The sequence below is a fragment of the Chiloscyllium plagiosum genome, unplaced genomic scaffold (assembly GCF_037043375.1).
Source record: "Chiloscyllium plagiosum isolate Xiang-an unplaced genomic scaffold, Cpla_swu_hap1 HiC_scaffold_8, whole genome shotgun sequence".
Taxonomy (NCBI): Eukaryota; Metazoa; Chordata; class Chondrichthyes; order Orectolobiformes; family Hemiscylliidae; genus Chiloscyllium; species Chiloscyllium plagiosum.
This window is the reverse complement of record NW_028270146.1, coordinates 103,277,659-103,538,848: the sequence shown is the minus strand read 5'-3', so window position 1 is coordinate 103,538,848 and position 261,190 is coordinate 103,277,659. Positions and strand designations below refer to the sequence as shown.

Here is a 261,190-nt window from a genome sequence, read left to right as displayed (position 1 = left end):
TTATTTTGCTTGTTTTTCTACTGTGACATACCACCTGAAGCTGCCCATCTTTGACAGATCACTTCCTACATTTATGCCCCTCTCTTCTGCAACAGCAGACAGCTTGGGTTGCTCCCATTAGTTGCATTTCATGATGTACCTGTCTTCTCTTTACCCTGTCTTTTATGTCTGACAGGTAACCTTGCAAGTCAGGCTGTCCCGTTCTCATTTATTGGTGTCTCCCTACACCACATTGGCAGCAATTGAAGAAGACAGCTCAAGGCCACTTGTAGGCAATTAGGGAAGGGCAATTCATGCTGGCTTTGTGGAAACATCCATACCCCCATGAATAAATTTGCTCAAAAATCTTTTGGTCCTTAAAGAAATGATCTTTGATAATATTTGTCTTATATAAAAAACAATGTTGGACAATAGTTATGGTTGGAGGTGTATATTGACACTACCCAGTGTGTTTTGATGCCTTAATGTGAATATTTTTGATAGTTACAGAAATGAAGCGAAATAAATGGCACCGTAGTCACCAGTATGGGTGGCATGATCGCCAACGACGACATCATCCAAGGAGATATCGGGGACACGATAGGCACTCATCAAGGGAATGGTAAAACTTTGCTACTTGTTGCTATACGAGGAAGAGCTGGCCTCACGTTCTAACATTGTATTGAGACCTTTGTCTTTGGCTGCTTGAGTAACAGTTATTGTGCTGATGGTGGTCACAACTCCATTCAGTGAGTCATACAGGACAAAAGAGGCCCTTTGGCCCATAAATAGAATGGCTAAAAATAGAATACAGTATTATCTATAGATTAGATTAGATTACAGTGTGGAAACAGGCCCTTCGGCCCAACATGTCCACACCAACCCGCCGAAGCGAAACCCACCCATACCCCTACATTTACCCCTTACCTAACACTACAGGCAATTTAGTGTGGCCAATTCACCTCACCCTGCACATCTTTTTGGATGGTGGGAGGAAACCGGAGCACCCGGAGGAAACCCACGCAGACACGGGGAGAACGTGCAAACTCCACACAGTCAGTCGCCTGAGGCGGGAATTGAACCCGGGTCTCTGGCGCTGTGAGGCAGCAGTGCTAACCACTGTGCCGCCCACAATAGTAGTCTCATTTTCCCATTCTAGCCCCCAACCTTGAATATGATGACCTTTTGAAGTGTTCATCCAAGTACTTTTTAAAGCTTGAGATTTTCTGCCTCAACTTCCCTCCCAGGCAATGCATTCCAGACCCACATCACCGTTCAAGTGAAAAACAATTTTCTTAAATCCTCCTAAACATACTGCCTTCCACTTGACAGTTATGTCCCCTTGGTATTGATTCTTCGACTAAGGGAAGAGCTGCTGTCCATTTCCCTCAATCTTTATTATACCTCTATAAGCACTCCTCTCAACCTTCTCTGCTCTAAAAGAAAACAATATGAGCTTATCCAGCTTCTCTCCTAACTGAAATGTTCTAACTGAAATCTTCGTTACACCTCCTCCAATGCAATCATCTTCATCCTATAATCAGGAGACCAAAACTCAGGTTGTAAGTTTGCTCATTGAGCTGGTAGGTTTGTTTTCAGACATTTCATCACCACACTAGGTAACATCTTCAGCGAGCTCTGATGTTTTGTCTCTTTATGTGAATTGGTCTGTTAAGGTGGGTGATATAATTTCCTTGTCTTTTTCTCAGAGGTCGGTAAAGGGAATCCAGGACGATGTGTTTATTGATGGAGGTCTGGTTTGAATGCCAGGTCTCTAGGAATTCCTGTGCATGTCTTTGTTTAGCCTGTCCTCTGGATATGTTGTCCCAGTCGACGTGGTGTCCTCCTTCACCTATGTGTGAGGATACTAGTGATAGTTGGTCATGTCTTTTGGTGGCTAGTTGGTTCCCGTGTATCCTGGTGGCTAGTTTCCTGCCTGTCTGTCCGATGTAGTGCTGAAAATGTGTTGCTGGAAAAGCGGAGCAGGTCAGGCAGCATCCAAGGAACAGGAGAATCGACGTTTCGGGCATAAGCCTTTCTTCAGGATTCCTGAAGAAGGGCTTATGCCCGAAACGTCGATTCTCCTGTTCCCTGGATGCTGCCTGACCTGCTGTGCTTTTCCAGCAATACATTTTCAGCTCTGATCTCCAGTATCTGCAGTCCTCACTTTCTCCTGTCTGATGTAGTGTTTGTTATAGTCCTTGCAGAGTATTTTTGTACATGACATTCGTTTTGCTGGTTGTCAGTTCAGGATCATTTAGGTTTATCAGTAGTTGTTTCAGTATGTTGGTAGGTTTGTGGGCTACCATGATGCCAAGGGATCCGAATAGTCTGGTCGTCATCTCCGAGATGTCTTTGATATATGGTAGTGTGGCTAGAGTCTTTGTGCATGTTGTGACTTCTTGTTTGGGTTTGTTGTTACTTCTGATTTGGGTTTGTTGTTTAAGAATTGGCAGACTGCTTATTGGGTACCTGTTGTTGTTCTTCTACCATGTGGTAGTCACACTATGGTAGGACAAGCTAAACAAAAATATACACGGCAATTCCTTGAGGCCTAGCATTCAAGCCAGAACTCCATCAATAAACACATCGATTTGGACCCCGTTTACCAACCTACGAGAAAAACAACTGGAAATTATATCACCCACCTTAACAGACCAAGAAACATAAATAGAAAGGGACAAAATGCCAGCATTGGAGGCTCACCGGTGATGTTATCTAGCATGACGATGAAACATCTGGGAATAAATCTACAGGTTCAGTGAGCAAAGTTACAACCTGAACCTCAACCTTAGCTATGAATCTTCTCAAAAATCGCAGAGACCAAAACTACACTCAGTATTCCAACTGTGGCCTAACTAAAGTTCTGTATCTCCTCCCTGCTTGACTCAGCTTTGTTGTGGAGAAATCTGTGTGTTACAGGCAATTACAATGGATTAAGATTCTGTTGTCCATGTCCATTGACTTCCATGGTCTCGTGCTGCTGATGAAGTGTTACGCTTCTTCTCAGGTTTTGTGATTTCATCTGAATGATAAGGCTGTAAGGAAAAGTAGAATTTTTAACTTGTGACTTCAAAGTTTGGATTTTCATGTATAGGGAATCAATTTCGGAGAGAGTAATTCATGACTCGTGTCATACAGTAATGGGTAAACAAGGTTTCTTGCATAAATGTAATTGTTGTTCCTGAAGCTTATTGCAGTGTGTTGAATAGTTTTTTTTGGTCTCTGGGCACTGTTTTGTTGAGGACCTGAGAAGAACTGTCTTGACACAATTCACGCTTGAATTGCTGAATTTTTTTTAACGTGTTCCTTATTTTGTTGGGAGTATCATGACAACTAAAGTGGCGGGGTGGCTCAGTGGTAGCACTACTGCCTCACAGCGCCAGAGACTGCGTTCAGTTCTGCATTGGGTACTGTGTGTGAAGTTTGCACATTCTCCCTGTGTCTGTGTTGGTTTCTCTGGATGCTCTGGTTTCCTCCAGCCGTCCAAAAATGTGTAGGATAGGTGAATTGGCCATGCTAAATTGCCCATAGTGTTCAGGGATGTATAAGTTAGGTGCATTAGTCAGGGGACATGCAGAGTAATAGGGTTGGGGAATGGGTCTGGGTTCATTATTCTTCGGAGGGTCATTGTGGACTTGTTGGGCCAAATGGCCTGTTTCCACACTGTAGGGATTCTATAATAAAGGCGTGTCCCAGATGCCCTATTAACTATCCTATTAACCTGTGCTAGGAGAAAGTGAGGACTGCAGATGCTGGAGATCAGAGCTTAAAAATGTGTTGCTAGAAAAGTGCAGCAGGTCGGGCAGCATCAAAGGAACAGGAGAATCGACGTTTCGGGCATTAGCTGCGCTTTTCCAGCAACACATTTTTAAGCTATAAACCTGTGCTGCCACCTTCAGGGAATTGTAGACAAACATCCCAAAAAGCCTCTGTTCCTCTGAACTTCCTAGTCTCTTGCCATTTTTTGAATACTCCCTGACTTGTTTCCTCTTCCAAAGTGCATCACCTCACATTTATCAGGATTAAATTGCATCTGCTGCTAATCTGACTAATCTGTTTATATCCTACTGTAATCATGAGACCCTTTTGTGGTGCAGCGGTAATGTGCCTACCCCTTAAACGAGTAACCCAGGTTTCAAGTCCTACCTGCTCCAGAGATGTATAATAACACATTTGGGCGGCACGGTGGCACAGTGGTTAGCACTGCTGCCTCACAGCGCCAGAGACCTGGGTTCAATTCCCGACTCAGGCGACTGACTGTGTGGAGTTTGCACATTCTCCCCGTGTCTGCGTGGGTTTCCTCCGGGTGCTCCGGTTTCTTCCCACAGTCCAAAGATGTGCGGGTCAGGTGAATTGGCCATGCTAAATTGCCCGTAGTGTTAGGTTAAAGGGGTAAATGTAGGGGTATGGGTGGGTTGCGCTTCGGCGGGTCGGTGTGGACTTGTTGGGCCGAAGGGCCTGTTTCCACACTGTAAGTAATCTAATCTAATTAACATCTTTGAACAGATTGGTTAGAAAAATATATTAAATAAAAAGTTATCCTCCTGTAACCTAAGACCTTCCTCCTCACTGTCAACCACCCAGCCCAACTTTGTGTCATTTGCAAATTTACTTATCATTCCTGTCACATTCTCATTTACATCATTTATAAATACTACAAATGATCAATGACCTGGCACTGGTCCCTGTGGTATGCCACTGGAGCTGGCCGTCAGTCACACAAACAGCCTTCTACCACCATCCTCTGTCTCTTGTTACTAAGCCAATTTACCGTGGATCCCATGTACTTTCACCTTCTTTATCATTCTCCCATGTGGGGCCATCAGGCCATGCTGAAATCCATACACACTACATCAATTTTCCCACCCTCATCTACACACATGGACACCTCTTTGAAAAATTCCACCAAATTTGTTAGGTATGACCTCCTTCTGACAACCCCTGATCAAAGCTTATCTCACTAAATGGAGTGTACTTTTCTGCTTTATAATTTTCTCCAATAGTTTCTGTATCACTTATGCTAGGGTCTATATTTCTCCGGTCCATCTCTACCACTTTTCTTGTAAACATAATACTTCTCAATGGCCAGAGATGATTTAAAAATTTGGGTCAAAGCCCCTCCAATTTCTCCTCTCATCTCCCATATATTATAGACCAGGCCAGACCTCTCAAGAAAATAGCCCAGACCCTAACTTTGCTAGTTGTTTTAAGCAGGTGTAAAGTAGGTATTCCAGGAGAGATGCAGCTGGTCAAACCACTTAGTTTTAGAACATAGAACAATACAGCACAGAACAGGCCCTTCGGCCCACGATGTTGTGCCGAACATTTGTCCTAGCTTAAGCACCCATCCATGTACCTATCCAATTGCTGTTTAAAGATCACCAAAGATTCTGACTCTACCACTCCCACAGGCAGCGCATTCCATGCCCCCACCACTCTCTGGGTAAAGAACCCACCCCTGACATCTCCCCTATACCTTCCACCCTTCACCTTAAATTTATGTCCCCTTGTAACACTCTGTTGCACCCGGGGAAAAAGTTTCTGACTGTCTACTCTATCTATTCCTCTGATCATCTTATAAACCTCTATCAAGTCACCCCTCATCCTTCGTCGTTCCAACGAGAAAAGGCCTAGCACTCTCAACCTATCCTCGTACGACCTATTCTCCATTCCAGGCAACATCTTGGTAAATCTCCTCTGCACCCTCTCCAAAGCTTCCACATCTTTCCTAAAGTGAGGTGACCAGAACTGCACACAGTACTCCAAATGTGGCCTAACCAAAGTCCTGTACAGTTGCAACATCACTTCACGACTCTTGAATTCAATCCCTCTGCTAATGAACGCTAATACACCATAGGCCTTCTTACAAGGTCTATCCACCTGAGTGGCAACTTTCAAAGATCTATGAACATAGACCCCAAGATCCCTCTGTTCCTCCACCTCACTAAGAACCCTACCGTTAACCCTGTATTCCGCATTCTTATTTGTCTTTCCAAAATGGACAACCTCACACTTGGCAGGGTTGAACTCCATCTGCCACTCCTCAGCCCAGCTCTGCATCATATCTAAGTCTCTTTGCAGCCGACAAGAGCCCTCCTCACTATCCACAACTCCACCAATCTTCGTATCATCTGCAAATTTACTGACCCACCCTTCGACTCCCTCATCCAAGTCATTAATAAAAATTACAAACAGCAGAGGACCCAGAACTGATCCCTGCGGAACTCCACTTGTAACTGGGCTCCAGGCTGAATATTTGCCATCTACCACCACTCTCTGACTTCGACCGGTTAGCCAGTTTTCTATCCAATTGGCCAAATTTCCCTCTATCCCATGCCTCATGACTTTCCGCATAAGCCTACCATGGGGAACCTTATCAAATGCCTTACTAAAATCCATGTATACTACATCCACTGCTCTACCCTCATCCACATGCTTGGTCACCTCCTCAAAGAATTCAATAAGACTTGTAAGGCAAGACCTACCCTTCACAAATCCGTGCTGGCTGTCCCTAATCAAGCAATGTCTTTCCAGATACTCATAAATCCTATCCCTCAGTACCCTTTCCATTACTTTGCCTACCACCGAAGTAAGACTAACTGGCCTGTAATTCCCGGGGTTATCCCTATTCCCTTTTTTGAACAGGGGCACATCATTCGCCACTCTCCAGTCCCCTGGTACCACCCCCGTTGACAGTGAAGACGAAAAGATCATTGCCAACGGTACTGCAATTTCCTCTCTTGCTTCCCACATAATCCTAGGATATATCCTGTCAGGCCCGGGGGACTTGTCTATCCTCGAGTTGTTCAAAATGTCCAACACATATTCCTTCCTAACATGTATCTTCTCTAGCTTACCAGTCTGTTTTAAACAAAACAATTTATTCACAAGATTTCCGAATGAAGCACAAACTAAAGAGAACTAAATATAGAATAACAACCTATCCGAAAACGCAACGAATTATCCCAACTTAATCATGCTGTTCCCAATATTTGCAACAAGGTGTGCCATAAACGCCCCTTGGCACAGAAGGTAAAATCAAACACAGTCTTACAAGAGAGATGTCAGAGGGAGAGTAGGAACAGCCTGGACCTCCTTCTATGATTTCAGCACCTTTTACAACACTACTGTTAAAAACCAAACCAGAGTAAAGCTGAGCTGGGAGATCTGGCCACTCCCCTTTCATTGTACAAGTTTTTTTTTCAAAAACTTGAAAGCCTGTTATCCGTTAGCTATAATCAAACTGGCCCTAAACCCTTCGACTTAAACTTTTTGGAGTCTGTGTCTTTTATAACCTCTCTGAAAAAAATACAAGGGGCATCATAACTTTGTTAAAGCAGCAGTTTCATTACACACAACATCATAGGAAACAATTTATGCAGATAGTCAGACAACAGGGACCCTTTGGTCCAACTCATCCTTGCCAGTCAGATTTTCCAGATTAAACTAGTCCAATTTGCCTGCCTTATAGTTATATTTCTTTCGACCTTTCCTATTGATGAACCTGCCCAAATGTCTTTTAAATGTTGAATTGTACCACCCCTACCATTTTCTCTGGCATTCCAAATATGCACTACCCTCTGTGGGGAAAACGTTGCCCCTCGAGTTTCTTTTAAATCTTTGCTCTCTCATCTTAATCCTATGCCTTCCAGTTTGGACTCTCCTACCTGAGGGAAAAGACCTTTGCTATTCACCTTTTCTGTGCCCCTCATGATTTTATAAACCTCAGTAAGGTCACTCTTCAACCTCCGATGCTCCAGGGGAAAAAAGTCTCAGACTATCCATCCCTTCCTCATAACTCAAACCCTCCAGTCCCAGTAACATCCTTGTAAGGCTTTTCTGCACCCTTTCCAGTTTAATAACATCCTATAGGATGACCAGAACTGCATGCAATACTCCAAAGGTGGCCTCACCAATGTACTGTACTGCTGCAACATGACGTCCCAACTCCTACACTCAATGGTCTGACGAATGACGTGAGGCATGCCAAAAGCCGCCTCCACCATTCTGTCTATCTGTGACACCATTTTCAAGGAGCTATGTACCTGCACCCCTAGGTCTGTCTGCTGAACAACACTCCCAGGGCCCTTCTGTTAACTGTCTAAATTCTGCCCTGGTTTGTCTTAAGTGCAACGTGGTGCATTTTGTTATCTAAATTAAACACCATCTGCCACTCCTCAGCCTATTGGCCCAGCTTATCAAGATCCCATTGTATTTCTTGATAACCACCTCCACTGTCCACTATACCACCAATTTTGGTGTCATCTTCAAATTCGCTAACAATGCCTCTTATATTCTCATTCAAATCATTTATATGAATGACAAACAATAGTGAACCCAGCACTGATCCTTGCAGAGCACCACAAGTCATAGGCCTCCAGTCCAAATAACATCCCTGTACCACCACTCTGTTTCGTACTGTCAAGCAATTCCTTTCTTAAAGGAAAATCAGGTGGGCAAGAAGGGAATTTGAGAAAGCTTTGGCAGATGAAAGGTGACATGGAAGCTAGGAAACTTGGGGTAATTAGAATTACTACAGTGTAATCTTTCTTAAAGGGACAGCATTAGCGATCTACAGTTTACAAGCACCTCACCCATGCCTGTTGATGATACAAATGTCTCTGCTAGCATCCCTGCAATTTATTCCCTAGCTTTCCACAACATCCTGGGATACACTTGATAAAGTCCAGGCGATTTACCCACCTTAATGCATTTTAAGAAATTGAGAACTTCCTCTTCAGTAATGTGGACTCTTTGGTAGACATCACTTTATTAATGTTTGGGGCGGCATGGTGGCTCAGTGGCGAGCACTGTTGCCTCACAGTGCCAGAGACCCGAGTTTGATTCCAGCCTCTGGCGACTGTATGTGTGGATTAGATTTTCTACAGTGTGGAAACAGGTCCTTCGGCCCAACAAGTCCACACTGCCTCTCCAAAGTGTAACCCACCCAAACCCATTCCCCTACCCTATATTTACCACTGACTAATGCACCTAACATTGGGCAATGTAGCATGGCCAATTCACCTGACCTGCACATCTTTGGCTTGTGGGATAAAACCGGAGCACCCGGAGGAAACCCACGCAGACACGGGGAGATAGTGCAAACTCCACACAGACAGGCGGGAATCGAACCCAGGTCCCTGGTGCTGTGAGGCAGCAGTGCGAACCACTGAGCCACCGTGCCCCTGAAACACCGTGGAGTTTGCAAATTCTCCCCGTGTCTGCGTGGGTTTCCCCTGAGTGCTTCGGTTTCCTCCCGCAATGGAGTCACAGGTAGATAGGATAGTGAAGAAGGCGTTTGGGATGCTTTCTTTTATTGGTCAGAGTACAGGAGAGGTCATATTGTGGCTACACAAGACATTGGTTAGGCCACTGTTGGAATATTGCATGCAATTCTGGCCTCCTTCCTATCGGAAAGATGTCATAAAACTTGAAAGGGTTCAGAAAAGTTTTACAAGGATGTTGCCAGGGTTGGAGGATTTGAGCTATAGGGAGAGGCTGAACAGGCTGGGGCTGTTTTCTCTGGAGCGTCGGAGGTTGAGGGGTGAACTTATAGAGGTTTATAAAATCACGAGGGGCATGGATAGATGGGGGAGTCCAGAACTAGAGGGCATAGGTTTAGGGTGAGAGGGGAAAGATATAAAAGGGGCAACATTTTCACGCAGAGGGTGGTATGTGTATGGAATCAGCTGCCAGAGGAAGTGGTGGAGGCTGGTGTAATTGCAACATTTAAAAGGCATTTGGCTGGGTATATGTAGAGGAAGAGTTTGGAGGGATATGGGCTGGGTGCTGGCAGGTGGGACTAGATTGGGTTGGGATATCTGGTTGACATGGACGAGTTGGACCGAAGGGTCTGTTTCCATGCTGTACATCTCTATGACTCTATGTGCAGGTTAGGTGAAATGGCCCTACTAAATTGTCCATAGTGTTCAGGGATATGTAAGTTAGGTGCATTAATGAGGGGTAAATGTACAGTAATGGGAAATGTGTTTGGCTGGGATTCGGAGGGTTGATGTGGACTTGTTGGGCCGAAGGGCCTGTATCCACTGTGGTAGTTCTAACTACCCCAAGTTCCCTAGCTTCCATGTCATCTTCCATCTGCCAAAGCTTTCTCGAATCCCCTTTTGGCCCTATACAAGGTCTATCCTTTTCCTCAGCTATTTTAAAACTAATACAATTATAGTCACTGGTCCCAAAGTGTTCCCCCACTAACACCTCAGTCACTTTCCCTGTCTTATTTCACAAGAGAAGGTAGCATTTTGCTTCTTCTCTAGTCGGCCCATCTGCATATTGATAAAGAAAATGTTTTTATACACACTTAATAGATTGCTCCCATCCAAGCCCCTAACACTATGGCAATCCAGTCTATGTTTGGAAAGTTAAAATCCTCTACTGTGAAAACTCTTTCAGATATCTGAGATATCCCGACATGTTTGCTCCTCAATTTTCCACTGACTATTAGATGAGGTCTATATTGCAACCCCATCAGACTGATTACTCCCTTCTTATTTCTCAGTTCTGCCTATGGCTTCACTTGATAATCCGGCAGGAATATCCTAAGTATTGTGTGATATTTTCCCGAATCAAAAACTCCACTGCCCCTTCTTTCTTGCCTTCCCTTCAATCTTTCCTATAACATTTATACCCTGGAACACTGAGCTGTTAGTCCTGTCTCCCTTGGCCATGTTTCAGTAATAACTATGATACCGCAGTCCCATGTTCCCATCCGTACCCTGAATTAATCTGCCTCACTTCCACTGAAATAAATGCAATTTAATTCCTCAGTCTTGCCTTGTTCTCTGCCTTGCTCTTGACTGCCTTGTCTAATTATCTTGCTCCCTTTAACTTCTGAAGCAACCTCTTTTCTCAGTACTGCTGAGGATTCTGCATCCTGCAGCTTCCACACTGGTTTGAACCCTCCTGAGGAGCTCTGCAAATTTCTCCAACAGGAAATTGGAAGCTGTCTAGTTCATGTGTAACTCATCCCTCTTTTACAGGTCATTTCTGCCCCAGAGGAGATACAGGTACACAATCCTTTATTCGAAATCCTCGGGACCAGCTGGTTTCAGAATTCGGACTTTTTCAGATTTCGGAATAAGTGACAGTTTAACAGTGAAATTTTTGAAAATCTGACGGAACAGCAGAAACATCTGTGAATACTACGGGCCCTGAGACAGCATTGACACCTCCCTGTGCTAGGCCACGTCCCCAGTGTGACATGGGTCAAGTGGAGTTGGGTTAACTACAACCTTGTTAGTGAGGAAAAAACTTCACAAAAACACTTTGGAGCTTTTCGGATTTCGGGATTTTGGATAAAGGATTGTCTACCTGTACCAATATCTAAAACTCTGAATTCTTGCCCCTGTACCAGCTTCTCAACCACTCATTAATCAAGTCCTCTTATTGCTACTCGCAGTAGGACGGGCACTGATTTGTCCACTTCTAACTGCTGAAACCCCCAATACCTGCTCATTTCTTATACTGATCTGCTGTCACAGTTAACCATCTTCTCAAGTTCTGCACTTGCATTCTCCCCAGTACAGACAGATGTAAGTACTCATTTAACACTCTTTCACTATCTTCCGGCTTCGCAAACAGATTGCTTAGTTGATTCCAAATAGTCCCTATTCTTTCCCTGGTTAGCCTCTTTCCTTTGACATAATTATAGAATATTGTGGGATTCTCTTAATCGTATCTGTCAGTGTTTTCCTATCACTCTCCTAATTGATTTCTTTAATTTTGCATCTATTGTGCTCTGTACATTATCCAGTGCCGAATATTCTTAGAAACCCAGGGTTCTCTGGGTTTTGTTGCTCCTACATTTTATCATAAAGGGAGCATGTTGGGCTGTGTCCCCGACTCCCTGTACCTTTTTAAGCACCCTCCGCTGTTCTGCTGTAGATGTATTCTGAAGTAGCTTATCTTAAATCACGTTGTTTTAATCATTTGTGGAATGCAGACATTGCTGGTTGGCCAGCATTTATTACCCGTCCTTAGATGCCCGTGAGAAGGTGGTGATGAGCTTCCTTCTTGAATCGCTGCAGTTACCTGCTGTGTGGTAGTTGACAATGCCATTTAGGCTAGGAATTCCAGGATTTTTGACTCAACGACAGTGAAAGTGTGGCGATATATTTCCAAGTCAGGAATGTCATTGTCTTGAAGGAGTACTTGAAGATGATGTTCCCATGTATCTTCTACCCTTGTCCTTCTAGCTGGGAGTGGTCGTGGGTTTGGAAGGTGCTGTTGGAGGATCTTCAGTGAATTTCTGAGTGCATCTTAGTACACAGTGCTGAAACTGCGTGTCAGTGGTGGAGGGAGAGAATGCTTATGGGTGTGTGCCAATCAAATATGGCTGTTTAATCTTGGATGGTGTCAAGCTTCTTGAGTGATATCGGAGCTGCACTCATCCACTCAAGTGGAGAATATTCCATCACACTCGTGACTTGTGCTTTGTAGATGGTGGACAGGCTTTGGGGAGTCAGAAGATGAGTTACTTGCTGTAGTATTCCTTGTCTCTGACCTGCTCTTTTCACTACTGTGTTTATGTTGTGAATCCAGTTCTGGTCAATGATAACCCCCGGGATGTTGATAGTGGGAAATTCAGTCATGGTAACACTATTGAATGTCAAGGGGCAGTAGTTAGATTGTTTGTTTGTTTGTTTGTTTGTTTCTTATTGGTGATGGTCATAGCCTGGCATTGCTGTGGTGCAAATGTTGCTTACTATTTGTCAGCCCAGGCCTGGATATTGTCCAGATGTTGCATTTGAAGAATGGACTGCTTTAATATCTGAGGAGTCGCGAATGGTGCTTGACATTGTGCAATCATTAGCAAACATTCCCACTTCTAATGTTAAGACGGAAAGAAGGCCATTGAGGAAAAAACATAGAATATTACGGCACAGTTCAGCCCTTTGGCCCTCGATGATGTGCCGATCTGTGAAACCAATCTGATGTTCATCTATCCTACACCATTCCATTATCATCCATATGTTTATCCAATAACCATTTAAATGCTCTTAAAGTTGGTGAGTCTACTATAGTTGCAGGCAGAGTTTTCCACACCCCTTACTCTTCTCTGAGTAAAGAACCTACCTCTGACATCTGTCCTATATCTATTACCGCTCAATTTAAAGCTATGTCTGTCGTGCTAGCCATCTGAGGAAAAAGGCTGTCGCTGTCCAGTCTCTCTAATCTTCTGATCATCTTGTATGTCTCTATAAAGTCAACTCTTAACCTTCTCTCTAACGAAAACAGCCTCAAAGTCTCTCAGCCTTTCCTCATAAGACCTTCCCTCCATACCAGGCAACATTCTGGTAGATCTCCTCTGCATCCTTTCCAATGCTTCCATGTCCTTGCTGTAACGTAGAGACCAGAACTGTATGCAGTACCCCTAAGTGCAGCTGCACCAGAGTTGTACAATGTTGTACAACTCCAACATGACTTCATGGCTTTGAAACTCAATCCACCTACCAATAAAAGCTAACACACTGTACACCTTCTTAACAGCCCTATCAACCTGGGTGGCAACTTTCAGGGATCTATGCACATGGACACCGAGATCTCTCTGCTCATCCACACTGCCAAGAATCTTTGCATTAGCCCAGTACTCTGTATTCCTGTTACTCCTTCCAAAGTGAATCACCTCACACTTTTCCACATTAAACTCCATTTGCCACCCGTCAGCCCATCTCTACAGCTTATCTATGTCCTTTTGTAACCTGCAACATCCTTCAGCACTGTCCACAATTCCACCGACCTTCATGTCATCTGCAAATTTACTAACCCATCCTTCTACGCCTCATCCAGATCATTTATAAAAATGACAAACAGCACTAGTCCCAAAACAGATCCTTGCAGCACTTGAACTCCAGGATGATTTCCCCATCGACCACCACCCTTTCTCTTCTTTGAGCTAGCCAATTTCTGATCCAAACAGCTGAATCAACTTCAATCCCATGACTCCGTATTTTGTGCAATAGACTACCTTGGGGAATCTTATCAAACACTTTTACTGAAATCCATATACAGAGGAACCTTGATTATCCAAAAGACACGGGTGGGGAATATTTTGTTTGGTTAATCGATTCTGGATAACGTAGTTTAGCCAAGCATCGGGACCTTATGATCTTGCCGATAATTTGATATTCGGATAATCAAATGCCAGATAATCTAGGTTCCTCTGTACGCCACATCAACCACTTTAACCTCATCCATCTGTTTGGTCACCTTCTCAAAGAGATCAATAAGGTTTGCGAGGCACAATCTACCCTTCGCAAAACCATGTTGACTATCCCTAATCAACTTATTCCTCTCTACATGATTATAAATCCCAACACTTTACCCACCAGTGAAGTAAGGCTCACTAGTCTATAATTACCACGGTTGTCTCTACTCCCCTTCTTGAACAAGGGGTCATTTGCTATCATCCAGTCTTCTGGCACTACTCCTGTAGACAATGATGACATTAAGATCAAAGCCAAAGTTTGTGCAATTTCCTCTCTGGCTTCCCAGAGAATCCTAGGATGAATTCCATCCGGCCCAGGGGAATTTCCAGAATTGCTAACACCTCCTCATTATAAACCTCAATCTTGTCTAATCTAAAAGCCTGTATCTCAGTATTCTCCTCGACAGCATTGTCTTTTTTCAGTGTGAATACTGATGAAAAGTATTCAGTTAGCGCCTCTCCTATTTCCTCAGACTCCATGCATGACCTCCCACTACTGTACTTGACAGGCCCTAATCTTACTCCAGTCATTGTTTTATTCCTGACATATCTAGAGAAAGCTTTAAGGTTTTCCTTGATCCTACCTGCCAACGACTTCTCATGTCCCCTCCTGGCTCTTCTTAGCTCTCTCTTTAGGTCCTCCCTGGCTAACTTGCAACTCTCAAGTGCCCTAACTGAGCCTTCGTGTCTCATCCTAACATAAGCCTCCTTCTTCCTCTTGACAAAAGATGCAACGTCTTTAGTAAACCATGGTTCCCTTGCTCGACCACTTCACCCTTGCCTGACAGATATATATTTATCAAGGACACGCAGTAGCTGTTCCTTGTACAATCTCCACGTTTTAATTGCAATCTCTTTCCCCATTCTATGCCTAATTGCATCATAGTTGCCTTTCCCCAGCTATAACTCTTGTCTTGCGGTATATACCTCTCCCTTTCCATCACTAAAGTAAACATAACTGAATTCTGGTTGCTATCACCAAAGTGCTCACCTACTTCCAAATCTAACACCTGACCTGGGTCATTATCCAGTACCAAACCCAATGTGGCCTCACCCCTTCTTGGCCTGTCTACATACTGTGTCAGGAAACCCTCCTGCACACATTGGACAAAAACTGACCCATCTAAAGTACTCAAACCACAGTATTTCCAGTCAATATTTGGAAAATTAAAGATCCCCATAACAACTACCCTGTTACTCTCATTCCTATCCAGAATCATCTTTGCTATCCTTTCCTCTACATCTCTGGAACTATTTGGAGTCCTATAGAAAACTCCCAACAGGGTGACTTCTCCTTTCCTGTCTTTAACCTCAGCTCATGCTACCTCAGTAGATGAGTCCTCATCAAACGTCCCTTCTGCCACCGTAATATTGTCTTTGACTAACAATGCCACACCTCCTTCTCTTCTACCACCTTCTCTGTTCTTACTGAAACATCTAAACCCCAGAACCTGCAACAGCTATTTCAGTCCCTTCTCTATCCATGTCTCTGAAATGGCTACAACATCGAAGTCCCAGGTACCAAACCATACTGCAAGTTCAACCACCTTATTCCGATGCACCTGGCATTGAAGTAGACACACTTCAAACCACTGTCCTGTCTGTTGGTACATCCTTGCAACCTTAAAACTTCACCACTCTCAGCTTCCTGAATACTGGAGCTATAGTGAAGGTCCCCCCCCCCATCCCCACCAAGGATATTGGTACCCCACTGGTCTGTAGAGGTCCCCCCTACCCCAGAATGAGCAGGTATCTGAATCCCTCCCTCCTGCACCATCTCTGTAGCCACGTATTCAACTGCTCTTTCTCCTTATTCCTTGCCTCGTTGGCACAGTTAACAAACCACAGAGCTGTTTGTTCTAGCTCTAAGCTTCCACCCTAGCTCCTTGACTTTCTGCCTTACATCCCTATCCCTTTTCCTACCTATGTCGTTGGTGCCCATGGAGACCAAGACTTAGGGCTACTCCTCCTCCCACTTAATGATCCTGAAAACACAATCTGAGACTTCACTGACCATGGCACCTGGGAGTCAACATACCAACCATGAGTCTCTCTCATTCCCACAGAACCTCTTATCTGTCCCCCCCTAACTATAAACTACACAGTGACTATTAATGAAGATGATTGGCCCAACAACACTACCCTGAGGAGCTCCTGCAGAGATGTCTTGGAGCTCAAATGACTGATTTCTAACAAGCATCTCCCTATGTTCCAGGTGTGACTATCGGACAGTTTGCAACACATTAGCACGCATTGATTTGAGTTTTTCTGGGGCTCCTTGCTGCTACACTGTCAAATGCAGCCGTGATGTTAAGGGCTGTCACTCTTATCTCATGTCAGCTCATTTATCCATGTTTGAACCTAGGCTGTAATGAGATCAGAAATTGAGTGGCTCTGGTGAAACCCAAATTGGGCATCAGTGAGCAATCTGCTGAGCATGTGTTGATGATAGAGAGCTGAAAATGTGTTGCTGGAAAAGCGCAGCAGGTCAGGCAGCATCCAAAAAACAGGAGAATCGACGTTTCGGGCATAAGCCCTTCTTCAGGAATGAGGAAAGTGTGTCCAGCAGGTTAAGATAAAAGGTAGGGAGGAGGGACTTGGGGGAGGGGCGTTGGAATTGCGATAGGTGGAGGGAGGTCAAGGTGAGGGTGATAGGCCGGAGTGGGGTGGGGGCAGAGAGGTCAGGAAGAAGATTGCAGGTTAGGAAGGCGGTGCTGAGTTCGAGGGATTTGACTGAGACAAGGTGGGGGGAGGGTCTTTCCAAAAAGACCACTCCCTCCGTGACTCCCTCGTCAGGTCCACACCCCCCACCAACCCAACCTCAACTCCCGACACCTTCCCCTGCAACCGCAAGAAATGCAAAACTTGCGCCCACACCTCCCCCCTTACTTCCCTCCAAGGCCCCAAGGGACACTTCCATATCTGCCACAAATTCACCTGCACCTCCACACACATCATCTATTGCATCCACTGCACCCGATGTGGCCTCCTCTATAATGGGGAGACAGGCCGCCTACTTGCGGAACGTTTCAGAGAACACCTCTGGGACACCCGGACCAACCAACCCAACCACCCCGTAGCCCAACACTTTAACTCCCCTTCCCACTCCACCAAGGACATGCAGGTCCTTGGACTCCTCCATCGCCAGACCATGGCAACATGACGGTTGGAGGAAGAGCGCTTCATCTTCTGCCTGGGAATCCTCCAACCACAAGGGATGAACTCAGATTTCTCCAGTTTCGTCATTTCCCCTCCCCCCACGTTGTCTCAGTCAAATCCCTCGAACTCAGCACCGCTTTCCTCCAGCTCTGATCTCCAGCATCTGCAGTCCTCACTTTCTCCTCCTTGATGATAGAGAGTAGACTGATGGGGCAATAATTAGCTTGGTTGGATTTGTCCTGCTTTTATGTGCAGGACATATCTGGACAATTTTCCACTTTGCCGGATAGATGCCAGTTTTACGACTGTGCTGGAATAGCTTGGTTAGGGGAGCAGCAATTTCTGGAGCACAAGCCTTCAATATTATTGCTGGAATGGTATCAGGGCCTGTAGTCTTTGCAGTATCAATTTCTCAACCATTCCTTGGTACCACATGAGTGAATCGAATTGGCTAAAGCCTGGTACAGGCCATTCTGTTATAAGACAGTTTCTTTAATGTGAATTTGCTATTGGGGGACATTGTTTCTAAAGCACAGACTTTTAAAGCGTGTATTGGTTATCATGTGATTCCATTCTCCCACCCCCTTAACTTTAATGGTGCTGCTACTACACTATTTTCTTATAACACGTGATTGCATGAGGATGGAACTACCGCATTATAACAGAACCGACTGTATCTATAATGCCGTGGACCACCTGAAGGCGGTCAAGATGGATAGTCCGCGTGGCACTTCTGGTTGAAGATTACTGCAAAGCCTTATCTTTTGCAATGATGTGCGTGGCTGTTTCATATTAACGTTGGGGATATTTGAGGAGTCACCTCCTCCAGTGAGTTGTTTAATTGTCCACCACCATTCATGACAGGACTGCAGAGCTTAGATCTCATCTGCTGGTTGTGGGATCGCTTTATCACTTGGCATGTAAGTGGTGCTGTTTGGCAGCTTCACCAGGTTGACACCTCATCTTCAGGTATGCCTGGGAGCTGCTCCATAGGAAACAGAGGGTTGCAGTGGAAAGATGCTTTTTGGAATGGAGCATTATGACGAGTGATGTTGCACTGGGGTCAGTGCTGAGACCTCTGCTGTAAGTGAACTATGTAAATGATTTGGAGAAAAACTAGCTGGTCTAATTTGTAAGTTTGCGGATGATACAAAGATCGGTAGGGTTGCAGATAGTGAGGAAATTTGCCAGAGGGTACAACAGGAAATAGATCAGTTCGAGGCATGGGCAGAAAACTGGCACTTGGAATTTAATTCAGACAAGTGTAAGGTGATCCGTTTTTGGAAGGTCAAGTACAAGTGGGAATTATACAGTGAAAAGAAGAACCCTTAGTATTGATATGCAGGGAGATCTGGGTAAGCAGGGCAACAGAACACTGAAGATGGCCGCGATAAGGTAGTAAAAAAGGCCTCTGACATTGAGTATAAGGTTCGGCAAGTTATGCTGAAGCTTTATAGAACTTTAGTTAGGCCATACTTGTATACAATTCTGGTCACCACACTACCAGAAGGATGTGAATTCTTTGGAGAGGGTACAGAAAAGGTTTACTAGGATGTTGCCTAGTATGGGGGATTGTAACTATGAAGAAAGGTTGTATAGACTGGGTTTGTTTTCACTGGATTGCAGGAAGTTGATGGGCAACCTGATAGAAGTTTATAAGATTTTGAATGGCATAGAGTGGAACGTATGAGGCGTTTTCCCAGGGTGGAGGGGTCAATTACTAGGGGACACAAATTCAAGGTGCAAGGGCGGGACGAAGTTTAAAAGAGATATGCAAGACATTTTTTTCACACAAGGATGGTGAATACCTGGAAAGAGGAGGTGGTGGAAGCAGACACTATAGCAGCATTCAAGTAACACCTGGACAAGTACATGAATAGGAAGGAATAGAGGGATATAGATCATGTAGGCAAGAGTTTTAGTATGGAAGGGCAAAATATGTCAGCATAAGATTGGCAGGCCTAAGGACCTGGTCCTGTGCTGTTTTGTTCCATTCTTCTGTGCCCTCCTGCATTCTCCATTAAACAAGGGTTAATCTACTGGCTTGAAGATAATGGTTGAGTGGGGATATGCTGGGCCATGAGGATGCAGATTGTGCTGGACTACAGTTCTGCTACTGTTGGCCCACAGTGCCTCATGTATGCCCAGTCTTGAGTTGCTAGAGTAGACCTTTCCAAGTCCATGTTTAACCTGAAGCCATGAGACTTCATGGGGTCCAGAATGTATGTTGGAACACTCCTGAGCCAAGTCCCTCCTGACTGTTTACCACTGTGCTACCACCTCTGGGTCTGACCTGCCAGTGGGATAGGACACATCCAAGGATGGTGGTGTCTGGGACATATTCATTCTCACAGAATCATGCCTTTCAGACAATGTCAGGCTATTGCTTGACTAGTCTGTGACACATCTCTCCCAATTTTGACATTAGTAAGGATATCTTTGCAGGACTGTTTCTGTCGTTGTCTTTTCTGATGCCGAGGTCGATGCCAGGTGATCTATCTGGTTTCAGTTCTGTGAGACTTTCTAGCAATTGGTATAACTAGCTTACTAAGCCATCTCAGATGGCAAGTGAAAACCAATCACATTGTTGTGGGTTTGGAGTTATACGTAGACCAGACCAGTTGAGGATGAAGGACATTGCTAGCCTGTGGCACCAGCAGTAATCCTGACAATCGACAATGAATTCATGGTCATCAGTAGATTCTTAATTCCAGGTATTTTTAAAATTGAATTCAAATTCCACCATCTGTCATGGTCCCCAGAGCCTACTAAGGTTATGGATTAATAGTCTGGCAATAATACTACTAGGCCATCACCTCCTTCCTAGATTTGGCCACATCCTGCCTTATTTTAATACGGTCTACCTTAAACCAATCCAAAATCCTCCTCTTGGAGCCCCATTTTTCATTTTTTCCACAGCAAAACTCAAAATGCATTGTGTCATGGAAATGCTGATCCATTGTCACTTTGACCCCCTGTCAGCTTCATTCCCTAAAACTAAGTCCAGCGTTATTCCATCTCTTGAAGAACCATCTGCATGTTGATATAAAATACTGACCTGTGTATTTCCAAGAAATCCACCTCCTCTTGACTCTTCATACAATGATTATTCCAATTTAATATTTGGATAGTTGAATATCCCTAACATATGTGTTCCCCTAGTATAACGCGTGTTTTGTCAAAGCAAATTGACTATAATGTGATTGGCGAATTTGAATGTTGTTTGGATGATGTGAACTTTCTGTTGAACAGATGCAGCAATTTTCTATAGCAGCTTTCTGTAGCGCAAGATTGCAGAGGAATGAACCATCGTGTAATAGCAGAATGCCCTGAACTTATCCTGTTATTGTTTTTACACCCTTCAGTGAATTGTCTTCATATCTGCTCTCAATTTACTTTTTCCCTAGAGATACATATTGAACTCCATTTAAGCTCTTTTTCTCTTGAACAAATGCACCATGACTTCTGCTTCACTAAATGAGTTTAAATTCCTCCCACTAGCAAACCTCCTACAAGGATGTTGGTCCCATTCTAGTTCAGATGCAGACCACCGTGCTTGTAGAGGTCGAACTTTCCCAGAAAAGGTCCCAGTGGTCCAGGAATCTAAAACCCTCCCTCCTGCACCAATTCTTGAATCACGCATTCATCTACTCTATTCTCCTCTTTCTTAGCTTGCTAGCCTGTGGCACCAGCAGTAATCCTGAGATTACACCTTTGAGGTCCTGTTCTTCAGTCTGCTGTCTAGCTTTCTGAACTCTTGTTGCAAGGCCTCATCCCTTGCTTTTCCTGTAATGTTGGTACCAATATATACCACAACTTCTGTCTTCCCAACCTCCGCCTTCAGGATGCCCTGCTCTGTGGAAGAACAGGACAATTAGTCCCAGTTTTGTTTTGCTATAGCCCTCTTTTTTTGTTTCCCCTTCAGTATGTATCCAGCTCTTATTTCAAATGAACCTAGTTCCCCAGCCCATTTAGGTATCGGAATGCACTGTGCAACAGTGCAATGGAGGCAGAGTCAGTTGTGAATATGAAAGGGAATTGGATGATTACCTACAGAGAAAAGAATTCCAGGTTATGGGGAAAAAAAACCGAATGGGTCTGCCTGAGGTACTCTTACAGCCGAACCACACACCATGTTCTTGGATGCTCTACTTCAGTGCTGCTGCCTGAAGTGTATGTTGGGAAAGAACTCTATTTCCTCCTCCTGTTTTTCAGTTGCCCATCAAACTTGAAATGTTGATTTTGAAACATTACCTACTGCTAATAAAAAAGTTTTAGTCATTAATGTGTGGGCGGCATGGTGGCACAGTGGTTAGCACTACTGCCTCACAGCGCCAGAGACCCGGGTTCAATTCCCGCCTCAGGCAACTGACTGTGTGGAGTTTGCACGTTCTCCCCGTGTCTGCGTGGGTTTCCTCCGGGTGCTCCGGTTTCCTCCGACAGTCCAAAGATGTGCAGGTTAGGTGAATTGGCCATGCTAAATTGCCCATAGTGTTAGGTAATAAATGTAGGGGAATGGGTCTGGGTGGGTTGCGGGTCGGTGTGGACTTGTTGGGCCGAAGGGCCTGTTTCCATACTGTAAGTAATCTAATCTAATTAACTTATTTAAAAAAAACTTATAAATGAGGCTCTAAAGTGCCTAAATCCAAGTATCCAAATATTTTTGGATTAGGAAACTTATGATATAGCTATTCTTTAACCTATCAAGTTAGTATTTTCTTGAAGGAAGGCTATTTGTAGAGACTGTTGTCTATTTTCAGTTTAAGCATTTGTTTAATATGTTAATGTAGTTGCAGTTTGCAGATTTTTGAAATAATTCTGTAAAGACATGTCTCTTAATATTTAATTTCCTAAATTTGTTATAATTTGTTTAGGAACCAGAGATCTGATCCTCATGCATCTGTAAGTGGTTTAAGTGAACAGAATAGTTCAGCAACTGAATCAACAAGCAGTGCCTCCGTGTCGACTGATGTGCCAGGTGAGTATTTCCATGTTTGGCAACATTGTGCTTTATTACACTGCAAAAGAAAACAGTATTCAAACTGAGTCCAGATCCGGACCTATATTTGAGATCTTTGTTTCAGTTAGCCATGTCTAGAAAACTCTCACCACACTGACAACTAGCTCTCATTTATACAACTAATTTAAATCCAGTTGACTCTTTATTAATTTATCCATTACCTGTTCTCTCATTCCATTAGGTCTCGGGCATTACTTCAGATCACTTTAGATAATCCTGATTATTAAACATCATTCGTTATATTAAAAGAAAAACACTGTGCCAAGGGTTGTGGGGAAAATCACCAGTCTCGGAGTCAGAATCGGGGTTCAACAACAGAGTTTATTGCACAGGGAAATACCGGAGCTCTGGGGAGAGAGACACCAACAGCACAGTGGTCAGCTGTGAGTCTTCTCTTAACCTGGAGCCCATGTCAAGATACTTTCATACATTTTGTAATATAATAGGTCAGTGAAGAGGTTATTGTCTTTGTAACAGAGTTTGTTTATTGTAAACATTGCAGAATCGTTGATCGTTTCAGTGCAGTCATTCAGTTCCAGCACAGCCCTTGTTAATTTCAGCCTGGTCATTCAGTTTCAGCACAGACATTGTCAATTTCAGTATCTGTGCAGAAGTCCATTACTGTAGAAATGGGTGCTAATTGCTCTTCCTAAGAAAGACGATTACTGCAGTGCTAGCTATTAGCACTTTGTATTGAGTCCATATCAAGCTGTTAGCATTTCTATCAAAGATGTTAGCTGGACCCAGATACTTCGGCAGGCAGTGTACGCGACTCATGTGTATTCTCAGTGGCCATCTTGTGTGTCTGTGTGCCTGGTGTCACTCTACCCTGTGCCATCTCCCACTTCACAAGCGATATAAGATACACATGAGTGAGAAAAAAGAGCTAAAGTACTGAATGTTTAGATAACTGAAAAGGAGTAGCCAGTAATGTGTTCCAGTGTACAACCTGTGAATAATGCCCTTGGCATAGTGATAGAAGGATCTGCTGAAACAGGACATCCATTTTCTGGCCCCATGGGGAAATCTCATTTGCTATGTCTCCTTGATTAACTAAAATTGGAAAGTACTTTGACATAATACACAGGAAGGAGTAAGGGCTAATTTCACAATACTTTGAGAATTGTACCTTGAACAGGACCCTGGCAGTCCACACCCGCGCCTTATACATAAATTGCTTTGTATAATTGCAATATACAGGAAGAGCATTATAAAGAAAAGAATTGTCACTGAACCACTTGGAATAATGTTGGGATAGATGACCTGAAGTCTGGTCAGAGACATTAGGTATCACAGTGTGGAAAGAGGCCCTTCAGCCCATTATGTCAGTGCCAGTCATTAAGCATCTGTCTACACTAATCCCATTCTATGAAGTTTTAAGTGTTCATCTAAAAAGTTCTTTAATATTATGATGGCTCCTGCCTCTACGTCCTTTCAGGCATTGAGTTCCAGATACCATCACCCTCTGGTAAAAGGATTTCTCTTTAAATCCTCTTAAACCTCCTGTCCCTAAGATTAAATCTGTGCCTTATGGTAACTAACCTAAGGGCAAAAATTAATTTCAATCTGACCTATGTACCTCATAATTTTGTACATCTCAAAAAATCTTCTTCACGTGGGCATCGTTGGCTATTATTGTCTGTACCTAGTTGTCCTTGAGAAGGTGTTGGTGAGCTACCTTCTTGAAACGCTGTTGTCCACTTGCTGTAGGTTGACCCACAATGCCGTTAGGGAGGGAATTCCAGAATTATGACCCAGCAACAGTGGAGGAACAGCGATATGTTTCCAAGTTGGGATGATGAGTGACTTGGAGAGGGGAAAGGGGGAACTTTGTAGATGGTGGTTCACGTGACTTATCTCTGCAAGTCTGACGACGTTGTCATTATTAACCCGAGGGCAGGTGAGGTTCACAAATGACTTCACTTTGTGACTTTGCTCCTTTTAACTTTGAATTTACAAGACTGGCATACAGGATTATTGATTTAGCTTGATCATTGCTTCATAGGTTATGGAACATTTCAAATCAGCCTGCATAGAGATCAGTAATGAAACCAATTATTTTTCATTACAAATGACCTCTACCAGGCATTCCTTGCACTTTCAAAACTCCCAAAACAAAACTGGCTCTTGAACTGTCCTTAATGAAATAAGATGTTATGCAGATATTATGACTTCTGTTTTGAGTTTCCATTACCTTTCCACTGTTAATCTCCAAATTAACGTGACTCTAATTATTTAAGTAAATCAAACTGCAAGCTTTCTAGAATTGATTCACTCCCAGAGTTGCTTATTAATTTCTTAACTTGATGCATGCATTTATCTACATTAAACTCTACAACCTAAGAGTTACATTCCAAATACTAACACTTGCTGAAAATATGTTGCTGGAAAAGTGCAGCAGGTCAGGCAGCATCCAAGGAGCAGGAGAATCGACGTTTCGGGCATGAGACCTTCTTCAGGAAAGAAGAAGAAGGGCTCATGCCCGAAACATCGATTCTCCTGCTCCTTGGATGCTGCCTGACCTGCGCTTTTCCAGCAACACTTTTTCAGCTCTGATCTCCAGCATCTGCAGTCCTCACTCACTTTCTCCTAGAAAATACTAACAGTTATATTGTAAAACACATGAACCGCAAACCCTTATATTCAGACCCACTGTCACTCCATAATTGCTGCACTTAGAGCAGAACAAATCAAGCTTGGGATGTTTTCTTATTTATAGAGGACAACTCTTCTCTGGATACAACTGGCTTGAGGAAAGCCTTGGATGGATTCAAGTGAATTGTTGGCATTCTGCTGCTGTGTTGAGGTTTGGCACAGCATTATGTAAAATAATTTCTAATTAACCTGTTCAAATAGTTGGGATTTGATTGTAGACCTTCTGGTCCAGAGGTAGAACTGTACCACAGGAAACACTGGGGTTATTTTATGGAGAGAAATTATCGATAGGTTGTAAATAACTGTGGGGCAAGTTGGTGGTAGGGGAAGAAAACAAATTTGGGATGCTTGTTGAAAGTGTGCATTTACAAATAGGAACCTAATTTACAAAATTTACATCCTCCAGGCACAACCTCTGACTGATATTTGACTGCATGGTGGCTCAGTAGTGAGCACTGCTGCCTCACAGCGCCAGGGACCGGGTTCGATTCCAGCCTCAGGCGACAGTTGTGGAGTTTGCACATTTTCACCATTACTGTGTGGGTTTCCTCCAGGTGCTCCGGTTTCCTCCCACAATCCAAAGATGTGCAGGTTAGGTGAATTGGCCATGCTAAATTGCCCTTAGTGTTCAGGGATGTGTAGGTTAGGTGCATTAGTCAGGTGTAAATGTAGCGTAATAGGTAGGGGAATGGGTCTGGGTGGGTTACTCCTCAGGGGGCCAGTATGGACTTGTTGGCTGAAGGGTGTGTTTCCACACTTTAGGGATTCTATTCTATTCTATTCTGATATTTCATTCCTTTCTTTTGGTTATGCTTTCTAAACTGGCATTCTGAATTGCTGAATAATTTCCAAGATCCAGGTAGTAATGTAATATATTATGCAGTGCATGAATGTATTCTAGAAACTTCCTTACTTTAAATAAAAGTCTTGCATGAGATGGTGCCCTTCACAGCAAAGGATAATTCAAAATAGCTTATAAGCAGTGACACTGTTGTAATATGGGTGACCTAGCATCATGTGCTGGCGTTTAGTTCCACATGTTTGCTAAACGTAGAATGTAGAACAGTACAACACAGTACAGGCGCTTCGGCCTTTGATGTAATGCCAACCTTTTATCCTACTCTAAGATCAGACAGACCTGCATACCCTTCATTGTACAATTTTTCCTGTACCTATCCAAGAGTTGCTTAAATGTCTCTAATGTATCTGACTCTACTGCCACCACTGACGGTGCATTCAACGTAGCCACCACCCTCTGAGTAAAGAACCTACCTCTGACATTGCCTGTAAACCTTCCTCCAATTACCTTAAAACTGTGCCCCCTGACATTTCAGTCAGGGGAAAAAGTCTCTGGCTATCCACTCTATCTATGCCTCTCAATATCTTGTACACCTTTATCAAGTCACCTGTCATTCTTCTTTGCTCCAATGAGAAAAGCCCGAGCTACCTCAACCTTTCTTCATAAGACATGCCCTCCAGTCCAAACAGCTTCCTGGTAAATCGCCTTTGCACCCTCTCTAAAGCTTCCACATCCTTCCTATAATGAGGCGACAAGAACTGAACACCATATTCCAAGTGTGGTCTAACTAGGGCTGTATAGAGCTGCATCATAACATCGTGGCTCTTAAACTCAATCCCTTGCTAATGAAGGCCAACACACCATACAGCTTCTTAACAACCCTATCAACATGGGTGGCAACTTTGAGGGAGCTATGGACATGGATCCCAAAATCCCCCTGTTCCTCCACACTGCCAAGAATCCTGCCTTTATCCCTGCATTCTGCATTCAAATCGATTTTCCAAAGTGAATGACTTCACACTTTTCCAGGTTGAACTCCATCTGCCACTTATCAGCCCAGTTCTGCATCCTGTCAATATGCCATTGCAACCTACAACAGCCCTCCACACTATCCATCACTCCACCAAACTTTGTGTCATCAGCAAACTTACTGAATCACCCTTCCGCTTCCTAGGAACTAGAAGTTGAAGCTAAGCCCATACTTGCAAGCTTCTGTATGTCCACTTTGAGATGTGATTGTGCAATTTCCAATTAGAAACTATTTGTTAAATAATCCAGACTATGCTAAGAGTTCCACAGAAAACTTATTTAAAATCATCAGCTGAGTCCACAGTGACCTTTACATGTTTTAGAATCTACATATATACACACTCAGGAGTCTAGTTAATGTAGGCAAAATTAATTTTGCATACACATTGCACCTTTTTCAAAAAACGGGGACAATGGAAACAGTGAAAACCTGCTGTATCCTGATGGTAACCAATCAAAGTGTACTTGCCTGGTCTGTGAATGAAGGTTAATACTTGTTTTTGCTGTATCTTCATGCCAATGATCTCCCAACAAATCAGTAACTTCTCATGTTATACAGAGTAGTGTCTTTTATTGCAAATCTCTCATATCCCCAGTTCTGATGGGTGCAAGTCAAAAAGCTTCACCTTCTCATCTTGTTTTACCAATTGTAGAATCATACAGTTCAGAAGATGCCCTTCAGCCCATCCAGTCTGAATAGCCAAAAGTACACTACTACTCATGCTTGTCCCACGAGACCTATAGCTTGAATGTTTTGATACTTAATGTGCTCATCCAGGTACTTTTTTTAAGATTGTGAAGTTTCTCTCCTCAACTACCTTCCAGTTGGTGCATTCCAGACCTTATCATCTTCTGGATGAAAACTCTTTTCCTCAATTCCCCACTAAACCTCCTCATATTCACTTGAAAATTATGCCCCCTTGTTATTGATCCTTCGAGTAAGGGGAACAGCTGCTTTCTATTCACTGTCATGTGAAGGTGTTGGTGTTAAACTGGGGTGGACGGGATCAGAAGTCACATGATACCAAACCATAATCCAACAGGTTTATTTGAAATTACAAGCTGCCCCTTTGTCATGTGAAGTGATGCGAAGCACTCAGGCACAGAATTTATAGTCAGGGAGATTAAAAGATCATACAAATGGTGTGAGTGGTGAGTTGACAGGCCAAATAAAAGATCTCTTCAGGTGATGGAGAGTGCCAGATGGTGTAATTAATCAAGAGCTGAATAGTAGATGAAGGGATGACCTATAATCCCACTAATTGAGGCAGAGAGATATTGCAAAAAAAATTAAAATCCTGCTGGTTCTAGAAATGAACCAAATGATTGGAATAACATGATAGGTATAAGAGTCACATGCGAAGGGTTTAACCAAAATAGCAAGTCATCCAAAACTGTACAAACAAATTAAGGTCTAGTTCATAACAAGTTATGAAGGCGATGATGTTAAAACAAAATGGTAAGGAAGATTTTACAGATACAGAACAGTATGGTGGGGGGGTCATATGTAGCACGACAAGAACCAAAGATCACAATTGAGGCCGTCTTCATGGATATGGAACTTGGCTATCAGTTTCTGTTTGGCGATTCCATGTTGTTCCATGTACCTCGAAGGACACCTTGGGGGATGCTTACCTGAAAATCAGAGGCTGAATGACCTTGACCACTGGAGCCTTCCCTGGAGGGAGGGAACAATCCTATCTGGCGATTGTTGTGCGGTGTCGATTCATCTGTTGTCATTATATCTGCATGGTCTTGCCAGTATACTGTGCCTCGCGGCATGCTTGCCTACAGCATGCAAGGTAGACAGCATAGGTCCAGTCACATGAGTATCTGCTGTTTACGTGGTTGACAGTGTCACTTCGTGTTATGGTTGTATTCATGTTGACGATCTGGCATGTCTTACAGAGGTTGCCGTGACAGGGTAGTCTGGTGTTGTGGTCGATGTCCTGAAGGCTGGGTAGTTTGCTGTGAATGATGGTCTGTTTAAGGTAAGAAGTGGAGGTGTAGGGATGACCTTGGCGAGATGCTTGTCTTCGATGACGTGGAAGGCTATAAAGAATATGGCATAGTTTCTCTGCTCCGGGGATGTACTGGATGACGAAGGGCTTGTATCCTGTGTCTGTCTTCTGATGAGGTCGTTGCATTTTCTCACTGTGACATGTTGGAACTGGTGCTTGATGAATTGAGCATTGTGGGCCGTTCTTATGAACTGTCTTTCAGCATGTTTAGGTGTCTGTCACATCCCTCATCATCTGAGCAGATCCTGTGTACAGACCAGGCTTGGGTCCATAGGGGTGGCTTCTTTAATTTTTTAGGGTGGAAGCTAGAGAAATTCAGCATTGTGAGGTTATCTGTGGGCCTGTGGTAGATTCTATCTATCCTGTCCTCCCCCTCAAAACTTGATACCTGTCTGTCACTTTTCCCCCTTCAACTTTCTCTTCTGCAAAGAAAATAACTCAAGCTTATCCAGTCTTTCTTTTTAGCTGAAATGCTGCGTTCCAGCTGTCATCATGGTGAATGTCCTCCAGTACAATCACATCCTTCTGGTATTACGCAGACTAGAACTGTGCACAGTACTCCAACTGTGTTATAACCAAAATCCTATAACATAATCTACCTGCTCGTCTAATCGATTCCCTAACTGATAAATGTAAGCATCTGTACACCTTCTTAACTACTTGTTAACTTGCCCTGCTTTTTTCAGTCATCAGTGAAGAAGCACTCCGAAATCCCTCTTCCTCTGAGCTTCCTAGTTTTATGCCATTCATTGTGTATTCCCTTACCTTGTTCCACCTTCCAAAGCACGTCCCCCATTTATCAGGATTAAATCCCATCTGACCAATCTATCTATTTCCTCCTGTAATCTAACACCACCTTCCTCACACCAGCCTCAGTCTCACAAACAGCCTTCTACCACCAAACTCTGCTTCCTGTAATTAAGCCAATTTTGGATTTAACTTGCTAAGTTACCCTGGATCCCACGAACTTCATTTTCAGTTTCCCATATGGAGATCTTGAGGAAGATTTGGTGAAATCCATATAATCTACCTTAACAGCCCTACCCTCATCTAAACACTTGGTCACCTCCTTGAAACATTCCACCAAGTTCGTTGGGCAGAACCTGCCTCTGACAAAGCCATACTGACTATTCCCGATCAAATCTTTCCCCTCTAAATGGAGGTTAATTTTCTCCTTCACCATTTTAGCCAGCAGTTTACCTACTGCTTCTGATCTCTGATCTATCTGTTCCACCTTTATAAGAAGGGTGGTACAACATTAACTGTCCCTCAGTCCTCTGGCACCTCCCCTGTGACCACAGACAATTTAAAGATTTGGGTCAGAGCCCCAGTTATTTCCTTCCTCGTCTTTCAGCCTGGGATGCAACTCATCTGGACTTGGGGATTTGTCCACTTTTATAAATTTGCCAAAGCCCTTACTATCTTCTCACATCTTGTATCAATCAGCTCAAGAACTTCATGAATTATTTCTTGAATCCTGAACTTTTATCTCCCTTCTTCAAAGTAAAGCTAGATGTGACCTGCTCATTTAACGTTCTACCAACATTCCCCATTTTTACATGCAGATTTTTCTTTGGTCCCTAATAAACCATACTCTTTTCCTGGTTATCTTTCCCTTATTCTTTCCCTTGATATAATTGTACAATGTTTTTGGAGCAATATTTAATTTCTACTTTGCTCTTAACTTTTTTTTTCATACATCAAGTATTTATTCAATCCCATTTGGAAAAAAATGTGACTGAACCTGCATCAATCACTGTATAGAATAGTGAATACAGAGCATTGGAGAAAATTACTGCAGATGCTAGAAACCTAAAATAAAACTAATTGCTGCAGTGTCTATGGAGAAAGAAACAGGTAATGATCCAGACCTGTGACCAGATGAAGCACAGATTAGAAATGACCATGGAGACTAGCAAGAGCACGTGGGGAAAGTCTGTGATAAGTTGGAGGATAAGCAATATCGTGATGCAAAGCTCAAAGGAATGCTAATGTGATAAGGAAAATGGGTCAAAAGGAAATGCAAATGGCAGAATTCTGAATAGCTGCTACATACATTTTTTAATAATGGAAATGAATTAGAACAGAATTTGTTTCCAGCATCCTTCTGACAATACATTCCAGAACACATCAGCTCCACCCCCCTCCCCACCGTCTCCTGGTACTTTTGCCAGTAGTCATAAAGCCTTTGGTTACTGACCCTTTTGTCCTCGAAAACAATTTCTTCTTATTTATTTTATTAAAACCGCTCATGATTTTGGAATCTCCTGTTTTCCTTCTCTGCTTGAATGCAGGAAGAATGTTCCCAATACTGCCATTTTCAGAACCAGGAGTCACTCCAAAGATGATACAGGTTACGCTTTCTCAGACTGAGATGAGAAGCTTCTTCACTCCGACTGAGTGAACCTGAATTGTCTACTACAAAAAGCAGTTGAGGCCAAAGCATTGAATTCATTCAAGAAAGAGTTAGATACAGTTCAAGGGGTATGGAGAGAAAGCAGGAACCAGGTACTGAGTTGGATGATCAGCCATGATCATATTGAAATGGCGAAGCAGGCTCGAAGCCCGCATGACGTGCTTCTGTTCCTATTTTCTATGTTTCTATGAAAAATGTGACAACCACGAGATATTTGGTTAGATGATCAAACCTCTTGGTCAAAGATTTTAAAGATTGTCTAAAAGATAGAAGTGAAATAGAGAGAAGGAGGATTTAATTGGAGAGGGAGTTTCAGAGCTTCAGTCCTTTGTAATTGAAGGAATGACAAGCAATGGTGGAGTGACTAATACCTCAATTTTACAATGAGATGCCAGTGTTGATCTGGGGTAGACAATGTCAGAAGTCACCCGATACCAGGTTATAGTCCAACAGGTTTATTTGAATTCACACGCTTTCGGAGTGCTGCTTCTTCATTAAGTGCAGTGAGGGAAGCACACAGGCACAGAATTTTTATACAAAGAGAATGGTAAGATAATTCCAGGTTGTTCAGTTTGGGCAAGTTTTTTTTTAACCGGTCACACACACAGTGAAGCTGAAAAGCCAGAATGATCAGCTGATCACAGGCTCTAAGCTTCTAAGGCGAGTCATTGAATCCCTACTTTGTGGAAGCAGGCCATTCATCCCATCAAGTTTGCACCAAGTCTCCAAACAGCATCCCATCCAGCCCCTCATCCAACCCTGGATTTCCCATTGCTAATCCACCTAGCTTCCACATCCCTGAACATTATGGGCAATTTAGTATTGCCAGACTGCGAGGAAATCTGAGCATCCGGAGGAAATGCACGCAGACACGGAGAATGTACATACTTCACACAGACAGTGACTTGGAATCACCAAAAAATGACCTCTGCTTCTCCAGGCTTTCTACTTAACCAAACCCCTCACCCTTATTCCATTCGAGTAAATTCACTCTGTCCTGGACAGTCTTCCTAAACTGTAGTGTCCAGAGCTGGATGTGATGTCTAGCCATGAATTTATCAGTGATTCATAACATAACTTAATTTCCTTTTGTACTTTGTGCTTTATTTGCAAAACAGAAGGTCCTTAATCTTTGTAACAGGGTTTGTTAATAGTCTCAATTTTCCATTTCTTCAATGATCCCCTTGAGACCAACAAACTTTCTTTTCAGGGCCTCACCACAGTGGAGATTGGAAATATTAAAAAAGCAGGTTTGTATGTCAAAGTGGAATAGTCCATGCGATTAAGTAATCGGGATTTTACCTTGTTTCTTCCCCCAGAGTTGCCTGGATTTTACTATGATCGCAAAAAGGACAGATACTTTAGGCTGTTACCTGGACACAATAACTGTAACCCTCTTACTTGGGAATCAATTAGGAAAACGGAAATGGAGGAAAAGCGATTGAAGAAGTTGGAAGAGGATGCTAAAGCTAAGGTTGTTAGACCTGTAGTTTTTGTTTTGAAAGAAAAGTTTGTATGAGATCTGTAAAGATGCGATAACATTATCGGATAGAAGGTACTCGAAATCCATGGCTAATTTTAAGCAGGTAGTAAAAGTAAGGGTCAGTGAGTTAAGTTCAGCCTGGGAGAATGGGGACCTGTAGTAGCTCCTAATGGGGACCTGTAGTAGCTGAAAATGGGGTTGTTTGTGATAGCAGTCCATGTGATGATAGCGTCTGTTGTGTGCGGGTTGGGGTAAGGACATGGGGGATGTTGTTCAGGCTGTAAAATAATTGAACTCAATGCTGTGTCCAGAAGGACGCATGGGATCCAAAGTTGAAAATGGGTCTTTTTCTTCCAGTTTGTGCTGAGCTTCACTGGAGCACTGCAGCAAGTTAGAGACAGATGTTGGCCAGGACCAACCAGAAGCTCGGTCATTTTTGCAAACAGAATGTAGGTGTTTCTGTAAAGCCTGCACTTTTTCTCTCCCAGTGTACAGGATACCATATCGTTAGCAATGTATAAAGTAGACTAGATTGAGTGAAGTGCAGGTAAACTGCTTCACCTGGAAGGTGAGGCTGGATAGTGGGGAGGAATGAAATAAATTGGCAGATGTTACACTTCTAAGATTGCATAGGAAGATGCTGTGCAAGTGAGGTTGGTGAAGTTGTGGATAGTGTGGAGGGGTGTTGTAGGTTGCAACAGACATTGACAGGGTGCAGAGTTGGTCTGATAAGTGGCAGATGGAGTTCAACCTGGAAAAATGTGAAGTCATTCATTTTGGAAGGTTGATTTGAATGCTGAATGCAGAATACAGGGTTAAAGTTCCTCCACTCTTCTTGGCAGAGTGGAGGAACAGAGGGATCTAAGGGTCCATGTCCTTAAATTGTTCAAAGTTGCCACCCAGAATGTATATGGTGTGCACGGGGATTGAGTTAAGAATTGTTAGATAATGCTGCAACTTTGTAAAGGAGAAAGTGAGGACTGCAGATGCTGGAGATCAGAGCTGAAAATGTGTTGCTGGAAAAGCACAGCAGGTCAGGCAGCATCCAAGGAACAGGAGAATTGATATTTCGGGCATGAGCCCTTCAGGAATGAGGAAAGTGTGTCCAGTAGGCTAAGATAAAAGGTAGGGAGGAGGGACTTGGAGGAGGGGCGTTGGAAATGCGATAGGTGGAAGGAGGTCAAGGTGAGGGTGATAGGCCAGAGTGGGGGTGGGGGCGGAGAGGTCAGGAAGAAGATTACAGGTTAGGAAGGCGGTGCTGAGTTCGAGGGATTTGACTGAGACAAGGTGAGGGGAGGGGAAATGAGGAAACTGGAGAAATCTGAGTTCATTCCTTGTGGTTGGAGGGGTTCCTAGGCGGAAGATGAGGCGCTCTTCCTACAGCCGTCGTGTTGCTTTGGTCTGGCGATGGAGGAGTCCAAGGACCTGCATGTCCTTGGTGGAGTGGGAGGGGGAGTTGAAGTGTTGAGCCACGGGGTGGTTAGGTTGGTTGGTCCGGGTGTCCCAGAGGTGTTCTCTGAAACGTTCTCTGACAGGCCGCCTACTTGCAAAGAAGGATGAGAGGTAACCTGATAGAGGTGTACAAGATGATGAAACATAGAGTGGATAGCCAGAGACTGGAAATTACTATCACAAGGGGGCATACGTTTACATTGATTGAAGGAAGATTTAGGGGAGATGTCAGAGCTAGGTTCTTTACACAGAGTGATGGGTGGGTGGAATACACTGCCAGCAGTGGTAGTAGAGTCAGATACATTAGGGACATTTCAGTGACTCTTGGATAGGTGTGTAGATGATAGTAAAATGTAGGGTACGCAGAGTAGTTTGATCTTAGAGTAGGATAAATGGTTGGCATAACATTGCGTTCCAAAGGGCCTGTGCTGTGCTGTACTGTTATATGTTCTGTGAGGATGAGAGGGATCCTATCGTTGTGGGAAGGGAGAGAGGGTATGAGGGCCGAAATGCAAGAGATGTCTGTCAACCACAGTAGTGGGGAATCCTTGGTTGAGAAAAAAGGTAGACATTTTGGAGGCCCCTTTGTAGTATCATCAGAACAGGTGAAATGGAGGCGGAGAAAATGGAAGAATGGAATAGTGTCTTTTCAGGAAGCAGGGTGTGAGGATATGGGTCTGGTGGGTTTGTCATGGATATTGGTGGCCAGTCTATCTCTGGAAATGGAAACAGACGTCAAGGAAGAGAAAGGAGGAGGCGGAGATGGACCAGGTGAAGGTGAGCATGGTGTGGAAATTGGAAATGAACTTAGTAGACCTTTCTAATTCTGGAAGAGAGAGGCAGGCAGCATCGATGTTGACATTAGTATTCCAGAAAAAGAGTTGTGGGTGGGGGTTGGAGTAGGACGGGAAGAAGAAATGTTCCACAAAAAGACCAGCATAATAGGGGCCCATGCTGAATGCCACCCCTTTGATCTGAAGAAGGTGGGAGGAGTTAAAGTGGGAGAAGCTGGTTAAAGTGATTATGGGCTCAGCCAGGTGGAGGAAGATGGTGGTTGTGGATGGGGACAGTTCAGGCCATTTTTCCAGAACGAAGCTGAGAGCCCTGAGTTCATCCTGATGGAGCAGGACAACCAGTACCTACAACAAATCCGAAGCCTCCAGCAACAGACCTCCCTCCGGATCCTCCGCTCCACGCTTGCAGCCATGCGCCGCTACCTACATTCCCTGCAACTCGACCTACCCCAGCTCAGTACAACACTCTCACAGACCTGCAAAGGACCTCAACTGTTCTTCATCCACAGAAGGATCCATAAACTAAACAAACAGTTCTTCCTGACCATATCGGAAATCAAAGACAGTAAGTACCAAAAACTTTCATGTACTTACCCCCACACTCTGGGTTCCTCAACTGTTCCAGAATCTTCCATCGGCCTCCGAAATCAGTCTGGCGCCATTACACACGCGGCCGCTACATTGCCCGCGGCAATACCTGCCGCCGCCGCCGACGATGACGTCACCTCCGCCCCCACCGACCTCGCAGCCTCCGCGATCGTCGCCCAAACAACCGCCTCCGCAATCGCCGCCCAGACAACCGCCTCCGCGATCGCCATGAAGACAGTCGCCGGCAGATTCGCGACCTCCGCGGCTATGGGGAATAACTCTGTCTCTGTGGTCGCCGCAGCCACTTCCGCCCCCCAGTGACGTCACTAACCTACATGCCCACAACGCCGCATGTGTCTCCACCCCCACGCCGATCTCCACGCCTAACCCCGCCCCCCCGGCGAGTTCCGTCACCACGCCTAACCCCGCCCCTTCGCCGATCTCCGACTGTATGCCTAACCCCGCCCCCACACCTATTTCCGTCACCACGTCTAACCCCGCCCCTTCGCCTATCGCCATCACCACTCCCAACTCCTCCCCCACGCCGATCCCCGTCCCCGCCCCCAGACCTAACCCCGCCCCCACACCCAGCCCCAGCCCCACACCAGGTCCTAGCTCCCAGCCCTGCCGTGTTTTACTATCCCTCCAGACCTACCCCTCTCTGAGGATGAAAGATCAGTCCTCAGCAGAGGCCTCACCTTCATTCCCCTACGCTCCCAGATTAATGAGTTCAACACGCGGCGTGACATCGAACAATTCTTCCGCCGCCTTCGCCTCCGTGCCTACTTCTTTAACCAAGACTCTCGCCCACACTCTGACGACCCCTTCTCCCGCCTCCAACACACCCCATCCACCTGGACACCCCGTGCTGGCCTCCTACCTGCCCTCGACTTCTTCATAGCCAACTGCCGCCGCGATATTAACCGCCACCTGAACTCCCCCACCCCTCTCACCCACTCCAACCTCTCACCCTCGGAACGCGCAGCCCTCCACTCACTCCGTTGCAACCCCAACCTCACTATCAAACCAGCAGACAAGGGAGGCGCGGTAGTAGTTTGGCGCACCGACCTCTACACCGCTGAGGCCAAACGCCAGCTCGCAGATACCTCCTCCTACTGCCCCCTTGACCATGACCCCACCCCCCACCACCAAACCATCATCTCCCAGACCGTCCATAACCTCATCACCTCGGGGGATCTCCCATCCACCGCCTCCAACCTCATAGTCCCACAACCCCGCACCTCCCGCTTCTACCTCCTGCCCAAAATCCACAAACCTGACTGCCCCGGCCGACCCATTGTCTCCGCCTGCTCCTGCCCCACCGAACTCATCTCGGCATACCTCGACACCGTCCTGTCCCCCTTAGTCCAAGAACTCCCCACCTACGTTGGGGACACCACCCATGCCCTCCACCTGCTCCATGATTTTTGCTTCCCCGGTCCCCAACGCCTTATTTTCACCATGGACATCCAGTCCCTGTACACCTCCATCCCCCATCACGAAGGACTCAAAGCCCTCCACTTCTTTCTTTCCCGCCGTACCCGACCAGTACCCTTCCACTGACACCCTACTTTGACTGACTGAACTGGTCCTCACCCTGAACAACTTCTCATTCCAATCCTCCCACTTCCTCCAAACAAAAGGAGTAGCCATGGGCACCCGCATGGGCCCCAGCTATGCCTGCCTCTTCGTAGGATATGTGGAACAATCCATCTTCTGCAACTACACTGGCCCCACCCCCCATCTTTTCCTCCGCTACATCGATGACTGTATCGGCGCCGCCTCGTGCTCCCACGAGGAGGTTGAACAGTTCATCCACTTCACCAACACCTTCCGCCCCGACCTCAAATTCACCTGGACAGTCTCAGATTCCTCCCTCCCCTTCCTCGACCTTTCTATCTCTATCTCAGGCGACCGAATCAACACGGACATCTACTACAAACCGACCGACTCCCACAGCTACCTGGACTACACCTCCTCCCATCCTGCCCCCTGTAAAAACGCCATCCCATTCTCCCAATTCCTTCGACTCCGCCGCATCTGCTCCCAGGAGGACCAGTTCCAAGAACGCACAACCCAGATGGCCTCCTTCTTCAAGGACCGCAATTTCCCCCCCGACGTGGTCGACGATGCCCTCCACCACATCTCTTCCACTTCCCGCTCCTCCGCCCTTGAGCCCCGCCCCTCCAACCGCCACCAGGACAGAACCCCACTGGTCCTCACCTACCACCCCACCAATCTCCATGTACAGCGCATCATCCGCCGTCATTTCCGCCACCTCCAAACGGACCCCACCACCAAGGATATATTTCCCTCCCCTCCCCTATCAGCATTCCGTAAAGACCACTCCCTCCGTGACTCCCTCGTCAGATCCACACCCCCAACCAACCCAACCTCCACTCCCGGCACCTTCCCCTGCAACCGCAGGAGGTGCAAGACTTGCGCCCACACCTCCCCCCTCACCTCCCTCCAAGGCCCCAAAGGAAACTTCCATATCCGCCACAGATTCACCTGCACCTCCACACACATCATCTATTGCATCCTCTGCACCCGATGTGGCCTCCTCTATATTGGGGAGACAGGCCGGCTACTTGCAGAGCGTTTCAGAGAACACCTCTGGGACACCCGGACCAACCAACCCAACCACCCTGTAGCTCAACATTTCAATTCCCCCTCCCACTCCACCAAGGATATGCAGGTCTTTGGACTTCTCCATCGTCAGACCACAACAAAACGACGGTTGGAGGAAGAACGCCTCATCTTCCGCCTCGGAACCCTCCAACCACAATGGATGAACTCGGATTTCACCAGTTTCCTCAGTTCCCCTCCCCCCACCCTGTCTCAGTCAAATCCATCGAATTCAGCACCGCCTTCCTAACCTGCAATCTTCTTCCCGACCTCTCCGCCCCCACCCCAGTCTGACCTATCACCCTCACCTTGACCTCTTTCCACCTATCACATTTCAGACGCCCCTACCCCAAGTCCCTCCTCCCTACCTTTTATCTTAGCCTGCTGGACAAACTTTCCTCATTCCTGAAGAAGGGCTTATGCCCGAAACGTCGATTCTCCTGTTCCCTGGATGCTGCCTGACCTGCTGCGCTTTTCCAGCAACACATTTCCAGCCCTGATGGAGCATGGCCATGTAAAGGTTTCGCACATGTAAAGGAAACAATGGCCTGCTGTTCAGTGGTGGGGTCATGGTCCAGAAAGTGATGGGAGGAGGCGTCTGAGATTTGGCATTCAGCCTCCTCAATGTTGAAGTCAGTATGCCTTTTTAAAGTATTTTGAAGCCTTTTTTTTAAGGTAGTTAAATGTGAGACACAGGGGGAGAATAAAGAAAGATCAAGCACAAGGTTCCATTGTTGTGAACAAATAACAATAAAGCTTACTGAGCAGCATTACAACAATCTTCAATGCCGTGCAACGTATTTCTAATACCCAGAGTTAACACACAGTTCACATAGGTAACAGATAATGCACTGATCAAAAACTCCGTGGTGCGCATTAAATATTAAATGTGATTAAAGCAGATCCCACTGATTTCTGAGTGACTCCCCAGTGTTAATGATGTGGATCAGCAAATCTCATTAAACTTCACTTTAACTGTTCCAACCTTGAAGCTTCCTTTGACAGCTCTGTCATGGCCAGCTCCTGTTCTGGCCGATCATCCTCCTTTCCTGGATCCATGCAGTAATCATTCATAAGCAAAATTATAGCTCTTCAACATCTAACTTCACTGAGGCAGATCTTCCTCTGAGATTTTCCTGAGCCCCAAACTTAATGTGATTAACTGGTAAGCATTGGAGGCCCCATGGGTATTTTTGTACACAAATGAGAATGCTCACGTGTGGGCTCAGCAAAAGAGGAACCTTGTGTAGGAGCAAAGTACTGCAGATGCTGGAATCTGTACTGAACCTTAGTATGCATGTCCACTGGTCATTTAGATAGATAGAGGTTAGAAGACATATCGAATACTTGCCCTTATTTGCCAAAACATAGAATTTAAGTACAGGGAGGTTATGCTGGAAGTGTATTTAACATTGGTTAGGCCACAGCTCGACTGTTGTGTGTAGTTCTGGAATCCACATTAGAGGAGGGATGTGAAAACACTGGACTGGATGCAGAAGAGATTTACTAGGGTGTTGCCTGGGCTGGAGAGTTTGTTTTGAAGAGAGATTGGATAGACTGGCTATTTTCCTTGGAGCTGAGGAAATTGAGAGGGAGCATGTTTGAGGAGGATTGGTAGGATACATGGGAGGACGTTTCCTCTTGATGGAGGGATCGATGACTGGGTATAGACTTAAGAGGCAGAAGGTTTAGATGTGAGGAAAATCCTTTTTGATGCAGTGGGTGGTGAGAATCTGGAACTCCCCACCTGTAATGGTGGTAGAGACAGTAACTGTCATAACATTCATGTACTTAGATGTGCCCTTGCGATGCCAAGACATACAAGGCTATGGGCGAGGTGCTGGAAAATGAGATTAGAATAGTTAGGTGTCAGTTTTTGACTGGTGCAGATGTGATGGGCTGAATGGCCTTTTTCTGTGCTGTCGATCTCCATGACAAATGGAACTGTATGTTTTATTGCAAAAGGATTGGCGTATGAGTGAAGAAACTTTACATTTCCACGTAAGATCATGATGAGATTGCTTGGAATATACATACAATTTTAGTCTCCTTACCAGAGAAAGTTTATTGTTGTGTGTGAGGGAGTTTAGTGAATGCTTCCTGGGATGTGGGATTGTTTAAGGAGGAGCAATTGAGTATATATTCAGGTCTATATTCTGTGGAGTTTACAAGGATGAGAGCTGATCTCATCAAATCACAAAATATTACCACAGAGTTTTACGGACCTGATTCTGAGAGGATGATTCCCCTCTCTGGAGAGTTTGGAAACTGGATCTTGGTTTCAGAACAAACTGTTGAGCATTTGCGACTGTTATGTGAAAAGTTTCCTTCACACTCAAGCTTGCGAATTTTTCCAATTCTGTATCCTTGAGATGTGTAGATGCTCACCTGCTAAGCATTGTCAGGATAGCCTGGTTGATTTGACACTAAGTGAATGGAGGGATATGGGCAGAGTGCACGCTGAGGTAGCAATCTGCAATGGTCAGTTTGACGAGTGGAGTAACCTCAGGGCCAGATGACTGACTCACTATTCCACTTGTAATTTTGAGTTCAGGTGAGCTTTGTATTCTCCATTAATGGTATCTTCAACTTAGCAAGGCTCAGGAAGGTGCTGCTTTTGAATGAAGCCATGTGTCTTTGATTACCGAATTCCTAATATTTCTCTATTTTGAAAGCAGCTGGTGGTTAGAATGGGTCTGAATCTCACGAGGCTTCTACAGAAAAGACATTATGGATTAATGAAACCAGCATCATGTTTGCGGTAAGTGGATTATATTATTTAAACAATTTACATAGGAACAGCAGTGTTTCATTCAGTCCTTCGAACCTGTTGCACAGCTCAATTAGATCATATATGATGGTCTACCTCAATGCCACTTTCCTATGCAACCTCCTTGTCCTTTTGCTTTTGTTAGTTTTCAGAAATTTATCAATTTTTCTCTCTTCAACCTGCTCAATGATTGAGATTCCATGGCCCTCTGGGCTAAAGTATTCCAAAGATTCGCCACCCTCTGAATGAAGGAATTCCTCCTCACCTCGGTCCTAAATGGCCCCTAATCCTGAGACTATATCCCTGATTTTAGTCAGCTAGCCAGGGAAAACCTTATTCATGTCCATTCTGTAAGAATTTTGCATGTTTGTGAGGTCACCTGTCATTCTACAAGACTCGAAGGAATAAAGGCCTGTTTTTTCCAACTCTCTTCATAAGACAGTCCCTCCTTGCCAGGGACCAAGCTGGTGAACTTCTGTTGCAGTCTCCCCTAAAGATCCTCACCATCATAGATGCCAGTCTTCAGCCAATTAGATTCATTTGTGAATTAAGAAACAAGTAAAGGCCCTGGATGTTAGAAAGGCGACAGCTTTTGACAACAGTCCAGCAATAGTTCTGAAATATGTGCTGCAGAATTTATTGCACCCCTAGCCAAACTGTTCCAGTCTAGCTACAGATCGGCATCGACTTGACAAATGCCTAGGTATGTCCTGTACACACCAAGACAAATCCAACCTGGCCAATTACTGCCATTCAGTTGCCTCCTCAATCTTTTCTAGATTATTGATAAACTGATAAAGGAGCTACTAACAGTGCTACCGAATAGCATTTACTTAGCAATAATCTGCTCAGTGCTGCTCAGTTTGGGCTTTGCCAAGGCTACTCGCCACCTGACCTCATTATGATCTTGGTTCAAATGTGACCAAAAATGCTGAGTTCCCGAACTGGGGTTACTGACTTCACATCAAAACTATATTTGATCAACTATAGCATCAAAGGGCCCTCGCAAAATTGAAGTCAATGGGAATCGGCGGAAAACTCTCTGCTGGTGAAGTCATATCTGGTGCACAGAAAGATGATTGTGATTGTTGAAGGTCAGTCATCTCAACTCTGGATCATCTCTGCTGGAGATCCTACAGATAGTGTCCTAGGCCCAACCATCTTCAGCTGCTTCATCAATGACCTCCCCTCCATCAAAAGGTCAGAACTGGAGATATTCACCAATGATAGCACAACTTGGCTGGTCATACTTAATCCTCTCAAATGCCAGGCCATCTCCAATCAGAGAGAATCTAGCCATCGCCCCTTGACATTCAGTGACATTGCTGAAAATGTGTTGCTGGAAAAGCGCAGCAGGTCAGGCAGCATCCAGGGAACAGGAGAATCGACGTTTCGGGCATAAGCCCTTCTTCATTCCTGAAGAAGGGCTTATGCCCGAAACGTCGATTCTCCTGTTTCCTGGATGCTGCCTGACCTGCTGCGCTTTTCCAGCAACACATTTTCAGCTCTGATCTCCAGCATCTGCAGACCTCACTTTCTCCATTCAGTGACATTGCCATAATTGAATCACCCACTCAACAGAGGAATCAACACCTGAATGTTACCTGAAGTAAAAAACTAAGTTCTAGAGAGATTCAGCAGGTCTGGCAGCATCTGTTGATGGTGAAACAAAGTTAATGCTTGACAACCTCAAATTATCATGAATCCCCTGAATGAAGTAATTGAAAAATGAAACTCCTTTGGTAAGTATATCCTTCCTTTAGATAACAAGACTAAAACTGTACACAATTTACAGATAGGGTATCCCCAAGATTTTCAACGATTGCAGCAAGACACTTTTACTCCGGAACTCAAATCCCCTTTGTGTAATGGCTAGCATATCATTTGTCTGCCTAACTGCTTGTTGAATTTTCTTGCTAACTTTAAGTGATTTCATAAGTCGTGACATCCAGGTCCCATTGAACATCCACATTTCCCAGCCTCTTACCATTGAAAAAAATAATCTGACTTTGTTTTTGTTTGTCCAAAAGCTGTTAACTTGATGGAATATATTGTGAATAAGTATCTGCCACATTCTTGCACATTCGCATAGCTTGTTAAAGACCTCTTGAAGCCTCCTTACACCCTCCTTAGGAATTAGATTTCCACCCAGTTTGGTGTCATCAGCAAATTTGGATATATTACAATTGGTCCTCTCATTGAACTCACTTAGTGAACAATTATAGTCCCGACACTGATGCGGGCGATCTCCCACTAGCAACTTTGCCATCCTGAGAACAATCTGTTAATTCCTATTTTGTATTCTGACTGTTAAACAACTCTCAAATTCCATATGCTCTAATTTTAATTATTGACCTCCTGTTTGGGACCTCATCAAAAGTCTTCTGAAAATCCAAAACATCCCATCCATTGATTCTACTTTATCAATGCTACAAGTAGGATCCACCAATAACACCAGGTCTGCCAAATGTGATTTCACCTACATAAATTGTATTTATAATGGCATAGAAACTAACTGTTCAACACAATAGATCCAGACCAGATCTATACTCCATTCACGATCCCTCTCACCCTTCCTCCTCCATTAGCCTTTCAACTCCTTTCCCTCCCATATGGTTTCCTAGCTGTAAATGTGTGTGTGTGTGTGTGTGAGAGAGATCGCAGAGGTACGGAGGGATCTGCTTATCCTGCTACATAAATCACAAAAGGTTAGTGTGTGAGTACAGAAGTGATTAGAAAAGCAAATGGAATGTTGGTGTTTATTGCCAGAGGAATGGAATAAAAAGTAGGCTATGATTGTACAAATCATTGGTGAGTTCACAGTGAGTCATACAGCACAGAAGCAGACCCTTTGGTCCAACCAGATCAGCACATAAAGCCAAACTCAGCTAGTCCCACCTGCCTGCTCCTGGCCCATATCTCTCCAAACCCTTCCTATTCATGTAGTTATCCAAATGTTTTTTTTAAAAGTTGTGATTGTACCCAAATCCACCACTTCCTCAGGAAGTACATTCCACATCCAAGCCACCTTCTGCGTTTAAAAACTTTGCCCCTCACGTCTTTTAAATCTCTCATTTCACCTTAAAAATGTGCTCCATAGTCTTGAAATCCCTCATTCCAGAGAAAAGACAACTGCCATTAAATCTGTCTATATCCCTCATTATTTTATAAACTTCTATAAGGTTGCCTCTCAACCTCCCATGCTCCAGTGAAGAAATTTCCAGCCTATCCAGCCTTTCTTTATAACTCAAGCCTTCTATACCTGGCAACATCTTGGTAAATCTCTTCTGACCCCTCTCCAGGTTAATACTATCCTTCCTCAAGCTGGGCGACCTGAACTGTACACAGTATTCCAGACGAGGTCTCACCTATGTCGTGTACAAACTCAATATGACTTCCCGAATCCTACATTCAAAAGACTGAGCATTGTTTGGCATGCTTGCCTTCAATGTCTTTTAACCATCCTGTCTATGTGTGACATAAACTTCAAATAAATATGTATCTGAACTCTTAGGTCCCTCTACTCTAAAACACTACCCAAGGCCCTACTATTAATTATATAAACTCCAACCTTGTTTATTGTACCAAAATGCAGTACCTTGCATTTAATCCACATGTAGAGTGCAGTTTGGTCTCCTTATTTAAGAAAGAACACAACTACATTAGAAGCAGTTTAGGGAAGGTTCAGTTGACTGATTCCAGGGTCGAAATGATTAACTGATGTGAAGCCGTCAAACAGATTTGATTTGTATCCATTGGAGTTTGAAAGAATGAGCAATGATCTTACTGAAATATGTAAAATCCTGACAAGGCTTGATAGGGTAAATGTTGAAAGGATGTTTCCCATTGTAAGAGACAGAGAGATTAAAATTAGGGGTCATAGTTCAGAAATAGAGTGTCTCCCATTTACGATTCAGCTGAGGAATGTTCTTTCTCTCTCTGAGGATTATGTCTGTGAAACACTTTACTCCTGAGAGCAGTGGAGGTAGAGTTACTGAATATTAACGTAGAGTTGGACTGAATTTTGATTCACAATGGAGTTAAAGATCAAAGCAGGTATGGACAGTGAGACCACAATCAGATCAACTATGATCTTTTCAAATAGAGACTAGGCTTGAGAGACAGAATGGACTGTATGTCCTAACTCATGTATAAATTTGAATAAATGTGCTTGGTTCTTTGTGCAGTCTCTCAGTTGACCAGAACAATGGGTAAACATATTGATGTTGCTATGAATTGTTTTATTTAATCTTTTGGAGTGTTTGCTCAGGTGATCTCCCTTTCCCAGCCTGATTTCTCACTGTGCTGAGCTTGTTATTGATAAACTATTAGTTTCCTAAGTATTTAGGAGCCCCTGATATTGGTGGGGTGATTTTATTCTGGGTAAGCCAGAAAGGACTTCTGCACTATCAGGTCTCAGGAGTCTTGGAAGGAGTGTGGTGGCTCGTGACTGCACGTGTTTCGCAGCAGTTATCGGTTCAAATACTGCCATTACAGCTTGAAAACCTGAATTCATTTTAAATTTGAGTCATTTTTAAAATTCAAGTCAAAGTGAATTGTTGTAAAACTTCCAGTGGTCCCCTTGACTGGGCTAGCTGTAGTCCCGAACTAACCAGGCTGACACTGCGCAGAATGGGGTCAAGATTGGAGTAGTGCTGGAAAAGCACAGCAAGTCAGGCAGCATCCAAGGAGCAGGAAAATCGACATTTTGAGCAAAAGCCCTTCATCAGGAATGAGGCTGGGAGCCTCGGGGGTGGAGCTCCACTCCCGGAGGCTCCCAGCCTCATTCCTGATGAAGGGGTTTTGCCCGAAACGTCGATTTTCCTGCTCCTCGGATGCCGTCTGACCTGCTGTGCTTTTTCAGCACCACTCTAATTTTGACTCTAATCTCCAGCATCTGCAGTACCCACTTTCGCCTCTTCACAGAATGGAGTGGCCCAGCAAAACATTGTATTTGAGAAGACAGGCAGTATATCACCTTCCTGAAGGATTCTACTATTCTAGTTATCACATACCTATCGAATAAAATTTAGAAACTAAGGAGGCTGAAATTTGAATGAAGGCAAATAGTGCAGCTGTTTTGTGTAGAACAAGGTTTCACAAGTGAAAGTGAGAAGAGTAACTGGTTGATGTGTTTTAATTATTTAGGTCTATTGCTAACTTTGTACAGCTCTCTGCTGTTTTGTGAATAATAAGGTTTTAAAAGTCCATTTAAACAGAGTTACTTGGGCATTATGCCTCATCTTAAACAATTGTCACTAAAGTGATACAGTGCTGACGTGGAATATCTACTTACGTGGAATGAACCTTCCATCATTGATGTTCTGACTGTGGTGTGATGATGCTTAGAATTTAGAATCCCTACAGGTCATTTGGCCCAACAGGTCCATACTGACCCTCTGAAGAGTAACCTACCCAAACCCATTCCCCATCCCTGTTACTCTACATTTACCCCATTGTGTGTGTGTTGCCTGTACTACTGTACCGTCTGGACTGTGTGGCTTATCATCTGTACTACTTCATCGTCTAGTATTTGTGGCTTATTGTCTATTTCACATTACATTCCAGCGGGTGTTTTTGGCTATACTACACCATCCGATGTGTGTGGTTTATAATATCTATACAACTGTACCATTAGTTGTGTGTGAGATGTGAAATGTTTGTACCACTGTACCATTCAGTGTATAATGTCCACTTTGCATTCTAGTGTGTGTGGTGTATTATTGATACCACTTCACATTCCAGTCTGTGTGGCATATTGCCTGTACTACACCATCCAATGTGTGTGTGATGTAAAATACCTGTACCACTGTGCCATCTAGTGTGCTGGAGATGATGTAGGGTCCTGACCCAAAACACCGACTTGCCTGCCCCTCTGATGTTGACTGACCGGCTGTGTTTTTCCAGATGCACATTTTATCGACACCATCCAATGTGTGTTGCATATAATGTCTGTACTACTGCACCATCTGGGTAGTGTGCATTGTGCACAAGCGTTCAAACACACTGTCATTATGGAGCGGCTAAACATGAAAGTGTGGAGATTTAAGTGACATGTTTTAGGAAAGATATATCCATAGGATTAAAATACTATCACTTTCATGTTGGGTTTGACATTTTCAATCATCAATGCTCTGATCTGCTTCATGGGTTTTTAGTCATTGAGTATTAATTGAGTCAAGGTGTACCTGGAAGGCATCAGGTTTGCTGTTTGCCTCATTTCAGCTGCAACCTAAGGTTTGAGTTCCAGTTCTCCTTTCAAACCCTGAGGGTAGAGGGAAGATGAATTTGGCTGTCAATGCTTGATTACTGTCCATGATTTAATGCTGTTGTGTCCTTTGAGAGTATGATTGGATTCTGTTGTCCTTTCTCATTCTCTCTTTCCTTGCCACACTTAGCCAACTGGTCCACGCCCACTAGGGGCAATTTCTTCTGGACTTAATGTCCTTTCTACTTTGAGAGCTGCCACCTTTAAATTCCTCCTATCTGCCTGGTTTTCCTTAAATTTCTTAAGACTTCCTTTTTTCATGTGACTTTGAAGCAATCACGTGTAGTGGTAGTAGGTGCAAAGTGTGTCCCAACCAGATCTTCTGTCTGCACAAGAAAATATCTTATTCCATCTTTAATCAGTTGTACCTTTTCGTTTGTTTTTTGTTTTTTTTTAAAGACTTCCATCTGTGATACTTGGTGATATTTTCTCATAAGTTCCCTTTGTTTTATATCCATTTTCAGTCATCTTCTGCACACACTTTTAACACTTTTTTTCATGGTTCAAGGAAGGCAGTCAAAGGATCCAATGAACAGGAGGAGGCAGTTCACCTCTTGAGCCTGTTCTGTCATTCAGTGTTTTATGGACCAGGCCAGACCCCCTCAAAATATTTTCAGAAGGTAGCCCAGACCCTAACTTTTTCTTACTTTAAATACAGACATGAAGTGAATATTTCAGGTGTGATGCAGCTGCTCAAACCACTCAGCTTTAAGCAAAACAGAATTTGCTTAAACACTACAGTTAAAACACAAACAGAAGAAAACAGAATTTAGAATTCCTTAACTATTAGAAAACCCAAACGACTCTCTTAACTAAGGAGCTGTTCCAGTTCCCATAACATCCTGTAAAGGGTGGCACAGTGGCTAAGGGCAGCTCAGTGGTTAGCACTGCTGCCTCACAGCGGCAGGGACCTGAGCTCAATTCCAGCCTCGTGTGACTGTCTGGAGTTTGCACAGACTCCCCATGTCTGCGTGGGTTTTCTCCAGGTGATCCAGTTTCCTCCCACAATCCAAAGATGTACAGGTTAGGTGAGTTGGCCATGCAAAGTTGCCCAAAGTGTTCAGGGACATGTAGCTTTGGTGCATTAGTCAGGAGTAAATGTAGAATAATAGGGTAGATGAACAAGTCTGGGTGGGTTACTCTTCAGAGGGTCAATATGGACTTGTTGGGCTGAATGACCTGTAGGGATTCTCTCATGATTCAGTGATCCCATAACCACACCCCTTGGCAAAAGGCAAAGTCAGTCAGGTGACTGACTGTGTGGAGTTTGCACGTTCTCCCCGTGTCTGCGTGGGTTTCCTCCGGGTGCTCCGGTTTCCTCCCACAAGTCACAAAGATATGTAAGTCAGGTGAATTGGCCATGCTAAATTGCCCGTAGTGTTAGGTAAGGGGTAAATGTAGGGGTATGGGTGGGTTGCGCTTCAGCGGGTTGGTGTGGACTTGTTGGGCTGAAGGGCCTGTTTCCACACTGTAATGTAATCTAATCTAAATAAAAAACACAGGTTCTTATCGGCAGGAGAGATTTCAGAGGGAGGAGCCAGTCAAGAATCGTTTGCTGAAGCATGGAACCTTTTTTTGCACTGCTTCTGAGCCTGCTACCATCAGCTTCTGACTGCCTGCTGAAACTAAACCAAACTGGGAGGACTGGCCGCTCCCCTGCCATTGTTAAAGTAGACAATTTGGCACCTCTGCCTTCACCTCTCTGGGGAAAAAACAAGGGCAAAATAACGTTTTAAAGTGACAGCATTGTCAGAAGTGCAATCCTCAGTGTTTTGCAAGCTCATTCCATATACTCGCCTCTCTCCCCATTGTTTGATACCTTCGAGCAGTAAGCATTGCCAAACCTGAGCTTTGAAATTAGGACATTTGAGCGCCAGTTGCAGTTCACAGTAGTCATTGACATTCATGAAAATTTCTGAATGTTGAAATAGTTTCAATTTTTTTCTGAGGGTTTGGGTATAACTTTGTAAGACTACGACTCCTGGCCTAGATTCCCCAGCAAATGGAAATAGAGCAGAATGGGCAAAACTATCTTTCTCTTCATATTTTCTGATTGTAATTTAATCTTTACTATTTTTGTGAATTTATACTGTGCTCCAAGCAAGTCCAGTATACCTTTCTGAAGATTTGATATCAGAACTGCTCGGAATTGCCAATGTGGTTTGGCTGAAGCATGGCTTCACTTGTATTCTCACTCTCGTGATTATGCAGGATGGTGTTCCATTCAGCCGTTTTGATCATTTTCCACATTGTGACACTTTAATGATCCATAGGTCCTTCTATGGTGAATCTCCTTCAATCTTCCTTGAGTTCGTACTATTTGAGGTTTGATATGGTCACCATCATTATATATATGCACACAATTATTTCCACCACTCTACATTATTTACAGATTTATTCAAGAACTCAAGGTCAGTGGGATGAGAAAGAATAAATTGGACATTCGGAGTTTGGATTTGTCCATTCAAAGCAATTTCCAAACGCTTTTGGTGAGTATAAGGAATTAAATTATTTTTTTCTTTCCTGGTTTGCAAGTGGTTGACAAAACTTTGATAATGGGAAATGCTTTGATTGGAGTTGACATGATTAAAGGTTGCATGGGCCTTTATCTAACTAATAGGACTGATCAAAAACACAAAGGCTGATCAAAGTGTTTAATACAGGCCTACACTGAGTGGTATGAATAACTTGATGACAATTTGGTAAGAGGAACTTTGAAAGAAGTTGTCTGCCCTGAATTGTGAAAGCCTTCTATTGTGTACCGTACAAGAGACTTCTCTCCAAGATTAGAGATTTTGGTAACAATAGTCATATGTGAAGCATTAAGAACCGACTCGAATTGATGTTGGCAGTTATTTTCTGTTTAATACTTTTTATTAATGACCTAGGTGAAGGGATTCAGAGGATATAAAGAATTGCGAGAGGTCATGGGACTTCAGGTGATGTTCAATTGTTTCAAGTGGATCTTGACATATTGATTGAGCTCATGGCTGACATGATGTTTGTTTGGGGGGTGAGGTGGGATTAATCTTGGGGGGAAGTGGAGTTTTATCGGGGAGGGGAAGAGAATAAGGTGGGGTTAATCTGGGGGCAAGGTGGGGGCTTATCGGGCGGTGGGAATGGGGGTTGGAGGAGGGAAAGGGAGTTAAGCGAGGTTTCTCCAGGGAAGAGGGGAGAATGAGGCATGGTTTATCGGTGGGGGAGTGAGATGGAATTTAGCTTCTCCTAAGTGATCACATGATTTTTTGGGTGGGAGGGGAATCCGTTTTTGATTCATAAAGTATCCCCAGTTGGTTATTATTACTAAATGCAGCAGAGGTCTCTTTCTTTCTGTTGTAACTGTGTCTTCATGACTCCTATCTGTATGTGCAATGAAACTACTTATGACATTTATTTGTGGATTCATTATTGAGTAACACCTAGCTGGATTGTTCTCCTTGGAACTGAGGAGATTGATAGGAGATTTGATAGAAATATTCAGGATTATGACAGATCTAGATAGATCTGTATAAAGATGAGAGGACAGTTTTCAGCTTTAGGGCAAGGGGCAGCACGGTGACTCAGTGGTTAGCACTGCTGCCTCACAGGTTCGATTCTGGCCTCGGGTGACTGTCTGTGTGGAATTTGCACATTCTCCCCATGTCTGCGTGGGTTTCCTCTGGGTGTTCCGATTTCCCCCCCACAATCCAAAGATGTGCAGATTAGGTGAATTGGCCATTATGTTCAGGAATATGTAGGTTAGGTTCCTTTGTCAGGGGTAAAATGTAGAGTAGTAGGGGAATGGGTCTGAGTGAGTTACTGTTTGCAGGGTTGATGTGGACTTGTTGGGCCAAAAGGCCTGTTTCCACACTGTAAGGATTCTGTGAACTGCAATTGGTAGCTGAGACGGTGTCAGCTACATATCCCTTTAGATTAGATTAGATTAGATTACTGACAGTGTGGAAACAGTCCCTTCGGCCCAACAAGTCCGCACCGCCCCGCCGAAGCGCAACCCACCCATACTCCTACATCTACCCCTTACCTAACACTACGGGCAATTTAGCATGGCCAATTCACCTTTGACTGAACCAGGATATTGTGTCCAGTTCCAGTGTCCTCACATTTTCAGAAAGGTGAGGAAAATAACAGAAGAGGTTAACCATGATGGTCCCAGAGTTGATGGATTTTAGATGCAAAGTGTGTTTGGATTGTTCTCTTTGGAACTGAGGGGATTGATAGGAGGTTTGGTAAGAAATATTCAGGATTATGACAAATCTAGATAAAGTAGCAAAAGTCAAACAGTGTCTGTATTAGAGGGCACAGTTTTCAGCTTTAGGGCAAGAGGTGCAAGGGCGTGTGAAACAAGTAGTCATAACCCAGAATACACTGCCCATGAGTGTGGTAGAAACCACAGAAATTGTTAAAAAATCACACAACACCAGCTTATAGTGCAACATGTTTATTTGGAAGCACTAGCTTTCAGAGCGCTGCTCCTTCACCAGGTAGCTGTCACCCATTGACTATAACCTGGTGCTGTGTGATTTTTTTTTAAACTTTGTCCACCCCAGTCCAGTACCAGCTCCTCCACATCGTGACTACCAATTTTTAATTTGGACTGCCATTTACTAACTTGCAAGGCTATGGGAGGTGACCGCCAGGATGGGTGGGAGTTGACATGAATTTGATGGGCTGAATGGCCACCTTATTGAAGTTCTCTGTGGTAGACAACGGGGAATCGGTGGTTGTGGTGTATCTCGATTTCCAGAATGCAGTAGACAAGATGCCACACGAAAGGCTGCTGCATAAGGTAAAAGTGTATGGCGTAATGGCTAATGTTTTAGCATAGAAGGTTGGTTACTGAGCAGGAAGTAAAGAATGGGGTTAAGTGGATGATTTTCTGGTCAGCGATCTGTGGCTAAGGGTGTTCCTCAGGGATCAATGTTGGAACTGCAGTTGTTTACAATTTAAATGGATGATTTAGAGTTGGGGCAAGTGTATTGTCTCAAAGTTCGCAGATGACACTTAGTGACCCACTAAGAGTCCCTTAGTGACTATGGGGCATAACCTCAAAATAAAGGGAAGCAGATTTAGGACTGAGTTCAGGAGGGTTGAGAATCTGTGGGATTCCCTGCCCAGAAAAGCAGTTGAGGCTACTGCATTTAATGTTTTTGAGGCAAAGATTGATTTCTGAACAGTAAAGGAGTTAAGGGATACGATGAGAGGATGGGTAAGTGGAGCTGAGTCCATGAAAAGATCAGCCATGATCTTATTGAATGGCGGAGCAGGCTCAAAGGGCCAGACAGCTTACTCCTGTCCCTATTTCTCATGTTCTTATGTGTGTGTTGTAACTGAAATCTGTGACTCCATGATCACCGACTAAACAATACATATAAATCTTAACAAAACTTGCTTGTAATGTGCCATGTTCAACAGGCAGACACCAACGTGGAGCGGATATTTGCTGCAATAACTGATAAAACTGGCTACAAATATGGAATTTTAAATTTGGATGGACATCGGAAAGAATCGCAACTTATTTCTGTGGATATGTGTGACAAACTCTACTCCACGCATCGTAAGGTTTGTTGCTTTTTTATTAAGGTTAAATGTTTGAGCTCTTGAAATGCAACTTTGTAACTTCAGGCACTTAATTATCAAATGCATAATGTCCTTTTGTCGTCTTTTGCTTTGGATGTAAAAGATAAAGAAAAGGTTTATCCCCCCTTTGATTATTTCACACGTCATCCTGTTCTCTGACCAAGAGCTTGATTAAGTGATTAATTCAGAGAATTGTCATTCCCACCGATGAAGTATGACATAGCCTTTGCTGCTATTTTTCCTCAAAGTCATTTACTTTGTAATGACCATTGATATTACTCGCAGTCTCACCAATTAGTCAAATGTAATTTCACGTTGAATTTACAGCCCAACTTATCTGTGCTGTGTTTAGCTCCCACCCTACTTTCTCCAACTCTGTAAGCATACTCATCCATTCCTTTCTCCCTTACGCACTTAGAAGCTTTTAACAGGAAGCTTAATGTGTTATTTGTTCAAACCCATGGTAGCATCATGGTTCCACACTACTGTCTGGATAAAGAAGTTTCACCTGAATTCCTTGTTGAATTTATTTGCAATTAACTTGTATTTGAGATCCTTATTTTTAAACAATCCTCTGCCTCATTTTCAAAGTGTTTCTCTCACCACAGATGATCAAATTCCCAAAAAAGGGTGACCCATTAGGCCAATAATGACAAGCCAATCATAGAACATAGAAGAATACAGCGCAGTACAGGCCCTTCGGCCCTCGATGTTGCGCCGATCCAAGCCCACCTAACCTACACTAGCCCACTATCCTCCATATGCCTATCCAATGCCCGCTTAAATGCCCATAATGAGGGAGAGTCCACCACTGCTACTGGCAGGGCATTCCATGAACTCACGACTCGCTGAGTAAAGAACCTACCCCTAACATCTGTCCTATACCTACCCCCCCTTAATTTAAAGCTATGCCCCCTTGTAATAGCTGACTCCATACGAGGAAAAAGATTCTCACTGTCGACCTTATCTAAACCCCTAATCATCTTATACACCTCTATCAAGTCACCCCTAAACCTTCTTTTCTCCAATGTAAACTCCAATCAGTTTAACTTCAGAGGGGAATTTCTAGAAACAACCGTTCAGGACAAAATTAAAAGCCACTTAGTGTGGATTTGTGGGCAAATTGTGCTTAACTAACTTGCTGGACTTATTTTTGAAGATTTAATAGAGTTGTTGAGTGTAATATGTTTGCGTAAATTGACTTCCAAAAGACTTAGTACATCACAACAGATTGCATGTAAAGTCTAGCACATGGTATAAAAAGGTTGATGGGAAATTAAACTAGCCATGTGACAGAAAACACACAGCTTGGTTCATGAATGGTTTTCAGACCAGAGAGCGGTTTGTAGTGGAGTTCCTTAGGGCTTGGTAATCAGACCCTGCTCTTTTTTGTAGATTAATGACCAGGTCTTGGTACGCATGGTACAAGTTCAAAAGTTGTCAATGACTTGGAGGCAGTATGAACTGTGGGTAGGATAGTGTAGAATTTTGAAACATCATAGACAATTGATGAAATGGTCAGAGAAATGAAATTTAGTGATGGGACTTGTGAACTGATCAATTTTAGAAGAAAGAATGGGGAGAGACAGTCTGATTCAAAGGAGATGTTTCTAAAAAGAATGCAAGACCAACGAGAGTTTGGGAACAGCTTCATTACTGAAAGTCAGGTTAGGTTGAGAGACTGGTTAATTATGCATGCAGTGTCCTAAGCTTTATGAATTGGGGAACAGAGTATAATAACAAGGAAACTATGTTAACTGTCTAAAACGGTGGTTCAGCAGTAACTGGAGTATTGTGACCATTTTTGGGCATTCCTACTTCTGTACTACTCCCTTCTTGACGAACCGAAGTGATGTTTGTGCTCTGCTCCGTCCTTCTCCCTTTTAATTTCTTATCCATTCTCTCTCCCTGGACTGCAGCTTGGTAGCTGTTGTGCCTTGTACCTTTTCTTGAAGTTTTGAGCTTGGCTTTCTCTTGGCTCTGTTTTGAGTGTTTATCTCTGTTGCGACCATTCTCATTAATGTGAGATTTCAACATCTGAGACAGACATGCAAGTTGTGCTATTAATTTCCGATGCATCAGTAATTGACAGTACAAGCCCTTTCTGTAATAGTGAGGGTCGGTAACTTCATAGTACAAGACTTGAATCTTTAGTATTGTTTTTACTGTCTATACTTAGCATCCATTGTATCTATTTGCTTGAGATTAGGGAAGTGAACTTATATTCATGTACAAATTTCTTAAATTGCCCATGAAAATGTGGACCACCATCTGAGAACACAATGTCCAGAATTCTATGCGTTGAGTAGATTCTCTTGAATGATTCTGTCAGTACTTCTGCTGAGTTGCGTAAACAATTGACTCCAATCCACTTAGAGGCATTATCAATGATAATAATCAAGTTCTTCCATTAAATTCCAATATATCTATTCCCACTCTGATGGTCTTGATGAAAAAGATGAAGGAAATAATGGATTTTTTTTGACTGTTCAAAATTTGAGGAATACTGTTGACAATTATCTCCTGATTGAGAAATACTGGCTACCAGACAGAAACTTGCCCCCTTACGCAACACATTTTAACGTCCAAATGTTCCTGATGAATTTTTTGAATAGTCTGCAGTCAAAGAATTATTGTATCTCTCATTGAAGCAAGTCATCACTGGCAATGAGATGTGTGGTCAAAATACTGACATATAATTGAATTGTTTGTCTCACTTTCTGCTATTCAGATAGTTTTTCTCATTTTGTTAGAGTTTTTTGGGAGGGTTTAAATTAGTTTGGCAGATAAACTGGAGCTGTAGATTACAGGATGGGATAGGTAGTGAACAGGCAGGTACTGCATGCAGAGAGTCTGTGAGGAAGGATGGACATTTGATGGGCAAAGTTGCAGTCAGTGTGATGGGTTGAGGCATGTCTATTTTAACGCAAGTGTCAGGAATAAGGCTGATGAACTTAAGAGCATGAATCATTACTTGGAGCTGCGATAGAACATAGACATTACAGCACAGTATAGGCCCTTCGGCCCTCAATGTTGTGCCGACCTGTGGAACCAATTAGAAGCGCTCTCCATATGCCTATTCAATGATTATTTAAATGCCCTTAAAGTTGGCGAGTCTACTACTGTTCAGGCAATGTGCTCCACGCCACCACTACTCTCGAGTAAAGAAACTACCTCTGACATCTGTCCTATATCTATCACCCCTCAATTTAAGGTTATGTCCCCTCCTGTAAGCCTTCACCATCTGTTTTAAAAAATTCTCAAGGTCAGGTTCGTAGGAGAGTAGTCTGACACAGAACAAACGACCAAGAGGCGAGTCTGCTAGAATATGAACATTTTATTCCCCGCAGCGTCGCCACAACCAGGTCTCATACTTACAACGGGTCTGGCTTATACTCACTCTACATGTTACCGGAACTGGGAGCCGTCAGTTCTCGTAGAGCGGTTGCCAACAACCCACGCTCGGCGGTTAAACGTAACCCCGGAGCAGACTCCCGGGTCTGGCTTATACTCACTCTACATGTTACCGGAACTGGGAGCCGTCAGTTCTCGTAGAGCGGTTGCCAACAACCCACGCTCGGCGGTTAAACGTAACCCCGGAGCAGACTCCCGGGTCTGGCTTATACTCACTCTACATGTTACCGGAACTGGGAGCCGTCAGTTCTCGTAGAGCGGTTGCCAACAACCCACGCTCGGCGGTTAAACGTAACCCCGGAGCAGACTCCCCGAACTGGAGACTTTTCCAGCTGATATACTCTTTTACAAATATAAACATTCATGTGAACAGCAGAGCAAGGCTAAAAAACACATTCCATTCTGGTTACATACAGATAAGAAGATTCACACGGGGAGGTGTGTAATAAGATTCACACGGGACTAAGCAACACCTCCATTCCGGTTAGATTCACACATGTATTGGGACATAATTTTTAACCGTTTCACCACATTCCACTGCTTGGCCCAATACATGTGTTACATTATGATTCACACATGTATTGGGACATAATTTTACACCACATTCCACTGCTTGGCCCAATACATGTGTTACATTATGCTTAATTCAGTTCAATTCGTTTCAGTTAATTTCAGTTCAGTCAATTCAGTGTAGTTCAATTCAGCTCAGTTCAGGTCTGTTCAGTTCAATTCAATTGTGTTCAATTCAGTTCCGTCCATTTCAATTCAATTTAGCTCAGTTCCATTTTGTTCCGTTCAATTTGATTCACTTCAGTTCAATTCAGTTCAGTTCCACTCAGTTCAGTTCAGTTCAATCCCATTCAATTCTGTTAACTCCGCTTCAGCTTTTTGGACATGCCCACATCCTCCGCTGTACCCCAGGCAAGGGGTTCTTCGGCAGGACTGGGATCCTCTCAAGGGTGGACAGCAGCGACCCTGGGGTTCCTCCGGTCGCCCTCCACCATTTCTCAAACAAACTGCCACGTCATGCCACGGTCCAAGCCATCCCGGGACGGTCGGGACCTCCACAGTTTGTTCTTCTGGTTTCTTAGTCTTTTTCCAAAACATTGTTCTGTATCAAAATCTCTCCTCAATTGCGATTGACCCTGCTCGCTGCGCCAAAATGTTTTAAAAAAATTCTCAAGGTCAGGTTCGTAGGAGAGTAGTCTGACACAAAACAAACGACCAAGAGGCGAGTCTGCTAGAATATGAGCATTTTATTCCCCGCAGCGTCGCCACAACCAGGTCTCATACTTACAACGGGTCTGGCTTATACTCACTCTACATGTTACCGGAACTGGGAGCCGTCAGTTCTCGTAGAGCGGTTGCCAACAACCCACGCTCGGCGGTTAAACGTAACCCCGGAGCAGACTCCCCGAACTGGAGACTTTTCCAGCTGATATACTCTTTTACAAATATAAACATTCATGTGAACAGCAGAGCAAGGCTAAAAAACACATTCCATTCTGGTTACATACAGATAAGAAGATTCACACGGGGAGGTGTGTAATAAGATTCACACGGGACTAAGCAACACCTCCATTCCGGTTAGATTCACACATGTATTGGGACATAATTTTTAACCGTTTCACCACATTCCACTGCTTGGCCCAATACATGTGTTACATTATGATTCACACATGTATTGGGACATAATTTTACACCACACCATCCGAGGAAAAAGGCTCTCACTATCCACCCTATCTAACCCTCTGATTATCTTATATTTCTCAATTAAGTCACCTCTTAACCTTTTTCTCTCTCATGAAAACAGCCTCAAGTCCATCAGCCTTTCCTTGTAAGACGTTCCCTCCATATCTAGTAAATCTCCTCTGCACCCTCTCCAAAGCTTCCATATCCTTCCTATAATGCGGTGAGAATACAATACTCAATACTCCAAGTGCAGCCGTACCAGATTTTGTACAGCTTACAGCATGATCTCATGGTTCCAAAACTCAATCCCTCTACCAATAAAAGCTAACACACTGTATGCCACCTTAATAACCCTATCAACCTGGTGGCAGTTTTCAAGGATCTATGTACATGGACACCAAGATCTCTCTGCTCATCTACACTACCATTAGCCCAGTATTCTTTACTCCTGTTACTCCTTCCAAAGTGAATGACCTCACACTTTTCTGCATTATACTCCATTTGCCACCTCTCAGCCCAGCTCTGCAGCTTATCCATGTCTCTCTGTAACCTGAAACATCCTCCGTCACGATCCACAACACTACCAGCCACAGTGTCACCTGCACATTTACTAACCCATCCTTCTATGCCCTCATCCAGGTCATTTATGAAAATGACAAACAGCAGTGAACCCAAAATAAATCCTTGCAGTAATCCACTAGAAACTGAACTCCCAAGATGAATATTTCCCATCAACCAACATCCTCTGTATTCTTTTAGCTAGCCAAGTTCTGATCCAAATCTTTAAATCACCCTCAATCCCATGCCTCCTTATTTTGTGCAATAGCCTACAGTGGGGAACCTTATCAAACACCTTACTGAAATCGATCTACACCACATCAACCACTTTACCCTCATCCACTTATTTGGTAACCTTCTCAAAGAACACAATACCCTTCACAAAACCGTGTTGACTATCCCTAACCAACCTATTCCTCTCTAGATGATTATAAATCCATTCTCTTATAACCCTTTCCAACACTTTACCTACCACCAAAGTAAGACTCACTGGTCTATAATTACCAGGGTTGTCTCTACTCCCCTTCTTGAACAAGGAGACAACGTTTGCTATCCTCCAGTCTTCTGGCACTATTCCTGTAGACAATGATGTCCTAAAGACCAAAGCCAAAGGCCACAATGTTGTGGCCATTACAGAGACTTGGATATCACAGGAGCAGGAACGGTTGTTGGATGTTCCGGGGTTTAGGTGTTTCAAAAGGAATAGGGAGAGGGAAGAGAAGTATTGCTAATCAGGGATCGTATCACACCTGCAGAAAAGGAGGCCATGAAGGAGGATTTGACTAGTGAATCAGAATGGGTGGAAATCAGAAACAAGAAAGAAGCAGCCGCTTTATTGGGAGTTTTCTATTGACCCACCCCTCCCCCAATAGCAACAGAAACACGGAGGAGCAGATTGGGAGGCAGATTTTGGAAAGGTGCAGACGTAATAGGGCTGTTGTTGGTGGTGACTTCAACTTCCCTAATATTGATTGGAACTTCCTCAGTGCAAATAGTTTGGATGGAGCAGACTTTGTTAGATGTGTCCAGGAAGGATTCCTGACTCAAAATGTAGATAGGCTGACTAGAGGTGAGGCTATATTGGATTTGGTGCTTGCCAACAAACCAGGTCAGGTGTCAGATCTCTTGGTCGGAGAGCATTTCGGTGATAGTGATTACAACACCCTGACCTTTACTATAGTCATGGAGAGGGATAGGCGCAGATGATATGGGAAAATGTTTCATTGGGGGAGGGGGAATTACAATGCTATTAGGCTGGAACTGTGGTGCATAAGTTGGGAGCAGATATTCTCAGGGAAATGCATGACAGAAATGTGGAATCAGCAAGGAACACCTCTTCAAATTATGCTTCCCTCTCCTCAATGCTCTGCTTGCTAGTTGGCATGAGCAATGGTTCCCACTCTGCAAAGTAATGTACTGGCTTGGGTTGTTTGCTCTTTCTTATCTAATCCTGTAACAGTTTGACAAGTTGTGAACAACACTTTGGTTTATCAGATAAATGTGTTGTCAGCCTTCACTTCCAAACTTTCAGTTATCCCCTTCATTGTGCATATAATGCGCACTGCTTTCTTACTCATTAGTCTGGAAACATGCTGATTGAGAAAATCTTTCTGTAAATATCTTGGGGATTCTTCCCAATCGTTAACCTTTTACACATTTTCCCCACTGTATCATAGATAATTGCTCCCAATGATCATTGGGACACACTTTTGTGGCAGAAAGCCCTGTTCATTACCTTCAGCAATCCCCTTTCTCTCTCTTTGTACTCTCGAAGACCATTAAGTTCCCTTGATGCTGTTCTGCTATTCAGATGGATTAGTCCTGAACTATTCAACCACCAACCTTCGTTCTGTAACCCTTCATTTTCCAAACAAAAAGTTATCAACGCCAAAGCAAGATATGGCAGGTTTTGAAAATCTGAGATTATAAACAGGAATTAGCTAGAAATACTCCTGATTTATCTAACTCACATTCTATGATTAACCACCCCCCCTTATTGAAAACCGTTTCTCTTTATCTACCCCATCAAATCCTCCAATCATCCTCAATATCCAATCTATCCTCATAATTTAATCTTTTTAGACCTGACATCCAGAATGTGTTGATTCTCTGATCATTCTTGTGGATTTGTGATTTCTGGAGTTTAATAGTGTTCTAGATGGAATTTAACCAGAACTCCCAAAGTTTGTAACAGCACTATGTATTCTAGATGAGGACTAAACTTTTTGATTATTTTGTAGCTCAGAACGTGTAGGCCATTCAGCCCCTTGAATCTACTCTGCTGTTCCAGAATATGGCTGATCATTGACCTTAATGCCATATTCCTGCACAATCCAAATTTCTTGATCAGAGTTAGAATTAGCTTTATTGTCACATGTATTCACATGAGAACAGTGAGAAGTTGACAAGTTGCCAGTTACAGTGCCATTATAAGTACCAAGGTATCTAGGCACAGATTCTTAGGGAGAAAAAGTTAGAAAAACAAAGAAGTTAAATGTCCGGCAATATATCGGAAAAATAGAGGAATAAGAGTTCAGTATAGCAGTCCTTCCAATCTAGACCAAGCTGGGCTTTACCTCGAGGTTGGTAGTCCAGTCCACTCTTGAGTCCATGCTGGTTTTCACTCTTGCCAATGCCACCTCAGGACAGGAGGTCAAAAGGGAAAAAAAGAGATAAAGAAAAGAAACAGACAGAGTAGATGAAATCCAGTTCCTGAGTCCCACTTCACTGCCATCTTGGAGATACATGTCATTAATATTTTGAAATCTATTGATCTCTGTCTTGAACATACTCAGTGACATAACCTCCATATTCCTCTGAGGTAGAGAATTCCAAAGATTCACCACCCTCTGAGTGAAAGAAGTCCTCCTCATAGAGTCCTACAGCAAGGAGACAGGCCCTTTGGCCCAAACTGGTTCATGCTGATCAAAATGTCTGTGCGTTGCTATCCCCATTTTACTGCATTCGGCCCATATCCTTCTAATTCTTTGCTATCCAAATGCCCTTTAAATGTTATTAATGTACCCGCCTCAACAACTTGCGCTGGCAGCTCATTCCATATGTGTACCATCCTCTGTGTAAAAAAAGTTGCCCCTCAGTTTCCCTTTTATTCTTTCCCCTCTAACCTTAAACCCCTCTTGTTCTCGATTCCTTGACCCTAGGAAAAGGTCTCACCTCAGTCTAAAATTGTTTGCCCCTCATTGTGAGACTGTACCCTGGCTCTAGAACATTCCCATTGCCCTTTCTGCATTCATCTGCCATGCCCTTAAGAGTTTTTGTTTTGTGAGATCGCCTCACATTCTTTGAAACTCCAGAGAATACAGACATACATTTTGCAATCTTTCCCACAATCCCAAGAATCTGGTGAATATCCGCTGCATTCTCTTTGTGAGGTTTATCCTTCATTAGACAAGGAGCCAAAACTGCACACAATATACCCAGGTACTGTCTCAACAGTTTTTTTTGTACAAGTGGAGCAAGATTTCTTTGCTCCTATATTCAAATTCTGTTGTGATATACCATTTGCCTTCCAGATTGCTTGCTGAACCTGTATGAAATGTTATCACTGTTTTTAGTGAGTGTTGTAGTTGGTTTGTTGAAATTTTAACGCCTTCTCACCCCCTAGAATAATACTTGGATGGATTGAATGTTTACAGTGGTTAACCTGACATATCCTGCCACTGTTCTCCCGAATTGATTTTTAACTTCCTTCACAATCTCATTGTATTACCCCAGTGCTCTCAGCACTCTTGGTGAAAAGCTTCTCCCCCTCCTTCATTTGGGTCATTGAAAATAAAACATTATTGTCCTACTTAATTTCTGGTAAGTAGAATCTCCTTGATCCCTTACTGGTCTGGTTTATCTCAGCCATGGTCTAAAGCTGTTGGATATCATCTTGCTCGGAGGTCTGCAATTTGTCCCAAACACTTCTGTTGCCATCTCGAATGAAATAAGTAGTTTGATCATTTTGAGTTTGTTAAAGAACAATCATCCATCTCAGCAAATTAAGTTTGTATGGGATTGTTTTATGTTATTGATGATCCCCTGTAGCTGGAGGTGATGCAGTACAACAAAAATGGTGACAAGTGTTGTGATTATTTGATCTCATCTACTCTGATAGTAAATAGTATGTTACACTTTTAATTTGTGTTGTGGAAGGTGTTTTAGTAAAATAATAGACTTTTCTAACTGTTGCTAATTCTTGCTAATTTTGCAGGGGACTGCAGCTTGCTGGGCGTCTCTGAACGGCCGTGATTCTCATGTCTTGTATCCTTGACGATATTTTGGGCTGGTTAATGTCTTCTGATTTAATAACACAATTTACTGATCCGCTCTCCAGCAATGGCCATGAAATTAATCCATCTGCCACCAACAGAGAATGTGTTAACTCCCGCAGTTTTGTGACTGTTGAGTTTGTTTGCCTTGCGAGTCTTCTCACAATATTGTTTCCTTAGTTAGAAACGTTGCACTTTGCTTCAACAAGGAAGTACAATTGTATTTAAAATTACAGAAATGTTTTTAAAGAGTATTTCAGTAGCATTCAAATTATATGTAGCTTCCTTCGCCCACTTACACAACCTGAAAGGAAGGTAAGTGACTGCTCTAAAAACTTGCCTCATGAATAGGCGGAGTGCACACTGAGCAGGAGTGGACACGGGACTGCTGAGTAAGTGAAGTAGCATATTTGGGTGGTTGTGTTACCTTAAACGCTACTTAAGTAGTGTATCCCACCCGTCCTTCACCTCTAACCAAAAAAAAGAGTTCTGTGTGTCGCATTGGTAAGTCTCTTTGGGAATTTAGAATAGGGGGAATGGAGGTTAGGGCAGTTGAATGTTCTTTCTGCAGAATGTGGGAGTTAAAGGTCACCAGTAGTGTCCCTGCTGACTTCATCTGCGGGAAGTACACCCAACCTCAATAACCATGTGAGGGAGCTGGAGCCGATGAACTTCAGATCATTCAGGAGGGGGAGGGGGTTACTGAGAGGAGTTACAGGGAGGTAGTCACTTCAGGTACAAGGAGGCAGATGGGTTAGAGTCGGGGACGGAAAGGGAACCAGCGGATAGTGCAGGGATCCCCTGTGGCAGTTCCCCTCAATAACAATTATACTGTTTTGGATACTGTTGCGGGGGATTGACCTACTAAGGGTAAGCCGTGTGGGGTACAGATCTCTGGCACAGGGTCTGTTCCTGTTGCTCAGAAGGGAAAGAGGAGGAGAGGAGCAGAGCATTAGTGGTTGGGGATTACATAGTTAGGGGGACAGATAGGAGGTTCTGTGGGAACGAGAGAGACTCACGGTTGGTTTGTTGCTTCCCAGGCGTCAGAGTTTATGATTTCTTGGATCGTGTTTTCGGGATCCTTGGGGGGAGGGGTAGCAGCCCCAAATCATGGTGCACATAGGTACCAATGACATAGGTAGGGAGAGAGATGGGGATTTAAGGCAGAAGTTCAGGGGGCTAGGGTGGAAGCTTAGAGTAAAACGAACAGAGTTGTTATCTCTGGATTCTTACCCATATCACGTGCTAGTGAGGTGAGGAATAGGGAGAGAGAGGAGTTGAACATGTGGCTACAGCGATGGTGCAGGAGGGAGGATTTTGGATTTCTGGATAATTGGGGCTCATTCTAGGGTAGGTGGGACCTCTACAAACAGGATGCTCTACACTGGAACCAGAGGGGGTACCAATATCCTGCGGGGGGGGGAGGGAGTGAAATTTGCTAATACTCTTCAGGAGGGTTTCAACTAATTCAGCAGGGGGATGGGAACCTAAATTGCAGTTTCCAGGAGTTTGAGAGTAGTGAGATCAGAAATAAGGTTTCAAGGTAGCAAGAGTGCACCAACAAGCAGGAAGGTGGTTTGAAGTGTGTCTACTTCAATACCAGGAGCATCCGGAATAAGGTGGCTGAACTTGCAGCATGGGTTGGTACCTGGGATTTCGATGTTGTGACCATTTTAGAGACATGAATAAAGCAGGGACATGAATGGTTGCTGCATGGATTTAGATGTTTCCTGTAAGAACAGTTAAGATGGTAAAAGAGGGATGGTGTGGCATTGTCAATCAAGGACAGTAATACGGTTGCAGAAAGGACATTTGAGGACTTGTCTACTGAGGTAGTATGGGCTGAGTTTAGAAACAGGAAAGGAGAGATCACCCTATTGGGAGTTTTCTATCAGCCTCCGAATAGTTCCAAAGAGTAGAGCAAAGCAAAGCAAAGATAATAATGAGGTGTTTAACTTCCCAAATATTGACTGGAAGTACTATAGTTCGAGTATTTTAGATGGGTCAGATTTTGTCCAATATGTGCAGGAGAGTTTTCTGATACAGCATTTAGACAGGCCAACAAGGGGCGAGGCCACGTTGGATTTGGTACTGGGTAATGAACCTGGCCAAGTGTTAGATTTGGAGGTAGGTGAGCACTTTGTTGATAGTGCAATTCCATTATGTTCACTTTACTGATGGAAAGGGAAAGGTATATTCTGCGGGGCAAGAGTTATAACTGGGGAAAAGGCAATTATGATGTGATTGGGCAGGATTTAGAATGAGGAAGGATTGGGCACAATTGAAATGTGGAGCTTATTCAAAGAACAGCTACTGCGTGTCCTTATCAGTACGTACCTGTCAGGCAGGGAGGAAGTGGTCGAACGAGAAGGCCGTGGTTTACTAAAGAAGTTGAATCTCTTGTCAAGAGGAGGAAGAACGCTTATGTTACTATGAGATGTAAAGGCTCAGTTAGAGCACTTGAGAGTTAAAAGTTAGCCAGGAAAGACCTAAAGAGAGAGCTAAGAAGAGCCAGGAGGGGACATGAGAAATCTTTGGCAGGTAGGATCAAGAAAAACCCTAAAGCTTTCTGTAGGTATGGCAGGAATAAAAGAATGACTAGAGTAAGATTAGGGCCAATCACGGATAGTAGTGGGAACTTGTGCGTGGAGTCCGAGGAGATAAGAGAAGCGCCAAATGAATATTTTTCATCAGTATTCACACTGGAAAAAGACAATGTTGTAGAGGAGAATACTAAGATACAGGCTGCTAGACTAGATGGGATTGAAATGCATAAGGAGGAGGTGTTAGCAATTCTGGAAATGTGAAAATAGATAAGCCCCCTCTACCGGATGTGATTTATCCTCTGATTCATTCTCTGGGAAGCCAGGGAGGAGATTGCAGAGCCTTTGATTTTGATCTTTATGTCATCATATCTGACACTATTCATGTAGAAAGACTGGAGGACAGCAAATGTCCCTTGGTTCAAGATGTTTTAGGAATAAAAGAATGACTAGGGTAGGAATAGGTCCAGTCAAGGATAGTAGTGGGAAGTTGCGTGTGGAGGCGGAAGAGATTGGGGAGACACTGAATGAATACTTTTCTTCAGTATTTACTCAGGAACAGGGCATTGTCGTCGATGCGAATACTGAGTCACAAATAAGTAGAATGGATGGCTTTGAGGTATGTAGAGAAGAGGTGTTGGAAATCCTGGAAAAGGTGAAAATAGATAAGTCCCCTGGGCCTGATGGCATTTATCCTAGGATTCTCTGGGAAGCAAGGGAGGAGATTGCAGAGCCATTGGCCTTGATTTTTATGTCCTCTTTGTCTACAGGAGTAGTGCCAGAAGACTGGAGGATAGCAAATGTGGTTCCCTTGTTCAAAAAGGGGAGTAGGGATAACCCTAGTAACTATAGGCCGGTGAGTCTCACTTCTGTTGTGGGCATAGTCTTAGAGAGAATTGTAAGGGATAGGATTTATGCACATCTGGATAGGAATAATGTGATCAAGGATAGTCAGCATGGTTTTGTGAAGGGCAGGTCGTGCCTCACAAACCTTATTGAATTCTTTGAAAAGGTGACGAAGGAGGTTGATGAGGGGAAAGCGGTAGATGTGGTATATATGGATTTTAGTAAGGCGTTTGATAAGGTTCCCCATGGTAGGCTACTGCAGAAAATACGGAGATATGGCATTGAGGGTGAGTTGGAGGTTTGGATTAGGAATTAGCTGGATGGAAGAAGACAGAGGGTAGTAGTTGATGGCAAAGTTTCTTCATGGAGTGCCGTCACTAGCGGTGTTCCGCAAGGATCTGTTTTGGGACCATTGCTGTTTGTCATTTTTATAAATGACCTGGAAGAGGGGTTAGAAGGTTGGGTGAGCAAGTTTGCGGATGATACGAAAGTCGGACGAGTTGTTGACAGTGAGGAAGGATGTGGCAGGTTACAGCAGGATATAGAGAAGCTGCAGAGCTGGGCAGAAAGGTGGCAAATGGAATTCAATGTAGCTAAGTGTGAGGTGATTCACTTTGGGAAGAATAACAAAAAGATGGGGTACTGGGCTAATGGTCGTATACTTGGTAGTGTGGATGAGCAGAGGGATCTTGGTGCCCATGTACACAGATCTCTGAAAGTTGCCACCCAGGTAAATAGTGCGGTGAGGAAGGCATATGGCGTACTGGCTTTTATTGGTAGAGGAATTGAGTTCCGGAGTCCTGAGGTCATGATGCAGTTGTATAAGACTCTGGTGCGGCCGCATCTGGAATATTGTGTGCAGTTTGGTCGCCATACTATAGGAAGGACGTGGAGGCACTGGAACGGGTGCAGAGGAGGTTTACCAGGATGTTGCCTGGTATGGAAGGAAGATCGTATGAGGAAAGACTGAGACACTTGGGGCTGTTTTCATTAGAGAAAAGAAGGTTTAGGGGTGACTTGATTGAGGTGTACAAGATGATTAGGGGGTAGATAGGGTTGACAGTGTGAACCTTTTCCCGCGTATGGAGTCGGGTATTACAAGGGGGCATAGCTTTAAATTAAGGGGGGGTAGATATAGGACTGAAGTTAGGGGTAGGTTCTTCACTCAGCGAGTCGTAAGTTCATGGAATGCCCTGCCAGTAGCAGTGGTGGACTCTCCCTCTTTATGGGCATTTAAGCGGGCATTGGATAGGTATATGGAGGATAGTGGGTTAGTATAGGTTAGGTGGGCTTGGATCGGCGCAACATCGAGGGCCAAAGGGCCTGTACTGCGCTGTATTCTTCTATGTTCTATGTTCTATGTGGAATAGAGACAACCCTGGTAATTATAGACCAGTGAGCCTTACGTCGGTTGTGGGTAAAGTGTTGGAAAAGGTTATAAGAGGATAGGTTTTATAATCATAGAGAAAGAAGTACTTTTAGTAGGGATAGAGTCAACACTGTTTTGTGAAGCATAGGTCATGTGTCACAAACCTTATTAAGTTTTTGAGAAGGTGACCAAACAGGTAGATGGGGGTAAAGTGGTTCATGTGGTGCATATGGATTTCAGTAAGGTGTTTGATAAGGTTCCCCATGGGAGGCTATTGCACAAAATATGGAAGCATGGGATTGAGGGAGAATTTGCTGTATGGATCAGAAATTGGCTAGCTGAAAGAAGACAGAGTGGTGGTTGATGGGAAATATTCATCCCGGAGTTCAGTTCCTAGTGGTGTACTGCAGGGATCTGTTTTGGACCTGGATGAGGGTGTAGAAGGATGGGTTAGTAAATCTGCGGATGACACTAAGGTCAGTGGAGTTGTGGACAGTGCCGAAGGATGTTGCAGGGACATTGATAAGCTGCGGAGTTGGGCTGAGAGGTGGCAAATGGAGTTTAGGTAGATAGATTATATAGATTCCCTACAGTGTGGAAACAAGCCCTTTGGCCCAACAAGTCCACACCAAACTTCCGAAGAGTAACCCACCCAGACCCATTTCCCTCTGACTAAGCACCTGGCACTATGGGCAATTTAGCCTGGCCAATCCACCTGACCTGCACATCTTTGGACTGTAGGAGGAAACCCACGCAGACGCAGGGAGAATGTGCAAACTCCTCTCAGACAGTCATCCCAAGGCTGGAATCGAACCTGGGACTCTGGTGCTTTGAGGCTGCAGTGCTAACCACTAAGCCACTGTGCCGTGCTAATGCGGAAAAGTGAGGTAATTTACATTGGAAGGAGCAACAGCAATAAAGTGTACTGGTCTAATGGTAAGATTCTTGGTGGTGTAGATGAGCAGAGAAATCTTGGTGTCCATGTATATAGATCCCTGAAAGTTGCCACCCAGGTTGAAAGAGTTATTAAGAAGGCATATGGTGTGTTAGCTTTTATTGCTGGAGGGATTGAGTTTCAGAGCCAAGAGGTCATATTGCAGCTGTACAAAACGCTGGTGCGGCCGCACTTGGAGTATTGCATACAGTTCTGGTCACTGCATTATAGAAAGGGTGTGGAAGCTTTTTAAAGGGTTCAGAGCAGATTTACGACAATGTTGTCTGGTGTGGAGAGAAGTTCTTAAGAGGAAAGGAGGAGGTATTTGAGGCTGTTTTCATGGGAGACAAAAAGGTTGAGAGGTGACTTAATTGTGATATACAAGATAATCAGAGGGTTAGATAGGGTGGACAGGGAGAGCCTTTTTCTTTGGATGGTGATGGCGAGCACGAGGGGACATAGCTTTAAATTGAAGTGTGATAGATGTAGGACAGATCTCGGAGTGTAGTAAGGGTGTGGAACGCCCTGCCTGCAACAGTAGTAGACTTGTCAACTTTAAGGGCATTTAAATGGTCATTGGATAAACATATGGAATAGTGTAGGTTAAATGGGTTTTAGATTGGTTTCATAGGTCATTGCAACATCGAGGGCTGAAGGGCCTGTACTGCGCTGGAATGTTCTATGTTCTATGATTTGCCTCCTCGCTTGTTTGTTTATTAATGCCTATTGTGTCTCCAAGTTTGCAGTTGGCTTGAGGATGTACAACCTTCATTGATGGTTTGGGTAAAAAGTTATTATCCCTTTCCAGAGCCACGGGGAGTGCTGGTCACATGCCCCCAAAACATATATCCATAATTTCCCTTGCCCTTTCTAAACATTTACTTCATTGTGTCACATGATTATCTCTGATTTTGCAACTCCATTTCAACAATTTATGTCAACACCATCCCATCCACCAAGCTGGTGATCTCTTCAAGACATATAACTCTGTGTTTAGATATGGTCTTCTCATCACAAATCCATTTGGGATTTTTTTTAATTTTGTGAATTATTGTGGCTATTCTTTGTGATGGATTTGTCTTAATCCAGGTGGGCAAATCTTTTTATTTTGCACATCGAGTCATAGAGATGTACAGCATGGAAATAGACCCTTCGGTCCAACCCGTCCATGCCGACCAGATATCCCAACCCAATCTAGTCCCACCTGCCAGCACCCGGTACATATCCCTCCAAACCCTTCCTATTCATATACCCATCCAAAGGCCTCTTAAATGTTACAATTGTACCAGCCTCCACCACATCCTCTGACAGCTCATTCCATACACATACCATCCTCTGCGTGAAAAAGTTGCCCCTTAGGTCTCTTTTATATCTTTTCCCCCCTCACCCTAAACCTATGCCCTCTAGTTCTGGACTCCCCAAAAACATTAAGCTTTGTTTAAACATAAGCATTGAATCTATATGTGGAGCACTCAACTATTCTGCAATCTCGCCCATGCATGCATCTTCAATAGTGGAAAGTGAAGCACCAGAGGCTGAGGAAATCATATTCCCTGCAGCAGGGTGAATTTTTGCCTAGTTTAGTCGTGAGGGAGAAAGTATCCATGCAAATATATATTCAAGTGACCAACAATAAATATATTGTTCACCCTTGAAAATATAATTCACAAATCTTCTCTGTTAGTTTGCATGGCTTATTTGCCTAGACCTGGTTCTGATATTTTCAATGTGTCCTGATTTTCTGAGTTACTGTCAGGCATTGGCCTTAACACAGATTGTTTTTTCTTTAATTTGGCTTTGTTTAGTTATCTCCTATAACAAGGAATTTGCTATGAGTACAAGCTCTTTAAGTAGCTGTCCAGTGAGCCTTCAACCATTGAAGTTGAAGATTGACAATAAATAGTTTAAATAATGCTCCTGCTTTTGGCCAGATTGGTGGATGAAACCATTTGCAGAGACAGATTTATACACTTTTTGATGGGGACAGAGTTTCTGGATTATCCGCAGAAGAATGTAAGCTGAATTGCAGACATCCAAGTAAAGAGTTAGGCGGAGAAACAAAAAAAATGAAAATAGTGGTTAAGAGTAGTGGGATGACACTTGAGGAATTGGATTGGTTGGGAAGAGTGGATGTTACATCTGCAAAATCAAAGTCATTGAGTGGCACCTAGCATAAAGAACTGAAAACTCTCAAAAGGAAAGGGAGCTGTTATTAAGAAATCCTGCTAAAATGAGAAAAAAAGATGGAAGAAGCATTTTGTAGAGCTAAATGCAAAAAAAACTGAAGTGATTTGAGATGACAAAGAGTAACGTTAACATCAATTTAATTGGGCCAACGATGCTTCTGCATGAGAGGAGAGCAGCAATAAACAGGATTACTGACAAGATTCATGTAAAAACATCAGAAAGAATGCAGCATCAATGTTTATTAAGTTGTGCAAAGATATTTGCTGATCAGGAGAATTGCTAGAGGAATTTATGCTAACAACAATGATCAACCTGAGGAAGAAACTTGAAGTATGCTGATACTCTGACATTTTGTACAATTTAATCTGATTGCCCATGCATCAAAGACTATGGTGAGAATTCCCGCCAAGTGAGTGGAAAGATGTAGAATTACATGGGAGATGGTCTGTTTGCTTGTAATAAATTTAAGGTGTGGGTATCATGCTACCAAAAATACTTAAACCTGTTCTAGTTTTTCTCCTTATGCAAATATTTTTGTTTACAGAATTTCCAGACTGTGGAAACAGGCCATTCGGCCCTACAAGTCCACACCAACTCTCTGAACCACATCCCAACCAGACCCATCCCAATATGGTATTCCAGTAACCTTGCATTTCCCATAGCTAATGCACTGAATCTCCACATCCACATCAGAACTCTATGGGTACTTAGAATGGCCAATCCACCTAACTTGCATATTTTTGGACTGTGGAAGGAAACCAGAACACCCAGCAGAAACCCATGCAGACACGGGGAGAACATGCAAATTCCACACAGACAGTCGAAGGGGAATGAAAGAAGCTCTCAGTATTATAAGAATAATTGAGTGAACTCAGTTTAGCATTTGGACAGGCATTATTTGTTTTGTAGATTTTGGGAAAGTGCTTAATTGGGTTAACTAGATTAAGCTCTTCACAGTGCTAACAGCCAGAGTGAACTGGAAAGATAAATAACTTTATAAGAAACCTGTACATGGAAAAGGCAGTGACAGAAGCCAATGGGGAGTCTGAACCATAACTGCAAGGTTACGGTTTATCACTTACCCTCTTCAATGTCCGAACAGAAGCACTGATTAAAGAAATGTTTAGGAATACAGGATCTATTGTTAACATTGAGAGAGGGAGTTTGAATATAACATCAGTTGCATTAGCAAATGATAAAGCACAGTCATATATAGTGTCATACAGCACATAAACAGACCCTTTGATCCAACTTGTCCATGCTGAGCAGTTTCCAAAACCAAATTTCCCATTTGCCTGAGTTTTTCCCATATCCCTCCAACTGTAGCAAGCAGAGAAGAAATTGTAACAGATACTACTCCAGTAACAGCATGCATGAAAGTGAAAGTCAAATGAAGGTGAACATTGACAAACCAAAGTGATGCATATCTCAAAACCACGGGTGGCCCAGTGGTTAGCGCTGCTGCCTCATTACACCAGGGAGCCAGGATCAATTCCAGCCTCGGGCGACTGTCTGTGTGGAATTTGCATGTTCTCCCCGTGTCTGCATGGGTTTCTGCTGGGTGTTCTGGTTTCCTTCCACAGTCCAAAAATATGCAAGTTAGGTGGATTGGCCATTCTAAGTACCCATAGAGTTCTGATGTGGATGTGGAGATTCAGTGCATTAGCCATGGGAAATGCAAGGTTACTGGAATACCATATTGGGATGGGTCTGGTTGGGATGTGGTTCAGAGAGTTGGTGTGGACTTGTAGGGCCGAATGGCCTGTTTCCACAGTCTGGAAATTCTATAAACAAAAATATTTGCATAAGGAGAAAAACTAGAACAGGTTTAAGTATTTTTGGTAGCATGATGCCCACACCTTAAATTTGCTACAAGCAAACAAATGTGAGGCTAGCAATGTGTCAGAGAAAGGGAAAGTTGCTAACTAGCAGGCTGAATAAATAACAAAATGCAGCTTGTAGAGAGCTTGATGTCGGGGAATGATTTGAGTGTTGTTTTGAGTACATGTCAGAACTTGGATATTACAGAAAGAGAAGACCAATTTGCCAAATAGCTTTTAAAATGTATGTTGGGAAGAGAATGGAAAGGATTGTCTGGGCAGAAAGAGTAAGAAATGCTGAGGAGAGTGAATGTGTAAAAAAATGTACTGATAGTAGTGTCATAGAGTCATACATCATAGAAATAGGCCCTTTAGCCCACCTTGTCTATGCCAACCAACAAACACCAAACTACACTTATTCCATTCGTGTAGAGTATGATTGCCCAGTTGCTGCTAATTGTTAAACACGTAACTGCCTCCCCTACCCCCTCAGGCAGTGGGTTCCATATTTCTACCACCCTTAAGATGAAAAAAATGTTTCCTCAGATCCTCTGTAAACTATCTCCTCACCTTAAACTGGTGCTGTTTGGTCTTAGACACATCTTCAATGGGCAAAAGAATCTCATGATCTACCCTATCTATACCTCTCATAATTTGTGTACTCAATCAGATTTCCTGTCTCAGCATCCTCTGCTCCAGGGAAAACAAATCCAGCCTATCCTGTCTCTCCCCATAACTGAGACTTCCCATCCCAGGCAACATCCTTGTGAACCTCCTTTAACTCCTCTCCAGTGCAATCACATCCTTCCGAAGGTGTGGCAATCAGAATGGCAGGATTCCACCTGTGACCTAAACAATGTTTCATAAAGTAGTAATGCGTTCCTTGTTACGATATCTCTGCCCTTCTTTATTAAGACCTTTTTCACTATTTTGTGCACCTGTGTTAACACCTATGAATTTGTACACCAAAGTCCCTTTATTCCTCAGTACTTCCTATGCACTTACCATACATTGTGTATATCCTTCCCTTGTTGGACTTCTCAAAATGCATCAGAATTAAATTCCATTTGCCATTGCCCATTTGCCCAATTTACCAGCTGGTCAATATCAGACTAGACCATCTTTCTCACCATCAACAGCACCACCTATCCTAAGATATTTCATGGCCCCTTTGTTGCCCATCTAAGTTCTTTTCTAAGCACCTCACTGCATGCACTATACTTCTGAAAGGCCTCATCTGTTTGTAATGCACTTTTTCCTTATCAAACTTGTGGTATCCCTTGACATCCAGAGTTTGCTAGACTTGCTGCCTCTGCCCTTCACTCTTAGAGAAACATGCTGGCCCTGAACTCATTCTTCGAGGAGAAAGTGAGGGCTGCAGATGCTGGAGATCAGAGCTGAAAATGTGTTGCTGGAAAAGTGCAGCAGGTCAGGCAGCATCCAAGGAACAGGAGAATCGACGTTTCGGGCATAAGCCCTTCTTCAGGAGAAGGGCTTATGCCCGAAACGTCGATTCTCCTGTTCCTTGGATGCTGTCTCACCTGCTGCGCTTTTCCAGCAACACATTTTCAGCCCTGAACTCATTCTCTATTACTTTTAAAAGACTCTCACTTTCCAAATGTAGCTGTTCGCAAGTAACTGCTCACAGTCCATATTTGCCAGATCCTGTCTAATGATCTTGAAATTAGCTTCCACAAGTTTAGACACAACTTCTGCACTATCTTTAACCCATTCCATAATGACTTTGCAATTACTATCTGCAAAATGCACACCCACTGACGCTTCAACCACTTGACTGGCTTCATTCCTTAGGATTAGATCTAGCTCTGCCCCAGCTCTAGTTGGACTGTCTACATACTGGCATTAAAAGCTCTCTTGGGTGCACTTTAAGTTTTACCCTATCTAATGCTTTCACACTAAGGCAATCCCAGTTAACGTTACCAGTGTTATTGTAATCCTACTCCTCTCGTACCTTTTGTGATTTGCCTACATATATATGCTCCTGTATCCCCCTCTGGCTATTGGGAGATGTTTAGTATATTCCCAGCCAAATAATTTTTTTTTGTTTCTGCTCTCTAATCAGACACCTCATTTGAAGAGCTTTTTAAGATATCCTCCCTCATTACTGCAGTGGTAGTCTCCTTTATCAATGATACAATGCCCCACTTCTCTTACATCCTTTCCATCAAAATCAAGCCTTAAAACTTCTGTACCTTGGAATTTTGAGCAGCTAGTCCTGCTCTTCAACTCAGCAATTGCAACAATGTCATATTTCCACATGCTGAACAACACCTTACTAGTTAGGCTCTGTGCATTAAAATAGAGGCAGTTTTGTTTCCCAGACCTCCCTCGTGCCTTATCATACCAATGTATCCTGTACCTCCTGGACTATCATAGTATTCCTTCTGTGTCCGATTGAACTTTGCTCCTGACGATGGTAGTGGTGGTGGCAGTATTGGCAGTGGTGGTGGTGGTGAGTAGTTGCAAAGTCTGGAGCAATTACTTTAAAACTGACCCAATTCTATCAGCAAACCTGCCAGTAAGGATACTGGTCAATTCTGGTTCAGGTGCAGCTTGTATGGATCCTGTGTAACCCAGAAACTGTCCCAATGGTCCAAAAATCTAAAGCTCTCCCTCCTACATCATCCTTTTAGTTATATATTCTTCAGATCGATCTTCCTGTCATGGAGTCAGTGGCATGTGTCACTGAAAGTAATCCAGCGATTACATCCTTAGCAGTCGTCTTTAATGTACTATTTAACTCTCTAAATTTGTGCTGCAGGACCTCATTATTTTTCTGAACCTATGTTGTTGGTACCAACATGTAACACGACTGCTGGCTGTTCATCCTACCCCATCAGAGTGCTCTGCAGCCACTCTGAGACATCCCTGACCCTGGACGAAACGCACATTTAAGAACAAAAATGCGAATGCTGGAAATCTGAAATAAAAACAGAATTAGCTCGAGAAACTCAGCAGGTCTGGTAGGAACTGAGGAGAGAAATCAGTTAATGTTTCGTATTCAATAACCTTTCTTCAAAACTCCATTCAAGAGTCTCATTTGCTGCCACAGCACCCCCTGTCGGTTCCCCTTACACTCGAGTCCCCTGTAGTAGAGCTCTTCCATTCATTTTCCTCCCCAGTTGTTCAATGAAGCAAACTGTGGTGCTACAAACCAAGCTGTTACTGCTTTCCCTCCGCCTCCACCAAACAGTATTAAATGTTGGTTGAAAGGGGGATAATCACAAGGAACTCTTGCACTATCTGCCCCGGCTACTTGTCTTTCCTGGCAGTCACTCAACTATTTTCTGTCTGTGTAGCCCTTGCTGCTGATGTGACCAGCTTGCTAAATCTGCTATCCATGGCATTCTGAATTGGTGCCGGATATGGTGACTTAGAACACTTTATATTGTATGTTTTTGTAAAAGTACTAGTGATAATAAGTTAATATTTTCTGTTCTGTTATGTATGCTCCATAGTGAGTCCATCTGCAGCTTCATGCAGCAAACCAAGAGCTGAACACACTTTCTGCCTCTTTGGTCACTGGAAGTATCCCTGATTTTCCACAGATTACAGGAGGTGCATTCCATAGGGCCAAGTCCTGCTAGTGTGAACTTTATCAATTACCAATCCAAACAATAAACTAGAAGCCAGTTACTCAACCCTTCCAATACTCAGCAGATCTTTTCTCTCTTTCTTTTTCTCTCTCTCTCTGTCTCTGTCTCTCTCTCTTTCTAACAAACTACAAAAATAAACCTTAGATATAACCCTCTTGGTACCTAAAGCTGGATCCCAAGTGGCCAGTCAGCATGATCAGAATGATGTTTAAAAAAAACTTTTAAACTTTATTTTTATCTCTCAACATGCTGCTGTCTCACAGGCTCCGGTCCGAAACTTCTGCTGCCCAGTGAATAGGCTCACAGACCCATTGGATTTAATTTTTAATCCAACCGTAATCACCCAGTTAGCTGCTTCCACTTACCCTGCATCACATTTTTGAACCCTGACATCCTCCTCAGGAGGTCTGGGATTCAGTGGGATTCTGCTGCTCTCCCGCTTCTGCTCTAACCGAGCTTGATCTGGGCCTCGCCCCTCAGGTTTTTATCAGGAAACCTCACAACTGCCGTTCATACTCCCAGTCTGCTGTGCTCGTCTCCTCTCCCCATTCTGCTCCGACTGATTGCTATTGGGAAAAGGCACTAACTGTGCAGGGCACATATTAAGAAGAAATGGCCTGGCATGAGATATCATGGAGGGAAATTTCAAGGAAAACCATAAAGGAAATGAATGTTCTATGATTTGAAAATGAAAAGAAATTATTGGAATTGCCAGAGGGTAGAAACTGAGGCAAGAACCTGCCTTTGGATAGAGCACAGCTGATAGGAGATACGCTGAACAACCTCACTCTTAGCATTTCTTTGGTTATCTGGAAAGCATTATTGCTATTGAATTCCTGTGGGACTGAAATTCTCTACTCCAGAGGGCTGTGGAATCTCAGCCTTCTATATTTAGAGAAGGCAATTGATTGCTGATTATGGGGATTGGGTAAAATTATTGAAGCATTTGATCAGCCATTGGTAGAGACAGTTATCGGACTGAATGGCCTACTCCTGTTCCTATGCTTCTTATTGAAAAATGTTTGTTGAGGTTAAAGGAGATAATGTTTACAGGGACATCTACCCTTGGTCGTAACATGGTCCAACCAGTCACTTATTGAGGTCTACCCAGATAAAAGCATTCCTTCACTGAAGAAAATTAGCTCCTTGAGGAAAGGCCTGCTGATGTCAGCTGACTATCTTTGTGTTCATGAATATGAAATGATGATAGCCAGAAGGAAAGCAGTATTGTGGAGAGTGATAAATTGAAAATTAATAGTCTACGTTATTCCATTGGTAAATAGAACCTCTTGTGTTCATTGATATATAATTTTCCTTAAACTATACCATGCTAGGCTTTGCCTTTCTGGCAATGCGGACGTACCGGGATGTATTAGCCTACTTCCAACTTCAATCTTCAGTGACTCAAATCCTGGTAGGGATTGTATCGGTATTTATCTATTGTTAATATCATAAAGTTTGGATTTTTATGAAAACTGTATTTCTCGACAACTTATTCTCCACCTTTTTTTTTAATTTGGGTGGACTGCACACTGTCTGAATAAGAGGATGTGTGACAAGTGTCATAATCTATCAAACCAGCGTCATACTGTAGTTTGACTTCCTCTGAAGACATTTTGAAATTAATTTTGATTCACCGTTTGAACCAAAGCATTGGATAATGCTGCCTCCACAGAATTATATTTGCTGTTTATTGGAGCTTGATTGATGGGATCTGCGTGTGTATCTATTTGTTGGTAAAGCTGAAATTTATGGTTCAGGTTTCCAGTCTAGCTTCCTAATATTGAAATATCAACTGAAAAACCAGCAACAAAACAACAGATTTGAATGGAATGTATATGGGAGTGTAGTAGCAAGTAGCCTTGGACTGGATTGGATTGGACTGGACTGGACTAGAATAGATTGGACTGGACTGGACTGGACCGGAGCGGGCTGGGTCGGACTGGGCCCTGTAGCTGTACCTCTACATGAACCGGATCGGACCTGTACCGAGGTACTGTGAAACGCTTTGTCTTGCGAGCAAGACAGGCAGATCACAGAGTTAAATAGCATAGATACGTAAATAATAGGTAACAGCGGTAAAAACAACAACACAGGTACAGGCGAATGTTAAGTGTTTGTGACTCCATTCAGTATTCTAGCAACATTAAGGTAAAAACTGTTTGAAAACCGGCTGGTGCGTGTGTTCAGGCTTCTGTACCTTCTCCCCAGTTAGTGAACAAATGCCTGCATAGCAGTGTATAAATCGAATATAATGTCCCTGGAGGTTGTGATACCAGTGTAGAGACATATATCACGACATGAGTTGGGGGAGAAACTTAATTCAGCCAGTTTGCCAGTTTAATATGTAACGTACTTTCTAGAATAAGGTCATATGGAATAGCTTAGCAAGACATTCAGTTCAAGGACAACTAGGAATGGTCAAAAAATGCTGGCTTTCTCAGTGACATCCACATCCCATGAAACAATAAAGGAAACAAGGATGTGGAAGTAAATCAATATGAGTGTGCCTGCACCATCAGAATTGCTGAAATGGGTACAAACCAGAAAGAGCTCCATTTTGATGCTGCAATCATTTGTTAATATAGTAAGTTAAAAATCTCACAACACCAGGTTATAGTCCAGCAGGTTTATTTGGAAGCACTAGGTGGTTGCTCCTGATGAAGGAGCAGCACTCTGAAAGCCAGTGCTTCCAAACAAACCTGTTGGACTATAACCTGGTGTTGTGTGAGTTTTGACTTTGTTCACCCCAGTCCACCTCCAAATCGTTAATATAGTAGTTTGGGTTGTTTTCTGGTGTCATGTAAGTATGTTTGTTGACAAATGCTGATGTGAAATGTTACAGCTGATTGTTGTAAGTTTTCCATGTGGACTGTCGCTTGCACAAAAAACTGGTTAGTAGTCCGAGACCGGCAGCTCCCAATGTTCCAGTCTTTTAATTGAATACAAGGAAGACCCCGGCAGCTTGGGCCTGCAGTCTTTTAACTGAAAATTTCTTGCAAGTGCTGCTCCAAACCAAAACATCTGGTCAGAGAGCCTGGTAGTTCTTATCCTATACTAAAAGCATGCACCATTTCTATGAAATCTACACATTACTACAGGGTCTGATATTTTCCTGAGTGTATGTGCCATCTCTAACTTTTGTGTTTCTTCAGTACTGTCATTGAAAATGACTGGTTTTATTTCTCTAAGCCTTTCCTTTTTTTTTCTAGTCTTTGCATATTGTTCCTTGTGCATATTTTAAACCATCTTTCAGTCCAGGAGAGTCTCAGAGCAAGAATAGATAATCTGCTAAAACGTCTTCATTATATCTCTTAAAGTTGTCATGTCTTAGTAAAGAAGAACACTAGTAATTGAGTTGCCTGTCATAGAACATTACAGCACAGCTCAGGCCCTTTCACAGGTTGCATCGACCTGTGAAACTAATCTGAAGTCTATCGAACCAACACTATTCCACTTTCATCCCAATGTTTATCCAATGACCATTTAAATGCCCATAAAGTTCACAACTACTGATGCAGGCAGGGTGTTCCATGCCCTTACTACTGTCTGACTAAAGAAACTACCTCTGACATCTGTCCTATATCTATCACCTCTCAATTTAAAGCTATGTCCCCTCAAGCTATCACTCACCGTCCAAGGAAAAAGGCTCTCACTGTCCACCCTATCTAACCCTCTGATTATCTTGTATGTCTCAATTAAGTCACCTCTCAACCTTCTTCTCTCTAACAAAAACAGCCTCAAGTCCGTCAGCCTTTCCGCATAAGACCTTCCTTCCATTCCAAGCAACATCCTGGTAAATGTCCTCTGCACCCTTTCCAATGCTGTCACATCCTTTCTATAATGCGGCAACCAGAACTGTACACAATGCTCCAAGTGAGGCTGCACCAGAGTTTTGTACAACTGCAGCATGACCTCATGCCTCAGAAATTGAATCTCTCTGCCAATAAAAGCTAACACACCGTACGTGGCCTTAACAACCCTATCAACCTGGACGGCAACTTTCAGGGATCTATGTACATGAGATCTCTCTGCTCATCTATACTACCAAGAATCTTGCCATTAGCCCAGTACTCTGTATTCCTGTTACTCCTTCCAAAGTGAATCACCTCACACCTTTCCATATTAAACTCTATTTGCTCTCTCTCAGCCCAGCTCTGCAGCTTATCTATGCCCCTCTGTAACCTGCAACTTCCTTCTGCATTATCCACAACTCCATCGACCTTCGTGTCATCCGCAAATTTACTAACCCATCTTTCTATGCCCTCATCCAGGTCACTTACAAAAATGACAAACAGCAGTGGCCCCAAAATGGATCCTTCGGTGCTCCACTAGTAACTGAACTCCAGGATGAACATTTCCCATCAACCACCACCCTCAGTCTTCTTTCAGCTACCCAATCTCTGATCCAAACAGCTCAATCACCCTCAATCCCATGCCTCCTGTGTTTTCTGCAATAGCCTACCGCGGGGAACATTATCTCAAACGCCTTACTGAAATCCCAATACACCACATCAACCGCTTTACCCTCCTCTACCTGTTTGGTCACCTTCTCAAAGAACTCAATAAGGTTTGTGAGGCACAACCTACCCTTTACCAAACTGTCTTGACTATCCCTAATCAAATTATTTCTTTCTGGATTATTATAAATCCTTACTCTTAATCCTTTCCAACACTTTACTGAAGTAAGACTCACTGGTCTATAATGGCCAGGATTGTCTCTATTACCCTTCTTGAACAAGGGGACAACATTTGTCGTTCTCTAGTCTTCTGGCAGTATTCCTGTGGATAATGCCGACATAAAGACCAAAGCCAAAGGTTCTGCAATCTCCTCCCTAACTTTTCAGAGACTCCTAGGAGAAATCACAGGGAACTTAACTATTTTCACACTTTCCAGAATTGCTAACACCACCTCCTTGTGAACCTCAATCCTGTCTAGTCTAATATCCTGTATCTCTGTATTCTCCTCGACAACATTGTCTTTTTTCAGTGTAAATACTGACGAAAAATATTGATTTAGCGCCTCTCCTATCTCCTCAGACTTCATGCACAACTTCACACTACTATCCTTAATTGGCCCTAATCTTACTATGGTCATTCATTTATTCCTGACATACCGATAGAAAGCTTTAGGGTTTTCCTTGATCCTACTTCTCATGTCCCCTCCTGGCTCTCTCTTAGCTCTCTCTTTAGGTCTTTCCTGGCTAACTTGTAACTCTCAAGCGTCCTAACTGAGCCTTCACGTCTCATCCTAACATAAGCTGCCTTCTTCCTCTTGGCAAGAGATTCAACTTCTTTAGTAAACCGTGGCTCCCTCACTCAACCACTTCCTCCCTGCCTGACAAGTACATAATGCGTCAAGGACACACAGTAGCTGTTCTCGCTCCATGTTTCAATTGTGCCTGATCCCCTGCAGTTTCCTTCCCCATCCTATGCATTCTAAGTCTTGCCTCATCGCATCATAATTGCCTTTCCCCCAGCTATAACTCTTGCCCTGTGGTACATACCTACCACAGTAAATATAACCGAATTGTGGTCACTATCACCAAAGTGCTCACCTAGCTCCAAATCTAACACCTGGCCCGTTTCATTACCCGGTACAAAATCAAATGTGGCCTCGCCCCTTGTTGGCTTGTCTACATACTGTGTCAGGAAACCCTCCTGCACGCACTGGACAAAAACTGACCCATCTACAGTACTCAAACTATAGTGTTTCCAGTCAATGTTTAGAAAGTTAAAGTTCCCCATAACAACAACCCTGTTACTCTCACTCCTATCCAGAATCCATCTCTACAATCCTTTCCTCTATATCTCTGGAACTGTTTGGAGGCCTATAGAAAACCCCCAACAGGGTTATCTCTCCTCTCCTGTTTCTAACCTCAGCCCATACTACCTCAGTAAGCAAGTCCTTATCAAACGTCCTTTCTACCACCGTAATATTGTCCTTGACTAACAATGCCAGATCTCTCCCTCTTTTGCCACCTTCCTCATTTTATACTCATAGAAATCTAATTTGGTGACTGCAAATAAGGATGAATGTATTTCAAATGATAAAATGATATGGCCAGTTTTTTCCTACATATCTCCTATAGTACTGCATACAGTAAGTTATATGATACCCTGCTTTATAAGTGTCATATTAAACCATATAATGCAGGATCTGTTCACTTACAAAGCTAGTGATTCCCCTGTTGAGCTACATGCTTGACTGCTGTTCCTTCGAATTAATTGCCTCAAACCACCTTTCTGAAAAAGGTCATTAATAAGGTCACTTCAAGAAGGCTGCAGGGTTTCCTGGAAAAATAACTGGATTTCCCTGCTTTAAATGTAGTGGTGATTTTGGAAGCCTCACCAGCAACTGGCTGATTCCATTTGAATCAACCTACTATTTGATCTTGCGTAGCATACATCATGGATTTCTATATGCACACCCTCGTACCATGCTGAGCTTGATTGCTCGGAGAAAATAATTTTTAAGTTACGGACATACGGTGGTGGTCGGGGGTGCAGATGGTTTTGTTTTGTGCTTTTCTGTCAAACAAGACTACTCAACATCTGTGCTGTACCCTTCCTTATCATGATCAAAAATAACTCATTTGCCACAGGGTTTAGAGAGTTCACCTGCTTTCATACAGATCCTGTTGCATTTCCTTCGTAGCAAAGTTTATCTTTTGGCTAAGAATGCTACAAATGAATCGGAGCCTTGACGATTCGTTGCACGTTGCTAGTTAGAACAGAAATCAGCTATAGAATGTTTTTAATATCATAATACAACCTGCTGTTTTATGACATCTACAGCAGATCACCTGAGTATGCTGTGTAACTTTAGGAGTTCAACGGTCTGGTCCTGTGCCTGGTGCTTCAATCCACAAGCTGATAAATGCTTCAGTACAGGTAAAGTCAACAAATTACTCGTGAACCAGCTCCTCTTAGTATTTGACAACATAAAGCTGTATTTCCTTGTGTGTTGTAATCATTTTACTTTGGTTCAAGTCAGTGGTTTTGCATCTTAAGAAGTTTGCATCTGAAAATTAAGAGAATTGACTAAGTTTTCCAGAATATGGTTTGTATTCAGTTGGTTTACTGTGCTTCACTTTTCAGCACATGTGTACGTTTTAATTTGTTCTGTGCTGAGTTACTGAGAAGCAGGCGAGTAGAGATATTATAATTAACCTCTAAATCCTTGTATTACTCACATCCCATTCTGCTGGTCCTGCATGTGGAAATCTAAGAGGAACAGGATTCAGCTCAGCTGTGAATCCTCCTCAGTAACATAGCCAAGTATGGGAAAGATAGATAATGAGATACTCAAAGCCTTACCGCATCACAGAGTCTTAGTCGGGTCCTTTAATAGAAAGGGAGGATTATTGAGGTAAGTTGTTAAATAGTGAGAGAAATTTGTTTTAATTTGACTGTCAAGTGAACATTGGTCAACTTTTAGATTTAGCTTGGTGCTACATTTGCTTGCTGCGGTAGAGAGAGAAGCTTGAGCATTCTGGGGCATCTAACATGGATAGTGTTGTTGTTTGAAGAAGTGTTTCCCTTGGCCAACATGCCCCATCCTCCTCACAACTAATGTCAGCAGAAAAGCAACTCAATTATGTATCTTATCTGGTGTTTGTGGGACCATGATGTCCTAGGGTTGTATACCACAGTCTGTAGTCTTCAGTCCAATTTATCCATGCTGACCAAATTTCCCAAACTAAACTAGTCCCATTTGCTTTCATTTGGCCCATATCCCTGTATACCTTTCCTATTTGTGTACCAGTCCAAATTTGTTTTTTAAGTGTTCTAACTGGAACTTCAACTACCACTCTCTGGCAGGTTATTCCACATATGAACCAAACTCTGTGTAGAAAAAGTTGTCCCTCTGGTTCCTTTTTAAGTCTGTCTCCTCTCACCTTAAACACATGCCCTGTTGTTTTGAATTCCTCTATCGTAGAGGAAAAAACAGACCTTTGCGATTCACCTTATCTATGCCCGTCGTAATTTTATAAACCCCCAAAAAAAAATTGCAGCCTATCCAGCTTCTCCTTATAATTTAAACTCTCCAGTCCTCATAACATCCCTGTAAGTCTTTTCTGCATTATTTGATAATATCCTTCCTACAGCAGGGTGACCAGAACTGTTCACTCTTCTCCAAAAGTGGCCTCATTAATGTCCTCTACAAGTATTCTTAGAAGGAGTGGTTAAACATAGAGTCATAGAAATGTACTAACATGTTGGGCCTGTACTCATTGAGATGTGATATTATTGAAACATAAGATCAGAGAGTTTCATTGAGTGGATGTTGAGAGGCTGTTTCTCGTAAGGGATTCTGGAACAGGATACACAGTTTCAAGATCAGAGTTATGTTATTTCACCTGCAGACAGGAAGGGCCGTCTTCTCTGAGGATTGCTAGTCTGTTCCATGGAGGTGGGGTCATTAGTATATTCAGAGTGAGATGAACAGATTTTTGACAGGTAAAGAAGTGAAGGGTTCTGGGGACAGCCTGGAAACTGGTGTGAAGAAAGGTCAGTCATGATCTTTGTTGCATGATGCAGCTCTGAAGGGCATATTGACACACTGCTCCTGTTTCCCATGGTTCTTATCACTTTAGATTTCATGGTTGCTCCTAGAATGGATCAACATAAAAGACGAATAGGTTATGATTCACTTTGAGACATCTTGAGGATATTGTTTGTATTCCTTGATCTTGAAATATTGAAGCGAAATCGAGTCCATGTTAACCCACTAGTCATGAAATAATGTTAGTATTCAGCTGGAAGGAAGTTACCCATCCATCCACCCAGTCCACTACAAGTGATTGTAACCTAGAGTAGCGCCTCGACATACGAATGACCCCGTTCACGAACAAATCGGTTTACGAACAGGATTGTACGTAAAATTTTGCTTCAACGTACGTACGAAATTCACGATACGAGCGAAGGTGAACATTTTAAATGACAATGGGATGTCCCATTTTCAGAAAATTCTGCAACAAAGAAAAAAACAAGTTTCTCTGGATCGTTTTCTTGTGGCATCACCAACCTCCAAGAGACAAAAGAGATAAAAGACTCCGGAAATATCTGAACAGTGGGGAAAATTGATTCAGTTCGCGAACTTTTTAGTTCATGAACCGGGTCCCGGAATGGATTAAGTTCGTAAGTCGAGGCACTGCTGTAGTTTGGTTTTGTTGAGTTTTTTGAAAAAACAAATTGGGATCAAACCTGCACAGCAACCTGTGAGCATTGGGGGCCACCAAGACTAATTTTTCAGATCATTAGTCCACTTATTAGTAATGTAATGATAGAATGATACAAACTGTGCCACAATTTCAGTAGCTTCTCATTGGTATGACATATACTCTATTTCTTCTTGTCACCCAAACCTGGTATAGCAACAATCTTGTCCATAGACTTCAAAACATGCTGTGTCGGTTTTAGAAGGCAGGCTTTTGAATCTTCACCAGGTAAGTCACAATTATTTGTTTTGCATTATGTTTTCTAGGTTTGTTGAACTGTGTCTGTGTGACCGATGCCGTAACAGGTCAAAAACAGATATTCTACACAAACAGCAGTGTTCTTGCTCAGCAGTTTGCTCATAGGGTAAGCAAGGATTTAAAATACTGAGTTTTCTCTGAGTGAAAAGGAGTTATGAAACAGACCAAGAAGTTTGTATAAAGTGAAGCAACGTGTTAATATTGTTTTAAAGTTGTCTTATTCTGACAAAGGATATGTTCTGGATTTTTGGCACTTTTTTTCTTGTCCTAGCATTTGTGCGTTTGGAATTGCTCAATCCCAGTTTTTACATGGTTCAAAGTCCTTCTGTTATTTTCTCTCCCACCAGTTAGCTGTGGCATTATTTTGTGATATTGAGATGAGAGCAACACTGGCTCGTCCAGTATTTGTTATCCTTTTCTTTTCCAAGATATTGCTGAGCTATTTTCTGGATCTGCTGAGGCCTTGTAGGTGTAGCTACGCTCACAGGGGATTAAGGGAATTGCGGTGAATTTAGTTCCAAGTCAGGGTGATGTGTGATTTTGTTTTTTGGGGCAGTTGTTTACCTCTGCCAGCACCCTTTGTTCTAGCCAGTAGAGGTCCCTTCTGGGTTTGGAAGTTAATGCTAAAGGAGCATGGGTGGACTACTGCAGTGCATCTTGACGGTGGTACACACCATTGCTACTGAGCATCAGTGAGGTGGGCTGCTTTGTCCCGAATAGTGTCAAGCTTCAGGAGTGTTGTTGGAGCTGCACACAAGCAGGGAAGTGGAGAATATTCCACCGCACTCCACGCTTGTGCTTTATGGTTAGTGGACAGGCCCTGGAGAGTCAGGCGGTTTTGTTACTCACTGCAGGATTCCTACGCTTATTTGTGTGGCTCGTCCAGTTCAGTGTCTGGTCCCTAGGGACCACTCCAGGATTGCTTGTAACTTTTTTGATTGGAAGTTAATTGAGGCACTTTTTGTTTTTCCAGTGTGCACAACTATTTGATGGAGTGTGACATTCACCTATCATAACTAGGAAGACACAGTATCTGATCAGTCATTTTATTTATGGTATCTTGCTTTAGCTATGTTGTTTTCTGCATGAAATTGTCAGTTCTTCCAGCATCCAAGTTCTGAGGATATTCCTCTGTCTAATCATGCATCGAAGTATTGGCAGTTTTTGATACTTTTTGTCTTGATCCAGTGTGATTGCGTTGAAAATAAAACTGTAATAATTTAGCCAAACGGAGCTTTTTAGACAAGAGGTTTTAGGATTGATTTTTCTGAATGATAAGAGTTCAAAGTCACATCTGCAGGTGTACCAAGAATTCTGAATGTGCAATGTTTCTGCAGGCCCCTGTGTTGTATAATGGCTGTCGATCAGGAGAGATTTTCAGCCTAGACATCAGACAGCGAATGGCAAAAGCCCTGAGTTGGGCAGGTACAACAATCTCCCAAAACTCTGCTGTGACTTCCATCCAGCTCTTACAGGATGAAAATTACCTCTTGGCTGCAGACATGATTGGAAAGGTAAGCTACCAGGGTGTGTTCAAGAATTTATAATCATTTATGATTGGCTACAGTATTATAGAAATGTTTATGCTGTATATGTTATCTTTTGGGTTTTTGCTGTCATTCTTTTCAATCACAATTAAATCTGTTTATTCAGGTTAGGTACGGTCATTTCAAACTTTGCCTCGATCACCCGTTTGTGTCTGACTCCTCCAAATGCATCCATCCTTAACATTTATTCTATCTCCTTTTCTCTCTTTCCTTCCTAAGGACTAGATTCAGTTTCAAGGCAATATTTGGTCAGAGTGACCATTATTCATGGATTAGTTCAACACTCTTGCCTCAGAATGACATCACAGCCACAGCCCCCTCCTCATGTTTTGCACAAGAGTCACAAGATACTCTATGCTGGCTAGAAATATTGAGCTCATTGTGGGTACTTGGACACACAAATAGAAGAGTCAGCCAAGACCAACAAAGCTCTCAAGAAACTAAAGCCTGAAGATCACTATTTACATTAGAAAACCAAACTAACCATATTCATAGAATGTGAGAGCTCTACCTGAATCACCATCTTGAACTGATGCAGCCCATGTGCTTTTCTCTGCTGGCTGCCACATTTCTAAACGGCAAAATTAATAAAAAAGCATGTTTATTCCAATGTCTTTCCCAATGCTCAGTTACTCAGAACTATTCGTGGCTAGTTGGTGTTCATGGATATGGATCATTAGCTGTCTTCCTGTTTGTCCTATGTAGTGTTTTGTGCAGTCCTTTCATGGGATTTTGTACGCTACGTTGGTTTTGCTCATGCTGGGTATCGGGTCCTTTGTCCTAGTGAGTTGTTGTCTGAGACTGGTTTGTGTGCTGTTATGAGTCCTAGTGGTCGTAGTAGTCTGGCTGTCAGTTCAGAAATGTTCTTGCCATGAAACGACACGACCAGCTATCCTTAGTAGCCACACGCGCAGATGACCGGCAACATGAGTTCAACTGGGACAACACTACTATTGTAGGACAAGCCAAACAGAGAACAGCTCGGGAATTCCTAGAGGCATGGCACTCATCCACAGATTCTATCAACAAACACATTGACCTGGACCCAATATACCGGCCACTGCAGCGAACAGCTGGAACTGACAACTGGAAGCGGCAGAGACAAACCGTTATAAATGCCGAAGGAAAAAACACAGAAGCGCTTCACAGGAGGCTCCCAAGCACTGAGGATGTCCCCTAGACAGGGGACGAAACGTCTGCAACACAAATTCCCAGCTCGGATATGATTTAATTACAGAGATGTGACTACAGGGTGAAAAAGATTGGGAAGTGAACACCAAAGAAGATGTGGCATTTAGGAGGGATAGGCAAATAGGAAGAGGAGTTGGGAATATCTCTTAATGAGAGTTGAGATCAGTGCATTAGTAGAAGAGGATCTTAGATCAAGGATCAAGATGTAGAATTTATATTGGTGGAGCTAAGAATTAGCAAAGGGCAGCAAATCTTGGATATTATTCATAGGTCTCCAAACTGCAGTGGTAGTGTTGGGAAATTACGCCTAATGTGAGTAATGCAGTATGATGAGCAATATCAAATTACACTGAACAAGGATGAACCATATCAACAGCAATATTGTGGAGATGAATTCCTGTAATATGTGCAAGATGAGTTTCTGGATTAGTGTATTAAAGAGCCAACTAAGGATCAAGCAAATTTGCATTTCATGTGCAATGAAAAAGGATAATTAGTAATCTTATCTTGATAGTGAGCATTTGGGAAATAGTGACAATATGTGATAGAATTTTGCATTAAGGTTGAAGTCAGTACAGTTCATTTTGAAACTGGAGTCCTAAATCTGGAGAAAGGAAATTATGAAAGTGTGAGAACCAAGTTGGTTATGGTCAATCAGGAAAACGATGTACAGATTTGATGGCGTGTAGGCAGTGGTTAATATCTATGGAAATATTTCCTTCTCAAGGGCAACAAGAGATGGATAATAAATGCTGGTTCAGAAAATAGAAAGACTACATAGATATACATTCCTGTAAGCCACAAACACCCAAAGGAAAAGGTGAATTACCAAATAAGTTAAAGATTGCTTTAGATCAAAGGAAGTAGTTTCTAACCATGCCAGAAAACCTGGTAAGCCTGGAGATCAGAAGCAATTTAGAACCCAGCAAAGGAAGATCAAAAGGTTAGCTTGGAAAAATGGATGCCCTCGGGTGAATTTATAATGAAGGATGTGGCTAACAGGGATAGTGAATCCATTGCTTATCTTTCAAATTCTGTAAAGGTTCCAGCAGTGGCAAATGTTATCACACCATTTCAGAAAGGAGGAAGAAGGAATATGAAGAATTTTATGTCACCAGTAGGGAAAAGCTAGAATATATCATAAAGGACAGGATAACTAGATATTGAGAAACGATTGGTAAAATTGGGCAGAATCAGCACAGATTTGCAGAAGAGAAATCTTGTTTAACAAATTTGTTGAAATATTTTGAGGAAATTATTTGTAAGATTGATAAAGAGTTAGGGATGGGGTGGCGTTTCAGAAAGCTTTTGATGAGGCCCCATACAGAAAGTTAGAATATAAAATTAGAGTATGGAATAGGTGGAAATATATCAGTATGGAATTAAAATTAAAAGACAGATAACAGAGTAGGAATAAATCATTCTCAGGTTGGCAACTTACAGGTATTGCAAGGATCAGTGCTGCGGCCATAGCTATTCACAGTCTATACCAATGCTGTGGATATGGTCACCATCTGTAATATTTACAAGTTTGCAGGTGACCCATAATTTGGTGGGAATGGGAGTTGTGCGGAAGGTGCAAAGAGGCTTCAAGTGGATTTCGAACTGCTGAGTGAGTGGACCAGGACATGGCAGATGGAATTTAATGCGAATAATTGTGAAACTATCAACTTTAAAGAAAAAAAGGACAACAGGATATTTAAATGGAGACAGGATGGAAATGTAGGATATAATTATTTCAGTCCCTTAAAGACAGCGTACAGGTGTAATAAAGCTTCATTGCAAGGGTATTTGAGAATAGGAGTAAAGATGTCTTACTGCAGGTAGAGACGTTGAGACTGCACCTTGAGTACTGTTTTGTTGCCTTTGTTTAAGCAAAGATATACTTCCCTTAGGGGGAGTGCAGTGGAGGTCCACCAGTTCAAGCCTTGGGAGGACAGAATTGTCTTATGGAGAGATTGAAGAAACTGAAACAGACCATATCCATGTGCATATAGATGCGGACAATATTTTGTCTCCGGCTGGGAAATTGTGAGTACCATCACACGTGCCAGGCAATGATCATCTCTAACAAGAGCAAAATCCTATATTCCCTAGCATTCCAAAGAATGTGGGGTGACCTCACTGAAACTTAGTAAATTCTTGACAGTGTGAGTGACAGGCGGTTGTAGATAAGATGTTTCATAGGTTGATAAGTCTAAAACCAAGGGATGCCATCTCCAGATAAAAAAAGCCATTTAAGACTGAGCTGAAGAGAAATTTCATCATTCAGAGAATGCTTAATCTTTGCAATTTATCCAATTCCTGATGAAAAGCTTATGCTCGAAATGTTGACTCTCCTGCTCCTTGATGCTTCCAGCACTACACTTTTTGACTCTGATCTCCAGAATTTATCCAACCCAGTCAGATGTGTAAGATCAGTCACTGGGACTAATATCATCAAGCGATATGGAGATTGTGTGGGAAAATTACATTGAGGTTGATCGGCTATGAAAGCAGTCTTGATGGGCTGAATGGCCTATTCCTGTGTTCCAACCCAAGGGTTCTAAAAGAGAATTTTACAGATATTGGAAATCTGATCCAGAATAGTCCCAGCAGATTGGAAGTTAACAAGTGTACTATTGAGAAAATGGGGAGCTCTTGACCAGTTAACCTGATTTCTGGAAGTGCTGGAAATATTGTTAAGAAAGGTCCAAAACTAGAAAAACACAGTATGATTAGATCAAGTCAACCCTGATTAATGATGGAGAAATTCAGTTTAACATATTTATTCCATTCCACTTCTATCACAAATGGACACATGCTGCTTCAGTATCTGAGGTGTCACATTGTGCAATTGTCAGTGAACATCCCTATTTCTGACCTTACGATGAAGGGAAGTCGTTGATAAAGTAGCTGTAGGTGGTTGGGTCTAAGACACAACCCTGAGGAACTACTGCAGGGATTTCCTGGAGCTGAGATGGTTGACTGGCATGGTGGTTCAGTGGTTTGCAGTGCTGCCTCACAGAACCAGGGACCGGGGGTTAATTCCACACTCAGATGACTGTGTGGAGTTTTCGCATTCTCCGAGTTTCTGCATGATTTCCTCTGAGTGCTGCAGTTTCCTCACACTGGTCCAAATATGTTAGGTGGATTGTCCATAGTGTTCAGTGATGTGCTGACTAGGTGGATTAGCCATGGGAAATGCAGGGTTACAGGGATAGGCGAGGGGATGGGTCTGGGAGGGAAGCTCTTCGGAGGATTGGTTTGAACTGGATGGACCGAAAGGCCTGCTTCCACACTCTGTAGATTTGATGACCTCCAACAACCATAATCATCCTCCTATGTGCTAGGTATGACTCTAACCAGTGGAAAGTTTGCCCTCTGACACCACTGATCCCAGTTTTTCACAAGGGCTCCTTGATGTCACTTGTTGTCAGGGCAGACAGTCTACCTCACCTCGAGTTCAATCTTTCATTTGTCTCTCGACAAGGGTCAGGAGCTGATTAGCCTGGTGGAACCCAAACTCGGCATCACTGAGCAGGTGCTGATTGATAGCAATACGGATGACATCGTCCATCGCTTTACTAATGATCGAGAGCAGACTGATTGGGCGGTAATTGACTGGGCTGGATTTTCCTGCATTATCTGTACAAGACATATCTAGGCAGTTTTCCATATCATTGCACTGCACTGAAAGAACTTGGGTAGGGATGTGGCAAGTTCTGTAGTCTTTGTTTTATCCAGTGTGTTCAGCAATTTGAAAATATAACATGGAGTGAATCAAATTGGCTGAAAACTGGTATCTATCAAGCTGGGGACCTCAGGAGGAGGCCACAATGGATCATCTGCTGGGTACCTCAAACTTATCTTTTGCCATAATGTGTTGAGCTCTTCCATCATTGAGAATGGAGGTATTTGAGGAGCCGTCACCTCCAGTGAATTGTTTAATTGTCTGCCATCATTCACAACTGGTGTCAGAGGACTGCAGAGCTTTGATCTGATCAGTTTAGTTGTGGAATAACTTAGCACTGTCTATCAGTTGCTGCTCCCCCTATTTGGTTTTTCTTTTCTTTGTTGCACAGATGTGTGTGTCTCTAGCAAGGTAAGCATCCCTAATTGCCTGAGTGTCTTTGACTATTTCAGAGGTTATGTAAGAGTGAGCTAAACTGCTGTGCGTCTGAAGTTGCATGTAGACTGGTTAAGGACAGCTGAGTTCCTACTCTAAAACACATTGATATGCCATTGTAGCTTCACCAGGATGAGATCTCCAATTTAGATATGCCTGGGACTGCTCTTGGCACACCCTCCTGTACTCTTCATTGAACCATGTTTGATGGTAATGGTTAAGTGGGATATGCTGGGCCATGAAGTTGCTGATTGGTGTTGGAGTACAGTTCTGTGGTTCATGATAGCCCACAGCACCTCATGGATGCCCAGTCTCGAGTTACTAGATCTTGATTTGATTTGTTATTATCACACATATTGAAATACAGTGAAAAGCATTGTTTTTCATACTATCCTGGCAAATCATACCTTATGTAAGTACATCAGGATGAACAGAATACAAATTATAGAGTTACAGGAACAGAGAAGGTGCAGGGAATGATTAACGTTAACACACGAGAGTCCATTCAAATATCCAATAACAGTGGGGAAGTAGCAGTTTTTGAACTTTTGCCTGATGGAAAAGAATGGAGAGAGTATAACAGGGTGGGAGGGGTCTTTGACTGTGTTGGCTTCTTTCCCAAGCCAGCAGCAAGTGTAGATGGAGTCAGTGGAAGGAAGGTTGGTTTGTGTAATGGACTAGATTGCAATCACAACTTGTGTAATTCCTTGCAATGTTGGGCACACCACTTGCCATACCAAGCTGTGATGCATCTGAATAGGACACTTTCTATGCTACATCTATAAGAATTGGTAAGACTCATTATGGACGTGGTGAATTCCCTTAGTTTTCTGAGGATGTAGGGTGGGTTCTTGACCACTGTTGATATGGACGGACGAGGACAGATTATTGACGATATTTACTCTTAGGATCTTGAACCTCTCGACCATCAGTACCATTAATACAAACAAGGGTATGTCCTGTATGCTGCTTCCTGAAATCAATGATCAGTTCCTTTGATATTGAGGGAGAGATTGTTATCTTTACACCTCGCCACTAAGCACACTAGCTCTTTCCTTGTTATTTATTATCTGACTCACTGTGGTTGTGTCATCAGCAGACTTAAATCTGGCCATTTCACTGGCCACAGAGGACATGCCAGATGACTGGAGGATAGCAAATGTGGTTCCTTTATTCAAGAAGGGTATCAGGGATAGGCCAGGTAATTACAAACCAGTCAGTCTGATGTCAGAGATAGGGAAATTGTTGGAAAACATTCTGAGGGCCAGGATCAGTCAACATTTGCAAAGACAAAGAAATATGTGTCAGCACATATTTGTCAGAGAGAGAGCTTATGTGACTAACTTAACTGAGGTTTTGAAAAGGTGATGTTTGATGGTAATGGTTAAGTTGGTGAAGTTAGTGTAGTTGATGTAGTTTACGTGGACTTTGACAAGATCCCACCTGGACTACTGGAACAAAGTCAACCATGGGATTCAAGACAAGTTGACAAACTGGATCCAAATTGGCTTACAAGTAAGAGATAAAAGGTGTTGATGGAGATTTCTTTTTGTGATTGGGAACCCAGTGGTATACCACAGGAGTTGGTGCTGGCACCCATGTTGATTGTTATGTGCATTAATGTGTTGGATGTGGATGAAGAAGTAAGGTTACAGATTGGTAATGTTGATAACGAGGAAAATGGTCTTCATGCTACAGTTATACAGGTATTGATCAGCTGGTAAATTGGACAGGATACTGGCAGATGGAATCTAGCCCTGGGTAACGTGAGATGATGTATTTTGGGCAGTCAATTCACAGTGAATAAGGTATACTGAAGGAATAAAAGATATTGGTATAGAAGCCCACAGATCACTGAAGTTGTCAGCACAGGTAGATAGTGGTGGAAAAAGCTTACCTTAATTTGCTGAGGCACAGAATACAGGAACAAGGAAATCTTGTTGCAAGTTAGTGCATTGGTTGGGCCACACGTAGAATGCTGTGTGCAGTTCTGGATGCTACACAATCAGAAGGACGTGATTGTACTGGAAAGGACGCAGAGGAGATTCATCAGGATGTTGCCTGAGAGGGAAAGTCTCAATTATAAGGAGGGACTGAATAGGCTGGATTTGTTTTCTCTGGAACAGAAGCAGCTGAGGGGAGTCTGATTGAGGTATATAAAACTGAGAGGCATAGGCAGAGTAGATTATGAGAACCAGAGCGATCTGGGAGTGCAGGTCCATTGTATCCTGAAGGTTGTGGTCAAGAAGGCATATGGTATGCTTGCCTTCATCGGACGGGGTATTGTGTACAAGAGCTGGCAAGTCACGTTAAAATTGTACAAGACATTGGTTCGGCCGCATTTAGAATACTGTGTACAGTTATGGTCGTCACATTACCAAAAGGATGTGGACGCTTTGGAGAGGGTGCAGAGGTTTATGAGGAGTTGCCTGTTATGGAAGGTGCTAGCTACGAAGAGGTTGAGTAGCATAGGTTTATTTTCATTAGGAAAAGGAGATTGAGGGGGGAATGACTCCTGAAGAAGGGCTTGTGCCCGAACGTCGATTCTCCTGCTCCTTGGATGCTGCCTGACCTGCTGCGCTTTTCCAGCAACACATTTTCAGCTCAAAACAAATACAAACTTTGAAACCAGGGTCAGTGTTATCCAACAGAAAATGCGACAAGTAAGGTGTCCAGAAAACAGCTCTTTTGCAATCAATCACAATATAAACAATTTAGGATAGCTGATTGACATGGACAAGTTGGACCGAAGAGTCAGTTTCCATGCTGAACTTCTCTATGACTCTATGACAAAGTCATCTGTTTTTTGCTCCAATAATCTGCAATAATTCTTTCAATTGAACTCCTTGCGACTTTCATAGTGTCTTGATGTTTCAAATCAATATACAAAAATGTAATTTGTACTAGAGCTTATTGTGTCGATAGAGTTGGGAGTTAAATAATGCTTCAGTGTATTGAGTTCAGTGCTTACGCTGTTTTCTTGCTCTCCTGCTTGACCTTTCTTTATAATATTGCACCATACTTCAAATGTTCAGTGTAATTTAGTAGAATTGAACTTAATGTTATATGGTCTTAGAATTCTGATGTTGGAATGTATTTGACCCAGCTCTAACATGGTCATGTGTTTCCCTATATAAATGGCTAGCATAAACCATGAATTTGATATATTGTTTCTTTCAGATTAAACTTTGGGACCTGAGGACTACAAGATGTGTTAAACAGTATGAGGGTCATCATAATGAGTGTGCTTATCTCCCTATCCATCCTCATGAAGAAGAAGGTGTTCTTTTAGCTGGTAAGTGCTACCTCTTGCTTATTTCTACCCCTTTGATATTGGAGTGTGTTTTTAAGGTTTAGCTGAATGCTGGAAAGTCTACACGTGTGGCGTGTGCATTGCAAACGATAAAATTGCCTCCTTCAGGTTCCAAAGTTCTGTGTCTGAATTTACAGACTGGTAAATATTCTCATCTTCCTGAAATAACTTGAGTCTGAATTTTAAATACAAATGAGAAAGGCTAAAACCCTACCCATACTGCTGTGTGAAAGAGTTGGAAAATTAGTTTGTGGCAGTGGTAAAACCAGATTGGCATAGCAACAGTAGACCAAACATTGTAGGTTTTGCGATAAAAGATTCTTTGGGCAACAGTAAAGCAAGTTTGACACCAACTCAACTAATGTTGATGACCAAAGGCTTGGTCAGAGTGCAACGTTTGAAGGAGGTGTTTGTTAAAGAAGAAAGGTGAGATAAAGAGGGATAAGGAGAGAATTCCAAAGCTTGGGGCCCATGTAGTAGAAGGCATGGCCACCAGTAATGGAGGGATAATACATGAGAGAATGCATGAGGACCACAGAATCATGAAACTTGAACAGAGAGGGAGGGGCAAGACCAAGGAAGGATTTTAAAACAAGGATGAGAACTTTAAAATGAAGACATCTCTTAACTGAGAGATCGTGTAAGTCAGCAAACACAGGGTGAGTGGTCAATACAATTTGATTCAAGTTAGGACCAGAGCAGTAGTATTTTGAATGACCTGAAGTTGACAGTGGGAGATCAGTCTGAAGCAACACTGACTGTCAGTTTTGTAAAGGGGTGATTTGATTTAGGGTGGAGATATGCTGCATTAGAAGTGAAAGTAGGTGATTGCAGAAAAATGTTGCGAAGTGGTCGTTTTTATAGGGAGTGAATTGATCTTTAGGGTTAGACTGCAAATTTGGGAAACTATTGTGTTTCTTCAAGCCTTGACTCATTATGCTGTAAATGTTGAGATTGCCTCTCAGATTTGCGTCAACTACTAGAAATATACTTGAGATATTGTTATGGACTAGACCAGACCAGACCCCCTCAAACATTTCAAAAAAGTAGCCCTGACCCTAATTTTGCGAGTTGGTTGAAGCAGGTGTGGAGTGGATATTCCAGGAGGGATGCAGCTGGTCAAACCACCTTAGTTTTAAATAAAACAGACTTTACAAGATTACCAAATGAAACACAAACAAAAGAGAACAGAAACTGAATAACTTAACCTATCTGAAAACCCAACAGATTATCCCAACATAATTATCCTAGCAGTATCTATTACCTACAATCAAACTGCCCCAAACCCAGGCATTTTGGAACTTGTGCCTTTATGACCACCTGAAAATAAACCAAGGACAACATAGCCTTGTTAAAGGAGCTGCATCATCACCGATATGTCTCCATGCACATTCGTACAAGATACAGTTGTCAATAAGACAGACTATGACTGAATTTTACAAGGCTCTCTATGTCGTGTCACTAAATGTATGGGCAAACTCTCTGTTTGGTAATCTACTTTCTTCCTATTCAGGCAGAATTGTCAGAGAATTTGCATTCTTGGGCAGTCATTTGGCTGGAATAACTTAACTGCCCACCAGGCATCGAGCACAACATAACTACAGCTGAAGGTTATTAGCATGAGGGCAGTTAATCTGCCAGAAAAACTGTGTTTTCCCAGGCTCAAAATGACCCCCAGCCTAATACACATATGTGCACACACTGTCTCACTCAGTCTCTCTCTATCATTCTCTCATAGTGTTCTCACTCGCACACACTTACACATTTTCTCTCTCTCACATTCTCTTTTACATACATTCTCTCCCTATCATACACTCTCTCTCTCACCTGGACGCATTGTTTCTGTCACACATGGACACATTTACTCTTCACACATGCACACTCTCACTCTCTGAGACACTGTTGGTTTCTTTCACCCCTTCTAAATCTCGCACTGTCTCTCATTCTCTTTTTCTCTCTCACACACACGCACGTTTCTATATCGCATGCATTCTCTCATATATTCTCTCTTTACTCACTGTCTCTTGCACTCACTCACATTCTTTCGTGCGTACTCTCACACCAATCAGAGCTGGGGAGAAGTCTTCAACTGTTCAGAACTCATTGAAAATAAATCTTTTGCAAGCAGACGTTTGTGGGGTTATCAGAGAGGAAGCCATCCTACAAAGATGTTTAAGACATCTTTAGTTTGGGGAGCCTATGCTAATTTGTTTTCATGGTCTGGGATCACAACAATACCTGCAAAGGGCATGAGCTTGCTATCCTGCTATGTAGTCATTCATAAAACACAAAATAATCTAACATTCAAAATGGAAAAAAAAGCATATCCTGGTGAACAGGAAAGGTACAAAGGACAGAAAAGGGTTACAGTAAGAGCTATCTTATTATGAAAAGGTAGTATGAAAATAAATGTGTGAGGGAAGTTAAAATTAGCAAGAAAGTAATTTTGCATTTGGAGAAAAGCTTTCTTAAACCTTGTTAACAGTAATTTGGTAAATGCAAATGCATTATTCAACATTATTTATGTCACCACATGGAAACTAATATTGAATCAGAGACAGGGTCTTGGCAACTTTAAGTTAAACACAATAATGGCAATTAAGAAATCAACAACACTTATAAGAGTGATTTTTAAACAAAGCTGGTGAAAACATTGTTAATGCTCAATCTACAATCCTCCAAAATTTTGTTCATTTAAAAAAAATGTTTTTTAGATTAAAAACGTGTGCATTTATTTCTGCTGTTTAGGAAAGGTCACAGAAGGAAACCAGTGATTTAATGACCATTTAGTCTTTCATTAGTTATTGGAAAATATTACTTGAGTGCACCATTAAGATGTGGACCCTTAAAAAAATCTAGTCAGAGAGACAGCAAAGATTTGTGAAGTTTGTTAGGCCTGGTAAACTAGATTGAATTCTTTGAAGAGATGGACGGGGGAACAATGATGTTATATGCAGATGTTCAGAAGGTATTTGAGAAAGCTCTCTAATAGAGGCTGTTAGCTCAAGTTGAAGCTCATGAAATTGAAGGCAGATGATTAGCTTGATTAAGAATGCAGTAGGGTGACAGGAAAAAGTGTGGATAATGTGACTAGTAACAGCAGAAGGAAATGGCAGATTGAGTGATAGGCAGAAAAGTTATGAACTTTAAAGTTCTGCTTATATCACAAGTAGGATACTGTATCCATTTCTGTCGCCACACAACATGAGATTTAAATTCAGATTATGGCCTGTTTAGATAAGCCAACGAGAGAATCTTTTTCCAGACGTTTGCTGGTGGTACAAGGTTTATCGGGAAACGTACTTAAGGTTTTGGCAGATGGTAAGGGAGAGGTGTGAGGAACAACCCTGTATTTAGGCAGCAAATAGGAAAGACTTAAAATTTGCTATATGAGTGGCAGAAGAGGAGACGATCACTTGTTTCGAAAGAAGATTGCTTTGGGCAATTGTGGGAAATAGACTTTCAGGGCCATGGAGATGGAAAGGGGAATCAAACTGACTGATCTACCGAGAGCCAACGTAGACTCGATAGGTTGTCTGTTGCAGGCCAAGCTAATCTCTCATTCTAGATAAGGATCAAGTACATAGTGTCATATTTGGAGAATAGTGTCCTATGTTTGCTGAGCACAAACATAAAAGGAGGTACAAAAGCCAGTTCTGTTCTTTTCAATTTAAAAAGGAGTGTCTCAGGAGTGTTGGAATTAATATCTTTACTGTATCATTAAAATTTTTGGGTTTGTGTTATTCTATTTAATCTAAGTTCATCTTGTAATAGACATCCAATTTATTGTTAAAGCAAAAGCTGCAGCATTTTGTACATATATTTCAGTGAGAGACCACGATGCTAAAACTAAAACAAAAAAAGACATGATCTATCAAGCTAGGTTGCTGGCTGGGATCTGACCTGAGTAACATCTGCTGGGATCAGAATCACAGCATCAGGCAAGAACATTATTTAAGCTGCTTCCCACTTCCACTTCATTATTTCTGCAAATGAAATATTTTAAACAATACATATCACCCAGAACCAAAAGACATAGAATATGAAATCTCAGATAAGAACAGAAAATATTGGAAATACTCAGCAGGTTTTACAGCATCTGTGGGAAGAGAAATATAGTTAATGTTTCAAGTCAATGAGTTTTCATTGCACAGTGTCACTGATCTAAAAGGTAAACAGCTTCTCTCTGTAGAAGCTGTCAGAGCTGCTGAATAGTCGCTGCATTTTCGTTTTATAAGTTCAAAAGACATTGCCTCTCATCTTGCCAGATTTTCCTGCCCTCAACTTTAAACGTCAACAGGATCACAGCCTGATTTGATGTAAAAGTAGGAACTAACGAAATATTCTGGTAAAGTTAATTAGAAATTTTACTGCTCTCAATTTATCATTACTCAAGTAGTCAGGAGTATTTCCTTAACATCTGATAGTGATTTATTTCATTATTTCTATTAATTTTTCAGTTGGACAAGATTGCTACACTCGAATCTGGAGTCTACATGATGGTACCCTCCTTCGAACAATTCCATCTCCTCACTCTATTTCCAAGGACTCCATTCCCAGTATAGTTTTCTCTTCACAGTTGGGAGGAAGAAGTGGTGTACCTGGACTTCTGATGGCAGTCTATCATGATCTATATCACTTCTCATACAGCTCCAATCACTGACTGTAACATTGAGAGAAAATTTAAAAATATAGTTCACATGGCACCAGCTCTGAGGCACAGCCACCAATAATAAGATTTGTTCAGTGAAGAAGAAAGATTTCAAGCTGTTATATTTTTCTAATCTCCTCCAGCAGTGATGTTTTTAAAATACGTGTGTGAAGAGCAGAAGAGGCTGAACAGCTGGTCCTTTAAGTTTGTGTTCTTAATAGAATATTGTATTGTGCTGGTTACATAAAATGTAAATGAATAAACTTTTCTTTTGTTAGATTGAGGATTGTTAATATAACAGCAGATTATGCACATTTGACCAGACTAATCCAAACATGTTGGACAACACAAGTCTTTCAGCATCACATGTGCCGTAAATTTGTGCAAACTGTCTATAGTTTCTGCTTAAGAACAAAATTGGTGAGAATATTTTATTGTATAAAAGCAAAGTACTGTCTGAAATTCTGAGTTGTCCGAGAATAGACTGGCGATTTACAAAAACAAATACAGGAGGTGTTGAAGTTGCCATGGATCGGCACCTTATATTAACAACAGAAATAACATTTAATAAAAGGTGGACCTTGTCTTAATTTTTTTCATTCACGACTCATGGGTTCTCAAGTTAAGAAAAAGACAGGAACCAGGCCATTTCAATTCCAGGCTTCAAGGACCCATCTCATTGCCACTAGAGCAGACCACCACACTGGGCCATTAGAATCCTGAGCCACAAGACTCCACGGAAGCCGCCTCAAGGAATTCTGGGCTGAACCCACCGCATTGGCAACATATTTGGCAATCGTGGCTGTCAGAATCTCAAGTTGAGAGTGTGGCGCTGGAAAAGTACAGTAGGTCAGGCAGCATCAGAAGAGCAAGAGAATCGACTATTCGGGCATAAGCCCTTCATCAGCCTACCATTCCTGATGAAGGGCCTATGCCTGAAACATCATTTCTCCTGCTACCTCAAATGCTGTGCTTTTCCTCCACCACCCCATTTGGCAACTTTGATCTCCAGTGTGTGCAGTCCTCACTTTCTCCTTGTTGGTATCTCAAGCTAAACTCACAACGCTGCTAAAGCAAACTGCCACTCCATAGGACCCACCAGGATGTAGCCATCATCTGACTCAGTTCAACTGTTCCCCCTCACCCCAGCTGCTGATAATCTGGTGTAAATGGTATTTTGCTTTTGTGCATTCGTTTATACGTTGCTACACTTACAAAGTATGTTTCTGAAAAATAAACTAGCATGTGCTGCCATGTAAATATGCAATTAACACGCAATGGCCTGAAGGGGTTGAATTGCTTTCAATAAAAGCAAATGGGGCAAACCTGAAAAATTAGATTTACGGGACCGCAATAAGCAGTGACCTGCCGACAACCCTATCTAATCTGATCTCGAAAGTTCACAGACTCTGGTCTGTGAGTACTTGGATGGGAGACTGTGCATAATGTGTAATGGAAGGGCTGTTGTGGTGCAGCAGTAGTGACTTATTGCTGAGCCCGGAAGCCCAGGTTCAAGGGTGTGTAATAACATGAGTGATTAGGTTGGTTTGTAATATGTTTAGTAAATAGTCCCAGCAAACCTGGAGAAGCAGTTTGTCAAAGTGAAGACTGCCACTAGCCTAGCAAGTAGTGGGAGGGAGGGGTTATAAATATCAAGGCTGCAAAGCAGTGTAGCAATACTTCAGATTTTTAAAAAACCCAAAGCAAAAGAAAACTTTGCAAAGGTAATGGGGTATTAGCAAAAAATGTAGCTTCAGGGTAGAACCGAAAACAGTTGGAACTAAAGACAAAATGACGAACTGGCTACCAGAAATTTGAAAGAAAAACGTAAATTACTGGAGAAGCTCAAGAGGTTTGGCAGGATCTGAGGAAAAATCTGAGTTAAGTTTAAAGACCAATGGCCCTTCTTCAGACCTGACAGAAGCTGGCGGTGAGAGAGGAGGTGGAGCCCAGAGAGAAAATGACAGGCAAACAGAGGGATGATAGTAGGTATTGTGGACCAGACCATACCAGACCCCCTCAAAATATTTTAAGCAGGGCGCCTAGACCCTGGCTTTTTCTTATTTTAAGGGTAAATGTAAAGTGTCATGTTCCAAATACAACAAATGTGGCTTCAGGGTAAAACAAAATATTCTCTCACTCACGCAATCTCTCTCACACACACATGCATTCTCTCTCTCTCGCTCACCATTGGAACGAAAGCCAAAATGACGAAATGGTCAAACTACTCAATGTTAAGCAAAACACAATTTATTTAAACACTATATTTAAAGAACAAACAAAAGAAAGAGGAATTTAGTATAACAGCTATTGAAAAATTTAACCAAATAACAGATATAGTACTTAGTACTAATTAGCTGTTCCAATATAACAATATCCCACAAATACACCTCTTGTTAAAAAGGCAAATTCAGACACAGATTCTCGCACGCAGTTCTCCAATCCAGCAGGAAAGCACATGAAAAGATTCAGAGAGTGTAGCAGCCAGGAACACCTTCACTGAAGCTACCAAGACTTTGAGACCCCAGTGACTTCTGCTTAAAACCAAACCCAAAAACTAAAAAAAAACCTAGAATGCCTGAGAACTGGCCCCACACAGGCAACTTCCATTGTTCCAATTGAAAAGGAATCCAAGGCCGCACAAATTATTAACTTTATTAGATTGAGCTCTGTACCTCTGCTTTACAACCCCTCTTCAAAAACTGGACTGGTTGTCAAAAGTGAAGACGTTGCAATCAAGGATAAAGCGGATGAGTTGCAGGATGGTGTTTGGAGATTGGCAGTTGTTGGTGTTGAGTACTGAGGCTGTTGCCGCGATGCCATCATTATGGGGGATGTTCCCGGTTCGACTGCTCCGTGGGTGCTGAGTTTCTGTAAGAAATCTGTAGTGTCGCGACAGAAGCTGGAGAGCCCCTGTTCAATAAGTTTCAAGATGCATACACACAGACGTGCACACAGACACCCACACACACTCCCACATGCATCCACTCACAGACTTTCTCACACTCACAACCCCCAACCTAGACACACACACACACAAAGACCCACACACGCACATATATTTTGTGGAGTGAATTTGTACTTGCAGGGTTACATTGTACTTTGCTCAAAAACAGCATGTATTCATGTAGAACTCTGAGCTCAAAAACTGCATGAATTTATGTAAAACTCACATTTTAGATTAGAATCAATCTAAACATCACGGCATAGACAGAGAACACAGGGGGCCAACACCTTCAACATATTGTCTAGACAATATGTTGAAGGTGTTAACAGCTAACCCGAGAATGCAACTTTTTTTTAAAAAAAGGTTTTGTGATTTACACATGAAAGAAGTGAAACTGTCACTGTATTCTAACAGATAAAAGGCTTAACAGTCAATCAATTTTTCAATGTATAATTTCAGTTACATCACACTGTAAATTTTTGCTATAAATTCTGTGTTAGGATTGAGCCATTTAGCATAGCCAATCTGCCTGACTTGCACATCTTTGGACTGTGGGAAGAAACCAGTACATCCAGCAGAAACCCACTCAGACGCTGGGAGAATATGTAAACTCCACAGAAACAGTTGCCCAAGGGTGGAATCGAACCCAGGTCCCTGGACTAATCACTGAGCCACTTCTCACCGGATACGCCAACTTCACTTTGCATAATACAGCACTTTTCATCTCCCCATGAATTCCACATATCACTTTTTCTGGCAACAGACCTTCTAATCTCTCAACGCCAAAGATGGCATGCTTAAAATTGTAATTCCTTTGTTTGTTCCTCCTGGCATAGGTGAATACATCTTACTCTTGCAAGTACATGATTTAAGAACATCTGGCCCTTCCTTCTCAACTAACCCCTGACCAGGTTGTATATTCTGGTGCAGCTTTTTAAGCTTCCACTGGGCTTTCCTTTATCACTTCAATAGAAATAGGTGGCACAGTGGTTAGCACTGCTGCCTCACAGCGCCAGAGACCTGGGTTCAATTCCTGCCTCAGGCGACTGACTGTGTGGAGTTTGCACGTTCTCCCAGTGTCTGCGTGGGTTTCCTCCCACAGTCCAAAAATGTGCAGGTTAGGTGAATTGGTTATGCTAAATTGCCCGTAGTGTTAGGTGAAGGGGTGAAATGTAGGGTAATGGGTCTGGGTGGGTTGGTGTGGACTTGTTGGGCCGAAGGGCCTATTTCCACACTGTAAGTAATTAATCTAATCTAAATCACTGGATTCCCACATCCACCTTCCCAGTGCTTTTTCTAAACCACCTGTGACTTTATGTGGCTGACTTTATTGTAGCAAAAACACCTGAGCTTTATTAGGTCTTTTCCCCCTCAAAGGGAAGGTAAACGATCTATATTATCTTCTATGATCTATATCCTATGAAATCTCCTTTTGCCTTAGCATTTGAGGATTTCTTTTTTCTCCAATTTCTATTCCTCAGATTGAAATTGATGTTGGAAGCCAAACTTTGATTTATGATCCAACTCATAATCACTGGCCATTTCAGCTGCAAATCCTGCAGTTTTAACTCTGCTATTTGACCTGAATTCTCGCACTTCAGGAAGTGAAGTTTTTAACTCCTCCAAAATAATCATCTCTCTAAATGTGAGATATGTTTGATCTATTTTCAATGACCTTTTAAGTCAACTTTCCTCTCTAACTGCCAACTTCTATCAAATTCTCATTTTCTCTCTCTTCCTCTGCCTTTAATTGTAGTTCAAACTAATTAATTTTCTTTTTAATGTTCAAGCTGCTTCATTTGCAATTGAATTTTAGCAACATCCAGAGACTCTAATAGCCTTTCCAGAAATTTTAAATGTCGAGCTGTTACTGCAATTACCTCCCTGTGCTTTGCAAACACCGACAACCCCAATTTCAACTTGTTTGCCAATTGAGAAAGCTTTGCTTTGCTCACATTTTGCAAAATTCCCTCAGTTACTTCCTCCATCCCCAGAAAGTTCTTAGTGACTGAAAAAGCCATATTACGCAAGCACACCCTGTTTAAAGCAACCAAATTCAACACCTGAAACAAAAGACACCAACACCTGCATTCGCTGCCTCAGACCCAAGAATCCTAAGCCCAACTTGGAATTATGGATTTCGATCCTGACAAGAACCCTCCAGTTTATTATGGACCAGACCAGAACCCCTCAAAATGTTTTAAGAATTTTCTTATTTTAAAGGGTTCCTGATGCAATGCGACAGTCAAACTGCTCAACTTTAAGCAAAACAATTTTGAACTCTATTGTTAGAATACAAACAACTATTAGACAACTAAAGCGATACAATTCCTATTCCTAATTAACTACTCCAATATAATAACATCCCATAAACACACTCCTGGCTAAAAGGCAAATTCAGGCACAGATTCTCACATGCAATTCTCCAATTCAGGAGAAAAGATAGAGAAAATTCAGAGAATGCCCCATTCACTGAAGCTTCTAACTCTTTTGAGATCCCAATGGCTTCTGCTTAAAACTAAACTAAGAACTAGAAGAAACTAGAATGCCTGGTCTCCGAGAACTGGCCACACCCAGTTGTTTCCATTGTTCAAGTTTTTAAAAAAACCCAAGGCCTCGCAAATTGCTTACTTTCTTAGAGACAGCTCTGTACCTCTACCTTAGAACATAGAACAATACAGCACAGAACAGGCACTTCGGCCCACGATGTTGTGCCGAACATTTGTCCTAGCTTAAGCACCCATCCATGTACCTATCCAATTGCCGCTTAAAGGTCACCAATGATTCTGACTCTGCCACTCCCACAGGCAGCGCATTCCATGCCCCCACCACTCTCTGGGTAAAGAACCCACCCCTGACATATCCCCTATACCTTCCACCCTTTACCTTAAATTTATGTCCCCTTGTAACACTCTGTTGTACCCGGGAAAAAGTTTCTGTCTACTCTATCTATTCCTCTGATCATCTTATAAACCTCTATCAAGTCACCCCTCATCCTTCGCCATTCCAACGAGAAAAGGCCTAGCACTCTCAACCTATCCTCGTACGACCTATTCTCCATTCCAGGCAACATCCTGGTAAATCTTCTCTGCACCCTCTCCAAAGCTTCCACATCTTTCCTAAAGTGAGGCGACCAGAACTGCACACAGTACTCCAAATGTGGCCTAATCAAAGTCCTGTACAGTTGCAACATCACTTCACGACTCTTGAATTCAATCCCTCGGCTAATGAACGCTAATACACCATAGGCCTTCTTACAAGCTCTATCCACCTGAGTGGCAACTTTCAAAGATCTATGAACATAGACCCCAAGATCCCTCTGTTCCTCCACCTCACTAAGAACCCTACCGTTAACCCTGTATTCCGCATTCTTATTTGTCTTTCCAAAATTGACAACCTCACACTTGGCAGGGTTGAACTCCATCTGCCACTCCTCAGCCCAGCTCTGCATCATATCTAAGTCCCTTTGCAGCCGACAACAGCCCTCCTCACTATCCACAACTCCACCAATCTTCGTATCATCTGCAAATTTACTGACCCACCCTTCGACTCCCTCATCCAAGTCATTAATAAAAATTACGAACAGCAGAGGACCCAGAACTGATCCCTGCGGAACTCCACTTGTAACTGGGCTCCAGGCTGAATATTTGCCATCTACCACCACTCTCTGACTTCGACCGGTTAGCCAGTTTTCTATCCAATTGGCCAAATTTCCCTCTATCCCATGCCTCCTGACTTTCCGCATAAGCCTACCATGGGGAACCTTATCAAATGCCTTACTAAAATCCATGTATACTACATCCACTGCTCTACCCTCACCCGCATGCTTGGTCACCTCCTCAAAGAATTCAATAAGACTTGTAAGGCAAGACCTACCCTTCACAAATCTGTGCTGGCTATCCCTAATCAAGCAGTGTCTTTCCAGATACTCATAAATCCTATCCCTCAGTACCCTTTCCATTACTTTGCCTACCACCGAAGTAAGACTAACTGGCCTGTAATTCCTGGGGTTATCCCTATTCCCTTTTATGAACAGGGGCACATTCGCCACTCTCCAGTCCCCTGGTACCACCCCCGTTGACAGTGAAGACGAAAAGATCATTGCCAACGGTACTGCAATTTCCTCTCTTGCTTCCCACATAATCCTAGGATATATCCCATCAGGCCCAGGGGGACTTGTCTATCCTCAAGTTGTTCAAAATGTCCAACATCTACCTTCCTAACAAGTATCTCCTCTAGCTTACCAGTCCGTTTCACACTCTCCTCTTCAACAATACGGTCCCTCTCATTCGTAAATACTGAAGAAAAGTACTCATTCAAGACCTCTCCTATCTCTTCCGACTCAATACACAGTCTCCCACTACTGTCCTTGATCAGACCTACCTTACAACCTCTCTTCAAAATAAAATGAGGACAAAATAACCTCTTAAAGTGACAGCTTCATCACATATGCCAGGGTGAAAGTTAAAAATGGGTTGTTTAAAAACTTCATTTTTAAAAGACTAAATTAGTAAATAGCACAGGTAGATACAAAGTTTGACCTACTTGCCATTTTAGAGGTGATTGCAGACACAAGTGGCAAAGTTATGAAATGGTATGCACCTGAACATCTCTGAAGCAGAGACCTACCAAACTTGGAACGTGAACTCTGTCTCTCCATGAAAGCTACCAGATCATCTGAGTTTCTCCAGCGTTGTTTGCTGGATATTTACTGGAATGGGTGTAGTCCATTCAAAATCTGAGGATTTATTCGTATAGGCCTCTGTTGGGGAGGTGTAAATAAAGTTACCTAAATAATGATCACCTGCAATTGGATGTTAGTTTTAGTGCAAAACACACCAGACAAGCACTAGGAGCAGAAGTAGGCAATTCAACACCTCAAACCTACTCTGCCATTCAATACAATCACGACTGATCTCACCTTGGCCTCAACTCAACTTTCCTGCCCACTCCCATTCATTATTTGGTCATTACTAATTAAACACAAGACCATAAAAGAACATAGCAGCAGAAATTAGGCCATTCAGTTCATCACGTCCATTCCTCCAATCATGGCTGATAAGGTTTTCAACCCCATTCTCCTGCTTTCTCCCTGTACAATCTGTCATAAAATACTCAATCACCCGACCTCCACAGTCTTCTGTGGAAATGAATTTCACAGACTCTGGCTCAAGATGTTTCTCCTCATCTAAATTCTCAAGGGTTTTCCCTTTACTCTAAGGTAGTGCTCTCGGATCCTAGTCTCTCCTGCCAATAGAAACATCTTCCCAACATCAACTCTGTCAAGCCATTCAGTATTCTGTAAGTTTCAATTACATTCCCTCCCTCATCCTTCTAAGCTGCATTGAGAATAGACACAGACTTCAAATGCTCCTCATATATTAAGCCTTTCATTCCAGGGATCATTCTCGTGTCAAAAAGTGTGGCACTGAAAAAGCACAGCAGCCCAGGCAGCATCCAAGGAACAGGAGAGCCTATTTGTCACCATTCCTGATGAAGGGCTTACGCCCGAAACATCATTTCTCTTGCTTCTCAGATGCTGCCTGACCTGCTGTACTTTTCCAGAACTGCACTTTTTGACTCTGATCTCCAGCAACCTCAGTCCTCACTTTTTCCACATGGTATATTTGTCTTTATTAGGCAAGAAAGAGTTTGAGAAAGGGTGGGATTATGCTGGAAGTGTACAAAATGTTGGTTAGGCCTCAGCTCGCATATTGTGTGCAGCTGTGGAATTCATAGTACAGGAAGGAAGCGATCGCACTAGGGAGGGTGCAGAGGAGATTTATCTTAGCTGGAGTTTCAGTTATGAAGAGAAACTGGACAGACTGGCAATTGCTTTCCTTGGAGCAGACAAAATTGAGAGGACATAGAGTCATACAGTGCAGAAACAGACCTTTCGGTCCAACTAGTCTATGCCAAACATAATCATAAACTAAACTAGCCCCACCTGCCTGCTCCTGGCTCATATCCCTCCAAATCTTTTTTGTTCATGTATTGATCCAAATGTCGTTTAAATGTTGTATTTGCATCTGCATCCATCACTTCCTCAGGACATGATTAAGATATATAAAACTATGAGGAGCACAGAGAGGATGGACAGGAAAAAATCTTTTTCCCTTGATGTAGGCTCAGGAGCATAGACTCAAGGTAAGGGCAATAAGATTTAGAGGAGATGTGAGGATAAAACCTTTTTTAAAAAATCCAGATGGTGATCAGAATCTGCAACTCACTGCTTGCAAGAGTGGTGGAAGCAGAAACCCTCATAACATTTATAAACTATTTAAATGTTCATTTACAATATTACAATAAGGCACACAAGTGTTGGAAATTTGATTAGTAGTTTTTGGATTAAAATATTGTTTTTGACCAACACGAATTCAATGGCTAAAGGACCTTTTCCAATGCTCTAGATCTCTATGACATAAGTCATGTGAAATCTCGCAATAAATAAATTACTGAAAAGGATTCTAGTAGTGCAATGATAGTACCGCTATCTCTGGGCCAAGAGACCTGCTTTCAAGTCTCAACTGCGCCATTGGGTGTGGGGAGCGGTGAGGGAAGAGATGTCATGATGAGTCTGAGCAAGTTGACATAAAAATATCTATAAACAACAGAAATGATTTGCAAAGCAGGGGACACAATGTAAAGGACATCCACCAATTTATTTACATAAATCATTCACAACTCAAAAATTTACAATATTTTCCATGAACATGTTGATACAGGTAGCCTCCACTTTTTGAAAGTTCGCTTTAAGCCACTTCGCTTTTAAGAAAGACCTACATTAGAACCTGTTTTCGCTAACCGAAAGAAATCCAAAGAGAATTTTTGCTTTTATGAAAACAATTTTTCCTAAATAACAATAATTAGTTCTTCGCTTTACGCCATTTCAGCATCTGAAAGGTTTCATAGGAACGCTCTACTTTTGGATAGCGGGGGAAACCTGTACTGTTTATCAAGTGTTCTGGATACCAATGTGGCATTAACAAAAAAAGTGATATGTTTAAAGTGGATGTAAGTTTGCTTGATGAGCTGGAAGGTTCATTTTCAGATGTTTCATCTTCAGACATTTTGTCACCATACTAGGTAACATAGTCACGTGAGCCTCCAGTGAAGCGCTGGTGTTATGTCCCGCTTTCTATTTGTGCTTCGGTTTCCTTGGGTTGATGTAATTTCCTGTATGGATGATGTAATTTCCTGTGTCGGTGATGACATACCCCCAGGGGATGGTAGATAGGGTGGGTTGTTGATAGAGTTCCAGTTGGAATGCTTCTAGGAATTCTCATAGTGCCTCTGTTTGGCTAGTTTTCTGCCTGTTTGCCACAGTCCTTGTAAGGTATTTTGTAAATAACATGTGTTTTGCTGTTGTCTGTATAGGGTCTTTCAAGTTCATTAGCTGCTGTTTTAGTGTGTTGGTAGGTTTGTGGCAATGATGCCTACCATGATGCAAGAGTCTGAGGAGTCTGGCAGTCATTTCCGAGATGTCTTTGATGTAGGGGAGAGTGGCGAGGGTTTCTGGACGCATTTTGTCGGTTTGTTGCTGAGAAATCGGCGGATTGTGTTCACTGGGTACCCATTCTTTTTGAATACACTGTATAGGTGATTTTCCTCTGCTCTGCATAATTCCTCTGTGCTGCAGTGTGTGGTGGCTTGTTGAAATAATATTTCAGTGCAGCTTCGTTTGTGGGTGTGGGGATGATGGTTTCTGTAGTTCAGTATTTGGTCTTGTGTGTTCATTTCCTGTAGACGCTGGTTTGAAGTTCCCCATTGGCTGTTGGCTCTACTGTGACATCTAGGAATGGCAATTTGTTGTTGTTTTCCTCCTCTTAAGTGAATATGGCATCATGGTAGCCCACAAACACACCAACACACAAAACAGCAGCTAATGAATCTAAAAGACCCTGTACAGACAACTTGCAAAATAAAAGTCATTTACAAAATACTTTGCAAGAACTGCAACAAACACTACATTGGACAAACAGGCAGAAAACTAGCCACCAGGATACATAAACATCAACTAGCCACAAAAAGACATGACCCACTCTCACTAGTATCCTTATATACAGACAAGGAAGGTCACCACTTTGACTGGGACATCCATCCTAAGATGATACAGAGACACACGTGAGAATTCCTAGAAGAATGGCATTCCAACTGGAACTCTCAACAACACTGACTTGGACCCCACCTTCACAGAAAAAGAACAGAAAATGACATCACCAACCCAAGGAAACCTCAACACATAAATAGAAAGTGGGGCATAACACCAGTGCTTCACTAGAGGCTCACTGATGATGTTACCTAGAATGGTGATGAAATGTCTGAAAATGAACGTTCCAGCTCAGCGAGCAAACTTACATCCAGAACCTCAACCTGAGCTACAAATCTTCTCTAAACTTGCGATGTTTTTAAATAAATAAACTTGTCAAAAATGTGTCAAAGTATTAGGAACTTGCTCTTCAGTATATTTTTAAAACTATATCAGAAAAGGGGAGAAATTTGCATCACTGTGAACTTATATCGATACACTGGGGACTGGCAGCACTGTGGGGCCACTTCTGACTGCCTTAACAATACTATTACTGAAAAAGCTACGGGCTGCTGCTCTATGTACGGATGTAATAAAACTGCAAGTATCATCCAAACAAGCAGATGTTACTTCTTGTAATGTGTAGCTCTTGTAATAAGAACACTTGCCAACTCACTCCATACAAACACAGGATTTATAGAAAGGTCAGTTCTGGGGAGTGTTACGAAGGAATATCTGAACACAGAGTTGAATAAGAAAACAATTCTCTACAGTGATATGACCAACTCTCTACTGAAGTCTGGTTATTAGCCAGAACCTTTAAAAAATATACCTCTTGAGGAGTTAATGAAATTGCAGGGTTAAGAACTATTTTAACAATTCTATTCCATTTTTGAAGTGTCATGCATATGTAATAATTAAGAAATGAATAAATGGGTTAAAATTTGAAATTATAACAGCATTGTCTTTTCTAAGTTTGCCCATCAAAGGTCACCTGGCTTTTTATTACAGTTTATACAGACTCGCACAGGATGGTCCCATCCACGTGAAGTGACTGTCCGCCGATCCTGAGAGCATTCATTGCAAAAGCCCTGTCCACAGGCTCGGCAGTGATGCTTGGACATCTTTGCAGTAAACTCTTTCCGACAATAGCTACAATTAATGATCTCGTGGTCAGGCACCCAGTAGGATGGTCTGGCTGCATCTTTCACAAGACCTAGAGAAGACATCATCGATGAGTTGTCCATTTAAATTAAAATGAACAAAAGAAATTCATTACATACAATGCACTCCTACAGTAGTGGCCATTCAGCCCATTAGGTCTGCTGTCATTCAACGAGATCATGGCAGATGTGAAAATCCTCAACTCCATTTGCTGGACCTCTCTCCCATAACCCTTACTGAATAAAAATCTGTATGTCTCAGCCTTGAATATACTTCAAAGTTTGTGCGAAGATTTGTAGCTCGGGTGCTCGTTGTTGTGGTTCTGTTCGCCGAGCTGGAAGTTTTTGTTGCAAACGTTTCATCCCCTGGTTAGGCGACATCATCAGTGCTTGGTAGCCTCCTGCGAAGCGCTTCTTTGATGTTTCCTCCGGTGTTTATAGTGGCTTGTCCCTGCCGCTTCCGGTTGTCAGTTTCAGCTGTTGGCTTTAGTGGTTGGTATATTGGGTCCAGGTCGGTGTGTTTGTTGATGGAGTTTGTGGATGAATGCCATGCCTCTAGGAATTCCCTGGCTGTTCTCTGTCTGGCTTGCCCTATGATAGTAGTGTTGTCCCAGTCGAATTCATGTTGCTTGTTGTCTGCGTGTGTGGCTACTAAGGATAGCTGGGGTCGTGTCGTCTCGTGGCTAGTTGATGTTCATGTATGCGGATTGTTAGCTGTCTTCCTGTTTGTCCTATATAGTGTTTTGTGCAGTCCTTGCATGGTATTTTGTACACTACATTAGTTTTGCTCATGTTGGGTATCGGGTCCTTCGTTCTGGTGAGTTGTTGTCTGAGCGTGGCTGTTGGTTTGTGTGCCGTTATGAGTCCTAGGGGTCGCAGTAGTCTGGCTGTCAGTTCCGAGATGCTCCTGATGTATGGTAGTGTGGCTAGTCCTTTTGGTTGTGGTATGTCCTCGTTCCATGGTCTTTCTCTTAGGCATCTGTTGATGAAGTTGCGCGGGTATCCGTTTTTGGCGAATACCTTGTATATGTGTTCCTCTTCTTCTTTTTGCAGTGTGTTGTGGCCCTTTTGAATAGTGTCCTGATGCAGCTTCGTTTGTGTGTGTTGGGGTGGTTACTTTCATAGTTTAGGACTTGGTCTGTGTGTGTGGCTTTCCTGTATACCCTTGTAGTGAATTCTCCGTTCGGTGTTCTCTGTACCATCACGTCTAGGAATGGGAGTTGGTTATCCTTTTCTTCTTCTCTCGTGAATCGGATTCCTGTGAGTGTGGCGTTGATGATCCGGTGTGTTTTTTCTATTTCCGTGTTTTTAATGATTACAAACGTGTCATCGACATATCTGACCCAGAGTTTGGGTTGAATTTGTGGTAGGACTGTTTGTTCTAACCTTTGCATAACTGCCACTGCTATGAGTCCCGAGATTGGTGATCCCATGGGTGTTCCGGTGATTTGTTCGTATATCTGGTTGTTGAATGTGAAGTCTGTTGTGAGGCACAAGTCCAGTAGTTTAAGTATGCCGTCTTTGTTGATAGGTTCAGCGTGCTGTTTTCTGTTCTGTATGTCCAGTAGGTTGGAAAAAACACACCGGATCATCAACGCCACACTCACAGGAATCCGATTCATGAGAGATGAAGAAAAGGATAGCCAACTCCCATTCCTAGACGTGATGGTACAGAGTACACCGAATGGAGAATTCACTACAAGGGTATACAGGAAAGCCACACACACAGACCAAGTCCTAAACTATGAAAGTAACCACCCCAACACACACAAACGAAGCTGCATCAGGACGCTATTCAAAAGGGCCACAACACACTGCAGTACACCAGAACTGCAAAAAGAAGAAGAGGAACACCTATACAAGGTATTCACCAAAAACGGATACCCGCGCAACTTCATCAACAGATGCCTAAGAGAAAGACCACAGAACGAGGACATACCACAATCAAAAGGACTAGCCACACTACCATACATCAGGAGCATCTCGGAACTGACAGCCAGACTACTGCGACCCCTAGGACTCATAACGGCACACAAACCAACAGCCACGCTCAGACAACAACTCACCAAAACGAAGGACCCGATACCCAACATGAGCAAAACTAATGTAGTGTACAAAATGCCATGCAAGGACTGCACAAAACACTATATAGGACAAACAGGAAGACAGCTAACAATCCGCATACATGAACATCAACTAGCCACGAAACGACATGACCAGCTATCCTTAGTAGCCACACACGCAGACAACAAGCAACATGAATTCGACTGGGACAACACTACTATCATAGGGCAAGCCAGAGAACAGCCAGGGAATTCCTAGAGGCATGGCATTCATCCACAAACTCCATCAACAAACACATCGACCTGGACCCAATATACCAACCACTAAAGCCAACAGCTGAAACTGACAACCGGAAGCGGCAGGGACAGGCCACTATAAACACCAGAGGAAACATCAAAGAAGCGCTTCGCAGGAGGCTACCAAGCACTGATGATGTCGCCTAGCCAGGGGACGAAACGTTTGCAACAAAAACTTCCAGCTCGGCGAACAGAACCACAACAACTTGAATATACTTAATGACACAAGCTTGACAGCCTTCTGTGAAGAAAGAATTCCAAGGTTCACCGCACTCAGAAAAAATACCTCACGTCTGTCTTAAATGTGCACTGATCCTTGTAGCACCCCACTAGTTATAGGTTGCCATCCTGGAAAAAGCAACCCCCTCCCCCACCCCAACTCTGTCTTCTATTAGCTTGCCAATTCTCAATCCCTGCTAATATACTACCCCCAATAACTATGGGCTCTTATTAAGCAGCCAAATGTGTTGTAACTTATCAAGAAACCTTCTGAGAATACATACATACATCCACTGCTTCCCTTTATCTATCCTGCTTATTACCTCCTCAAAGTATTCTGTACATTTTTCAGGCATGATTCCCCCCTTCATGAGGCCAAGCTGACTCTGCTTGACCACGTTATGCATTTCTAAATGGTCTGCTATTACATTTATTTAATATCCTAGATTTTCCTAGTAGCTGGGACGCAACAAACTTGCCTACAATTACCACTTTTCTGCCTCCTTTACTTTTTAAATAAAGATGTTATATTGGCAGTTTTTCGATCCTTTGGGACTTTTACAGAATCTCAATATTCCTAGAAAATGACTTCATGTGCATCCATCATCTCTGTAGCTACCTTCTTTGATATCAGAGGATGAAAATATCTGGTCCAAAGGATTTATTGATCTTTATTGGCATTAGTTTTCCACGTACTTTTTTTCTTAAGTGATAGTTATTGTACTTATTTCTTCTTCTTTTGCCCTCCTGCTCAGTTCCCTCTTTCCACACTAATTCTTCAAGTAACTGGATATTTCTTTATCATCACACCTGATCAGCCATTTGTCATCTCTACCCCAAGTCAGCTAGAAACAGCAAACAAGCTCAGCTCAGAAAGATTGGGCTTCCATAGTCTGTTAACTGGTTAAATACCCACAACCGAATGTAGTTTGAATAATCTATCAGGTTAGGCATTTATTAAATTAGCCAGAGGACACATTATCTGGTCTTTTCTTGGAAACAGACAACTGATGAATTTCAGGTGAGAGCTCACACAGACCACCTATGATGCCTATTGCCAACATGGCATTAAATCTGAATAGAACACAAAACTGTTCAGGCATTTGTAAGGTTTAGGAAGCTAAAATTGGACAGGGTCCATGAGGAATATAAAGAAGTCAGGAAAAAACTCCAGCAGGGAATTAGGAGACCAAGAAGGGGCCCATGAAATGACCTCCAGGTTCAAGAGAATCCAAGGCATTCTAAACATACAATACGAAGAAGAAGATAACTAGGACCACTCAAGGATAAAGGAGTGAAATTGTGCTTGGAGGCAGAGGATGCGGGTGAGATCCTATATGAGTACATTGCGCCAGTATTCAACCAAGAGTAGGATATGCAGGATAGTGCGATTTGTGTGGAGCATGCCGGTATGCTAGGGCATTTTGAGGTCAAGAAAAAAAACTTGTGTTGGGTCTCTTGAAGAGCATAAAGGTGGATAAGTCCCCAGAGCCCAATGGTATCTACCCCAGGTTATTGAGAGGGGCAATAGAACAGATTGTTGGCTTCTTCAAGATCTTTGTATCCTTATTAGACACTGGAGGACTGGCGAGTATCTAGAAAACTGTAGACCAGTGAGTCTCACATCGGTGGTTAGGAAGCTTTGAAGAGAATACTCAGGGATATGATTTACATGCATTTGGAAGAGCATGGCCGAATTAGGGATAGTCAGCATGACTTTGTGCAGGGTAGGTCATGTCTTACTAACTTAATTAAATTTTTCACGATGGTGACAAAGGTGATCCAGGAGGGTATAGCAGTGAATGTTGTCTGTATGGATTTTAGTAAGGCTTTTGACAAGGTCCCTTATGGTAGGCTCATCCAGAAGATGATGCTGCATGGGATTAATGGTGACTTGGCCACATGGATTCAGCATTTGCTTGCCCATAGACAGCAGAGGGTAGTGGTGGAAGGTTGTTTTTCAGGCTGGAGGTCTGTGACTACTGGGGTTCCGCAGAGATCCATACTGGGGACCTCTGCTGTTTGTGATATATCCATACACACACATAAATGACTTGAATGAAAATGTAGATGAATGAATTAGTAAGTTTGCAGACGATACAAAAGATTGGTGGAGCTGTTGATAGTGTAGAAGGTTGTATAGATCAGTTGCAGACACAGGAGGAGAAATGGCAAACTGAGTTTAATCCGGGTAAGTAAGAGGTGTGCTGCACTTTGGGGGATCAACTGTCAAGGAAAAGTACATGTTAACGGCAGGACCTCGAACAGCATTGATATATAAATGGATCTTGGTGTTCAGGACAGGAAACCAGTGTGCAAGGACAGATGATACCTTTGCTCAAGGTATGGGCAGCAGTATTTTTGTTCACCTGCAGATTTGAAGGGGTGGGGAACAGTACCCTAGCTGGGTTCATAATCAGGTCTAGTGATAGATCTAGATTAGGTAAACACAGAGGGTGGCCAGACATTCTCATCATTGATTAAGATCTAAGTTTCATTTTCATCTCAACATGACCATTTCTAATCAATCGTAGTGGATCATGCTCAGATGACAGTTTTATTTTGAGGGCTTGGTGGCACATTCTTTAGTTTGGGGGCAGGTGGGATATATTTAAAAAAAATTTTGTAAGCCTTCAAAATGTATAATTTTTTAAACTTATTTTTATACCAGCACATAAAACCACATGATGTCCAGGCTATCAATGGAAATGATCAAAATAGCAAACGTGTTACCCATTATAAAATCTACATGAGAACAGGAGAAAGCAAAGTTTGCCCTTGAAATACTTGCCTTATTTCATAAATCACTTACCTAATGGAAAATCGATGGCTGTGGCCACTGCACCAAAGGTGTTCTGCACAGCTTCACCAACTTTCCGTGCAATAATTGTACCACTTTCATCACCATCTTCATCTTCAACATCTTCAATAGTATTTAAAAAATCAAAACTACATCAAAACAATATTACATATATAAACAGTAACAAACTATTCCTTTTAATTGTGATACACAATGTAAACTTCACCACAAGGTGAGGTATGGAGAAAAAAAAGTGAGCAATAATGCACAAAGGTGAGATTAGCGATTAAATAGTGATTTCCAAATAGGTTGAGAGTTATCGAGTCATAGAGATGTACAGCATGGAAACAAATCTTTGCTGTCCAGATATCCTAAATTAATAGAGTCCCATTTGCCAGAATTTGGCCCATATCCCTCCAAACCCTTTCTATTCACAGACCCATCCAAATGCCTCTTAAATGTTGTAATTGTACTAGCCTCCATCATTTCCTCTGGCAGCTCATTCCATACACGTACCACTTCTGCATGAAAACGTTGCCCCGTAGGTCTCTTTTAAATCTTTCCCCTCTCACCCTAAACCTATATTGTCTAGTTTTGAATTCACCCACCCCAGGGAAAAAAAACTTTGCTAGTTATTCTATCCACGCCCCTCATGATTTTATAAATCTCTATAAGGTCACCCCTCAGCCTCCGCCACTCCAGGGAAAACAGCCACAGCCTGTTCAACCTCTCCCTCCAGCTCAAATCCTCTAACCCTGGTAACATCCTTGCAAATCTTTTCTGAGCCCTTTCAATTTTCACAACAATTTTCCTATTATAAGTAGACCTGAACTGAACACAGTATTCCAAAAGTGGCCTGACCGATGCTTCAAACTCCGATACTCAATACACTGACCAATAAAGACAAAGTTAAAAATTATGCAACTTTTTTAACTCTGTCCACCCCAGTCCAACATTGGCACTTCCACATCATGGCTACAATAAAGGCAAACATACCAAACGTCTTCTTCACTATCCTGTCTACACTTTCAAGGAACTGAGTGTCCAAGGTCTCTTTATTCAACAGCACTTCCCAGGACCTTACCATTAATGGTATACCTCCTGCCCCGATTTACCTTTCCAAAATGTAGCACCTCACGTTTCTCTGGATTAAACTCCACCTGCCACTCCTCGGCCCATCAGCTCAAGGTCCCATTATGCTCAGAAGTAACCTTCTTCGCTGTCCGCTAAGTTTGGGTGTCATCTGCAAACTCATTAAACATACCTCCTATGTTCACATCCTTACCATCTTATATAAATGGCAAAAAGCAGTGGTCCCAGGACCAATCCTTGTGGCACACCGCTGGTCACAGGCTCCAAACTGAAAAGCCATTACCTTTATCTCCTACTGTGGAGCCAGATATGTATCCAAATGGCTAGCTCTCCCAGTATTCCATATGATCTAACGTTGTTAACCAGACTACCACACGGAACTTTACCAAAAACCTTACTGAAGTTCACACAGATCACATCTACTGCTCTGCCTTCAATCATCTTCATCAATTCCTCAGAAAACTCATTCAGATTAGTGAATCACAACTTCCCACGCACAAAGCCATGTTGATTATCCCTAATCAGTCCATGCTTTTCCAAATACATGCAAATCTTGACCCTCAGAACCCGCTCCAACAACTTGATGTATAGGTAGTTCTTCTATAATGCAATGCTTGCGTTCTTGTGCAACCCTGTTTCATAGAAAAATCACGCTTTAGAAACAGCGCTTAAAGTGTTGGCGATGTAATCACATTACAGCCAATATCATCAATTGTGTTACAGCAAAATTGCATTAACAAAACATGTAATTATGAATATTATAGTCTTTTGATGTTTCATAAACTGGAGCCTAAAAACCAAGTCAGAGGTAAAACACGATGTTTGCATCTTTAGAACATTCAGAATAAAATTGAAAATAAAGGATCACTGGAAGAAACATTGGAAGATTTAAAAATGTACAAACTAACTCACAGTTGCAAATGAAAAAATTTTTAAAGTAAATTTTGTCCTGTCCACTGGCTCTTGCAATTCATGGAGTTACATTAAAAGAAGTGAGCATTCACAAGGACACCAAACAAAGAACAAAGCTTTTGTTCCATTACTACCAATCTTGACCAAAGAAATTAAAATTATCAGTTTAATTTCTGCCGTCTTAACATGAAAAGGCCTCCAGCTAAAAACATATGAGACAACAATGGAAACTGAAACCTTAACTGAGCATCTGGCACATCCACCACTGCATCGCAACTAATGGTGATTCTGTGCTTAGGCACCTTTATCCACAATCCACTCACTAAACATACCTCCTATGTTCACATCCTTACCATTTTATATAAATGGCAAAAAGCAGTGGTCCCGGCACCAATTCTTGTGGCACACCGCTGATCACAGGCTCCAAACTGAAAAGCCATTACCACCCTTTATCTCCTACCTTGAAGCCAGATATGTATCCAAATGGCTAGCTCTCCCAGTATTCCATATGATCTAACCTTGTTAACCAGTCTGCAGAACACAGCAGTAAAATCACTTATTCTGAAATTTACAAGGAAAGAAGGAACAGAAGTCTGAATAGGTCATTCAGCCTTTCAAGCCTGATCATGGCTGATCTAATGTGGCTCGAAGTCTACTGTCCTTCCTGTTCCCTATAAACCTCATCCCTGCATATATTCAAGTCAGTGTTAGACAGATTTCGATTAACAATGTCCCAGCAATCACTGCTCACTGAGGAAGAGAATTCCACAGAATAACTACCCTTGGCAAAAAGAAACCTCCTCATCTACATAAATGGGAGATCCCCATACTTAAAAGCTGTGCTACCTAATCTCACGAGGGTGAATATACTCTCAGCATCTAAACCATCAAGGCACCTTAGAATTATTCAGCAAGATTGCCTCTTCTAAACTCAACCCAATGCATTCTCTATCTCTGTTGTCACTTCTGAAGTCTCAAGGATACAGGTTATCTGATGCAGGCGACTTGTCAGATTTTAGCCCCATTAGGTTTCCTGGTAATTTTTTTCCCTCAAAATGATAGCAATTGCTCTAAATTTTCATCCCCGGATGCATCGTGTGACATTTACTGTGAAAACAGATTTAAAATACTCTGCAGTCTCTAAAAGGTAAACTGCTCATTTTGTCTATTCTTTTTCTTTTTATACTTGCAGATTTTAGCTATTTGTATTTCTTACTATTTACTCACGTATTCCAAGTTGTCCTGTATTTTTCAGCTATTCTTTCCTGGTTTCTAAAACTCTTAGTTCTAACTACATAAAACATTCACAGTATTGAACATATCTTTGCTTTCTACCAGTCTTGATTTTCATATTCAACCATTCTGAAACAGTTTGTCTCCCTCAGTGAAATAAATACTTGAGTCATCAAATATCTCCTTAAATGTCTGTCACTACATCTCCACCATCTTACCTATTATCCCAGTTCACTATCAACTTTTTTTTCTAAACCTATTTAACTACCTTTATTTAAGTTTACAACACCAGTAACGGACTCACATTTCTCTTTCTCAAATCATATCACCAGATTCAAAATCGAATCGTAGAATCCTCTAGTGTGGAAGCAGACTATTTGCCCCAACAAGTCCACACCGACTCCCCGATAGCATTCCACCCAGACTCATTCCTCTACCCTATTACTCTACATTTCCCCTGACTAATGCACATAACCTACACATACCTGAATACTATGGGCACTTTAGAATGGCCAGTTTATCTAACCTGCACATCTCTGGACTGTCGGAGGAAACCGGAGCATCCGGAGGAAACCCACGCTATAGGCCCATTCCTACTAAGCTTCAGAACACATTGTACTTAGAAATTGTGCCAAATACCGTTGTAAGTATATTTCTAGAGTGCTGTGCCAATTTGATTTGTCCAATTGATATTAATCTTTAATTCATCCATGATTATTGCAGTACCTTTCTTGTTAGCTCTATTTCTTGATATACATTCTATCCTACTATGTAGATACTCTTAGCGACCTATAAAACTACTCCAATTACTGATTTCTTTCCTTCCCTATATTTCAACTCCACATAAACTGACTGCACATATTGATCTCCTGAACCAAGATAATTTCTCACGATTGTACAGATCTCATTCTGTATAAGCAGAGCTACTCCACCTGCTTCACCTTCCTTTCCATTCCATTCTTCTGAAATGTCATGAATATTCAACCTCCAGCCTCAGCGACACTAAAATCAGGTTCATGAAATGTCTGATTCTGCAGTGCTCCAGTGAGGATTAGTCTAAGCTGGAAGAACAGCACCTCACTTTCCACTTGGAGACCCTGCAGCCTTCAGGACTGAATGTTAAGTTCAATCAATTTAGAGCCAGATCACCACTTCCTACGTCCTTTACCCCTTCCCACACCCTGGTGCTGGTATGTCCTGGGCTGCTTTCAGCACAGTTAACCCATTTTCACCTATTTATGGCTCCCATTATTAGCTTTTCTTTCTTCCTGGATATTATCATCCAACTCTTTGTCTCCCTGTTGTTCTCTATCTCTGCCTATCTGCTCACTCCTTTTCACCTTCTCCATTATTTGTCTTTAGCATAAATACTATCCTTTCCTAGCTAATATCAGTTCTGGAGGGTAACTAGATTTAAATCGGTCACCCTGCTTTTTTTGCACAGATGCTGCCAGACCTGCTGAGTTTCTCCAGCGATTTCTGTCTGTTTGTGAAATTGCTACTACGTGTATTCATGTATCTCTATCTATGTGACTGCTGCCGATTTTTCTTGCCCTGCTCCAAATTACTTTCAGATCAGGAAAGACGAACAGAAACATCAGCTTGGTTAAAATAATGATCTTCACTTCTGAATGGGAATTATTCCTATTCTCCCGACCTCCCAATTCCTTAGTTTCTCAAAAATATACATACTGCAGCTCGAGGAATGGCAAGCTCATATTTTCTCAACACATCAGCCCCTCTTAAGAAGTTTCAAAAAAGATTGTGTGGTGGTTCAGTGATTTAGTCTGTCTTTTGCCCCTTTGGGAAGGAGTCTGGTCTCCATTTAAAAAAGACTTAAAAACTTACCATGCTGGAGGAGGCCTGTGCTCATTCTGGGTCTTTGAACAAGCACATAAACAAAAATGCTAGAAATACTCAGCAGGGTCAAGCAGCATCTGTGGAGAGAGAAACAAAGTTAGGTTTCAGGTCTGTGACCTTTCATCAGAGCTGAGAAAGGACAAGCAAATGGAAGGGGCGAGTGAAAAAGGAACAAAGGTGATAAGTGAAGACTGAGATTGGATGACAATGACATTGGAGATGCAACGGCAAAGGCAATAAAAGGGCCCAGCGAAGAAGCATTTGTGGAAGTAGAAATGATGTGCAGCAACCAAAAAACAAAAGAAAAATGAGAGTAATACTAAAATCTGCATCAAGAAAGGAAACAAGAAAGTAGAAGTCATGGTCTGAAATTACTAAAAGTCAATGATGAGTCTGGAAGGCCAGACATTCTCTAGATGAAAGCTATGACCTTATGAGCTTGTGTTGAAACACTTGAATTCGGCACTTCACACCAAGATTCAACTTCAGATCATAAACTCCTCCCCCCATTTCATTTCAGTTTTCTTTGCAGCTTCCAATCTTACTGTCACTTGTCCCTGGCTTTTGCTTTTGGACAGTTGTCAACATTATGCATCATTCACTCTCCCTCTCAAGACATGGTTTGTTTTGTTACTTGTCCCATTTCCATTCCCTTTAGCTGTGCACTGTTTCCTCATGAAATTTCCCCAGCCTGCATCTCAATGATAAACAGTTCCTTTCCAGCTTCCCCATTTACCCCTGCTTAGAACCAATGTCATTTCCATTCTAAGCTTCCCTATTTTGACAAAATGTCATTAATTTGGGACATTAACTCGGTTCCTCTCTCCACAAAGGCTTAGTGCATTAAGCAATCTGAGTTTTAATTTCAGATTTCCAGCAAAAATATGTTTTATTTCCATAGTATCTATATTTATCTTTGTGATAGTAGCTGTATTTAGTGAGGTCTCATACCATCAGGTGAAACATGAACAAGGAAGGTCCCAATATTAAAAACAGGAAATATAAAAGAAACTCAGCAGGTCTGGCAGCATCACTTGGAAGAAGCATAACAAAGGTAGGGTATAGACAATGTCCACCACCAAAAATGCTCGGCAGCAGCACTACTGATCAAGCCAGCCAAGACCTAAAGGACAGAGCTGTTAGACTATGTCTGCGGCAGGTGGTGAACACACCAAGAGGGAGAAATTTACTTGACCTCATCTTCACCAATCTGAAGTTGCAGTTGCATTAGTCCATGACTTGATCGGTAAAAGTGGCCATCGCACAGTCCTTGTGAAGACAAAGTCCGAGCCTCACATAAGAATACCCTTCATCATGTTGTGAGGCATATCACCGTGCTAAATGGTTTTTAGCTAATTTGATTCACTCCATAGGATATCAAGAGTGAGCTACCTCTGGCAGTTCATTCATCACTTTCTGTGTAAAAACATTGCCCCTCAGGACTTTTTAAAATCTTTCTCCTGTCACCATAAAAATACAGTCCCTAGTTTTGAACTCCCACACTCTAGAGAAAAGATCACTGCTATTCACCTTATCTATACCCCTCATGATTTTATAAACCTCTATACGGTCAGCCTTCAACCTCCTACGCTCCAGTGAAAAAGGTTTCAACCTATCCAGCCTATTTTCATAATTTAAACCTTCTATTCCCAGCAACACCTGGTAAATCTTTTCTGAACCCCTGCCAATTTAACAGCATCTCTAACAGCATGTTAGAGAGACCAGCACTACACACACCACCCCAGAACATGCCTCACCAACATCCTGTATAACCTCAACATGATTTCCCAACTTAAAGGTCTGAGTAATGAAGACAAGCATGCTGAATGCCTTATCAACTAACCTATTTATTTGGGACACAAATTTCAAAGAATTATGCACCTGGGTCCCTCGGTGTCTTTGTTTTATTATCCAGTGCCCTACTATTACAAAAGATAATCCTTTTTTGTATTACCAAAAGTCAATATCTCACATTTATCTAAATTAAACTCCATCTGCTACTCCTCAGCCCATTGGTTCAACTGATCAAGATCTCTTTGCAATCTGAGATAACCTTCAGAGATGTACACTATAACACTGATTTTGGTCTCAAAGACAAAGTCAATAGTCATGCCTCCAATATTCTCATCCAAATGTTTATATAAGTGACAAGCAAAAGCAGACTGAGTACCAATTCCTGTGGAACACTGCTATGAAGTTGAAGGCACATACTGTAACTTTAAGAGAGTGTGAATGCTGTTCTGAACTGAGAGCTTGCAAGCACCTGTGTGATATGATGAGATGGTAGTCTTAGAGAGTACAGAAAAATTGAAAATTTGTAACATTTGGCTATGAAATGGATACCCGAGTTGTTTGCTGTTTTGACAACAATTTGAATTTAAATTATGCTCCAGGGTACTAAAACCCAATCGAGTTTGAATTTATTGTTTTGCTAAAATTGAACCAATGAGACAATCCATTGTTGGGGATATAAAAATGCAGGCATTTTGAAAATCAAAGAGAGCAACTGCCATCAACACACATCCAAGAAAGTAAGAAACACTCTCTATCAAAGGTACCTTTTTGTATGAAACATATTCGGAGTAAAAAATAAAGACTACGATCCAGGGAGATCTTCAGCTGGAAGAAGACAGACACCAAAGATGACAGCTACTGTGTGCTTTTGTAACTAAGTTGATGTAATTTTAAAACGTGTCTTAGTGGAACAGCATATTGTTATAGAGTTGGAGGGAGGTAATAAGCAGTTAAGAGAAAAGGGGGCTTAGATTTGTGAATAGTTGTCGTTTAATGTTCACTTTTAGAGTTAAAGAATAAATTGATATTATTTTCTTCAAACAGTAGAATCTGGGAGTTCTCTGTCACTCATAGTTCAACAGATTACAAGGCGAGTTTTCCTGGGTGTTTGGCTTAATTAACAGAAGGTTCACCGTCATCATAACAGCAGCACTGGTCACAAGCCCCTAAACTAAAAAAACAACCTCCACCAAACCCTCGGTCTCCTATCAAGAAGCCAATTTTGTATTCAACTGCCAAGCTCATCCTGAATCTCATGTGATCTAACCTTACTAATTAATCTACCATGTAGAATCATGTTATGCTTTACTAAAGTCCGCATCTACCACTTTGCCCTCGTCAACCTTTTTAGTTATTTGTTCATAAAAGTTCATCAAGTTTGAGACACAATTTCCTTCGCACAAAATCATACTAACTTTCCCTAATCAGTCCTTGCCTCTCCAGTTGCATGTAATTCATATCTCTCAGAATCACCTCCAGCAACTTTGGATTCAAAATTGGCTTAATAGTAGGAAGTAGAGGGTAATAGTGGAAGGATGCTTGTCAGACTGGAAGCCTGTAACTAGTGGTGTGCCCCTGGGGTCAGTGCTGGGCCCTTTATTGTTGTTATCTATATCAATGATGTGGATAAAAACGTACAAGGTATGATTAGTAAGTTTGCTGATGACACTAAAATTGGCTGTGTCATGGACAGTTATCAGAGGAAGGTTATCAGAAATTGTAGTGGCACCTTGATCAGCTGGGGAAGTGGGCTGAGAAGTGGCAAATGGAATTTAATATAGATAAGTGTGAGGTCTTGCATTTTGGAAAGTCAAATCAAGGCAGGAGTTTCATGGTGAATGGTAGGGCCTTAAGGAGTGTAGTGGAATAGAAGGATCTTTCAGTTCAGGTTCACAGTTCTCTGAAAGTGGAGTCACAGGGAGACAGGGCAGTGAAGATGACTTTTGACACACCGGCCTTCATCAGTTAGGGCATTGAGTATAAAAGTTGGGAAACTATGTTGCATTTATACAGGACATTGGTGAGGCTGCACTTGGAGAATTGTGTTCAGTTTTGGTCACCTTGCCATAAGAAGGATGTTATTAAACTGGAAAGAGAGTGTAGAAGAAGTCTACAAAAATGTTACCTGGACTCAACAGTCTGAGTTATAGGGACAGATTGGACAAGCTGAGACTTTTTCTTTACAGTGCAGGAGACTGAGGGAGGACCTTACAGAAGTCTATAAGATCATGAGAGTCATGGATAGAGTAAATGCACTTAGTCTTTTTCCCAGGATTGGAGAATTGAGGACTGAGGGCATCAGTTTAAGGTTAGAGAGGAAAGAATAAAAGGGAACCTGATGGGCAACTGCTTTTACATAGAGGGTGGTACGCATGTGGAACGAGCTGCCAGCGGAAGTGGTTGAGGCGGGTACATTAACAACATTTAAAAGACATTTAGACAAATACATGGATAGGAAAGGATTAGAAGGACATGGGATACAATTGTAGGGAAATGGGGTCAGTATGGATAGACATATTGGTCAGCATGGACCGTTTGGGTCAAATGGCCTGTTTCTATACTATAGGACTCTATGACTCTAACTTACCCACACCAATGCCAGACTCACAGGTCTATAAGACCATAAGACATCAGAGCAGAAACTCGGCCATTAGAAATGGATTTCACTATAGAAATCAATAGTCGGCCATCGAGTCTGCTCTGCCATTCAATCTTGGTTGATAAGTCTCTCAACATCATTTTCCTGTTTTCTCCCCATAGTCCTTGGCCCCCTTGATAATCAAGAACCTATCTATATCAGTCTTAAATATACTCAATGGCCTGACCTCCACTGTCTTCTGTGGTGATGATTTCCATAGATTCACCACTAAAGAAGTTTCTCCTTATCTCCGTTCTAAAAGGTCTTCCCTTTACTCTAAGGCTGTGCCTTTCAGTCCTAGTCTCTCCTAGTTCCCAGGCTTGCCCTTACAGCCTTTCTTATATAAAGGCACAAAATTAGCCACCCCCTGTCCTCCAGCACCTAACCCATGGTTATAAATTATACAAATATTTATGCCAGGGGCCCTGCAATTTCTTCCCTAACTTCCCACAATGTCCCGGGATACCCTTGATCAAGTCCTGGAGATTTATACACCTTTACATTTTCTAAGAGCTCTAGCATTTCCTCTTCTGTAATATGAGCTGTTTGCAAAATATCAATGCTTATTTCCCGAGACCTCTAGCCACCACTTCTTTCTCCACAATAAAAACTGACACGAAATATTCATTTAGTATCTCTCCCTGAGTTTCAACAGAGACGATCTTATTGATCCTTAAGGGACCCTATTCTCTCTCTAGTTGCTCTTTTGCTCTTAATGCACTTGCAGAATCTCTTTGGATTATCCTTAATCTTTTGTGCCAAGTCTATGTGAATAATTCAGACCCCAACACTGATCTGGTGGGACACTGCGTTGCTTCGAGTACCAACCCATTATCGCCTGCCACTCAATCTAATTCCTAGCTCTTGGTCAGTAATTTGCCATCAATTCTGTAGGTTTCTACCTTAGCTCATGCTTCTGTAAGATTTCATCAAATGCCTTCTTGCAAGTCCATATAAACAACATCCATATATATTCCCCAGTCCATACCTCAGTCACCTGTTCACAAAAATTCAATGAAGTTTGTCAAGCATGATCTATCTATCATGAATAACTGAAAAATTTCAAGGTGCTCAGTTACCTCATCATTGATTATAGGCTACAATAGTTTCCTGACCACGGGTGTTAGGCTAATTGGTGTCTCATTCCCTGGTTTTCCTCTTTCGCCCTTCATAAAAAGTGGAGTGACATGTGTATACTTCCAATTTGGAGGGATGTCTCCTATATCTACGGATCTAAAGATTACAGTTAAGGGTATCTACAACGTGCTCTCCTACAATTTTGGACAGAAACCGTTAGGTCCCAGGGATTTGTCACTATTCAATTCGATTAATTTCCTCATTACGAATGTTTTACTTACATTAATTTTACTCAGTCCTTCTTCCAGATACACAATTAATTTCTTCAGGACAGTAAGCACCGTATGAGCAGAAAGGAGACAGCACATCCAGAGTAAGGCAGAGCCTTAGGGAAAGTCCTTCTGAGATTTTGGAGCAGTGTAGAATTGAACAGGATAAACTGAAGCCCAGATTTGGGAGCCCAGCACAAAGCAAAGAGCGACACTATAGAAATCAATACATCCATTGGCTAGTTATAGCTGCTAATTTGACTATGTATTATAGGTTATTTTTAGACTGAAGGTAAATAGCAGAAATATTTTACAGATTGAAAACTGAAAGAACAGTTACAAATAAAAAAAACAAATTAAGAACTAAATAAACAAAACAGAGATGCAGTCAGGTGTTGGACCTTATTGTGATTCCTAGTGACCACATCTATAGTAGTGTTGGTTGTCTGGAGAGCTGAGGATCTGAGTTGATCAGCTGGAGTCTGACCTTCAAACAGGGGGGCACATTAGGGAAGGAGATAGTTACGGGGACACTGTTTCAGGAGGCAGTCATACCCCATGAATTAACTACCCCAAATTTGGTCAATGACCAGGGACAGGTGGGTGTGACTATGAGACAGGCAGATAGAGGGATCCAGCAGGTTGGGCTGAAGAACATTCAATCCTTGAGCTTATTTAACGGATTTGAGATTCTTGCTCCCTGTGTGGAAGAGAGTGAAGTCTGTAGGGCAGATGAGCGATACAGGGAAGCACTTAAGAGTGGGGAGAAAACAGAAAGATAGTTGTAATCGAGGATAGTATAGGCAGGGGAATAGGCACTGTCCTTTGTGGCCAGTATCAAGAGTCCCAAAGCCTGTGCTTCCTGCCTGGTGCACAGGTTCAGGATATCACATCTGGGCTGTGGATGAATGCGGGTTGGGCTTGCCTGGACTGGGTTGGGCTGGGCTGGGCTGGGGTAGGGTGGGGTTGGGCAGGAGAGATCTGTTGTCATGGTCCACATCGGTACAAACAATATTCAGAGAATGAGTGAAGATATCTGAGGGAATATGAGAAACTAGGGGCTAAGTTAAAAACCATCTAAGCACAAGCTATTTGGCACATGGTCAATAAGATTAAAGAGGCAAATGATTGATCTAAGATAGGTAGGAGAAATGGGTTGGAATTTGTGGGACACTGGCACCTGTACTGGGGAAAACGGAGCTGTTCGGATGGGTCAGACTCGACCCGTATCATGCTGGGACCAGAGTCCAAGCAAATCACACAACTAAGGTGGTAGACAGGGCTTTAGACTAAATAGTGGCGAGGTAGGTTCAGTTCCATGGAAAGTTAATGGAGAAGGTAGGATTCCAGGATAATGATAGGGTTGATTGTTACCAGAAAATAAAAGGAAGGGACAGAATGTGTGAATGTCATATTGCACTAAACGTAGGGAAACATAAATCAGATAGACAAACTTATGGTGCCAAACAAGGTAAATAAACATGATCTCATAACCATTGTGGAAACAAGGTTACCAAGGAGATCAAAGCTGGGAAAATTCAGAATTCCTGTACCTGCCTCACTTGCAGTCGCACCCTCCTGTCCCTGACTACTGGTCAAATTTGAAATATTTAACCCTCAAGGTGTGCCTGCCGCCTGAGACACAGCATCCAGGAAACTCTCCTCTTCCATGAAGTGTCACTGAGTTTGAAGCTCAGACTTTAACTAATCAATTCTGAGCCAGAGTTCCTCATGGAACCAACACTTGCCACAGATGTGGTTACTATGACCCACAATGGGGCTCATAAGCGTCCACACTATATAGTTACAACACATTGGCTGACCCTGTTTCTCCAAATTAGTTATTTACTTTTGAATTTGCATTTTTAAAGTTCCTACATGTCTTTAATCTTCAGTATTTCTCCTACTTACCATAAACTTGAAAGTAAAGACATTATATAGTCAAATTAGCAGCTCTTACCAACCAATGAACTAATTTCCTGTGATGTCACTTTGATTTGTGTTAGCCCTGAATCCTGGGTTTCAATTTATCTTGTTAAAAAAATCCTTAAAACTATCATTCAAAAAAGCAAGCAAAAAGTAAGTCTTCCCCTCTGCACCAAATTCTCATGCCGCTCCAAAATCCCCCAACTATATACTCACTCAGGCCATCTCATTGAACCTGACAACAACTATTGTAAATACAGAGGAACCTCAATTATCCGGCAATCGATTATCTGAATTTTGGATTGTCTAAACAAAATCGCAACGTCCCGATGCGTGGCTAAACTATGCTATCCGGCATTCCATTAACCGAGTAAAATACATCCCGCCCGTGTCCTCTGGATAATTGAGCTTCCTCTGTAGTTGGCTGGAGTCAGCAAAGATGATTAAATAAGAAAAAGAACTTACATTGATCTCGAACTTTAATGATGAAGTGTCCCGCACTGCTTCTCAGGAAATATTACCAAACACATAGGATGGGACAAGACAAGAATTAAGAGACAGTACCCATTGGCATTGTAGAGAGGTGGGAGATGGTTCAGGGAATAAAATTACCTGTTCTGATTACTGCAGCTTCATAGCATCCATCACAAACTCGGACAGGTGCTGAACCCCAACCACGTTCTGGAACAGGCTTAGATTTTGATGAGCAACCATCACAAAAGCCTTCACCACAAGCTCTGCAGTGATGCTTCGTTTCCTGATCTTCAAAAGGTTTATTGCATTTATAACAGTTCTGGTAAATAAATGTAATACTCATTAATATTTCACCCCAAGAAACTTACTGTCATCTTGTAATTCACTGAATATATATTTCAGCTTTTTGGTACTCTCACCAGACTGAAAAAATTATTAAAAATCAATCTGAAGAATGTGTAGGCGTGCTTTTGTCAAATTTAGTACTTAAAATAAATAAAATATTTATTGAATAGATAAGAACTATGAAACGGATGATTGCTTTAAATAAAAACCAGGTGCCAGCCACCTAAAAAATAAAGTCCAATCTACGATCAAACATAATGTTGTAAATGACATGTTTAATACATATCATATTAATCCAGCCTCACACCTTATATGTGTTCTACACAAAGTGCATTTTACTTGACTTCCAGCAGCAGGGCTGAAAGACCCCAAGCAGGAATGACACAATAAATTAAGAAACTGCTCCAGATGACAAACCTTAACATCTTCAATTCATTGAATAAACCACACCTGTCTCAGGGCTTTGACAGCTAACTGACACAGAGGAGAACACACATGATGCTGGATTAAATATGAGGAGTTCATTTAATGCCACAAAGTGGAGTTCACATAGCTGACTCCTACTACAGTTGGTTCACAAACAATATTCTGTCCATATAAAGGTAAGTTCAGAAATGCAGACCAGGTGAATTATGTCTCTTAGTAGAGCATACCAGAAGTATGGATATCAAATTAATTTTGTTTTAATATTCACTGATTGGGCATGGGCCTCATTCACTACTTGCCCTTGAGAATATGGTGGCGAGCTGCTTTCTTAAAACACTGCAGTCTATCTAGTGTAGATGCACCAGGGAAAATATATACTCACAAACTTAACATCCACTCAAAGAAGTGGCCACTTGTTACTGTGCAGAATTGTAAACCCAACACAGTCCCCAATCACCAATTCAAATTGCATTAAATATTCCTATACCATAAACGTTTTGAAACTAAACTATAAAGCTTAAAAGTTGTTTCAGTCTAATACTGGCACAGTTAGAAATGTTGTGCAGCAGCAGTTTTTGATGTTTAAAAGAAAGGTAAATCTATTTAAAAACGTGCTAATGATCCTCAGCTTGGAATGACAAATCATGAGAATGATATTAGTTGATTACAGTAGAATATAGAAACAAGAGGCAGACAGAATTTAAACAGAGACTATGAAGCAATGCATTTTGGAAGAAGTATTAGAAATAGGGTTTACAAACAAATGACAATTCTAAAGTGTGTGCAGGAACAGAGGAACTTGGGAATTCATGCTCATCGATCACTAAAGTGGGCAGGACTAATTGAGAAAATGGTTAGAATGCATTGCGAGGTGAAGCTTCATAAATAGGGGTACGGGGTACAAAAGTAGGGAAGATAGGATGAACCGTAATAAACCTGTGGTTAGGCAAAAACTGGAGTTCTGAAGATAGTTCTGTTCACCACAAAAAAATAGTTTCAGGGACTGGGGAGTTTTAATTACAAGGTCATGCTGGTGAGTTTGGGATTGTTCTTCTTGAAGCAATGGAGTTAAAAGGGATTTGATAGAGATTACAAAACTATAGCTTTGGACAAGATACAGAAGGAAAACCTATATCCATTAGAGGGTGGCACGGTGGTTAGCACTGCTGCCTCACAGCACCAGGGATGCGGGTTCAAGTCTAGCTTGGGGCGACTGTGTGGGGTTTCCACATTCTCCCCAAGTCTGTGGGTTTTGTCTGGTTGCTCTGGTTTCCTCCCACAATCCAAAGATATAGGGGTTAGGTGAATTGGCCATGCTAAATTGTCTATTGTGTTCAGGGATGCATAGGTTAGGTGCATTAGTCAGGACTACATATGGAGTAATAGGGTTGGGGAATAGGTCGGATAGGTTTCTCGGAGGGTCGGTATGGACTTGTTGGACCAAATGGCCTGTTTCCACACTGTAGGGATTCTATGATATTAGTTGATGACTAGGGGATACAGATTTTATGAGAGGAAGAATAAAAAAAAACACAGGCTAGAAGCAGACATGCTCAATGACTTTAAAAGGAAAACAAATGGTCACTTGAAGGATATAACCTTGTCGGCTCACAGGAATACACTGGAAGGATAGAACTTAATGAATTACTCCACAGGGTGCCAGCAGAGACTCAGTGAGCTGAATGGCATCTTTCTCTGCCATAACTGATTCTGAGTTGAGAAAGAAAAGGTACAGATAGATTACAATCACCTTTCCATGTGTCAGGAATGTTGAGTTACAGAAGCAAAGGATAGACGCTCAGTAGAAAACCCAATAGAAAGAGAGAGATGACTTGGCACTTACAATAATCTGAGAGTTTGGTCTCCAGTAGGCTGGTGCAATCTGGTCTGTCAGCCAGGCTGTCACTGCTTTGGTTGGTTTTGCACCAAATTCTGAAACTGACTGTGCCATCAAATTCATGCCATCCAGCAATCGCTGCGCAGCATTGTTATTGTCCTTTAGAAATCCATCACTCTGAGAAAGAGAAAGGTGTCATCTTTACTGGTCATTACTAAAATTAGTAAAATAATGCCTACAGTGTGAAAACAGGCCCTTCGGCCCTACAAGTCCACACTGACCCGAAGAGTATCCTGCCCAAACACATTTGCCATTATTTTTACCCCTAACCTACACATCACTGGACACAATGGGCAATTTAGCACTGAAACCCAGGAGCACCTGATGCAGTAAACTAGGTTGGAAGAGAGGCAGGTGAACCTCTATCTTACCTGGAAGGACTGTTGGGGGCCCTGGATGGAGCTGAGGGGGTGGTGTACTGGCAGGTTTTGCATCTTTTCCGGTTGCAGGGGAAGGTACCTGGGAGTTTGGGAGACGGTCGGTGGGGAGAGTGGCGCAAACCAAGGACCATCGAGGGGAATTGTCCTTGTGGAAGGAAGACAGGGGTAGGAAAGGGAAAATGTTCGTGGTGGTGGGGTCTGGTTGGAGTTGGCAGAAGTATTTAAGGATGATGCTTTGTATGTGGAGACTGGTGGGGTGGGAGGTGAGGACAAAGGGGGTCTCTGTCTTTATTGCGTGTGGGCGGGGGGGAGGTTTTAGAGCAGTGGAACGGAGGATGAAGGTTGTGCGGTGGAGGGCTGTCTGGATCACAGAGGGAGGAAAGGCACGTTGTTCAAAATAGGTGGACATCTGGGACGCTCACGCGTGGAATGTCTCCTTGTCCGAGCAGATGCGGCAGAAGAATTTGGAGAATGGGATGGAGTTCTTGGAGGATACTGGGCAGGAGGAGGTATAGTCCAGGTAGTTATGGGAGTCTGTGGGTTTGTAGTAAACGTCCGTCTGAAGACCATCGCTGGAGATGGAAATGGTGAGGTCAGGAAAGGGGAGGGAGGTGTCCGATATGGACTAAGTGAATTTGAGGGTGGGGTGCAAGTTGTGGGAGATGTCAATGAAGTGCTATGAGAGACAGAGAAAGAGAGGGGCCGACAGAGGGAGAGAAGGGCAGGGTGGGAGGGGGGAGACAGACAGAGGCAGAGAAGGGCCAACAGAGAAAGAGACAGAGACAGAGAGAAGGGCCAACAGAGAAAGAGACAGAGACAGAGACAGAGAGAGAGAGAGAGACAGAGAGGAGTGAGAGTGGCGGGAAGGGGGAGAGAGAGAGGGGCTGAGGCTATCTTGCTTGAAGGGTCAGTGGCTGACAGGTGACCTTATAGAGGCATGTATAGGCTTAACTGACAAGGTCTTTCCGGCGGGGTGTGGGAGTCCAAAACTGGAGGGCATAGATTTAAGGTGAGAGGGAAAGATATAAAGGGACCTAAAGGGCAACTTTTTCACACATAGGGTGGTGCGTGTATGGAATGAGCTGCTAGAAAAAAGTGGTGGAGGGTGGGACAATTACAACATTTACAAGGCATCTAGGTGAATATGAATAGGAAGGATTTACAGTGATTAGATTTATTTAGGATAGCTGGTTGATATGGATGAGTTGGTCAGCAGAGTCTTTTTTCAGTGCTGTCTATCTCTCTGACTCTAAAGCTAATAGGGAATTCAAGACAAATTTTGACCTAGAGTGTTGTTAGAACACAGAGCCAAAATGAAAAGAAGTTGAGACCAACAGCTTTGATGTATTTAAGACTGATCTAGGTATATACAAGGGAGATGTCAATAAACATGAGATAAAAACTATATGCTGATAGAGTGACATAAAGAGAGCTGGGAGGACAATTACAGATTTCAACAACTCTTCCAGCACACAGTTTGATTTGAAGCAGGAAGTCAGGCAAACTCTCACTCCGTTGAACTTGGATGTGTTGCCAGTTGTCCTAAGAATACTATTCATAAAAAAGCAAATTATTGCAGATGTTGGAAATCTGAACTATAAATAGGAAATGCTGGGGAAATACAGCAGGCCAAGCAGCATCTGGGAAGAGAGAAAGGAGTTGGAACTGCAAATATTAACTCTTTTGCTCAACTTATTTCCAGTAGTTTCTGTTTTACTTGTTGCTGTAGCAATATTAATTCAGCACACATCAACTCTGACCTTCATGGGTCAGTAAGCCAGCTATTTATTGCTAAAGTCATCATTCTTTCAATCACCTTTCTTTGAAGTGAAGGTGATTGTTCCCAAAACTGAATTCCCCAAATAGGAAAACAACTTGCAAAGTGAGTAGCAGCAATTATGACCTTAAGTTTCCAAGTTCCTGCTTAAGACAAAAACAAGTCACTCTCAAGCTGAAAGCACTGGCAGACATTCTGCTCCTTTTGTACTGCTCTTTGCCCTGTTGATAAAATCTTGGATGTAATTACATGCTGTCATCAGCAGAAATGTAATGTGTATTACTCACTCCAAGCCAAACATGTTCAATTTCTGTTCGCACCACAGTGTCCACTGGATCCTGGTTACCGAACCAGTATTGCCGACTACGATAAATAATGCCACAATTTGGGCACTCAATCACATACCTGCAAGAAGTAATAACTTTGTCAACCAACTAAATTTGTTAGTAGCTCACAAAAAAATGTGCATACTATTCCGGTATTCCTGTACAACAGTAGCTTCCAATCTTTAATTTGTTGCTTCCTTCCAAATCTGCTTGCTGCCTGTGAGGTCAATACAGTTTGAGATTTGACATTTCAACTCTTAACAAGTAAGCATTGTACAAAATGTAATAGACATATCCAAATTACCACTGGCCTAATAATACTGCTTTTATGTGACAAACTATCCTGAACTCAACAAGAACAACTACCCCAGCCCTCCCAGAAATCAACTGCCCCTAAGTTTCCCAACTATTGACCAGCCCCATCAGGACCTGCTACTGGATGCACCTGAAGTTCTCTCTATCTGGAATTGCACACATGGCCTATGTGAGGCAGTCAATATTTACTGTGCCTCTTTGATTCTTCCAATGGGGTGACCTTAAAAGACAGATCCAGAGCATGTCGGTGTCATCACACCAAATTTACCCAGGTCTTCAGAGACCTCTCATGAGATTTCCGGCCAGCTCCTGCTGATTTCAGGCTGCTCTAATACCCACAGCACACCAGGTTAAGGAGGGAGATAAGTTTACTGGCACAATTACTGGCAATTGTGCTACGTACTTCTGCAAAGTGCATGCTTTCTGATTGAATTTCTTTTGACCCAAGCTCTTCCCAGAAAATAGGAAAAGCATCAAACTGATACTTTAGATTGTTTTGCTGAAACGCGACATGACTTCCTGGGTAGCATGCTGCAATCAAGCTCCACTATTTCCCCAAGTCATCGCAGTGTAAAAATTTGAGTAAACCATCAAATTGCACAATTTTACCAAACTGCCCCATTCAGATTACAAGAATATGCACATCAGGTTTTTATTACTAACAAGAAATATTTATTGTAGTCAAAGTTTAACCAATGGCAAGAAAAGAAACAGGAATCCCTAATTATAATACCAATAACAAGAGAAAAGCATGAATTGCTAACTTAAAATTGTAGAAATTAAGTTTTACCCCTTTTAAAATTTCCAACACACACACACACACAGCACAAAGAGATTAGACAAAACACAAATGTTATAGGCGTGTCTCAGGGAAGAACAACAAGTCAATTCTGGCATCAGTCCAATTAAAGCTCCTCTTGGTTCATTTTGACTCTTTGATGAGGACACAGATTGTGGGTAAGCTGCTTCTCAATCTTTTAGTCACTAGTTAAAGATTCACCCTTTCAGTATATCTGTAAGCGATTTATCACTTTTCCTTTTAGAAAGGGAATTTGCAGCGAGAGAATAGCTAGCTGCTCAGATTTTCTGTTACTTCACCACTGTCAGAGGGAGAGAGAGAGATTTACGTGGTTTCTCTTTTATAGGCTGAATATTTCTGTTGTACTGACCAAACACAAAGGTTAGCTACCTGCCCACTTAAGGGGTTGGTACTATTGTTACAGTGGATAAAATGTGGAGCCGGAAAAAGAACAGCAGGTGAAGCAGCATCAGAAGAGTAGGAGTGTTGACATTTCAAGCAGGACCCTAATTGTCATCCACCGGGGTAGGGCACCATAAATTGAGACCTGCTATTCCCAGAGTCATACGAAATGTTAATGTTTTTGTTTCAGGGTACGTAAGTACTCCAATTTACCTGACATTCAGACCAGGTTTCTATAAATTATTATAGGTAGACTGCATTTTGTGGGTACCCTAACCACAAAAGAACTGATCAGAATAGGTTGCTAGCACTTTGCTGTGGAATTCTGCACCCACCATGGTAAATCCTTGCTTTTAAAAACAATTTTTTCTCCATCCTGTCCAGAGTTTTTTCAAGGCATGGTTCTTGTGCTATGCTGAGCACTCCTAAACACAGACCATTTGCCTGGTTGGAAAACTAATCAAAAGTCCCATCACTGGGCAAAACTGCCCTGCACACAATCATGGAGGCAAGGTGTCTCGTATCCTCTCTCACTGCTTAAAATAAGGCTCATTGCACACATTACTTACACCAAGTTCTGATAACTTTTTTTTTTAAAAACAGCAGCATCATCTTCTACAGTCCCTTGGCATAGAGCAGCGGCTTTATCCATTGTTTAAACCACAATGCAAAAAAAGAATGATCTTCCCAAATTCGACAATGCCTATTTCTCTCAGATTTCAATGGCTGGTAGACAGTTGTTTATAAAACTGGTAAGTAGCATTTTTGAAAACGGAATGCCACTTTTGAAGCTAATTTCCAACAAATCAGAACATTCCTGAACCTCTGGAAAATCATGAGGTTTTCTCATTTTTCTATTTGCTGATTGGAATGCTGCTGTTGGAAAACACTTTAGTTTGCAAAAGACTTGGGTTGACAGATGAATGAGCTGCAGTTTGTGGATCATTGACTGAGTCAATATGTCTTGTTATAAAGAGGGATGTGAAGGCTCAGTCGTTATGTTTAAGATAGAAATTGGAAGACTTCTGATTACCAATAGTATATTGGTTTATGGAGATTGGGTGAGAAAAAACATTACAGTGTTTGATTAGCTATTGTTATGATGTTGAAGGTGTGTATTGTACCTTTGAGAGACAGTGAATGCTGTTCTGAACTGAGAGATTACTAGCACCTGTGTATATGAAGAGATGACAGTCTCAGTGTGTACTGGAAAACTGAAAATATGTAACATTTGGCTGTGGAGTGGATACCTGTTTTGACAGCAATTCGAATTTAACCAATCAATTTAAATTATGCCGAAGGACACCAAAACCCAATGGAGTTTGAATTTATTGTTTTGCCAACATCGAACCAATGAGATGATTCAATGTTGGGGAGGGAAGACAAAATGCAGACCTTTTGAAAATTGATCAGCGAGCAACTGCAATCGAGACAGAAATGCATGGAGATCTAACATCTTACTCTCCAACAAATTAGGAAACACTCTCTATCAAAGGTATAAACCTGAAACATTCTCCCAGTAAAAAGAAGGACGACGACCCAGGGAACTCCTCAGCTGGAAGAAGAAAGGCATAGAAGATGACAGTAGTTGTGTGGTTTTGAAATTAAGTTGATGCGATTCTAATGAGTGGAATTTAATAATCTAATAAATGTAATTATTGGAACAACATATTGTTGCAGAGTTAGAGGGAGATAATAAGCTGTTAAGAGAAAGGGGACTTACAATTGTGAATAGTTGTTTAATATTCACTTTTAAAGTAACAAAAATATGATGCATGACTGGCTCATTTAAAACCTCACACCGATTTTAGTGATGATTGCTCAGAGTCAGTGGCTTTGAGGTTTGAGGTCATGGAGGGTCGAAAAAGCACAAAGATTGACAATGAAACTGACAGTTCCAATTCTTTTCACCCAAAATGGCCAGAAATTCATTAAGCTTCCCAAAGATCAGAAGGAACTTCCTCAGAGAAACCATCAGTGAAAATGATGGTTGGCTTCTTTTTAAGTTGCCAGGAAATTTTTGTAATTAACTTTAATGACATTTCTTTAGTTAGCCACAAATGGTGCAACTTTCTGATAGCGTGTCATCTTCAATGGAACATATCCTAGAATATGAAATATCCCTTTAAAAGTTTGTCATTGTTGTCTATCTTTTAACTGACTTTCCTAGTCCATGTTAGTCATCTTTGCCATTACACCCTTGAAACTGCCTTTACTTAAAACATTAGTTATGGACCCACATGTCACAACCCCAGGTTTATACAAAATTTTATCCTTGTACTAATCATCTTGCCTAGAGACCCCATCACCTTGAGATTCTTAATTAATTCAGTCTTATTGCATATATGGTTTGGTAGTTAAGTAATTGAAGTATTGAACACTTACCCTGACCAAGCATATATGGCAAGACCCAACCATGGTGAGTCCGTGGAAGCAGATGTTTTCGGCACGACAATCACTTCTTTTCCATGCTCATAACAGGACTGAAATAAAATCATAATTTAAATATACTTATGCAGTTTCAATCAACCAATATGCCCTAGTCAAGAATTTCAAAACAATGGATGATTATGTTAACTTCTCTCCCGCTGCTCCATCAGCTGAATAGGAAAATTCTCCAAGAAATGGCAAATAATAGTTAGCAACAACGAGCTGTATCTATATAACACATCTAATGTAGCAAAACATCACAGGTTGCTTCACTACAGCATCATAAACAAACAGTTGCACTGAATCCCATTAGATGATATGAGGGTAGATGGGCAAGCTTAGTCAAAGACAAAGGTTTTAAGGGACGTCTTAAAGAAAGAGTGAATAAGCGAGTTCGACAGGCAGAGAGATTAAGAGGGGTGGAGAATTCCAGAGCTCATCTCCAAGGCAGCTATCAGCAGTCACCAGACTGGGAGGAACTGAAATCAGAATCAAGTATCTCAAAATTGTGGGACGAGAGCATTTACATAAATAGGGAGGAACAAGGTCATGTAGCAAATTGAATAAAAGTTAAGAATTTTAAAACTGAGCCTAATCAAGTCCTAATGTAGTTCAGTAAGCAAGTAATTAAGGGTGAACCATACTTGCTGGCAGTATTTGAAAGACTTCATATTTGAGGAGGGTAGGATGTGGGAGGCAAGCCTGAGGTGAATTGGAGTAGGTGGACCTTAAGGTGACAAATCCACGAAAGAGTTTCACAGATCATATAATAATTATGGTGCAGAAGGAAGCCATTTGATCCATTGTGTCTTCACTATTTCGCTGAGCATTATAACTTAATACTAATCTCCTGCCATATCCCCACTGTTTCTATTTAAATGATCATTCAATGCACTCTTGAATGCCTGACTTGAACCTGTCCCCCCCCAAACTTCAAAGCAATACATTCTACATTCCAACTACTCACTGTGAGCACACATTTTTTCTGATACACCATTTGCTTCTTTAATGAAATATTTAAGAACAACATCCTCAGGTTATCAATCAAGCCCTCATGATTTTGTAAACTATCAAATCACCTTTTCTCCAAGGAAAACACCAATGTCTCCAATCTTTCTTCATCTCTTGAGCAATTCCTGGAAACCTTTTTTGCACTCACTCCAATGTGATCATATCCTTTTTACAGTGTGGTGCTCAGAACTTTACACAATACTCCAGTGGATGTTTAACCAGTGTCCCACTTAGGTTTAGCATAACCTCTCTGCTCTTGTACTCTATGCCCCTAATAATGAAGTCTGGAACAACATATACTTTATTAACACTTCTCTGTAACTGTCCTGCTACCTGTAACAACTTACATTTACATACACCCAGGATCCTCTGCTCCTGCACATCCTTTTGGAATATCATTCTTTATTTCATATTGTCTCTCCATGTTCTTTGTACCATCTCATATTTCTTCACATTGAACCTCATCTGTCACCTAGCTATCCACTACAATAACTTCTGAAGTTTTACACTGTCGTCTACAGTTTAAAATTCTCCTCAATTTGTGTTGTCCACAAATTTTGAAATTCTCCCCATCTAGATCATTTATATACATTAGGGAAATCAAAGATTGCAAACATTGACACTTTGAGAACTCCACAATGAACTTTCCTCTACTTTGAACAGTTACTAACCATTATTCATGTCTGCTTATTGTTCAACCAATTTTGTACTCGTGTTTCGACCAAATGCCTTTGTATTCCATGAGCTGCAACCTTTCTCAGATTCGTTGTCTGGCATAATATGAAACATCTTCTGGGAATCCAGTTACACCAAATTAAAAGCTTTATCCTCAATGACCATTTTAGTGACCTCATCAGAAAACTCCAGCAAGTCAGTTGACAATGATCTCCCCTTCAGGAATCCATGCCGACTCCTCCTAATCCACTCATCACTTCTCTCTTCATGTGACTATTAATTCTATCCCAAATAATTTCTTAAAGCTTCCCCACCACTGAAGTGAAACAGATGAGTCCATAATTGTGGGCTTATCCTTTTGAACAAGAGAGTAATGCTTGCAATTCTCCAATATTCTCGCATCACTCCAAATATTAGGCAAGACAAAATTGGTATGTGACAACACTCCAGTAAGCTGTAGAAGGAAGCATTTCAATTTCAAGGAAGTTGTCGAAGGGAGCATTGGGGCAGCACGATGGCCGAGTGGTTAGCACTACTGCCTCACAGCGCCAGGGACCTAGGTTTGATTCCAGCCTTGGGGGATTGTCTGTGTGGAGTTTGCACATTCTCCCCGTGCCTGCGTGGGTTTCCTCTGGGTACTCTGGTTTCCTCCCACAATTCAAAGATGTGCAGGTTAGGTGAATTGGCCATGCTAAATTGCCCAAAATATTCAGGGATATGTAGGTGTATTAGTCAGGGGTAAATATAGGTTAGGGGAAATGGTCTGGGCAGGTTACTCTTTGAAGGGTCGGTGTGGACTTATTGTGTTTCCACACTGTAGGGATTCTAACTTCTAGAATACTGTTCACGAGGATGATCCCCAGTATAAAAGGTTAAACAGGCTAGTGCTCTACACACTGGGGTTTGGAAGAATAAGGGGTGGTCGCATTGAAATACACAGGATTTTTAAAGGGTTACTGCTGAAAGGATGTGTCCCCTCATGGGAGAGTCTAGGACCAGAGGGCATAGTCTCAGAATAAAGGGCACCAATTTAGTAATGAGTTGAGAGAAATTTCTTCTATCAGAGGATTTGGAGTCTTTGAAACTTATTGCCACAGACAACTGTGGGAGCAGCAACCTTATGTATAGTTAAGGGTAAGATAAATAGATTCTTGTTCAGTGGATGAATGAAGGGTTTCGGAGAAAAGGCAGGACCTGAAGAATGTCAAGTCAGCCATGATCCTATTGTATAGCTGAACAGACACAAGGGCCGAACAGCCCACTCCAATTCCAATTGCTTATGGTCTTATGTACAGTTGATATTCTCAAAGGGCTTTGGCCTGAAATGTCAATTTTCCTACTCCTCGGATGCTGCTGTGTTTTTCCAGCACTACTCTAATCTTGAATCCAGCATCTGCAGTACCCACTTTCACCTAATATTCTCAAAGGTCAGGAAATCAAAACAGTACTGTTTGTACAGCTATTTAAAAGCCCTTCCAAAAAGATTAAGACAGCATTGATCAACTGCAAGATTAAAGCAACGTAAGTAACACAGCATGGCAACACAGCAGAACAGGAAAGTTTCAACAAAATAATAAAGAGTCATAAACAAAAAAAGGAAGGAGAAATAATATTGCCGAGTCAGTTTAATTTCAAGGATGAGCAAATAAAATGCAAAATTGGACATTTAAAAAAAAACAAGTTCTTAAATACAGGAATGCAATCAAACTAAATGCGATGTCAAAAGCCAAACAAGTTTTGAATTTGATTAGACCTATATCTTGCCAAGACAAAGAATGCACAAGTATTATAATTAAGTTCTACAACCATTTGAGAAGTACTTTAATGAGAACAAATAAAACTGTTGAAGAACAAGAATTAACAGAAAGGTTCAGCATTCACAGGAACCCATTTCATTAATAATCACTAGAAATTGCACTTGCACAGATTGAATTTCCAAAAGGCAGGATTGTTGTTAGAATTGCTGATGAATAAATTTATTCCAGTCCAAAGAATATTTGATTCTCTCCAAAGTTATTCAGATAACTCCAAATTAATTCTCTCCAAAGTAAAGCAGAAATCCAGAAGCAACATAGCAATTCAGTTTAGTGGAAAAGGTATAAAAATCTGGAGTATACTCTGAAACAATAAACAGAAATTGCTGGAAAAGCTCAGCAAGTCTGACAGCACTTGTGAAGAGAAATCAGAGTTAATGCTTCCAGTCTGATGACTCTTCATAAGAATTGAGTTTGAATTCTAAGGGTCATCAGAGCCGAAATGTTTCTGTTTCTGTTTCAAAGTATAGTCCAGGCAGCAGATAGTAAGAGTCAATTGTCAATGCTGTTGAACAAGCAGTGCCTTTCTTCCAAACAAAATGCTTGTGGCATAAAAGATAGGCAGAAGGCTGGAAGAACACAGCAACCCAGGCAGTATCAGGAGGTGGAGAAGTCAACGCTTTGGGTGTAACCCTTCTTCAATACTGGGGGTGGGTGTGGGGGAAGCTGCAGATAAAGGGGGTGGCGGGGCAGGGTGGCGAGGTGGAGATAGGTGAAGACAGGTCAACGATAGGAATGAATCCGGTTGGTGGCAGGGAGGAGTGGAAGGGAGGGGGTGGACCTGGGATGGGAGTCGGGGGATGGGAAGGGAGGTTATTTGAAATTGGAGAACTCAATGTTGAGTCCTCTGGGCTGTAGGCTCCCCAGGTGGAAGATGAGGTGTTGTTCCTCTCATTTGCAGTTTGGTTTAATGTTGCAATGGAGGCGGCCAAGGATGATCATGTTGGAAAGGGAGTGGTTGGGGGAATTGAAATGGGCGGTGACTAGGAGGTCCGGTCAGACCCTGAGAGCCTGACTGTGATGCTCAGTGAACCATTCCCTAAGTTTACATTTGGTCTCCCCGATGTAGAGAAAATCACATCCAGAGCACTTGATGCAGTAAACTAGGTTGGAAGAGAGGCAGGTGCACCTCTGTCTCACCTGGGAAGACTGTTTGGGGCGCTGGATGGTGTACTGGCAGGTTTTGCATCTTTTTCAGTTGCAGGAGAAGGTACCTGGGGGTCCACAGGGGTTGGTGGGGAGAGTGGCGCAAACCAAGGACTGTGGAGGGGAACTGTCCTTGCGGAAGGCAGTGAGGGGTGGGGAGGGGAAGATGTTCTTGGTGGTGGGGTCTATTTGGAGTTGGCAGAAGTATTTAAGAATGATGGATTGGATGCGGAGACTGGTGGGGTGGTAGTTGAGGACATGGGGGACTCTGTCTTTATTGAGTCCGGTGAGGGGTGTTTACAGCAGTGGAACGGGGAATGAAGTGGTGCAGCGGAGGGCTGTCTGGATGACAGAGGTACCCTCTACCTGTCTTCGCCTATCCCCACCTCACCATCCTAATCCCACCACCCCCTTTATCTGCAGCTCCCCCTTCCACCACTCCCAGTCTGGAAGAAGGGTTACACCCAAAACATTGACTTCTCCATCTTCTGATGCTGCCTGGCTTGCTGTGTTCTTCCAGCCTCCTGCTTGTCTATTTTGGATTCTAGCATCTGCACTTTTTTTTTGTCTCTAATAGTTATGGAGCAGGCAAGAAATCAAATAGCTACTCAAAGATGCTAATGCAGTAAACAAATCTGTAACAGAAGAGACATCTAATGTATTAGAGTCACAGATACACAGCACAGAAACAGATCCTTCAATCCAACGCATCCACGCTGACCAAATATCATAAATCAATCTTGCCCCATTTGCCAGCACTTGGCCCATATCCCTCCAAACCCTTCCTATTCATATATCCATCCAGGTGCCTTTTAAATGTTGTAATTGTACCAGCCTCCACCACTTCCTCTGGCAGCTCATTCCATACACATACCACCCTCTATGTGAAAACATTACCCCTAAGGTCCCTTTGAAATCTTTTCCCTCTCACTTTAAACCAATGCAGTTTAGTTTTGGACTCGCCCACCTCCGAAAAGACCTTGTCTATTTGCCCTATCCATTGCCTCTCATGACTTTGTTATGCCTCAGCCTCTGAGGCTCCAGGGAAATTAGTGAACCGATCAATCCTTTACGGCAAGATGCAATTTATGACTATAAACATTAGCCATTATTATTATGTTGAAAAACCAGTGATACGACATGGTTCACATCGTATAAATATCAGACGAAAGTTGACTTTACAATTTCAAGCATACCTGCAAAACAAGAGTTGTCAGACAGTCGAAAATGTATACATGATTCAATGAAGAATTCACAAGAGTGCAAATCTTAACCTCAATATTATTCAAATGGCAGAACAAGCTCAAATAGATACGGTCAACAGCAAACAAATCAAAAGACAGTAGTCACGCCAAATCTGTTCAAGTAGATACCAGTCAGATAACAACTGTTCAAGGGCAGTTAGTAATGGAAACAAATGTTCAAGGTAATGTTAATTAATGATATAACAGTTGTTGAAAGTGAGAACTGCAGATGCTAGAGACCAGAGTTGAAAAGTGTGGTGCTGGAAAAGCGCAGCATCCGAGGAGCAGGAGAATAGACATTTCGGGCATAAGCCCTTCTTCAGGAATGAGGCTGGTGTGCCAAGCGGGCTGAGATAAAAGGTTGGGGGGGGGGGGGGGGGGGGGAAGGAGGGGCGCTGGGAATACAATAGGTGGAAGGAAGTGAGGGTGAGGGTGAGGGTGAGGGTGATAGGCCGGAGAAGGGATGGGGGGGTGGAGAGGTCAGGAAGAAGATTGCAGATCAAGAGGGTGGTGCTGAATCCGGGGGTTGGGACTGAGATAAGGTGGGGGATGGGGAAATGAGGAAACTGAAGAAATCTACATTCATCCTGTGTGGTTGGTGGGTTCATAGACGGAAGAGGAGGCGCTCTTCCTCCAGGCGTCGTGTGGCCAGGGTCTGGCGATGGAGGAGGCCAAGGACCTGCATGTACTTGGCGGAGTGGGAGGGGGAGTTAAAGTGTTCAGCCACGGGGCGATTGTGTTGGTTGGTCCGGGTGTCCCAGAGGTGTTCCCTGAAACGTTCCACAAGTAGGCGGCCTGTCTCCCCAATGTAGAGGAGACCACATCGAGTGCAGCAGATACAGTAAACGATGTGTGTGGAGGTGCAGGTGAATTTGCGACGGATATGGAAGGATCCATTGGGGCCTTGGAGGGAGGTGAGGGGGAAGGTGTGGGTGCAAGTTTTGCACTTCTTGCGGTTGCAGGGGAAGGTGCCGGGAGTGGAGGTTGGGTTGGTGGGGGGCGTGGACCTGACGAGGCAGTCGCGGAGGGAGTGGTCTCTCCGGAACGTTGATAGGGGTGGGGAGGGAAATATATCCCTGGTGGTGGGGTCTGTTTGGAGGTGGCGGAAATGACGGAGGATGATACGATGTATCCGGAGGTTGGTGGGGTGGAAGGAGAGGACCGGTGGGGTTCTGTCCTGGTGGCAATTGGAGGGGCAGGGTTCAAGGGCGGAGGTGCGGGAAGTGGAGGAGATGCGGTGGAGAGCATCGTCGACTATGTCAGAGGGGAAATTGCGGTCTTTGAAGAAGGAGCCATTTGGGCTGTTCGGTAGTGGAATTGGTCCTCCTGGGAGCAGATGTGGCGGAGGCAAAGGACTTGGGGATATGGGATGGCGTTTTTACAGGGGGCAGGGTGGGAGGAGGTGTAATCTAGGTAGCTGTGGGAGTCGGTCGGTTTGTAGTAAATGTCTGTGTTGAGTCAGTTGCCCGAGATAGAAATGGAGAGGTCTAGGAAGGGGAGGGAGGAGTCCGAGACGGTCCAGGTAAATTTGAGGTAGGGGTGGAAGGTGTTAGTAAAGTGGATGAACTGTTCAACCTCCTTGTGGGAGCACGAGGTAGCGCCAATACAATCATCGATGTAGCACAGGAAGATGGACTGTTCCACATATCCGACAAAGAGGCAGGCATAGCTGGGGCCCATGCGGGTGCCCATGGCTACTCCTTTGGTTTGGAAGAAGTGGGAGGATTAGAACACAGAACAGTACAGCACAGAACAGGCCCTTCAGCCCACAATGTTGTGCCGACCACTGATCCTCATGTGTGCACCCTCAAATTTCTGTGACCATATGCATGTCCAACAGTCTCTTAAATGTCCCCAATGACCCTGCCTCCACAACTGCTGCTGGCAACGCATTCCATGCTCTCACAACTCTGTGTAAAGAACCGGCCTCTGACATCCCCTCTATACTTTCCTCCAACCAGCTTAAAACTATGACCCCTCGTGTTAGTCATTTCTGCCCTGGGAAATAGTCTCTGGCTAGCGACTCTATCTATGCCTTTCATTATCTTGTATACCTCAATTAGGTCCCCTCTTCTCCTCCTTTTCTCCAATGAAAAAAGTCCGAGCTCAGTCAACCTCTCCTCATAAGATAAGCCCTCCAGTCCAGGCAGCATCCTGGTAAACGTCCTCTGAACCCGCTCCAAAGCATCCACATCTTTTTTATTATAGGGCGACCAGAACTGGACGCAGTATTCCAAGTGCGGTCTAACCAAAGTTTTATAGAGCTGCAACAAGATCTCACGACTCTTAAACTCAATACCCCTGTTAATGAAAGCCAAAACACCATATGCTTTCTTAACAACCCTGTCCACTTGGGTGGCCATTTTAAGGGATCTATGTACCTGCACCCCAAGATCCCTCTGTTCCTCCACACTGCCAAGAATCCTATCCTTAATCATGTACTCAGCTTTCAAATTCGACCTTCCAAAATGCATCACCTCGCATTTATCTAGGTTGAACTCCATCCGCCACCTCTCAGCCCATCTCTGCATCCTGTCAATGTCCCGCTGACAGCCCTCTATACTGTCAGTAACACCTCCAACCTTTGTGTCGTCTGCAAACTTGCTGACCCATCCTTCAATCCCCTCATCCAAGTTTGGAAGGAGACAACAGTTGCTGATCAAGGTATAACCTATAGAAGAATTAACTGAGCTTCCCAGACACAGGACAGAACCCAAAAGAAAGAAGCTACTGAACTTAGATGAACAGCATAATACATTTGTTCATTTGCTTGAGGAGACAGGACATCAGAAAGAGCTCAAGCAAATATGCCAGTAACAGATGAGAGATGTCAAGTGTACCACCTTTGATAGTATTGTTAGACAACAGCAAAACCAAAAGTCTAATTAGTCATGCATAGACATATTTTCATCAAAGACAGCATTTCACTGATACATGAAGGCAGGCTTTTATTCCCCCACATTCCTGAAAGGTGACTTGGAGACACCTGGGGATTGCTAAGGTCAAGTCAGCACAGTGGTAGTCTGGGCAAAAGCTAGAAACATAGAAACAAAGAAGAGAGCAGGAGGAGGCCATTCAACGCTTTGGGCCTGCTCCACCATTCATCACAATCATGTCTGATCATCCAACTCACTAACCTAATCCTGCTTTCTCCCCATAACCTTTGATTCCACTCGCCCCAATTGCTTTATCTAGCCACCTCTTGAATACATTCAATGTTTTGGTATCAACTACTTCCTGTGGCAATGAATTCCACAGGCTCACCACTCTTTGGAAGAAAAAATGTCCCCTCATCTCAATCTTAACTGGTTCACCCCAAATAGAGTCAGAGAGTCATAGAGATGTACAGCATGGAAACAGACCATTCGGTCCAACCCGTCCATGTCGACCAGATATCCCAACCGAATCTAGTCCCACCTGCCAGCACCCGGCCCAAACCCTTCCTATTCATATACCCATCCAGATGCCTTTTAAATGTTGCAACCTTAGACTGTGACAGCTGATGGAATTACACAGCATCGGGAACATCCTCCCTCCATTTATCCTGTTTATTCTTGTTAGAATTTTAAAAGTCGCTCTAAGATCTCCCCTCACTCATCTAGCAAAAATAATTCTAACCTAGTCAATCTCTCCTCATACATTAGCCCTGCCATTCCCAGTATCAGCCTGGTAAACCTTCACTGCACTTTCTTGCGAGCAAGAGCATCCTTCCTCAGAAAAGGAGACCAAAACTGCACACAATGTTCTAGGTGTGGCCTCACCAAGGCCCTATATGTTACAAAGTGGAGGTCAACATCCCTCTGATAATTAAAGCTGAAACACCTGGAGAGAAGCACTTCACCTTGTAATCTGATAAAGCAGTATGACAAGGAGTATAACCTCTCTCTCACCCACACAATCTGTTGTAAAGGAGTGGTGAAATGAAATGGAATCCTTTCATTTCACTCTATAATTAACTAATAACTATTTATTTATCTACCTCCAACAGAATTAACAGAATTCCGAACAAACTGAACAATCCCTCACTACCTATTCCCCTGAACTGAACTAAATTTTGTTAGTACGCTGTTTCAATAGAACGGGTCCCACTTATATAAATCCAATTAAGAAGAACATTTAATTTAAATTTAGTTTCTCAATGTTCTCACAGAATGGAGCCTCCTGAACTTTCTGTATCTTCTTGTGTCGTCTTCCTCTGTCCGAAATGACTTCTTAGCTGTTTTCTGGTGTCAAGAATATTTACTAAACGTGCAGTGTACCTTTATAGAGAGATACTGCTTTTTTTTTTTAAAAAGTGAGCCCAGTATCGTTTTCTCAGATGGCAGATTTGTTCTCTCTTCAGATGACAGTTGGCTCTCCCCTCTCTGTCCAACTGCCCCTCTGTTACATAACCCCGAGGTCACATCAATTTGTTGTAACTTGGTTTCAGGTTGTCAACATCATCAGATTTTAATTTAGAACATAGAACAGTTTAGCCCTTTGGCCCTTTTATTCTTACTCTAAGATCAAATTAACCTACATACCCTTCACGCATGTGCCAACCCAAGTGTCGCTTAAATGTCCCTAATAAATCTGACTCTACTACCACTGCTGGCAGTGCATTCTACACATCCACCACTCTCTGTGTAAAGAACCGACCTCTGACATCTTCCCTAAACTGTCCTCCAATCACCTTAAAATGAAGCCCCCTTGTGACAGCCATTTCTGCCCTGGGAAAAAGTCTCTGACTATTCATTCTATCTATGCCTCTCAGCATCTTGTACACCTCTATCAAGTCACCTCTCATGCTTCTTTGCTCCAATGAGAAAAACCTGATCTCCCTCAAGCTTTCTTCATAAGACATGCTCTCCAGTCCAGGCAGCAACCCGGTAAATTTCTTCCGCACCCTCTGTGAAGCTTCCACATCCTTCCTATAATGAGGCAACAAGAATTGAATACAGTATTCCATGTGGTCTAACCAGGGATCTATAGAGCTGCAGCATAACCTCACAGCTCTTAATCTTCCTGCTAATGAAACCCAAAACACCATACACTTGCTTAACAACCCTGTCACCTCGGGTGGCAACTTTGAGGGTCTGTTCCTCTGTTTCTCCACACTGCCAGAAATCTTGCCTTTAACCCTGTATTCTGCATTGAAATTCGACTTTCCAAAATGAAGGTCTTATCCAGGTTGAATTCCATCTGCCACTTATCAGCCCAGTTCTGCATCCTGTCAATATGCCATTGCAACTTACAACAGCCCTCCACACTATCCACAATTCCATCAACTTTCAGGTCATCGGCAAACTTACTAACCCATCCTTCCACTTCGTCGTCCAAAGTTATTTATAAAAATCAAAAACAGATCCCTGTGAAACACCACTTGCCACCCAGCTTCAGGCGAAATACTTTCCATCGCCTACCACCCTCTGTCTTCTATGAGCTAGTCAATTCTGCAGATCATCATGGTGGGTGAATGAGCCTACCATGGAGATGAGGGTACCTTCATGCTGTACCTTCATCAACGTGTTTTGTCACATCCTCAAAAGAATTCAATAAGGCTTATGAGGCATGACCTGCCTCTTTCAAAACCATGCTAGCTCTAATCAAACTATGGTTTTCCAAGTAATCATTAATCTTGTCTCTCAGAACCCTCTCTAATAATTTGCCAAACATAAGACATAAGGTCTGACATTGCTGAAAATATGTTGCTGGAAAAGCGCAGCAGGTCAGGCAGCATCCAAGGAACAGGAGAATCGACGTTTTGGGCATAAGCCCTTCTTCAGTCCAAAGATGTGCAGGTCAGGTGAATTGGCCATGCTAAATTGCCCGTAGTGTTAGGTAAAGGGTAAATGTAGGGGGTATGGGTGGGTTGCGCTTTGGCGGGGCGGTGTGGACTTGTTGGGCCGAAGGGCCTGTTTTCACACTGTAAGTAATCTAATCTAATCTAATCTTTATAAGGTCTGACATTCCCAAGATTTTCTCTATTCCCTTTCTTGAACATGTGCCACCCTCCAATCATCTGGCACTATTCCAGTGGACAGTGAAAATGCAAAGATCATCACCAAAGGCGCAGCACTCTCTTCCTTCACTTCCTCTAGTAACCTTGGGTATATCTCATCCGGCCCAAAGGACGTAAGTATCCTTATTTTTCCAAACTTTTCAGCACATCTTCCTTCCTAACATCAACCTGTCCAAGCCTATGAGCCTGTTTCACGCTGTCCTCACAAATGACAATGTCCCTCTTACTAGTGAATACTGAAGCAAAGTATTCACTAAGGACCTCCCCTATCTCCTCTGGATTCCAGGCACAAGTCCCTCCACTGTTTAATTTAATTGGTCCTTAGTCTCCAAATGCCTTTTTAAATTAATTAGCTGAATTTAAACTGTTATCTGGGTAAAAATATGGCTTGATTGGTTTCAGACTGAAACTTTATTGCTGGAACAGCACAGCAGGTCAGGCAGCATCTAGGGAACAGAAGATTCGACGTTTCGGGCACATGCCCTTCTTCAGGAAGGGTTTCAGACTGTCAACATCATCAGATTTTAAATTCCACTGGCTTTGAAAGGCTGAGTGTTTGTTTTAAATCAATTGGTTAGATCCGAATTGTCGTCAAAAAAGCAACCAAGACCTCAGGTTTCCATTTAACAGCCAATTGTTACATGTATCTATTTTGGAACAGCCTGTCTCTTAGCTGTTCTGTACACTGGCAGCTTTTGCTCGACCTTAAACTCAGAAAAGCACTTTCTGTCTTAAAAGTGACCATACATTCTTTTGACTTTGTAACACAATCGAATGGCAGTTACTTACTAACAGTTTATTATAAAGAATGCAATTGCAGACCATTTAGAAAAACATTAAAGGCAAGTAAAGTCAACATGGCTTTATGAACAGCAAAACATACCTGACAAAGAATGTTTTGAGGTGATAACAAGCAGAATTGATAAAAGGGGAAGCAGTGGCTGTAATATCAGGTCCCGCGCATAAGGTGTTGGGATAGTATATTAGTGCGGATAATAGATTAGCTAACTAATAGAAGACAGACAGCTCCTTGTCCTTTACCCATACCTACGCTCCAAACCCTGGAATTTCTTGGGCTGCTTTCAAAACATCTAACCCATTTGCCCTATACATTCCTCCTCCTCCTCCTCCTCCCCCGCCTCCCCCCTCCACCTCCCCCCCAACCCATTATCAGCTTTTCGCATTTTCTGGCTTACGACTGATCATTCCTTTGTATGCCTAGTTTACCTTCTCTCTCACAATCAAAAAGATAAATTGCTGGAAAAGCTCAGAAGGTCTGGCAGCATCTGTGGACAGAAATCGGAGGTAACGTTTCGGGTCGAGTGACCCTTCATTAGAACCCAGTTAACTGATTTCTCTCCACAGATGCTGCCTCACCTGCTGAGCTTTTCCAGCAATTGCTGTTGTCGTTTCTGATTTATAGCATCTGTAATTTACCTTCTGTCTGTCTGTCTCTCTCCAGGCTCCACCTTCACCTATCCCCTCCCTGTTTCCCCTCTATCCCCTGTCTTCGACATCAATACCAACTTTTCCCAGCTACAATAAGTTCTGAAGGAGGGTTACTTGGCCTTGACTCTGCTTTCTCTCTATAGATGCTGTTAAACCTGCTGAGCATTTCCAGCAATTTCTGTTTTCGTTTGAGAAAGATTCACGGTTCTTGTTTCCCTCAATCACAAAATGTTTAGATTAGATTAGATTACATTACAGTATGGAAACAGGCCCTTCGGCCCAACAAGTCCACACCGACCCGCCGAAGCGCAACCCACCCATACCCCTACATTTACCTCTATACCTAACACTACGGGCAATTTAGCATGGCCAATTCACCTGACCTGCACATCTTTGGACTTTGGGAGGAAACCGGAGCACCCGGAGGAAACCCACGCAGACACGGGGAGAACGTGCAAACTCCACACAGTCAGTCTCCTGAGGCGGGAATTGAACCCGGGTCTCTGGCGCTGTGAGGCAACAGTGCTAACCACTTTGCCACCGTGCCGCCCACATATGTTAGCTGACAACAGGTAATAGGCTGTCCTTTTTTCAAAGGGAATGGAGTATAGAAGTAGGGAAATCTTGCTGTAACTAGCAAGACATTAGACAGATTACATTTGGAACAGTGAACAATTTTGTTCCCCTCATCTCAGACCAAAAGGCATAATCTCAGAATAAGGAGTCACCCACTTAAGACACATAAGGTGGATTTTTTTTCTCTAAAAGATAGTAAATCTGTGAAATTTGTGACTGGATCTTTTTAATCGCTAAGGGAATAAAAGGTTATAGGGATAAGGCAGGAAACTGTTGAGGATTCTCAGATCAGCTATGATTTAATTAAGTAGCAGACCTGATGCAATGGGACAAATGGCTTACTTCTGCTTGCAGTCTTATTAATCTGTTCTTTGTTTCTTGGTTTAGATTCCACAGATCCACTCAGTTCCTAACTTAATTTACAGTGGTCCAAACATCAATTCCAGAGGTGAGGTGACAGTGTGCACCCTTGACACCAGGGCAGCATTTGATTGGATGTGGCATCACAGAGCCCTCATAGAACTAAATGGGAATCAAAGAGAAAACACTCTGCTGGAGTCATACCTGGTATAAGGATGATGGCTGTAGTTGTTGGAGGACATCTCTTCAGGAGTTCCTCAGCACATTGTCTGAGGTCTAACTATCTTTAGCTGCTTCATCTATGAATTTCCCACAATTCTAAGGTCAGAAGTGGGTATGTTTGCTCATGATTACACAACATTCAGCATCACTGATGGCTTCCTAAATACAAGTCCATGGCAAGATGTAGCATATCCAGGCTTGGGCTGACAAGTGGCAATAACATGCATGCCACACAAGTGCCAAAGAATGACCACCTCCCATCAGACAGAATTTAACTTTTGTCTCTTGACATTCAATGGCTTTTTCATGGAGTCCCCCTTATTAACTTGTTCCTGGGGGCAATCATTGACCGGAAACTGTACTGGGAGATGGTGAGGATTGCAGATGCTGGAAAGTCAGAGTCGATAAGGTCTGTCGTTAGAATAGGCACAGGCAGCATCCGAGGAGCAGGAGAGTAGATGTTTCGAGCAGGACCCTTCATCAGTCCTGCAGTAGAAAACTCCCCAGTGTGTCCCTGACCAGCAAGGCACAAGTGAAGAGTGTGATGGAATACTCCCCACCTGCCTGCATGAGCACAGTTCCAACAACACTCAAGAAGCTTGACTCCATCCAGGAAAAAACAACCCACTTGACTGGCACAACATCCAAAAACATAGACATCCTCCAGCACCAATGCTCAGTAGCAGCACTGTGTGCCATTAACAAAATGCATTGCACTATTCAAACCAACAGCTACAACTATCAAGGAGGACATTGGCAGCTGTTCAAAGCTGGGGTTCCTTTAAAACTGTATGTTCTTGTATAGGATGAGGTCTCATTTAATGTTTCTTAGCGCAGTTGTTTGTTTTCTTTTACTAGAAATCTGGAAAACTAAGACAGTACCAGAAAGGTCACAAGAATTGCCAGAATCACCATGGTCATAATGTTCCATTTAACTGATGATTTATCTGTACTAAAATATAATCTATTGTCAATGCAGCGTTTGGAAAAACAGGAAGTATTGGTCTTAGAAAAATGACAACTAATCTTCAGATAAGGAAACAATAATCATTCTGACATCATGAACAGTCGTCCATGGTGTTTGGCTGAAAGGATTCCAGTTGGTGTTTGACACAGCATCAAGTACCAACTCTGAAAAAAAAGTACATTGAACATTAAAGCCAACAAGTTCTCAGAATCAGAGGGCAGTTGCTCATCAGGGAACTGCCTTCTTCAGATGTAAGATGGACTGGAAGAAAATGAGGGAAGCCTCAGGGAAGATTCCCCAACACTTCAGCTGGAGAGCAGAACGCTGACTCAACAGTTGTAATGAGCTAAATGCCCGTTTGTCCTCAGGTATCAGTGAACCATGCTGAATACTTTTTAAAATCTAATTAATTAATCCAAAGTGTTGCTACTTATAACAAACTTAATAAAAGATCTGAAAGTACCCTGCAAATGATCAACAATTAAGTAACTACGGTCACAAATCCCAAAATCTAATGCAACAGATACTTGGGAACACAATCATCAGCAAGTTTCCCTCCAAGCCACTAATCATCCTGACTTGGAAACATATCCCTATTCGTTCACAGTCGTGGGGTAACCTCCAACATGAGACAGCATTCCGACACCAAATATAGACCACAAAGACTTAAGAAAGCGACTCACCATTATCTTCTCAACTGCAATTAGGTCAATTCCCCAAATGAATCAAATAAAAAAGGACGAACACAACTGTGACAATGTTATTTAACAAAGTTATTTTAGTCTTGGGATTTTTTTTAAAATGGGATGTCATAAATAAAGAAATGCTGAGGGGTCGAGAAAGTGTCTAGTTTAATTTTATTGCCGGAACAGCACAGCAGGTCAGGCAGCATCCAGGGAACAGGAGATTCGACGTTTCGGGCACAGGCCCTTCTTCTATCATTCCTGAAGAAGGGCCTGTGCCCGAAACGTCGAATCTCCTGTTCCCTGGATGCTGCCTGACCTGCTGTGCTGTTCCAGCAATAAAGTTTCAACTTTGATCTCCAGCATCTGCAGACCTCACTTCCTCCTCTAGTTTAACAATGGCAAGGGAGTGGTCAGTTGTCCCAGTTCAGGTTTTTTTTTCTAGTTTGGTTTAGCTGTAGCAGTCACTAGATGCTGCAGTCCAGGAAAAGTTGTAAACTTCAGATGATTCCTGACTGATTTGCTCTTTGAAATCTCTTTAGATGTTGTTCCCTTCTGCCTGTAAGAATCTGTGTTTCAGTTTACCTTTTTGTCAAAGAGTGTGTTTATGGGATGCTACTGAATTGGAACAGTTCACACAAAATAGAACATAGAACAGTGTAGACAATACAGGCATTTTGGCTCTTGACGTTTCGCTGACTTTTTATCCTATTCTATGATCAAACTAATTTACAGACTTTTCATTTTACTATCATCCATGCGCCTATCCTAGGGTCGCTTAAATGTCCCTAATGTATCTGACTCTGCTACCGCTGGCAGTGCATTCTACACACCCACCACACACTGTGTAAAGAACCGACCTCTGAAATCTCCCCTAAACCGTCCTCCAATCAGCTTAAAATGATGCCCCCTCGTGATGACCATTTCTGCCCTGGGAAAAAGTCTCTGACTATTCATTCTATCAATGCCTCACCATCTTGTACATCTCTGTCAATTCGCCTCTCATGCTTCTTCACTCCAATGAGAAAAGCCGTAGCTCCCTCATCCTTTCTTCAGTCCAGTCTGCCCTCCAGTTCAGGCAGCATCCTGGTAAATCTCCTCTGCACCCTCTCTAAAGCTTCCACATCCTTCCTTTAATGAGGCGACCAGAACTGAACACAATATTCCAAGTGTGGTCTAACCATGCCTTTATACAGCTGAAGCATAACCTCACGATTCTTAAACTCAATCCCCCTGCTAAAGAAAGCCAACGCACGATATGCCTTCGTAACAACCCTATCACCTTGGGTGGCAACTTTGCAGGATCATGGAGCCCATGATCCCTCTGTTCCTCTACACTGGCAAAATCCTGCCTTTAACCCTGTATTATGCATTCAAAGTCAACATTCTAAAATGAATCACCTCACATTTATCCAGATTGAACTCCATCTGCCACTTATCAACCCAGTTCTGCATCCTGTCAATGTCTCTTTGCAACCAACAACTATTCACCACTCCACCAACCTTTGTGTTATCGGCAAACCTACTAGCACACCCTGCCGCTTCCTCATCCAATCCATTAATAGAAATCACAAAGAGGTCCCAGAACAGATCCCTGTGGAACATCACTCATCACCCAGCTCCAGGCAAAATACTTTCCATCTATTACCACCCTTGGTCATCTATGGGTGAACCAATTCTGTGTCCAGACAGGCACATTTCCCTGTAGCTCATAACTCCTTACCTTCTGAATAAGCTTACCATGGGGAACCTTATCAAAAGCCTTGCTAAAGTCCATGTACACCACATCCACTGCTCTACCTTCAATGTCTTTTGTCACATCTGAAATAATTCAATAAGGCTCGTGAGGCACGACTTCCCCTCTCAAAGTTGTTACTGAATACCTCTAAGCAAACAATGCTTTTCCAAGTAATCATAAATTCTGTCTCTCTGAATCCTCTCCAATAACTTGCCCACCACAGATGTAAGCCTGACTGATCTCTAATTCCAGGGATTATCTTTATTCCCTTTCTTAAACAAAGGAATAATATTTGTAACCCTCCAATCATCTGGCACTATTCCAGTAGATAGTGAGGAAGCAAAGATCATCACCAAAGGTGCAGCAGTCTCTTCTTTCACTTACTGTAGTAACCTTGGTTATATCCCATCTGGTCCAGCGGACTTGATTAATCTTATGTTTTCAAAACTTCAAGCACATCCTTCTTCTTAACATCAACATGTTCCAGCATTTCAGCCTATTTCACGCTGTCCTCAAAAATGTTAAGGTCCCTCTCAGTAGTGAATACTGAAGCAAAGTATACATTAAGGACCTCCCCTATACCTTCTGAATCCAGGCACACGTTCCCTCCACTGTCCCTGATCGGCCCTACCCTCACTCTGTCATCCTCTTGTTCCTCCAAGTGTAGAATGCCTTAGGGTTTTCCTTAATCCTACCCACTAAAGCATTTTCATGCCCCCTTCTAGCTCTCCTAAGTCTATTCTTCAGTTCCTTCCTGGCCACCTTGTAACCCTCTAGAGCCCTGTCAGATCCTTGCCTCCTAAAACTCAAGTCAGCTTCCTTCTCCTCTTGACTAGATGTTCCACATTGCTTGTCACCCAAGGTTCCTTCACCCTACCATCCCTTCCTTGCCTCAGTGGGACAAACCTATCCAGCGCTATCAGCAAGTGCTCCCGAAACAACCTCCACATTTTTGTCATATATTTTGTTGAGAACAGCTGTTCCCAATTTAGGCACCCTAGTCCCTGCCTAATAGCATTGTAAATCACCCTCCCACAATTAAATACTTTCCTATACCAGCTGCTCCAATCCCTCTCCATGACTATAGTAAAGATCAGGGCGTTGTGGTCACTATTGCTGAAATGCTCTCCCACCAAGAGATCTGACACCTGGCCTGATTTGTTGCCAAACACCATATCCAATACTGCCTCCCCCCCAGTTGGAATTCTTCCTGGACATCCAAAAATTGTTCCATCCAAACTATTTGAACTTAGAGGAGTTTCCAACCAATATTAGAAAAGTTAAAGTCACACATGACAACAACCCTGTTACTTCTGCACCTTTCCAAAATCTTCCTCTCAATTTGGTCCTCCGGGTTTCTGTCGCTATTGGGGGTTCTATAGAAAACTCCCAATAAAGTGGCTGCACCTTTCCTGTTTCTGACTTCCACCCATACTAACTCAGTAGACAAACCCGCCTTGACAACCTCCCTTTCTACAGCTGTGATACTATCCCTGATTAGCAATACCATTCCCCCATGTCTTTTACCCCTCCCTCTCTTCTTTTGAAACATCTAAACCCTAGAACATCCAACAACCATTCTTGCCCCAGTGATATCCAAGTCTCCATAATGGCCACAACATTGCAGCTCCAAGTACTTATCTATGCTCTAAGTTCATCAGCCTTATTCCTGATACTTCCTACATTAACCTAGACACACTTCAACCCATCACATTGATTGCAACTTTGCCCTATCAACTGTTTATCCATCCTCATACACTCTCTGCATGCTGTACCTTAGTTAAGTTGCTATATCGGGTCAGTTAGGTTTTCCGATAGTTCTTTACTTGGAGAGTAGTAGGAGCGTGAAACACATTGCTTGCACCAGCAGTAGACACACCAACTTTAAGGGCATTTAAATGGTCATTGGATAAACATATGGATGAAAATGGAATCGTGTAGGATAGATTGGTTCCACAGGTCGGCGCAACATCGAGGGCCGAAGGGCATGTTCTACTCTGTAATGTTCTATGTCCTATGAGTTATTCTAAATTCCATTTTCTTTTGTTCCTGTTTTATCTGTAGTGTTTAAATAAATTCTGTTTTGCTTAAAGCTGAATGGTTTGACCAGTGCAACGCACCTGGAATATCCACTTCATATCTGCCTTTAAAATAAGAAAAAAGTTAGGGTTTGGCTACCTTCTTAAAGTATTTTGAGGGGATCCAGCCTGATCCATAACAATCCCCAATCAGATATTGGCTGTGGCTGGTATCATACAACGTATCAACATCCTGGGGTTACTACAGCCAAGAAACTGAACTGGATCCAGCTATGTGGATCATTGAGCTATAACAGCAATTGAGAGGTTAGAAATTTCATGGCAAGTAACTCACTTCCAAACTTCCCATTTGCATGGCATAAGTCAGGTCTATAATGGAACATTCATCATTTGTTTAGATAAATGCAGCTCCAACCAAACAAGAAAACTTGACGACATCCAAGGCAAAGCAGCCTACTTGACTGAAACCATATCTTCTAAATTCACTTGCCCCATTGCCAACATAGTGGCAGCACAGTGCCCCATCCACAAGATATACTGCAGCAACTCAACAGCCCCTTCAACGGTATCTTCCAACCCCACAAGAAGACAACATACCACCAAGAAGACAACATACGGAAACACTATCGCCTGCAAGACGCACACACCATCCGGACTTGGAACTGCATCACTGTTCCTTCACTGCTGCTGAATCAAAATGCTGGAACTCTCTTCCTAATAGCATTATAGCTATCCCTATTCCACATGGACTACAGCAGTCTAAAGTCTCAAGAAAGTTAGGACTGGACAATACATGCTTACGTAACAAATGACACCTACGTCCAATCTTTTCATCCAAACTGCGTGGCTAAATGAACCTTCAGAGGGTCCTCTGAAGTTTGACATGAGGACCATTAATTTCTGATTTTGGAAGTCAATGCCATGCAAACTTCATGTCCGTGCACCAAAACACAAATTATAATGAGTACTGATCACATCCTACAAATGAATCAGCAAAAAAAAATGTCTTCCCACTCCCCCCAGCAAACAATGACTGTGAAATTGTGGCCAACATGTAGCCTTTAACAAGGACAAAAATGGATAATTTACTTTTGTCACAAACAGGCTGACATTTGTGACTTACACAAGATCAGTTTTGGTAACTAAATAGGGGCAAAAACCTGACTGGAGATTGCAATGTGGAATTCAGGAAAAGACAGGTACAGAATTGGGAGGCAAAAAACATGTTTAATAATTTGGAAAAGGAAGTGAGTTTGGAAAGGGGGTGTTAATTTTCAAGGGTGGCTGAATCAAAGGAGTTTTGCTTTGAAGAGAAGAGTGATAACAGCAATTTTAAAGGAAAGGACAACGCAACTGAAGGACAGCATTTATGTGATCAGTGAACATGAATGCCGGGAGAAGCTGGTGATTAGCAGTTTAGGAGGAATCATGCTGAGGAAGTAGAATGTGAGGTTTAAGGACTTGAAATTCAGAGTTGGGTTATGAAAAAATAAAAGTGAACTGGAAATAAATGAGAGCTCAAGACGAAGCCAAGGGAGAATCTGGTAGTATAAGGGAAAAGGAGCAAAGTGACTGAAGCAGCCGATCACACAGCCTCAATCTTAATATCAAAGAGTTCCTGAGCTCATTTCTTTAATGCCATCTGGCCTACACGTGACTCCAGAGCTACAGCAAGTGATTGACTCTTAACAGCCCTCTGGGCAATTAGGAATGAGCAATAAATGTTAGCCTAGCCAGTGATGCTCTCATCCCATGATGTTTTTTTAAATGTAATGTTAAGATGAAAATCTCAACACCAGGTTATAGTCCAACAGGTTTAATTGGAAGCACACTAGCTTTCGGAGCGACGTTCCTTCATCACGTTGCTCCGAAAGCTAGTGTGCTTCCAATTAAACCTGTTGGACTATAACCTGGTGTTGTGTGATTTTTAACTTTGTACACCCGAATCCATCACCAGCATCTCCAAATCATGTTAAGATGAACAGTCAAGGGAACAGGGAGTGGTGTTAAAAACGGTGGCTTCTTTGCTGTACATAAAACTAAGAGTCACTGCTGGATTCCAGGATATTCAGGTGTAGCTTGAAATTCAATTCTCATTCTCTGCTGGAGTAACTAGTCTCAATCAGAACTTTGTCACCCTGCCACAAATGGCTTCAGCATTTCCCATGGGGAGGGAAAAAAAATCCTGTCAAGCTTCCAGAAAATATCTAGCTTTCTAGTTGAAACATTTCTTGCCTAATACTCACTGCCAATTCTCATCAACAAAACAAAAAGGCCGTTTCACCCTTTGAAATTGTGAATCCTGAATAGCAAAAACATTACTTTTATTTAGCTTAATGGCCTCAAAACAGCCATTTGAATGACAGTCTAAGAAAAAACACCGCACTAAGCCTTGGAACATGAATTAAGTGCATCGAAAGAACAGACACCAGCTTCATCCCCATTGTGAATGATAAACTTACTTAATCTACAATGTTAAAAGTCTAATGGATGTATTAAACCTTAAAAATTAACACAAGGAGAAAAACAAAATCGTATCAGTTAGTCTGTCATTATTTATTAATTATAAGCAGATGAACTTTCTACTAAGCAATGGTTATTGTCAGCATGTTCATAACAAAATATTACTGACCTGTGGGTTAGAAAAAAAGCATGATGTCATTGTCAAAATTCATGGAATCAGCTTACCTCACACTCAGGCTTCATGGTGTATATACCATTGCACAGTTCATCAGAGATTGAAACATTGCTTTCATTTCATTAATTGAACATATGCTTTTAGATTTTCATTACATTCCCTATAGTACGGAAACAGGCCATTTGGCCCAACAAGTCCACACCGACCCTCCGAAGAGTAACCCACCCAGACCTATTCCCCTACCCTATATTTACCCCTGGCTAATGCACCTAATGCTATGGGCAATTTAGCATGGTCAATTCACCCAACCTGCACATCTTTGGATTGGGGAGGAAACCCACGCAGACACAGGGAGAATGTGCAAATTCCACACAGTCACTCGAGGCAGGAATCAAACCCGGGTCCCTGACGCTGAGACACAGTCCCTGCCGCCCACCTGGTTGTAATACAGGACACTAATTTTGATGTGCAAGATTTTAATACTTTGCACTCAAACCTTGTAATTATTCAAACTTGCAGAGGTGAATTCACTAAACACTGTTCACAAAGATGGAAAATAAATGCATAAATAAAATGGCAAAGCCCTAAACCTCAAATCGTAACTAAGAATGTTATGAATAGCAAATAAGATTTGATTTTGTGCTCATACATGACAATATATTTTAATATCAATCTTGTTTATTACTGATGAAACTTAATGCAAGATGCAAAATTTATTTTTTAAAACCAGCTACAACACTGACTAAATGTTATTCAATTGCACCAATGTTTAAGAGCTTTCGAAAAAAAAGTTAGTAATGCTTTCAACTTCAAAACGATTTTCATTCATATCTCTGCACATTGACATTAGAGAGTTCACAAACAATCACTCATGAGCTACGTGATGTGCCGAAATAGGGAACGTCAGCCTAAGTTGGGGATAAATTTATATTCAGCAGAACATTTTTTAAAGATGCAACCTGATTTTAATGTCAACCTTTCGGAGAGGTGATTGTTTCAGGCCAGGAGATACATGCAGCTGCTTATAGATCCCATCCACTGTTGAGTTTGGGAATGATTACCTTCATGATCCTGGATGTTTCTCCAAAACTGACCATTATAAAATTCAAATTCCAAAATTTCTATCAACTCCTAACTAGTTAAGAACATGGGTGACTAACGCCAATGAACCACTCTTTGGCTGGCATCAGCAGAGCCTCTCTGAAAAGGTAGGTTCTGTAATAATTCAGAAAAGGAATCAACAGAAAATCAAGATGCACATCAATTTAGAAGCAAAAGCTTTGTGAAACGAAACACAGTGAAACTAAACTTCCCCCTTCCTCGACAATTCTCTCCTCGGCCCTGACCCCCTTCTCACCTTCAATAAAAATACTTAAAGCCTTTCACTTTGGTCATAACTTCAGCAGACTTGTTGAAGTTAAGATGGTCTTTTGCATTCAGAATCATACAAAGAGTAATAGAGCTGTACAGCACAGAAGCAGACACTTCGCTCCAATTCGTCCATTTAGATATCCTCAATAAATCCAGTCCCATTTGGCAGCATTTAACCCATATTCCTCTAAACTCTTCCTAATCTTATACCCATTCAGATGCCTTTTAAATGTTGTAATTGTGCCAGCCTCCACAACTTCCTTTGGTAGCTCATTCGATACACACACGACCCTCTGTGTGAGAAGTTGCCCCTTTGGTTCCTTTTAAATCTTTCCCCTCTCACTTTAAACCCATGTACTCTAATTTTGGACTCGCCGCAGTGGAGAAAAGACTTTGTCTATTCACACTATCCATACCCTCATGGATTTACAAAGGTCATCCCTCAGCCTCTGATATTCCAGGGAAAACAGCCCAAGCCTATTCAGCCTCTTCTGATATCTCAAACCCTGCAACCCTGAGAACATACTTGTAAATTTTTCTGAACCCTTCCAAGTTTCACAACACCCTTCCTATCGCAAGGAGATGCAAATTGCATGCAACATTCCAAAAGTGACCTTATCAACGTCCTGTACAGCGACATGACCTCCCAACTCCTGAACTCAATATGCTGACCAACAAAGGCAATACCAAATGCCTTCTTCATTATCCTATCTCCCTGCAACTCCACTTTCAAGGAGCTATGAACTTACAGTACAAGGTCTCTTTGTTCAGCAACACTCCCCAACACCTTAACATTAAGTTTCTAAGTGCAGACCTGTTTTGCTTTTCTAAAATGCAGCACCTCACATTTATTAAAATTAAACTCCATCTGCCACCCTTCAGCTCATCATGTCTGTATTGCCAAAGCTACACTAAATCTACACTCGTCCCACTTTCCAACACCAGGGCTGTAGCCTTTAATATTATCAAATGCTCATCCAAGTGGCTTTTAAAGTTTGTGAGGTTACCTGCCTCAACTATCCTCTCAGGTCAAACATTCCAGACCCCACCATCCTCTGAGTGAAAAGGAAGTTTTCCTCAAATACCCTCTAAATCTGCCTTCCAATGTAAAATCGTGCAACTTTGCTTTTGATCCTTCACCTCAGAGAAGCAGCTGCTTTCTACTCACTCTGTTCTTCACAATCTTACACACCTTCATCCAGTCACTCCTCAACCTTTTCTGCTCTAAAAAAGACATGTTAATCCAAAGTTAAAAATCACACAACACCAGGTTATGGTCCAACAGGTTTATTTGGAAGCACTAGCTTTCGGAGCGACGCTCCTTCATCAGGTGAAGCAGCAGTGCTCCGAAAGATAGTGTTTCCAAATAAACCTGTTGGACTATAACTTGGTGTTGTGTGATTTTTAACTTTGTACACCCCAGTCCAACACCGGCGTCATCGAATCACGTTAATCCAGCCTCCCATAGCTGAACTGCCCTATCGCAGATAACCGCCTCTGCATCCCTCCAGTGAAATCACATCCTTTCTCTGGTGTGGACAGGAGAACTGCACACAGTACTCTAGCTAAGCCCTAACCAAGTCCTACGCAGTTCCAACATTACCTTCCTGTCCCTATTATTTATGCCTCAGCTGGTAAAGTTGTATCCCATACGTCTTCTTAGCTACCTTATTTACCTGCCTCAGGGGATTTCTTCACAAATACCCTAAGATCCCACTGTTGCTCTTTCAAAATACTGCCATTCAAAGAACAAGGAAAATTATAGCACAGGAACAGGCCCTTCGGCCCTCCAAGCCTGCGCCAATTCAGATCCTTGATCTGAACCTATCGCCTGTTTTCTAAGGATCTGTATCCCTCTGCTCCCTGTCCATTCATATATCTGTCCAGATACATCTTAAGTGCCGGCCTCTACCATCTCCGCTGGCAAGGTGGTCCAAGTACCCACCACTCTGTGTAAACAGCTTTCCACGCATATCTCCCTTAAACTTTGCCTTTCTTACCTTGAACTCGTGACCCCCAGTAACTGATTCCCCCATTCTGTGAAATGCTTTTTGCTATCAACTCTCATGATTGTATAGACCTCAATCAGGTGCCCCCTCAACCTCTGTCTTTGTAATGAAAATAATCCTAATCTACTCAACCTGTCTTCATAGCCAGTTCCCTCCATACCAGGCAACATCCTGGTGAACCTCCAAAGCATCCACATCCTTCTGGAAATGTGGCGACCAGAACTGTACACAATATCCCAAATGTGGCCGAACCAAAGTCCGATACAACTGTAACACGACCTGCCAACTCTTGTACTCAATATCCCGTCCGATGAAGGAAAGCATGCCTTATGCATTCTTGATCGCTCTATTGACCTGTGTTGCCACCTTAAGAGAACAATGGACCTGAACACCCAGATCTCTCTGTACATCAATTTTGCCCAGGGCTTTTCCATTTACCGTATCGTTCACTCCAGAATTGGATCTTCCAAATGCGTCACCTCACTTTTGCCCAGATTGAACTCCATTTGCCATTTCTCCATCCAACGCTCCAATCAATCTACATTCTGCTGCATTCTCTAACAGTCCCCTCCACTGTCTGCTACTCCAGCAATTTAATCTTCGTGTCATCTACAAACTTGCTAATCAGACCACCTATACTTCCTCCCAATCATTTATGTCCATCACAAAGTGATCCCAGCACAGGTCCCTGTGGAACACCACAGTTCTCCATTCTGAGAACTCCCTTCCACTACTACTGTCTTCTGTTGCCCAACCAGTTCTCTATCCAGCTAAGCAGCACACCCGCGACACCATGCAACTTCACTGTCTTCATCAGTCTACTGTGGGGATCCTTACCAAACATCCTGAAGAGCTTTTACCGGAAACGTCGATTCTTCTGCTCCTTGGATGCTGCCTGACCTGCTGTCAACTCTAATCTCCAGCATCTGCAGTCCTCACTTTTGCCTATGTTTATCAAACACCTTACTGAAGTCCATGTATATGACATCTACAGCCCTTTCCTCATCAATCATCTTTTTCACTTTCTCAAAGCATTCTATTAAGTTGGTAAGACATTATCGACCCAGCACAAAACTATGCTGCCTATCACTGATAAGCTCATTTTCTTCCAAACGTAAATAAATCCTACCCCACAGTATCTTCTCCAGCAGCTTCCCAACCACTGACGTCAGGCCCATTGAGCTATACTTACCTGGACTATCCTTGCTACCCTTCTTAAACAAGGCGACAACATTAACAACTCTCCAGTCATCCCATGTTCAAGGATGCCAGAAAGATCTGTTAAAGCCCCAGATATTTCCTCTCTCGCTTAACCTGGGATAGATTACATCTAGACCTGGGGACTTATCCACCTTAATGCCTTATAGAACACCCAACACTTCCTCCCTCCTTATGCTGACTTGACGTGAGGAATCAAATATCTGTCCCGAACCTCAACATCCATCATGTCCCTCTCCTCAGTGAATTTCAATGCAAAGTACTCATTAAGAATTTCACCATTTTCTCTGACTCCACGCATAACTTTCCTCCTTTGTCTTTGAGTGGGCCAACCCTTTCTCTCATTACCCTCTAGCTCCTTATATACAAATAAAAGACTTTGGGATTTTCCTTAATCCCGTTTACTTAAGATGCTTCATGACCCCTTTTAGCCCTCTTAATTCCTCGTTTCAGACTGGTCCTACTTTCCCAATATTCTTCCAAAGCTTCAGCTGTTTTCAGTCGCCTAGACATTATGTATGTTTCCTTTTTCCTCTTAGCTAGTCTCACAATTTCATCTGTTATCCATGGTTTCCTAATCCTGCCATTACTATCCCACATTGTCACATGGACATGTCTGTCCTGCACTCTGATTAACCTCTCTTTAAAAGCCTCCCAACATATCAAATGTGGACTTACCCACAAACAGCTGCTCCCAAACCACAGCTCCTGCCGAATTTTGCTATGGTTGGCCTATACCCAATTTAGCACTCTTCCCTTAGCACCATTCCCGTCTATGTCCATGACTATTCTAAAATGTACAGAATTGTGACCACTATTCCCAAAGTAATCACCAACTGAAACTTCAACCACCTGGCCGGGCTCATTCCTCAACAGCAGATCTAGTATGGCCCTTTCCCGACTTGGACTATTTACATACTGCTTGATAAAAGCCTCCTGGATTCTCCTCACAAATCCTGCTCCATCTCAACTTCTAACATGATGTGAATCCCAGTCAATGCTGGAAAAATTAAAATCTTGTATCACCACCACCTGTTGCTCATACATCTTTCCATAATCTGTTTACATATTTGTACCTCTATCTCACGCTCACTGTCAGGAGGCTTGTAATACAGCCCCAACATTGTTACCACACCCTTCCTATTTCTGAGCTCTGCCCATACTACCTCACTGCTCAAGTCCTCCATAATACCCTCCTTCAGCACTGCTGTGATATCCTCTCTGACCAGTAATGCAACTCCTCCACCCCCCTTACCTCCCTCTCTCTCCCACCTGAAGCATCCATATCCTGGGATATTTAGTTGCCGATCATGCCCTTCCCTCAACCAACTCTAAGTAATAGCAATAACATCATACTCCCAGGTACTAATCCAAGCCCTAAGTTCATCTGCCTAACCTACTACATTTCTCGCATTAAAACAAATGCACCTCAGACTACCTGTCCTTTCGTGTTCATCATCTGCTCCCTGCCTCCTCTCCCCCTTAGTCACACTGACTTCATTATCTAGTTCCTTACAGGCTTTAGTTACTACCTCCTTCCTGTCCATTAACCTCCTCATTTGGTTCCTATCCCCTGCTACATTAGTTTAAACCTCCACAACAGCATTAGCAAAAGCACTCCCAGGACATTGGCTCCAGTCCTGCCCAGGTGTAGACCATCCGATTTGTAATAGTCCCACCTCCCCCAGAACCAGACCCAATGTCTCAAAAATCTGAACCCCTCCCTCCTGCACCATCTCTCAAGCCACGCATTCATCCTGAATATTCAATCACTTCTACTCTGACTAGCACGTGGCACTGGTAGCAATCATGAAATTACTACCTCGGAGGTCCTACTTTTTAACTTGATTCCTAACTCCCTAAATTCTGCTTGTAGGACCTCATCCCATTCTTTTTCCTGTATCATTGGTGCCTCTATGTATCATGACAGCTGTCTGTTCACCTGCCCCCTTCAGAACGTCCTGCAGCCGATCCGAGACATCCCTGACTCGTGCACCTGGGAGGCATTCCATTCAGGAATCTCAACCACAGAACCACCCATCTACTCCCCTTACAATTGAATCCCCTATGACGACAGCCCTTCCTCTCTTTTTCCTGCCCTTCTGTATAGCAAAGCCAGCAACGGTGCCTGGCTACTACTGCCCTCCCCTGGTGAGCCATCTCCTCCAACAGTGGCCAAAATGGTTTACCTATTTTGGACAGAGATGATCGCAGGGGACACCTGCACTGCCACCCTACTCTTTCTCTGCCTTTTGGTCAAATACTCCCTTTCTCTCTCAGCAATCCTAATCTGCAGTGTGACCACTTCACTAAACATGCTATCCACAACCTCCTCAGCATTGCAGATGCTTCAAAGTGAGTCCAACTGCAGCTCCAGAGCCGTCATGCAGTCTAGCAAGGTACTTTAAAACTCCCTTCTCTTCTTGTTGCTTCCATAGTGCATCACCTTACACGTATCGGGCTTAAATTCCATCTGCCATTGACCAATCCATTTATATCCTCCTGTATCCTAAGACTTTTTTGTTCACTGTCAACCACCTGGCCAATCTTCATGTCATCTGCAGACTTTGTTGTCAGCTGCCTATATTATATACATATAAAAATATATCAACACAAACGATAAGGGACCCAGCACTGATCCCTGTGGTGCAACACTGGCCTCAGTAACCTACCTCCAACAGGGAGGAGAAAATGACAACTACAGATGCTGAAGAGTCAGAATTGATAAAGCGTGGCTTGAAAAACCACAGCAGGTCAGACTGCATCTAAGGAGCGAGAGAGTCAATGTTTTGGGCATATCCCTTCTTCAGGATCTCCACAAAGCCATATTTGGTTCCAACTAGCCAAGTTATGCTGGTTTCCATATGACTTTACCTTCTTTAGAATCCCTACAGTGCCAAAAGTCACCTTGCCCTTCTGTACCACTGATTCTCATCCCAAGAACATCCCAACCAGACCCATCCCCACCACTTGCCAATTGCCCCATCATGGTCAATCCATCTAATCAGTACACCGTGGGCAGCATGGTGGCACAGTGGTTAGCACTGCTGCCTCACAGCGCCAGAGACCCGGGTCCAATTCCCGCCTCAGGTGACTGACTGTGTGGAGTTTGCACATTCTTCCCTTTTCTGCGTGGGTTTCCTCCCAGTCCAAAACTGTGCAGGTTAGGTGAATTGCCTAATCTGTTTTAAGGGCAGGGGTGAATATGGGGGAATGGGTCTGGGTGGGTTGCGCTTCGGCAGGTTGGTGTGGACTTGTTGGGCCGCAGGGCCTGTTTCCACACTGTAAGTAATCTAATCTAATCTAATCTAAACCACAGCAACTGCCAGAAATCCACGCAGACACAGAGAGAACATGCAAACTCAACACAGTCAGACACCCAGAACTGGAATCAGTCTGAGGCAGCAATGCTAACCACTGTGCCTCTGAGTCCTTTATCAGGCTCCCATGTGGGACCTTGTCAAAAGCTTTGCTAAAATCCATGTAAACTATATCAACTGAACTACCCACATCCCCATATTTGACCATCTCTTTGAAAGATTCCATCAGATTTATTAGCCATGAGCTCAATCTGACAAAGTCATGTTCACTGTCTCTAATAAAATCTCTTGTACTCTTACTTCTCTAAATGGAGATTAATTCTCTCCTTCAGAATTTTCTAGAATACTTTCCCTACAACTGACGAGACTTATGAATGTGTAATTCCCTGGTTTATCTTTAGCATCCTTCTTGAAAACCAGAACTATATTAGGTGCCCCATGGCCAGAAAGGACAGGGCCTCTGTGAGCCCCTCCCTCATCTTCCATAGCAGCCCGGAACACAACTTATCATGACCGAGGTTCTTGTCCAATTTTAAACATGCCAAAATCTCCAATACTCCCTCATTCCCAATGTCAATCTGCTTGTAAACTCACAGTTCCACCTTCCCAAATTCTGAACCTACATTTCCCTTCTCCCAAGTGAAGATAAATGTTATATGAATATACTTTAAGACTGAAATTAACTTGCTCACAGCAGAATTGATGAAGTCCACAAACAATGCACTTGCTCCTGTGGGATGACTGATGTATCCCTTAATGCTTTTTTCACTTTCTGGTAAACACAGGAGCTAGCACTGTTGCAGAAAATTTTGAAATATCAGAGACACTCACCTTGCAGGTGTACACTCTGTTATCATACTGGTGAGAGTAACTGCAGCGGCTTTCAGATTCATGAGGAATGCCATCTTTTGCATGATTCATACTGTTCTTGCATCCAATCCTAAATCAAAGCAACATTGAACACAAACAAATCTGTACAGTAAAATCACTCCAACTGGGTATCTTTCCAAAGATAGCAAGTGTTATTTTTGTTATACTGTGATTTATTTAAATACACCAGACATCTAGACAGAAGCAAGGAAACTCTTCTCAAATAATTCTTAACAACATTTAATTGAGACTGGGCCAACAACTGAGTCCATGCATAAGGACTCCAAACCCCTTTATGCTGTAGCTTTGTGCATTTAATTAATGTTCAGCCCTTCTACTCTTCCTGCCAAAGTGCATAACCTCACATTTTCCCATGTCATATTCAATCTGACAAGTTTTTGTTTATTTACTTAATCAGCAGACGGTTAATGGAATCCTCACCACTTACCATCCACCCAACCTATTTTTGTCATTCACAGACTTAGTACATAGTAGATAATACATTCACTTCCTGTTTCCAAGTAATGAATAAATATAGGGATCGAGAGTGTGTTGCTGGAAAAGCACAGCAGGTCATTCGAGGGGCAGGAGAATCGATGTTTCAGGCATAAGCCCTACTTTCTCCTCCTCCATGAATAAATATTGTAAATAATTGTGGCTCAGCACTCCACTAGTTACAAATTGTCATTCTGAAAGTGTCCTCTATCTCACCAAGAACTCCTTCCAGGCAAGGAGACTTCCAGCAAATGGAAGATCTTTAAAAGTGTGATAGCTAAAGGTCAAGATCTACATGTTTTGTGAGGATGAAGGGCAAGGTTGGCAGGAGTAAGGAACTCTGGTTGACAAGAAAAAAAGGAGGACACTTGGCTCAGGTACAGGCAGCTTGGGTGAAGGAAATCAGGATGGTAGAAGACAGAGGGTGGTGGTAAAGGATTGTTCTCAGAGCCCTGCGACCAGCAGTGTGCCACAAGGATCAGTGCTGGATCCACTGTTATTTATCATTTATAAAAGTTACTTAGTTGAAATTGGAGTCACAAGTAGATAGGTGAGTGAAGGTGGTGTTTGGTATGCTTGTCTTCATTGATGAGTGCATTGGTGGGCGGCACGGTGGCACAGTGGTTAGCACTGCTGCCTCACAGCGCCAGAGACCCGGGTTCAATTCCCGCCTCAGGCGACTGACTGCGTGGAGTTTGCACGTTCTCCCCGTGTCTGCGTGGGTTTCCTCCGGGTGCTCCGGTTTCCTCCCACTGTCCAAAGATGTGCAGGTCAGGTGAATTGGCCATGCTAAATTGCCCGTAGTGTTAGGCAAGGGGTAAATGTAGGAGTATGGGTGGGTTGCGCTTCGGCGGGGCGGTGTGGACTTGTTGGGCAGAAGGGCCTGTTTCCACACTGTAATGTAATCTGTAATCTGTATACGAGTGTACAAGAGACATCTTGTTGGAGCTGTACAAGATGTTGGCGCGACCACACTTGCATTACTGCATTCAGTTCTGGTCACCCTATTGTAGAAAAGATTATTTAACTGGAAAGAGTGCAGAAAAGATTTATTAGGATGCTACCTTGACTGGAAGGTTTGAGTTGTAAGGAGAGATTGGATAGGCTGGGAATCCTTTTCCCTGGAGCGTAGAAGACTGAGGGGTGACGTTATACAGATCTATAAAATTATGACAGACATAGTTAAGATAGATACCCAACAGCCTTCCCCCATGACAGGGGAGTTTAAAACTAGACGGCATAGGTTTAAGGTGAGAGGTGGGGGGGGGGATAACTCAAAAGGGTCCAGAGGGACATTTTTTTTTACGCAGAGAGTGGTGTCTGCAACAGGCTGCCAGAGGTAGCGATGGAAGTGACTATAACATTGTCATTTAAGTAACATTTAGATAGGAAAATGAATGGAACAGGAATTGAAAAATATGAACCAAATGTACACAATGGATTTTGTTTAATTGTGAATACTGGACACTGGGCAAAGTTGGGCTTATTTCCATGCCATTGACTTCTATCAGTTAGTCAATCCTTGATTCCATGCTAATATACAAGCCCTAACACTATGAGCTCTTTTCAGTATAGTTATGCGCAGTACCTCATTGAATGCCTTTGGAAAGGCAAATACCCTGTATTATATCAATTGCTCCCCATTATCTATCCTGCTGTTACGTCAATAAATTCAAATAGATTTGACAGTTCTGATATCCCCTAATGATTGCTCATGCTTCCCCTTCAGAATCTGACCCCAGTTTACACTCGCACTTCTTGCTCTGTAAAACAGAACATACCTTTCTGCATTAAACAGTCACAAGTTCATTCCAACAGCCTGGTTATTCCCTTCTGATGACTGAAAATCGTGAAATTATACAACTAAACCAATGTGATTAGGATATTCCAGAGCAAGCAGGCTCGAATGAGAGTGCGCGCAGGTCACAGGGAGTGAGCCTACAGACGCAAGGGACAGAGAGCACACGAGGGCACAAGAGAGAGAGAGAGAGAGACAGAGAGAGCGTGGGCGCTCACCAGAGTGTGTGAGTGGGCGCTAGGGAGTGAGAGAGGGCTATAAGCACTTCGCCAAATCTTACCTAACGGTCAATTAATCTTTTAAATCTACAGAAAACATACTCTCCTTTCAATCTTTCAACACAGCAAAATCTCCAAGACAATTATACACCACTGCTCACCTCTCCAAAACTTATGACTTTTTTCAAGTACCAAGCCAACACACCCAGTTTCAAACAAGTTTGCATCTCCCATTTAGTTAAGTTTTAACATTGTGTATCTGCTAAAAAATGTTAGAGTTTTTTTTAAAAAGAGAAGTAGAATGCTGTGGAAAGCTAGGGAAGTGATTGCTGGGCCTCTTGCTGAAAAATTTGTATCTTCGATAGTCACAGGTGAGGTGCCCGAAGACTGGAAGTTGGCAAACATGGTGCTACTGTTTAAGAAAGGTGCTAAGGAAAAGCCAGGGAACTATAGACCAGTGAGTCTGACATCGGTGGTGGGCAAGTTGTTGGAGGGAATCCTGAGGAACAGGATGTACATGTATTTGGAAAGGCAAGGACTGATTAGGAATAATCAACATGGCTTTGTGCGTGGGAAATCATGTCTCACAAACTTGATTGAGTTTTTTGAAGAAGTAACAAAGATGACGGCAGAGCAGTAGATGTGATCCATATGGAGTTCAGTAAGGCGTTCGACGAGGTTCCCCATGGGAATCTGCTTAGCAAGGTTAGATCTCATGGAATACAGGGAGAACAAGCCCATTTGGATATAGAACTGGCTCAAAGATAGAAGACAGAGGGTGGCGGTGGAAGGTTGTTTTTCAGACTGAAGGCCTGTGACCAGTGGAATGCCACAAGGATCGGTGCTGGGCCCACTACTGTCAGTCATTTATATAAATGATTTGGATGTGAGTTTAAGAGGTTTAAGAGGTTTAAGTTTGTAGATGATACCAAAATTGGAGGTGTAGTGGACAGCGAAGAAGGTTACCTCAGAGTACAACAGGATCTTGATCAGATGGGCCAATGGGCTGAGGAATGGCTGATAGAGTTTAATTTAGATAAATGCAAGGTGCTGCATTTTGGGAAAGCAAATCTTCGCAGGACTTATACACTTAATGGTAAGGTCCTTGGGAGGGTTGCTGAACAAAGAGACCTTGGAGCGCACATTCATAGCTCCTTGCCAGGGTTGGAGGATTTGAGCTATAGGGAGAAGTTGAATAGGCTGGGGCTGTTTTCCCTGGAGCGTCAGAAGCTGAGGTGTTAAATTAACAGTCTTGGTCCATGGGGTGGGGTAGTCCAGAACTAGACGGCATAGTATTGAGTACAGGAGTTGGGAGGTCATGTTGGGGCTGTACAGGACATTGGTTAGGCCACTGTTGGAATATTGCGTGCAATTCTGGTCTCCTTCCTATCGGAAAGATGTTGCGAAACTTGAATGGGTTCAGAAAAGATTTACAAGGATGTTGCCAGGGTTGGAGTATCTGAGCTACAGGGAGAGGCTGAACAGGCTGAGGCTGTTTTCCTTGGAGCGTCGGAGGCTGAGGGGTGACCTTATAGAGGTTTACAAAATTATGAGGGGCATGGATAGGATAAATAGGCAAAGTCTTTTCCCTGGGGTTGGGGAGTCCAGAACTAGAGGGCATAGGTTTAGGGTGAGAGGGGAAAGATATAAAAGAGACCTAAGGCGCAACCTTTTCACGCAGAGGGTGGTACGTGCATGGAATGAGCTGCCAGAGGATGTGGTGGAGGCTGGGACAATTGCAACATTTAAAAGGTATTTGGGATGGGTATATGAATAGGAAGGGTTTGGAGGGATATGGGCCAGGTGCTGGCAGGTGGGACGAGGTTGGGTTGGGATATCTGGTCAGCATGGATGGGTCTGTTTCCGTGCTGTACAACTCTATGACTTGAACTAAATAAGAGATAACCTCACATCAATGATTCTCTCCAGGATCAATTTTTCAAATTCGCCTGATCACCAAGGATGCATGTCTTCAACCAAAATAAAATCTTCACTCCAGCACTCAGCCTGGATCTCCACAGAAAGGACGTTCACTTTTCTGACTTTACTAGCTGCATCCTTTTGTCTTTCCCTTTCTTTTCTGTTTGAAAAGTTGGGGACAAAGTCTGCCCAGCTGCTCTTTCCTTTGCTTCAGGTTTGAACATTTCATACTTTGCTGTTAATAACAACACTTGATCTAGAACCTGACTATGCAACCCAAGAATCCTCAGTCATGTCCACACCATTTCTGTGCAATAATGATTTCACGCCAATCCCACATCCTCAGAACTATGACAGGAATCCTTTGCCCTCACTTTCCAACTCCACATCCATTGAATCAACCTCTGTCATTTCTGCCATCTCCAGCACGATGCCACTTCATCAGAGAAAGGTATAGCACAGAAACAGACCTCTCATTCCAACTTGTCCATGCCAACCAGATATCCTAAACTAATCTAGCCCCATTTGCCAGCACTTGGCCCATATCCCTCTAAACTCTTCCTATTCATGTACCCATTCAGATGCCTTTTAAATGTTGTAATTGTACCTTCTGCCACCATTTCCTCTGGCAGTTCATTCCATACACGCACGAATGTCTGCGTGAAAAAGTTGCCCCCTCAGGTCCTTTTTAAATCTTTCCCTTCTTACCTTAAACCTATGTCCTCGCCTTTTGGACTCCTTTACTCTGGAGAAAAGACCTTGTCTATTCACCCTATCCATGCCCCTCATGACTTTACAAACTTCTATAAGGTCACCCCCTCAGCCTCCAGTGCTCAAAGGAAAGTAATCCCAGCTTATTCAGCCTCTCCCAGTAGCTCAAATCCTCCAATCCGAGCAACATCCTTGTAAATAGTTTCTGAACCCTTTCAAGTTTTACAACATCTTTGCCGTAGCAAACAGACCACAAGTCCAAAGTGGCCAAACCAAGGCCCTGAACAGCTGCACATGACCTCCCAACTCGTATCCTCAATGCACTGACCAATAAAGGCAAGCGTACCAAACACCTTCTTCACTAACCTGTCTACCTTAGAATTAGGTTTATTGTCAGAACAACAGCAGTTCAGTGAAAAGGCCCACTGGCTACCCTCATTCCAGGTCGCTGCTTGCCCAGGCTCTGATCCAGTCTGCTGGCTGTTCCCACTCCATCCCAGGCCAACTGGCTGCCCTCACTCCAGGTTGCTGCTTGCCCCGGCTCTGATCCTATCTGCTGGCCGTCTCCACTTTATCAGCAGTCCCCGCTCTGTTCCATGCCCACAGACGCCGCCTCAACTGCTGGCTGCCAACTCGCCCTGCTCCAGGACACTGACAAAAAATAAAGATACAAGAGAAAGAAAAAAAAACAACAAAAAGAAAGAAAAATCAGGGAACAGACAGGTTCCAGCTGGTGTGTCCTACTCCACCTCCATCTTGGACCTGGGACTCCACCTTCAAGGAACCACGAACTTGCACTCTTAGGTCTCTTTGTTCAGCAACACTCCCCAGGACCTTACCATTAAGTGTATAAGTGCTGCTCTGATTTTCCCAACCAAAATGTAGCATCTCACATTTATCTAGATTAAACTCCATTTGCCACTCTTCAGCCCATGGGCCCATCTGATCATGGTCTTGCTCCACTGAGGTAACCTTCTTCACTGTCCAATACACCATCAATTTTGGTGTTGCCTGCAAACTTACTAACCATACCTTCTACATTCACATCCAAAATTATTTATATAAATGACAAAAAGCAGTGTTTGAAAACACACATTCTCTTTTCCACTTTCCCCACTCTCTTTTCAACACCCTGGTCCATTTCTCAAATCACTACTAACAACCTGTCCCCTTCTATCCTTTGACTCCTTTTTTTTTTAAGACTACCCAAGGAGCCAAATACAATATCCAAACGAAACAGAACTTGATCTAAACTTCCTGTAATTTTAAACAACATTCACTGCTCACATTGTTGTCTCCAACATGCTGAGGAAACCAAATGCATATCGGGGTATCACTTTATGGAATACATGCCTTCAGTCCCCAAGAGGAATCCAGAGTATTTAGCATTCAAAGTTTTCTTCACACGGCCTTTCTGACCTCTACTCATTTCACTCTTCAATAAATGTTAACACAAACTCAAACAACAGCATTACATCTTTCAAATTGACATTTCACAGCCTTTTGGACTCAGTGAGTTTAATGATTTCACATCATAACCCAGGTCCCAATTTTATTTACTGTTGTTTTTATTTATGGATAACTTTGATGAGTCTGCTTTACACAGTTTCATTTTTCGACATACCATTTGTTATTTTAATTTTCCCAATGCCACTCCCAGTTTCATACATAATCCCACTTATCACTGATGCACTTCCATCCTGCTACAGACCCTCCTTTTTCTCACCCTGCCCTAGTCATCCTAACTTGTTAACTTACGCCTCATAACGATTCATATAGCTGAAAGTTAATAAAAGTTGCCTTCTATTGCTGTGCCAAGGCACAATCTTAGGTGCATTTCCAAAAACCAACCTTTCCAGTGAATTTACACCTACATTAAACAAAATATAACTTCTTGTTAAGTACATTATCACTTACCCACAGCTGAGACATGTGCAAGAACAAGTGAAATATTCATCAGGGAAGAAGCAACTGTGAGCCATCTGATCATCTGCAATTTCTCCACTAAAACGATCGCTCAAAGCCTAAAGAAAAGATTTTGTAAATATAACTTGCCAGTAGGTTTCCTCCTCTCGAAGAGAAATGCACAAAACACTGACTGTTGTTACTGCTTGTCAACAAAATAATTTCCATCATTTATCCTGCTGAAACCTTCTTTTGAATTTTGAACATTACTATTTGACCCTCTTGTTTCAATCTATTCAGTGAAAAATAGCTGCAATTTTTGAGTTTTTATAGTAACTGCCCATTCTAACATTAATCCACTGGATCTTAAATTTACTCTCTTTCAGTGCTCTCCCACTTCTCTTAGTTACTTCCATTCTCTTGTTTGGCAAATATTTTATTTAGTGCCTTTCGCTTCCTCAGAGTGCTAAAAAGCACTTTTCAAAAAATGGATGTTGAATTCAGTGGCATTTTCCTGCTTTGATCTGATGTACAATATCGAGAAATCTCGTCTTCCATTTGAAAATGTGTTGTCTATTTTGATTCCCATCTTTAAATTTCAATGCATTCTCTTCATCTTCCTCTAAATGAAAAGTAAAACAAATTTACTCTATTCTTATTCTCCAAATGTGCTACATTGCATTTCTCCAAGTAACCGCGTGCCATTTTCCTACCCGTCCTTTTAACCTACTCTATTCCATTTGACAACACATTCATGTTAATCCACTTTAAAAGGTTTTACTGCAATTACATCAAGAAATGTGATACAACTGAGTGTACCAAGTCCCACAAGTAAATAAATGACTAATCAAAACATTTTTATTGGCAATAACTGACAAAAGGTTGTTGGCCATGTAAATGACTGTACATTTCCTTTTGGATTATAGACTGGAAAATGGAAGTTGAGCACTGTTAAAAGTACCAGAAAGGTTTATGCAGCTTGATGGTCAAGTGGGATCAGTTGGAGTATCCTTGGGCTACACAACATCATGTTACTTCTCAGAGCAGTAAAGCAAATACTTTACAAAACAGAGTAGCACCAGGAATCTTTGAGTTGAGGGAAAAATGCCTAATAACAGCTGTTTTAAATTACCATTTAATCTGCCGTTTTACAGACTGAGAAGGCATTGCACTCCTAGAAGCCTCTTCAGAGTGAGGAACAACAAAGGGACAGAGACCCAAGAGAAAGAATTCCAATAAAGCCCCAGACCCACCTGATTGGCTTTTGAATCAAACATCGATCGTCTATCTCCAGACATTATGTCATTACGGTTACAATTCAAAAGCGCGAGAAAAAACTCTTTCCACTCTTGTGGTGTGGACTTTTACTTGCAAATTTTGTTTTCCCCATAATATTTGTGTCACAATGTCTGTTTTGTCTGTCTCATTTGTAAATGAAGATGAGAGATTTGAGGTTCTTCAAAAGGGTACGCAATAGTAAATTACTGAATTTGAGCTATCATGTCAGGCTGTATAGGCTGAGGTTTGGATAAGGGACATGGATACGATAAATAGACTTTTCCCTGGGGCGGGGGAGTCCAGAATTAGAGTGTCTAGGTTTAGGGAGAGAGGTCAAAAATTTAAAGGGGACCTAAGGGGCAACCTTTTCACGCAGAAGTTGGTGCGTGTATGGAATGAGCTGCCAAAGAAAGTGGTGGAAACTGGTACAATATCTGGTTGGCATGGATGAGTTAGACCAAAGGGTCTGTTTCCATGCTGTACATCTCCATGAATCAGAGTTCACAATAGAGTTTTTTTCCGGTTAATGACAAAATCCTGGTGTCAATTACATTTGTCATGAATAGCAGTTGATCAGGCAAGTTGACCATCACAGTGATTTAAATTGGAAGTTACATATTTGTGAAGGATAGTGAAATAGTTGAACTTGACTATTGGCGCACGCTTTCCAATTGAGTCATGCCAACCTAAGCATTATTACTGCCAGATGAATGTGTGCAAGCTCAGCAGTTGGACACGATTGCCTATGCCCCAAAGGTCTTAAAAGAAGTGGCTGCAGAGACAATTGGTGCATTGGCTGTGATCTCCAAAAATTCTCTCGATCCTGAAAAGGTCAGAGCAGGTCAAAGAAAAACAAACGTTTTTCAAAACTTCTGAGCAAGAAGTTCATGCCTCTGACAAAATTTTAGTTTAACATTTGCAATTGTGAAAATACTAGAATCCGTCATGAAAACAGAACATTTCAAAATCACAATATAATCAGGCAGACTCAGTAATTTCATGAGAAGTTAACAGCTTTTGGAAAATCTATTAACGCTCTTCAAGGCTGTACAAGCAGAGTGATTAAAGAGGAAACGCAATGGTTACTACCCAAAGTAAGGGCTCTTCTATTAGGGGTGATATTTTGCACATGTAGACAGTTGCCTAACTAACACAAAACAGAGAATTTGGTTAAATGGCTTATTTTGATGTTAGAAAGCTCTAACTAGTGGAGTGCTTCGGTCTCAACTATTCCCAATCCATATTATTAACTTGGACGAAGGCAACAAATATGTCGTAGCCAAATTTGCAGATAATACACAGATAGATAGAAATGCAAGTTGTGAAGAGGATACAGAGTCTGCAGAGGGGTATGGATAGGTTAAGTGAGAGGGCATGAATTTAACAAATGGAGTATAATGTGAGAAAATATGATGTTGCCCACTTCAATAGTAAGAATTAAAAAAGAAAAACGATTAAATGCAGAGAGACTGTAAACTGCTGTAATACTGAGATATATGCATGTCCTCATATATCAATCACAAGTAGTTACTACAATGTTACAGCAAGCAACCAAAGAATGGAATGTTGCCCTCAATTAAAAGGAAGAGGAAGTGTAAAGCTAAAGGAATCTTGGCACAAACTTGAAGTTTGATTTGTGTAACTAATCCCTCAGCATAATACCAGTCTGAGCACAGTCTGAGTTCCATGGTTTATTAGGCCATTTTGGTTTTACATAGATCTTGTAAACGTGTAGTCCACTAAAAAGTGTCCAAGTGTAATCGTAATAACCTCTTTTTTTGAATCTGAGTATGATTTATTTGTATAATGTTTCTAGTTATTTTCTTAAGATTAAAGATTGGTTGGTGAAAAGATAGCATGTGATCTGAACAATGGCAGGGCTATTTTTTCCATTGAAGTCACAGTTTAGAGCCTTATGATATTATCAGACTCAAGTGCCTCTGTAAGGAAGACTCCCCGCAGCTTCCTGTGGATGGCATGCCCAATAGGACAGCCTAATACAGGTAGAAAGGCTGCGCTAAATACTGGGTGCCCAACTCAATAATATAACATGAATCTAAAACCTTTGCACTTAAGAGGGAAAGGAGTTATCATCTGAATGAAGTTTCCACAAGTTAGCAGCAAACTAAAGTGACATTATTTTAGTGGCACAGTCCAAACCATTTATCTCAATCAAACATGACAGAAGAACAATTACAATACTAGATTAGTAATGCAGCTGTGATGCAATGGGCTGTATTTTTTCCCAAACTTCTTTTGTTCCTACCAGGAGTGGTCCATCCTCCATTCCAACCTACTAATGGAGAGGTCAGTAGGATTAGAAATTCAGACATCGATTTCTACAAGTAAAATTAACTCATTAGTGAGACAAGCTCTTCTAAACTTCAAGGAAATTTTCTGCTAGTTTTGATGGCAGTGTTACGGAGCCTCCCAAAATGTGCACCATGAAATAGTAGTCATGTCCTACTTTCAATGCCTTGAAAATGATTCCTGGAGGTCTGGGTGATCGAGTTGCGTTGTTATTCAACTGCTGTTCAATGGTCCGTAACACTCCGGAAAAGTCCGTTGGAGGATTATATGTTCTGGTCCCTTTGTACTGAATGGAACAGAAAGCTTCTGGAAACCGACTAAGTTTGCGAAATCGTTCCTGCAGAAGCTTTTCTGGCATCTCTGAAGGTCTATCTGTAGTAACATTGAAATAGATAAAATACATAAATATAGTTGTGAATTGTTACCATGTATTCTATTCTGGGCTGCTCATCTAACAGTCTAATAGTAAGCAAAGTGCAACTGGAAGTAGGTGATCTTGAAATCAGAGCAAGTTCAGACATTCACTCCTAAATATTATTGGATTATGAGAATCAATCCCTAAATCTGAATAAGAGACAATGACAAGGTATTTTACTTGTGGAATTTTCATACACCTAAACCCCAAAATTAAAAATACCCCCACAGCACTACAGTTCCGCAATGCAACTTGATGGGCTTCATTACTCTTTCCGCGATTAACAACAAATGTAAATCAAACCTGACCAAGAATCTAAAGCACTTTGGAAGAACAAGTTCCAAATTTCCACAAAGCTGAAAGGGAAAAGTGCTTCCTCACTCTACTGTTACATATTCTAGATCTAATACTTTAGGCTATCTTGTTATAGATTTTTTTGCCAGATGAACTAACTGCGCTGTATCTACCCTATCAGATTTCTGCTTAGACCAGCCATTTACTCTAAATCAAGGCAATACAAGCAAAGGTTATGTTCTCATAATCCAACCCCTAAAAAATAAACACAGGAACAGAAGTAGGCTTCAACCACGTTCTGCCATTCAGTGAGATCATTCCTTATTTGTGACAGAACACCATACATCCCAGTTCCTTTAATATTCTGGCTGACAAAAATATACCCAAACAGATTTAAAATTAGAAAGTGGTCTGGCATTAATTGCTGCTTATAGAAGAGAATTCCAAACTTGTACCAATACTTGCCTGTATAAGTATTTCAAAATGCTTCTTTGATATAGCATGGCTTAACGTTTTGGGCTCTATTCTCTGAGCTTAGATTCTATAATCATCAGAACCAGCTTCTATTCATTGCAAACTAGCTATCCAGCCAACTGAACTAACTGACCCCCAGTGACCAATACACAATGTTCCAGATACCAGTGCACTACATAACCGAAGCATAACCTCCATAGCTTTACATTCAATTCCACTCATTAAATGACAGCTTTCCTATTACCTGCACACTAATTGCTTTGATTTTGTAATTCAGAGATGAGGATGCTCAAATTCTTCTGCATCTGAGCGCTACACTCTACCATTTAGATGATATTTTCTTTTATTCTTCCTGCAAAAGTGGACAATTTCATGTTTTCTCATACATACACACACATACATCATTTGTCTCATCTTTGCTGACTCACTTAACCTATATCTATTTTTGTAACCTCCTGTCCTCTTCATAACCTACATTCCAGCCTTTGTGTTGGCAGCAAACATTGGCAACGACAGTTTGTCCTTTCATGAGTAACAGTTGAGGTCCCAGCACCAATTCCTACAGCACTCATTACATATCGCAATATGTTACCCCCAACACCGTGAAATTTTATTTTCCACAAAAACATTGGAAAGGGCACCTTATAAAATGTCTTTTTGAAATCCAAGTTCAGTACATTCACCAGTTTATCAAAGCATGTGTTATCTCGTCAAAGAACTTTATGGGCGGCACGGTGGCACAGTGGTTAGCACTGCTGCCTGACAGCGCCAGAGAACTGGGTTCAATTCCCGACTCAGGCGACTGACTGTGTGGAGTTTGCACGTTCTCCCCGTGTCTGCGTGGGTTTCCTCCGGGTGCTCCGGTTTCCTCCCACAGTCCAAAGATGTGCAGGTTAGGTGAATTGGCTATGCTAAATTGCCCTTAGTGTTAGGTAATAAGGGGTAAATGTAGGGGTATGGGTGGGTTGCGCTTCGGCGGGTCGGTGTGGACTTGTTGGGCCGAAGGGCCTGTTTCCACACTGTAAGTAATCTAAACTCCCAACAGATTGGTTAAACATGATTTTGTGAAACCACGTTGACTCTGTGATTTTCTTGGAACTTATTCATATACACTTTAATAATAGCTTCTTTAATTATTATTTAATAATACTTTCTATCATTCTCCTTACAATAGATGTTGAACTAAATACTTTCGCATTGGTGTCCCTCCCCTTTTGGCTAAAAGAGTTGTAACTCACTATTCTCCAAGCATCTACCTACCTCGAATCAAGGACATTTTGGAATATTAAACTGTTGCACCAACCATCTCATCAGCAATTTCTTTTTATTTGCTCCTGTAATGTCAGAGTCACTGGTGTAGTCAGCATTTATTGCCCATCCCTGATTGCCCAGAGGACGGTTAAGAGTTAACCACGTTGTTGCAGGTCAGGAGTCACATACAGATCAAGAATGGCAGATTTCCCTGCCTGGAGGACACTAGTAAACCAGATGGGGTTTTTATGACAATCAAAAGCGATTACATGGTTGCCACTGGGCTACTACTTTCTTTTTATAAATTCTAAAGTTTCACTGAATTCAAATTACACTGGCTTAAGAAACCTAAGCAGTTATGTCAAACCCTATAGATTTGGTTGGAAAGAGAGATTTACCTGGTTTATGAGTAACTGTGAAGTGATAGTGTTGAGGACTAGATAGAAATTCATTTTGCCTTGTACTTTGAAACTTTTTGGCTATGTTTTATGTAGTTTGCTTGGTTTGTTTTGTTTTATTTTCATTTATTTTGTGTAACAAGCTCCTGCTTTATTGCTGAAAACAACCAGTAGCCTTGCATGTTTATGTCTCAGTGAAAGATCACCACTTCAAATTAAAACAAATTATCTCTCCAGCCAGATTTCATTCTGGGATCGGATTGGTCCCTTAGTTACATTAGCTGAAATCATGTGGACGTTGATGTGGAAGTATTTCACTGCACTGTCTTTGAGTAAAAATCTACCACTCAGTACCACAGATGCACATAAACCATGTTAACTGTTTGAAAGGCAATTCAATTAGGGACTGAGGGATAAATGCTAGCATTTAGCAATGCACATTTCAAGAAGAAATAAAAACACATTGACTGTTGGGGGACACTGGTGCAAACTACCTCTCAAAGTACAAAAGCTATTCATCTACCACCACTGATCTGTTATCAAGTTAACTCAGCATCCATACCTTCTCAATTCCACAATCTTCAAGCTACACCACAAGCTGCCAATGTAGCAGTTTGCCATATATTTTCTGAAATTCCAGACAAGCATCATCTTATCTTTCATCACCTTCTCTGCTACCTCAAAGAATTCAATCAGATTGGTCAGATACTATAAAATCTCCCAGAAATATATTCTGGCTTTCAAGTTAAAGTTTGTTTTTAATCTGATGTGAGCATCACTGGCAAGGCTAGTTGTTTTTGAGATGGTCGTAACCACTATAGACACATTTTCACAGAAATTATTCAGGGTATCTAAGAAAGAGCTGAGTTTCTGACCATAACTAAATTCCCTTGTATTTCAGTAAAAGCTTAATTTACGCCCATTCTGTGGCCTTGACATTCAATGTAAACTTAGGTTGTCATATCAGCCCAGACTCCCACTGTTGCCAAATCCTGATAAAATTGACAAGGAAAAGAGTTAAGTTTTGAGTTTTGTGAAACAAGTGGTTCAGCTGAGCATGACTCAGTTAAGAAATACAGTTAACAATGGGGTGGAGACAAAGGTAATGGGTTAACAAGATGGAAAAGCAGCCATTATGTACAGCCATTTAACAAGATGAGGTGGCATTCAGTAGGTAAGGTCAATTTAACAAGGTGAAAAGTATTCATTATGTGAAGCCAGTTAACAAGGTTAAGAACATTCATTGTGTAACAGTAGATGGCTTAATCTTTACCATTGACACTTGCTGATTGTAATGGTCAATAAATATGTATGTTGCCTTATCTGGATGCTCCTCCCTGCAAAGTCACTATGCAGTTCATTATGAAACTGCCGTTCGAGAGAGAAGACCGAGATTTCACATCTCTGTGCACGTGGGTAATGGTTCTCTCACTCTCCAGGGCCCAGAATAAAGATGAAGGAGGTAAAACTACTCTGTGTCTCTGAGCTTTTTGTTTCGGCTAATAGAGGGATAAGGGATGACACAAAACTTTAAACAAAGTGGGTGGCACGGTAGCACAGTGGTTAGCACTGTTGCCTCACAGCGCCAGAGACCCGGGTTCAATTCCCGCCTCAGGCGACTGACTGTGTGGAGTTTGCACGTTCTCCCCGTGTCTGCGTGGGTTTCCTCCGGGTGCTCCGGTTTCCTCCCACAGTCCAAAGATGTGCAGGTCAGGTGAATTGGCCATGCCAAATTGCCCGTAGTGTTAGGTAAGGGGTAAATGTAGGGGTATGGGTGGGTTACGCTTTGGCGGGTCGGTGTGGACTTGGTGGACCGAAGGGCCTGTTTCCACACTGTAATGTAATCTAATCTAATCTAATCTAAAAGCAAGATGACCTTTGGATCAGATCACTGCATCACCTGTTTGCATGATCAAAGGTGAAAATGTGTTGCTGGAAAAGCGCAGCAGGTCAGGCAGCATCCAAGGAGCAGGAGAATCGACGTTTCGGGCGTGAGCCCTTCTTCAGGAAAGCTCATGCCCGAAACGTCGATTCTCCTGCTCCTTGGATGCTGCCTGACCTGCTGCGCTTTTCCAGCAACACATTTTCAGCTCTGATCTCCAGCATTTGCAGTCCTCACTTTCTCCTGCATGATCAAAGGTGTCAGTTTTTAGGGTCTTTGAAGGTTTGACTTTTACTGTGTTGTGAATACACAGGTAGGGAGGCTGATTTGATTCAGGTGTCTAGCTCCAGGACCCAAAACAAAGTTCCAAATCTCAGATACTAATTAAGGGTACACAGGCATGAGATTCCACAGTATTAAATAAATAAAACTTGACCATTGTAAGGGACCTTATATTTTTCCTTTAAGGACTGTAAGTTCAAGAAAGAAACTCACTATCATCTTTTCAAGGGTAACTAGCAATGGGGAATAAATGTTGGCCAGGAAACGACACCAAAATCCAAGAAATAAATAAACATATTTTTAGGGATAAAACCTGAAAATCAAAGTTGGAGAGACTGCTTTATAGTTTTACAAGTATCAGGAGGGATTCTTCCTGATAGTGTAGTCAAAAGCATCCAAAAGTAGGGGATTTTTCTCTTTTTTTCTCTCTGTACAAGTGAAGGGGGGGGGGGGAATAAACTATCGACTCAAAAGAATAAATTCTAAAACAAGACCTCTATCCACATGATCAGCTATTGAATTAAAGTTGATCATAATCTTGCAGAAGTCATGTCATTATTGCTAAAATCTTGACAGCTAAGAGAAATAACTCTCCACCTTATAGTCTGGACTTTTTGATCTATTGAAATAATTTTCCCTGTCATTAAGTTTTCACCCATAGTTTTATGACCTGCCAAATATAGGGAGATGATGTTGTGGTGGTACTGTCACTGGATCAGCAATCCAGAGACCAAGGATCTGAGGATGAAATTTGACTTTAATTCAATACAGCTGGAATCAAAAGCTGCCTAATGTTGACTATGTAACAACTGACAATGGTCATAAAAATGCATCTGGCTCACTAATGCCCTTTAAGAAAAATCTGCCATTCTCGCTTACATGACTCCAGACTGTGAGGCACCACATATTTTTCCTTTGTGAATTGAGAACTCCAATGGAAGTCAGACACCACTAAATAATTGAACTATGACAGTTTTGCAAATTTCAAGTGAAAAGTCAAGTGCAGCACATTTTGAACTGTGCAAGACAATGTTGTCTTTTGAAGCATTGAGGAGGATACTCGAAACAGAGTGGGTTTAGTTGAGAAAAAACTGCCCGACGATTACCTTCCAATTGGCTGAGCTGCGGTTTGCTAAAAAGCTGCAAGTGAAGATACGTCTGGTGCCTGTGAATTGAAAGTATCTCTCACTTCTCTCTATATATGCATATACTCCAAAGTGAGTGAAAAGAACAAAAAAATTGAGGAGAAATCATTCTAACATCAAAACAGCCAGGTTCTGAAGAAGCCAGGTTCTGACTTCACCACTTCCTGATGCTTCCTGTGTTCTTCTAGTCTCCTGCCCGTTCACCAGATGAGCGACTGAAGTGAAGAAAACAATCCCATCATAGATAACAGCATGTCATCAGTGTTAAAAATCAAAAGAAACTGTGTGAGAACAAATGTAACCCAACCTAGCGACCTGGAGTTTTCATCTACAGTTCTTTTCCACCCATGTGTGTCAAATAGCCTCCTAGTCATGATAGTGTGTACACCTATTTGGGGATTTTAAAGAGTTGTAGTTTAAATCACATAATAGATTAGTAATTCTCTTTTGTTACAACAAATATGTTTTTGTAAACATGATATCAGGTTTTGTCCTGAATAGCAGTCAGAGTGGAAAATTGGTCAGCTTAGTGGACTAATTGTGATTTTATACATTTTGTGATGGCTCATGGGGCTCGTGGAACAGTGGGGACATTTAGTGGCTCACTCTTCCCAGTAAGTCATGACAAGACAAACTTAACTAACTCAGCAAATAGCAAACCAGTTGTGTCCAAATGCTACCAAGTTTGAGAAAATAAAAGAAACCAGATGTCCAAAGATGTACAGGTGAGGTAGATTGGCCATGCTAAGTTGCCCATGGTGTCCAGCGATCAGCAGCTAGGTAGATTAGATGGATTAACTGGAAAGTACAGGGCAACAGGAATAAGGTGGAGACGGTGGTTTTGGATGGTCTTCAGAGGGGTGGTGTGGACTTGATGGGCAGAATGGATTGTAGGAAACTGTACACTGTAGGGCTTTTATGATTCTAGATTAGAGTGGTGCTGGAAAAGCACAGCCAGGTCAGGCAGCGGGCAAAAGCCCTTCTTCAGGAATTTTCCTGCTCCTCGGATGCTGCCTGACCTGCTGTGCTTTTTCAGCACCACTCTAATCTAGACTCTGATTTCCAGCATCTGCAGTCCTCACTTTTGCCTGCTTTTATGATTCCAGATGTACCACACAAAATTGACTAAGGTTCTTTAAATGATAATGGCAAACAGCCTGGCTGACACTGCCAAGTTCTCTTTAGTAAATGAGCATTTGGGTCAAAATTAGGAGAGCTGTCTCACAAAAAGAGTCAAGCAACAACCTGACATTATCTCAGAGATATGCTTCCATGCCACTAAGCCCCAAATGCCACTACTACCATTGGGCAAAAGTGAGGACTGCAGATGCTGGAGATTAGAGTTGAGAGTGTGGCGCTGGAAAAGCACAGGTCAGGCAGCATTCGGGGAGCCCTTCCTGAAGGGCTTTTGCTGGAACGTCAATTTTCTTGCTCCTTGGATGCTGCCTGACCTGCTGTGCTTTTCCAGCACCACACTCTCGCCACTAACACCACTGCCCACTGTCAGGACAGACTCAGCAGAGTGGTATACAGTCAGGAGGGAGCTCTCAACATTAACTTCAGATCCAGATAAGTCATGATATCAGGTCAAAATTAGGAACAAATTCTCCTGCTGATTATCACCTACTAAGGCTTGGGTGTGCTTGGCCCATTTGAGTCCTGTCTTCATTCCAGCTTTGGCGCAAAAATGAACAATAAAGGGGATGTGAGGCTGCCTGTGCTTGACATTGGCCAGGGAAGGTGGCTTCATGCAGTGGAAAATGTTTAAGGCTGGAGAAAATAGCTTGGGGAGCTACTCCGAATTAGGTACATCTGAGAGTGGGCTGAAGGAAGCTCACAAACAATATCTATTTGAAGCAACTGCTAAAATGGAGGTAAGAGAAAGTGGTTTGATGAAGTTAGTCATTGATAACTGCAAGCTTCAATTTTTAATCAGATGTCTAGGAGCATTCTCAGGAGTCCTTTGGAACTCTGTCTCAGAAGAGCTACTAAGACACTCACTGTGTCAAAGGTTTTGAACATTCTGAATCTAGATTTTTAAAAGTGAAGTACTGGAGTCCCTTGCAAAGGAGACAGTTTTAGTGAGATTTAATGACTACCAATGTTAAAAATATCTACAGGATCTGTCTTAAAGGTCTGACCTCTTAAAGTGCCCCATGTGGTAAGTCAGCCCACAGTTGGTCTGTTAATTCACATTTATGTCAGTTAATCCTGGATGTTAGAATCTAAGCTGGATCTTGTTGGCTAATTCACAAATGCAAGCATCCCTGGATCAGCTAAGAACAAGAGAACAAAGAGAACAAGAGAACAGGAACAGGCCCTCCAAGCCTGCTTCAACACATTTTGCCCCTCCATACTAAAACTGTCTTCACTTACAGGATACGTATCACTCTATTCCCTTCCTATTCACGTATTCATAGAGGTGCCTGCTTCCACCAGGCACAACAGTAGCCTAAACACCAATGCATTTGGGCATTGGATAACTTTTGGACCTGCACACCTGGATCCCCCTGCATATCAATACTCCTAAGAGTTCTGTCATTCATTGTATAATTTTCACCTGAACCTTCCAAATTGCATCACCTCACATTTGTCCAGATTAAACTCCATCTGCCATTTTTCTGTCCACGCCTCCAAATGATCTTTATTCTGCTCTATCCTCTGACAATGCTCTTCATTATCCACAACTCCACCAATCTCAGTATTGTCCACAAACTTACTAACTGGACCAGCCAAGCTTTCTTCCAAATCATTTATACCACAAACAAAAGATGCCCCAGCACTGATCCCTGTTGAAAACAAGTAACCATAACCGTCCATTTGGAAAAGCATTCTTCTATCACTATCCTCTATCTCTTATCACTAAGCCAGTTCTGTATTCATCGTTCAGCTCATTCCTGATACAATGTGATTTCACCTTTTCTACCACATTGCCATGAGGGACCTTGACAAAGACTTCACTGAGCTTCAACCACTTTGCCTCATCAATCATCTTCATCGCTTTCTCAAAATACTCGATCAACTTAGAATCATAGAATCCCCACAGTGTGGAAACGGGCCGTTCGGCCCAACAAGTCCACACTGACCCATTTCCCCCCACCCTAGTATTCTACATTTACCCTTAACTAATGCACTTAACCTACACATCCCTGAACACGATGGACAATTTAACATGGCCAATTCACCTAACATGCATATCTTTGGATTGTGGGAGGAAACTAGAGTACCCGCAGATACAGGGAGAACTTGCTAACTCCACACAGACAATCGCCCGAGGCCGGAATTGAACCAGAGTCCCTAGTGCTGAGAGGCAGCTGTGCTAATTATTGAGCCACTATGAACAATTAGTTGCCAATAGTGCCCTTTCCTCAACCAAGTCTCAGTAATGGGCGGCACGGTGGCACAGTGGTTAGCACTGCTGCCTCACAGCGCCAGAGACCCGGGTTCAATTCCCGACTCAGGTGACTGACTGTGTGGAGTTTGCACATTCTCCCCGTGTCTGCGTGGGTTTCCTCCAGGTGCTCCGGTTTCCTCCCACTGTCCAAAGATGTGCAGGTCAGGTGAATTGGCCATGCTAAATTGCCCGTAGTGTTAGATAAGGGGTAAATGTAGGGGTATGGGTGGATTGCGCTTCGGCGGGCGGTGTGGACTTGTTGGGCCGAAGGGCCTGTTTCCACACTGTAAGAAATCTAATCTAATAGTAATAACATCATACTCCCAGGTACTAATCCAAGCCCTAAGTTCATCTATCTTTCCTACTACACTTCTTGCATTAAAACAAATGCACCTCAGACTACCAGTCCCTTTGTATTCATCATCTGCTCCCTGCCTCCTCTTCCCCTTAGTCAAACTGACTTCATTATCTAGTTCCTTACAGGCTTTAGTTACTACCACCTGACTGTCCACTAACCTCCTCAATTGCTCCCCTTCCCCCTGCCACATTAGTTTAAACACTCCCCAACAGCATTAGCTAAAGCACTCCCTAAGACATCAGTCCAGCCCAGGTGTAATTTGTAATAGTCCCCCCTCGCCCAGAACTGGTCCCAATGTCCCAAAAAACTGAATCCCTTCCTCCTACACCATCTCTCAAACTATGCATTCATCATGCCCCTTCTTTCATTTCCACTCTGACTAGCACATGGCACTGGTAGCAATCCTGAGATTACTACCTCTGAGGTACGACTTTTTAACTTGGTTCCTAACTTCCTAAATTCTGCTTGTAGGGCCTCAGCCCGTTTATTACCGATATCATTGGTGGCTGTTCACCTCCCCACCCCTTCAGAATGTCCTGCAGCCGATCTGAGACATCCCTGACCCGTGCACCTGGGAAGCAACATACTATTCGGGAATCTTGTTTTCGACCACAGAACTGTCTATCTACTCCCCTTACAATTGAATCCCCCATGACTATAGCCCTTCCATTCTTTTTCCCGCCCAGCAGAGCCAGCCACGGTACCAATGAACCTGACTACTGCTGCCTTTCCCTGGTGAGCCATCTCCCCCAACAGTATCCAAAACGGTATACCTGTTCTAAACGGAGGTGACCACACCGGACACCTGCACTGCCTTCCTGCTCTTTCTCCGCCTTTTGGTCACCCATTCCCTTTCTCCCTCAGCAATCCTAATCTGCAGTGTGACCAATTCGCTAAACGTGCTATCCATGACCCCCTCAGCATCGTGTATGCTCCAAAGTGAGTCCATCCGCAGCTCCAGAGCCGTCATGCGGTCTAACAAGAGCTGTAGGTGGACACACTTCCTGCATGTGAGGGAGTCAAGGCATCAGTCACGTCCCTGACTTCCCACATTGAGCAAAAGGAGTATTACACGGGTCTGAGATCTGCAGCCAATTTTACTCTTAAGCTTAACTTAAACCAACTATAATATCAAATAACGGATAAATGAAAAAAAAAGAAAATCACACAACAAAAAAACAGAAAAGCCTTACCTTATCAATACACCACAGTCTTTCTTTTGGTCGGAGGAGGGGGTGCTGGTGGGAGATACCACACCTGTAGTGTCTCAGGATCAGCCGCTGTTCAAATATTTCAATTCACCGACCTTCCCAGAGTGCAATTCAACCGCTCCCACTCAGCTCCTCACTCTCCCCACTCCCACTTAGCTGTGCTGTCGAAATAAAAGGGAAACCTACCTTCTCGCAGCAGTCCCCTCGTCCTCGCTCTCACTGGTCCTGCTGCTGCTCCAGAATGATATAGATATTGCTCCTGAGAACCTTTTCAAATAAGTTCCTTACTATCAACGTGACGCTCACAGACTTGTAATTTCCTGGATTATCTCTGCTACCCTTCTTAAACAATGGGACTATACTGGCTATTCTCCAGTCCTCTGGGACCTCACCTGTGGCCAACGAGATACAAAGATGCCTCTTAGTGCTCCAACAACTTGTTCTCTTGCCTCCCACAATATTCCAGAAAGGATCCCAACAGCACTCCGGGACTTATCTACTTTAGTAAGTCCCAAATAAATATACCTAACTGCCCAAGAGAAGATGATCGTGAGCTACTTTCTTGAACTGCTGCGGTCCATGAGTCATAGATACAAACCCAGGGAGTTTTAGTATTTTGACCAAGCAATAGTGAAGTAATCGCAATACATTTCCAGATCAGGACAGAATGTGGTTTAGAGGAGAATTTCCTAGTCTAGTGTTCTTTTTAGAAAGCTCTGTCAGAATAGCATGACTGAGCTAGTGCAGTACATTTTTTATATGGTATACATTGTTGCCACTGTGCAGCACTGGTGGAAGGATTGAATATTCAAAGTGGATATGGTGCAAATCCAACCAACAGCTTTGATTCCTATCATTGCCTTGATTAAAGGTCATGAGGATAGACAGGAAAGTAGAATTTGTATTACTGTCTGATCAACCACGATCTGAATTATTTGCATGGGTAGGCTCGAGGAGTTGAACAACCTAACCTATCCACTGGAAAGCCCTCAAGCAAGCCAGAACACTGGCTGCTTCTCGTTAGGAATCATAGAAGGAAATGTAGGTTTGGCGCTACTAACTTAAAATGATTAGCATAAAATAGCACTTTCACTTTGTCCTGGGATCATTAAAACAATCCACTCAAATCTGAAGCAACTAATTTCTACATTAAGACAACACAAACAAATGTGCAAAATAATGCAGGACCATACTTTTGATCATAATTGAAAGTTCTGAAGTTAGTGCTTTTTTTAAACAATTCATTCATACTTGACATCATACTAACACTGTCCAGTGATCACATTACTTAATCCTGTGGTGGGCAAAAACATCTTTTGGTTTGACAGAAACATCCTGTGATGGTAAACAACACTCATGCTGTTACTACATAGTAGAAACTTCACTTGTTATTCAAACTTTAGAGAATCCTCCGCATTCTATCCCAGATCATCCAAAGTACATTAGTCACTTTTCAAGACCAAAAGTAACAGCCTTAGCACCATTCATGAGTGCATGCAATATAGTCAGAAAAGGCAAACTTGGATGTACTTGTTCAAACATCTATTAACTTCATTTCCGAATGAAACAAAAATCAAGATCTGGTTGTATAATATTCTAATTGAACAACAGAAGATTATTGTACAGCTTACCAGATCCCAATAATTTAGTATGCACTGTCTCATGGAAGATTATGACTGATGGTCCCAGAGTAGATAATGGAACATCCAATCCACATCTTGCAGTGGTAGCTTTCAACTCCTTTGTAAAATGTTTAAGGTAGGCTTCAGATGCGTCACTGAGAAACTTAAAGAGGTCATTGTGTAATCTGTCTGCACGAGTTCTGTAAATAATTATATCAGATATTGCAAGTACTTTGAGGAGCAATCTTGTTCTTTGACCAAGGTTGACTGTTGCTCCCAGTAAGCCTTCAGTGTCAATGACAACAATATGATGAACATGATCATAAGCTGCCCATACACCAACTGTGCAGGATTCCTGAGCAGGGGAGGTCTTGAAAACTTCATGCCCGTAGAAAAAGGTATGATTAAGGGTATGAGATTTGCCATCACCTGTGTTGCCAAAGATTGAAACTACTTTGAGGTTTTCATCTGCTTTGCAGCCGAGTTTCTGAATGAATTCCTCTTCATCTGCCACCTAAAAAATACAGTTGGCAAACTGAGATTACTTCTGCAAATTCAACTAAAATGACAGGATTTCATACTTGCATGTTAAAGCAACACAAAAAAATGCATTTCAGACTTGAACATTACTGGAACAAAACTTAAGCATATATTTTTGAAAAATAACAAATGTATCTCCTAAACATTTTCCTGAGCTGCACAGCATTGACAAACATATACCAATCATCCACTAATGCTAAGAACAGGCTGTCATACAACTCTATTTAACACTGCGTAGCCATGGCAGGCAAGTTGAAAGATTTGCAGGTTAGGTAGATTGGCCATGCTAAGCTGATCCATAACATCCAGTGATGTGCAGGCTAGGTGGGTTAGCCATGGTAAATGCGGGGTTAAGGGAACAGGGTAGGGGGTGGGATGCTCTTCAAAGGGCTGGTGCAGACTTGACGAGCCAATCTGCACTGTGAAGATTCTATGATTCTTAAAGTCCCCTGGCCCTTATGGACTGAATCCTAGGACCTGAAAGAGGTAGCAACAGAGAAAATGGATGCATTGCTTTTCATTTTCCAAAAATCCTTGGATTCTGAAGATGCATCAGAGGATGGGAAATCTGCCAATGTGACGCCTCATTCAAGAAAGGGAGGGAGGCAGAGAGTGGGGAATTATAGGCTGATTAACCTAACATGTATAGATGGAAAGGTTTGGACTCAAACTTTTCAAGAAAGTCTCCACCAAATTGGATTGATAATATCTGTTGGTGTTGTGTATTTGGATATCCAACATTCAGCAAGGTACCTCACAAAAGGTTAAGTGATAAGGGAAAGTCCTATTGTTTTCAAGATAGTACATTGGGATGGATTGAGTACTGGCTAATGGGCGGAAATGGTGAGTCGGGTTAAGGGAATCTTTTTCACACTGGCACTGGAGTTCCACTGGGATCTTCTCCGAACCCTTTCAAGTTTCACAACATCTTTCCGATAGGAAGGAGGCCAGAACTGCACGCAATATTCCAACAGTGGCCTAGCCAATTCCCTGTACAGCCACAATATGAGCTCTCAACTCTTGTACTCTGACCAATAAAGGAAAGCATACCAAACGCCGCCTTCACTATCCTATCTACCTGCAACTCCACTTTCAAGGCCTCTTTGTTTAGCAACATTCCCACGGACCTTACCACTAAGTGTATAAGTCCTGCTAAGATTCGCTTTCCCAAAATGCAGCACCTCACATTTATCTGCCAGTTCTCAGCCCATTGGCCCATCTGATCAAAATCCTGTTGTAATCTGAGGTAACCCTCTTCACTGTCCACTACACCTCCAATTTTGGTGTCATCTACAAACTTCCTTACTTACTAACTATACTTCTTATGCTCAGATCCAAATCATTTATGTAAGTAACAAAAGGTAAAGGACCCACTGGTGGCACTGCACTGGTCACAGGCCTCCAGTCTGAAAAACATCCCTTCACCACCACCCTCCGTCTTCTACCTTTGAGACAGTTTTGTATCCAAATGGCTAGTTCTCCCTTTATTCCATGAGATCTAACCTTGCAAATCAGTCTCCCATGGGGAACCTTGTTGAATGCTTTACTAAGTCCATATAGGTCACATCTCCCGTACTGCCCTCATCAATCCTCTATTTTACTTCTTCAAAAACCTCAATCAAGTTTGAGACATGATTTCCCACGCACAAAGCCATTTTGACTATCCCTAATTAGTCCTTGCCTTTCCAAATAAATGTACATCCTGTCCCTCAGGATTCCCTCCAACAACTTGCCTACCACCGAGGTCAGGCTCACCGGTCTATAGTTCCCTGGCTCGTCCTTACCACCTTTCTTAAACAGTGGCACCACGTTAGCCAACTTCCAGTCTTCTGGCATCTCACCTGTGACTATCAATGATGCAAATATCTCAGCAAAAGGCCCAGCAATCACCTCCCTAACTTCCCACAGAGTTCTAGGGTACACCTGATCAGGTCCTGGGGATTTATCCACCTTCATGCGTTTCAAGACATGCAACACTTTCTCCTCTATAAAATGGACATTTTTCAAGGTGTCACCATCTATTTCCCTACATTCTATATCTTCCATATCCTTTTCCACAGTAAATACTGATGTAAATACCTGTTTAGCATCTCCCCATTTTCTGCGGCTCCACACAAAGGCCGCCTTGCTGATCTTTGAGGGGCCCTATTCTCTCCCCAGTTACCCTTTTGTCCTTAATGTATTTTTAAAAACACGTTGGATTCTCCTTAATTCTATTTGCCAAAGCTATCTCATGTCTCCTTTTTCCCTCCTCATTTCCCTCTTAAGTATACTCCTACTTTCTTTATACTCTTAGGAATCACACAATCTATCCTGTCTATATCTGACATATGCTTCCTTATTTTCCTTAACTAGACCCTCAATTTCTTTAGTCATCCAGCATTCCGTATACCTACCAACCTTTCCTTTCACCCTAACATGAATATACTTTCTCTGGACTTTCGTTATCTCATTTCTGAAGGCTTCCCATTTTCAAGCCGTCCCTTTACCTGCGAACATCCGCCCCCAATCAGCTTTTGAAAGTTCTTGCCTAACACCGTCAAAATTGGCCTTTCGCCAATTTAGAACTTCAACTTTTAGATCTGGTCTATCCTTTTCCATCGCTATTTTAAATCTAATAGAATTATGATCGCTGGCTCCAAAGTGCTCCCCCACTGAGGTGACACCTCAGTCACCTGCCCTGCCTTATTCCCCAACAGTAAGTCACGTTTTGTACCTACTCAAGTAGATACATCCACATACCGGATCAGAAAATTTTTCTTGTACACACTTAACAAATTCCTTCACACTATGGCAGTCCCAGTCTATGTTTGGAAAGTTAAAATCCTCTACCATAACCACCCTATTATTCTTACAGATAGCTGAGATCTCCTTACAAGTTTGTTTCTCAATTTCCCACTGACTACAGGGGATCTATAATACAATCTCAATAAGGTGATCATCCAAATAAGTGGGCAAAACATTGACAAATGATATGCGTTGTGGGAAAATGTGAGAAAATGTAAAGTTCTTAATTTGGAAGAGAGAAAAGATTTTTCAAATGGAGGAAAAACTGCAGAAAGCTGCTATAGAGACTTGGGGGTCTTTGTGCACAAAACACAGACAGCTAGCATAAAAGTTCAGCTGATAATAGAAAGCTAATGGAATGCTGGCCCTGATAAGAGGCTTCCTGCTTCCAAGTGCAAAATGCTAGTGAGACCACATCTGGAGATCTATTAAAACCAAAGACAACTGCAGATGCTGTAAATCAGCAACAAAAACAGAAGATGCTGGAAATGTTTTGCAGGTATGGCAGCGTTTTTGAAAAGAAATCAAAGTTAACATTTCAGGTCCATGGCCAGACCGGCTGAGTTTTTCCAGTAACCTCTGTTTTTTTCTTCTGGAGAACTGTTATCATTTATGGTCCCCTTATTTACGAAAAGATAATATTTTGCTGGAGGTAGTTCAGTGAAGATTTACACAGATTATCCCAGTTAGAGAGGATATGAGCAAATATTAAAAGGTTGGAACTCCAATCATTCGAATTCCTCTGCATTCTGGGTGATCATTCTGGTCTGTATCATCACTATTAATTTCTCGTTCACGTAAAAAAAGTCAGAGAAGCCATATCCACTCCACAAGCTTGTTCCTTCTCTTACCTTCTTTCACTGCAAGTGGGCAAGATCAACATTTGTTGCTCAATCCTAACGCTTCAACAAGGGGTGGGCCACATTGGACTTACTACTGGGTAATGAACCCCTCCAGTTGACAGATTTGGAGGTAGGTGAGCACTTTGGTGACAGTGACCACAATTAAGTTATGTCTACTTTAGCGAATGGAACAGGATAGATATATACTGCAGTGTAAGAATCATTGCTGGGGGAAAGGCAATTATGATGTGATTAGGCAAGATTTAGGATGAATACAATGGGGATAGAAACTGCAGGGTGTGGGCACAACTGAAACGTGGAGCTTATTTCAAGGACCCAGCTACTGTGTGTCCTTGATCAGCATGTACCTGTCATTCAGGGACGTGGTCGAGCAAGGGAACCGTGGTTTACGAAAGAAGTTGAATCTCTTGTCAAGAGGAAGGAGGAGGCTTATGTTAGGATGAGATGTGAAGAGTCAGTTAGGGTGTTTGAGAGTTACAAGTTAGCCAGGAAGGACCTAAAGAGGGAACTAAGAAGATCCAGGAAGGGATATAAGAAGGATACAATCAAGGAAAACTCTAAAGCCTTTGATAGGTATATCAGGAATAAAAAGAATGATGAGAGAAAGAATAGGGCCAATCACAGATAGTCGTGGGAAGTTGTGCATGGAGTCCGAAGAGATAGAAGAAGTGCTAAATGAATATTTTTTGTCAGTATTCACACTGCAAAAGGACAATGTTGTCGAGAAGAATACAGAGATACAGGTTACTAGACTAGGCAGGATTGAGGGTCACAAGGAGGAGATGTTATCTATTTTCACACTTTCCAGAATTGCTAAGTAACCTGGGCCGGATGGGATTTATGCAAGGATTCTTTGAGAAGCCAGGGAGGAGACTGCAGAGCCTTTGGCTTTGATCATCGTCATTGTCTACAGGAATAGTGGCAGAAAACTGAGGGATCACAAACGTTGTCCCCTTGTTCAAGAAGAGTAGAGACAACTCTGGTAGTTATAGACCAGTGAGTTTTCGGTTGTGGGTAAAATGTTGGAAAAGGTCATAAGAGATCACCTAGAAAGGAATAAGTTGATTAGGGATAGTCAACACGGTTTTGTGAAAGGTAGGATGTGCGTCACAAACATTATTGTGTTCTTTGAGATGGTGACTAAGCAGATGGATGAGAGTAAAGCAGTTGATGTGGTGTATATAGATTTCACAAAAGTGTTTACTAAGGCTCCCCATGGTAGGCTATTGCAGAAAATACAGAGGCATGGAATTGAGAGTGATTTAGCGGTTTGGCTTGGAAATTGGCTGGCTGAAAGGTGGTGGTTGATGGGAAATGTTCATCCTGGAATTCAGTTACTAGTGGTGTATCACAAAGATCTGTTTTGCACCCACTGCTGTTTGACATTTTTATAAATGATCTGGATGAGAGCATAGAAGAATGAGTTAGTAAATTTGCGGATGATACAAAGGTCAGTGGAGTTGTGGACAGTGCCGACAGATGTTGCAGGTTACAGAGGGACATAGATAAGCTGCAGAGCTGGACTGAGAGGTGGCAAATGGATTTTAAGTTGGAAAAGTGTGAGGTGATTCACTTTGGAAGGAGCAACTGGAATAAACAGTACTGGGTTAATGGTAAGAGTCTTGGCAATGTAGATGAGCAGACAGATCTCGGCATCCATCTACACAGATCCCCGAAAATTGCCACCAGGTTGGTAGGGTTGTTAAGAAGGCATATGGTGTGTTAGCTTTTATTGGTTAGTGGGATCGAGTTTCGGAGACACAAGGTCATGTTGCAGCTGTACAAAACTCTGGTGCGGCCGCACTTGGAGTATTGCATACAGTTCTGGTCACCGCATTATAAGAAGGATGTGGAAGATTTAGGAAGGGTTCAGAGGTGATTTACTAGGATGCTGCCTGGTATGGAAGGAAAGTCTTATGAGGAAAAGCTGAGGGACTTAAGGCTGTTTTTGTTAGAGAGACGAAGGTTGAGAGGTGACTTAATTGAGACATATAAGATAATCAGAGAGTTAGATAGGGTGGAAAGTGACAGCCTTTTTCCTTGGATGGAGATGGCTAGCGTGAGGGGACATAGCTTTAAATTGAGGGGTGATAGATATAGGACAGATGTCAGAGGTAGTAGGTGTGTGGAACGGCCTGCCTGCAACAGTAGCAGACTCGCCAACTTTAAGAGCATTTAAATGGTCATTCGATAAACATATGGATGAAAATTTAATAGTGTAGGATAGGCTTCAGATTGGTTCCACAGGTCACACAACATCGAAGGCCAAAGGGCCTGTACTGCCCTGTAATGTTCTATGTTTTATGCCCTCAGTTGGAACTACAGTAGTCCAAAGGCCCATTGTTCTGTTTCCCCACCCCCCACCCCGAGATGAAATCTAAAGTTAATCTTAGATGAATGTACCCCTGATCTTACACAGTCCAAAAAAACTATAACGCAATCTACTCCCTTCTGCCCTATGTCTATGTAATGGGGGAAGTTTGCAATGAGGGGTTTCAGTTCCATTACCTAGATAGGTTCAAAGATGTTTTAAACCCCACACAAGTCTGGTAAACTCTCTCAGCACCCTTTCAAAAACTTTGCAATCAATACCTATGTGGGGGATATAACACAGGACACAGTACCCAATTGAGGTCTGCCATAGTCGCATAAAAGACCAAATTATAAGCTTTTGTCTTAGATTGTTAACTGTGCTACAAATCCACTTTCGGATTTCATTTACTGTGATTATTGTTTCAGGGGACTGTTCATGAATGTTTGACAGCCAGCTACTGCAATGTCCCTATCTCTCCATTTTAATATTATTTAATGTCCTGAAAGCTACGCTCATCATTTGTCCTGGACATGTCCATAACACGACATCATTCTCAGATAAACTCTGCCTCGCCCCCAGATTAGAGACAAAAAAACTGCGATGCTGGAATCTAAAGTAAACAGGCAGGGGGCTGGAAGAAAACAACAAGCCCAGGCAGCATCAGGAGGTGGAGAAGTCGACGTTTCAGGAGTAACCTTTCTTCAGGACTGCTGGGTGGGATTTGGGGAGAGCTGCAGATAAAGGGGGTGGAGGGGGCAGAGTGGTGAAGTGGAGAGAGGTGAAGACAGGCAGAGGGTATGACCTGATTGGTCAATGGGAGGAATGAGTGGTAGAGAGGAGTGAAAGGAAGGGGAGGGGCTGGGAAGGGAGTCAGGAGGTGGAGAGGCAGGTTATTTGAAATTGGAGAACTCAATTTTGAGTCCTCTGGGCTGTAGGCTACCCAGACGGAAGATAAGGTGTTGTTCCTCCAATTTGCAGTTTGGTTTGTTGTGGCAATGGAGGAGGCCAAGAATAGTTATGATGGAAAGGGACTGTCAAGGGGAATTAAAATGGGCAGTGACTGGGAGGTCCAGTTAGCCCCTGCAGGCCCAGCTGAGATACTCAGCGATCCATTCCCTAAGTTTGTGCTTGGTCTCCCCGATGTAGAGAAGACCACATCAGAAGCACCTGATGCAGTAAGGAAGAGAGGCAGATGAACCTCTGTCTCACCTGGAAGGACTGTCTGGGGCCCGGGATGGAGGTGAGGGGGTGGTGTGCTGGCAGGTTTTGCATCTTTTCCGGTTGCAGAAGGTACCTGGGAGTTTGGGCGGTTTGGTGGGGTGAGTGGCACAAACCAAGGAATGTCGAAGGGAACGGTCCTTGCGGAAGGCAGACAGAGGTGGGGAAGGGAAGATGTTCTTGGTGGTAGGGTCTAGTTGCAGTTGCCAGAAGGGTTTAAAGATGATGGGTTGGATGCGGAGACTGGTAGGGTGGTAGGTGAGGACAAGGAGGACTCTGTCCCTATTGCATTTGGAGGGGGATGGGTTCAGAACAGTGGAGTGGAGAATGGAGGGCTAACTGGATGACAGAGACAGGAAAAGCACATTGTTCGAAATAGATGGATATCTGGTATGCTTGGGAACATCTCCTTGTCTGAGCAGATCAAATTGGGAGAACAGGATGGAGTTCTTACAGGATACTGGGTGGCAGGAGGTGTAGTCCAGGTAGTTATGGGAGTCTGTGGGTTTGTAGCAAAAATCCATTTGCAGATTGTCACCGGAGATGGAAATGGAGAGGTCGAGAAAGGGGAAAGAGGTGTCTGAGATGGACCAAGTGAAGTTGAGGATGGGGTGGAAGTCTTGGGTGAAGTCTATGAACTGCTCCAGTTCAGCCTGGGTGCAGGACACTGCGCCGATGCAGTCATCGATGTAAGGGCGGAAGAATTGGAGCACAGTGCTGTGTAGGGATGGAAGAGGGACTGTTCGATATGGCCAACAAAAAGGCAGTCGTAGCTGGGGCCTATCTGGGTGCCCATGGCAACCCCCTGGATTTGGAGACAATGGAGGGAGTTAAAGGAAAAGTTTTAAGGGTGAGGACCAGTTCGGCGAGGCAGAGGAGGGACTGGATAGGTCTGATGGAGAGGAAGAAGTGGAAGGCATGGAGGCCATCCTTATGGGGTATGAACGTGTATAAGGACCGCACGTCCATAGTGAAGATAAAGCACTGGGGGCCAGGGAACTAAAGAGATAGGATATGGTGTCGGAGAGTTGGAATTTGGCCTCTGCGACATTGAGGTCTGTTCTCCAGACTACCTGTTTTATCCGTGAGTTTGATGGTGAACCAGTGGTTGGTGCAGAGTGCTGCACATTTGTTGGGGGTGAGGTGGGAGTGGTTGAGGAGTGTGGAGAAATTGAGGCTTCCGACGTCACATCGGCAGTCAGCAATGAAGGGGTCTAGGATGGGTATCAGGTCAGCAGTGGGGTGGGCAAGTGGAGGAGGAAGGTTGGAGTTGGAAGAACGGATCCTCAGAGAGAGGTTGGGATCTTTTGTCCCCCAGATTAGCATGTCAGCCATGAGCCCAATCTTCTATAAATCAAGGTAACAAGAAATGCTGAAAATCACAGAGCTCTGAAGAAGAGTCAACGAGACTCAACACTTTAGCTTGTTCTCCCTCCAAGGATGGTGCCTGACCCGCTGTGATTTCCACTATTCTTTTATTTTCAGTTCAGGTTCTAGCATCTGCAGTAGTTTGCTCTTCAATAAATCAAGATCCACCTGAAACTGCTGAATCATCCACAGTTCCATCACTTTCGCAACACTTTCTATTATCTGAAAACGTGTAAGTCATGCCCACAATCCCTTCATTTAGATCACTGATAAGTAATAAATGGATAATAACTGATAACATCAATTCCTGCGAGACACCATCAGTGAACAATCAAATATAAACAATCCAAAATTACATGCTACTTTCAGGCCTCCCAATCAGTTCTCAATCCATCAGATATAGCCATTGTTATCAGAACCCCTAATCTTTCAAAAAGGCTATTGTATGGGACACAATTAAAGGCTTTTCATGTTGCTGAGTTGACAAGTTTTATCATTTTACCATTCAATAAATTCATTGTTTTACTTGACCAAAGGGCTGCTTTCTCATTAGAGAAAGATAACTGATGCTGGTTTAACCTGAGACAAGAGATGTGGTTGCAAAGCAGAATCCTTCCACAGAAATGGAAATTGAAACTACACTATCAGGCATCAGTCTGCATCATAAACATGTCATGCAACCAACTGAGATAACTGGCTCCTGCCCTTTTACCTCCTTCTCTGTCCTGCCTCAACACCGTGTATCCTCGAATATTCAGCTGCCAGTCCCGCACTTCTCTCAACCATGTCTCAGCAATTATATCATAACTCCATGTTTTAATTTGTGCTTTCAACTCATCTGCCTTGTTTGTCAGACTCATAGCATTGAGATCCAACCTGCCCCTGTACCTTAACTGACCCATAATGTCTATACCTTCCTGACTCACTTGCTGTCACTTTAAATTTTCGCCATTCACTTCCCTTGTTGAACGTACTGTCTAGCTCCCGAATCTGTCAAGTCAGTTTCACCTCTCTCCAACATCGTGAGCAAACCTCCGGAAGAATGTTGGTCCCATTTTTAGATTAGATCAGATTCCCTACAGTGTGGAAACAAGCCCTTCGGCCCAACTAGTCCACACCTCCCTTCGAAGAGTAACCCACCCAGACCCATTCCCTCTAACTAATGCATCTAGTTCTACGGGGAATTTAGCATGAACAATTCACCTAACCTGCACATATTTGGACTGTGGGAGGAAACTGGAGCACCCGGAGGAAACCCAAGCAGACATCGGGAGAATGTGCAAACTCCACACAGACCCGGGGCTGGAATCGAACCCAGGTCCCTGGTGCTGTGAGGCAGTAGTGCTAACCACTGAGCCACCATGCCGCCCCTTCTGATTCAGGCGCAACAACATCTGCCCTGTACAGCTCCCACCGCTCTCAAAATCATATCCAATATCCCAGAAATCTAAAGCCCTCCCTCCCACATCACCTCTCTAGCCATGGAGTCATCTGGGCTATCCTGCAATTCCTATACTTACCTGCATGTAGCACCAGAAGTAATTCAGAGATTACTATCTTTAAGGTCCTGTTCTCTAATCTTTTTCCTAGCTGTCTAAATTCTGCTTTCAGGACCTCATTCATTTTTCTGCCTACATTGTCAACATCAACATATATCACGATCTTGGTCTGTTTGCCCTCCACCTTCAGAATGCACTACAGTTATTCAGTGACATTCCTGGCACCAGGGAGGCAACATACTATCCTGGAGTCTCTTCTGCAGCTACAGAAATACCAGTCTGTTCTCCTTACAATTGAATCTCCTACAATTGCAGCCTTGCCATTTATTTTTTTTACCCCTGTTGAGCAGTAGACCCACACACAAAGTTGGCTATCACTGCTACTATACAGTCATCTCCCCTAATGGTATTCAAAACGTCATCTGTTTGAAAGGGGGAAAGCCACAGGGCACTCCTGCATGACCCGCCTCCTCTACTCTGCCTGGTGGAGAACCATGCTTTTTCTGTCTGCTATCTGCACCTGAGGTGTGAGCACCTCACTAAACATGCTATCCACCACACGCTCAACACTGCAGATGTTCCAGTGAATTCACCAGCAGTTCCAGCTCCAAACTATGATTCAGCAATAATTGCGACTGGAAACACTTCACCATGGACAACTGAAACTTCCATGATTTGCCAGACCATATCACAAGTGCAAGCTCTGCTGTCATGACTTCTTTTAAGCCCTTGTGCAACTCTTTTTAAAACAAAAGAGGTTTATGTAAGTATACTGCTACCTTACCTCCTTTACCCTAATTTACTTACAATTCTTTATTACATTGGCCCTGACTTTCACTTATTCCTGTTGTTTCTCAGTTAAGCCCTTCTTCTAAAAATGTGTACTTTCTAAAAAAAAAGAACCAACTGATACACCACTTTCCTGTGACATCACTGCTTTGATTTGTTTTTCCAATCAGGAGCCTCCTGAAGATACAGTTATTAAACGAAGATTCCCCTCCTTCAGCTTAGTTGAAGTTAAAGAACATTTTCCTACAAACTACGAACCCTGAAAGAGGACCTCACAAACTACAAACAAAAACAACAAAATACCTTAGGCTAAATTCACTCAAGTTCTGCACCCAACCATATGAGGAATGGGCCTCAAGTCATATGAGGAATGTTTGAGGTCTCTAGGTCTATACTCGATAGAATTTCAAAGGACGAGGGGGATCTAATTGAAACATACAGAATATTGAATGGCCTTGACAGAGTGGATATTGGGAAGATGTTACCACTGGTAGGATTAAAAGGCATCTGGATGAGTATATGAATAGGAAGGGTTTAGAGGGATATAGGAGGAGAAAGTGAGGTCTGCAGACGCTGGAGATCAAAGCTGAAACTTTATTGCTGGAACAGCACAGCAGGTCAGGCAGCATCTAGGGAACAGAAGATTCGACGTTTCGGGCACATGCCCTTCTTCAGGAATGAGCAGAGTGTTCAGCAGAAGATAAAAGGTAGGGAGGAGGGACTTGGAGGAGGGGCGTTGGAAATGTGATAGGTGGAAAGAGGTCAAGGTGAAGGTGATAGGTCGGAGTAGGGTGGAGGCGGAGAGGTCAAGAAGAAGACTGCAGGTCAGGAAGGCGGTGCCGGGCTGGAGGGATTCGGCTGAGACAAGGTGGGGGGAGGGGGATGAAGAAACTGGTGAAGTCCAAGTTCATCCCCTGTGGTTGGTTCGGCTGAGACAAGGTGGGGGGAGGGGGGATGAAGAAACTGGTGAAGTCCAAGTTCATCCCCTGTGGTTGGGACAAGGTGGGGGGAGGGGGGATGAAGAAACTGGTGAAGTCCAAGTTCATCCCCTGTGGTTGGGACAAGGTGGGGGGAGGGGGGATGAAGAAACTGGTGAAGTCCAAGTTCATCCCCTGTGGTTGGGACAAGGTGGGGGGAGGGGGGATGAAGAAACTGGTGAAGTCCAAGTTCATCCCCTGTGGTTGGGACAAGGTGGGGGGAGGGGGGATGAAGAAACTGGTGAAGTCCAAGTTCATCCCCTGTGGTTGGGACAAGGTGGGGGGAGGGGGGATGAAGAAACTGGTGAAGTCCAAGTTCATCCCCTGTGGTTGGGACAAGGTGGGGGGAGGGGGGATGAAGAAACTGGTGAAGGACAAGGTGGGGGGAGGGGGGATGAAGAAACTGGTGAAGGACAAGGTGGGGGGAGGGATATAGGCCAGGTGCTCGCAGATGGGACGAGATTGGGTTGGGATATCTGGTCGGCATGGACACGGGCCAAAGGGTCTGTTTCCATGCTGTACATCTCTATGACTGTATGAGGACACAGCCTTAGAGTAAAGGGAAGACCTGTTAGAACAGAGACAAGGAGAAACGTCTTCAGCCAGACTGGTGAATCTATGGAATTTATTGCCACAGAAGGCTGTCGAGGCCAGGAGTATATTTAACACTGAGATAGATAGGTTCTTCACTATCAAGGGTTACAGGGAGAAAGTGGGAGAATGGGGTTGAGAAACTTATCAGCCAATGACTGAATGGCAAAACTGACTCGCTGGGCTAAATGCCCTAAATTCTGCTCCCGTGTCTTGTGTCTAGAGATGTGAGGAAAAACCTTTTCCACCCAGACGGTTGTGGAAATCACTAACTGAAAAAGGGCTCTAGTTACTACCTAATTCGGTCTATACCCTCCCCTGTTTGGTCCAGGTATTAAAAGGCTTCCTTCACCTGGATCTGTTCCTGCTCATCCACCAGAAGGAAGCTGCTGGCGGTCTGGCTCCTCAGCCTGTCAAGTTCTGCCTGCTGTTTGTGGTCCTCCCCAGGCCCGGCCTCGGCCTCGGCCTCCAGCTGCGGGTAGTTACTGACCGGGTGCTTGCGGCGGTTCGAGTGGCCCCGGCGGTGGCACTCGGCGCACACGTTGACCTTGCAGGCCAGGCAGCGGCAGCAGGCCCGGCGCCGGCCCCCGCTCGGCTTGTTGCCGTTGCACTGGTCACAGTACGGGAGGTGCCCGGGTCTCAGGCGGCTCCTCTCATGGTCCCGGAGTCGGGGCTGGCTGTGCAGCTCCCGCTCACACACGGCGCACTGCAGGCTGCCGCACTCATCACACTCGAAGGCCGCCTCCGAGCCGCTGCACGCGTAACTCTCCTGACAGCGGAGCAGCTGCTCGGGCCCCGCAGCTGAGTTTGAGGCCCCGATCCCCCCGCTCATTATTCTCCTGTTTCTCAGCCGGGCGCCGACACCGACACCCGAATGACAACAACAACACAGTTCAGCCTCGTCCTCGGCGACTCACTCGACTCCTCTGGGCGTTTCATTCGGCTTCGGCTCCTTTCGGCGCGACCTTCGGCTTCGGCTTCGGCTTCGGCTCCTTTCGGCGCGACGTTCGGGTTCGGCTTCGGCTCCTTTCGGCGCGTCATTCGGCTTCGGCTCCTTTCGGCGCGACGTTCGGCTTCGGTTTCGGCTCCTTTCGGCGCGACGTTCGGTTTCGGCTCCTTTCGGTGTGCCGTTCTGCTTCGGCTCCTCTTGGAGAATATCTCCAGTTCGCTTTCGTTACTCTCTATAGTTGCGGTGTGACTCCAGGTTCCAGTATCTGCAGTTATTTGCTCTTTCGCTTCGGTCCCACACAACACCAGGTTATAGTCCAACAGGTTTATTTGGAAGCAAATGAGCAACTTCACGTAATGTCCAACTTATGATCAATCTTGTTGTCCTCGGAGGTAAATGCGCTTGTGAAGGAAGGTTTGGGAAATAAAAAAAACCTGAGTCCACACCAAGCCACACGGCTGAACCGCACTTCTCAGCGTTTCGCCCATTGCCTACAGGCTTTTACATTTGAGGTGCATTAGAAACTTTTAGTAAACTGAGTTAAAAATCACACAACATCAGTCCAACAGGTTTAATTGTAAGCACTGGCTTTCGGAGCGCTGCTCCTTCATCAGCTGCTTGTGGTGTACACAATTGTAAGACACAGAATTTATTGCAAAAGTTTACAGTGTGATGTAACTGAAATTATACATTGAAAAATACCTTGATTGTTTGTTAAGTGAAGAGAAAGTGAGGTCTGCAGATGCTGGAGATCAGAGATGGAAATGTGTTGCTGGAGAAGCGCAGCAGGTCAGGTAGCATCTAGGGAACAGGAGAATCGACGTTTCGGGCATTAGCCCTTCTTCAGGGCTGTTTGTTAAGTCTCAACTGTTAGAATGGCCATGTTAGTTTCACTACTTTCATATGTAAATCACAAAAATTTTTTAAAAGTTACATTCTGAGGTTAACTTTAACAATTGGTATCAGCCCAGATAATGTGTTGAAGGTGTCAGTCCCCTGTTTGATTAGATTACTTACAGTGTGGAAACAGGCCCTTTGGCCCAACAAGTCCACACTGCCCCTCTGAAGAGCAACTCTCCCAGACCCATTCCCCTACACCTAACACTTTTTAGCGTGGCCAATTCACCTAACTTACACATTTTTGGACTGTGGGAAGAAACCATTGGGATTCTCTGAGAGGTTAGAGAGGAGATTGCAGAGTTTTTGGCTTTGATTTTTATGTTGTCATTGTCTACAGGAATAGTGTCAGAAGGCTGGAGGACAGCAAATGTTGCCCCACTTGTTCAAGAACATGAGCGGCACGGTGTCTCAGTGGTTAGCACTGCTGCCTCACAGGTTTGATTCCTGCCTTGAGCGACTGTCTGTGTGAAGTTTGCACATTCTCTCCGTGTCTGCGTGGGTTTCCTCCGGGTGCTGTGGTTTCCTCCCACATTCCAAAGATGTGCAGGCCAAGTGCTAAATTGCCCATAGTGTTATGTGCATTAGTTAGGGGTAAATATATGGTAAGGAAGTGGGTCTGGGTGGGTTGTTCTTCAGAGAGTCGGTGTGGACCTGTTGGGCTGAAGGGCCTGTCTCCATACTGTAGTATATCTAATCTAAGGAGGGGAATAGAGACTACCTTGATAATCATAGACCAGTGAGCTTTACTTCGGTTGTGGGCAAAGTGTTGGAAAGGATTGAGAGATAGGATTTATAATAATTCTAGAAAGGAATAATTTGATTCAATACGGTTTTGTGAAGGGTAGATCATGCCTCACAAACCTTATTGTGTTCTTTGAGGTGGTGACCAAACAGGTGGATGAGGGTAAAGCGGTTGATGTGGTGTATATGGATTTAGTAAAGTGTTTGATAAGGTTTCCTATGGGAGGCTATTGCAGAAAATATGGTGGCATGGGATTGAGGGTGATTTAGCGATTTGGATGAGAAATTGGCTAGCTGAAAGAAGACAGAGGGTGGTGATTGATGGGAAATGTTCATCCTGGGGTTCAGTTACTAGTGCTGTACCGCAATGAACTGTTTTGGGTCCACTGCTGTTTGTCGTTTTTATGTATGACCTGGATTAAGGCATAGAAGGATGGTTTCGTAAATTTACGGATGCCACTAAAGTCGGTGGAGTTGTAGACAGTGCAGAAGGGTGTTACAGGTTACAGAGTGACATAGATAAGCGGCAGCGCTGGGCTGAGAGGTGGCAAATGGAGTTTGATGCAGAAAAGTGTGAGATGATTCACTTTGGAAGGAGTAACAGGAATACAGATTACTGGGCTAATGGTAGGATTCTTGGTAGCGTAGATGAGCAGAGAGATCTCAGTGCCCTGAAAGTTGCCCAGGTTAATAGGGTTGTTAAAAAGGTGTACAATGTGTTTCCTTTTATTTAGAGGGATTGAGTTTCGGAGGTCATGTTGTAGCTGTACAAAACTCTGGTGTGGCTGCACTTGGAGTATTGCATACAGTTCTGGTCACTGCATTATAGGAAGCTTTGGAAAGGGTTCAGAGCAGATTACTAAGATGTTGCCTGATATAGAGGAAAGGTCTTATGAGGAAAGGCTGAGGGACTTGAAGCTGTTTTCGTTCGAAGAAGGTCGAAGAACCTTAATAGAAGCGTGATCAGAGGATTAGGTAGGGTGGACAGTGGGAGCCTTTCTCTCACATGGTGATAGCTTGCATGAGGGGACATTGATGAATTGAATTGAATTTATTGTCATATGTACCAAGGCACAGTGAAAAGCTTTGTCTTTTGAGCAATACAGGCAGATCACATAGTTAATAGCATAGATATGGGGTGGGGGCGGGGGGGGGGGTGGTGTTCTGTCTTGTTGTGGTTGAAGGGGTGGGGTTCAAGGATGGAGGTGCAGGAAGTGGAGGAGATGTGCTGGAGGGCATTGTTGACCACAATGGTGGAGAAATTGTGGTCCTTGAAGCAGGAGGCCATCTGGATTGGAATTGGCTCTCATGGAAGCAGATGTAGCAGTGGCGGAGGAATTGGGAGTAAGAGATAGCAGGAAGAGGGTACTATGAGGACCTGTAGTCCAGGTACACCTCTCTCCTCTTCCCCCACCCACCCGCCCACCCTATCCCAGATTCAACACTCCAACTTGGCAATGCCCTCTTGAACTGTCCTACCTGTCCATTTTCCTTCTGCTCCATCCTTGACTCTGACCTATCACCATCACCCCCCCACCTTCATCTACCTATTGCACTCCCAGCTACCTTCCCCCCCCGCCCAGCCCCACTCCCTTCCCATTTATCCCTCAGCCCCCTTGCCCCCACCCCCACCCTGCTGAAGAGCTTGTGTTCGAAACATCGACTCTCCTGCTCCTGACTGGCTGTGCTTTTCCAGCACCACACCTTTTGAGGTTCATTTGGAAGTTCAAGGATTCCGAGTCAGGTTCTTTGTCACGTAGCTAGAGGGACAGGATTATGGGACACAGAATTTATAGTAAAAGGTCACTAGTGTCATACAAGTGATGCTGTTAAGTCTAGATTGCTGTTAAGTCTTTAATCACTTTGAATGGGGATGCAGGTTTTGATTGATTAATATGTAAATCCCAGAACTTCTTTCAAGTGACTGTCCTGAACTAACTTAAGGTTTTTTTTAAAAATTACATCTCCGCTCAGACAGTGCAATAAAGGTGTGAGGTTCGAGTCTCTGTATCTCGGTCTTGAGTCAGAATGGTTCTATTTCCAAAACTGGAATTTATAAAATGTCACATGGACTGACTGCCTAGAGATTGTATGCTTTTTGAACAAAATAGAATGTATCTGCAAATGCAAATTCACCCCATAGACTTTCATTTTTATATGTTTGTGTTTATGCGTGTGGGAGAGAAGGTGTGCGTGTGTGCTTGATGGAGTGTGTGCATGTGTGATGGAGTATATGCCTGTGAGAGAGAGAGAGAGAGAGAGTCAGAGTGTATGTATAGTGGGATCACCTGTAGTAGAACCCAGGATCCTGGTTGAGGCCATCCTCATGGGTAATGAACTTGGCTGTCAGCCTCTACTTGGTGACTCTGCGTTGTTGCGTCTCCTGAAGTCTGCCTTGGAGGATAGTCACTCAAAGATCGGAGACCCAATGTCTTTGACTGCCGAAATGTTCCCTGACTGGGAGGGTACATTCCTATCTGAAGATTGTTGCACGATGTTCATTCATATGTTGTCGTAGCATTGGCTTGGTCTAGCCAATATACCATGCCTTGAAGTATCCTTGCCTACAGCATATGAGATAGACAATGTTGGCTGAGACACATGAGTTCCTGCCATGCACGTGGTGGATGGTGTCCCCATTGTGTCACAGTACAGCAGCACTTCACAGGAGACTCCAAAACACTGAGAATGTCACCTAGACAGGAGATGAAATATCTGCAAATGAACCTCCCAGCTTGGTGAACATATTCACAACTACAGCATTTGTTCCACATTTTGTTGAAAATTACCCATCCCCATTACAATTACTCACCGTGCTAAGGCATCATTCAATGTGATTATTACCCTCACCATCATTTAATTCTTCTTCGTTTTACACATTTGATATATTTTCTGTTTTATTTTATTTTGACTTTTCTTACTACCACCATATGATAGTGTTGAGACTTGTCACAATGTCCTGACACTGTGTCACAAACCTGGATAGTTTCTGTCATCTGTTCATCTGTCATAGAGTTATACAGTCCAACCAGTTCAGTTCAACTATAAGGAACATTGTGGGTCTTGACATTTCTTGGGTGAATGACTTGACCATTGAATAATTGGGGACTGCTTGAGACTGTTGTTCAACTCAAGCTACTTCTTTCGTATGCCCATCATGAAGCCATAGTGTTCAGGTCAAAACCTCTCATCAGTTTTTTTAATCTCTATTTATACTTCCATGTTTTTCTGTCCTATGCTTTCTCCAATTCCTTGTTGTCATCTTCATATTGACTGTCACATCCATAATCACTGTCATGTGCTCTTAAAAATCAAGGGTTTCCACAGCAACCCATTCTTGTCTTCAACCTTGGATTGATTAATGCTGGCCAGCTCATAACTTTGTCAGGGTCTTATTGTGGCGTTTAATTCTTACTTTCTTCACAAATGGACGTTTTGTCAAAAATGTGTGTGTGTTTCTAATGGAGCCTCACATCTCTGACAGTTTTTGAGCATATGAGATCTACCTTGATGGCTGCACGGTGGCTCAGTGGTTAGCACTGCTGCTTCATAGTGCCAGGGACCTGAGTTCAATTCCAGGTTCTGGTAACTGTATGTGGAGTTTGCACCTTCTCTCTATGTCTACATGGGTTTCTTCCAGATGCTTTGGTTTCCTCCCATGGTCCTGAGATGTGCAGGTTAGGTGAATTGGCCATGCTAAATTGCCCATAGTATTCGGGGATATGTAGGTTAGGTGCATTAGTGAGGGAAAATGTAAGTAATAGGGTGGGGGAATGGGTCTGGATGGGATACTCTTTGGACGGTTTGTGTGGACTTGTTGGGCCAAATAGCCTGTTTCCACACTGTCAGCATTCTAGGATCTCTGATTGATCTACTTTCTTGATCAATCGGGTCAGTGGGCTGGGAAGTGGCAGATGGAGTTTAATTTGGATAAATGTGAGGTACTGCATTTTGGTAAAACAAACAAGGGCAGGTCTTAACCAGTTTATGAGGGTGTTGGGTAACGTTGTAGAACAGAGACCTCAAGGTTCAGGTAAGTAATTCTTCGAAGTTTATGTCACATGTAGACAGTGTGGTTTAAAAGGTGTTTAACATGCTTACCTTTATTGCTGAGACCTTTTGAGTACAGGGGTTGGGATGTCAGGTTGAGATAGCACAGGACATTGAGGACTCTTTTGGACTGCTGTGGACATCTCTGATGTCCTATTATAGGAAGAATATTATTAAACTTGCAAGGGTTCAAAAAAGGTTTACCAGGATGTTGCTGGGAATGTGCATTTGAGTTATAAATAGGCTGGGACATTTTTCACTGGAGTATAAGTGGTTGAGGGGTGACCATTTCGAAGTTTATAATATCACAAAGGGCAAAGAGAAAGTGAATAGCAAGGTTCTTTTCACAAGGGTGGATGAGTCAAAATAGGGGTCCTATTTTTAAGGTGTGAGGAGAAAGATTTTTAAAAGGACATGAGGGGCAACTATTTTAGAGTGGTGATAGAGGACGTGGTGAATGCAGGTACAGTGACAACATTTAAAAGATATTTGGATAAGTTCATGAATAGGAAATGTTTGGAGGGATATAGGCCAAATGGAGGCAAGTGGGACTAGTTTAGTTTGGAAACATGGTCAATGTGGACTAGAACATACAATGGTACAGCACTCACCAGGCCCTTCAACCCTTGATGTTGTGCCGACCTTTTCTCCTATTCTAAGATCAAACTAACCTACATACCCTTCATTATACTATCATCCATGTGCCGATCCAAGAGATGCTTAAATGTCCCTAATGTATCTGACTCTGCATTCCATGCACCTACCACTCCCTGTGTAAAGAACCCTCCTCTGACATCTCCACTAAACCTACCTCTAATCACCTTAAAAGTATGCCCTTTCATGATAGCCATTTCTGCCCTGGGAAGAAGTCTGACTATTCACTCTATCTATGCCTCTCATCATATTGTACATCTCTTAAAAAGTCACCCAATGAGAAGAGCCTTAGCTGCTCTCCAGTCCAGGCAACATCCTGGTAAATCACCTCTGCATCCTCTCTAAAGCTTCCACATCCTTTCTATAATGGAGTGACCAGGACTGAACACAAAATTCCAAGTGTGTGAAAGTGAGGACTGCAGATGCTTTAGAACAGAGTCGAGAGTGTGTTACTGGAAAAGCATAGCAGGTCAGGCAGCATCTGAGGAGCTGGGGAATCGATGTTTCTGGCATAAGCCCTTCATTCTAAGCATGGTCGTACTAGGGCTGTGTGGAGCTGCAGCATAACTTCGCAGCTCTTAAACTCAATCCACCTCCTAAGGGAAGCCAACACACCCTTAGAAGGGAGATTGAGTTTAACTACCGCCTTAACTACCTTACCAACTTGGGTGGCGACTTTGAGGGATCTATGGACATGGACCCCAAGATCCCTCTGTTCCTCCACACTGCCAAGAATCCTGCCTTTAACCCTGTAATCTGCATTCAAATTTGACCTTCAGAAATGAATCACTTCACACTTTTCCAGGTTGAACTCCATCTGCCCCTTACCAGCCCAATTCTGCATCCTGGAAGAGAGTGAGCACTGCAGATTCATTTTGCTAATGTTATTCATGAAGGCTTAAACTAATTCAGTGGGGGATGGGAACCTAAGTTGTAGTTCCAGTGTCCAGGAGGTTGAGAGTAATGAAGTCAGAAATAAGGTTTCAAGGTAGCAAGAGTGCACCAGCAAGCAGGAAGGTGGTTTGAAATGTGTCTACATCAATGCCAGGAGCATCCGGAATAAGGTGGATGAATTTGCAGCATGGGTTTGTACCTGGGACTTCGAAATTGTGGCCATTTTGGAGACATTGATCGAGCAGGGACAGGAATGGTTAATGCAGGCTCCAGGATTTAGATGTTCGGTAAGAACAGTGAAGATGGTAAAAGAGAGGGAAGTGTGGCATTGTTAGTCAATGACAGTATTACAGTGACAAAAAGGATGTTTGAGGACTCACCTACTGAGGTAGTATGGGCTGAAACCGGTTAGAAACAGGAAAAGAGAGGTCACCCTGTTGGAAGTTTTCTGTAGGCGTCCGAATAGTTCCAGGGACGCAGAGGAAAGGATAGCAGAGATGATTCTGAATAGGAACAAGAGTAACAGAGTAATTATCATGCAGGACTTTAACTTTTCAAATATTGACTGGAAATACTATAGTTTAAGTACTTTTGATGGGTCAGTTTTTGTCCAATATATGCAAGAGGGTTTTCTGACATAGTACGTAAGCAGCGCTGAAAATATGTTGCTGGAAAAGCGCAGCAGGTCAGGCAGCATCCAAGGAGCAGGAGAATCAACGTTTCGGGCATGAGCCCTTCTTCATTTTCAGCTCTGATCTCCAGCATCTGCAGTCCTCACTTTCCCCTCGAAGATAGTATGTAGGCAGGCCATCAAGGGGTGAGGCCAATTGGATTTGGCACTGGGTATTGAACCAGGTCAGGTTTAGATTTGGAGGTAGGTGAGCACTTTGGTGCGAGCGACCATCATTCAGTTACGTTTACTTTAGCAATGGAAAGGGATAGGTACATACTGCAGGGCAAGAGTTATAGCTGGGGGAAAGGCAATTCTGATGCGATTAGGCAGGACTTAGGATGCTTAGGGTTGGGGAAGCTGGAAATGTGTTGCTGGAAAAGCGCAGCAGGTCAGGCAGCATCCAGGGAACAGGAGAATCGACGTTTCGGGCATAAGCCCTTCTTCAGGAACCTAATCAACTTATTATTCTCCACATGATTATAAATTCTCATTCGCTCTCTCATATAACATTTTCCAATGCTTGGGGAAGGAAACTGCAGGGGATGGGCACAATTGAAATGTGGAGCTTATCATTGGCACGCAGTAGCTGTTCCTTGAATACGTATGTACCTGTCAGGCAGGGAGGAAGTGGTCGAACAAGGGAGGTGGAGTCTTTTGTCAAGAGGAAGAAGGAGAGTTATGTTAGGATGAGACATGAAGGCTCAGTTAGGGCACTTGAGAGTTACAAGTTAGCCAGGAAAGGCGTAAAGAGAGAGCTAAGAAGAACCAGGAGGGCACATGACAAGTTGTTGCCAGGTAAGATCAAGGAAAACCCTAAAGCATTCTATAGGTGTATCAGGAATAAAAGAATGACTAGAGAAAGATGAGCGCAAATCAAGAATAGTAGTGGGAAGCTGTGCGTGGAGTATGAGGAGATGGGGAAGCGCTAAATGAATATTTTTCGTCAGTATTCACACTGGAAAAAGAAAATGTTGTCGAGGAGAATACAGAGATACGGGCTACTAGACTAGACAGGATTGAGGTTCACAAGGAGGAGGTGTTAGCAATTCTGGAAAGTGTTTAAAAAAAAAAAAAATCCTAACTGGGTCGGTTGGGATTTATCCTAGGATTCTCTGGGAAGCCAGGGAGGAGATTGCAGAGCCTTTGGCTTTGATCTTTATGTCATCATTATTGACAGGAATAGTGCCAGAAGACTGGAGGATAGCAAATGTTGTTCCCTTCTTCAAGAAGGGGAGTAGAGAGAATCATAGACCAGTGAGCCTTACTTTGGTTGTGGTTAAAGCATTGGAAAATGTTATATGAGAGAGCGAATGAGAATTTATAATCATGTGGAGAAGAATAAGTTGATTAGGGATAGTCAACACGGTTTTGTGAAGGGTAGGTTGTGCTTCACAAACCTTTACTGAGTTCTGTGAGAAGGTGACCAAACAGGTGGATGAGGGTAAAGCGGTTGATGTGGTGTATGTGGATTTCAGTAAGGCATTTGATAAGGTTCTCCATAGTAGGCTATTGCACAAAATACAGAAGCATGGGATTGAGGGTGATTTAACAGTTTGGATCAGAAATTGGAGAGCTGAAAGAAGACAGAGGGTGGTGGTTGATGGGAAATATTCATCCTGGAGTTCAGTTACTAGTGGTGTACCTCAAGGATCTGTTTTGGGGCCACTGCTGTTTGCCATTTTTATAAATGACCTAGATGAGGGTGTAGAAGGATGGGTTAGTAAATTTGTGAATGACACAGGTTGGTGGAGTTGTGGATAGTGCTGAAGGATGTTGCAGGTTACAGAGGAACATAGATAAACTGCAGAGCTGAGCTGAGAGGTGGCAAATGGAGTATAATGCAGAAAAGTGTGAGGTGATTCACTTTGGAAGGAATAAAGAGTACTGGGCTAATGGTAAGATTCTTGGCAGTGTAGATTAGCAGAGAGATTTCTGTGTTCATGTACATAGATCCCTGAAAGTTGAAAGGATTGTTAAGAAGACACACGGTGCCTAAGCTTTGGAAAGGGTTCAGAGGAGATTTACTAGTATGTTGCCTGGTATGGAGGGAAGGTCTTATGAGGAAAGGCTGAGGGACTCAAGGCTGTTTTCATTAGCAAAAAGAAGGTTGAGAGATGACTTATTTGAGACATGTTAGATAGAGTAGACAGTGAGAGCCTTTTTTTCCCAGATGGTGAATTAGCATTAGGGGAAATAGCTATAAGTTGACGGGTGATAGATATAGGACAGATGTCAGAGGTAGTGTCTTTACTCTGGGAGTAGTAGGGGTATGGAACGCCCTGCCTGCAACAATAGTAGACTCACCAAGGGAATAGTGTAGAATAGATGGGCTTCAGATTGGTTCCACAGGTCAGCACCACAATGAGGCTGAAGGTCCTGTACTGTGCTATAATGTTCTATGTTCTGTGCAGATACTGGAGATCAGAGTCGAGGAGTGTGGTGCTGAGAAAGCACAGCCAGTCAGGCAGCATCCAAGCAGCAGGAAAATCGAGGTTTCGAGCATAAGCTCGTTGAATTCCTGATGAAGAACTTGTGCTTGAAACCTCGATTCTCCTGCTCTTTGGATGCTGCCTGACCGGCTGTGCTTTTCCAGCGCAATACTCTCTACAGTTCTGCATCCTGTCAATGTCTCGTTGCAACCTACAACAACCCTTCACACTATCCACCACTACACCAACCTTCATTTCATCGGCAAACATACTAACCCACCCTCCCACTTACTCGTTGAAGTCATTTATAAAAATCACAAAGAGCAGAGGTCCCAGAACAGATCCCTGTGGATCACGAGCTACAGGCTGAATACTTTCCATCTACTACCACCCTCTGTCTTCCATGGGCCAGCCGATTCTGTATCCAGACCACCAAATATCCCTGTATCTCCTGCCTCCTTACTTTCTGAATGAGTCTACTGTGGGGAACTTTATCAAACGCCTTGCTAAAATCCATGTACACCACATCCACTGCTCTAGTTGGATCAAAGGGTCTATTACCATGCTTTAAGTCTTAATTACCTTGTGTTAGTCCAAGTTGGGTACAGATTGCAGCTTAGTAGAAAGCTGTTAATCAGTCAAGATGACTTGGTGTTACATGCTAATTTTATCCAGGTATTGGAGACCCTATTATTTTAATAGCATCTTATTCCAGAGCCATATAGTGAGTTCCCACTCTCTCCACTCTAAGTAATTATTCTCTGGCATTTCTGCTGTTAGTTTGTGTTAAGAATCTAGGTGAACCATGGACACTTTTTTTGCTTTCGGTGTGATATGCTATTCATTCTGTCGGAAGATCTCAGTTTTCTTTCGGACATTGAGCTCACAGAGTCCTTTTATGATATCAGTGTTAGTTTTCCCACAGAATTGACATAAGACTTGAATCACAGTGACCTTTAAATGTCTCAAGTGTTTTCCATTTCTGAATAAATGCAGCCGGGATCTGCATCTTGAGTGTTGGCATGTCAAGCTCACCATCTCTATTCTTAGAGTATAAGAGTTATAGGGCATTGATTGTTTGTTGCAGAGATTTAGGAACTGCTTAGTTGCATTCTGGATCATGTAATCAAGTCTGCAAAAGCTGTTCTGAGATGTTTCTGTCTGGATCAACCTGGGAATGATGTGTTGGATAGGCACATGGAAGATAGTACAATGAAGGGTATGTAGGTTAGTTTGATCTTTGAGGATAAAAGGTCGGCACAACATTTGAGGGCCAACGGGCCTGTACAATGCTGTACTGTTCAATGTTCCACGTGTCCTCAAGATCTCAACTTTTTACGTCGATTGGAGAGCAGATGTTAGGCAGATTGGAGACACAGTTCTTCAGCTTCTTCCCCCTTTTCCACCCCACCCACACTATTCACCCTCTGCTGCACATGTCCATGGATCTATATGTACACCTAGTTACCATTCTATCTCTCCATGTATGAAATCATGTTTCCCTTTAATGTTTATTTCTCTTCAAGATTATATAGAAAGGCTGGGAGGTGAAGTGAAAGGTGCAGTCTTTGCGATATTTGTTATAAATACTGTGTTAATGCATAAACATTGATCCAGCATGTGATTACCACCCTTTAAAAGGGCTGTAATTATCTGCAAAGGCCAGAGCAGAGAAGTTAAATCTTGGATTGTTCAATGCCATGAAGACACCTAAGTCTATCTTTTCCAGGGCACATGCTAATCTACCCAATACAGTGTTGAAAAGTATTGGAGATAGAGGATTGCCCTGTCTGACTTCCTTCGCTCTATATTTTTATTAGGCTGGTTTTTGACCAGTTGCTTTTTACCACTGTTGGATGATTTGTGTACAGGTCTTCAGTCAGCAGTGTAGAATTTCCAGGGAGGCTGGCCCAGTGCAGTACCTTGATAAGCAATGTGTCACTGATAGAATCGAATGTCTTTGTGAGGTCAATAAAGGCAAGGTTCCACAAAGTAGGCTATTGCACAAAATAAGGAGTTTCGGGATTGAAGGTGATTTAGCGGTTTGGATCAGAAATTGGCTAGCTGCAAGAAGACCGAGCATGGCGATTGATGGGAAATGTTCATCCTGGAACTCAGTTAAAGGTGTACCATAAGGATCTATTTTGGGGCCACTGCTGTTTGTCATTTATGTAAATGATCTGGAGGTGGGCATAGAAGGATGGGTTAGTAAATTTGCAGATGACACTTAGGTAGGCAGAGTTGTGGACATTGTCGAAGGATGTTGTGGGTTACAGAGGGACGTAGATAAGATGTACAGCTGGGCTGAGAAGTGGCAAATGGAGGTTAATGCAGAAAAGTGTGAGGTAGTTCACTTTGGAAGAAGTAACAGGAGTGCAGAGTACTGGGCTAATGGTAAAATTCTTGCCAGTGTAGATGAACAGAGCTCTCTGTGTCCAGGAGCATTAATCCCTGAAAGTTGCCACCCAGGTTGATAGGGTTGTTAAGAAGGCATATGGTGTGTTGGCGTTTGTTGGTAGGGGGATTGAGTTTTGGAGCCACGAGGTCATGCTTCAGCTGTACAAGACACTGGTAAGACCACACCTGGAGTATTGTGTACAGTTCTGGTCACCGTTATATTGGAAGGATATGGAAGCTTTGGAAAGGGTTCAGAGGAGATTTATTAGGATGTTGCCTGGGATGGAAGGAAGGCCTTAGTAAGAAAGGCTGAGGGAACTGAGGTGTTTTCATTGAAGAGAAGGAAGTTGAGATGTGATTTAATTGAGACGTATTAAAAAATCAGATGGTTAGATAAGGTGGACAGTGAGAGTCTTTTTCCTTGGATGGTGAAGGCTAACACGAGGGGACATAACTTTAACTTGAGGAGTGATAGATTTAGGACAGATATTAAGAGCAGTTTCTTTACTCAGAGTAGTTGGGATTTGGAACGGCATTAGGGGCATTTCAACTGGCATTGGACATACATATGGATAATAATGGAGCAGTGTAGGTTAGATAGGCATCAGATTAATTTCACAGGTTGGCGCAACATCAAGGGCCAAAGGGCCTGTAATGCGCTATAATGTTCTACACCATCAGATGATGGTCGTGGTTATGGAGGTTAGTCACTTCAGCTCTGTTATCTCTGTAGGCATTTTTCAGGGAAGTGTCCTCAGCCCAACCATCTTCAGCTGTTTCATCATTCCAGCATAAGATAGTAGGAATGTGTAATCATTAGCAAACAAGGTTCAACACCATGCGCGATTCCTTGGAGACTGAAGCAGTCAATGTTCAACTGCAACAAGATCTGCACAATATCTAGGCTTGGGCTGACAAGTGGCTAGTAAGATTTGTGCCATACAAATGACCATCTCGAGTGTGAGACAATCTACCCACGGGCTGTTGCGGATAAGAGTGATGGGTCAGGCACTATTAGAGTGGGAAGTCAGGGTGGGCAGGAGCTGTAAAAACAAAAAAAAAAATTGACGATGAACAAAATACTGAACTATATTTCATTAATGAATGCAAACAGCTGTCGCAGAGGCAGAAACAAAAACAGAAATTGCTGGAGAAACTTAGCAAATTTTGGCAACATAAAACATGACAGCGCAGTACAGGACCTTCGCCCCTCGATGGTTTCACAGGTCAGCGCAACAATCTGAAGCCCATCTACACTATTCCATTTTCATCCATATGTCTATCCAATTTAAATGCCCTTAAAGTTGGCGAGTCTCCTACTGTTGCAGCAGGCAGTTCCACGCCTCTACTACTCTCTGGGTTTCCTTGATCCTATCTGCCAATGACATCTCATGTCCTCTCTTGGCTCTTCTTCACTCTCTCTCGAGGTTTTTCCAGGCTGGCTTGTAACTCTTTAAGCACCCTAACTGAGCCTTCACGTCTCATCCTAACATAAGCCACCTTCTTCCTCTCTTGACAAGAGATTCAACGTCTTTAGTAAAACACAGCTCCCTCCCATGACCACTTCCTCCCTGCCTGACAAGTACATATTTATCAAGGACACGCAGTGGCTGTTCCTTGAATAAGGTCCATGTTTCAATTGTGCCCATCCCCTACAGTTTTCTTCCCCATCCTATGCATCCTAAACCTTGCCTAATTGCATCAAAATTGCCTTTCCCCCAGCTATAGCTCTTGCCCTGCGGTATGTACCTACCCCTTCCCATTGCTAAAGTAAACATAACTGAATTGTGGTCACTATCACCAAAGTGCTCACCTACCTCCAAATCTAGCACCTGGCCTGGTTCATTACCCAGTACCAACTACAATGTGACCTCGCCCCTTGTTGGCTTATCTAAGGGCGGCACAGTGGTTAGCACTGCTGCCTCACAGCGCCAGAGACCCGGATTCAATTCTCGCCTCAGGCGACTGACTGTGTGGAGTTTGCACATTCTCCCCGTGTCTGCATGGGTTTCCTCTGGGTGCTCCGGTTTCCTCCCACAATCCAAAAATGTGTAGGTTAGGTGAATTGTCCATGCTAAATTGCCCATAGTGTTAGGTGACGGGGTAAGTGTAGGGGAATGGGTCTGGGTGGGTTGCATTTTGGTGGGTCGTTGTGGACTTGTTGTGCTGAAGGGCCTGTTTCCACACTGTAAGTAATCTAATCTAATCTGATCTACATCCTTTGCCAGGAAGCCCTCCTGAACAAAAACTGACCCATCCAAAGTACTGGAACTGTAGTATTCCCAGCCAATATTTGTAAAATTAAAGTCCCTCATAGCAACTACCCTCTCACTCTCGCTCCTATCTACAATTATCTTTGGAACTATTCGGAGGCCTATAGAAAGCTCCCAACAGGGTGACCTCTCCTCTCCTTTCCTGTTTCAAACCTCGGCGCATACTACCTCATAAGACGAGTCCTCAAATGTCCTTTCTGCTATCATAATACTGTCCTTGATTAATAATGCCACACCTCCCCTCTCTTTTACGATCTTGTCTGTTCTTACTGAACATCTAAATCCTGGAAACTGCAACAACCATTCCTGTCCCTGCTCTACCCATGTCTCCGAAATGGCCACAATATTGAAGTCCCAGGTACCAACCCATGCTTCAAGTTCACCTACCTTATTCCGCATGCTCCTGGCGTTGAAGTAGACACACTTCAAACCGACGTCTTGCTTGCCAGTGCCCTCTTGCAACCTTGAAACCTTATTTCCGACCTCGCTATTCTCAACCTCTTATATACTGAAACTACAGTTTAGGTTCCCATTCCCCTACTGAATTAGTTTAAATCTTCCTGAAGAGAATTAGCAGAATGCTCTATGTGGACCACGACTTGGGACTGCTCCCCCTCCCCCTCAAGGATCCCGAAAAAAACGATCAGAGATATAGTCATAGAGATGTACAGCACAGAAACAGATCCTTGGGTCCAACTTGTCCATGCTGACCAGACATTCCAACCTAATCTAGACCCACCTGCCAGCACCTGGCCCATATCCCTCCAAACTCTTCCTATTCATATATCGATCCAAATGCCTTTAAATGTTGCAATTGTACCAGCCTCCACCACTTTCTCTGACAGCTCATTCCATACACGTACCACCCTCTGTGTGAAAAGGTTGCCCCATAGGTCTCTTTTATATCTTTCCCCTCTCACCCTAAACCGATGCCCTCTAGTTCTGGACTCCCTCACCCCAGGAATCAATTTGTCTATTTATCCTATCCATTCCCTTCATGATTTTATAAACCTCTATAAGATCACCCCTCAGCCTCCGACACTCCAGGGAAAACAGCCCTAGCCTATTCAACCTCTCCCTATAGCTCAAATCCTCCAACCCTGGCAACATCCTTGTAAATCTTTTCTGAACCCTTTCAAGTTTCACAACATCTTTCTGATAGGAAGGAGACCAGAATTGCTTGCAATATTCCAACAGTGGCCTAAGCAATGTCCTGTACAGCTGCATTATGACCTCCCAATTCCTGTACTCAATACTCTGACCAATAAAGGAAAGCATACCAAATGCCTTCTTCACTATCCTATCTACCAGCGACTCCACTTTCAAGGAGCTATGAACCTGTACTCCAAGGTCTCTTTGTTCAGCAACACTCCCTAGGACCTTACCATTAAGTGTATAAGTCCTGCTAATACTTGCTTTCTCAAAATGCAGCACCTCGCATTTATCTGAATTAAACTTCATCTATCACTCAACCCATTGGTCCATCTGATCAAGATCCCATTGTAATCTGAGGTAACATTCTTCGCTGTCCACTACACCTCCAATTTTGGTGTCATCTGCAAACTTACTAACTATACCTCTTATGCTCAGATCCAAATCCTTTTTATAAATAATGAAAAGTAGTGGACCCAGTACTGACCTTTGTGGCTCTCCATTGGTCACAGGCCTCCAGTCTGAAAAACAACCCCCCACCACCACCCTCTGTGTTCTACCTTTGAGCCAGTTCTGTATCCAAATGGTCAGTTCTCCCTGTATTCTATGAGATCTAACCTTCTTAACCAGTCTCCCGTGGGGAACCTTGTCAAACGCCTTACTGAAGTCCATATAGATCACGTCCACCCCTCTGACCTCCTCATTCCTCTTTGTGATTTCTTCAAAAAAACTCAAATCAAGTTTGTGGGACATGATTTCCCACGCACAAAGCCATGTTGACTATCCCTAATCAGTCCTTGCCATACATGTACATCCTGTCCCTCAGGATTCCCTCCAACAACTTGTCCACCACCGAAGTCAAGCTCACTGGTCTATAGTTCCCTGGCTTATCCTTACCATCTTTCTTAAACAGTGGCACCACATTAACCAACCTCCAGTCTTCTGGCACCTCACCTATGACTACAAATGATACCAATATCTCAGCAAGAGACCCAGCAATCACTTCTCTAGCTTCCCACAGAGTTCGAGGATACACCTGATCAGGTTCTGGGGTTTTATCCACTTTTATGCACTTCAAGACATCAAGCACTTCCTCCTCCTGTAATATAGATATTTTTCAAGATGTCACCATCTATTTCCCTACATTCTATATCTTCCATGTCTTTTTCCACAGTAAATACTGATGCAAAATTTAGTGTCTCTCCCAATTCCTGCGGCTCCACACAAAGGCCGCCTAGCTGATTTTTTTTTTTAGGGGCCCTATTCTCTCTAGTTACACTTTTGTCTTTAGTTTATTTGTAAAAACCTTTTGGATTCTCCATAACTCTATATGCCAAATCTATATAATGTTCCCTTTTTGCCCTTCTGATTTCCCTATTAAGTATATTCCACCTGCCTTTGTACTCTTCTAAGGATTCACTCAATCTATCCTGTCTATCATGAACCCTGGCACCTAGGAGGCAACACACCAACTGTGAGTCTCTCTCATTCCCACAGAGCCTCCTATTTATCCTCCTAACTATGGAGTTCCCAATGACAAATGTTCTGCTCCTCTTCTCCCTTCCCTTCTGAGCAGCAGGGACAGACAATGTGCCAGAGTTCCATTGCCTACCCCTGGAGCCTCTATGGAGAGAGAACTGCATTAATGTTTCAGGTCCAGTGATCCTTCTTCAGAATTGATAGTAGCTAGGAAAAGGTGGTACATGTACAAAAGACAGAGGATGGGGAGGAAAGGAGTGCGAGAGATGGTGATGGAGCCCAGAAAGGGGGAGAGAGGCAGACAGACAAAGGGATGCAAAATGGTAAGCCAGGGATAAAGAAAAGCTGATAATAAGAACCATTAGTAGATTAAAATGGGTTGGCTGTTCTGAAAACAATCCATGTCATGACAGGCTGTTGGAGTGTGTAAAGGACACAGAAAAATGTGTTCAGGTCCTAAAATTATTGAACTCGATATTGAGTCCTGAAGGATGCGGGATCCCCAAGTGGAAAATGAATTGCTGTTCTTTCAGCTTACAATCAACATCACTGGAGCAATGTAACAAGTCCAAGCGAGAAATATAGGCCAGGGATCATGATGGTGTGTTGGAAGCTTACGGTCATTTTTGCATGCTTCCCAGCAATATCACTTGTGGATTTTTGTTTCTGAGTGGGATCCCTGAAACCACAACCTGCCCTCCTCTTAAATGCCCACTGCTTTGTACTGCTCTCATTGGCGAAGGTTGTAACATCATGTGTTGTATATATGTATTCAGTGGAATCTGTAGCTCTGAACCAGCACACAGGCCACTCAGGCCATGGGTAAACTCTAACTGAAAGGAAGTGAATGTGGAACAGAAGTAGGCAATCCTGTCAATGTCACAGCAGCCATTTCACCTTCTTCACCAGCAGTCACCGCTACTTAAAGAGGCAATATGGGCAGAGCTCAGAAATAGGAAGGGTGCGGTAACAATGTTGGGGCTGTACTACAGGCCTCCTAACAGTGAGTGTGAGACAGAAGTACAAACATGCAGACAGATTATGGAAAGATGTGGGAGCAACAGGATGGTGGTGATAGGAGGTTTTAATTTTCCCAACATTGACTGGGATTCACTTAGTGTTGAAGGATTGGATGGGGCAGAATTTGTAAGGAGCATCCAGGAGGGTTTGATAGAGCAGTATGTAAGTGGTCCAACTTGTGAACGGGCCATACTGGACCTGGTATTAGGAAATGAGCCCAGCCAGGTGGTTGAAGTTTCAGTAGGGGCTTACTTTGAGAATAGTGATCATAATTCCAAAAGTCTTTGGATACACATGGACAAAGACGAGAGTAGTCCTAAAGGAAGAGTGCTAAATTGGGAGAATGCCAACTACAGAGAAACCTTGATTATCTGAATCTCAATTATCCAAATATGAGATTATCTAAAGGAGATCTCAAGGTGTCAATAGAAAGATTACATCAAAGACATGTTTCCAACACTGATCATGTCTTTAGTTTAAAATGATTAAAAACAAACTCCGCTTGCTGAAATGCTGCCTAAAACAGTCCTGGACATCGATGGGAGCCCAGACACTGTCTGCAAATGACTGACTGCCTTCTCTTTCTCCGCGCCCCCTCCCTCCACTCTTTCCCTGGAGTTCTACATAGGGATGTACCCTGAACCCTCCTTCCCCAGATAATTTCTCTAACACTGTTCTGTACAGGGTAAAGGTGGAACTTGACAAAATGTTGCAGTAAAAAGTTGTCTCTGTGTGTGTGCACCCGTGCACATGCTATTTGGAGACTCACTTCCCAAAGGCAGCAGCAGTCAAGGCTGGTTGCCCCAGAGGGGATTTTTGGGGCGCGGACAGGGGGAGGTGGCGCGGATGGTCGGCCGGGGTGGGGTAGGAGGCTTCAGCAATGCTGCAGGTTCCTTACACACAAGTTTGCCTCTGCTCAAAATGGCTAAAAGAGGTCATGAGATATCCTTAGCGAGCAGTGTTAAGGAAAACCCCAAAGCCTTTTATTCATATACAAGGAGCAAGAGAGTAATGAGGGAAAGGGTTGGCTCACTCAAGGACAAAAAACGAAAGATGTGTGGAGTCATAATGGGTAAGATTCTTAATGAGTACCTTGTGTCGATATTCACCGAGTAGAGGGACAAGGTGGATGTTGAGGTTAGGGATAAATCTTTGATTATTCTAGGTCATGTCGGCATAAAGATGGAGTAAGTGTTATGTATTCTAAAAGACGTGAAGGTGGACAAGTCCCCAGGACCGGATGGGATCTATCCCAGATTACTGAGGGAAGTGAGAGAGGAAATAGCTGGGGACTTAACAGATATCCTTGAGCATCCTTGAACATGGGGAAGGTCTCAGAAGACTAGAGAATTGCTAATGTTCTCCCCTTGTTTAAGAAGGGTAGCAGGGATAATCCAAGTAACTACAGACCTGTGAGCCTGATGTCAATGGTAGGGAAGCTACTGGAGAAGATCCTAAGGAATAGGATATATACCCATTTGGAAGACAATGGGCTTATTAGTGATAGGAGCATGGTTTTGTGCAGGGAAGATCATGTCTTACCAACTTAATAGAATTCTTTGAAGAGGTGACAAAGTTGATTGATGAGGGAAGGGATATAGATGTCATATACATGGACTTTAGTAAGTCTTTTGATAGGGTTTCCCATCATAGGCTGATAAAGAAGGTGAAGTCGCATGGGGTCCAGAGAACTGGCTGGGCAACAGGAAACAGTAGTAGTGGAAGGGTGCTTCTCAAAATGGAAACCTGTGACCACTGGTCTCCCACAGGGATCTGTGCTGGGACCACTGTTGTTTGTGACATACATAAATGATTTGGAGGAAAGTGTAGGTTGCCTCATTAGCAAGTTTGCAGATGACACTAAGATTGGTGGAGTAGCAGATAGTGAAGGGGACTGTCAGAGAATCTAGATAGTTTGGAGAGCTGGGCAGAGAAATGGCAGGTGGACCTCAATCCAGGCAAATGAGAGGTGACACATTTTGGAAGATGCAATTCCAGAGCAAACGATACAGTAATTGAAAAGGTCCTGGGGAAAATTGATGTACAGAGAGATTTGGGTGTTCACTTCCATTGTTCCCTGAAGGTGGAAATGCAAGTCAGTAGAGTGATCAAGAAGGCAGATGGCATGGGATATTGAGTACAAGAGCTGGCAGGTCATGTTACAGTTGTATAGGACTTTGGTTTGGCTACATTTGGAATACTGAGTACAGTTCTGGTCACTACATGACCAAAAGGATATGGATGCTTTGGAGAGGTGCAGAGGAGGTTCACCAGGATGTTGCCTGGTCTGGAGGGTGCTAGCTATGAGGAGAGGTTGAGTAGATTAGGATTATTTTCATTGGAAAGAAGGCAGTTGAGGGGGGACCTGATTGAGGCTACAAAATTGTAAGAGGTGTAGACAGGGTGGATAGCAAGAACTTTTTTCCCCAGAGTGGAGGACTCAATTACTAGGGGTCACAAATTTAAAGTGAGAGGGGAAAATTTTAGGGGATATATACATGGAAAGTTCTTCACGTGGAGGGTGCCTGGAATGCGTTGCCAGTGGAGGTGGTAGGGGTGGGAATGATAGCATCTTTTAAGATGTATCTAGACATATACATGAATGAGCAGGGACCAAAGGGATAGGATCCTTCGAAAATAGGTGGCAGATTTAGATCGAGGATCTGAATTGGTGCAGGCTTGAAGGGCCGAAGGGCCTGTTCCTGAACTGTAATGTTCTTTGTTCTAATAAAAACAATAAAATTTCATAGTGTTGAAGAAACAACAAAAGTTTAACTGTAAAATGTTTGAAGAGTACCCTATGCAACTGATGCTATAACATCCAGAATTAACATGAAGTTAGCATTAAGGTTAATATGAGGTAAATATGAGTTAACAGTCAAAATGTAGTCAAGCACCCTATGTAGAATAGCAAATGTGTTCAAGAGAGATCCCATGTATTTCTCAGCAGCACATCCAGACTTTAGTGATACTGAGGGTCACCAAGTTTCATTGAAATATTGCCTCATTGACAAGTCCAATTCCAATTCTTTATTTGTGAAGATCTAACATTAGCACTTCCTCAACAACTCCTGGTCATTCCAGAGTGGTATTCCCTAGGATTCCTGAGATACTTGCAAACTCTAATTACCAACACAATCCAGACTTCTACTTAGGAGCTAACCTCACAAGCTGGGAAATACCCATGAACCTTTCTGAGCTGACAGCCTTTTTGATCTTATTTTCTCACGGAGCTGACCTACTTCTGAGAATATCCTTGCTGTTTTGGTAAGGCTAACCTTCAGTATCAAAACACCAAGACCTCAGCTATACTGCTTCCTCACTAGATCCACAACTGCAGACCTCTGGAGTTCACAAGTCACTGGCACAATTCCACCTCTCCTTCTGCTCTGGTGTGCTGTCTGAGCAGGAGGTTCCCATTAAAAACCAAGAAGGATGAGTTATTTTTCTGAGGGTCATGATTCTTTGGAACCCTCATCCTCAGAGATCCATTGGTGCTGACTCCGAATTTCAAGTCCGTTTGAAGAGTGTACCTTCCTCAGACATCTTCGCTGATCATTTCCATTCCCTGTCTGCTACCATTACTGTTATTTCTGCTGTCATTCCATGTCTAGTCACACTGCATGATTCAGTGATGCACCCATGTAGGTTTTTCTCCAAGATGTCAGAGAAAGGTGGGAAGCATTCTTTATTGTGGCTGATATCAGAAGGCTCTCCTGCTGGCCAAAGGTAGGCTGGAGGGAGGTGGCAGAAGAGGGAAGCAACCATGGGGTCTGTGCAAGAACTTGGATCCAGTGTGTGAAATGGATCAATGGTCTGTTCCAATCCACTGGTGTAAGTGCCAGTCTCACAACTAGAACAGGAGTCTTTTATGTGGTCAACAACAATGCATGTTAAGAGTGAGCAACTATGCCAGAAGAGAATAGTCACGCTCAGTTGTAATGGGAAATAGGAATTGATGCTAAATCCTGTGGAAGTTTGTCTTTTTTGTGTGTTTGGATGTATTGTACAACTGACCATTTACTATGTGTGATTTGAATACATGCAGTCCAGGCAGTGGTTGTCACTGAAATTCTACTTTATCATTCAGGGTGCTAAACCCACTCCTCTTCTGCCCTTCTAACTTCGACCTGTAAGCCTATGTTTCATTTTTACTGTGTTTAAGGGGTTTGTTTATTGGGATTGGTGTGTTTATTCAGAACAGTATAATTAAGTCTAGTTTGGATAGACTGAATTAGATTAGATTCCCTACGGTGTGGAAACAGGCCCTTTGGCCCAACATGTTCACACTGACCCTTCGGAGAGTAACCCGCCCAGACCCATTCCCCCTATCCTATATGTACCCCTGACTAATGCACCTAACACTATGGGCAATTTAGCATGGCCAATTTACCTGACTCGTACATCTTTGGGTTGTGGGAGGAAACCCACATAGATGTAGAGAGAAAGGCAACTGTCTGTGTGGAGTTTGCACAGAGGCTGGAATTGAACCTGGATCCCTGGGGCTATGAGGCAAAGTGCTAACCACTAAGCCACCATAAGTTCTGTGGGTATTCTGTTCTTTGTGTTTCATTCTATAATTTTGTGAATAAATTTTTATCTGTTTTAAAACCTGGTAGTCAACCTAGGTAACTTGCTCTGGGTAATCGTTACTGTACACTTACCAAAACAAATTGCAAAGTTACGGTCTGGGCTGCCTGCTTAAGAATGTTTTGCGTGGTCTGGCCTAGTCCATAGCAGACTGGTAGGTGCTTAATTTGGGTGTTGGTTTGGTTGGGTAGACAAAGTTTGGGATAACTGTGGCTCTTTCAATTGTCAAGAGTTTTCTGGAGATGGACAAGGTGAACGTAGAAGCTTTGCAAAAAGTGAATAAGATCAGGCTGCTGGAACTAGCAGACCAGTTGGGGTTGGAGCTGCCTGCTTCTGTGAGGAAAGGAGAGATAATTACTGCAGTAGCTCAGCATTTAAATTTGCTGGAAATCTGTAGAGATAGCAAAAATTCAATTGCAATTGAAGTGGTTTGAGTTAGAGGTGAGAGATAAGGGAGGGGCAGCAGAATTGAAATAGTTTGAGTTACGATTAGAAGCAGAAGAGAGAAAAAAAGAGACACTTCAGAAATTGACACTTAAAAAGGGAAGTCAGTGTAAAAGGCTGGAAATAAAGGCGGAAGGTAACCTTAGTGAGGAAGTAGTGCGGACTCATGTGGAAGACTTGAGAGTTAAAACAAAGGTTAGCAGCTGAAATGGCTGATGATTATGAACTGGTCCATAAACATGGTATGGCTTCCAGAATCGGTTGTCCATGAGGGATAGAAATTGGGGCAAAGAGAAATCCTCACATGGAAAGGGAAAGGTAGATCTCAGTGAAGATCATAAGGAGAACTTACCACAGGGTAAAAAGGAAACCCTTGAGGAGGCCAAAGAAGTTTAAAAGGATCTGGTGTTTTCAGTATAATAAAGTGGGCCTCATGAAATAACCGTGTTGGTGGGCTAGGAGAAAGCCAGATGTAGGAAAACACTACAAGCCTGGAAGTTTTGTTGGCATGGTAACAGATATCCCAGTGGAAGCTAGAAAGCGAATCAGAGGTTGATTAAGGAGAAAGTGCCAGATCGGCTTAAAAAAATACCTGCAAGGGTAAAGTTTATTCACATAGGCCTGGAGTAGCAGGTAAAGAGGTTACAATATTAAGGGACACAGGATTCTCTCAGTCTGTAATGCTGAGGAATGAGGAGATATGTACTCCTGAAGGATTATTGCCAGAAATGGTACTGGTAACAGAAATCAATGGTGAGACAAAAATTATGTAAAGTGAGACTGGAGTGTCCAGAGAAGAGTGGAGAATTTGTGATAGGAGCACTGGACAAACTTTCAGCTCCAGGAATACAATTTGTCCTTGCAAATGAGATAGCTGATTCACCGGTAGGTGTGCTGCCTACCCTAGTTGAAAAGTCAGTGGAGACTCGGGCAACTGAAGCACCGCAGGGGGTCTTATTTGGAAATTTTCCCAGATTGTGTCTTAATTAGGTCACAGAGGCACAAGCTGAAGCAGGAGAGATCAAAAGGCACATGTAAGGAAGCTGAAGTGGTATTATCAGAGATATATTTTTGATCAGATAAGTGACACTGAGCAGAAGCTTATTGAGTTGCAGTAGAAAGATGAGAACTTAAAACAGTTATATCAAAAGGCATATACCGAGGAGAGTGAATGCATCCCTGTGTGTTATTATTTAACAAATGATGTCTTAATGAGGAAATGGAGACCATCACACATTCAAGCAGATGAGAAATGGACAGACGTTCATCATATTGTTTTGCCAGTAGGGTATAGAAAGGAGGTGCTGCGAGTGGTGCATGAGCACGATTTGGGTGTCATTTAGGGTGAGGGAAACACAGGCTTAAATACAAAGACATTCTTACTGGCCTGGACTACAGAAGGATGCAGTTGAATTTTGCCAGGCGTGTCATATGTCAGCTAATCAGAAAACCACAGGCAGTAATAAAACCTGCACCTTTTAATGCCTATTCCAACATGTGAGGAGCCTTTCACAAGAGTCTTGAGTCTCAAACAAAAAGTGGGAATAAGTACTTATTAACAACAGTGGATTGATCGACTAGATTTCCAGAGTCAATCCCATTATGCAATTTCACTGCAAAAAGGGCTGTAGAAGAATCGCTCAAATTTTTTTACTAGATATGGGCTACCAATAGAGATCCAGTCAGATCACTTCACATCCAAGCTATTCAAGGAGGTTCGGATAACTTGGGAATAAAGCAATTCAAATCTGCGTACCATCCAGAATCCCAGGGAGAGCTAGGGAGATGACTGAAGAGCATGTTGAAGGTTTATGGTCAGAATTATCCAGATGATTGGGATAAGGGAGTTACATTTGTACTTTTTGCAATCAGAGACACCAAATGAATCGACCAAATTCAGTCCATTTGAACTAATGTTTGGGCATGAAGTAAGAGGACCATTCAAATTGATTAAGGAGAAATTAATAAGTCAGAATTCAGAGACTACACATTTGGGCTATGTGTCAAATTTTAGAGACTGTTTAAATAGAGCTGGGAGTTGGTTAGACAGCATTTAAAACTATCGCAGCATATAATGAAACAAAGAGTGGATAAGAATTCAAAAATTTGCAATTTTGCCACTGGGGATGAGGTATTGGTGTTACTTCCAGTAACATGTGACCCTTTAAAAGCAAGGTTTAGTGGACCGTATCAAATCGAGAAGAAATTGAATGAGGTGAGCCACTTGGTAATATGTCCCGACAGGAAGAAATCTGAGTGTGTCATGTGAATATGCACAAAAGGTATTTTGACAGGGAAGGAAAGCAAGAGGAGAAGATGTTAATGATTACAACACAGAAAGAAGAACAGAGTTTAGAGGATTCGGAATTGGATATTGTCTAATTTGATTTGAGGAATGAAGAAGTTGTCAAAAATTGGGATAAATTATTGAATGACTTCACAAGAAAATTGAAATGACCTGAAAGAGTTATTACTATCACATGGGGAGATATGCGGAAATAAACTGGGCAGTACTAATCTAATTGTGCATGGTGTAGATATAGGAGATGCTATTCCAGTTAAGCAACATCCTTATAGGCATGACCCTCTAAAGTTGGCACAGGTTCAGAAGGAGAGAGACCGCACACTCCAAGATGATATAATCAAAGTGAGTTACAGTGACTGAAGCTCACCTATAGTCATGGTGCCGAAGCCAGATGGTACCCAATGGTTATGTGTGAACTATCGCAAAGTCAACACTTACAAAGACTGATGCATATCGAATTCCATGGTTGTATGACTGTGTCGAAAAGGTGGGACAAGCAATTTACATTTCTAAGTTGACTTGCTCAAAGGCTACTGGCAAGCACTCTATCAGAGAGAGCAAGGGCAATTTCGGCTTTCATAATGCCAAATGGACTGTATCAATTCAAAGTCATGCTATTTGGTATGAAAAACGATCCAGCCACATTTCAGAGACTAACTAATAAGGTCATTGTTGGGTTACCCAACTGTGTTGTTTACATTGATGACCTGGTGATTTTTAGTCACGCAGGGAAGGAACATTTACAGGATTTATCGGACTTATTTGATCAACTTCAGAGGGCAGGCTTGGTTGTAAACCTAGCTAAGTGAATTTGCCAAAGCCCAAGTCACCTTCCTGGGCCATGTTATTGGACACAGACAAATGGCCCCACGGGATGCAAATCAAAAGTAATTGGGGAATTTCCCACACTATCAATGAAGACAGCAGAACTATGGTTCCTGGGATTGAGTGGATTTTACGAAACGTTTGTCCTGAATGTTAGCAGTGTGGCTGTTCCACTCACCGAATTGTTAAAAATGAGCAAGAAGTTTCAGTGGACAGCAGACTGTCAAAAAGCATTAACCACTGCCCAAGTATTAGCCACACCGGATTACATGAAGCCTTTCAAGATGGCTATCGATGCCAGTGATGTGGGTGTCGGTGAGGTGCTCCTGCAGGAAGATGACGAGGGAATAGAAAGATCCATTGGGTATTTTTTCAGGAAGCTGAACATTCATCAACAGATATATTCAACGGTGGGCAAAGAAACTTTGAGCTTGATATTGGCATGACAACATTTCAGTGTTTATATTACCAGCAACACATCTGAGACAATCGTACACACTGATCATAACCCATTGACATTTGTGGAAAAATTTAAGGACAAAAATGCCAGACTGTTTAGATGGAGCTTCTTGTTGCAGCCATTGAATTTGATAATTGTGCATGTGGCAGGTTGTGAAAACGTGATTCCCGATGTGTTATTGAGATTCAAATTAGATACGGAGGCATTCGGTGTTGGGTATGCCATGGCCTGAATTCACATGTGGTTTTGCATGTTTGCATGTGTATATTTAGTATAGTGTATATGTATGTTTTAGACTACTAACCAGTTTTTTCTTTGAAGAGTTTTAAAAATGAAGCCATCTTTTGATATTGATGGTTTAAAGGAGGGAGGTATCACAAAGCTGGTCCTTTTTTCCTAAAATCTTTTCCTTTTCTCAAGGATACTGTGTCCTTGATTTTTCAGAGCAGTCATAAACATTCCGGGTTCCGAAATGGCTGGGTTTGGTACAGCGATAAAAGGGTATTGGAGGTCTTTTTGTTTATAAGTAAACAGATGAGACTTTAGACCTAAGCTTTTATGTTTTTAGAAGTAACCTACATAAGTCAAGAGGGCATGGCCAGCTCTCTAGCTGAGCAGTCAAGAGTTCAGAATGTTAGTGAGTCAGTTCAGCAGTAAAGCTGTGTGGAAACGGGCTGCTAAATTCTCTCTCCTTCTGCCCTTTTAACTTCGACCTGTAAGCCTTTGTTTCATTTTTACTGTGTTTAAGGGGTTTGTTTATTGGGATTGGTGTGCTTATTCGGAACAGCATAATTAAATCTAGTTTGGATAGACTGAGTTCTGTGGGTATTCTGTATTCTGTTCTTTGTATTTCATTCCGTAATTTTATGAATAATTTTTTTCTGTTTTAAAACCTGGTATGGAAATGTGTTGCTGGAAAAGTGCAGCAGGTCAGGCAGCATCTAGGGAACAGGAGAATCGATGTTTCGGGCATTAGCCCTTCTTCTAATGCCCGAAACGTCGATTCTCCTGTTCCCTAGATGCTGCCTGACCTGCTGCGCTTTTCCAGCAACACATTTCCATCTCTGATCTCCAGCATCTGCAGACCTCACTTTCTCCTCCAAGATTAAAACCTGGTAGTCAACCTAGGTAACTTACTCTGGGTAATATTCAAATTGCAAAGGTACTGTCTGGGTTGCCTGCTTAAGAATGTTTTGAGTGGTCTGGCCTAGTTCATAACAATACCCACCACGGTTATCCGTGGTAATAAGGCATGACCACCTCGGATGTTGATGTTGGGGTTGTACCTAGACAAAATGGCAGGAGAAGTTTAAATAGGTGTGCAAAATGGTGATTTATTCACTTGTTTCATGAAAGTCATTTATATAATTGTTAATATCTACTAGGAACTGTTTGGGTCTATCCTGGCATTATTTGTAATGGTCAAGCTTGGCCCTCCCTTATTCTTTCTTTCATACATGGTTTATAGGCTCTGCTGGCCATCCCTAATTGCTCTTGAGGAGGTGGTGGGATTGAACCACTGCAGTCTGGTTGATTTAGGAACTCCTCTAGTGCTGTTGGTAAGGAAGGACCAGGATTTTGGTGCCGTGATACTGACACTGAGGAATGGCAATATATATCCAAGACTGGTGAGCGGTTTGGAGGGGAACTAGCAGATGGCAGTGTTTCCATGTATCTGCTGCCCTTCTTCTACATTGAAGTGGTTGTGGGTTAATGATGTTGTCTAAGGAGCTTTCATGAATTTCTGCAATGCATATTGTAGGCAGTCCACACTGCTGTTACTGAATGTAGGTGGTGGATTTGGTGCCAATCAAGTGGCTGCTTAGTCCTGGATGGTGTCAAGGTTCTTGAATGTTGTTGAAGCTGCAATCATCCAGGCAGGTGGGGAGTATTCTATCAAACTCCTGACTGGTGCCTTCATGAGAGTGGAGTCAGGAGGTAAGTTATTTCCTAGTCTCTGATCTGCTCTTATGTACAGTATTTAATCACTGGTTCCGTTCAATTGTGACCAATGACAACCTCTGAGCATCACATTGCAACCAGAGATAAGATGGAGATATCTCCAAGCAATGACATGGCACAGTGGTTAGCATTGCAGTTTCATATCACCTAGACGTGGTTTCAATTCCATCTTGGGTGACTGTGTGGAGTTTATATGTTCTCCTCATGTTTGAATGGGTTTCCACTGAGTGCTTTAGATTAGATTAGATTACTTACAGTGTGGAAACAGGCCCTTCGGCCCAACAAGTCCACACCGCCCCGCCGAAGCGCAACCCACCCATACCCCTACATTTACCCCTTACCTAACACTACGGGCAATTTAGTATGGCCAATTCACCGGAGCACCCGGAGGAAACCCACACAGACACGGGGAGAACGTGCAAACTCCACACAGTCAGTCGCCTGAGGCGGGAATTGAACCCGGGTCTCTGGCGCTGTGAGGCAGCAGTGCTAACCACTGTGCCACCATGCCGCTTTAGTTTCTTCCCACAGTCCAAAGATGTGCAGGTTATGCAAATTGGCTATGCAAAAAAAATTGTCTGTATTGTGCATGTTAGGTGAGTTAACTATGATAAAAATAGGGATGGGGTGGGGTGGGGTGGGGTCTGGGTATAATGCTCCTTGGGGTTCAATGCAGACTTGATGGGAGACTGTATGGATTCTGTGATATGATGAATTATAGAACATAATGCAGATGCTTTATTTTTGTGCATTGTTTGTTAAATTACATATGAATTGTTACTTCTGTGATGATCACTGTATGAAATATGACTTTAAAAGTCGACATGATCACCACACCTTCCTTCATCTTTGTACTTGAGATAATATTGGCCTTAATGTCAAACTTAGCAAGAAGAATATCATGCCCCACTGTCTACAAATTATCCCAGAATGTATAAACGTTTAAAATTCCCAATGAGACCACCCAAAATTACTCTGACTGCAATTTATGATAAATGTAATTCACAACAGATTTTGCCAATAACAGAAAATCAACTCCATTTCTTGTAACACACTTACACAACATCAGTGAAAAGAAAGGATTTCTCCTCTGAAATTACACAGCTTAAACTATACCCTTCCAAAGCACCCAAACACACACTATTAAGGCAAAGAAAAGACTAATGGAATTATACATATACTATGGTTGAAAATGAATACAGATAAAATAAAATTAGGCTGTTAGGTGGAATACTATGTTCTCATACAGTTCTTTTTTTTGACAATGATGGCATTGTATTGTCTGTAAATAATGGTTGATTAAGTGGACTTCAGTCTTCTCTTCCTTTAGTATTCTATCTTTTCAGCTTTCTTAGTTTCTCTATCTCATTCCCACAGAGGGAGAGAGAAAGGGGTGGCAGAGGGGTAAGAGACAGAAACCGAGAGAAAGATAGTTTTCTTTCGGTTATTTTTTCGCTCCTGTTCCCTCTGCACCATTGCCACTTATACTCCAGCACCATCTTGTGTATGTGTAGGTACAAGATGCAGTGAAATTCCAAGTGTAAATAACTTTATTACTACACCACCAGGAAAATCACCCATGTGGCCAAGGAACCAGTGGTAAGCAAAGCCCAGAGTGAGCTATGCCTATGTGAAATCAAAAGTGAAAGAGAGGGCAGGGACTAAATCAAAATGGAATTGGAGGAGGAAATAAAACACTCCATCCCCTGTGGTGCCCACCTCTTCCAGGTACACCCGAGCCTGAACATGAGATGGTTTCTGATTGCAAGCTTGGGATGTTTCTCTCCGCTGTTGCTCTGACCCTTGAGAGATTTTAATCACTGTATCTCAACCAATCAGGTCTATCAATGGGCAAGACGTCCTAAATCCCAAAGCCTCTTGGTGCCACTCAGTCTCAAATTCCTCCCCTCTATTACTTCAAAAAGCAATATTGGATCATACAGCTCAAAACATTTGCTATCCTTAATTTTAAGTTTCAAAACTGTCCTGGTATTCCAGTTATAGCAGTGAAATTTCCATATCCAGTTTTCAGTTTATAAAAAATGTAGACTCTTACATTTAGCAGCTGCTCGTCTCATATATAACTATTATCAATGCATTTTAAAAATGAGGCTAAATGATAATAATTGACTGTTATATGAATGTACACATACCACTAAAATACTCTTGATCCCAGCAAACACTGTTGAGTCCATTCCCTATTCTATCCTACATGGTACAGATGTACATCTATAGTTAATTCTGCAAGGAATGATAGTATGCCTCGGTCCAAACATGGGTGCGGTTAGGTGATTGATCAGTGGTCAATGTTGTGTGAACTTTGTGGAAAGCAGATTGTTCCTGATATCCCTTGGCTGTCTCTTCATTACCTGGCTCCATGAAAGGCTTCAACAAACTTTGATAACCTGAGGATTGCAGATGTTCCTTGCACTCACCCCTTGTAATATGGTGTCCACTTTGCAGCACCAAGGGGTGTGATGCTCAATAAAATGTGACTATTTGTGGCGTCATCTTGAGTGTACTGTTCTGATGTATTTTCTGATGAGTGGAGACTGCAGAACCCATCCAGATTTGCCAAGCCAGGACTATCACGAAAAGAGTCTCTGGTTATCACCTAACAAACGTTGACACACTCAAAGCTACACTGAAGTGTCAGATTTTAGATTTTCTCTCCTGGGCCTGGATTGGGTTTCTGGACCCATTCCTTCTGACTCAGTATTACTTACTGAGTCACAGCTGAGTCAATTCTGAAATTCTAAATAAAGAATGGTTGATGATGGAGATCTGAAACAAAACCAGAAATTGCTGATGGCACGCTGGCTCAGTGGTGGGCGGCATGGTGGCTCAGTGGTTAGCACTGCTGCCTCACAGCACCAGGGACCAGGGTTTGATTCCAGCCTCGCCCGACTGTATGTACAGTTTACGCATAGAGAGTTGGTGTTGGGCTGAAGGGCCTGTTTCCACACTCTGGGGATTCTATGAAACTCAGCAGGTCTGGCAACTTCTATGGAAAGAAAGCAGAATTAATGTTTTGAGTCCAATCAGAATAACAGCAAGGAAAATATTGTATTTTTGCTGAAGGCAAAGTTGGGGGTGGGGAAAGACCAGACATGGACAGCAGTTTTCTTCCCAAGAGGGCATTAGTGAACCAGATGGATTTTTCCAATAATCAACAATAGTTTCATGGCCATCATTGGACCCTTAATTCCAGGTTGTAAGTGAATTCAAATTCCACCATCTGCCATGGCAGGATCCTGAAACCAAGGTCCCCACCCCGTGGCTCAACACTTCAACTCCCCCTCCCACTCCACCAAGGACATGCAGGTCCTTGGACTCCTCCATTGCCACACCATAGCAACATGACGGCTGGAGGAAGAGCGCCTCATCTTCCGCCTAGGAACCCTCCAACCACAAGGGACGAACTCCGATTTCTCCAGTTTCCTCATTTCCCCTCCCCCCACCTTGTCTCAGTCCCAACCCTCGAACTCAGCACCACCTTCCTAACCTGCAATCTTCTTCCTGACCTCTCCGCCCCCACCCCACTCTGGCCTATCACCCTCACCTTAACCTCCTTCCACCTACTGCATTTCCAACGCCCCTCCCCCAAGTCCCTCCTCCCTACTTTTTATCTTAGCCTGCTGGACACACTTTCCTCATTCCTGAAGAAGGGCTCATGCCCAAACGTCGATTCTCCTGCTCCTTGGATGCTGCCTGACCTGCTGCGCTTTTCCAGCAACACATTTTCAGCTCTGATCTCCAGCATCTGCAGTCCTCACTTTCTCCCCAAAACATTGTCAAGGTCTCTGTGTTAATAGTCCAATGATAATACTACTCAGATGTCACCTTGGTTAGGGAACAAAATCTGCTGACCTTACCCAATCTCACCTATGTCTTGGTCCAGACTCGCAGCAACATGATTGATGCTTATCTGCTCTTTGAAATGAATTGGCAAGCCACAACATTTCATTAAGCTGTTACAAAACCCAAAGAAAGGAATGAAATCAGATGGGCAACTCAGTCTGAAACCATAAACTATAGGGGCATAGTTAGGCCATTTAGCCCATTGAGTCTGCTCCACCATTTGCTCATGTCTGGTGTTTCTCAACCCATTCTCCTGCCTTCTCCCCATAATTCTTGATCCCCTTAAAAATCAAGAATCTATCTATCTCTGTCTTCAAGATACTGAATGACTTGGCCTCCACAGCCTTCTCCAGCAATGAGTTCTGCAGGTTCACCACCCTCTGGCTGAAGAAAGTCCTTCTCATCTCTTTTTCAAAAGGGTGTCACTTAACTCTGAGGCTGTACCCTCATATCTTCACCACATTCACTCTATCCAGTCATATTCCCTCAGTTTAAAAGTGATCCGCCCTCATCCTTACAAACTCCATCACATACGGACCCAAGAGTCTGTACCTAGGTATCTTTGTACCTAAGATGGCGTCATAAGTGGCAACTTATAAACATTTCACTGTATTTATGTGAGTACATGTGACAGTAAAGCTAGTTCAATTCCGTTCAAAACTGCTCATGGTATTCTATATACAGTCTGACCAGAACCTGATAAAGCCTGAGCTGGACATCTGTAGTATTCGAGCACTTGAAATGAATACCAACATTGCATTTGCCTTCTCAACTGCCAACTGAACCTGTTAACCTTAAGAGAATCTTAAACTGGGACTGTTAAGTCTGTTATTCAGATTCCCAAACTCTTTCCCCATTTAGAAAATAGTCCGTGCCTCTGTTCTCCCTACCTAAGTGTATAAACTCATACTTTCCCATCCACCACTTCTTTGCCTACTCTCCTAGTCTGTCTATATCTTTTGAAGTTAAAAATCACACAACACCAGGTTATAGTCCAACAGGTTTAATTGGAAGCACACTAGCTTTCAGAGCAACGCTCCTTCAGGTGATTGCGAAGGAGCGTCGCTCCGAAAGCTAGTGTGCTTCCAATTAAACCTGTTGGACTATAACCTGGTGTTGTGTGATTTTTAACTTTGTACACCCCAGTCCAACACCGGCATCTCCAAATCATATATCTTTTGAAGTATCCTCTCGACTCCTCTCGACTGTGTGTGCCTCCACCTATCTTTGTGTCACTTACAAACCTATTAACAAAACCCTGAGTTCTGTTGTCCAAATCGTTAATGCACAAGATGAATAATTGTTGTGAAGACACTGACCCCTGTGGAACTTCACGAATCACCAGCTGCCATCTGAAAAAGACCCCTCTATCTACACTCTGCCTTTTGCCAGTCAACCAATCATCGACCTATGCCAGTACCTAGCACCTAAAACCCATGGTATCTTATCTTATTTTGCAGCCTTTTGAGCAACACTTTGTCAAAGGTCTCCTGGAAATCCAAATAGTTCATGTCCACTGGATCTCCTTTGTCTGGTTAGCTCCCGAAAGAATTCTAACAGATTTTTCAGGAATGACATCCCTTGACAAAGCTACGCTGACTCAGCCCTATTTTACCATGTTCTTCCAAGTACTCTGCAATCTCATCCTTAATAGTGGACTCTAAAATCTTACCAACAACTGAGGTCAGGCTAACTGCCATCTAATTTGCCACCTTCTGCCTCCTTCCCATCTTAAGCAAGGATATTATATTAGCCATTTTATAGTCCACTGAGACCCTCCCTGACTCCATTGATTCCTGAAAGATCACCACCATGGTATTGTCCATCCAGTCCAGGTGATTTATTCACCTTCAGATCTTTCAGCTTCCTTAACATCTTCTCCAGAGGCAAAGCCAAAAGAACTGCAGACATTGTAAATCAGAAACAAAAACAGAAATTGCTGGAAAATTTCAGCAGGTCTGGCAGCATCAGAGAGAAATCAGAGTTAATGTTTCCGGTTGAGTGACCCTTCTTCAGAACCCAGTTGACTGAAATATGTATTCCATTCCATTGCCATTTCTTTGTTTCTCATTACCACTCCTCCAACTGCATTTTCCAGTGGTTCAATATCTACTCTTACTTCACTCTCTTATCTTTTTATATATCTAAAAACAATAACTAGCTTACCCTCCTATTTCATCTTCTCACCGCTTATTGCTTTTTTAGTTGTCCTCCACTGGATTTGTAAAGGCTTCCAAATCCTTTGGCTTCTGACTAATCTTTACCACCTTGTATGCTTTTCTTTTGCTTTTATTTCTGTCCCTGACATCCCTTGTCAGCCATGGTTGCCTCCCATTAGTATGTTTCTTCTTCCTTGGGATGAGTTTCTGCTGCATCTCCCAAATTTTCCCTGAAACTCTTGCCATTCCTGCTCCACCATCTTCCCTGCCAAGTTCCTCTTTGAATCCCATCTCTTCCCTTTTATGTTTGTTACATCTGTTACATCTGGTTCCAGCTTCTCCTCATTAACCGAGTCTCTCAAAGCAAAACAGCAAGCTCAACTCTAATGCAAAGCCTTCCTTGGGCAGCACGGTGGCTCAGTCTGCCTCTCAGTTCCAGGGACCTGGGTTAAATTCCACCCTCCGACAACTGTCTGCATGGAGTTTGCATGTTCTCCTCTTGTCTGCGTGGGCTTTCTCCTGGTGTTCCGATTTCCTCCCACAGTCCAAAGATGTGCAGGTTAGGTGGATTGGCCATGCTAAATTGCCCATGATTGTTCAGGGATGTAAAGATTAGGTACGTTAGCCTAAGGAAATGTAGAGTTACAAGGAAAGGAAAAGGGGGTTGGGGCTGCGTGCGATGGGCCAAATGGCCTGTTTCCACACTGTAGGGATTCTGTGAAAAGATCAGAGGGTATTGTGCCAAAACTGCGAGTGCTGTCCCACAGACAAATGCAATAGCCTGGCACAGCCATAGTGACAGAATCTTATGTTAGAGATATTGTCTTAGACACCAGCATCACCATCCTGGTCTGCTCCATCCTACTGGCAGAGAGTTGCTCTTGGGTCCTTGGGTCTTGGGAACCAGAGTGGTTCAATGCACCACTGCTGACCGTGATGATCAAGTCATAGAGCCATAGAGTCATGGAGATGTACAGCATGGAAAAAACACCCATCCATGCTAACCAGGTATCCTAACCTCATTTAGTCCCATTTGCTAGCACTTGGCCCATATCACTCCAAACCTTCCTATTCATCTACCAATCCAGATGCCTTTTAAATGCTGTAATTACACCTGTTTCCACCACTTCCTCTGGCAAATCATTTCCTACACGCACCACCCTCTTCGTGAAAAACTTCCCCTTAAGTCCCTTTTAAATCTTTCCCCATCACCCAAACCTGTGCCCTCTAGTTTTGGATTCCTTTACCCTGGGGAAAAGACCTTGTCTAATTACTTTGTCCATGCCCCTCATGATTTTATAAACCTCTGTAAGGTCACCCCTCAGCCTCCGAGGCTCCAGGGAAAACAGCCCCATTCTCTTCAGCCTCCGCCTATAGCTCAAACCCTCCAATCTTTTCTGAACCCTTTCACGTTTCACAACATCCTTCCAACAGGAGGGAGACCAGAATTACACGCAATATTCCAAAAGTCCTCCAACCAATCTCCAGGACAACCGACAACCACAACATGACCTCCCAACTCTTATACTCAATGTTCTGACCAATAAAGGAAAGGATACCAAACACCTTCTTCACTATACTATCCATCTACGACTCTACTTTCAAGGAGCTATGAACCTGCATTCCAAGGACTCATGCTCAGATTTGCTTTTCCAAAATGCAGCTCATCACATTTATCTAAATTAATTAAACTCCATCTACCACTCCTCAACACATTGGTCCATCTGATCAAGATCCGTTGTACTCTGAGATAACTTTCTTCACTGTCCACTACACCTCTAATTTTAGTGCCATCTGCAAACTTACTAACAACACCTCCAATGATCACATCAAAATAATTTATATAAATTCCAAAAAGTAGTGGGCCCAGCACCAATCCTTGTTGGACTCCACTCGTCACAGGCCTCCAGTCTGAAAAGCATCCCTCCACCACAACCCTCTGTCTTCTATCTTCGAGCCAGTTCTGTTTCCAAATGGCTAATTCTCCCTGTATTTCATGAGAACTAACCTTGCTAACCAGTCTCCCATTAGGAACCTTGTCAAATGTCTTACTGACGTCCATATAGATCACGTCCACCCCTCTGCCCTCATCAATCCTCTTTGTTACTACTTCAAAAAGCTCAATCAAGTTTGTGAGACATGATTTCCCACGCACAAATCCATGCTTACTACCCCTAACCAGTCCTTGCCTTTCCAAATACATGTAAATCCTGTCCTTTAGGATTCCCTCCAAACATTTGGCCACCACCAATGTCAGGCTCACCGGTCTATAGTTCTCTAGATTTTCCTTACCACCCTTCTTAAACAGTGGCACCACGATAGGCAACCCTCACTCTTCCGGCATCTCACCTGTGACTATCGATGATGCAAATATCTCAGCAAGAGGCCCAGCAATCACTTCTCTAGCTTCCCACAGAGTTCTCGGGTACACCTGATCAGGTCCTGGGGATTTATCCACCTTTAACCATTTCAAGACATTCAGCACTTCCTCCTCTGTAATCTGGACATTTTTCAAGATGTCACCATCTATTTCCCCACATTCTATATCTTCCATAAGGATATAGCTGCTAAATTGCATCTGTAACATGTGGTGAGGAAACCAACAAAATGGCAAATTGTGTTTGACCTTGTCATCACCAATCCATTTGTCACAGATCCATCGATCCATGAAGTATAAGTGGAAGCGACCGATGCAGTTGTTGTGAAGACAAAGTCCCATCTTCACAAATGAGAAGAATGATGCAGACATTCGAATTAAATAATGAATGTGAAATGGCAGGTACAATAATCAGAAAGAGAAAAAAATTACTTGAAGGACTGAGTTCCTTGAAGATGGTCCCAGATAAGAGATTAACACTTAAAACTAAAGCACATGGACTTGGGGATAGTGTGTCGACACGGATAGGGAACTGCACGGCCAACAGCAACAGAAAGTAAGAACAAACTGATCTTTTTCTGAGCAGCAGGCAGTAATTAGTGGGGTACCACAGGGGTTCAGTGCTTGGGCCGCCAGCTATTCACAGTATATGATAATGAGGGAAATAAATGTAGTATCTCCATGTTTTCAGAAGACACAGAGTGGGAGGGTGTCATAGAATCATCCCCAGCATTGAAAAATGTCCTTTGACCCACCACATTCATGCCAGTCAAAAAGAACCGCCTGACTATTCTAACCCCATTTTCCAGCTCACAGCCATGCTGATCTCTTGGCATCATAAGTGCACATCTAAATACTTCTTCAAAGATATAAAGGTTTCTGCCTCTACTGTCCTTAACAGCCTCCAAATTCGCACAATCTTCTGAGTGAAAAATGAATTCCTCCTCCCTGCTCTAAATCTCCTGCCCCTTACCTTCAGTCTATTCTTTCTACTCACAGATCCCTTCACCAAGGTGAAAATTCTACCCATCTACACTATACATCCTCCTCATAATTTTATATATCTCTATCATGTACCCCCTCAGCCTTCTCTACTCTGGGAAAACAACCCCAGTCTATCATTTATTCCTTAACCCATCGCCTTACCCTATCTTCTGCAACTTTTTCCTAGCTACCATCCGTTCTGATGAAGGGTCACTCGACAAAAAAACTGTAACTCTGATTTCTCTCCACAGATGCTGCCAGACTTCTTGAGGTTTTCCAGCAATTTTTGTTTCTGTTCATAGTCTATCCAATCTCTTCATAGCAGGCAACATCCTGGTAAGTCTCCTCTGCACCTGCTCCAGTGCTGCCATATCCCACTCTTTAATGTGGGTTCACTAGTCTAACTGCGGCCTAATCGTTTTGTCCAATTCCAGTATAACTACCCAAGATCTTAAACTCTAAGCTCTATACAAAAGTCCAGTAAAGTTGACTGTATGCTTAAGTCAAGTATCATATATGGCTTCTTAACCACTTTATCTGCCTGTCTTGATACCTTAAAAGACCAATGGATATGCACACCAATGTACCTCTGATCCTCAATGTTCCCAGGGTCCTACCATTCATCACGTATTCCCTTGTCTTGTTTGGCCAAGTACATTATCTCACATTATCCAGATTGAATTCCATTTGCTATTGAGCAGCCCATCTACTCAGTTCATGTATATCGTATTGTAATAAACATAGCTTTGTGCGTGGGAAATCGTGTCTCACTAACTTGATTAAGTTTTTTGAAGAAGTATTGAAGAGGATTGAGGAGAGCAGATCACTGTACATGACCTATACAGACTTCAGCAAGGTTCCTCATGTGAGACTGGTTAGCAAGGTTAGATCTTGTGGAATACAGGGAGAACTAGCCATTTGGATACTGAATTAGCTCGAAGGTACAAGACAGTGTGTGGTGGCGGGGGTGTTGCCTTGGCTGGAAAGGCAAACGTGGGCAGGCCTTATACTTAATGGTAAGATCCTGGGGAGTGTTGCCGAACAAAGAGACCTTGGCGTGTATATTCATTGTTCTTTGAAAATGGAGTCCAAGGTAGATAGCATAGTGAAAAAGGTGTTGCTTGCCTTTATTGGTGAATGCATTGAATATTGGAGTTGAGAAGTTATGTTGCAGCTGTGCAGGACATGGGTAGGCCACTTTTGGAATACTGTGTGCAATTGGGATCTCCCTACTAGGCTGGGGCTATTTTCCCCAGAGTGTTGGAAGCTGAGGGGTGACCTTATAGAGGTTTATAAAATCATGAGGGGCATAGATAGGGTGAATAGACAAGATCTTTTCCCTGGAGTAAAAAGGAATCCAAAAGTAGAGGGCATAGGTTTAGGGTAAGAGGGGAAAGATTTAAAAAGGGACCTAAGGGGCAACTTTTTCACACACAGGCTGGTTCATGTATGAAATGAGCTGCTAGAGGAGGTGGTGGAGGCTGGTACAATAACAAATAAAAGGCATCTCGATCAGTATATGCATAGGTAGGGTTTAAATGGAAATTGGCCAAATGCTGACAATGGGACTAGATTTATTTTAGGATTTCTGGTCAACATGAACAAGTTGGACTGAAGTGTCTGTTTCCATGCTTTACAGCTCTATGATGCTAAGTTCAGCATAGATTTTAAAGGTGGAAGTCAGATTTTTGAAGGCTTTTAAATATATTGATTTAGATATTAAGACAAATTGGTCTGGAATTACTTTGTGAGAATCAGAGAATGTTACTCCCACCCTAACTTAGAGAATTACTAATTACAGTGCAGAAAATGGTGATTCATTGTGTCTGCATTAGTTCTCCAAAAAGTAACATGACTCAGTGCCACTCTCCTGTCTTTGCCCTGTATCTGTGCATATCATTTATATTTAAATATTTATTCAATGCTCTCTTGAATGCATCAATTGAATGCAGCACGGTGGCTCAGTAGCTAGCACCAGGGACGCGGGTTTAATTCCAGCCTCGGTCAACTGTCTGTATTGAGTTTGCACGTTCTCCCCATGCCTGCATGGGTTTCCTTTGGGTGTTTGGTTTCCTCCCACAATCCAAACATGTGCAGGCTAGGTGAATTAGCCATGCTAAATTGCCCATAGTGTTCAGCAATGTGTAGGTTAGGTGCATTAATTAGGGGTAAATGTAGAGTAATAGGGTGGGGAATGGGTCAGGGTGGGTTACTCCTCAGAGGGTCGGTGTGGAACTGTTGGGCCAAATGGCCTGTTTCCACGCTGTAGGGATCCTATATGCTACAATTCCAGACAGCGCATTCCGTACCCTAACTACTATCTGTGTAAAAAAAAATTCTCCATTCTCATTTGCTGCTTCTGCATTTGAGAAGAAATAGTTTCTCCTTGTTTATTCTGTCCCAATCCCTCATGACTTTGAAAACTTGAATCAAACTTGCTTTTCACTTTCTCTCCAAGGAATGCAATCCCCACCTCTTCACTCTCTTTATAAAAAACCTTTCCTTCCAATGCTATAAAACACAAATGGAAGAGAATGAAAATGCTGGGAGTTGAGCTAAGTGTGGGAGTTTAAGAGTATAAATCTTAATCTTTTGCCTTCTTAAAATATAAAACTTCGGGTAAGGAAAAGATAAACATTAAAGGGTATTTTTTTCTTTCAGGCCTAAGGAAAGTTTAAACAAACTCTACTCTTGCCATAGCTAATCAACCTCGTTAAGTTAATTAAGTTAACAGGATAGATGTGGTTCTTGTAGCAGGGCAGATCTTCTAGTATAAAACCAAGGCCCTGAGGATGGCTCAGTGGTTAGCACTGTTGAGTCACAGTGCTGAGGATTCAGGCTTGATCCCAGCCTTTGGTGACTGTCTGTGTGAGGACTGCACGTTCTCCCTGTGTCTGTGCTGGTTTTGTCTGAATACTCTGGTTTCCTCCTACAATCCAAAGATGTGTTGGTTAGGTGAATTGGCCATGCTAAGTTTCCCATAGTGTTCAGGGATGTGTAGGTTAGGTGCATTACTCAGGGGTAAATATAAAAGGAGGGGAATAGGTCTGGGTGGGATGCTCTTAGATGGTCGGTGTGAACTTCTTGGGCCAAATGGCCTTTTTCCACATTATAGGGATTCTGTGATTTTAAGTGCTCCCAGCACTGAGTGTGAACTGCAAGAGAGTGAAAATGATGGAAGTTGAGGTAAGTGTGGGAGGTTAGGCAAATGGGCGAGAGAGGTGTTGTCTTGTTTCAATTAGTTTTGCAAGGGGCTGCTTTGTGGTCTAGGTGCTGCTGATCAGATCTAAAGAATGGATGCACTGAGAAGCCTACAGGAAACAGGAAGTGTGATAGTGGCTTCAGGGAGGTGGTCACACCACAGGTTCAGTCATGTAGACTGACCATTAGGAGACGTAGGCAAGTAGTGCAGAAGTTTGCTGAGACCCCTCTCAAACAAGTACGCCATTTTGGATACTGCTAAAGAGGCTAGCTCTCAGAGCAAAATAGCAGCAGTAGCCAGATCCTTGGCACCACAAATGGTGTAAAGCAGGACATGGAAAAATCCATGACAGCAATTCTGATAGAGGACTCTCATCAGGGGCACAGATATGACCGTGAGTGAGACTCCATAATGGTATGTTACCTGCTTAGTGTCAGGGTGAAAAGATGTCCTGCAGCGGTTGCAACGAATGCTCAAAAGGGGAACCTGAGCAGCCACAGGTCTTCATATACATTGGTACCAACAATGTGGGTAGGAAAATGGATGAGGTCCTGCAGAGTAATAATAGGGATAGCTAGGCAGGAGGTTAAAAAGCAGGACCTCAAGGTGGTAATCTCTGGATTACTCCCCCTACCAGGTGCTGGTGGGTATAGGAACAGAAGAATAGGACAGATCAATAAGTGGCTGAGGAGCTGATGGGACTAGGGATTCAGATTTAGAGGATATTCCTGAGGGACCATCCAGTGATGCTATATGCATGGAACTGAGAAATAAGAAGGGGGTCCTCTCTTTAATGGCATTTTATGATGGGTGCCCTAAACACTCAGCAGGAAATTGAGAAGGAAATATGTAAGGAGACCACAAATAACGTTAAGAATAAGTGTTGTAATAGCCAGGGAGTTTAACTTTTGGACACAGACTAAAACTGTCATAGTGTTAAGGGCCTGGACAGGTAAAATTTGTGTGTTCAAGAAAGCTCTCAATCGACATGTAGATGGTCCTATTAGAGAAAGAGCAAAACTTGACCTCTAGAGAAATATGACCAGACAAGTGACTGAGGTATTAGTGGGGGAGCACATTGGGACCGGTGACCATAATTCTATTAGTTTTAAAATAGTTATGAAAAAAGGATAGGCCTGGTTCACAAGTTAAAGTTCTAAATTGGGGCAAAACCAATTTTGATGATATTAGGTAGGAATGTTTTAAAAGTTGATTGGAGGAGGCTGCTTGCATGTAAAGGGAGAGTGGGAGACTTCAAAAAAATGAGATAACAGGAGTTCAGGGCCAGCATGATCCTGTTCGTGCAAAGTGCAAGGCTGGCAGGAGTAATGAATGCTTAATGATTAGAGATTAAGCCTCTGGTCAGGAGGAGGTATATCTCAGGTGTAAAAAGCTAAGGGGTGTCAGAGTTGACTCAAGAGGGAAATCAGAATGGCTGAAAAGGAATATGCAATAGCTTTGGCAGATAGGAGAATCCAAGAGATCTACAAGCATATTAAAGGCAAAAGAGTAACTAGGGAGAGAATAATGCCCCTTAAAGTTCAACAATGCTGGCTACATGTGCAACCACAGGAGATGGGTGAGATCTTAAAACAAATATTTTACGTCAGTATTTACAGTGGAGAAATACATGAATACTCGGGAACTCTGACAGAAATAGTGATGTCTTTGATCAGAGTCAAAGAGTGTGGTGCTGGAAAAGCACAGTCTGTCAGGCAGCATCTGAGGAGCAGGCGAATCAACGTTTCGAGCACAAGCTCTTCATCAGGGTCTGGTTTATGCTTGAAACGTTGATTCTCCTGCTTCTTGGAAGCTGCCTGACTGGCTGTGCTTTTCCTGCACCACACTCTACTCTACTCTGGTCTCCAGCATCTGCAGTCCTCATTTTCTCCCATGTCTTGAGAAGTGTTCACATTACAGAAGAGGAGGTGCTCAAAGTCTTAAAGTGCATAAAAAGGTAGATAAATTCCCAGGACCTAATCAAGTCTATACCAGGACTTTGTGGGAAGCTGGGGAAGAGATTACAGGGCCTCTAGTGGAGATATTTGTATCATCGACAGGCACTGTGAGCCGTCAGAAGACTGGAGGGAAACTAATATGGTGCCATTAATTCAAAAAGATGGCATAGAAAAGCCTGGGTACTACAGACGGTGATCCTAACATCTGAGGCAGGGTCATCAGACCTGAAACATTAACTCTAATGTCTTTTCAGATGCTGTCAGATTTGCTGAGCTTTTCCAGCCACTTCTGTTTTTGTTTCTGATTTACAGCATCCGCAGTTCTTTTGGTTTTTAATCAGTGATGGTAAGTTGTTGGAGAGGATTTTGAGACAGGATCTACATGCATTTGGAAAGGCAAGGACTGAATAGGGATAGTCGGCGTGGCTTTGTGCATGGGAAATCGTGTCTTACTAAGTTGAACGCATTTTTATGAAGAGATGACTAAGAAGATAGATGAAGGCAGAGCAGTAGACATCGTTGAAGGACTTGCTAAAGTCCATGAAGACACAGTTCTGCAAGGTAAACAAAGAAGTAAGGTTGCACCACATAGGATCCAGGTAGAGCTAACCAATTGAGTACAAAATTGGCTTAAAGGTGACCGTGGTAGGAGAAGGTCAGTGATGATAGAAGGTTGTTGTTCAGCCGAGAGGCCTGTGACCAGTGGTGCTCCTCAAGGATCAGTGCTGATTCCACTGTTTGTCATTTATGTAAAGTTATGAATGAGAATAAAGGAGGCATGATTTATAAGTTTGCAGATGACACCAAAATTAATCATTTAGTGGACAATGGAGGTTATCTAAGTGTACAATGGGATCTTCAATGAGGCCAATGGATTTAGGAATAGCATATGTTGTTTAATTCGGATGCATGCAAGGTGCTGTGTTTTATTAAGACAAACCAGGACAGGATGTACACAATGATAAGGTTCTGAGGAGTGTTCTCAAACTGAAAGAGACCTATGGGGTGCAGGTATGTATTTCCTTGAACATGGCGTCACTGGTAGACACATTGAAGACATTTGCCACACTTGCCTTCATTGGTCAGAACCTTAAGCACAGTAGTTGGAGCATCATCTTACAACTGTTCAAGACCTTGGTAAGGCCACATTTGGAGTGCTGTGTACAATTTTGGTTCTGCTGCGAGAGGAAAGATGTTATTAAACTGAAAAGAGTGCAAAAAAGATTAACAAGAATGTTACTGAGACTGAATATTTGAGTTACAAGGAGAGGTTGAATAGGATGGGACATTATTTTCCCTGAAACATAGAAGGCTGAGGGGTGTCCTTTTTGAGGTTTATAAACTCTTGAGTTGCATAAAAAAAAGCTGAATAGTCGGTCTTTTCCTCAGAATAGAGGAGTTCAAATCTCAAGGAAGAGATCTTTAAGGTGAGAGGGGAAACATTTGAAAGGGACTGGAGGGGCAAACTTTCTCACAGTGGATGCTGCTTATATGGAATAAGCTGCCAGAGGACGTGGTAGGTGACTACAATTCCAGCATTTAAAATGCATTTGGATGGGTACATGGATCAGAAAGGCTTAGAGGGATATGGGCCAAACACAGGCAAGTGGGACTAGTCAATTTAGGAAACCTGGTCAACATGGATGAGTTGGAGCCAAAGTACCTGTTTCTGTCCTCCATGACTCTGACTCAATACCTGAAGTGACTTGTCTTGTAGCCATTATCCCAAACCTCTTCTGCACTCTCTCCAGTGCATGCATATCCTTTCTATAGTGTGGCGCTCAGAACTGTATACAATACTACACCTGAGGTCTGATCACTGTCTTCTGTAATTTCATTATAACGTCGCTGCTCTTGTAGTTTGTCTCTATTTATGAAGCCTAGTATACTGTATGCCTGGTTAATAGCTCTGTCCCTCTGTCCCATGTTTAATGACTTATGCACATATTTATCCTGCACATCCTTTACTTTAAACGGTTTCTCCATGTTCTTTGCACCAAAGTGGACCACCTCACATTTCTCCATATTCAACCTCATCTGACACCTTTGTACCTACTCTATTTAATTTGTCAATATTCTTTCAAAGTGTTGTCCTGTACCCCTCAGTTTCCAATTCTTCAATTTTTTGTGCCATCCATAAATCTTGAAATTGTCCCCTGATCACCACGATCAAGATCATTTATATCTATCAGGAAAAGAAAGAGTCCCAAAACCAACTCTGGGGATTTCCACTCAAACTTCCTTCCAAATTTTCAAATACATGTGGTGACTGCCCCTTTTATTCCATTACCTATCAATTTTCTCAAGACTGAGTGATATTGTATCAAACACCTTTTAAAAGCCCATGTATGCTACTTCAACAGCCTTTCCCTCATCAATCCTGTTACCGCTTCAAAATCTTCAAGAACCTAGTACAATGAAGTTATGGATTTGTTGACTGAGCCAGTGTTTTTCTGCAAATGTTTCATCGCCTTGCTAGGTGACATCATCAATGCCTCTTTGATAAGGTGTTGGTTGTCTGGCTTTCCCACCCCCCCCCCCCCAAAAAAAAAGTATTTATATCTGTTTTTTGGTACTTTTGATGCTGAATGAGTGGTTTGTACACGGTGTCCTCTGTTTTGCTTGTGCTGGGATGGTTACATCATTCCAGTTGAATTTGTGTCCTTTGTTGTCTGGGTGGTTGGAAATGAGTTGGAAATGAGTTTTCCTCCTAGGTAAAAACAAGGACTGCAGATGCTGGAGATCAGAGTCTAGATTAGAGTGGTGCTGGAAAAGCACAGCAGGTCAGGCAGCATCCGAGGAGCAGGAAAATCCTCGGATGCTGCCTGACCTGCTGTGCTTTTCCTGCACCACTCTAATCTAGACAGTTTTCCACCTATTTGTCCTATGTAGTGTTTTTCAGTCTTTGCAGGTTATCTTGAAGATAATGTTCATCCTGTCAGCTGTGGAGGTCAGGTCTTCAACCTTTGTGAGGAACTGGTGAAAGGTGTTTACTAGTTTGTGGGTCACTGCTTTAAAAAACCAAAAGGACCAGGTGGTTTATCCACCTTCAGACCTATGCAGCTTCCCCAGCACCTTCAACTTAAATGATGGACACAGCACTCACCTCTGCCCTGGACTCTCAAAATTCTGGTATGGCACATGTACAGTGAGGGTGAGGTGTAGAAGGTGAGAGCACTTACAGGAGTGTATACATAGTGAGGCTGTTTACAGGGTGTTGTCACGGGTGAAGGTGTTTAGGAAATGGGGGAAATTTGTATATGGTGAGGGTCCTTGCAGAGGAAATATGGGTCTTTATGGGGTGGGGGGGTGGAATGTAGAGGGGGAGGGTTAATATGGGAGAGGTTGAGGTTAAGTGTTTATAGTGGTCATGGAGTATTTATGCGGTTGGGGGGGGGGGGGCAAGGCAGGGGTATTGAGTATGAATGAAATAACTATAGAGGCCTACATGCTGTCACTCAGTCCCCCTTTGTGTACAAGTGCACTCTGTAGGTAGCCAGCCAGATTGGAGTCCGTTCCCTTAAATGAGTTTCCAATCCCCGGCTATAATTTTTATTTAAATTTTAATTAACAGTACAAAATACAGTGAACATGAACAGCCATGTGCAAGAAACCTTTTACAGGGAGAAAGGAGCAGCAAGGCCTGACCCCAAATCCCACTGTACGACTAGTTCGTAGGGAAACTAGAATGAATCTCAAACCCCACTTTACATGATCAAAAAATGAAACAGTAAATGCAATCATACACCAACAGTCCACTAAGCCAAATAATACAAACATCTCTGCCAAACCAGCAAGCTACCCTTCCCTCCCACCTTCCAGCCACTCAAAGGCAGCCCACTCCTACCCACCTTCCGGCTCTCGGTCTACTCCGTGCCCCTTCTGGCCACCTCTAGAACAGTATCCTGTTTCCCCACCCCAGATGACAGCAATCAGGACAGCCTACCCACCCTCTGGCTCTCAGTGTGACAGCTTTCAGGACAATCTACAAGCCTCCCAACTCCCAGTAAGGCTTGCCAGACTAAGGACACGCCAGACAGTGCAGGAGATGAACCCAACAAACAACAAGACAGAGTCAATTACCAACAAATAGAGTCCCTTCTGGTACACAGAATCCATCACCATTCTTTTCAGAATGCAGAGTCCATTCCCAGGACCAGAATCCCTCTCCAGTACACAGAGTCCATTGCTTGAAGCAGAGTTCACAATCAAAGGCAAGAGTCCACTGCTGGAGGTGGCAAATGCACCCCCCCCCCGCCCCCCACAGCATACACACAGGTGATATGTCTCCATAGAGGCTTGGTCTATCCTCAGAGGACTAGGCCCACTCTGGAATACAGTTAGTTATAAAAGTGTAGTTAACTCGGAGAATAGATAAAAACAAGGACTGCAGATGCTGGAAACCAGAGTCTAGATTAGAATGGTGCTGGAAAAGCACAGCAGGTTAGGCAGCGTCCGAGGAGCAGGAAAATCGACGTTTCGGGCAAAAGCCCTTCTGCTCTATTCCTGATGAAGGGCTTTTGCCTGAAACATCAATTTTCCTGCTCCTCGGATGCTGCCTGACCTGTGCTTTTCCAGCATCACTCTAATCTAAACTCAGAGAATAGTCCACTCCAATAGGCAGCAAATTCTCACCTCCCAGCACACACACAGCTGTTCAGACTTTACAGAAGCCTAGTCTCCCCACAGGGGAACTGTTACCCATAGAGGAACAGTTCATTTCGAAAGGTGCAGTATCCCATATCGGCTCAGTCCAAGCACCAAAAAAAAAGTAGAAACACATGCAAAGAAAAGTGCAAGCATTAAGCCCTGCCACAAAATCAGCACAGGAAAAGAATAACACACAGACTGTAACCAGCTAGTGAGACAACAGTTCCCTAATGAGAACTCAAATATACCTGTAACACATTGACTGTGTAGATCAGCTAGTTGAGAAATCTATCCTCAATGAAAAAAAATACCAGTTAACAAACTGACTGCATAGGTCATCCAGTTCAGGAATCAGGTTCCCCAAAAATAAGAAACCAACAGCAACAGTACACACTGGCTTTAGCTAGTCAGCTCAAAGACAGTCTCCTGAAGGGAAGAGTTTCCAACTCTTTGGTTATTTTTTTTCTACTTTTGCTTTCTTTTTTTAATCAATTTGGCCAACACTCCTTTTTTTTACTCCTGTTTTTTTTTCTTTTTATTTCCCCCCGAACCCATGCTGTGTGTGTGCAGGTGTGAGACACAGTGAAAGACACAAGGTACATGAATCTTTATTCAATTTCCACCACCAGGAAGAAAGGAAACACCCAAGTGGCTAGTGACAAGCAGTGCCCTTCACATTAAAGGGCAATGCTGTGTGATCAAACAGTGAAGGGGAGGGCAGGGATTAAATCAAAATAGAGTTGGAGGGGAAAATAATGCACTCCACTCCCTGCGGCGCCCACCTCTCCCTGAACAACTCCAGGGTGTTGGTGGACACCGCGTGCTCCTTTTCCAGAGACACCCGGGCTCTAACATAACCATGGAAGAGGGGCAGACAATTGGCCCTAACGACCCCCTCCACGGCCCGCTGCCTGGACCGGTTTATGGCCAGTTTGGCCAGGCCCAGGAGAAGACCCATGAGGAGGTCCTCAGACCTGCCCTCCCCGCTCCGTACCGGGTGCCCGAAGATCAGGAGCGTGGGACTGAAGTGCAACCAAAAACAGAGAAGGAGGTTTCTAAGAAAACCAAAAAGGGAGTGAAAACACCCACACCCAATCTCTACATGGTCCACGGACACCACAGAACAAGCAGTTGGGCTAAGAGTCCGTGAACCACTGCAAAATGCGGTTGCAAGGGACCGCTGCGTGCAGCACCCTCCACCCCAGATCCCGGAGAGAAGGGGGGAGGACTCCCGCGTAGAGAGCCCTCCACTGGGGATTGCCACCACCCGGTGGCAAATGGATACGCCAAGGCATGTCTGGGTAGTGGGTGAGGGAGAAGAGGTGGATGGTGTGCAGCATCATGGAGCCCGCCTTTTTATGTCCTTAAAAGGGACAAAACTAAAATTCCGGAGGTGGCTCAGGTTGTGGGGCACAGGTTCCCGGGGGAAGTACGGGACCTTGGGACCAATGTGAAATTCCATCTGGGCAGGGGTAAGCGCAGACAGGATTCCACCGCACACCTGAACATCCTCCCAACTGGTGCACTACGTCGAGTCCGAGCACCACCATTTTAGGGCGTTGGATGTCAGTGGCCACGAACCAGACATCTACCACTGCCCTGCTTGCCATTCTTTTCCAGTTCCAAGGTCAATGCGAGGTGGTCCCTCTGGTTTCATTTCTTTGTTATGACTTTCGAGCGATTGTTACAACTGAGTGGCTTACTGGGCCATTTCAGAGAGCAGTTGAGACTCAACCACACTGCTGTGGTTCCGGAGTCACATGTAGGCCAAATAAGGATGATAGATTTCCTTCCTTAAAGGACATTAGTGATCCAGACAGGTTTTTCTGACAATTGACAACAGTTTCATGGTCATCAGTCGACTCTTAATTCTAGATTTCTTTTATTGAATTCAAATTCCACCATCTGCCGAGGCGAGATTTGAACCCAGGGCTCCAAAACATTTTTCTTGGTTTCTCGATTAATAGTCGAGCGCTAATACTACCAGGCCATTGCCTCCCCTTAAACCTATGTCCTCTGGTTTTTGGAAAAAAAGCCATGGGAAAAGATCTTGTCTATTTATCCTATCCATGCCCCTCGCGATTTGATAAACCTCTATAAGGTGACCCCTAAGTCTCTAACACTCCAGGGAAAATAGACCCAGGGATGGCACAGTGGCTCAGTAGTTAGCAGTGCTGCCTCTCAGCGCCAGGGACCCAGGTTTGATTCCAGCCTCAGGTGACTGTCTATAATGGAGTTTGCACATTCCCCCTGTTTCTGCGTAGGTTTCCTCCCTTAATCCAAAGATGTGCAGGTCAGGTGAATCGGCCATGCTAAATTGCCCATAGTGTTAGGTGCGTTAGTCAGAGGGAAATGTGTCTGGGTGGGTTACTCTTTGGAGGGTCAGTGTGGACTTGTTGGGCCGAAGGGCCTTTTTCTACATGATATGGAATTGAATTGAATCTATTTAGCCAGTCCCTATAGCTTGAACCCTCCAAACCTAGCAACATCCTTGTAAATCTTTTCTGAACCCTTTCAAGTTTCACAACATACTTCTGATAGGAGGGAAGCCAGAATTGCACGCAATATTCCAATATGGCCAAACCAATGTCCTGCCCAGCTGCAACATGACTTTCCTAACATCAATTAAGGCAAGCATGTGTGTCGCAACACTTATAGAAGCAGGCAAATGATCAGACTGCAAGAGACTTCTACCTGCACTGTGATCCGTGAGGTGGACATTGGCAAACACAAAGGACTAAAATGAAGATGGCAGTGTACACTTTCTGTAATGGAGATTGATTACACATCTTCTAGAACAGAGATCCTAGTAGTATGCACGTGCTATATCAACTTGTGACATTCATGTTCTGAAATGAAACCTACTTGTATAATGTAGGTTTTGACAGGTATGACCAAAACTGGAAATGCTAAAGAAAAGTTCTATATTGAATTATGATGCATAGCTCTGGAATGTAACATATAATGTACACAATTTATAATGGAATATAAGATCTATACTTTCTGTAATGAAGGAGGAGATATGAAAATTATATAATACAGACAGTGACATACATATAATGTACCTTGACACTGAAGTTCTATAAATGCTGCTAGTATCCTTTGCCCACTGCAATATCCAGAGTGCGGATTCATTGCGATTGGTCATATCTTCCACTATTTTTGTTGCTTCATTGGTGGATTTCATTTTGTTGAATTTAAGGGATTTCAGTATATTCACAATGGCTTCTTCTTCAGCTCAAACATTGCAATCATCCGAATGATTTCAATATATGTTTGCAATGCCTGTTTGAAGTCCAGTTGGGCTTCAGCTAGTAGGCACTGCTGCATGATTTTCTCATTAATCCCACATACCAAATTGTCTCTCAGCAACTCAAGAAGGGCTTATGCCCGAAACGTCGATTCTCCTGTTCCCTGGATGCTGCCTGACCTGCTGCGCTTTTCCAGCAACACATTTCCAGCTCTGATCTCCAGCATCTGCAGACCTCACTTTCTCCTCAACTCATTCAGGGTCAACCCAAAATCACATGCCTCTGTCAGTCAACTTAACCTCATCAAAAATCCAGATACATATTCCCCCAGTTGTTGAACAGACAAGTAAAACCAATAGCATCTTGGAATTAGGTGGTTTGGGCCCCTAATATTCATGAACTAACTCCTTCAACTCTTGGAAGGAGTTAACGTCTAGTACCTCTGGGAAAGATAAGCCCCTTATACCTTAAAATACTGCAGGTCTGCAAGCAACCAAAATGATTACTTGTTGCTTTTTATCTGTCTTAATGTCAATTGCCCAGAAAAAAATATTGCATTCTTTCCACATACAGGGCCCAGTCTTCAACAGCA

The 261,190-nt window shown here is 42.9% G+C and overlaps 2 protein-coding genes across 7 annotated transcripts in view; one reads left to right on the top strand and one right to left on the bottom strand.

Moving 5' to 3' along the window:
• wdr21 (WD repeat domain 21) overlaps positions 1 to 100,995 on the top strand; it is a 104,666-nt gene extending 3,671 nt beyond the window's left edge. For 2 of the 4 annotated variants that reach the window (XM_087990183.1, XM_087990182.1), the window contains exons 2-14: positions 484 to 601; positions 22,240 to 22,343; positions 32,625 to 32,779; positions 40,926 to 41,011; positions 49,681 to 49,777; positions 52,701 to 52,847; positions 62,746 to 62,795; positions 77,454 to 77,533; positions 82,918 to 83,013; positions 85,610 to 85,707; positions 86,939 to 87,115; positions 95,628 to 95,742; positions 100,221 to 100,995. In XM_087990183.1, the coding sequence (XP_087846309.1) occupies positions 492 to 601; positions 22,240 to 22,343; positions 32,625 to 32,779; positions 40,926 to 41,011; positions 49,681 to 49,777; positions 52,701 to 52,847; positions 62,746 to 62,795; positions 77,454 to 77,533; positions 82,918 to 83,013; positions 85,610 to 85,707; positions 86,939 to 87,115; positions 95,628 to 95,742; positions 100,221 to 100,423 (1,518 nt within the window). In that variant the 5' untranslated portion in view covers positions 484 to 491 and the 3' untranslated portion in view covers positions 100,424 to 100,995. Of the gene's footprint in view, positions 1 to 483; positions 602 to 22,239; positions 22,344 to 32,624; positions 32,780 to 40,925; positions 41,012 to 49,680; positions 49,778 to 52,700; positions 52,848 to 62,745; positions 62,796 to 77,453; positions 77,534 to 82,917; positions 83,014 to 85,609; positions 85,708 to 86,938; positions 87,116 to 95,627; positions 95,743 to 100,220 lie in introns of those variants that run through there. The other 2 variants (XM_087990184.1, XM_087990185.1) reach the window with 2 other exon arrangements.
• A 9,006-nt stretch (positions 100,996 to 110,001) lies between these two features.
• On the bottom strand, positions 110,002 to 208,849 carry zfyve1 (zinc finger, FYVE domain containing 1). Of its 3 annotated transcripts, XM_043698358.2 has the most exons (11): positions 208,312 to 208,848; positions 195,023 to 195,527; positions 182,445 to 182,659; positions 178,712 to 178,818; positions 171,614 to 171,722; positions 140,257 to 140,354; positions 136,317 to 136,434; positions 133,819 to 133,989; positions 131,343 to 131,523; positions 117,942 to 118,052; positions 110,002 to 112,603 (listed from the first exon to the last, which is right to left on the bottom strand). In XM_043698358.2, exons 1-11 carry the CDS (start codon positions 208,789 to 208,791, stop codon positions 112,371 to 112,373), a joined length of 2,328 nt encoding a protein of 775 aa, XP_043554293.1. In that variant the 5' UTR covers positions 208,792 to 208,848; the 3' UTR covers positions 110,002 to 112,370. The 3 variants fall into 3 exon arrangements, with proteins under 3 accessions (XP_043554293.1, XP_043554295.1, XP_043554299.1); XM_043698360.2 differs by lacking the exon at positions 110,002 to 112,603 and having other exon boundaries at positions 117,964 to 118,078; positions 208,312 to 208,849; XM_043698364.2 differs by lacking the exons at positions 110,002 to 112,603; positions 117,942 to 118,052 and adding an exon at positions 133,575 to 133,685 and having other exon boundaries at positions 131,388 to 131,523; positions 208,312 to 208,849.
• Positions 208,850 to 261,190: the final 52,341 nt, after the last annotated feature.

Excerpts from the sequence above, each read along its gene's own strand:
- zfyve1 (XM_043698358.2), bottom strand. The coding sequence starts at position 208,791 with ATGAGCGGGGGGATCGGGGCCTCAAACTCAGCTGCGGGGCCCGAGCAG. Across the intron at positions 178,819-182,444 it reads TCATTTTCAAGGCATTGAAA|GCTTTGAGCGATCGTTTTAG; the intron begins GTAGGACATGAC and ends TCTTTTCTTTAG. Across the intron at positions 118,053-131,342 it reads AGCTGCAGTAATCAGAACAG|ATGTTGAAGATGAAGATGGT; the intron begins GTAATTTTATTC and ends ATACTATTGAAG.